At 43.1% G+C, this 288,358-nt stretch overlaps 1 protein-coding gene and 1 pseudogene across 1 annotated transcript; both read right to left on the minus strand.

The window, feature by feature from the left end:
• Window positions 1-9,685: 9,685 nt before the first annotated feature.
• LOC126263524 (sodium/hydrogen exchanger 9B2-like) lies at window positions 9,686-157,162 on the minus strand. Its single transcript, XM_049960618.1, has 11 exons — window positions 157,141-157,162; window positions 131,463-131,562; window positions 110,816-111,027; window positions 103,606-103,780; window positions 68,579-68,761; window positions 54,879-55,054; window positions 47,255-47,361; window positions 27,680-27,844; window positions 23,271-23,414; window positions 16,188-16,289; window positions 9,686-10,078 (listed from the first exon to the last, which is right to left on the minus strand). The coding sequence occupies exons 1-11, from the start codon at window positions 157,160-157,162 to the stop codon at window positions 9,686-9,688; spliced, it is 1,779 nt and encodes a 592-aa protein (XP_049816575.1).
• On the minus strand, window positions 131,195-131,312 carry LOC126264015 (5S ribosomal RNA; annotated as a pseudogene).
• Window positions 157,163-288,358: the final 131,196 nt, after the last annotated feature.

Consider the following 288,358-nt stretch of genomic DNA (forward strand, 5'->3'; position numbering starts at 1 on the left):
TCCTGCTCCAAGTCGGCCCATTTGACGTCCTACCCCCCTTAAACTGCGTATTGGCCTCAATATCCGGTAACCGACTGTCCCCACACCCTCTTCTACAGTTTCCCCTTCCTCCGTCCTGTCACCCCCCTCCCTCCCCCAAAATTGATGTTCTCACATCACCTTCAGCATCCGATGCTCCCCGCCACCTCCGACAAGCGTACATCACATGCCTCGCCTGTGTACCTCCCGTATTCCTAGCAGACAAACCGGCTGCCTCCCTCCCCGCCATTGGCCATCGACCCCAATTCCCCTTCCGCGAGAACGGAAACGACACAGGATTGTGTACTACCCCCACCACTTAGTACCAGCTCTAACCAAGCGACCAATGAAAAGTCAGAACAGGCAGGCCAATGGGAATGCGCTATTTTTCAACAGCGCGCATGCAAACTGAGTTAATTTCCAGACTGAAACAGCTGATTTTTGTTGATCATCTAAGGCACTGCTGTTTCTTTGAAAATTTGCGTACTTACGTGTAAAAAATGAAGGAAGCAGCAAAAACACTTTTGGGTAAAGATGTTGAAGAAGAGCTGGCTCAACATTGTCTTGCTATGGAAGGTTCTTTCTTCATTCTTACCAGTGACTTTCGAACGATAGCTATACAACTGGCAGAGAGAAATAACTCTGAACGCCCTTTCAAAGACGAAACTGCTGGGAAAATATGGGTAGTTCTTAAACTACACAAATCAGAAGTTAATCTTACAGCAATATTTCTTAAAAGACGCCATAGTCGCCGTTGACTGTATGAAATATTTATTACTACGATTGCTATTTCGGCCTTAGGGCCATTTTCAAGTAAAACTGCGAAAGTTACCTAAACACAAAAAAATACAAAAATAAAAATGAAGCACCGGGTGTATATACATAATTCAACAAACATTTCATTAAGATAGTAGCGTAATTATAAAAATTGGTGAGAAATGTACATAACTTACATTCTATCAGAATATAAGACTATCTGACATGAGAAGTTAGTCTTACAGGAATATTGCACAGCAAGGATCTTTGGTTCAGCAAAGAAAATGCACAGAAATTCTATAAGTTTCTGGAAAATATTATACCTTCTTTGCAGCTACATTATGTCATCTTGAAACGTCCCCTTTGGAAAATTATAAAAGACTGTGCTGATAAACCTCTTACCTTATTTGATTTTCAAACAGCTGAGCAAAACTGAACGTACTCAGACATTTCTCTCTTTACTTATTCCGATCATCACTAAACTGACACACAATATTTTTAGCGCAACGCAATATGACTTTCAATAATTCCTACAAAGAATGCCCCTGACTAACAATAACCTGTACCCTTCATGAATTACTTACCTCACAAAAATCTTTGTTACTCGAACTACTGCAATACAGCAAGCGCCAATACTGCCAGCTATACAGGGTGAGCCACCTAACGTTACCGCTGGATATATTTCGTAAACCACATCAAATACTGACGTACCGATTCCACAGACCGAACGTGAGGAGAGGGGCTAGTGTAATTGTTTAATATACAATATCTCCGGATGTAATTAACATTTTACAATGCAACTAACGGCACTGATTACGTATTTGTTTATATGTTCAGATGTGCTAACAAAACTAACGGGTTTCCATTTTAAAAAAACGTAGGTTTGTGTTAAAAAAACATACGTCCGTACATTTTCTTATGCTTTGTATTAACCAATTACACTAGCCCCTCTCCTCACGTTCGGTCTGTGGAATCGATTCGTCAGTATTTGATGTGGTTTACGAAATATATCCAGCGGTAATGTTAGGTGACTCACCCTGTATAAAAGATTCTAACTACTGAAGGCACTAACTACTGATAGGCATAGTTGGCAAATGAAAGATTTTGATAGAGAACTAACAATGTATTTACCTTAATAGTGTTCAAAAGTCATTATGAACACTATATATATATATATATATATATATATATATATATATATATATATATATATATATATGACATCCATCTTTACACATTTCCTTTTTCTGGCAGACACAGGTCCAGATCGTCTCAAAACTCTGGCCTCTCTCTCTCCACATTCACCACTGCTGGCCGCTCACCTCCAACTGCGCAACTCTACGCGCTGTTCACATCCAACTGCCCAACACTACAATATCAAATATTCCAACAATGCCAACCAGCCACAGATTGCACACAGCACAGTCAGTGATTTTCATACAGAGCGCTACGTGGCGTTACCAACATAAAAACCTAAATAGCCTACTTACAATCTCTAATTTCATACGTCTTCTGATTTTTCTTAGTGCTATAATTATTTGTGCTTGGAATCCGGTTTTTGGATGCTATTTTTGGAACTAGCTAATTGTAAAGTTTTAAAATATTTTTCGTAATAACTTTTAGTTCATTTGCTATTACTAACATATAAATGGTGCGTAATATTATAGAACAAATATTGCATGCTTTCAAAACTTTTTTACTCTTTTCTGTTTGTTAAATAGAAGTGAAATTGGGATCGGCTATTAGGCACTTCATCTCTTAAATGTCATTGCTCTCGTTCTCTCACAACAATTTAAGCTGTAGTCTTAGGCTGCTGCCAAACAACACCTCTGGAAATCGTGACATAGTCGAAAAAGACCGTCAAATATTTGCGTCAAGTAAGAATACAAATATCACTGCTAGTCTCGGAATCCGTTACAAAAGCAGAGATAAAAAAAACTCAATACAACGAGCAGCCTACCTGTGACCACCAACGCAGCACTATGAAGCCCTTAACCACACAAGCACACTGCATTGTCTCCAGAGGTATGAAAGTTACTGCCTATATTGGAATTTCCAGACGGCTTTTTCCGTCGCTACGTCGTTAACTGATATTTAATTATAGGAGATCCTACCAATGGTGATACTTTTGTGATAAATCTTCAATGCCCCAAAAATATCTTTAGTAAGAAAACTAATATAAATCTGCTCGCGACCGGCTGGTAAAACTAGCGCTTTCCAATTATCTTTCCAGTTCTAACTTTTCATTGGTCGCTTGGCTAGAGCTGGGACGACTTGATGGGGACAGTGCAAATCTCTGTGTTGTTTCCGTTCTCGCTTCCTCTTCCTGCCACCTGCTCCTCTCTCTCCCTCCACCGAACCCTCCCAAAACAACCCCAACCACAGTCTAGTCCACCTGCCGAAATGCAGCGCTGGCACTATGCAACGAGACAGCACCATATATGGGCATAGGCGTGTCTGTGTATGCATGTGTGTTCTCTGGGTGTTTTTTACTCTAGTTCGAAAAAGGATTGCTCTGAAAGCTAGCAGGTTTTCTTTGTGCGTGCCTATTGATGATTCAATGGTTCAAATGGCTCTGAGAACTATGGGACTTAACTTTTGAGGTCATCAGTCCCCTAGGACTTAGAACTACTTAAACCTAACTAACCTAAGGACATCACACACAGCCATGCCCGAGGCAGGATTCGAACCTGCGACCGTAGCGGTAGCGCGGTTCCAGACTGTAGTGCCTAGAACCGCTCAGACACCCCGTCCGTCTGTTGATTTGGTGCTTCTGCTTTCTGGCGAGAGGTCTCCTTTAATCCAAAAGCATTTACATTCTACCAGAACTTCCCTACAACACTTAGACCTCTTAAATTACGTTACGCTCACTCTGTTCAACTAGCATTAAATATTTTTGTTATTTATAGGTGGCAAATAAAAAGCTGTGGAATCGCCTGCTTGAAACTTTGTTGACATGTTCTCAACTCAGTTACGAGCTCTTTCTGTAGATGAGTATCGCCATCCATTAGAAATAGGCTATATTTTTTAATAATTCTCTGTTATGTTCCCACTAGCACCTTGACAGCTTCTGGACGGTCTTGAGGCAGTTGGCTGAAGCACTGCATAGTGTCAGACACAACACCAGCATGTAATCCAATGTCACGGCTGCTCACCAATATGGAACGGGTCCTCAAGACAGGTCACACAGCAGGAACAAGAATGGAAGGTTCCTTGCCAGCTAAGATAGAAACTTATTGTAGACGAACAGGCAATATATTGTCTTACATCAATATTGCCCAGAGCACATAGAAGTGTCACATTATATGATGGCTGAGAGAAAAAATATAATGTGATGTAATGTGGGTACTTGAACTGTCTTCTGCTACTTAAATTTAACCCATTACTTGCCAAAATTTTATTGTTTTATTTCTTCAGCTTTTTCACTTTAATGTGATCTTCTGAGTGATAAATGAAAGAAAAAGCAGATCTGAAAAAAACTCGGTATACTAGTGCAAAACCTGAAGACTGTCCCATTTTTGGGAACCTGATGCAATCAGCTGTCAAAACGTACAGTGTTATTGTCAATGCAGAAAACTATAAGAAACATTGTGAACAAAACGTAAACTAATTGCAGTATTACTGAATTTTTATTCAGTATGAGAAGAAACAAAACATTGCCATGTACATAACATTGCGTCCGCCGCATAATTTTGCTGTTTTGTCTTGCAGTACAGGTATGCACGTCTCTTTTGTGTTTTACTTGGCACAATAAAAACGTCTCCAGGGCGTAGTGACACATCTGTGCCCATCCATCCTCCCATTAGATTGCTACCGTGTGGTCCTCTGCATTTCGGTGTTGATACTGTTTTGTTTGAAAGATACATCACTATTCTGCTTAGAACATCCAAAAGTGAGAGCTTCTCATTGAGGTTAGCAATTTGGTGTTATCCTCACCCTACAAAGTGCAGTCTGCTTGTCCAGTAGATCAATGCCAACCATATGGGCAGTGTATTCTTCAGTGAGATGCGGCGTTGTCTTGCTGTGGGTTGTTTCCTGCTGATAGCTTGGCAGACATCTTTATAACTGGTTAGAAGAAAATTAACGATTTCTGTTGGTAACCATAGATTCTGCTTTGTCTATAACAGTATTCACTAATTCCTCAGAAAAATTTGTTTCAAGCATCTTATTTGCTAGGCATTCTGCAAGATAGTTGCTCTTACCTGGTTCATTAGTGGTTACGTACATTGGTCCACATTTATACTACTTGAGTTTTGTTTTTTTGTTTTGACAGTGCTACACGTTCCACTCTGTTGCATACGACTTGGTGCACAGTGGTAAGAAGAGGTGGGCTATTGAGTGGTGCATCATACGAAAACTGGACTGAAGCAGAAATGATTAGCGAACAAGAAACACAGTAAACAGAAGAGGAGCGAAGACTCGTAACACCGAAATTGCAAGATGCATAGCACCTGCTACCGATATATATATATATATATTTTTTTCTGAATTGTATGTAAATATTTGTAATTTAAATGCTTTCTTTTAATAAGTAAGCACATGGCTACACTGTATGTGTAAATTTAGGTAGAAATCTGTCGACGTTTCTTTGTATTTATCTGTGTCTTACTGTGAAACTTTTAAGCTTTGGGAAAAAGCCAAAGGAATTGTTATTTGCATCGACTAGCAACGATAATAGCAGTGCTTGTGCGTTGTAAAATCTTTGGGTAGGGAGTTATTGCGCGGGGCGCGCAGAGAGAGAGAGAGAGAGAGAGAGAGTCGAGTTTCAGCGCTTGTAGTGTGCGGAAGTGTGGTGTTAACGCTCTTGCAGAAGAGAGTACCGTTTTCGGCGGCATCATGTACGCGCCGGCCAGATGTCTAGTAGCTAGAGTACGCACAGTGGACGGGCGGAAGAGGCTGTATTAATTACGATTGCCCGTTCCTGTAATTAGCCGTGGCTCCACAAGATGCTACCGTCTTCAACAACAGCAGCAGTTCCAGCAACACACTTTCGTCGTCGGCTCCGAGTTTCGTCGTATGCACAGCATTGAAGTAAGACTGTTCATTTGTAGAAAGTATTAACGGCTAACCCAGCAGCACAACTGAATGTGATCTGATTGATAAAACTTATTTAAATAATAATCAGTTAAACTCAGGGCGATTGTGTCCTCATTGCCCCCAGACATTGTTACCCCAAGCAGGATCCTTGTTCCTTTTTTTTTTTTTTCCTTATATGCTGAGTGTCATAAGAAACAAATTGAATAGTTACAGCCAGTTTATTAATGAATAATTTCACTTTTAAGAATTTTATCCTCAGTCTACTTTCAATTAACTGTTCTAAACAGAGGTTTCAGTATATGACCAAAGTAAAGCAATTTCATTTTTCGAGTTTGAGAATCAATCACTGGAAAAAATCCAAATCTAAAGGAATGCACAAATTAAGAGTGTGGAAGTTTTATTTATTTTACATATAGCTTGGAGCACATGGCTATTTGGTTTGGTACGTATTCTAGTGTTTAATTCTGTTCATATCAGCAAAAAAGGCTCATTTGTTCAGACAATAACATGAAATCCAATTTGCAAAATAAATAACGGCAAAGTAAAAAGTGTTTTTTTTCCCTAAATTTCTTTGATGACGTTATGTTGAGGTCACTAAAAGTCATTGTTCACGTAACGAAATTCAATACTAACATCCAGTTTAATTACATATTTTCAAATCATTACTCGATTGCCTTTTTCAAAATTTAATGCCAAACATAACGTAAGAGTGACTTCTCAGTTTTCTTTATCATTACATACTCACTTAAAATTAGTCTCAAAACAAGTAACAACCTTCATTTGCCATGTCAGTGTTTAATAATACATGTTTTTATTTCCCATCATCTTGTGCAGGATTTTGGATGTAAATTGCCCTTGTGGGCTGGCGACCGTTAATTATTTCCTTTTCGTTCATTAGCGTAACTTTTGGATACATGATCAGTGGTACCCCTTTTCTTTCCAGTGTTGTCCGTGAGTGAATGCACAAAATAACTTTCATTTTCCAAATTATAGCCCTGTTCTGTTTAATTACTTTTTATTTTTAGTATACTTCCCATCAGAAGGGTCGGTTGTACACTTTCGTCCTACTTATCGGTATAACTTCTTCGGGAAAGATAGCCTTATCCAATTAGAAAAAAAATCCATTAGAGGCATACACGTGATCCACGACCATATTTTATATCGCAAGCACGATAGGCCGATCAGTAAGAGGGACGTTACAGACTCATTACAAATAATGAAGCAAGAAAAAAGAGTCCATCTCTCAATGTGAACTAGGGAGGGGCTGTCAGAACAAAAGCACAAGTGATGGCGTCAGAGCCACGACTGTGCGGCGACTGCATAGCTTCAGGTAGTGAAGTGGCGCTAGCACAAGTGGGGTGAGTGGCTGTCTCTGGCGACAGACGGCGCTCAAGTCCACAGCCGCTGGGGACATAGCCCAGTGGGCATGTACCAATGGGTCCACCAGATCCCACACAGCCGCTATGGGCGTCTGATGGAAACTTGCAATTCCATTACCAACTTTGATGCCCCTGGGGTGGGATCGATAAGTGATACAACAAGTTCTATGTCTTAATGCTTTTCTTTGCTTTGCTTCTAAACATAAATAACATGAACTTCATCCTTGCTCAGTTATAAAGCACCTGCTACATTTTGAACAACATAGTCATTGTTCAGTGCATTTTCTTGAATGACTTCTTCATCTGTTATTTCGTCTGCATTGGGTGGAATAATCAGCAATTCTAAGTCGTCAGCGCCACCTTCACTCACTTCATAGGTCTCCTGTCCTCATATAACTTTTTAAATTGTAAGTCTGTGTAGTATTTCTCTGCCCTACTTCAATCGTAAAATGTGGAAGGGAACATTTCACTCTAAAAATAAAATCTCATGAAATGTAAAGAAAGCAGAGCTCAACAATGAAAATAGTAAATTTTGTATGCAAGACGTGAATACAGTAGCATGTCACAACAGCAAAGGAATGACACTCTAACACACCATTGTCTCATTATTAGTATATATGAAATAAATTCCTTATTCTTCCTTCAGGAAATCTAAATTATCATGAATGTTACATGGACACCCGTATGTTCATAACAAACATACCCAGGCAAGTAATCCAATGTCTTACAGAAACCACCAGCAGACATACAATCCAACCATAGAAAACAGAGCAATTAATTCCTTTCCTCAAATAAGCTAATTAGAGAAAAAATATTTATTTTCAATTTGCAGGCATCATAGGTGTCATTTCAGCATTTAGGTACAACAATCAACGCTAAAAGTTGAATTTCTTATGAAAGGGACATAGGTAAACCAAAGGGCTAAGAGAGACTGTCACAAATATAGCGCCTGAGACTGCAGTCATGTGTGAGTTTCATTTACATGAGTCTGTATGTGTGTGTTTTTAGTCTAATTTTGGTGAATGCCTTACTGGCTGAAAGCTATATTTGTGACAGCTTTTTTGTTGTCCCTCTCCGCTCTATGGTGAGTAGCAACTTCCCTTTTCACAATATTGTTACATTCCATCCTGGATTTTCCATTGCTGGATTGAGAGTGACATTTAATGAAGATTTTGAACTTTTTTTGTCTTTGGTTACCTACCATATCATTATTTTATTTCATCAAATGTAACGATAATTCCTTGGTGAAGCAATATTTGTGAGACAGCACCCGGTAAAATATAAAATCAAGATGAAATATTAATTCGCATAGTATCAAAAAAATAAGATTAATGCTCTGAAGGTTATTTGTAAATTTAATTCAGTCTCAGATTAAAGCAACAGTTAAAAACTTATTTATTTCATAAAAATAATATTTTCTATAACATAAATTAAAACACAGAAAACAACAACAAAATAAATAAATATACATTTCCAAGCTAGTCAGTGTCAGTCCACTGACTGGATGCTTAAGATGGTGAAAATGAATGTACCTAATTTTGTCACTGCATGTGCATTTCTATCTTGACATACTTTTCGTGTTCATTTCAGGTTGCACTTATGCAAACCATGAGGTCACAGTGTGAGTCTATAATAGAGCTTAAAGGGTTAAATGCATTATCTGGATTTGTAAAGGTAGTATCTAAAACTGAAATAGATGGCTTAGCGCACTGTTCAACCCAGGTGCAGTCTGTATTTCAAAAAAATGGCTCTGAGCACTATGGGACTCAACTGCTGAGGTCATTAGTCCCCTAGAACTTAGAACTAGTTAAACCTAACTAACCTAAGGACATCACGAACATCCATGCCCGAGGCAGGATTCGAACCTGCAACCGTAGCGGTCTTGCGGTTCCAGACTGCAGCGCCTTTAACCGCACGGCCACTTCGGCCGGCTCTGTATTTCAGACTCTGTCTTTACACACCAGTATTTTACTTCCAATGACATTTTTGGTATCTGAGGCTTCACATTTTATAAGTCACCAAAGAATATTTCATGTATGCACAGTTCCCTTGTAAAGTTCAAAATAAGTAAGAGATGTGTTTACAAGATCACACTACATGAGATGTACAGCTGGGCTGCAGACGAGTCCTTGTTCCATCACAGTTCTTTGTTCACGATAATGCTGATAACTGTTTCTTCCTGTGAATCTGTTAGATTGTGTAATTGTACAGGATTCATCTCGCTTCTTAACAAATACATACAGCTTCATTACAAAACCTAAAGAAATTACTAGTTAACACTGATAACTAAAATTGCTGTACATATCACATTTTAGATTTACTTTACGAATTTTAATATCCACAGAAGTAAAAAGGTTTTCCAGTGATATTTGAATGTGCGATAGAAACAGAACTTTTTCCACCAGAACGGTTGTTACTTCTAAGAGGCATATCATCCCTCTCTCTCTCTCTCTCTCTCTCTCTCTCTCTCTCTAGTTTGTGTATATGATCCACCTCTAGGTCACAGATGTGGCATTGCTGTCTATTGACACCCTCTTCCTAACTTTCCCGTCCTCTTGTTGCTCTTCCTGATTTTCAGCTATAGGCACAATCATTATTGACGGCCTAGCACTTTTACTCCAAGTTTCTGGACGTGGTGCCTCTTCATTTTCAGCTATTGACATAATCATTACTGAAGGCCGTGCACTCTTACTCCAGGTTTCTGGAGGTGGTGTGTCCATCTTCTTCAGAAGGTGTGGGCCAGAGACGATGATGCTGATGGCACACAGTGGTGCCGCAATTACGATGGACAGCACGCACAAGAGCTCAGTTAACTTCCCGTAGCGAACTTCCTCCTCTGAGCCTCCGGGACCCTTTGCCTTGAGAAGTGCTTGTGAACACAGTGCGGCCTGTGGGAGGAAATAAAAAGCATATTCAACTTTAATCTTTTTAAAACAAGCAGAAAAAATAATGCCGTGATCTACACTGAACAAAATGAGTGGTTTTATCAATTAACAAAAATGAGGATTGACAATACCTTAACTGCAGCGAAATGATAGATACTTCACAGGCACATTCACAGGCAACAAACTGATAAAAACTTTCAAGTCTCCATTCGTTCACTATAAATATGGAATTGTGATCAAGTAAGGCAGAACTCCGTTGCAATTTCTGAAATCGAAGGTGAAGTGGCAACCAAGGGACTGTTCAAGTTAATGTGTAGACTCTGCGGTCTGGAGGCGTACAGGGGTTGGACAAAAATACAGAAGCACAAAAAACACAAAATATTAGTCGTCATCAAAATGCAGCCTTTTGACTGTGAGAGTCCCACAAGATCCGATGAGTACGACACTTAATACCTCGTAATATGTTGTTAAATATGTACTGAAATGTCAATGTTACCATCGTTCTAATAATCTATCACACATACAAGCTCAGGTGAACTGACAACATGTGGAGCTAAGTCCGTTGGAGCGAAAATATATTTACTAAAGATACTGCCTGTGCACGCAGCAAAGATAGTGCACACCAAGGATCATTGTAGGCAAAACCACCTCTTCCTTCCGCCTCCTCGATTTCTATATCACCAGATATCGCTGTCCTATCGCCCTCACCCCCACCCTTAAGTACCTTGGCGTCACCCTCGACCGTCGCCTTTCCTGGACCCCCCACCTCCAGACAATCCAAGCCAAGGCAGGCTCCCGACTCTGTCTCCTCAAGCTCCTTTCCGGCCGTACATGGGGCCAGGACCCCTCCACCATCCTCCATACCTATAAATCCCTCATTCTCCCTATCCTTTGCTACGCCCACCCTGCCTGGATCTCCGCTCCCCCTACTTTTTACAGATCCTTTCAGATCCTTTCAGATCCTAGAACGCCATGCTCTTCACCTCGCTTATCGCATCCGTCTCCCCTCCCCCACACAGATCCTGTATGACCTTATTCCGTTCCCCTGCCTCCTCCTTTTCCTCGAACGGATACGGATCCTCTAACCTCCCATAATCTCGATCCTCCTCACCCGCTGGTCTCTCCCATTCTCTCCCGCCCCCGTCTGCTGCCGCGCCTATATTTCCACGTCCCACCTGCTCTCCATCTCTCCACTCACCATACCCTCTCCCAAGGTGGCTTCCGCCAGCTCCCCCTTCCTGATGATGCCCTCCTCCCCTCCATCTACCCCTCCTACCAACTTTGATCCTCCCTCCCTCTTCCTGTGTTTGTTCCTATGGGCACCCTCTCTCCCTTCTCTGCCCCTTCCCTCCCTCCTCCCTTTCTCCCCACTCCTCCCCCGGGCTCTCCCTGCCCCATACCTCCATTCCTCCTACCATCCTCTGACATTGGCATCTTTGTTCTCCGCTCTCCCCCCCCCCACCCCCCCCCCCCACCCCCTTCTTCCCCTCTCGTCAGGTCCCCGGACTCACGCACGTTGACATTTGCGCGCCAGAGATCATCGCCATCAGTTTCTCGTGTGTGTGCCATCGTGTTTGTGGTTCAGTGCTCTTCGCCGTCACGCTCCTTCATTCACCTGTATCGTCTACGACGTCAGTGTTTGTGCACTGTGCCGACAGTTTTTTTAGTGTGTTTTTCGTCGAGTGTGAACTGCTTCACGTTTTTTGTTTCTGTGTCTACTGTTTTTTGCCCGCCACTTTGTTCAGTATCTTATGTGTCTTCGTTGTATTTTCATTGTCAAACCTGTGGCTGAAGAGCAGCGTAGTATGCTGCTGCTAGCCCACCTTATGTAAAGGTGTTTAAATGACAATAAAGGAAAAAAATTATGTTATGTTATAAATAAATATTCCCATCCTATCCTACTGCGCTTACAATCATAGCACTATTTAGAAAGCTGTATGATGTCGACAGGTGAAAAGACTTTAAGATAAAAACTTATAAGTTGTATCCTTGGTGTGCACTATCTTGCTACATGCACAGGTAGTACCTTTAGTAAATGTATTTTCGCTCCATCGGACTTAGCCCCACATGTTGTCAGTGCACCTGAGCTTGTATGTGTGATAGATTATTAGAACGATGGTAACATTGACATTTCAGTACATATTTAACAACATATTAGTATGTAATAAGTGTCGTACTCATCGGATCTTGTGGGACTCTCACAGTCAAAAGGCTGCATTCTGACGACGACGTGTACTCATGTCAGTTAGTCTTATATTCTGACATAATGTAAGTAATGTACATTTCTCACCAACTTTTATAAGTGCGCTACTATCTTAATGAAATGTTTGCTTAATTGTGTATATACACCCTGTGCTTCACTTTCATATTTTTTGTGTTTAGGTAACTTTTGCACTGTTACTTGAAAATGGCCATATGGCCGAAATTGCAATCGTAATAATAAATATTTTATACAGTCAACGACTACTATGATGTCTTTTAAGAAATATTGTATGACTGTGAATCCCAACCATGAGAAGTTAATCACAAAGTATTAGCACGTTTAATACAGTGTAGGCATTCAAAACAGATTTTTGTCATCCGAGAATGGATAAATACCTGTCCTGTGCGGTTTTCAAGGGTATCTTATACCATTCTTCCTGCAAAAGAGTGACTAGTTCACGTAACGATGCTGGAGGTAGAAAGTGATCACGCGCCGTTCGCTCCGAGGTAGACCCCAAAGGTTCAATAACAGTGAGATCTGGCGAGTGTGGTGGCCGGGAGAGATGCAAAAATTCATTCTCGTGGTCATGAAACCAGTCCTCGATGATGAGTTGGGTGAACTGTGGTGTTGTCGTCTTGGAAGAGAACATCAACACTGTGGAACAAACACTGTACCATGGGATGAATCTGATCAGCCAAAATGGTCACATAATCTACGGCAGTAGAGCGACCTTGAAGAGTAAACAAGGGATTCATGGAATATCATGATTGCCCAAATCATCACCGAACGCTCGCCATGTTTCACTCTTAAGATGTAAGCTCAGCCAGATGTTGGAAACAACGTGAAACAAGGCTCATCCGACCAAATGTCATTCTTCCATTGCTCCATACTCCACATTTTATTACTTCAGCACTACTTTTTCCTGTTACTGGCATCACTGATTAGTAGTTTTGGAATTCCAGCTCGCCCTCCAGTTCCCAACCTATGGAGCTCCCTTCACGTTGTTTTGGTGCTGACAGTGTTCAGGAGAGTGACATTCAGTTCTACACTGACATTTGCAGCTGTCGTCCTATTATTTTTTTTTTGTCGGAATCCTCTTCAGTGACCTCCTCCACGATCACCCAACTCACAATTTAGTCCGCGTTGTGACTTAGGCTGTGTCCCACGTGAGCGACCTCTGGATACGCGACACTCCAGCCACAAGCAGCAGCATCGGGCGAAAAACACGGGTGTCCTGCGTGCGAGCGACCATGACGCGCTACAAGATGGCTGCTTAGAGCCAACCAGCTGTTTCTATAAAACGCCGTCCTTAACCTGTAGAATACTGTCGCTGTAGAGTAAGTTACAGAATTAGGTTTACTTAAGAAAACAAACCGAAAACGAATGCTGTGCATGAAATTTACATAGAGAGGAATCTCCATGGAGAATTTCATAAGTATCATGAACTACGAAGATCACCAGACAAATTCTTCGAATACACGTGAATGAGCAGAGGAGCATTCGACTATACGTTTTGTGTAATGATTTGTCTAAAAGTATGAAAAAAAATATTAGGGAAATGTTTGGTGCACCTCATTTTCTATTCATGATTTCGAGCATCATTCAAAGGCGCGTAGAACGTTTCTCTGATCTACTTATTTCTTTTACACAAATCATTTCATAAAATATTTGACTGAGTTCTTCCATTTTTGAATTTCAAGTTTTATTCAGAAAGCATGATCTTACTGACTCCTTGATTGCCTTTCTAACGTACTTGATTCGAAGGAAGCCTTTTTGACATTTAAATACTGCAGCAATTTATATTTTTATGTGCAAAATAACAGAAGAAATTTTTGACACTTCATTTACAGCAGTTTTTCGTGAAATATTTCAATTTTTCCTCAGCTTATTAATTAAGTATTCGTTCATTACCCTGATTACTTTCAAGCAGTTAAATATTTTCATGCCAAAGTAGACCTCATGCTGGTCACTTTGATACCCCGTTTATCGGTTTCTCTCCCTTTGTTTGGCTACGAAAATTTGGACAAAACCTCATAGTGTAAATTATAGGGAGCCTTGTTTTCGCTCTGCTCACGCGTTTACAAAAACGTATCGAGTGTTAATCATATGATAAAATAGTCCTTTCTGCGTGCTGTCATTTCCAAAATTCGTCGTTTGGTTACCTTGAACCTTTTATGCAATACGACGATTTTTATGACCACTTGATTCCTGAAGGAAAGGTTCGGGAGCGCCGCGAGCAACCCGTCTGTGGATGTAACAACCAATATCTCAAGAATGAAAAGAGATAGCATTCCGGTCTCAACTTTAAATACAGTTTAGATATATTGGTTACATTTCATATGCAATAATGTATGGCCGTATATGAACTATACGGAAACTCTACACAATGCGATTTTACCTCTGAAAATTCTAAAAAATTCCGTGTGCCCATGTACTTAATTTCGTGCAGCGCAGTAACTATGACGAATAACGAAAATAAATTGTGACCTTTATCATTTAAGGATATCAAGCTATCGGTTGCGGAAGAATCAAATTTTTTCACCGAATACTTTTCTAATAATCGGATGTCAAGTAATTCACAGCTGCTGTCGCGTCCCCTCCATTGCTTTGCCAAGAAGGCACGTGGCTGTCGCTCTGTGTCGCGCATGCTGCAGCGACAAGATTCAAACACGTTTGAATTCAAACGTCGCCAGTTGCAGCGGGAGACAGATGTCGCTCACGTAGGACACTTCCGTAACTACACCTGCAGTTGTGTTTTGTCGCCTGAAGCTGTCGCTCGCTTCTGTCGCTCATGTAGGACACGGCCTTAGTGGTTGATGTCTATCCGCCTTCCCTGCATGCGATATAAATCTTTGATACTGTGCCTCTTGAAACATCAATCCCTTCGGCTACTGTCGTTATGGAAGCACCCGACATAAGAGTACCAACAATTTCCCCACGTTCGAATTCACTTAGCGCACTCACAGATTCACAAAACAATATTCCGACAACGACTGACTCTTGCAATGTATTGAGGATAACGTACAGGTGTTCATTCGCGGTCAAAATACCGCCTGCAGGCTTCGCTAGCATCTGCATTTATTGCAGTCATTCGTTCTCGCGCTGTTTCCATATTTTTGTGCAACTCCTGTACCATCAGACATTCGCAAAAGTATCATCCCCACAATCCCGAAGATAGCAAAGGGCATGTGAGTGTGAGAATTGTTGCACAATGAGCTTCATTGCTCATGCATCTGACCTGCTCAAAAGATTAATATATAGAAAAATGTAAAAGAAAATTGAGGATCTGTTAGATGACGATCAGTTTAGTTTTGGGGAAGGTAAGGGCACCAGAGAGGCAGGTTCGACGTCGCGGTTAAGAATGGAAACAAGACTTGTGCAAAAATCAAGACTTCTTCGTAGGATTTGCTGACCTGTGAAAAGCATTAGATAATGTAAGATTGTGCAAGATTTTTGAAATGCTGAGAGAAACAGGAATAACCTACTGGGAAAGACGGATAATATTTAATGTCTACAAGAACCAAGTGGGAACAGTAAGAAAGAAAGACCAAGACCGAAGTTCTCGGATTCAGGAGGGCCTAAGACAGGGATGGAATTTTTCATCCGTAATGTTCAGGCTGTACACCGAAAAAGTAACGGCAGAAATAAAAGAAGATTCAAGAGTGAGGTGAAGATTCAGGGCCAGAAGATATCAATGATAAGATTTACAGATGATATTGCTGTCCTCAGTGAGCGTGAAGAAGACTCACAGGGTGTGCTGAATCGACGGAACAGTCTACTGAGAATAGAAGTTCTACTGGAGGGTTTTGTGGATTTAAACACTCTACCTCTAACATAGTTAACATACTGTGTTTTATGTAACTTTTGCTGCCAGTTCTCACACAAAATTAGTTTTGGTAATATACATACCTGACCAGCAGCCTTCGCCATCCAGGATAAAGACACAAAAATTTTTTCCTTGAGGTTTAATCTACTGCCAATTCCCAACAGCATTGTTGCCAGTATTCGTACCTAACAAGCAGAAATAAATACTTTTAAAACAGGATGTCATTTGTTTCTGGTCGGCTTTCACGAACTCATTCCGAAACAAAATTAAATTTATTAATGCAGTCATATTTCATAACACTTTACATAAGAAGCTTAGACTCATTCAATTCGAATTTTTATAATGAACCTGTTGCATCATCGTACTGCTACAGACACTCCAGAACACTTGAATTACTAGTTCGTACCTCCATCTAAGAACTTACACTTTCCAAAACATGAAGTATTTTCACACATAGCTTAAAAACGTAAAGAAAAAATTTCATAGATGCTGACATCAATCAAATATTAATTTTGTTACGGTTTCCATGGACATACAGAAAAATGGGCACAGTGGCTGTTAAGCTAGAAAATTTTAGCCACACACTGGATCAAATAGAATGAACGTACGAGGGTGAGTCAAATGAAAACCATAAATTTGTAATAACAAATCGAAATTTCGCTCCGTTATCCTGTAAGTTGGTAAGCGTGCTACAAACAGCGTGCAGAATGTCCTGTAGGTGGCAGCATAGTGCAGATGCACACATACCGTCACAGTATCAGTATAAAGATGGCCGCCCCACTTGCTACCTCCACCAGGGAAGAACAGCGTTCTGTTATTCGATTTTTGCGTATTGAAGGTGTGAAACCTATTGAAATTCATCGACGAATGAAGGTTCAGTACGGTGATGCATGTTTGTCACAGCAGCAAATCTACGAATGGAGTAGGAATTTCGCAAATGTTGTAACTTCAGTGGACGATGCTCCTCGTCCAGGTCACACACAACGAGTTGTGACTCCACAGAACATTGCGACAGTTGAAGCCATAGTGAAGGAAAACCGCCGAGTGACACTGAATGACATTGCAGCATGTTTACAGATTAGTCATGGGTCAGCACACCACATTGTGCACGATGTGCCCCAGTTGACGTGTTGATGCTTGTGAAAAACTTCTTCGGCGCTTTGAACGAAGTGATGGCTTCCTTGCAAAAATCTTTACTGGAGACGAAAACTGGGTTCACTTCCACCAACCGGAAACGAAGAGAGCGAGCAAGGAATGGCGCCATTCCTCCTCACCAAAACCAAAGAAGTTTCAAACAGAACCATCAGTAAGGAAGGTTATGCTGACTCTCTTTTTCGATGAAAAAGGCGTCATCTTGGAGCATTATATGCCTAGAGGGGCCACTGTCACCAGTGCATCATACACAGATCTCCTAAAAAATCATCTACGGCCTCCAATTAAATCAAAGAGACGTGGATTGCTGTCACAGGTGTCCTTTTGCAACAGGACAATGCAAGGCCCCACACTGCCTGTACAATAGTTGCAACAATCACAGACCTGCATTTTGAGTGTCTTCCTCATCTACCATACTCACCAAATCTTGCCCCAAATGATTTCCATATGTCTGGACCACTCAAAGACGCAATGGGAGGAAAGAAGTTCCGTTCTGATAAAGAGGTACGCAACACGGTGCATGAGTGCTTGTGCGGACTACCAAAAGAATTTTTTTCTAAAGGAATTTATGCACTTTGTAAGCGCTGGAGGACTTGCATTGAGCGTGGGGGAGATTATGTTGAAAAGCGATACAGCTTTGTACCACTTCTGCACAATAAATAATATTTAAAACAATATTGAAGGTTTTCATTTAACTCACCCTCGTACAAGAAGAAAATATGTATTACCAATAGATTCCTTACCGAGACTTCTTTGTTGCATGTGTGTCTCTATTTCTAAGTTAGTGCTTGTATTTTTTCCTAGTAGTTACTGTGACTTTCACCTAAATGCAGATGCTACAAGAATATGAATAAATATTATCTTTAGGACATTCAGTGAATTTTCACAAGACATGTACTGGGTGATTACAATGAAAGTGTAGCTACTCATGGAGGTCCATTGTCGGCTGTCATTCTCATACAGCAGCTTTTTTTTTTGTTTACTGGATTTCAATTCCCCCCCCCCCCCCCCCACCCCACCCCAAAGAGGGTAGCAGCGTAATATGCTGCTCCACAGCCTACAGAAAAGTTAAAAAGGATAATGAGAATAGAAACAAACAAGAAAAACAGGTGATAAAACGCTGACATTGTAAAAAAAACTGTAAAATGGTGGTAAGTTGTGGGATTTAAACTATAACAACACTGCGGTGACGATGCGGATGAAGAAGTAAATAGGCACAATTAAAAAACACGGCGACAGTCTGGTTTCCGTTCGCACAAGATAAAAAACACAATTAGTGACAGTATGGCGGCTGTTCACAACACTGACAGGGTATGCCCAACACTGAACACACACTTATAACAGCACTATACAGGTGACAAATGGTTCAAATGGCTCTGAGCACTATGGGACTCAACTGCTGTGGTCATAAGTCCCCTAGAACTTAGAACTACTTAAACCTAACTAACCTAAGGACAGCACACAACACCCAGCCATCACGAGGCAGAGAAAATCCCTGACCCCGCCGGGAATCGAACCCGGGAACCCGGGCGTGGGAAGCGAGAACGCTACCGCACGACCACGAGATGCGGGCTATACAGGTGACACAGCGGCAGATGGGGGGGGGGGAGTCAGGGGGAGGACCCGGACTTATGATGGGGGAGGAGAGGAAAAGAAAAGGGGGAGCCGATGGTGGAAGGGGACATAGAAAAGGGGGGGCTGGGCAGACACGAGAAGGAGTGGGAAAGGCAGTGGAGGGGAGAGCAGAAAGGACTCAGGAGAGAGAAGGGAGACAGAGAGAGGGTACACGGGGAAAAATCAGGATGGAAGGGGGGGGGGGAAGAGGGAGTCCAGGGGAAGCACAGAGGAAAGGAGGGGGAGGTGAGCATCAGATGTGATAGGAGGGATGAATGGAGGGACAGAGGGCATCATTCAGGAGAGGGAGTTGACGGAAGCCACCTTGGGAAAGCAGATGAAGGGTGTAGAGATGAAGGGTATGGGGGACACAACAGTGAAGGCGTGGCAGAGGGCGGGGGTTGGAGAGGAGCAACCAGGGGATGAGGGGGATCAAGGTGGTGGGAAGTGTAGAGTATATGGATATGTTCGAGGAACAGGAACAGGTGGGGGAAAGGAATCTGGTCGTAGAGGATCCATGTGGGGGAGGGGAGGCCTATACGGAAGGCGAGGCGGAGTGCATGGTGCTTGAGAATCTGGAGGGACTTATAGAATTTCGGGGGGGGGGGGGGGGGGGGGGGGGAAGGAGATATCCAGGTGGGACTGGCATAACAGAGGAATACAGCAGCGAAACGTGGTACATATTGTGATGCAGAACCGATTTATGCTGGAAAAGATTATTTCCAGTTTTGGCCATCAGGTGCAAACCTGGCGCTGCGAATGCAAGAAAGCCATATAGAAATATTTCGATACGTAATGGATTACAAATGGAACATGGGCAAAAAAGTTCGAACAAGTGAGAAACGCATAATGATGACTTTTTAACCGCCACTTACATAATTTGTTCAGTAAGAGCGCTGGAGACGTCGACGAGATGCCCTACAGCACCAGATTCGTACCTGGTGCCCAAAGGTGGAACTAATTTGTTTTCAGCATAGATTGGTTTCGCATTAACGCATAAGCGTGTCTGCCATATGATAATTACAGCCGACACTGGACCCTTATGAGCAGCTGCACTTTAATTACAACCACGGGGCCCAGTACTTATCACGATATGACATAGCCCATAGCTGTCCTCGATTCAGTTAATGGAATTACTGGAACACAGTAATTAGATTACAGTAAAGAGACCACAACTTCAAGTGGAAAAAATACACACTAGACTTAATGAAGCTTCCGAGTTAAATTACATTTACACTGCACAGTACTGCAGATCACAGACGCTAGCAAGAGGGTATGGGACGGAGGAGGAAGGGTAAGTGGACGAGGGACACTCGCCGCATTCTGGAACATGGGGGTACCAATAACTCCTCCTCATCAGATTCTTTAAGAAGTCGAAGTCCCCTGCACAGAATAAATTCAGACACTATATGAGTGCGGTCTTGATAATTTCCACCTCATTTTAAGGAAAGTTAGTTTTTCAAATATCTGAATGTTTATGACGTCATGTATCCTGACATATGTGGCGTACAATTATATAACTTACAGGTACATTTAGTAGTACACTACTGGCCATTAAAATTGCTAAACCACAAAGATGACGTGCTGCCGACGCGAAATTTAACCGACAGGAAGGAGATGCTGTGATATGCAAATGATTATTTTTCAGAGCATTCACACAAGGTTGGCGCCGGTGGTGACACTTACGACGTGCTGACATGAGGAAAGTTTCCAACCGATTTCTCATATACAAACAGCAGTTGACGGGCGTTGCCTGGTGAAACGTTGTTGTGATGCCTCGTGTCAGGAGGAAAAATGCGTACCGTCACGTTTCCGACTTTGATAAAGGTGGGATTGTAGCCTATCGCGATTGCGGTTTATCGTATCGCGACATTGCTGCTCGCGTTGGTCGAGATCCAATGACTGTTAGCAGAATGTGGAATCGGTGGGTTCAGGAGGGTAATACGGAACGCCGTGCTGGATCCCAACGGCCTCGTATCACTAGCAGTCGAGATGACAGGCATCTTATCCGCATGGCTGTAGCGGATCGTGCAGCCACGTCTCGATCCCTGAGTCAACAGATGGGGACGTTTGCAAGACAACAACCATCTGCATGAACAGTTCGACGACGTTTGCAGCAGCATGGACTATCAGCTCGGAGACCAAGGCTGCGGCTAACCTTGACGCTGCATCACAGACAGGAGCGCCTGCAATGGTGTACTCAACGACGAACCTGTGTGCACGAACGGCAAAACGTCATTTTTTCGGGTGAATCCAGGTTCTGTTTACAGCAACAAGATGGTCGCATCCGTATCTGGCGACATCGTGGAGAAAGCACATTGGAAGCGTATATTCGTCATCGCCATACTGGCGTATCACCCGGCGTGATGGTATGGGGTGCCATTGGTTACACGTCTCGGTCACCTCTTGTTCGCATTGACGGCACTTTGAACAGTGGACGTTACATTTCAGATGTGTTTCGACCCGTGGCTCTACCCTTCATTCGATCCCTGTGAAACCCTACATTTCAGCAGGATAATCCACGACCGTATGTTGCAGGTCCTGTATGGGTCTTTCTGGATACAGAAAATGTTCGACTGTTGCCCTGGCCAGCACATTCTCCAGATCTCTCACCAACTGAAAACGTCTGGTCAATGGTGACCGAACAACTGGCTCGTCACAATACGCCAGTCACTACTCTTGATGAACTGTGATTTCGTGCTGTAGCTGCATGGGCAGCTGTACCTGTACACGCCATCCAAGCTCTGTTTGACTCAATGCCCAGGCATATCAAGGCTGTTATTACGGTCAGAGGTGGTTGTTCTGGGTACTGATTTCTCAGGATCTTTACACCCAAATTTCGTGAAAATGTAATCACATGTCAGTTCTAGTATAATATATTTGTCCAATGAATACCCATTTATCATCCGCATTTCTTCCTGGTGTAGCAATTTTAATGGCCAGTAGTGTATTTGTGGATTCTCTCTTCAACAAGGGTTGCGAATGGAATTAACAGAAAAGAAGTAATAAAGTAAAGTGTCATTCCTGACGTTGAGGTTTTAGTGCTTGAACAGCAAAAATGTAATAAACGACAGTTTTTTTCCTTTCATTGTTTTGTGGAGGATGCCAGCGAGGAATAGCTTCGAAAAGGTTTTTGTTGACGAAAGTCGTTAAACTGTTCTCAAAGACTTCGGAGAATTTTCGCGCTGTGACTTACACTGCCCCAAGTCGTATACGTACACACTTCCTGACTTAAGTACTTGACTCATTGTGTTGCCCCTTTAACGTAAGATTATATCTCTTAACGAGTCGGTTATGACAGTATATTCAGTCAATTACTGTTTTAAATAATGAAAACCAAATTTTTGTTGCGCGTGGAGTCTGTTACATAGACAACCTGCAACTGGGATAGGGTGATTGATCGTTTTAGCGGTTTAGTAATATAGACTGACTTCTCATCCATGCACATTATAAAAATGTATGTATGTTCCTCATCTCCCCCTAAACCACTGGACCGATTTCAACCAAACTTAAGTACACATATCACTTGATGGAAGGAGCCACATCAGGCTAAACTCGTAGAGGAACAGGAAGACTGGGATATGCGCAACATATAGTTCAGGACACTGGATGAAAAGACTGACGTAAGAGGGGGAATGGTGGGCGCCACATCAGCCGTAAATTCACCAACGCATCGCTTTCTCTCGCAGTACTGTCATAGGCGTAATTATGATAGATATGTGAGATTTTATTATAACTTTTTTCTCTTAAAATAAGCATTGTCATAGTTAAATCATACTCTATTTTGGTTTGCAACTTTTTTTTGTTGTCTCAACATACAGATACAACCTCCAGTTCCTTTTTACCTGTCTCATCATAATACGGTTTTTGACATTTTTTGAGTGGTTTTACGCAACCTATACTTTTTTCTGTTTTCTTATTCAGCCTGTCATTCTCTATTGTTTCCTAACAACGATTCTGAACAGTTTTAAAACTGGTTAGGTGGATCAGCTATAGCGACTGGAGATATGTGTTTCACCATTAGTTACTTTTATGGTTTGTTTTCAGTCTTACTTTTTCTTGTTTCTGACTTTTTGACTGTGCACTCTGTACCTGTCAGATGTGAGCGTAATGTTTGTTGCTGGCTTCCAATGCTGACTTTCCTCTCATATTTTCCTATAGTATCCCTCTTGACTCGATGTCCTGGCAAACTTGCTTAAGTAATTCCTGCAAAGTTTCTATTGCTCCAACCTATTCTTTCGTTAGCCCAGACGATTGCTGAAGACATTCGTACTTCCGAAATCAAGTAGTCGAGTCTCCAGTGTGATTTCTCCTGTTTATACTGGCCATATAATAGTATTTTGTCACTATTTTGCTACATAGACATTTAAATACTAAATGTGACTGAATTATGTACTCACCACCATAGCTGTGATGATACAGGCAACGCACAGTGAAACGAGGTTTCCCGTTAATTCCTCAAATTTTATCTGGGTACCTGTTATTCCAAACAGCACCGGTTCGAATATTATCCAAAATATTTCAAAGGCTGTAGCAACTGGGTTCTGAAACGCACAAAAAGCTGATGAGCTAACAACAAAGCGCCCACAAGGTACTATGATAAATTAGGTTATACACAGATTCCATTATTCGGATATTTTTATGAAGTCCGTTCCCCATTTTAGAAATGATAATGTAATGCGAAGGCCAAAGCAGCTTCTAATTAATTGTTGTATTGTACACTCAAGAGCCAAAGAAAATGGTACACCTGCCTAATATCGTGTAGGGTCACCACGAACACGCAGAAGTGCGGAAACACGACGTGTCATGGACTCGACTAACGTCTGAAGTAGTGCTGGAGGGAACTGACACTGAATTATACAAAAAAATGGTTCAAATGGCTCTGAGCACTATGGGACTCAACTGCTGTGGTCATAAGTCCCCTAGAACTTAGAACTGCTTAAACCTAACTAACCTAAGGACAGCACACAACACCCAGCCATCACGAGGCAGAGAAAATCCCCGACCCCGCCGGGAATCGAACCCGGGAACCCGGGCGTGGGAAGCGAGAACGCTACCGCACGACCACGAGATGCGGGCTGAATTATACAGAGCTGTAAATAAATCCAAGAGGGCATGAGGAGCTGGAGATGTCTTCTGTACACCACGTTGCAAGGCATCCCATATGTGCTCAATAATTTTCATATCTAGGGGGATTGGTGGCCAGCGAAAGTGTTTAAACTTTGAAGAGTGTTCCTGGAGCCACTCTGTGGGAACTCTGGAGGTATGGGGTATCGTATTGTCCCGCTGGAATTGCCCAAGTCCGTCGAAACGTACAATGGACATGAACGGATGCAAAGGATGCTTACGTATGTGTCACGTGTCAGAGTCCCCCTGCTGACATACAGAGTCCATGTATTCATGACGTTGTCTCTATACCCGTACACGTCCATGTCGCTCGATACAATTCGAAACGAGATTGGCCCGACCAGGCAACATGCTTCCAGTCGTCAACAGTCCAGTGTCGGTGTTGACGGGCCCATGCTTTGTGTTGTGCCTGGGCCTTCGGCTCCGAAAGCCCACATCAATGATGTTTCGTTGAATGGTGCGCACGCTGACACTTGTTGATGGTCCAGCATTGAAATTTGTAGAAGGTTTGTACTTATGTCACGTTGAACGATTCTCTTTTGTCGTCGTTGGTCCAGTTTTCGCTAGATCTTTTTCCGGCCGCAGCGATGTCGGAGATATGATGTTTTTAGCGCATTCCTGATGTCCACGGTACAATCATAAAATATTCGTACGGGAAAATGCCCATTTCATCGCTACCTCGGAGATGCTGTGTCCCACTGCTCGTGCGCCGACTATAACACCACGTTCAGAGTCACTGAAATCTTGATAACCTGCCGTTGTCGCAGCAGTAACCGATTTAACAACTGCACCAGACACTTGTCTTATATAGGCCTTGCCGACCACAGCGCCTTGTGCTGCCCGTTTACGTATCTCTGTATTTGAATACGGGTGCCTATATCAGTTTCTTAGGCCCTTCAGTGTAAGTATAATAAATGATGTTAAGGTTTAAAATAATGTATAACTCAGAAGCAGTGCTGTTGATCTAATAGTTACATTGCTTTAGTCAGATAACCCAGCAATAAAATTGTTACAGAAGCGACCACTGCAGAACAATAAGGCTGTGACAGGCAGTTGACTGGAATCTTTACAGTGATGTTTGCTTGTATTGAATTAATTACTAACAGTTATTAGACTCACGTAACGACTCGCCAGGTTTGCCGAGAGCGCTAATGCGCTGCTTGCTGGACTCATTTAGGCGCGCCGGGCCTGAATCGAACCCGCCCGGCGGATTAACAACGTGGGCCGGGTGCCGGTCAGTATGGATGTGATTTTAGGCGGTTTTCAACATGCGCCTAAGTAGACACCGGGCTGGTCCCCAAATCCCGCCTCAGTTACACGCCTTGGAGACATTTGAAAGACGTTCGCACTATTTCATGGTTTACACTAGACGCAGGCAGCTGGGGTACACTGCTTCCGTCCGGGGGCGTATGGAGTGGCGGCAGGAAGGGCATCCGGCCACCCCTTCGAATTAACCATGCCAAATCTGACTTACCCATGCAGACCCTGCGCATCATGCAGGACTCAGGCATTAGCAAAAGAAGATACACTCCTGGAAATGGAAAAAAGAACACATTGACACCGGTGTGTCAGACCCACCATACTTGCTCCGGACACTGCGAGAGGGCTGTACAAGCAATGATCACACGCACGGCACAGCGGACACACCAGGAACCGCGGTGTTGGCCGTCGAATGGCGCTAGCTGCGCAGCATTTGTGCACCGCCGCCGTCAGTGTCAGCCAGTTTGCCGTGGCATACGGAGCTCCATCGCAGTCTTTAACACTGGTAGCATGCCACGACAGCGTGGACGTGAACCGTATGTGCAGTTGACGGACTTTGAGCGAGGGCGTATAGTCGGCATGCGGGAGGCCGTTGGACGTACCGCCGAATTGCTCAACACGTGGGGCGTGAGGTCTCCACAGTACATCGATGTTGTCGCCAGTGGTCGGCGGAAGGTGCACGTGCCCGTCGACCTGGGACCGGACCGCAGCGACGCACGGATGCACGCCAAGACCTTAGGATCCTACGCAGTGCCGTAGGGGACCGCACCGCCACTTCCCAGCAAATTAGGGACACTGTTGCTCCTGGGGTATCGGCGAGGACCATTCGCAACCGTCTCCATGAAGCTGGGCTACGGTCCCGCACACCGTTAGGCCGTCTTCCGCTCACGCCCCAACATCGTGCAGCCCGCCTCCAGTGGTGTCGCGACAGGCGTGAATGGAGGGACGAATGGAGACGTGTCGTCTTCAGCGATGAGAGTCGCTTCTGCCTTGGTGCCAATGATGGTCGTATGCGTGTTTGGCGCCGTGCAGGTGAGCGCCACAATCAGGACTGCATACGACCGAGGCACACAGGGCCAACACCCGGCATCATGGTGTGGGGAGCGATCTCCTACACTGGCCGTACACCACTGGTGATCGTCGAGGGGACACTGAATAGTGCACGGTACATCCAAACCGTCATCGAACCCATCGTTCTACCATTCCTAGACCGGCAAGGGAACTTGCTGTTCCAACAGGACAATGCACGTCCGCATGTATCCCGTGCCACCCAACGTGCTCTAGAAGGTGTAAGTCAACTACCCTGGCCAGCAAGATCTCCGGATCTGTCCCCCATTGAGCATGTTTGGGACTGGATGAAGCGTCGTCTCACGCGGTCTGCACGTCCAGCACGAACGCTGGTCCAACTGAGGCGCCAGGTGGAAATGGCATGGCAAGCCGTTCCACAGGACTACATCCAGCATCTCTACGATCGTCTCCATGGGAGAATAGCAGCCTGCATTGCTGCGAAAGGTGGATATACACTGTACTAGTGCCGACATTGTGCATGCTCTGTTGCCTGTGTCTATGTGCCTGTGGTTCTGTCAGTGTGATCATGTGATGTATCTGACCCCAGGAATGTGTCAATAAAGTTTCCCCTTCCTGGGACAATGAATTCACGGTGTTCTTATTTCAATTTCCAGGAGTGTATTAGTCTCACGTAAACCATAGTAAATACGAAAGTAAGTGCAAAATCGCAAGGACCCACTTGTCAATAATGCGAATATTTAGGTAACCTAAAAGTGTCCCCTAGGAGTAATTAAATGCAAAAGTATACAATTATTTGTTTCATTCATCAGAATAATAGTGAAGTTTCCTAGCACAATTAGGTGGAACACGTTTGGTTTAAAAGAATAACAAAAATTCTGTTCCAAAGACGAATAATAGTTATCGTTATTGGCTCCATGAACAACATCAAAATTCAAATTCAAATTTGTGTGAAATCTTATGGGGCTGAACTGCTAAGGTCATCAGTCCCTAAGCTTACACACTACTACTCACTGAATCATACGAGATCAATGAACTGAAAATTTTGTATTTTAATAATTTATTCTCACGACATGTTTAACAACAGGGAACGTTACACACTTTATGTGTTACGAAGGCCAGTTCAATATTGTGTGGAAGCAAGTGCTTTATCCACACAGTAACTCCCTGACTGACGTGTCCAACAAGGTAATTCTCCGGCGGTGTCAGTACAGGTAAAACGATGGAACACAACTGTGACCAATCTGGAGCCAGCCAGGGCTGTGTCACGCTCTGGAGTGCGAAAGGCGTGGGAAAAATGCCTGAAACTCCTTTGCTCGGTAGTGTTCTCACTGACGGAAAGTAGTTCTCAGAGAGGATGGCAGAATTTGCGGCAGCGCCGGCAGCAGCCACTCACATCCTCCGGTCGAGTGCCGAGCGCCTCCCAGGAGATGCCCGACACGAAGGCGGCGGTGAGGCAGCCCAGCGACCCGGCGCCGGGCACCCCCAGCGCTTCGCTGCCGAACACTGCGGCCACGCCCCCACACAGCAGCAGCAGCACCCGCAGAGGCACCACCAGCGGCTGCGGCAACACACCACCAACACTCGCACCCACCTCCACCGCCGACTGCGTTCATAACCTAACATACACCACTGACCAAAAAATTGCTATACCAAGAAGAACTGCAGATAATAAACGGGTATTCATTGGACAAATATGTTATACTAGAAGTGACATGTGATTACATTTTCACGAAATTTGGGTGTAAAGATCCTGAGAAATCAGTACCCAGAACAACCACTTCTGGCCGTAATAACGGCGTTGATACGCCTGGGCATTGAGTCAAACAGAGCTTGGATGGCGTGTACAGATACAGCTGCCCATGCAGCTTCAACACGATACCACAGTTCATCACCAGTAGTGACTATCGTATTGTGACGAGCCAGTTGCTCGAGCACCATTGACCAGACGTTTTCAATTGGTGAGACATCTGGAGAATGTGCTGGCCAGGGCAACAGTCGAACATTTTCTGTATCCAGAAAGGCCTGTACAGGACCTGCAACATGCGGTCGAGCATTATCCTGCTGAAATGTAGGGTTTCACAGGGATCGAATGAAGGGTAGATCCACGGGTCGTAACACATCTGAAATGTAACGTCCACTGTTCAAAGTCCCGTCAATGCGACAAGAGGTGACCGACACGTGTAACCAATGACACCCCATACCACCACGCCGGGTGATACGCCAGTATGACGATGACGAATACACGCTTCCAATGTGCGTTCACCGCAATGTCGCCAAACACGGATGCGACCATCATAATGCTGTAAACAGAACCTGGATTAATCCGAAAAAATGACGTTTTGCCATTCGTGCACCCAGGTTCGTCGTTGAGTACACCATCGCAGGCACTCCTGTCTATTATGCAGCGTCAAGGGTAACCGCAGCTATGGTCTCCGAGCTGATAGTCCATGCTGCTGGAAACGTCGTCGAAGTGTTCGTGCAGATGCTTGTTGTCTTGCAAACGTCCGCAATCTGTTGACTCGGGGATCGAGACGTGGTTGCACGATCCGTTACAGCCATGCGGATAAGATGCCTGTCATCCCGACTGCTAACGATACGAGGCCGTTGGGATCCAGCACGGCGTTCCATATTACGCTCCTGAACCCACCGATTTCATATTCTGCTAACAGTCATTGGATCTCCACCAACGCGAGCAACAGTGTCGTGATACGATAAACAGCAATCGCGATAAGCTACAATCCGAACTTTGTCAAAGTCGGGGACGTGATTGTAAGCATCTCTCCTCCTTACACGACGCATCGCGACAACGTTTCACCGGGCTAACGCCGGTCAACTGTTGTTTGTGTATGAGAAATCGGTTGGAAACTTTCCTCATGTCAGCACGTTGTAGGTGTCGCCACCGGCGCCAACCTTGTGTGAATGCACTGAAAAGCTAATCATTTGCATATCACAGCATTTTCTTCCTGTCGGTCAAATTTCGCGTCTGTAGCACGTCATCTTCGTGGTGTAGCAATTTTAATGGCCAGTAGTGTATATTGTATACTGAAGAGCCATAGAAACTGGTAAACCTGCCGAATGTCGTGTAGGGCCCCGCGAGCACGCAGTAATGACACAACACGACGTACCGTGGACTCGACTAATGTCTGAAGTAGTGCTGGAGGGAACTGACACCATGAATCCTTCAGGGCTGTCCATAAATCTGTACGAGAGGGTGGAGATCCCTTCTGAACAGCTAGTTTCAAGGCATCCCAGATATGCTCAATAATGTTCATGTCTGGGGAATTTGGTGGCCAGCGGAAATATTTAATCTCAGAAGAGTGTTCTGGAGCCACTCTGTAGCAATTCTGAATGTGTGGGGCGTCGCACTGTCCTGCTGGAGTTGCCCAAGTTCGTCAGAATGCACAATGGACATGAATGGACGCAGGTGATCAGACAGGATGCTTACGTACGTGTCACCTGTCAGACTCGTATCTAAACATATCAGGGGTCTCATATCACTCCAACTGTTCACGCTTAACACCATTACAGGGCTTCCACCAGCTTGAACAGTCTCGTGCCGATATGCAGGGTCCATGGATTCACGTCCATCCGCTCGATACAATTTGAAGCGAGACTAGTCCGACCATGCAACATGTTTCCAGTCATCAACAGTCCAATGCCGGTGTTGACGGGCACAGACGAGGCGTAAAACTTAGTATCGTGCAGTAATCAATGATACACGAGTGGGGCCTTTCCTCTGAAAGCCCATGTCGATCATGTTTCGTTGAATGGTTCGCACGCTGACTCTTGTTGATGGCCCAGCATTGAAATCTGCAGCAATTTGCTGAAGTATTGCAGATCTGTGACGTTGAATGATTCTCTTCAGTCGTAGTTGGTCCCGTTCTTGCAGGATCTTTTTACAGCCGCATTGGTGTCGGACATTTGATGTTCTACCAGATTCCTGATATTCACGGTACACTCATGAAATGGTAATACGGGAAAACTCCCATTTGATCGCTACCTCAGAGACTACAACACCTATCTCAAACTCACTTAAATCTTCATAACCTGCCATTGTAGCAGCAGTAACCGATCTAACAATTGCACCAGACACTTCTTGTCTTATATAAGCGTTGCCGATCGCAGCGCCGTATTCTGTCAGTTTCATCGAGCGAGGTGGCGCAGTGATTAGGACACTGGACTCGCATTCGGGAGGACGACGGTTCAATCCCGCGTCCGGCCATCCTGATCGCTCCAGGCAAATGCCGGGATGGTTCCTTTGAAAGGGCACGGCTGATTTCCTTCCCCTTCCTTCCCTAATCCGATAAGACCGATGACCTCGCTGTTTGGTCTCTTCCCCCAAACAATCCAATTTACCAGTTTCTTTGGCGCTTCAGTGTATCGGGCCATTCGTGTATACAGGGTGTTAAAAGGTCTCAAATACTGCTATAGGATGGGTTACTGGTCAAAACTAGAAGTTAATAGGATGAAATTCGGTAGATGTGATGTAAATGTAGAGACAAACAAATGGTTACAATTGCAGAACAATAGGATGAGATATACAAGAGAAAGTGCTTCACAGGTTGAGAAAGTCAACAATGCGTTGCTCCACATCTGGCCCCAAGGCAAGCAGGTATTCCGCTTGGTAATGATAGGGTTCCTGGATGTCCTCCTGAGGGACATCGTGCCAAATGCTGTCCAATTGGCGCTTTAGATTGTTAAACAGGGCTCCAAACGTTCTCAAATGGGAAGAGATCCAGCGATCTTGCTGGCCGAGGTAGGAATTGGCAGGCACATAGACAAGCAGGAGAATCTCTGCTGAATGTAGGCCCAGGATGGTCTGCCATGAAGAGGAACAAAACAGGGCCTTTAATCGTAACATGTAGGCCATCATGGCCGGCATCTTTATTAATTAAACTTCCGGACTAAGAGGTCGTGGTAGAAGAGTAGAAATTCTTCCTCCTGACGTTTCGTTGCCAACTGCAGGCAACATCTTCCAAGATGAGCCACCAACTCGGAAGATGTAGCCCAAAGTTGGTATCGAAACGTTAGGAGGAAGATTTTCGATCACGGCCTCCTAGCCCGGAACTTTTATCTTTGAGAATAGAGCGTATAATATTTCCGTCGTACCACTGTGTCAGTGTACCACCCATGACAACCAACGGGGGCGTGCTACAAAAGAAGTGGCATCCAGACCACCACTCCTGGTTGTCGGGGAATATGGTGGGCGACAGTGAAGATGGTAATGCGCTGCCGTCCTGGGCATCTGCAGAGAAGTCTTCGGCCTGGAATCTCATAGACGTGGGGTAGAATTGCCTTCAGTGATGAGTCCCGCTTCGGCTTGGGCGTCGATGCCCACCAAAGTGGTGTCTGGAGGTGTCGTGAACTGTAGCGGGATACCAACCTGACTGATCTGGTCGTATGTAAACTACACCAGTGCAAAAAACAGTCAATACCGTCACCGCGCGATAGCGATGGAAATGTTACCGATGATGGTGCCACTAAAGCGGAGTTACTAAATACAGTTTTCCATAATTCCTCCATGAAAGAAGGCGAAGTAAATATTCCAGAATTCGAAACCAGAACAGCTCTTAACATGAGTGACATAAAAGTAGACATCTTAGGTGATACGAAACGACTTAAGAAAGGCAAGTCTTCCGGTCAAGGTGGTAATCCAATCAGGTTCCTTTCAGAGTATGCAGACACAATAGTGCCTTTCTTAGCAATCATATACAACCGCTCACTTGACGAAAGGTCTGTTCCTAAAGAGTGGAAAGTAGGACCGGTCACACCAATATTCAAGAAAGGAAATAGGAGTAACAAATTGAATTATAGACCCATATCACTTACCTCAATTTATAGTAGGATTTTGGAGTTATACTGTATCCGAACATATGAACCACCTTGAAGAAAATGACATATTAATACATAACCAACACGGATTCAGAAAATATCGTTAATGTGCAACACAGCTAGCTCTTTATTCCCATGAAGTAATGAGTGCTGTCGACAAGGGATCTCAGATCGATTCCATATTCCTAGAATTCCAGAAGACTTTTGGTACCGTTTCTCATAAGCGACTATTAATCAAATTGCGTGGATATGGAGTATCGTCTCAGTTGTGTGACTGGATTCGTGATTTCCTCTCAGAGAGGCCAAAGTTCGTAGGGATAGACGGTAAATCATCGAGTAGAACAGAAGTGATATCTGGCGTTCCGCAAGGTAGTGTCATAGGCCCTCTGCTGTTTCTGACTTATATAAATGATCTAGGTGATAATGCGAACAGCCCCCTTAGATTGTTTGCAGATGACGCTGTAATTTACCGTCTAGTAAAGTCATTAGACGATCAATTCCAATTACAAAATGATCTTGAGAGAATTTCTGTATGGTGCGAAAAGTGGGAATTAGCACTAAACAAAGAAAAGTGCGAGGTCATCCACATAGGTACCAAAAGAAATCCGATAAATTTTGGGTATACGATAAATCGCACAAATCTAAGGACTGTCAATTCGACCAAATACGTAGGAATTAGAATGACGAGCAACTTAATTTGGAAAGACCACATAGCTAATATTGTGGGGAAGGCGAAACAAAGACTGCACTTTGTTGGTAGGACACTTAGAAGATGCAACAAACCCACTAAAGAGACGGCCTGCATTACACTTGTCCGTCTTCTGCTGGAATATTGCTGCGCGGTGTGGGATCCTTACAACGTAGGATTGACGGAGGACATCGAAAAAGTGCAAAGGAGGATAACTCGTTTCGTGCTATCGCGCAATAGGGCTCAGAGTGTCACTCATATGATACGCGAGTTGGAGTAGCAGTCACTGAAACAAAGGCGGTTTTCTTTGCGGCGAGATCTATTTGCGAAATTTCAATCACCAACTTTCTCTTCCGAATGTGAAAATACCGGGTGATCAAAAAGTCAGTATAAATTTTAAACTTAATAAACCACGGAATAATGTAGATAGAGAGGTAAAAATTGACACACATGCTTGGAATGACATGAGATTTTATTAGAACCCCCCCAAAAAAAAGTTCACAAAATATCCGACAGATCTCTTGCGCGCGTCGTTTGGTGATGATCGTGTGCTCAGCCGCCACTTTCGTCATGCTTGGCCTCCCACGTCCCCAGACCTCAGTCCGTGCAATTATTGGTTTTGGTGTTACCTGAAGTCGCAAGTGTATCATGATCGACTGACATCTCTAGGGATGCTGAAAGCCAACATCCGACGCCAATGCCTCACCATAACTCCGGACATGCTTTACAGTGCTGTTCACAACATTATTCCTCGACTACAGCTATTGTTGAGGAATGATGGTGGACATATTGAGCATTTGCTGTAAAGAACATCATCTTTGCCTTGTTTGACTTTGTTATGCTAATTATTGCTATTCTGATCAGGTGAAGCGCCATCTGTCGGACATTTTTTGAACTTTTGTATTTTTTTGGTTCTAATAAAACCCAAGGTCATTCCAAGCATGTGTGTCAATTTGTACCTCTCTATCTACATTATTCCGTGATTTATTCAGTTTTCAAATTTATACTGACTTTTTGATCACACGGTATTTTGTTGACACCCACCTACGTAGGGAGAAATGATCATCATAATAAAATAAGAGAAATCAGAGCTCGAACGGAAATATTTAGATGTTCCTTTTTCCCATGCGCCATTCGAAAGTGGAATGGTAGCGAAGTTGTATGAAAATGGCTCTATGAACCCTCTGCCAGGCACTTAAGTGTGAATTGCAGAGTAACCATGTAGATGTAGATGTAGTTGCCCACTACACGGCGCGACAACCAGGACTGATGAAAATGGTTCAAATGGCTCTGAGCACTATGGGACTCAACTGCTGAGGTCATTAGTCCCCTAGAACTTAGAACTAGTTAAACCTAACTAACCTAAGGACATCACAAACATCCATGCCCGAGGCAGGATTCGAACCTGCGACCGTAGCGGTCTTGCGGTTCCAGACTGCAGCGCCTTTAACCGCACGGCCACTTCGGCCGGCAGGACTGATGACGTAAGTACCATTTCTTTTCGTAGTAGGGCCCTTTTGGGTGTCATCTGCGGCCCCTTACAGCACAGCAGTACGCCGACGATATTCTACACTCTCCTTTGCTCTCCTTCGTGGTGGCAAGGCACCCTGGGTTTAAACCGCAGTAAAGCAATGCTCGCCCGCAAACAGCGACAGTTTCTATCGGTTGTCTTCGTGCTTTCTGAAACCTGCCGTGGTCAGCAAGGCTGCTGGATCTCTCGCCAAATGAGGACATTTGGAGCATTATGAGTAGAGCCCTCCCATCATTGCGGGGTTCTGACGACATAATTGGACAGGATTTGGCACTATTTGCTCAGGAGGACATCCAACAACTCTATGAATCAGTTACAGACCCAATAACTGCTTGCATAAGGACCCTCTGAAGAAATTATCCAACTTTTCTGAAATTGTTGTGATTTGTTTGTCTCTAGATTTGGTCCAAAAAAATGGTTCAAATGGCTCTGAGCACTATGGGACTTAACTTCTAAGGTCATCAGTCCCCTAGAACTTAGAACTACTTAAACCTAACTAACCTAAGGACATCACACACATCCATGCCCGAGGCAGGATTCGAACCTGCGACCGTAGCGGTCTCGCGGTTCCAGACTGTAGCGCCTAGAACCGCTCGGCCACTCCGGCTGGCTCTCTAGATTTGTATCACATCTACCGATTTCCGTTCCATTCGGATAATTCATTACTGGTGTGTCGTTTCATTTTCTTAGAGTTTAATATGCTCAGAAGCCAGTATCTGTGCAGTTCATTGTGCATGTGCAAATGATTGTGATTTGCAGGAGACTGACGGTGGCGCTTTGAGGTTGTGCTGCGCAAGCACTACGTCAAGAGAACAAGATCAGTCGTTCCGTACAGTGTAAAGGAACTGTGCTTGTAAAATAGCGCAGTGGAGGCCTTCTATTCCCTAAATGCAGGGCCAGTCACGGCGTGCCGAACTTTACGCGTGCAGCGTGTGTGGACCGCTGGCCTGCCGAAGCCTTGCCTGTTGCTCGGCTTTCCTCGGTGCTTCTCGGAACTAGTCGGAACAGCGCGACGTTCCATTCAGCGCTGCCGTGCGGCATTTTTCGGTCAGCACAGCGCTCTTTAGTTCAACAGAATCGTGGTGACAGCGCTTTTTACCTTTCACTATGTGTCTGTGGTGTGGAGAACATTCACAGGTGCCTTATCTGTTTGCACAGAAAGAGGCAGTCGAGAGATGAAAATTCTCAGTACGTGTTATGAAGTCACGCAGGCGGCGGGTATTATAAATTTACTATGAAACGACATTACAATACGACGCAGAAGGAATTTAGAGGTTCGGTTGGGAATGAAAGAGCCAAAAATTGCAACGATCGACAGACGGAATTCATTGTTCCTGCGTCAAGAAACACTTTATGCTAAATTTGCAGGCATGGAAGACATGAAGAAAGTGGAGACACGGACAGCAAAATTTCTTATGTCGCACACATTATTCCACTGTCAGTGGCAACAGTTTTTGATGGAACTGAACTAAGAGTACGGAGACTTTATATATTACTGCAGAGTATGTTGGGGCGTGCCTGGAACGATTTTCGATTTAAAACTCGCTATTGTTGAATTTTGTATGGAGCACATTGTTCATGTGGGAGCGATCTGGATGGTTGTAAAACAATAAACTGGTAGCCAAGATCGCAAGAATTCTTTTTATTCCATGATTACCAGTTTCGGCGAAACTAAAGCCTTCATCATAGGATCTTATGACACATACAGGTTACAACATGAAGGCAAACAATGCTGATATTAATAGCTGCCTATAATACGCAGGCCTTACAAAACTGGCGTCCAAGAGAGATGACATTATAAATGTTAAGTGTCTCCATCACATACAGGCGCAAACTAGGTACTACCGCAACTCCGGCTCTGTTCTTACAGTACGCCCGCATCTCGTGGTCGTGCGGTAGCGTTCTCGCTTCCCACGCCCGGGTTCCCGGGTTCGATTCCCGGCGGGGTCAGGGATTTTCTCTGCCTCGTGATGGCTGGGTGTTGTGTGCTGTCCTTAGGTTAGTTAGGTTTAAGTAGTTCTAAGTTCTAGGGGACTGATGACCATAGATGTTAAGTCCCATAGTGCTCAGAGCCATTTGAACCATTTTTTTCTTACAGTACAGGCCGCGTCGCGAGATGGCGCTAGCAGAAGAGGCGCGAAATGACCCGAGCATTGGGGTAAAAACGCATCAAACGATATTTTGACCTCATTTGCTTTTACTAGGTTTTGAAACGATTCTTCTTATTTACGCCCGCGCACAACCACGGAATGGCTGTACACATCGAGCTCTCCACCGACGAGTTCTCTGGGCAATTACGCCAACCGCTCCGGGTTCCACTGGTCACAGTCCGTCCTGGAACCTGTAATGGCCTACTGTCCGATGCCAGACAGTCTACTGACCTCCGATTTTCGCCTTCAACGTTACATGGAGCTGCGAGCTTGCTAACAACAAGGCGTGGGCTCTGCATTGTGGCGCTCCAGAACTATGGTGTTATAGTCTTCCGCTGCTGAGAGTCCACTGGGCTTGTTTTCCTTATTCACTTCAAAGAGAATTCGCATTTAAGTCTCTATTTCGCTACTCACAAGGGAAACTCCCCATAGCACTCCCCTCACATTTAGTGGTAAGAGGTTCCAGTGGATAGCCCTTCAAAAATTGAGCTCAGATCAATCATGAAAACAGAAAGAAGGTGTACTGGACCGAGAAAAAAAGCAAAATAGAAACAGTGAACGGTCCAAGAACAAGAAGTGTAGTAAAATGGCGTCGTTCAAATAGTTCAAATGGCTCTGAGCACTATGGGACTTAACATCTGAGGTCATTAGTCCCCTTGACTTAGAACTACTTAAACCTAACTAAGCTAAGGACATCACACACATCCATTCCCGAGGCAGGATTCGAACCTGCGACCGTAGCAGCAGCACGGTTTCAGACTGAAGCACCTAGAACCGCTCGGCCACAACGGCCGGCAAAATGGCGCCGTGTTTAAGCGGCTACCGTGTTAGACTACCAAGCGGGCAAGAAGTATACAAACCTGCCTAGCACCAAAAATGGTTCAAATGGCTCTGAGCACTATGGGACTTAACATCTGAGGTCATCAGTCCCCTAGAACTCAGAACTACTTAAACCTAACTAACCCAAGAACATCACACACATCCATGCCTGAGGCAGGATTCGAACCTGCGAGCGTAGCGGCCGCGCTGTTCCAGACTGAAGCGCCTAGAACCGCTCGGCCACAGCGGCCGGCTGCCTCGCACCATCCTCTTTTTTTTTCGTTGTTCTCTTTATTCAAATTTTTGTCTGCGTCGTGGTGTCACGTCCGTGTGCAACAGCGAGGTGTAAGGCAGGGACCTATAATGACAGTTCATTCTGCACAACTACTCTATAGGAAGTGGCTTTTGAATGGGAACCGCAAACGTTTGATAACAAGGCGACAAGTCAACCGAATCCTCCACCGGAAAACACGTCTGGTGTCATTCACGGCACTAGTGGCAGTACGTGTGTTAAGTTGTTGAAGATCTCTTACCGACGCACCTAACTTGTACGCCTAGTGAGTGAGACAAATATGCCTCCTCGCCCGAATTAGGTGTTCGTGTGATTGTGAATGTGACAACTCCCATGAAAATGATGAAAGCATAGTAGTTTGTCACATAAGCTGCGATAAGTGAACGCAACGGTTACACAATCACACAGTTTCTCTGTGGTCTGTCAGAACATATGTTTGAACGTCTCAGAAGTTGTGTTCCGTTTTGGAAGTCTCGACTCTTGAATTCCTTTGTTGTAACACAGTTCACACCCGTTCATTTATTATTTTCATTTCCGTCAGATGCCTATGTGCTATATCGCCTGCTCTCACTACTAATCACATTTACTTGAGACGGTAACGTATTCTTGCACATGACTCATATTCTATAACCAATGTATCGTATGACAACTCCCAAGACAACAGAAGGAAAACAAACATTTCAATGACCAGACGGACAAGAAAAAAAACCGGCGATACGAGGGAGTCTTGAGCAAGGCTCGTTTCCTTGGCAGAGTAACACCATACCACTTACCCACGACACCGGTGCTGTTACACGGTGTTGTTTATTTCATGCCTTGTTCTTGGACCGTTCATTAGTTCTACTTTGCTTTTTTTTCACAGTTCAGTATACCTTCTTTGCGTTCATGCTTGTTCTCTGTTCAGTTTTTGACGGGCTATGAACTCGGCAATCTTACCACTAAATCTGAGGGGGTTGCGAAGGGGCGTTTTGCTTTTCAGAAGGAGAATTTAAGTTTCTTTCATTCCAAAGAAGCTGTTATTCACATTCTACCTGGATATCAATTTTTGTCACTTCGAGCCGACGTGGACCACATCAACTAGCGGTCAGTTCTGCATGGACAGTGTTTTTTTATTCCTACCATATGCAATTCATCCAAGCTCTTCACCCAAGGGACCACACCGCCTGATTAGAGTTATGCAAATGGCTTATACAAAAGATTGCTGGAGATCCTTAGCTCACAGCCTGCATTTTATTTGCAGGTGAAGCAGGTTCCACAAGAAACAAGCATGTGGGCAGACGAAAATTCTCGAGTATCATGGAGGTGAGACATCACGCCATGCACTTCACCAAACGCATAACAGCTGCTGTTCCGCACGATGAATTACCAGCGCTACCGGACAACGTTACTCTAGCAGAAAGACAATGCCTGGTTTATACATGGCGAGGTATGAACCCATTTTCTATAGATCGTGAGATAGGATCTTACCTCCACGTTTCATGGCCGATGGACCGATCAGTGAGGATTGGTAGCATGACCTCGTTATTGGCTATGAATTCTGGCTATGGGTACATTTAGGCTCATTTCACACTGGGACACTGGTGAAGGTCACCAGCGACGGTCACCGACAGAGAAACATTCGTCTGAACCGGAGCGTTCACACCGGGACACTACACCGCCTCACCCAGCCAGTGTGACCCAGCAGTGACTCACACTCGCCACGTGTGACGGACAAGGTAACTGTGTTCACAGCAGTCACCGCCAGACACGCATTAGTTTCAATTGGTGTGTTCACACTGGAACACACATCACAGACACAGAGCTGCAGATTTGGCAACCGACAGGCAGTCATTTCTGAGACAGTGACGCGAAACTTTCATTGTACCTCATATTGTAGCCATGAGTTTAGATTTGATTAACACGAAAGATTTTGTAAGTGAAGTAGACAGTCGTCCTGCTATTTCGGATGTGAACAGCAATGACTATAGCAACAAAGTGATGAAAATTAATGCGTGACAAGAAATTATAACGAATTTCGTGCCTGATTTCAATGAGACGAGCTTGTATGAGAAAATCAAAATTGATAATTTGCATGTTCTTTTTTCAAACTGAATACCTTATTTTTCGGACCATAAAGGGCTAGCAAAATTTAGTTGCTACCGCTGAACGAGCCCATTTCACTAACTAATCAGTTGCAACACCTGCGGTGTCGGACACCAGTGATCCAGGAGAGTTTCCCACAGTCACCGGTGACCATCACTGGCGACCACCACCAGTGTCCCAGTGTGAAACGAGCATTAAAGCCGTTGGTGTACGCTCAAACCATTTACAATGTGCGTCGTTAGGAGCCTGTGACCAGCTCATGTGATGCAGTTCGAGCGAGGTTGGGTGTATTTCAAAGAGTGCATGGTTCACTGCGTAGATGGGCTGAAGTACGTGGTAGAATGAGTGCTGAACATATGCAGCAAAAAATGGTTCAAATGGCTCTGAGCACTATGGGACTTAACATCTATGGTCATCAGTCCCCTAGAACTTAGAACTACTTAAACCTAACTAACCTAAGAACATCACACAACACCCAGCCATCACGAGGCAGAGAAAATCCCTGACCCCGCCGGGAATCGAACCCGGGAACCCGGGCGTGGGAAGCGAGAACGCTACAGCACGACCACGAGATGCGGGCAACATATGCAGCAATGCCTATAGTGTCTGCTTCTACATAACAGATTTGCTCAGATGTCAACAGTTACTGGTTTCTGAATGTATCGCTATGGAAACCTTTCTCCTAATTTCACCAATGTTACCTCCTACTAGAACGTAAGACATTAAAAAAAAACCTGATCAATGTGACATATTTTAACATCTGATTTTACTCGCCTCAGAGAGCATAGCAAAAATACACCAACAAGCGACGAGAGTCTACAGAAGGCATCTTCAGGGATAAACTGAGAGTGGAAACCCATTTCTGGAAATGTCGCCCAACAACGCTACAGTGGAAAATGCCTGCTGCTAGACGTTGAGTTGTGACGCTGATTAACCTCAAGTAGTACTTCCACCGAACAGACTTGACGGCATTCGCGGCGTCTAATGCGTCAACACGTGGCTCAACATCACTGCAGAGACCGAAAAGCGCAGTCACGGAGAAGTGACAGCGTTTCAACCCATGTCTGCTGCCGAAGTGCTGGTGCAGTGACAGGTGTTAATTGGAGCACTGCATCCGTGCGGGGAAATGTAGTGACAGGCATTCGTACCCCGTCACACATTTTCCACGCGGTTGTGCCTCAATCCCTTTCAGCGCCGATGTGTAATTAGGCGGTGTGTGATTAGGCGACATAGCATCGGTCATCTTCGTCAACTTCCGCTAAGCTTATGCGATCTCTCTCTCTCTCTCTCTCTCTCTCTCTCTCTATCTCCCTCCTCAACTCTACATCTACATCTACATCTATACTCCGCGAGCCACCTTACGGTGTGTGGCGGAGGATACTTATTGTACCACTATCTGATCCCCCCTTCCCTGTTCCATTCACGAATTGTGCGTGGGAAGAACGACTGCTTGTAAGTCTCCGTATTTGCTCTAATTTCTCGGATCTTTTCGTTGTGATCATTACGCGAGATATATGTGGGCGGTAGTAATATGTTGCCCATCTCTTCCCGGAATGTGCTCTCTCGTAATTTCGATAATAAACTTCTCCGTATTGCGTAACGCCTTTCTTGAAGTGTCCGCCACTGGAGCTTGTTCAGCATCTCCGTAACGCTCTCGCGCTGACTAAATGTCCCCATGACGAATCGCGCTGCTTTTCGCTGGATCATGTCTATCTCTTCTATTAATCCAACCTGGTAAGGGTCCCATACTGATGAGCAATACTCAAGAATCGGACGAACAAGCGTTTTGTAAGCTACTTCTTTCGTCGATGAGTCACATTTTCTTAGAATTCTTCCTATGAATCTCAACCTGGCGCCTGCTTTTCCCACTATTTGTTTTATGTGATCATTCCACTTCAGATCGCTCCGGATAGTAACTCCTAAGTATTTTACGGTCGTTACCGCTTCCAATGATTTACCACCTATGGCATAATCGTACTGGAATGGATTTCTGCCCCTATGTATGCGCATTATATTACATTTATCTACGTTTAGGGAAAGCTGCCAGCTGTCGCACCATTCATTAATCCTCTGCAGGTCTTCCTGGAGTACGTACGAGTCTTCTGATGTTGCTACTTTCTTGTAGACAACCGTGTCATCTGCAAATAGCCTCACGGAGCTACCGATGTTGTCATCTAAGTCATTTATGTATATTGTAAACAATAAAGGTCCTATCACGCTTCCTTGCGGTACTCCCGAAATTACCTCTACATCTGTAGATTTTGAACCGTTAAGAATGACATGTTGTGTTCTTTCTTCTAGGAAATCCTGAATCCAATCACAAACCTGGTCCGATATTCCGTAAGCTCGTATTTTTTTCACTAAACGTAAGTGCGGAACCGTATCAAATACCTTCCTGAAGTCCAGGAATACGGCATCAATCTGCTCGCCAGTGTCTACGGCACTGTGAATTTCTTGGACAAATAGGGCGAGCTGAGTTTCACATGATCTCTGTTTGCGGAATCCATGTTGGTTATGATGAAGGAGATTTGTATTATCTAAGAACGTCATAATACGAGAACATAAAACATGTTCCATTATTCTACAACAGATTGACGTAAGCGAAATAGGCCTATAATTATTCGCATCTGATTTATGACCCTTCTTGAAAATGGGAACGACCTGCGCTTTCTTCCAGTCGCTAGGTACTTTACGTTCTTCCAGAGATCTACGATAAATTGCTGATAGAAAGGGGGCAAGTTCTTTAGCATAATCACTGTAGAATCTTACGGGTATCTCGTCTGGTCCGGATGCTTTTCCGCTACTAAGTGATAGCAGTTGTTTTTCAATTCCGATATCGTTTATTTCAATATTTTCCATTTTGGCGTCCGTGCGACGGCTGAAGTCAGGGACCGTGTTACGATTTTCCGCAGTGAAACAGTTTCGGAACACTGAATTCAGTATTTCTGCCTTTCTTCGGTCGTCCTCTGTTTCGGTGCCATCGTGGTCAACGAGTGACTGAATAGGGGATTTAGATCCGCTTACCGATTTTACATATGACCAAAACTTTTAGGGTTCTTGTTTAGATTGTTTGCCAATGTTTTATGTTCGAATTCGTTGAATGCTTCTCTCATTGCTCTCTTTACGCTCTTTTTCGCTTCGTTCAGCTTTTCCTTATCAGCTATGATTCGACTACTCTTAAACCTATGATGAAGCTTTCTTTGTTTCCGTAGTACCTTTCGTACATGATTGTTATACCACGGTGGATCTTTCCCCTCGCTTTGGACCTTAGTCGGTACGAACTTATCTAAGGCGTACTGGACGATGTTTCTGAATTTTTTCCATTTTTGTTCCACATCCTCTTCCTCAGAAATGAACGTTTGATGGTGGTCACTCAGATATTCTGCGATTCGTGCCCTATCACTCTTGTTAAGCAAATATATTTTCCTTCCTTTCTTGGCATTTCTTATTACACTTGTAGTCATTGATGCAACCACTGACTTATGATCACTGATACCCTCTTCTACATTCACGGAGTCGAAAAGTTCCGGTCTATTTGTTGCTATGAGGTCTAAAACGTTAGCTTCACGAGTTGGTTCTCTAACTATCTGCTCGAAGTAATTCTCGGACAAGGCAGTCAGGATAATGTCACAAGAGTCTCTGTCCCTGGCTCCAGTTCTGATTGTGTGACTATCCCATTCTATACCTGGTAGATTGAAGTCTCCCCCTATTACAATAGTATGATCACGAAACTTCTTCACGACGTTCTGCAGGTTCTCTCTGAGGCGCTCAACTACTACGGTTGCTGATGCAGGTGGTCTATAGAAGCATCCGACTATCATATCTGACCCACCTTTAATACTTAACTCCCTCTCTCCCTCTCTGCTCTCTTGCACACTGCAGCTGACAACAAACACCCTCCATCGCACCCCTCTCAGATTTAGTGGTAAGAGGCCCCAGTGCACAACTCGTTAAAAACTGAATACCGATCGAGCTTGAAAACGGGAAGAAGGTGTACTAGACTGAAAAAAAGCAAAAGTAGGAGCAGTGAACGGTCCAAGCACAAGAAGAACAATAGAGAGCAATCAGGAAGCAAACTAGGGTCGTGGTTAACTGATTACGGTGTTGGAGTACCAACCGGGGGAGAAGCATTCAAGCCTGACTAGTAGCTTTTTCTTTTTTTCGCTGTTCGCTTTATTCAAATTCGTGCCTGTGTCGTGGTGTAACAGCATTTCTAACAGCGAGGTGTAAGGAATAATGAGGGTTCAATCTGCACAACTACTTTGTTTGCAGCCAAAAGGAACTGGCTTTCGAATGGGAAACGCAAATGTTTGATGACAAGGCGACAAGTCAACCAAATCCACCGGAAAACACGTCTGGTGTGTCATACACGGCATTAGGACGTGTGTCGTATGACAGTAAGCTCTTATCGATGCACCTAATTTGTACGACTAGTTAAGTGAGTGAGATATGTCTCTTTGCCCGATTAAGGTGTACGTATGAATATGAATGCGATCACTCCCAACGAAATGATGAACACACAATAGTTTGTCACATAACCTACGACAAATGAACGCAACAGTTTCACAATCACACGATTTTTCTGTGCTCTGTCAAAACGTTTTTAATGATTTTGAAGTGGCGTTCCGCTTGGAAGTCTTGTCTCTTGAAAACCTTTGTTGTAACGCAGTTCATACCCGTTTATTTGTTGTTTTCATTTCTGCAAGACCCCCATGTGCCGCCTGCGCTCCCTGTTCATTATATTTACTTGCAACGGTAATGTATTCTTACCGTATGACTCATATTCTACAACCAATGTGTAGTATGACAACTGGCAAGACTACAGAACGAGAACAAACATTTCAATGAGCGGATGGCCAGTTCATAATGTTGTGAAAAAAATAAATAAATAGCACAAAGAAATTTCGAACACGGCTCGCCCGGTTAGCTGTTCTACACCATGACCACTTTACCACGACGCCGCTGCTGTTTCGGGCTGCTGTTTATTACACTTCGTTTTCTTGGATTGTTCACTGTTTCTACTTATATTTTGCTTTTTTTACAGTTTAGTACACCTTCTTCCTGGTTTCATGCTTGATCTGTGTTCAGTTTTTGATGGGCTATCCACTGGGCTGTCTTACAACAAAATCTGAGAGGGGCACAAGGGGGAGGGGGAGCGATGGAGAGTTTACCCTTGTGAGTGAACAATACGCGGATGGGTGATGACTGGGTGTTGTGTGCTGTCCATAGGTTAGTTATGTTTAAGTAGTTCTAAGTTCTAGGGGACTGATGACCATAGATGTTAAGTCCCATAGTGCTCAGAGCCATTTGAATACGCGGATGGGGTCTGCACCTGCAGTCTGCTGACGTTAACCCGTAAAGTTACGCGCTCATCAGTGTGTCGGATGACGTTTCAGGGCGTGACTTCCTTAAGACACCCTCCACAATTCCTCGGTCTATCGTTCTCTCTCTCTTTTTTTTCGCGTCGTTCTTTTAGCATATGCTACAGACATTCACGTAATTCCTAAGCTATGTATCTGCAGCTACTCACAGAGGAGCACTGTGTGTTGTAATTTTCGTATGGCAGCGAATTTGACAGATATTCTAACAAACCGTGAAACCGATTTACGCTGGAAAAAAATTATTTTCGATCTTGGCCATCAGATGCAGATACCGTGTCGTGAATGCAAGAAGAAGACGTATAGAAATGTTTCCATGTGGAATTTATTAGGAACGGGATGTGGGGAAAAAACGTCAAGCGAGTGACACAGGCATTATGTTGATTTTATTATGAACCACACCTTACACAGTTTGCTCAGTATGAGCACCGGAGGCGTCGACGAGATGCTGTACAGCGCCAGATTTGCGCCTGGTGGCCTAAATTGGAACTAACTTTTTTTCTAGCGTACATTGGTTATGCATTACCATATCTCCCAAGTTTCGCTGCCATACGATAATGTAGACTGGTAATGTCAAGGAAAGCGTTTCTGAAGAAGTTTGTTAACATCGAGTATAGATTGTGTCAGGAAGTCGTTTCTGTATTTGCATGGAGTGTAGCCATGTATGGAAGTGAAACGTGGATGATAAATACTTTAGACAAGAAGAGAATAGAAGCTTTCGAAATGTGCTGCTACAGAAAAATGCTGAAGATTAGGTGGGTAGATCACATAGCTAATGAGGAGGTACTGAATAGAATAGGGGAGAAGAGAAAATTGTGGAACAAGTTGACTAGAAGAAGGGATCGGTTGGTCGGACATATTCTGAGGTATCAATGGATCACCAATTTAGTATTGGAGGGCAGCGTGGAGGGTAAAAAACGTAGAGGAAGACCAAGAGATGAATATACCAAACAGATTCAGAAGGATGTAGGTTGTAGTAGGTATTGGGAGATGAAGAAGCTGAAAGTGTTGTTAATAAAAATTCTCTATTTAAACTAGACTGAACTGCATGTCACTGCTTTAGTCTTTAATAAAACTTGCATCTGACTGCGTATTTAACTGAACTGAACTTTATCTGACTGCATGAAAATATTGTTGGAAAATTAATACTCAAAATACACATCTGACTGCATGAAAGTTTAGTGGTAAAAATAAATGAAAGTCACCAACCTGCATCTGACTGCGTCTGTGGACTTAGCTCGTGCACTCCTTCCCGTTTAGCCGATAATGAAACATATATTCAACTCAGCCGTAGTGCAATGGCATAAAATTGTCATTCTAGATAACTTTACTCATTTTGGCCCTGTTTGTTACTTAATAAACTGTCCTGATCTGAATAATTTGCCAGCTGTGCAACGGCATATAGATTATTTTACTCTGATAAATGAAATTATTAGCTTCACTCATGGGAACTTTACTTTAATGTACCTTTTGTTTCAATGCAAGCACAGGATGCGGAGAACGACATAAGGTGTGAGATGAAAGTCTAATTTTTATCTAAAAAATATTTATTGTTCAAACTTTTAAGGCACATGTAAAAAACTAAAAAAAACTTCTATAGCATGGATTTACGAGAAAGTTTCACAAAACGGTTATTGCATCAACAATGGGATTTCTATCTAGCTTTTAGACATTATTTAACCAAAGAAAACCTATTTTATTAATTATTCTTTCTAGTTTCCCCAGGTATGTGCCGAGTTTCGCTCAATATATAGCTTATTATGTGCGTAGCGCCAATTCTTACTTTGATGCTGTCACGGCCCGGCTGCCTCCTGCAGGCATCTAGCTCCGACTCGAAACACGTCTGCTGTCTCTGCGCATCTCCTCACCACTACTCAAACTTTTACCGCGTGCACCTAGCTCTGTTAGCTGTCAAAGATCTTACTACTCGAAGATGTACTACTCGTCCAACCTTGCGGTTGGGAACTATCGACACTTTTCACTGGCTCTATCCTGATCGAATCTCAGCACATACCTTTCAAAGCTTGCACAGAATAGAGTAGTATGGAGAGCTGCATCAAACCAGTCTCTGGACTGAAGACCACAACAACAACAACGAAAATTACAGTCCGCACTGGGCGTCTGTGGGTAGGTGCACCTTCATTACAGCCTCCCAGTATGAGTGTGACAGCAGTTACAGGTACATGTGGTACTCACGTCGTCCTTCTCTGGGACCCACCGGGCCAGCAGCCCCCACAGCACGCCGAAGCCGACGCCACCGAGAATGGAGGCGGGGCCCTGTGTGATGCGGAACGCCAGACCACCTGCAACATGGCGTCAGTACACCTGTACTTGGCAGAATACAGTCCGACGAATGTCGTGTAAGAAAGGAAAAGTTGTGATTCTTCAAGTTCTGCCGGCGTACCGAATACTCTACGAGGTTTCGGGGTTGCAGCCGGATCATGTTGACTGCTTGCCACAATATTTCGGCTGGCAACCGTCCAGGCATCTTCAGGTGAGTGTCTGCCAAGGATACTCACCTGAAGATGGCTGGACGGTTGCCAGCCGAAATATTGTGGCAAGCAGTCAACATGATCCGGCTGCAATCCCTAAACCTCATAAAATAAAATAAAAGTTGTTTTCACGTCTGGGAGCGACAAACAAGAACACTAAAACCTACACTCCTGGAAATTGAAATAAGAACACCGTGAATTCATTGTACCAGGAAGGGGAAACTTTATTGACACATTCCTGGGGTCAGATACATCACATGATCACACTGACAGAACCACAGGCACATAGACACAGGCAACAGAGCATGCACAATGTCGGCACTAGTACAGTGTATATCCACCTTTCGCAGCAATGCAGGCTGCTATTCTCCCATGGAGACGATCGTAGAGATGCTGGATGTAGTCCTGTGGAACGGCTTGCCATGCCATTTCCACCTGGCGCCTCAGTTGCACCAGCGTTCGTGCTGGACGTGCAGACCGCGTGAGACGACGCTTCATCCAGTCCCAAACATGCTCAATGGGGGACAGATCCGGAGATCTTGCTGGCCAGGGTAGTTGACTTACACCTTCTAGAGCACGTTGGGTGGCACGGGATACATGCGGACGTGCATTGTCCTGTTGGAACAGCAAGTTCCCTTGCCGGTCTAGGAATGGTAGAACGATGGGTTCGATGACGGTTTGGATGTACCGTGCACTATTCAGTGTCCCCTCGACGATCACCAGTGGTGTACGGCCAGTGTAGGAGATCGCTCCCCACACCATGATGCCGGGTGTTGGCCCTGTGTGCCTCGGTCGTATGCAGTCCTGATTGTGGCGCTCACCTGCACGGCGCCAAACACGCATACGACCATCATTGGCACCAAGGCAGAAGCGACTCTCATCGCTGAAGACGACACGTCTCCATTCGCCCCTCCATTCACGCCTGTCGCGACACCACTGGAGGCGGGCTGCACGATGTTGGGGCGTGAGCGGAAGACGGCCTAACGGTGTGCGGGACCGTAGCCCAGCTTCATGGAGACGGTTGCGAATGGTCCTCGCCGATACCCCAGGAGCAACAGTGTCCCTAATTTGCTGGGAAGTGGCGGTGCGGTCCCCTACGGCACTGCGTAGGATCCTACGGTCTTGGCGTTCATCCGTGCGTCGCTGCGGTCCGGTCCCAGGTCGACGGGCACGTGCACCTTCCGCCGACCACTGGCGACAACATCGATGTACTGTGGAGACCTCACGCCCCACGTGTTGAGCAATTCGGCGGTACGTCCACCCGGCCTCCCCCATGCCCACTATACGCCCTCGCTCAAAGTCCGTCAACTGCACATACGGTTCACGTCCACGCTGTCGCGGCATGCTACCAGTGTTAAAGACTGCGATGGAGCTCCGTATGCCACGGCAAACTGGCTGACACTGACGGCGGCGGTGCACAAATGCTGCGCAGCTAGCGCCATTCGACGGCCAACACCGCGGTTCCTGGTGTGTCCGCTGTGCCGTGCGTGTGATCATTGCTTGTTCAGCCCTCTCGCAGTGTCCGGAGCAAGTACGGTGGGTCTGACACACCGGTGTCAATGTGTTCTTTTTTCCATTTCCAGGAGTGTATTTCATCTGTAATCGAAATTAGAATCCACTAATTGGCTATCCATCCGCCTGATTGTCAATTTCAAACCAATTCATCGCAGCAGTATAGCATATGAAAATTAGTTGTTGTAGTTATACACTGAAGCGCCAAAGATACTGGTATAGGCATGCATATTCAACTACAGAGATATGTAAACAGGCAGAATACGGCGCTGCGGTAGGAAACGCCTATATGAGACAAGTGTCTGGGCAGTTGTTAGATCGGTTACTGCTCAAACAAGTGCAGGTTATCAAGACTTAAGTCAGTTTGAACGTCGTGTTATAGTTGGCGCACGAGCAATGGGACACAGCATCTCCGGGGTAGCGATGAAAAGGGGATTTTCCCGTACGACTGTCTCACGGGTGTACCGTGAATGTCAGGAATCCGGTAAAACATCAAATCTCCGACATGGCTGCGGCCGGAAAAACATCCTGCAGCGATGACTGAAGAGAATCACTCAGTGTGGCAGAAGTGCAACCCTTCCGCAAATTGCCGCAGATTTCAGTGCTGCGTCATCAAGTGTCAGCGCGCGAACCATTCAAAGAAACATCATCGATATGGGCTTTCGGAACCTAAGACCCACTCGTGTACACTTGATTACTGCACGACACAAAGCTTTACGCCTCGCCTGGGCCCGTCAACACCGACATTGGAGTACTGATGGCTGCAAACATGTTGCCTGGTCGAACAAGTCTCGTTTCATGTTGTATCGAGTGGATGGACATGTACGGGTATTGAGACAACCTCATGGATCCGTGGACCCTGCGTGTCAGCAGGGGACTGTTCAAGCTGGTGGAGGCTCTGTAATGCTGTAGGGCGTGTGCAGTTTGAGTGATATGGAAAGGCTGATAGTCTAGATACGACTCCGACAGGTGACACATACATAAGCATCCTGTCTGGTCACTGTATCCATTCATGTCCACTGTGCATTCCGACAGACTTCGGCAATTCCAGCAGGACAATGCGACGCCCCACACATCCAGAATTGCTACAGAGTGGCTCCAGGAATACTCTTCTGAGCGTAAACACTTCCGCTGGCCGCCAAAGTCCACAGACGTGAACATCATTGAGCATATCTGGGATGCCTTGCAACGTGCTCTTCAGAAGAGATCTCCACCCCCTCGTACTCTTGGAGACTTATGGACAGCCCTTGCAGGATTCATGGTGTCAGTTCCCTCCAGCACTAATTCAGACATTAGACGAGTGCATGCCAGGTCGTGTTGCGGCACATCTGCGTGCTCTCGGGGGCCCTACACGATATTAAACAGGTGTACCAGTTTCTTTCGCTCTTCAGTGTATATTTGCATACCATCACTATGGTTAGTTTTTTTTTGTTATTCCATTGGGATGAAAGCACTTTTCCTTTTCTACATGCAGTCATTTCTCCTTACCAGACTCTTGTTCCTCAAACTAATTAGCATAGCCTTTCCTAACTTCGTTGACAACTGCACTGTACGGTTTGAATCTACAGATTTTCGTTAGGAGGCCTATCATTTAAAAAGCGGTGTAATTATTGATTATTGGTATACAATATTCTTCATTGTGGATAATGATAATTGTCACATGAGTGCATGGACGTCGACGTTTGAAAATCTGATGGTGTGGTTAAAATGGTTAACCATTTACAAACCTTCACTAATACGGAAAAAACATGGGAGATATACAGGGTTATTACAAATGATTGAAGCGATTTCACAGCTCTACAATAACTTTATTATTTGAGATATTTTCACAATGCTTTGCACACACATACAAAAACTCAAAAAGTTGTTTTAGGCATTCACAAATGTTCGATATGTGCTCCTTTAGTGATTCGGCAGACATCAAGCCGATAATCAAGTTCCTCCCACAATCGGCGCAGCATGTCCCCATCAATGAGTTCGAAAGCATCTTTGATGCGAGCTCGCAGTTCTGGCACGTTTCTTGGTAGAGGAGGTTTAAACACTGAATCTTTCAAATAACCCCACAGAAAGAAATCGCATGGGGTTAAGTCGGGAGAGCGTGGAGGCCATAACATGAATTGCTGATCATGATCTCCACCATTACCGATCCATCGGTTTTCCAATCTCCTGTTTAAGAAATGCCGAACATCATGATGGAAGTGCGGTGGAGCACCATCCTGTTGAAAGATGAAGTCGGCGCTGTCGGTCTCCAGTTGTGGCATGAGCCAATTTTCCAGCATGTCCGCGGGCTACGCGTGAAACTTGCACGCACGCGTTCAACCGTTTCTTCGGTCACTGCAGACCGACCCGTTGATTTCCCCTTACAGAGGCATCCAGAAGCTTTAAACTGCGCATACCATCGCCGAATGGAGTTAGCAGTTGGTGGATCTTTGTTGAACTTCGTCCTGAAGTGTCGTTGCACTGTTATGACTGACTGATGTGAGTGCATTTCAAGCACGACATACGCTTTCTCGGCTCCTGTCGCCATTTTGTCTCAATGCGCTCTCGAGCGGTCTGGCGGTAGAAACCTGAAGTGCGGCTTCAGCCGAACAAAACTTTATGAGTTTTTCTACGTATCTGTAGTGTGTCGTGACCATATGTCAATGAATGGAGCTACAGTGAATTTATGAAATCGCTTCAATCATTTGTAATAGCCCTGTACATACGGCAACAAGCACACGCCGCCGGCAGCTGTGGCCGAGCGGTACAGCCAGCACGGTAGCTCAGCGTGGTCGGTCAGAGAGCCGGTTGGCCTCTGTAATAAAAAAACTGAGTGGAGCGATCAGCCACCGAACATTAACAGGATGTACTGCGACGTCCGCAACGACCAAACACAACGATCAATAACGAACAAACTGCAAAAATAAAAAAAAATTAAAAAAAAAGCGATTCTAGGCGCTTCAGTCCGCAACCGCGCTGCTGCTACGGTCGCAGTTTCGAATCCTGCGATCCTGCCATTTTTTAAGTTGTGCTCTTAGATTCCTGTCAGACCACACACTCGGAAATCGCTACATTTCAGAAAAAAATGGTGAATTATTTGTAACAAGAAAAAGTACGAAAGTCACTGTCAGTTGGTTCATGCACAGCAATTTCATCTTTCATTTGTTAAACATATGGAAGTCACGAAATCGAAGATACTCATTACTGAGCAAAGCACGCTCTTACGTGTAAATAACAACGAATATTTCAGAAAAATGCTTAACTTCGACGATCAACGGAGTCTCGGAATGTGCTACAAACAGAAAGTGGAAAAAATATTTTCGTACCCAGCGGTATGCGAACCTACGACCTTTCACACAGCGGTCTGTTGCCTTACCCACTTTTTTTTTTTCGTCGATCTCAATTTTTTTGTTGCATTTGTTTGGGGGCGGACGTCCCATGCCATCCATTGAAGTTCGTCTTTGAAACATTCAGTCAGTTTTCTTTTTACAACACACGGCACCTAACCCTGTGACCGAGCACGCTGGGCTACCGTACCGGCTTTCACTGGGCTACTAGAACTCGCCTGCCTTCAGCACTTTATTCCACATAATTCCAGTCAACAGAGACGCAGGCTGACTTCATTGCCAAATGATGCAGCAGTAAGCCGTAAATGCCTGAAATTTTGAAAGGTTTCCTCTTTCATGTTACACAAAATTGCTTTGCATTGTTACTTAAAAGTTTTAAATGCGTTTCGATAATTAATACATAAACCATTTGCGGAAAAAAGTATGCGAAGTCACTTGTAATTTCAGCTCACACTCATGCTATATATGTACGCAGAGCCGACCTTTTGAAATTTAATGATTTTTTAAACTCCTAACTACATAACAATACATATTTACATAATAATAACAAGTATTTTGTAAGAATATTGACCGAAACTGTTTTTTTATGTTACAATCATTCACAGTAACAACAATACAAAACCATATTTCTAACAAAGGAAAATTGTAGGTTATGAACTCCCAGGCGCATCCTGGTGATTCTTCAGTAACACAATCACTAAATCTGAAGCTAAAACCGCTCAATATGTCTAAGATAAGGAATTCTAGATGTAAATAAATCACACCGAAGCGAACGAGAGAGCCATACCGAAATCTAAAACATCTCGGTACCGAATGAGATTTTCACTCTGCAGCGGATTATGCGCTGATATGAAACTTCCTGGCTGATTTAAACTGTGTGCCGGACCGAGACTTGAACTCGGGACCTTTGCCTTTCGCGGGCAAGTGCTCTACAATCTGAGCTACCCAAGCACGACTCACGACCCGTACTCACATCTTCACAGAAGTTTCTGTGAAGTTTGGATGGTAGGAGATAAGGTACTGGCAGAAGTGAAGCTGTGAGGACGGGTCGTGAGTCGTGCTTCGGTAGCTCAGATGGTAGAGCACTTGCCCGCGAAAGGCGAAGGTCCCGAGTTCGAGTCTCAGTCCGGCACACAGTTTTAATCTGCCACGAAGTTCCTCTCGGTACAGTTGTCGAAAAATCTGCGCGAGTACGATCGGTAACAGGTCTGAGAATCTTACAGAATAGCAACTTCGGATAAAGAACCGAAAATGACGTCACTACCAAGGCTAACCTACTGCACCGATCGGTATGAACGATACAGATTAGCGCCACAGCGAGTGCTTTCCAGGTTAAATGTGCCGGTAAAGCTGTTGCCCCCTATCATCGCTGAGTCGATATTCGCTCAATGCACAGCATAAAACGTACCCTCGTTATCGTACCTGACTATACTCGAGACAGCTTTTCTTCTGACCCACGTGAAACAAAATCCAATGTTCCCAGAATGAGAATTTCCTTCTGCAGCGGAGTGTGCGCTGATATGAAACTTCCTGGCACATTAAAACTGCGCGCCGGACCGAGACTCGCACTCGGGACCTTTGCCTTTCGCGGGCAAGTGCTCTACCAACTGAGCTACCCAAGCACGACTCACGCCCCGTCCTCACAGCTTTACTTCTGCCAGTACCTCGTCTCCTACCTTCCAAACTTTACAGAAGCTCTCCTGCGAACCTTGCAGAACTAGCACTCCTGAAATAAAGGATATTGCGGAGACATGGCTTAGCCACAGCCTGGGGGATGTTTCCAGAATGCTGGTAGAGCACTTGCCCGCGAAAGGCAAACGTCCCGAGTTCGAGTCTCGGTCCGGCACACAGTTTTAATCTGCCAGGAAGTTTCATATCAGCGCACACTCCGCTGCAGAGTGAAAATCTCATTCTGGAAACATCCCCCGGGCTGTGGCTAAGCCATGTCTCCGCAATATCCTTTCGTTCAGGAGTGCTAGTTCTGCAAGGTTCGCAGGAGAGCTTCTGTAAAGTTTGGAAGGTAGGAGACGAGGTACTGGCAGAAGTAAAGCTGTGCCGGCCGCGGTGGTCTCGCGGTTAAGGCGCTCAGTACGGAACCGCGCGACCGCTACGGTCGCAGTTTCGAATCCTGCCTCGGGCATGGATGTGTGTGATGTCCTTAGGTTAGTTAGGTTTAACTAGTTCTAAGTTCTAGGGGACTGATGACCACGGAAGTTAAGTCCCATAGTGCTCAGAGCCATAAGTAAAGCTGTGAGGACGGGGTGTGAGTCGTGCTTGGGTAGCTCAGAAGGTAGAGCACTTGCCCGCGAAAGGCAAAGGTCCCGAGTTCGAGTCTCGGTCCGGCACACAGTTTTAATCTGCCAGGAAGTTTCAAAATCCAATGTTGTTCCAGCAAACATGGAAGAATACGTAATGTTTACATGAGAGTTGTGCTTATGATGGATGGAGTATACGAGCGACCTGGATAAAGATACAGAATCACCGGCGTACCTTCCGAAAAGATGACGCTGAGGATGACGCCGAAGATGGCGACAGAGGCGCCGTCGTCGATGGCGGAGACGGCGATGATGAGCGTGGGGATGGCCTTGGCGGCTCCATAGCCGCGAGCACGGAGTCGCAGCAGGCTGGGCACTACCACGGCAGGCGCCACCGCCGACACGGCGCTCCTGTCAACAGGGGCGCCACACGTCACCACCGCAGAACACGCAGGTGTCCGCTACTGTACACTCCACACACTGTGCTAGCCAGCTCGCAGTATGGCGCTTACACCACCGCTGCCATTGATGCTAAACTGAGATTGCGAAAAGCATGCTGAGGTACTAAAAAGAAAGAAGGTGCAGTAAATATTGTCTTGCCTCAAGAGTGCTCCACTGTCATCTCCTAATACATGCTGACATAAGTTTTTCATATCCTTGAAAATGTTAGTACACTTTGAAAGGTGGCTGCACTGAGCCACAGCGCCAGAGATCGCGCCAGAGAGTATTATTTCGCCGCCTCCACTGGCAGTTCTTGTCGAGAAGTCGTGGTGGAGAGTGCTTGTCGAGAAGTCTTGGGGAGAGTGCTTATCGAGACGTGGCAGTAGTGAGTCGGTGTTGAGATGTTGTAGTAGGGAGTGCTTGTTCCATGTTTTATGCAGTTTTGATGGGCTAGACAGCAGATGTTGCTAGAATGGAGATATTGTAATGATCAGAGTGTTTTTCGTCAATATATATGAAGGTAAAAAAATTCCCTTTTCTTTTTATTATTTCAATGTCTTAAATAATGCGTCGTTACAGGTTCAGTCAACAAAGCATCTGGCTTGTGTTCTTGTATTAGAGTGTAATTCTGGTTTTCTTGCGCAATTATAGTATTTCTATTTTTTTTAATTACTTCAGTATAAATGGTATTTAAAATTTCTTGTCTTGTTGAAGAAGAACCGTGCCAGATGTGTACGTTGAATCACACTCCCACACACAGAACAGTTACACTTGTGCTTTGGTTTCGTACGTTTTATAGTTGCTGGGGACTTAATTAATTAATCGTGTTAACGGAAATTTCCTTTCATTCTTTGTTTGTTGTTCTATGCAGTCAGATTGCGTAATAATACTAGTCAGGGCCAACCGTTTACGACACTTCGTAGCCGGACATCAGCTACTAAAAATTTAAAAATATTTGCATAGTAAATAATTAAGCCCCCATGCAACTTTTCAATTTCTTTATTTGCTCTTCGACTGTATCTTCCTTCTTCACTACAATTTGGACCAAAAACATTTTTTGACCACTTTTTCTTGTCCAGTACGAATTCCTTCTATGTCTCTATTTCTGTTTAAAGTAAGTCCTCGAATCCCATAAAGAAACTCTATTTTGGTGACTGTCTTGTAGTGTCTCAGTTCTGTGTAATCTGACAAGCACTTTTTGTTATAGGTATCTTTTGTAAGATGATAAAGAGGTAGATGTACAATTACAGCTTGATGCTTGGAAGGAAATAATGAAAAGATATGGATTAAAATTAAATAAAGATGAAAGTGAAGTAAAGGTATTTGGAAGAGAGAAATGGATCAACGCAAATATTATCATGGATGGAGAACCCCTCAATGTGGTAGAAAGTTTCACTTATTTAGGGAGTGAAATATCTAGGGATGGAAGAATAAACAACAAAATTAATAGGAGGTTACAGAAGGGAGGCAATTTCTACCAAGCAATAAAACACTTGATTTGGACTAAGGAAGTTTCAGAAAAAGCAAATCTCCTTATGTATAATAATTATTACTTCCCTATTGTCACCTATGGTGGAGAAACATGGACAACGACAGAAAGGGACTGGAGCAGACTGTAAGCAGGGGAAATGAAATTTCTCAGAGCAATTACGGGAAAAACAAGAATGGACAGAGTAAGGAATGTAGAGATTAGAAAGAGCCTTAAACAAGAAAGTATGAGAGAAGAAATTGAAAACATAGATTAAGATGGTATGGGCATGTTAAGAGGATGCATGGGCATAGACTCCCCAAAATTATGGAAGAACTAAAGATGAATGGGAAAAGACCTACAGGGCGCCCAAGAACATGGTGGAAAATGGGAGTGAAAGGAGAGGTGTGACCTGGCAGCAAGTGGAGGAAGAAAAGTGGTGGGAGGACCGAGCCAAATGGAAACGACTCGTCAGCAGCCAGACCCGGAAGTAGCTGGAGCGGGATTCGGATATAGATAGATAGATAGATAGACTAAAGGCTGCTTCCATTTTGTATCTAACATTTACCAGACCATTTTCCTGAATGGCTTCTCCTAAATATTTTAGATGAGAAACTTTCTCTATTTTCCCATCAATGGAATTTAAAAAAGAAACCTAGTAGACGGTGAAATATGGCTTCGGTATGTTGGTACTTGGTTCATTAGCTCCTTCTCCTGTGTTCTTCCTTGTTAGGCACTGCAGCCTTCATCTGGTTTGCTTTAGTCTATGGCCCAAGGAGACCATGTCAGTTTAAAGTGGATTCATGTCTGAATTTCTAATTACAATGACAAGTATTGTTTGCGCCAAACAACGGAGAAATGTGCAGCACAGTGTGAGATAAAGTTAGAATCATCAGGCTAGTGATGCTGTCGTAACAGAAACTATCTGACAGTGACATGTACACAGCCCTCCATAAGTTAGGAAACACCATGCTGCGTATTACAACGGAGCATGATGGTAGTGATCTGTTCGAGTTATTGGTTAGAGTGCGGAATAGCAATGACACGTACAGTATTGCACACTTAATTATTGTACATATACATACATATTGGAAGATACTAGTATTGCTACGTTTGACGTAAACCGAACTTACCTGCCCAAGCAGTTCTATTAAACACGCCAGGTTGCGCGAGTACACCGCATGACTATGTAGAGGTACGTTGTTTACATTTCTGTTCACTCGTAGCTGCGTTTGCATAAAGGTATAACACGCCGCGAAAGTAACTGAAAATGGCCCCAAAGTGCCGGATTCCTTATGAATCACGGGTAATGATAATCACTTTGCACCAAGAAGGCAGTAGTGTCCGACAAATAGCAAAGAAACTGATGATTTCCGTCAGCGGAGTTGTCTAAACCATACACCGGCATCGAGAAACAGGCTCCTATGGAGATGGTCCTCGCTCTGGAGCACCCAGGAAAATAACAAATGGTTCAAATGGCTCTGAGCACTACGGGACTTAACATCTGAGGTCATCAGTCCCCTAGAACTTAGGACTACTTAAACCCAACTAACCTAAGGACACCACACGCATCCATGTCCGAGGCAGGATTCGAACCTGCGACCGTAGCAGTCGCGCGGTTCCGGACTGAAGCGCCTAGAACCGCTAGCCACCGCGGGCGGCACGAAAATATCAGAACGCCAGGAAAAGTATTTGGTAGTGACCAGTAAACGTAACAGATTAAAAACTGTCCGTGAATTGACTGTTGAACTAAACGCAACAAGGGACACGCCGGTGAGCGAGTCAACAGCAGGACGACGCCTGGTAGACAACAACCTCCGATGTTACGCAGCAACAAGGAAATCACTGTTGCGCCCTGTTAACAAGAAGAAAAGGCTTCAGTGGGCTAAGACACACCAACATTGGACAGCGGAGGGTTGGGAAAGTCTTATTCACTGATTAATCCACGTTCGAAATATTTGGAAGTAAACGCCGTCAATTTGTACGCCGTTTACCCCATGAACACTTGAATCCTCAGTCCGTAATTCCAACTGCAAAGTATTGAGGTTCTGCGATGGTATGGGGATCCTTTGCAGGGAATAAAGTCTGAGATTTGGTGAAAATAGATGGAAAAATGAACCAAAAGGATTTTCATCCCATTCTCCAGCGACATGCTAAGACATCTGGTTTGCGTCTGATTGGGAAATGGTTTGTCTTGCAGGAAGACAACGATCCGAAACATACGTCTCGCTTGTGTCAGAACTATGAGAAGTCTCTAGAGGTTCGTAAAATATTGAAAGACATTCCCCTGATTGCAACCCAATCGAGCGGCTGTGGGATGAATTGGACAGGAGGATCCGAAAACGGGAAATTGTGAGTGGGTCACAATTGTGGGAGGTCCTGCAGCAAGAATGGAGATTAACTCCAACTGAAACCTTGGCAAAACTGACGCAGCGCATGCCGAGAGTGGGCAAGGCAGTGAAAGCAAAGGGGACTATTTTGAGGAATCGAAAATTTAATTGTTGCAGCTTTCTGTGTATTATTTGAGCTTAATAAACATTTGGAAAGCAACAAAATGCATTTTTGTACTTTATTTCCTTTCCATTGTCTATAACTACTAGATGTTTCCAAACTTATGGAGGGTAGTATACGAGATCAGTGGATCAGGTAAATAGCTATGTTATACATTTTCTTAAATTATTTTGATTCAAGTTGGTGAAATTCAGATTTAAAGTCACAAACTCTTGAGACTTTTTCCAGCACTTTTTACACGATCTTTTCCTTTCACTGAACAGTTATACATATTTGCAGATAAGAAGAAAATGATTAATTCAGCGAAAAAGTATTGTAATCAGTTCAACATCTACAGCAAACACCGTAAGTCAGCTAACGGTGTGCAGCGGAGTGTACCTCTAGAATCACTAACTGATACCACCTACCCGCTACCCCATTCCACTCGCGAATGGCGCCCGGGAAGAATGACTGTCGGTAAGGCTCTGTATTGACTCTAATTTCTCGAATTTTCTCCTCGTCGTCATTACGCAAGATGTATGTGGCGGGAAGTAGTATACTTCCAGACTCTTCCTGGGTAGTGCTCTCTCGAAATTTCAATAGTAAACATCTCCGATATCCGCAACGCCTCTCTTGTGTAACTTCTGCCAGTGGAAATCGTTGAGCACCTCCGTAACGCTGTCGTGCCGACTAAACGGCCCGTGACTAAACGCGCCGCTCTGCGTTGGATATTCTCCATCTCTTCTATCAGTCCACCTCGTAAGCATCGTATGCTGATGAACAATACTCAAGAATCGCTCGAACAAGCGCCTTATAGACCACTGCCTTCGTGGATGAGTTACGTTTCCTTACGATTCTTCCTGTGAATCTCAATCTGGCATCTTCTTTTCCTACTACTTATTTTGTGTAGTCATTCCACTTAAGGTCGCTCTGGATAGTTACTCCTAGATATTTTACGAATGATACTGCTTCGAGTTGTTTCTCATCAACAGTGTAGTTGTCCAGTGGTTGGATTCTTTACCTATGTACGTACAGTATGTGACATTTATTAACGTTCTGGGTCAAGTGTCAGAGCCTGCACCATCCAATCTTTTGCAGGTCATTCTGCAAATCGATACCGTCTTCTAGCATTGCTACTTTGTTATCGAAAGCCATACCATATGCGAACAGTCTTACGGAACTTCTGACGCTTTCTATTAGATCATTTAAACATATTATAGACAATGAAGGTCCTATCACACTTCTTGTGGGTGCTCCGGAAATTGCCTTCACATCTGTAGATGTTGTTTCATTAAGAGCGACGTACTGATTTCTGCTTGCAAAGAAGTCCCGAATATAGTGACAGATCTGGTACGATACTCGATAAGTTCGTACATTTTTTTTTTCACTAAGCGGCAGTGCGGGGTGGTGTGAAATGCCTTCTTGAAGTCAAGGAACACCGCATAAACCAGATCGTCATTGTCTACAGCGCTACGGATCTCACACAGTAACAAAGCGTGCTGAGCTTCGAAAGATATCTGTCTGCGGAATGGTTCAATGGTTCAAATGGCTCTGAGCACTATGGGACTCAACTGCTGTGGTCATAAGTCCCCTAGAACTTAGAACTACTTAAACCTAACTAACCTAAGGACAACACACAACACCCAGCCATCACGAGGCAGAGAAAATCCCTGACCCCGCCGGGAATCGAACCCGGGAACCCGGGCGTGGGAAGCGAGAACGCTACCGCACGACCACGAGATGCGGGCGTCTGCGGAATACATGTTGATTTTTATAGAGGAGATTTTCGTCCTCAAAAAACGTCACAATTCTTGACCATGAAACATGTTCCATAGTTCTACAACAGACAGACATATGTAATTGTGTGTATCTGTCCTGCGGTCCTTCTTGAAAACAGGAATAACCCTTGCTTTTCTCCACTCGCTAGGTACCCTTCGTTGCTCCAGCGATCTACAATAAACTGCTGCTGGAAGGGGAGCAGGTTCTTTAGCATAATCTCTGTAGAATCTTACAGGTATCTCATCTGGTCCTGGTACCTTTCCACTGCTAAGCGACTGTAGCTGCTTTTCTGTTCCGTGGTCGGTTATCTCAGTATCTGCCATTTCGACGTTCGTACGATTATTAAAAGGACTGTGAAACAGTTTCGGAACACCGAATTCATTATTTCGGCCTTCGCTCTGTTATCTTCCGTTCCGGTGCCAGTATGGTCTCCGACCGAATGAATAGAATGATTCTGACCCACTTACTGATTTTTACATACGATCCAAACCTCCTAGGGTTTTTACTCAGATTGGTTGACAAAATTTTGCTTTCAAAGTCATTGAACTTTTCTCTCATTGCTCTCCTTACGCCCATTTTCACTTCGTTCTGCTTTTGTTTCTCAGCTAGATTTCGACTTGTGATGCAGGACTCTTCCTTTACGGCGCAGTTTTCCAACACGACAATGAAACCACGGTGGGTTTTTCCCATTCCTTAAGGCCTTGCTAGGAACATACTTGTCTAAGGCATATTGGACCATGATTTTAATTCTTTTCATTTGTGCTCCACATCTTCTTCCTCTTCACTGAATATCTGCTGCTGATTACTCGGCTACTCTGCAATTGTTGTCCTGTCAATCTTGCTAACCAAAAATGTCTTCCTACCTTTCTTAATATTCCTTGTAAAGCTCGAAGTCGCAGTTGCTATCACACTTTTATGATCACAGATGCCTTCCAAAACGTAAACTAACTTGATAAGTTCAGGTATGTTTGTTGCTAGGAGGTGTAAGACGTTAACATTCACGTATTGGTTAGTTAGTTACGTGTTCGACTGATCAATCTCACGGTAACCGTTATGAGGTGGAACATGTCAAGTGCACACGAAATGCACACCTCAGTCAAGGGACTTTTTAAAAAGCTTAAAATTTTTATTGCCTGCCTCATTCCCTCAAATGGCACAAAATGTATAATTTATACCTAAATATTTACTTATTCCTATTCAAGAATTCATCTATGGTATAGAAGGAGTGGTCAAGGAGATATTATTTCAATTTATTTTTAGAGCTATTACTGCTGTCTGTCAGACATTTTATTTCATCTGGTAATTTATTGAGAAGTTTTGCAGCAGCATATTTTACCCCTTTATTGCCAAAGATAGGTAAGTAAACGACAATGTAAGTCTTTCTTTCTTCTGATATTATTATCATGAATGTCACTGTTGTTTTTAAACTGGTTAACGTTGTAGAGAACCAGTTTCATTACTGAGTGAATGTACTGTGAGGCTGTTACAAGAATTCCTAACCTTTTAAATAGATGCCTGCAAGATGTGCGACTATGAGCCCCACACAGTATTCTAACCACTTTCTTTTGAGCAGTGAATACTTTTTGCCTAAGTGTTGAGTTACCCCAAAAATATAATTCCTTATGACATCAGAGAGTGAAAGTATGCAAAGTATGTTAGCTTGCTAATTTCAATATTCTCAAAATTATCAATTATTCTGATTGCAAAAGTCACTGAACCTAGTCGCTTTAGGAGATCCAAAATATGAATTTTCCAATTAAGATTCTTATCTACATGTACGTCCAAAAACTTACCATAGTATGCTCTACCCTGGATGCTGACTTCTGTTGACGTGTTATACTTATTGAAGGAACTGTACTCCCTGCAGTATAAAATTGGATGTACTGTGTTTTTTCAAAGTTCAGAACAGGCCCACTCGCAGAAAACCAATCAATAACTTTTCCAAAGACATTATCTTTATCATTTCTTATTGCACTTTCTATGATTGGATTAGAAATTACTCTTGTATCATCAGCAAACAGTGTTAGTTTAGCTTCTTGTTTCAGATAAGAAGGGAGGTCATTCATATATATGAAGCTCAGAAGGGTACCCATGATCGAACCCTGTAGAGCACCTAATGTAATTTCACCCATGTTAGATGAACTGGGAAACTTCCTTAAATCACTTAAACCATATAAAGAACCTTTTTGCTTACCGTTCTGAAGATATGACTTAAACCACTCATATGCTGTTCCATTTATACCATATTGTAATTTCTGTAACATAATGTCGTTGTTCACACTTTAAAACGCTTTGGATAAGTTACATAAAATTCCTATTCGTGAAATATTACTATTTAAAGACTCTATTATGTTGGCAGTGAAACTGTATATTGCTGTCTCGGTGTAACACCGTTTTTGAAATCCAAACTGTGATTTACTAAGTATCCCATTACTGTTGAAATGGCTAACTACTCCTGAGTACATTACTTTCTTGAGGATTTTTGAAAATGCTGTAATCAAGGATACTGGCCGGTAATTATTGACATCTGTGGTGTACTCTTTTTTGTATAGAGGCTTGACAGTGGAATATTTTAACCTGTCTGGGAAATACCTTGAGTTAGTGATGCATTACAGATATGACTCAGAACAACAGCTGTAACTGCTCCACATTGTTTTAATATTTTGCTAGAGATGTCATCTATTAGAACAGAACATTTATTTTTCAAAGATTTAATCATTTTCCTTATTTAACAAGAGTTTGTTAGATGAAAATTAATCTGACTAGGATTTCTCAAAATTGACTCTTCCATGTACTGCTTGGCTTTTTCTTTTGAACTATTCTCACCAGTTTTTTCGCCTACACTTAAGAAATGGTTGTTACATATATTTGCTACCTGTGTTCTGTTGGTTAAGATACTCTCATTCTCTAACTATCTGCTCAAAGTAATTTATCGGACAAGACATTCAGAACAATGTCACGCAAATGCCTGTCCCTGGCACTACTTTTGATAGCATTACTCTTCCAATCTATATGTGGCAATTTGAAGTGAGTGTCTACACCCCACCCCGCGCCTCACCGCACGAAAATTGCAAACGATACTCTGTATAAATGAGTCACTACCGTTTGTGACAACCTATCCTTACTGTAACTATTCCAATCAGAGATCAGGATTTCGTTGCTGTTCACTTGCGTCTTCAATCTGATAGAATCTGGGCATTACAACTCCTCCATTGCATGCTCCTGTTATTTCCTAATGTCATATTAACCTTTTCGATATTTGATCTGCGAGGACGAGCATTCCCTGAGAACATTGCGGCTGATGTAACTTCGACTGTCTTGACTTGATTACTTACAAGAGAAACATCCCATTGCAACCCTTTCAGATTTAGTGGTAAAGTGGCCCAGTGGATACCCTGTCAAAAACTGAACACAATCAAGCATGAAAATAGGAAGAACTGAACTGTGAAAAAAGAAGCAAATTAAGAAAAGCTTAAGATGTGCAACATCGAATCACAAACGCGACGACGTAGTGGTTATGTGGTTACGGTGATGGACTGTGTTCGAATCTCCTTCGCGTTCTATTTCTTTTTTTTGTTTTTTTTTTTTTTTTTTTGTTTTTCACAAATGTATGCACTATCCGTCCGATTATTCACGTGTCTTTTATCCTACTCTAGTCTTGGCAGTTGTCATACTATACATTGGTTACAGAATGTGATGATGATGATGTTTGGTTGGTGGGGCGCTCAACTGCGCGGTTATCAGCACCCGTACAAATTCCCAACCTTTGCTCAGTCCAATCTCGCCAATTTCCTGAAGATGAAATGATGAGGACAACACAAACACCCAGTCATCTCGAGGCAGGTGAAAATCCCTGACCCCGCCGGGAATCGAATCCGGGACCCTGTGCTCGGGAAGCGAGAACGCGACCGCGAGACCACGAGCTGCAGACTTATAGAATATGAGTCATGTGGTAGGAATATATTACCTTCGCAGATAAATGTGACGAATAGTGAAAGCATAGGCCAATCAGAGAAATGAAAATAACGAATAATGTGAATTACGTTACAACAAAGGAATTCAAGCGTCAAAACTTCCAAAATAAAACGCAAGAGTCATTAAACGTGTTACGTGGGCAGAAGAAATAGGAGGTCGCACGTCTGAATGTCCCTTTGTTACACTTCGCTGTTACAAACGGAGGTGACACCACGACACAGACATAAATTTGAATACAGCGAACAGACACTTCAATGACCGGACAGCCAGTTCATAATTTCGTGAAAAAAAAAGAAGGTGCCATGAGGGAGATTTGAGCACTGGTCTCTTATTCTGTACTCCAACAGCGTAACCACAGAACCACGACGGTAGGATTCGTGGAAGTTGCTCTTTGTCGCACATCTGGAGCTTGCACTGTTCGCTGTTTCTATTTTGCTTCTTTTTTCACAGTTCGGTACACCTTCTTCCTGTGTTCATGCGTGACCTGTGTTCAGTTTTCGACGAGTTATCGACTGGGCCATCTTACCGCTAAATCTGAGGGGGATTCGTTGAGGAGTTTTCTTTGTTAAAAGTTTTCGGAGAAATGTTTTGTGGACATATACTTCGCTAGCGGTGACCGTTGACCTCAGGATAAAGAGTTCATTTCTTCATCTGTTCTGCGTTTGCGTAGTATTTCAGACCCAAATAACGTAATGTCAGATGTTAAAGAAAAACGGTGCCAGCGAGGCACTTGAGATAGTTCGAAGATTTACTACTTTAAAGGAATATTGGAGTTCTACACTCGTTCATTATTTACGCGTAGAAACTGAGTAAGCCTGTATGAATAGCAGTGCAGTAATGCGTGGTTGAATGTGAAGCCGTTGTTACCAGTTGTGTGTTATTAATGTCTTTTACACTGCATCTAATCTCTTTCGACTATGTCCTACACTGAACTGAATGCAAGGTAGTGAAGTACTAATAGAGTCGAAATTATATACATTCTCCTTTTTTGCTGTGTAGGAAATATGCACAGTTCAGTGCAGTGAAACCATATAGTCTCTTTTTTATATGATTACCATTATTTTAATTTAAGCCTACCAAATTTGGAACAAGCTGAAACTAGGGCTGATGATATTTTCAAAAATATTGGGAATCCGGGATATCGATATTTAAAATAATACCATTATCGGTCTTCGGTAAAGCGAGGAGAAGTATCGATACGTCGAAAGAAGTATCGCCTTACCGATATGTCGAAGGAAAAAATAAGGACGTATCGGCCTATAAAAGTTTCGGCAGCACATTGTAAAAATACTGCTAGCTTTACAGCTGTGTACTTAAGTATTGTTTTATTACTAGATATTCTGTACATCAACGAGCTAGTAGTCTGCTTATCCCCCTTAGAGCAAGAATTGAAAGGAGAATGATGCACGTTCATGCTTGGCGGTAAACACTAGTTATAATGGTAACTGCATGTAAGTGGCACAATAAAAGGTGTCCGATGGGTATGTCGTTCGGTTCCGTCACATATCGGATTTGTCTAGAACACTTCGACTTCCAGTTTTATCATTTCTGCAAACGCCAGCGACCTAGCAGCTGTAATATCAAAATTGCGTCATGAACGTTGCAGTTTCTGATAGTAGCGCCGGGCGCCGATTACGTCAGCATTTCCCATCACACGTGACAACCGGCCACAAAGACCAGTCTTGTCATTTAGAATTTTGTTCATCATTTTCAGCAACCGTTTTGAAGAATGCCAATGTAAAGAAATAACACAGAGCTATCTCTTCATATTTTAATCTTATTCTATTCGCATCGCCAGCCCCCGCTGTAATCGGACTTCTTTGTGCTATCTATAATTGTTTCCCACAGTCAAGGAGAAAGACTGGAAGTGATGAAATCTCAAAATGTAGTAAGATTATTTCACAAAGTGAAAGTAAAATTACGTTCTACTGCAATTTCAAAAGAACAATTTTAAATATTTACCTAATATTGCGAAAAAGTATAATGTAAAATAAAAATATCGGCACTCGATATTGGCATTTCGGAATCGATATACCTATATATCTGTGAAAACTTACACAGAAGTACAAATCGAATTTTTTGGGAAAATTATCGATAAATCGATAATTTATCAACAGCCCTAGGTGAAACTATTTCTTTTCGACAGCGGCTTGAGCAACTGCGCTGAGCACATGTACAGTGGCCGCTGCGCAGATTCCAAACGGATACGCAAACTCGCGACGTCGAGTAAACCGGCCTTTAGACACTGTGGACATACACACACAAACCTTTAAGACAAAAGTACCGAAACACTCCCTGAAATAGTAGTCTCATTGGTACAACACGTTGTCTTAAAAGAGTGCATAATCCAGTGTTCTGTGACGGTAAAGACTGCGGCAGTTAATGTAATTGAATTCTCTGCTGAATGAAGTTATACGAGAGTGAGTCAAATGAAACCTTAAATATTTTTTTAAAACTTATTCATTAGCAGAAGCGGTACAAAGCTGTATCACTTTTCAACATAATCTCCCCCACGCTCAATGCAAGTCCTCCAGCACTTACTAAGTGCATAAATTCCTTCAGAAAAAAATTCTTTTGGTAGTCCGCGCAACCACTCACGCACCGCGTGGCGTACCTCTTCATCAGAACGGAACTTCTTTCCTCCCGTTGCGTCTTTGGTACAAGCATATTGAAATCACTTAGGGCAATGTCTGGTAAGTATGGTGAATACGGAAGACACTCAAAATGCAGGTCTGTGATTGTTGCAACTGTTGTACGGGCATTGTGGGGCCTTGCTTTGTCATGTTGCAAAAGGACACCTGCTGACAGCAATCCACGTTGCTTTGATACGATTACAGGCTGCAGATGATTTTTTAGTAGATCTGTGTATGATGCACTGGTGACAGTGGTCCCTCTAGGCATGTAATGCTCCAAAATGACGACTTTTTCGTCCCAAAACAGAGTCAGCATAACCTTCCCTGCTGATGGTTCGAAACTTCTTTGGTTTTGGTGAGGAGGAATGGCGCCATTCCTTGCTCGCTCTCTTCGTTTCCGGTTGGTGGAAGTGAACCCAGTTTTCGTCTCCAGTAAAGATTTTTGCAAGGAAGCCATCACTTCGTTCAAAGCGCCGAAGAAGTTTTTCACAAGCATCAACACGTCGTTCTCTCATTTCAGGAGTCAGCTGCCGTAGCACCCATCTTGCAGACAGTTTGTGAAACTGGAGCACGTCATGCACATTGTCCTGTGCTGACCCATGACTAATCTGTAAACATGCTGCAATGTCATTCAGTGTCACCCGGCGGTTTTCCTTCACTATGGCTTCAACTGTCGCAATGTTCTGTGGAGTCACAACTCGTTGAGCCTGACCTGGACGAGGAGCATCTTCCACTGAAGCCACACCATTTGCTAACTTCCTACTCCATTTGTATACTTCCTGCTGTGACAAATATGCATCACTGTACTGAACCTTCATTCGTCGATGAATTTCAATTGGTTTCAGACCTTCAGTACGCAAAAACCGAATAACAGCACGCTGTTCTTCCCTGGTGCAAAACGCAAGTGGGGCGGCCATCTTTGTACTGATACTGCGACGGTATGTGTGCATCTGCACTATGCTGCCACCTACAGGCCATCCTGCACGCTGTTGTTAGCACGCTTACCAAGATACAGGATAACGGCGCGAAATTTCGATTTGTTATTACAAATTTACGGTTTTCAGACTGACCCTCGTAACTGAATTCTCTGCCGAATTAAGTATATATGTATGTATATCTGCTAGGTCTGTACGAATATGGCAAACTCACCCCACGAGGAAGCCCCACATCCAGGGCAGGCCCAGCAGGAAGTGCGTCGTGGCAGCGACAGCCGTACACTCCACAGCCCAGGGCAGGGCTGCCAACTTGACCACGTGTGGCGCCAGCCGGCGCAGCGCTGGCGCCTCCAAATCCAGACCAGCGCGGACCAGTATCATCACCAGCGCCAAGTGCCTGTGGGCAGCAGTCAAACAAAATCAGTATCATCACCAGCGCCAAGTGACTGCTGGCACCACTCACATGTCGGCGCAGTCAGGCAAACTCAGTACCCATCATTGGCACCAATTGACTGTGCGTGGGAAGTAGTCACAGGTCGTCAGAGTCAGGTAAACCCAGTACCCATCACTGTCTGCTCCCGGTAGCTGAGTGGTCAACGTGACAGACTGTCAACCCTATGGGCCCAGGTTCGATTCCCAGCTGGGTCAGAGATTTACTCCGCTCAGGGACTGGGTGTTGTGTTGTCCTAATAATCAAGTCGCCGAAGTGGTGTCAAAACGAAAGACTTGCACCAGGCGAACGGTCTACCCGATGGGAGGCCCTAGTCACATGACATTATTATTATTAGTACCCATCACTAGCGCCAAGTCTAGGTCAAGTCTAAATCTGTGGTCAACACGGCAGCAGTCATAGGTCGGCTCAGTCAAGCAGACTCAAGTCTTTCAAAACATGTATTGGGGCTTCAGTTGTATACTGTACGTAACTGTCACATTGTACAGAAATCTACTGTTAGTTTGGGCACCAGAATGATTAAAACTAAAATTTAAAACAGTCTTGATCGCAAACTTGCTAAAATATATTTTCATTGGAGCGAGTGACCGGTTTCGACTCTATGAAAGACTCCAGAGCGGTGCTCGTGTAACTTATCCAGCAGTGTCCATCAACCGCTCTGGAGTCTGAAGATGACTCTTTCATAGAGTCGAAACCGGTCACTCACTCCAATAAAAAAAAATATTTTAACAAGATTGCGATAACGACTGTTTTAAATTTTAATTTTAACTACACTACTGGCCATTAAAATTGCTACACCACGAAGATGACGTGCTACAGACGCGAAATTTAACCGACAGGAAGAAGATGCTGTGATATATAAATGATTAGCTTTTAGAGCATTCACACAAGGCTGGCGCCGGTGGCAACACCTATAACGTTCTGACATGAGGAAAGTTTCCCACCGATTTCTCATACACAAACAGCAGTTGACCGGTGTTGCCTTGTGAAATGTTGCTGTGACGCCTCGTGTAAGGAGGAGAAATGCTTACCATCACGTTTCCGACTTTGATAAAAGGCTGGTCCCGGTGGAGGTTCGAGTCCTCCCTCGGGCATGGGTGTGTGTGTTCGTCCTTAGGGTAATTTAGGTTAAGTAGTGTGTAAGCTTAGGGACTGATGTCCTTAGCAGTTAAGTCCCATAAGATTTCACACACATTTTTTGAACCGACTTTGATAAAGGTCGGATTGTTGCCTATCGCGGTTGCTGTTTATCGTATCGCGACATTGCTGCTCGCGTTGGTCGAGATCCAATGACTGTTAGCAGAATATGGAATCGATGGGTTCATGAGGATAATACCGCACGCCGTGCTGGATCCCAACGGCCTCGTATCACTAGCAGTCGAGATGGCAGGCATCTTAAGCGCATGGTTGTAAAGGATCATGCAGCCACGTCTCGATACCTCAGTCAACAGATGGGGACGTTTGCAAGACAATCATCTGCACGAACAGTTGACGACGTTTGCAGCAGCACGGACTATCAGCTCGGAGGCCATGGCTGCGGTTACCCTTGACGCTGCATCACAGACAGGAGCGCCTGCGATGGTGTACTCAACGACGAACCTGGGTGCACGAATGGCAAAACGTCATTTTTTCGAATGAATCCAGGTTCTGTCTACAGCATCATGATGGTCGCATCCGTGTTTGGCGACATTGCTGTGAACGCACATTGGAAGCGTGTATTCGTCATCGCTATACTGGCGTATCACCCGGCGTGATGGTATGGGGTGCCATTGGTTACGCTTCTCGCTCACCTCTTGTTCGCACTGGCGGCACAGTGGACGTTACATTTCAGATGAGTTACGACCCGTGGCTCTACTCTTCATTCGAGCCCTGCGAAACCCTACATTTCAGCAGGATAATGCACGACCGCATGTTGCAGGTCCTGTACGGGCCTTTCTGGGTACGGAAAATGTTCGATTGCTGCCGTGGCCAGCACATTCTCCAGATCTCTCACCAATAGTAAACGTCTGGTCAATGGTGGCCGAGCAACTGGCTCGTCACAATACGCCAGTCACTACTCTTGACGAACTGTGGTATCGTGTTGAAGCTGCCATTAAAGCTCTGTTTGACTCAATGCCCAGGCGTATCAACGCCGTTATTACGGCCAGAGGTGGTTGTTCTGGGTGCTGATTTCTCAGGATCGATGCATGCACCCAAATTGCGTGAAAATGTAATAACATGTCAGTTTTAGAATAATATGTTTGTCCAATGAATACCCGTTTATCATCTGCATTTCTTCTTGGTGTAGCAATTTTAATGGCCAGTAGTGTACATAACCGGACAACAACATTAGCGATTTACAACGCCTGCCCCTAGGCTATAACCAGTTGTAATATCTGAGACAACTTCAGCAGTAAAACATAAGATAGGAAGACATGTGTTAACTAGGATCTTAAAACACTACACATAGGTCTACTTCTACCACTTTCACCAGATAGCTACTACAACAAGCTATACCCAACATTCTACAAAATTACCTATGCATATATCTAAATAACTCTTATACAATAATACAGTCAATTGACTGTTCACACTGGACACGTAACAAGATGAATTCTCAGCAGTCTCATGGCACAGTTTAAAGCGTGTAGTTTAGAATTAATACAGGTGATCACACTCACAGCACAAGCAGCAATGCTCTCACTCGCAGTTACACGCGTCTGTAATCCTGGGTGCCATCAATAAACAACCACAACTTGTTATTCAGCAACCAAAGACTTCCATGAAGACTCTTGCCGCTAACAAATACGCCAAATGCACTGCACATATACCACATATGGCATTGTATCAACTATAAACCCACCAACGTGCAACCGCCAGCTGCTAGAGAACTCAGCCAGTGCTTTCGTGACATGCAGAAGCCCTTTCTCCGCCTACACGGGGACTGCTGTCTGTCCGGCCAGGAGACACCAACTGCTTCATCGGGCTGTTGTGGCCACACACCAGCCGTGCCCCACACAGACTGCAGTGACGTTCAGCTTACAGAGCCGCAGCGCACCAGTTCCACGAAGCCCTCACTCCCACCTCTGCCCAGAACTGACTTGTTCGTCTCTGTGCAGACTCCACCGAACAGCCTCGTGATCACTTCACCTACGGCGACGCTCACAGCAATGAGGTGTCATCCACCCTTTCGCGACCACTGTGTGACAAGCCACAGAAAATGACTCTCTAACGGCAGGGAAATTAACCGTGCCGCTGTACACGGTACACGTTGGTTATACAGGATCGTGTTTAGATGCCTCTACTATCAGAATGAGAAAAAGGCTTTGAACAGCTGTCAAATGAATTAATCCATATCGGTGCTTGGTAAGAACTCAACTGGCCACTGAATGTGTGCTGGATGTTGTCCCCAACAGCTGTGTAAGATCTCTGATATGCTTTCTATTTAATCTAATTTTTTTTCAGCCTAAGTCAAAATTCATAACACTTAAAATCGCACTATTCTCATCCTATAACAACTTTCGAATGCAATAAGATGGATCACAACAAATACAGATTCAGGTTTTTTATTAGTCATTCAGCATTTGTACATCCAATAGGACAAGACAGAGATTTGGGAACCAGGTTTTAAATTGTAAGACGTTTCCGGGGGCCGATGTGGACTCTGACCACAATCTGTTGGCTACAAACTATAGATTAAAACTGAAGAAACTGCAGAAAGTTGGGGATTTAAGAAGATGGGACTTGGATAAGCTGACAGAACCAGAGGTTGTAGAGAGTTTCAGGGAGAGCATTAGGGAACGATTGACAAGGATTGGGGAAATATATACAGTAGAAGAAGAATAGGTAGCTTTGGGAGATGAAATAGTGAAGGCAGCAGAGGAGCAAGTAGGCAAAAAGACGAGAGCTAGTAGAAATCCTTGCGTAACAGGAATTTAATTGACGAAAAATATAAAAATGCAATAAATGAAGCCGGCGAAAAGGAATACAAACGTCTCACAAATGAGATCGACAGGAAGTGCAAAATGGCTAAGCAGGGATGGCTAGAGGACAAATTGAAGGATGTAGAGGATTACTTGAGGACAATAAAATGGAAATGATGAATATGAAATGGGAGATATGATACTGCGTGAAGAGTTTGACAGAGCACTGAAATCCCTAAGCTGAAACAAGGCCCCAGGAGTAGACAACATTCCATTAGAGCTACTGACAGCCTTGGGAGAGCCACTCCTGACAAAACTCTAACATCTGGTGAGCAAGATGTATGAGACAGGCGAAATACTCTCAGACTTGAATATAATAATTCCAACCCCAAAGAAAGCACGTGTTGACAGATGTGAAAATTACAGAACTATCAGTTTAATAAGTCACGGCTGCAAAACACTAACGCGAATTATTTACAGACGAATGGAAAAACTGGTAGAAACCGACCTCTGGGAAGATCAGTTTGGATTCTGTACAAATATTGGAACACGTGAGTCAATACTGACCCTACTACATAGATTAAGGAAAGGCAAATCTACGTTTCTAGCATTTGTAGACTTAGAGAAAGCTTTTGACAACGTTAACTGGAATACTCTCTTTCAAATTCTGATGGCGGCAGGGGTAAAATACAGTGAGCGAAAGGCTATTTACAATTTGTACAGAAACCAGATGGCAGTTATAAGAGTCGAGGGGCATGAAAGGGAAGCAGTGGTTGGGAAGGGAGTAAGACAGGGTTGTAGCCCATCCCCGATGTTATTCAATCTGTGTATTGAGCAAGCAGTAAAGGAAACAAAAGAAAAATCCATGGAGAAGAAATAAAAACCTTGAGGTTTGGTGATGACATTGTAATTCTGTCAGAGACAGCAAAGGACCTGGAAGAGCAGTTGAACAAAATGGACTGTGTCTTGAAAGGAGGATATAAGATGAACATCAACAAAAGCAAAACGAGGATAATGGAATGTAGTCGAAGTAAATCGGGTGATGCTGAGAGAATTAGATTAGGAAATGAGACACTTAAAGTAGTAAATGAGTTTTGCTATTTGGGCAGCTAAATAACTGATGATGGTAGAAGTAGAGAGGATTAAAAATGTAGACTGGCATGGCAAGGAAAGCGTTTCTGAAGAAGAGAAATCTGGTAACATCGAGTGCAGATTTAAATGTCAGGAAGTCGTTTCTGACAGTATTTGTATGGAGTGTAGCCACGTATGGAAGTGAAATGTGAAGATAAATAGTTTAGACAAGAAGGTAATAGAGCTTTCGAAATGTGGTGCTACAGAAGAATGCTGAAGATTAGATGGGTAGATCACATAACCAATGAGGAGGTATTGAATAGAATTGGGGAGGCGTGTGTGGCACAACTTGACAAGAAGAAAGGACCGGTTGGTAGGACATGTTCTGAGGCATCAAGGGATCCCATATGTAGCATTGGAGGGCAGCGTGGAGGGTAAAAATCGTAGAGGGAGACCAAGAGATGAATACACTTAACAGATTCAGAAGGATGTAGGTTGCAGTAGGTACTGGGACATGAAGAAGCTTGCACAGGATAGAGTAGCATGGAGAGCTGCATCAAACCAGTCTCTGGATTGAAGACCGCAGCAGCAACAACAACAACATTCAATATACTTCCTCCGTACATTTACTTATTAATATTACAAAGTATATATTTCCATTATTTACATTGTTGTATTTGGCATTTCTGAAATTCTTCTGGAGAATAAAATGGGTTAGCTAGCAAGAAGCTGTGCAGTTTTTCCTTAAATGATTTGACTGGCATGCCTGTGACAGATTTACACAATTTGTTATATCTTTGGATTGCCATGTAGGTATGAGCATTGTTTGTTTCTGCTACTCTTTTTTTTTTTGTAAGAGCACAGTAGTACTGATTCCTGTATTATAACCAAGTCTTTGATTTGTTACACTTAAATGTGGCAGTTCAGTGAGTATGTAATTAACAATTTCTAGCTTATCGGAATTAATTACAATTAAAACCTTTTACGTGGTGAACAAAGGCTTGCAATGAGTTCTGCCTTCTGCTCTTGGAATTTCTCTAATTGCTTTCTTCTGAATTACAAGAATGTCATTTATATTTTTGCTATTTCCCCAGAGTATTCATCTGTATTTAAAAACAGATTGAAAAAAGACAAAATACACTGACCTTATACACTCAAAGGTGACACATGACATCAGTCTCTTCAACCAGTATATCACTCTTGACAACCTAAATGTTACTTGTTCTACATGGTGTTACATATTAGTTTGTTGTCAAGTGTAATAAGTAAATATTTTATACTTTGTTTTTCTATTCTTGCAGCCTTTGATAGGCTGAATCACATACTATGCGTCTTATTTATGTTTAATAGTATACTAGACTCATTCTCATAAATTAAGGATAATGGCGATACATGGTGAAACAACTCTCTGGTGGGCGGTTTGCGGGTTTAAATCACCTTGGGGTACGACTATGTGGTGCACTTGACCTGCGGTCGTCGCACGGTGGCGCTGGCAGCAGTCCACACACGCAGTAGTGTGTAGGTACACTCTTTGACATAAAACTTGACCGGCGGCTGGCCGCTTCAGAGGCTAAGTCCGCGCCGATCGCGACATGGGACAAAAAAACTGGCCAACTCGCTAATTCTCTAAGTCCGGTTATCTGCACAATCTGGCAACACTGTAGACTGCGGCACTTCCTGGAGGAAAACTTGTCCCATGATAGAGAAACTCTAGGCTGATTACGCCTGTGGTCTAGCGGTAGCGTGCGTTGTTTCTGTTCATAATGTCAGTGGATCGAGAGCAGCTGGCACAAAATATTTTTATAGCCTTTTCTGTCTGAATGCTGAAGACGTGAATGTAATGGTAGCGCAGATTCAATCTATTTCGCTTTGTGACACACCGATATCATAATTTTATCCAGTAACGATTTTGCGGCAGATTTCCTGCAGACTGTCCTCCTCTGGACGCCGTATGCGGCAAAGCTCCGGGATCCATTTGCTGGCTACTGGCAGCGGCCGTGGCGACAGCAGCGGCGCTGCTCTCCCCCATTCTTTATCGAAAGCGCCTGCTATCGCTCATCGCTTTTGATGATTTAAAACGCTTTATTATTAAATGTTGCTCCACAGAAAATTTCTACAATTTCCATTCACGCTCAAAAGCAACGGAGACAGACGCCCTGATTAGTAGGCGGGTATTATATTACATTAATCGGCAAGAGCTGAGAATGGCCCGAAATTAATTTTATAGACTGGGACGAAATTAAACCACCTCACTACATTCGATGAATTTATAAATGCTTCATACCTCGTTTCTTTTCCTTTCAAACTCAATTATTTGTGCAACTTTTGGTCAATGTTTGGATGTTTTCGTCAAGCCAGAGTGAGCGTCTGTGGTGTAAAGTGTATGACAGTTCTTGTTTCATTCCTTATGGTAAGTCTATGCGATAAACTGTGTGAATACCTTGCAATGCATGTCTGTAGCAGTGCAGGAACACTGCACATTTGGAGTTCCATGTATGGGTTCATAAAGTATTTATTGTTGATCGGAAGTGATAGTTAAGGTCATCAGATTTAAACCAGAAAAATTTGTCGTTTTGAAGGTTTCAGAGAACGGAAAGGAATTGCTAACGCCGGTGTTAGAAAACGTCTACAGTTAAATGCTATTGCAAAAATTTAGAAGAAGGGAACTATATTAATGAACATGTGCACTTCATAAACAACCTTCTGACATGTTAGACCTATATGACGAACAAAGCTCAAATTTATATCGTTGACAGTCGGTTTGAATCTTTTCAGGGTCTATTTTACAGTGAAGCACCTTGGAATTTGCAAAGCAGAAATCCATGATATTAACTTAATTTACTAAGTCGAAATCGGACGAAGATTGATGTTTAAAGGCATTCTTCAGATTTCGCATAAGAAATTTTTACTAGCAGTTTGCAACTCCATTAATTAAAATGGAAAATAAAAGGTTGTAGTCAGCGGCTTCTACCGTGATTCGAACTGCTATGTCTTATAGTACAAGCACTGCAACGCACAAGGGAACCTCTGAGCTAACGACACACTGGCGGCCAGAGGCGGAATATAGTCACTGCAATGTTGCCTGAGCCTCAAAACGCAACCTTAAACACACGAACAGAGGAGGTGGAGATTACTGTTTTAACGTCCCGTCGACAACGATGTCATTAGAGACGGAGCACAAGCTCGGATTAGGGAAGGATGGGGAAGGAAATCAGCCGTGGCCTTCCTAAGGAACCATCCCGGCATTTGCCTGAAGCGATTTAGGGAAATCATTGAAAACCTAAATCAGGATGGCCGGGCGCGGGATTGCACCGTCGTCCTCCCGAATGCACACACAAACAGGTGTTACTTATGTGAAGAACGCCGTTCTTGGAGTCCAGAAATTAAATATACTTTCTAATTGTGTCATCTTGCAGTGGATTATATCGTACGAGTCTTCGATGTGGAAAACGAATGTCAAGTGAATTTAGCGAGGTAACGCCGACCTACACCCGGAAGTAAATGCACTATCAGAGTGTTGACAAATACTTGCTACGACGCTGCCATTTCTAGGCTCTCTGACGAGGCAGCTCTTCAGCGAAATGCTTGCCGTGATTCTCCGATACGGTTCTTCAGAGTGGAGACGCGCGCGCACGTTTGGTTTTTATGCGGCGTTCTCCCCTGATGGTTTCTGACGTCGCCTTGTGGGCTATGTATACATATGAGAATTCAATTATCATTAATCCAGAATCACACAAGTTTCAGCTTCCGGCGTGGAAGAAGGCTGTTGACGCCGACATTATATCATTTCAACGTAGGGAAAGCAAAACGGATCATTCAATGTTTCTCATTCAACATAAAGCATGTGAGATAATTTTCCGTAACGTTCATAATCATCTAAAAATACAAACGAAGTAAAAATACACCGGAAGCTTATTCGAATTGAATATAACGCTTTGCACCTCGATGTAGAATTTGTCCACTTGCAATCTTTTGCAGCATACACATAGAATGTCATGATTACCACGAGAATGAAGAAATATGTTGGTAAGGATGGAAGCAAGAAGAGACGCAGTCAACAAATATTCTATTCCTCATGGCATTCATTTCATTTGACACGTAAGAAGAGGTAAAGCGGGAATTTACTTTCGTTAACACGAAAGATATGCCGCACATATTGATAACGAGGAAGTCTGCGTCTTCATACGTTTCCTCCTTGAAATCTGTATGCTCTATTATATACTAAGTAGCCCGATCATTGTTTCAGTAATGTTACCCTCTTGTTTGACCCCGTAACGATGAACAGATTCCAAATGCATGTCTCCCTTCCTGGGTTGTTTTTTGTGTTTTATTGCTTGGAATTCCTGAAGCAGACCACTGTGCCTTCCCCCCTCGTGGGTTAGGTCTCAAAACTAAACCGCTTTGTATCCAATGGCATAATTTATTCAGACAGCATCAGCATAAGACTATCAAACAAAGCCTTCCATTTACAGTTGCAGCACTCTAACCAGCACTGACCAAAGTGTAATCCACGGTCATGGTCCTAAATTACCAGCTGTCTGCTACTGTGGCAAAGTCCGTACTACACTTTCGATTCCGCAGCACCATTTTATCTGGTAACACTGTGTAGTTGCACAGTTGTGCTACCAGGTCTGTCCTCACACTGTCAACTTTATGTATCTCACTTCTCCTGTAGCGTAGATCACGAGGAGCCGAAGTAAATGAGTGTATTCTGCATGACGTAACATTCAGTATTCCCTTCTTTCATAGCCACTCTTCTTGTGCATCGATACCAAATAGGAATGCGAAAACTCTTGCGAGTGAGAGAATGACAATAACAATCGTAACAAGAACAAGCAAATAATGAATGATGTTTATTCCAACGCAGAACGAGAATGGCTTTAAATATAAAAATCTGTATCTATTTCTATATCCATATCTATTGATCTTTGAGTTGGCACAATGCAAATATATTCTTAGCATTTAGTTACCGAATTTAGTTCTGGATGCTTGCAGAGAAAAGGAAAAGTCGGTACTTCTCGCTAGTGTAATATAATGTGAACCAGCAACTACCCTTTCCTTAGAACACGACTCAAGCAGGTCCTCAAGTAGGTAGCAAGGCACTGCTGCATTCTGTTCCCTGACATTGCTCTGATGACGGTTAATGCAGATAGTTCCGATTATGAAATACAAAACGTATTGCAGGTTAGTTCCTAGGATAGTAACATTAAATTTGCGTTGTAGACGGCACATGAACGTGACGACTATCCATATTACTCATCAATATAAAAAGACAATATTTTGGGAATTTAGCAGGATTACTCAAAATGAATTCTGAAATTGGGTGACTGACTGCACAGGTGCTAAACGTCGTCAAGAGTATACGGTGTCCTAATCGCATTAGGAATATGAAGATCGTCTTCGACAGCTCGCAACTTTCACATTGCTATCTCCACCCTACTCCAGACAGCCCTCGGTGGAGTTGCACTACGTTGCCGATGTTATGGAAGGCCTTCAAACCGACAACAGACCACATATTGAAAAATACAAGCGAATTCCCTTGCAGCGTAAGCTTATTGTAACTAATCTAAAAATTATTGGAGAGGAACATTGTCCTATTCAAAAAAAGTAAAATGTTACACACTGTTGACGTCAAACGGACATTATCTATGTCCTGTCTTGTGTCCTACTCATCTATAATATCAAGTGTACTATGAAAATGATTATATATAATGGATGATAGAGTAATGCATTGATACCAGATGGTGGGGGACGGCCGGTGTGGCCGTGCGGTTCTAGGCGCTTCAGTCTGGAACCGCGTGACCGCTACGGTCGCAGGTTCGAATCCTGCCTCGGGCATGGATGTGAGTGATGTCCTTAGGTTAGTTAGGTTTAAGTAGTTCTAAGTTCTAGGGGACTGATGACCTTAGAAATTAAGTCCCATAGTGCTCAGAGCCATTTGAACCATTTGAACTATTTAACACAAAATGACATTAAAAATTAAAGTTATTCACGAGCAGCTAGTTGAGAATATGTATGAACATTAAATGACACGACGAACTGAAATAATATGACGAAGAGTTCAGCGCTCACTGGGAATAGAGCCCCACACATATCGTTGTTGACTACACACAAAGAGACGTCAGCTACCGAATTTTTATCCACCAGCTGCTCAGAATTGCATCTTGAACTTACAGTCATCTCGCAAATAGTTCTGTGTCTCACTGGGAGTTAAAAACGTCAGATATCGTTAGTGTTGACAACGAATGAAAATACATTAAAAATCAAAATTATTATCCACCAGCAGATAGGTGTTCTCATGATAGAGCTTGATAATACATAATTAAATCTTTAGTGCCGGGCCAGGATTCGATCCCATTCACGCGTAATATGTGAAGGTGTTGAGGAATCTGCAGTTTTGAACAAACAACAAATTGTAGCCGAGCTGTATTGCCACGAAGGGATCAAATTCCGCGTTAAGGGCGGTCTCAGTTGCATTCCCAGTTTAGAACCAATTTTATCGACATACAGAAGCTCAAATAAAAGATGGAATAAGTGTCCTGTGACCATACATAGCGTTTGTGTCGTCACTTGAAATAAATAACTAGCATAAGAAAGGTTACTGGTGATAGAGTTTCTACATGTCGCCACTCCAGACTTTATTGTGGTTCAACCTACCGTCTACTTGGTAAAGAAGGAATATCATCTTGAATGTGAATTTTCAGACCACGCAGCCATTATATCTCCTTCACTTGGTGTAGCCAGGAGAGAATGGAATCTGTCTCTCCCTATCTAAAATCATTGACGGAAGTGGGAATCGAACCCAGACCATAGGTATAACAACCTACCATTCGTACAACAGACCACGAAATCCTCTTCTCTGCGAGTCATTTTTCTATCGTAACGCAGTTGCGCCACACTGGATGAGAATTCTGACACACAGGCTCCCTGTAGTAATTTGCAGCATGTTCAGTAAATTCATTTACTTGGTTGACCGAATCACCATGAACTAGCTGCCTGGGCTACCCAGTGCATACATTCGACTATTTTGTAATCACAGAAATAAATCACGTAACTGCCACCTACACACAACTGCCAACAGTGTAGGATGCAGAAGTTTAAATAGTAAGTGTTCCTTTCCACTTGAGCTAGTCTATTGCGCTATCTGGTACTAGAAAACGTCGTTCAGTCCAAAAGAAAAGCTGTAACTGTTTGTCTCTCAGAAGTCAAGACCTGGCCATATGCATAATCTCACAGTGCTGTGGAATCCAAAAGTTCTGGAGGAATAGTTGCCGAGCTCTGGAGCTGCTGTAGCTACGTGTCAGCTTGTAGCATACATAAGATGTCGCGATTCGAATACATTCAGTGCTACATTTTTTAAAACGCAATTCTGCTCTCTGCTGAAGGTATCAATCTAATGGAACTTTGAACATAATTCCCTTCACTTCTCAACCCAAAGTAGTCGCATGTGGAAAAAGGGCTAACTGCTGTGACAGTTTGTTCTATTCAGGTTTAATAGACAGCAGGCAGCAGATGCATCTCGAAGATGTGCAGGGAGAGCGCATCGTGCCATAATATGTCAGAAAAGTATTTTCTACATTAGCCGTCGTGTGGTAGTGATAATTTATTCTTCTTCAGACTTTGTTTGACAGCTTTAACTCAGAACAAGTTTTCTACATGCATGTAATCAATAAACCGCATGTGCATTGTCAGACTGTCATAGGTAACATCAGAGAATTCGCATATATCGTTGATGATTAATTTCTCTCTCATGTTTACTATTGTTTTAACACTAAAGGAAACCTTACGAAAATTGTGCACTGTAGTATAAGAAATGAAATAAAACTAACCATGATAACCTTACGACGAAAGTATCTGTACACAAGCATGCCTCTATCGACACGAATTAGTAAAATACTACTCACTTAGATTTTGATTGGGTCTGTGTTTAATTGGTATGCTGTGTCATACTCAAGAGGTATGCAAATGTGGCATTTCATAAATATAGTTACGTATTCCTAGAAACCCAAAATTCGCTTGGCAGCAGCGGAAAGAGGCCTTACCTGTTGTGCAGCATTGTAAGTTTTTCAACATTGCACTATGAGCTGAAAGCATTTTCTTGCGATTTCCTTATTGATGTTTGATCTGACTGCTTGTAGCTCTTTCACAGAAGGGATAAAAACGTTACAGTCAGTGAGACTGGAACTGCGAACCGTAACAGACGCTTTTTCACAGGTCAGCACGTTACCATAGAGCTGGCGAGGAGGTATGGGTCTTAGCTTCCTATTACGACGGCAATAGTAACTAGAACTCGTAAACCGCTATTTGAAGGTCGAGATTAGTTGCGGTTTACACCTGCAACGACTTTCCTGGGCTGAAAACCGTAAATTTTCAATCTTTTGTTACCCTTCAAGCGATAATAACTCAAATTATTCAATGGAAATGACAGGTAAAATCAAGTGAACTTTGAGGCTTAATTCCGTGCACACCAGGAAGTAACTCGTCGATCACAGAGTTGCCAAACATACGTTGCCTTGTTGCCAAATCTCAGTTACAGTACCAGCAGGAAGAAGACGAACCGATGTGATCCTACAGCGGTCTGGGAACTGACCATAGCTGGTGTCTCCAAGTCGCGGCTGCTACGGCCTGGAATACGTAATGCGTCTGATTCGCTTTCTGTAACTAGGTTTAGGGACTGGAGCGTGGTTACTAATAATACTCAGAACTGACTGCAAACTGAGCATCATAAATCAGTAACTCTCATTGTTGTTTTTATATTTCTTTCGTAAGTGTACTCAAAACTAAGAAAGTCATTCACAGGCGTTTTCGTGCCTCGCCGATAGTCGAGCACAACATACAAATAAAAATAAAAAAGAATGTGTGTGTGTGTGTTTGTGTGTGTGTGTGTGTGTGAGAGAGAGAGAGAGAGAGAGAGAGAGAGAGATAAATAAAAAGCAATGAGAGAGAGTGTAAAAAATTGTTGTAAAGAAATTGAATCATGGTATTTAAAGAAATCTTTCATTAAAATGACACGTTCCACATCATTACGAAATGTCGTATTCATGATCTATGGAACAAGAGTTAATCTAATGTAATCTAATCTAATCTAATCACATCATATTGATGATTAGCCATGAAGAGTCATGAATTACCGAAATTTTGGCCAATACCAGTAACCAAATCTAAACTTGAAAATAAAAGACGACAATTTTTGTAATAAACCGTGACTCCTATCAAGACCCTTTCGTCCCTGTTATCTAACCACGAAAGATGTCTGATATACCTCCATTCTGAAGTAACAAAGTGTGCATGCATTTAAAGATGAAGTGCATGATGTGAAGTTCTGTGACGGAGATACGAACCCAAGACGTAATCCGATTGTTAACTAAGAAAAATCAAATGTTACGTATCGGTTTTTCTTACGAGCCGCTAGGTGTCTGAATCTAAAATAAGGATACACACTTTTGTGCCTAAGCGACAATCGAACTGCCCACCTACCGTGCATCCAGGAATATAGCTTAAGTATCAGTTGCTTACTCATGAACAGTAAGATGTGTGCGTGTTTGACCAGAAATAACGACACCTGTTGCGATTGTTGGAAACACATGAACAGACATTGAAATTGCGCGTTAATTTTCACTAGCAGGTGGGTGTGCACTTGATAAAGCTAGAAATGAAATTATGAATATTTTTGTACTGGATCAGGTTTCAGACCCACATACTTACCTTTGGAGGAGACCTAGAGAAGATTGCAGTTTTGGGAAAAGGAACGAAATGACTGAACTATACTGTTCCGAGAGATTCAGATCCTCGAAAGAGGAGATACGAATTCGAATCACAGTCCAGCACCAAATTTTTAAACGTCTCTAGTTCAATCAAGTACAAGTAAAATAAGAGCCCTGTCCCTTTAAATGGCTATCGGTTCATCAAATAAAATAAAATTTCCTAATGTAAGTAAGCTTACTGGCGACTGTATTTCTGTTTACCATGACTTCCGCTGTGTCATTTCCCAACGTAAACCGGCTCTGGCCAGTTGGTAATGAAGGAACGTGATGTTTAATGCGGATTCTGGATTATAACGTCTTTCTCTTGAGGTTACCAGAGGTAAAATAAATCTGTTTGTGCCTCTTAAAAGTAAATGCCTGAACCCACGCATTGCACCTGTGATAGCTCGTTCCACCATACCATTGTGGCCACATTACCCAGCCCCAAGAGTGTGCTGTAACGGATGATGTGCTTAGCTTACAAAATTAGTCACGATGGAAAAAATGCGAGTCTATTAAATGGTCAAGTAGAAGCAAGCTTCTAAGGCAGAGATTATGCTATTCTCATGTCAGCAGGATGTAAAGACTCTTCTAGGCATCATAGGCTGGATGTGAAGCCATTTTGATTTTTCACAAATTCAGCAAATTTCTTTGTTCGGGAAAATCCACTGTGAAGTGTGAAGTTGCCGGATAATTCGATTATTACTGTTATTATTAATATCATTCTATTCATACCGCTGCTGTAACACAAGTGCTTGAACATCATTTAATGCCTTTTGGTCACTATAGATGTAGTTTCCCAAGAACAGGTTCTTTCCCTGTCTACGGAATCCTTTTCATGTTAATATCAAACACCAGCAATTACTCGTAGATTACTTTAAAACTAAAGTAATTGACGAAGACGTTACTTGGTAACAAAAACGCACTGCCTTTCTTCATTTACTTTCGCCTAGAAATGGCTATCGAGTACTGACAAACCAAAAGGCAAGAGATCTTACTGCCTTCCGATATACGTTGCTGTTAGTTCTTCCACATGATTTGGTCGACATGACCTGTTTCAAGTTGTGTATGACAGACAGTGTTTTAGAAAATCTATTGTTTCCCTTTGAAATAAACAGAAGTATTTTCATTCTAAGCTGTCCAAGTACAAAATTTTCGCAATATTAGTTCAAATTTAATATTCGCTTCTATAATGTAGGAAAGTATTTCACAGTCGCAAAACTCGCATCCGAAACGTTGACCTTACACTTAGTCGCTGACCATACATTCTAGCTCAGAGTGACACCAGTTTAAATAACCTAAGTAGCGAAGACTGTTTGCCAGTGCTCTTTCTCAGCGGAAAATACGCAATTCACTCATTTGGCTCCCTAAGTACACTGTAACAGTAATTTCTGTGTGGAATTTGTCAGTAAGCTTTTGCCTTCCAACCGGCAAAATACGGCAGAGTACGGCCGGTAAACAATTCACAAACCACGATTTAGTGCCAATAAGACGATTTCTTTAAACATTGTCGAAGCTGAGGGAATTTAGTTTCTGCTTAAACGGTCTTAAGCAGCAACGTTCACAGATATCTCAAATAGGAAAAAGCTGAATATCCAGGTACGAAGGTTGTAAAACAAACTTCCCACAGTTTGTGTCAGGTTGATCTTTTAGTCTGATAACACTGCTTAAGTATTTTGTCTAAGAGGTATCACAAGTAGTATCCCTGTAGCTGTGGGAATCATTGGTTGAAAACGAGTTTAACACCAAGGGGTACAGTGCTGCTAAATTTTCACAATTATTATCAACCTAAGTCTGAGTTCATCCACAAACTGAGGCGTATTTATAATATTGGAGCTAGACTGTGTATCCTTGTCTTTCTTGAGTGGTCATTGGAAGGCGTTTACACACACGTATACAATACTATGAATACTTCGAACGCTATGGTTAACGTTGCTCTCATAAACTACATTTTTTTTTAAATTCTTCTGGGTCTTCAGCGTGCAATATGTGTTGTAGATACAGTCTCAGACCAAAAAATTGACCGCCGAGTCGTTCACGTAAGGTGGACAATACAGTCGTGCTCCTCTCAGAATTCTATGTCTTGCAATATGCTCGATCTAGCAACATGTAGACTGCGGCACTTCCCAAAGGAAGTCTTGACTCCAGTCTTAGTACATTACTCTTGACTACGACCGTAGTCTTGAGGTAAAACGCGACACCAGCTAATATGATATTGTAGATTCGCTTGAATTACACTCATAGCTTCAGCACCGAGAGGAAAGGGGCGATAAAAATTTTGTCGATATGTGCTTTCGGTCGCCAGACGTCATATTAACTGGTCTCGCGTTTTACCTGAAGACAACGGTCGTGTTCCAGCAGCGGTATGAATAAAATGATAGTAATAATAACAGTAATAATCGAATTATACGGCAACTTCACACTTCACAGTGGATTTTCTCGAACAAAGAAATTTGCTGAATTTGTGAAAAATCAAAATGGCTTCACATCCAGCCTATGATGCCTAGAAGAGTCTTTACATCCTGCTGACATGAGAATAGCATAATCTCTGCGTCAGAAGCTTGCTTCTACTTGACTATTTAATAGACTCGCATTTTTTCCATCGTGACTAATTTTGTAAGCTAAGCACATCATCCGTTACAGCACACTCTTGGGGCTGGGTAATGTGGCCACAATGGTATGGTGGAACGAGCTATCACAGGTGCAATGCGTGGGTTCAGGCATTTACTTTTAAGAGGCACAAACAGATTTATTTTACCTCTGGTAACCTCAAGAGAAAGACGTTATAATCCAGAATCCGCATTAAACATCACGTTCCTTCATTACCAACTGGCCAGAGCCGGTTTACGTTGGGAAATGACACAGCGGAAGTCATGGTAAACAGAAATACAGTCGCCAGTAAGCTTACTTACACTAGGAAATTTTATTTTATTTGATGAACCGATAGCCATTTAAAGGGACAGGGCTCTTATTTTACTTGTACTTGATTGAACTAGAGACGTTTAAAAATTTGGTGCTGGACTGTGATTCGAATTCGTATCTCCTCTTTCGAGGATCTGAATCTCTCGGAACAGTATAGTTCAGTCATTTCGTTCCTTTTCCCAAAACTGCAATCTTCTCTAGGTCTCCTCCAAAGGTAAGTATGTGGGTCTGAAACCTGATCCAGTACAAAAATATTCATAATTTCATTTCTAGCTTTATCAAGTGCACACCCACCTGCTAGTGAAAATTAACGCGCAATTTCAATGTCTGTTCATGTGTTTCCAACAATCGCAACAGGTGTCGTTATTTCTGGTCAAACACGCACACATCTTACTGTTCATGAGTAAGCAACTGATACTTAAGCTATATTCCTGGATGCACGGTAGGTGTGCAGTTCGATTGTCGCTTAGGCACAAAAGTGTGTATCCTTATTTTAGATTCAGACACCTAGCGGCTCGTAAGAAAAACCGATACGTAACATTTGATTTTTCTTAGTTAACAATCGGATTACGTCTTGGGTTCGTATCTCCGTCACAGAACTTCACATCATGCACTTCATCTTTAAATGCATGCACACTTTGTTACTTCAGAATGGAGGTATATCAGACATCTTTCGTGGTTAGATAACAGGGACGAAAGGGTCTTGATAGGAGTCACGGTTTATTACAAAAATTGTCGTCTTTTATTTTCAAGTTTAGATTTGGTTACTGGTATTGGCCAAAATTTCGGTAATTCATGACTCTTCATGGCTAATCATCAATATGATGTGATTAGATTAGATTACATTACATTAGATTAACTCTTGTTCCATAGATCATGAATACGACATTTCGTAATGATGTGGAACGTGTCATTTTAATGAAAGATTTCTTTAAATACCATGATTCAATTTCTTTACAACAATTTTTTACACTCTCTCTCATTGCTTTTTATTTATCTCTCTCTCTCTCTCTCTCTCTCTCTCACACACACACACACACACACAAACACACACACACACATTCTTTTTTATTTTTATTTGTATGTTGTGCTCGACTATCGGCGAGGCACGAAAACGCCTGTGAATGACTTTCTTAGTTTTGAGTACACTTACGAAAGAAATATAAAAACAACAATGAGAGTTACTGATTTATGATGCTCAGTTTGCAGTCAGTTCTGAGTATTATTAGTAACCACGCTCCAGTCCCTAAACCTAGTTACAGAAAGCGAATCAGACGCATTACGTATTCCAGGCCGTAGCAGCCGCGACTTGGAGACACCAGCTATGGTCAGTTCCCAGACCGCTGTAGGATCACATCGGTTCGTCTTCTTCCTGCTGGTACTGTAACTGAGATTTGGCAACAAGGCAACGTATGTTTGGCAACTCTGTGATCGACGAGTTACTTCCTGGTGTGCACGGAATTAAGCCTCAAAGTTCACTTGATTTTACCTGTCATTTCCATTGAATAATTTGAGTTATTATCGCTTGAAGGGTAACAAAAGATTGAAAATTTACGGTTTTCAGCCCAGGAAAGTCGTTGCAGGTGTAAACCGCAACTAATCTCGACCTTCAAATAGCGGTTTACGAGTTCTAGTTACTATTGCCGTCGTAATAGGAAGCTAAGACCCATACCTCCTCGCCAGCTCTATGGTAACGTGCTGACCTGTGAAAAAGCGTCTGTTACGGTTCGCAGTTCCAGTCTCACTGACTGTAACGTTTTTATCCCTTCTGTGAAAGAGCTACAAGCAGTCAGATCAAACATCAATAAGGAAATCGCAAGAAAATGCTTTCAGCTCATAGTGCAATGTTGAAAAACTTACAATGCTGCACAACAGGTAAGGCCTCTTTCCGCTGCTGCCAAGCGAATTTTGGGTTTCTAGGAATACGTAACTATATTTATGAAATGCCACATTTGCATACCTCTTGAGTATGACACAGCATACCAATTAAACACAGACCCAATCAAAATCTAAGTGAGTAGTATTTTACTAATTCGTGTCGATAGAGGCATGCTTGTGTACAGATACTTTCGTCGTAAGGTTATCATGGTTAGTTTTATTTCATTTCTTATACTACAGTGCACAATTTTCGTAAGGTTTCCTTTAGTGTTGTTAAAACAATAGTAAACATGAGAGAGAAATTAATCATCAACGATATATGCGAATTCTCTGATGTTACCTATGACAGTCTGACAATGCACATGCGGTTTATTGATTACATGCATGTAGAAAACTTGTTCTGAGTTAAAGCTGTCAAACAAAGTCTGAAGAAGAATAAATTATCACTACCACACGACGGCTAATGTAGAAAATACTTTTCTGACATATTATGGCACGATGCGCTCTCCCTGCACATCTTCGAGATGCATCTGCTGCCTGCTGTCTATTAAACCTGAATAGAACAAACTGTCACAGCAGTTAGCCCTTTTTCCACATGCGACTACTTTGGGTTGAGAAGTGAAGGGAATTATGTTCAAAGTTCCATTAGATTGATACCTTCAGCAGAGAGCAGAATTGCGTTTTAAAAAATGTAGCACTGAATGTATTCGAATCGCGACATCTTATGTATGCTACAAGCTGACACGTAGCTACAGCAGCTCCAGAGCTCGGCAACTATTCCTCCAGAACTTTTGGATTCCACAGCACTGTGAGATTATGCATATGGCCAGGTCTTGACTTCTGAGAGACAAACAGTTACAGCTTTTCTTTTGGACTGAACGACGTTTTCTAGTACCAGATAGCGCAATAGACTAGCTCAAGTGGAAAGGAACACTTACTATTTAAACTTCTGCATCCTACACTGTTGGCAGTTGTGTGTAGGTGGCAGTTACGTGATTTATTTCTGTGATTACAAAATAGTCGAATGTATGCACTGGGTAGCCCAGGCAGCTAGTTCATGGTGATTCGGTCAACCAAGTAAATGAATTTACTGAACATGCTGCAAATTACTACAGGGAGCCTGTGTGTCAGAATTCTCATCCAGTGTGGCGCAACTGCGTTACGATAGAAAAATGACTCGCAGAGAAGAGGATTTCGTGGTCTGTTGTACGAATGGTAGGTTGTTATACCTATGGTCTGGGTTCGATTCCCACTTCCGTCAATGATTTTAGATAGGGAGAGACAGATTCCATTCTCTCCTGGCTACACCAAGTGAAGGAGATATAATGGCTGCGTGGTCTGAAAATTCACATTCAAGATGATATTCCTTCTTTACCAAGTAGACGGTAGGTTGAACCACAATAAAGTCTGGAGTGGCGACATGTAGAAACTCTATCACCAGTAACCTTTCTTATGCTAGTTATTTATTTCAAGTGACGACACAAACGCTATGTATGGTCACAGGACACTTATTCCATCTTTTATTTGAGCTTCTGTATGTCGATAAAATTGGTTCTAAACTGGGAATGCAACTGAGACCGCCCTTAACGCGGAATTTGATCCCTTCGTGGCAATACAGCTCGGCTACAATTTGTTGTTTGTTCAAAACTGCAGATTCCTCAACACCTTCACATATTACGCGTGAATGGGATCGAATCCTGGCCCGGCACTAAAGATTTAATTATGTATTATCAAGCTCTATCATGAGAACACCTATCTGCTGGTGGATAATAATTTTGATTTTTAATGTATTTTCATTCGTTGTCAACACTAACGATATCTGACGTTTTTAACTCCCAGTGAGACACAGAACTATTTGCGAGATGACTGTAAGTTCAAGATGCAATTCTGAGCAGCTGGTGGATAAAAATTCGGTAGCTGACGTCTCTTTGTGTGTAGTCAACAACGATATGTGTGGGGCTCTATTCCCAGTGAGCGCTGAACTCTTCGTCATATTATTTCAGTTCGTCGTGTCATTTAATGTTCATACATATTCTCAACTAGCTGCTCGTGAATAACTTTAATTTTTAATGTCATTTTGTGTTAAATAGTTCAAATGGTTCAAATGGCTCTGAGCACTATGGGACTTAATTTCTAAGGTCATCAGTCCCCTAGAACTTAGAACTACTTAAACCTAACTAACCTAAGGACATCACTCACATCCATGCCCGAGGCAGGATTCGAACCTGCGACCGTAGCGGTCACGCGGTTCCAGACTGAAGCGCCTAGAACCGCACGGCCACACCGGCCGTCCCCCACCATCTGGTATCAATGCATTACTCTATCATCCATTATATATAATCATTTTCATAGCACACTTGATATTATAGATGAGTAGGACACAAGACAGGACATAGATAATGTCCGTTTGACGTCAACAGTGTGTAACATTTTACTTTTTTTGAATAGGACAATGTTCCTCTCCAATAATTTTTAGATTAGTTACAATAAGCTTACGCTGCAAGGGAATTCGCTTGTATTTTTCAATATGTGGTCTGTTGTCGGTTTGAAGGCCTTCCATAACATCGGCAACGTAGTGCAACTCCACCGAGGGCTGTCTGGAGTAGGGTGGAGATAGCAATGTGAAAGTTGCGAGCTGTCGAAGACGATCTTCATATTCCTAATGCGATTAGGACACCGTATACTCTTGACGACGTTTAGCACCTGTGCAGTCAGTCACCCAATTTCAGAATTCATTTTGAGTAATCCTGCTAAATTCCCAAAATATTGTCTTTTTATATTGATGAGTAATATGGATAGTCGTCACGTTCATGTGCCGTCTACAACGCAAATTTAATGTTACTATCCTAGGAACTAACCTGCAATACGTTTTGTATTTCATAATCGGAACTATCTGCATTAACCGTCATCAGAGCAATGTCAGGGAACAGAATGCAGCAGTGCCTTGCTACCTACTTGAGGACCTGCTTGAGTCGTGTTCTAAGGAAAGGGTAGTTGCTGGTTCACATTATATTACACTAGCGAGAAGTACCGACTTTTCCTTTTCTCTGCAAGCATCCAGAACTAAATTCGGTAACTAAATGCTAAGAATATATTTGCATTGTGCCAACTCAAAGATCAATAGATATGGATATAGAAATAGATACAGATTTTTATATTTAAAGCCATTCTCGTTCTGCGTTGGAATAAACATCATTCATTATTTGCTTGTTCTTGTTACGATTGTTATTGTCATTCTCTCACTCGCAAGAGTTTTCGCATTCCTATTTGGTATCGATGCACAAGAAGAGTGGCTATGAAAGAAGGGAATACTGAATGTTACGTCATGCAGAATACACTCATTTACTTCGGCTCCTCGTGATCTACGCTACAGGAGAAGTGAGATACATAAAGTTGACAGTGTGAGGACAGACCTGGTAGCACAACTGTGCAACTACACAGTGTTACCAGATAAAATGGTGCTGCGGAATCGAAAGTGTAGTACGGACTTTGCCACAGTAGCAGACAGCTGGTAATTTAGGACCATGACCGTGGATTACACTTTGGTCAGTGCTGGTTAGAGTGCTGCAACTGTAAATGGAAGGCTTTGTTTGATAGTCTTATGCTGATGCTGTCTGAATAAATTATGCCATTGGATACAAAGCGGTTTAGTTTTGAGACCTAACCCACGAGGGGGGAAGGCACAGTGGTCTGCTTCAGGAATTCCAAGCAATAAAACACAAAAAACAACCCAGGAAGGGAGACATGCATTTGGAATCTGTTCATCGTTACGGGGTCAAACAAGAGGGTAACATTACTGAAACAATGATCGGGCTACTTAGTATATAATAGAGCATACAGATTTCAAGGAGGAAACGTATGAAGACGCAGACTTCCTCGTTATCAATATGTGCGGCATATCTTTCGTGTTAACGAAAGTAAATTCCCGCTTTACCTCTTCTTACGTGTCAAATGAAATGAATGCCATGAGGAATAGAATATTTGTTGACTGCGTCTCTTCTTGCTTCCATCCTTACCAACATATTTCTTCATTCTCGTGGTAATCATGACATTCTATGTGTATGCTGCAAAAGATTGCAAGTGGACAAATTCTACATCGAGGTGCAAAGCGTTATATTCAATTCGAATAAGCTTCCGGTGTATTTTTACTTCGTTTGTATTTTTAGATGATTATGAACGTTACGGAAAATTATCTCACATGCTTTATGTTGAATGAGAAACATTGAATGATCCGTTTTGCTTTCCCTACGTTGAAATGATATAATGTCGGCGTCAACAGCCTTCTTCCACGCCGGAAGCTGAAACTTGTGTGATTCTGGATTAATGATAATTGAATTCTCATATGTATACATAGCCCACAAGGCGACGTCAGAAACCATCAGGGGAGAACGCCGCATAAAAACCAAACGTGCGCGCGCGTCTCCACTCTGAAGAACCGTATCGGAGAATCACGGCAAGCATTTCGCTGAAGAGCTGCCTCGTCAGAGAGCCTAGAAATGGCAGCGTCGTAGCAAGTATTTGTCAACACTCTGATAGTGCATTTACTTCCGGGTGTAGGTCGGCGTTACCTCGCTAAATTCACTTGACATTCGTTTTCCACATCGAAGACTCGTACGATATAATCCACTGCAAGATGACACAATTAGAAAGTATATTTAATTTCTGGACTCCAAGAACGGCGTTCTTCACATAAGTAACACCTGTTTGTGTGTGCATTCGGGAGGACGACGGTGCAATCCCGCGCCCGGCCATCCTGATTTAGGTTTTCAATGATTTCCCTAAATCGCTTCAGGCAAATGCCGGGATGGTTCCTTAGGAAGGCCACGGCTGATTTCCTTCCCCATCCTTCCCTAATCCGAGCTTGTGCTCCGTCTCTAATGACATCGTTGTCGACGGGACGTTAAAACAGTAATCTCCACCTCCTCTGTTCGTGTGTTTAAGGTTGCGTTTTGAGGCTCAGGCAACATTGCAGTGACTATATTCCGCCTCTGGCCGCCAGTGTGTCGTTAGCTCAGAGGTTCCCTTGTGCGTTGCAGTGCTTGTACTATAAGACATAGCAGTTCGAATCACGGTAGAAGCCGCTGACTACAACCTTTTATTTTCCATTTTAATTAATGGAGTTGCAAACTGCTAGTAAAAATTTCTTATGCGAAATCTGAAGAATGCCTTTAAACATCAATCTTCGTCCGATTTCGACTTAGTAAATTAAGTTAATATCATGGATTTCTGCTTTGCAAATTCCAAGGTGCTTCACTGTAAAATAGACCCTGAAAAGATTCAAACCGACTGTCAACGATATAAATTTGAGCTTTGTTCGTCATATAGGTCTAACATGTCAGAAGGTTGTTTATGAAGTGCACATGTTCATTAATATAGTTCCCTTCTTCTAAATTTTTGCAATAGCATTTAACTGTAGACGTTTTCTAACACCGGCGTTAGCAATTCCTTTCCGTTCTCTGAAACCTTCAAAACGACAAATTTTTCTGGTTTAAATCTGATGACCTTAACTATCACTTCCGATCAACAATAAATACTTTATGAACCCATACATGGAACTCCAAATGTGCAGTGTTCCTGCACTGCTACAGACATGCATTGCAAGGTATTCACACAGTTTATCGCATAGACTTACCATAAGGAATGAAACAAGAACTGTCATACACTTTACACCACAGACGCTCACTCTGGCTTGACGAAAACATCCAAACATTGACCAAAAGTTGCACAAATAATTGAGTTTGAAAGGAAAAGAAACGAGGTATGAAGCATTTATAAATTCATCGAATGTAGTGAGGTGGTTTAATTTCGTCCCAGTCTATAAAATTAATTTCGGGCCATTCTCAGCTCTTGCCGATTAATGTAATATAATACCCGCCTACTAATCAGGGCGTCTGTCTCCGTTGCTTTTGAGCGTGAATGGAAATTGTAGAAATTTTCTGTGGAGCAACATTTAATAATAAAGCGTTTTAAATCATCAAAAGCGATGAGCGATAGCAGGCGCTTTCGATAAAGAATGGGGGAGAGCAGCGCCGCTGCTGTCGCCACGGCCGCTGCCAGTAGCCAGCAAATGGATCCCGGAGCTTTGCCGCATACGGCGTCCAGAGGAGGACAGTCTGCAGGAAATCTGCCGCAAAATCGTTACTGGATAAAATTACGATATCGGTGTGTCACAAAGCGAAATAGATTGAATCTGCGCTACCATTACATTCACGTCTTCAGCATTCAGACAGAAAAGGCTATAAAAATATTTTATGCCAGCTGCTCTCGATCCACTGACATTATGAACAGAAACAACGCACGCTACCGCTAGACCACAGGCATAATCAGCCTAGAGTTTCTCTATCATGGGACAAGTTTTCCTCCAGGAAGTGCCGCAGTCTACAGTGTTGCCAGATTGTGCAGATAACCGGACTTAGAGAATTAGCGAGTTGGCCAGTTTTTTTGTCCCATGTCGCGATCGGCGCGGACTTAGCCTCTGAAGCGGCCGGCCGCCGGTCAAGTTTTATGTCAAAGAGTGTACATATCAGCGTACGGTGCAGCGAGTAAGTGTGCAGACGTTTTCAGACGTGTTAATGGTGACTGTGTGTTGAAAATGGCTCAAAGAACACACATTGATGACGTTATGAGGGGTAGAATACTAGGGCGACTGGAGGCTGGTCAAACACAGCAGGTCGTAGCACGGGCCCTCCGTGTGCCACAAAGTGTGATCTCAAGATTATGACAACGATTCCAGCAGACAGGAAACATGTCCTGTCGCTACAGTACAGGACGACTACAGTGTACAACACCATAAGAAGACCGATATCTCACCATCAGTGCCTGCAGATGGCCACGGAGTACGGCAGGTAGCCTTGCTCGGGACCTTACTGCAGCCACTGGAACAGTTGTCTCCAAACACACAGTCTACAGACAAGTGAACAGACATGGTTTATTCGCCTGGAGACCTGTAAGGTACATTCCACTGACCCCCGGTGACAGGAGAGCCTGTAAAGCTTGGTGTCAAGAACACAGTACATGGCCATTGGAACAGTGGTCCTAGGTTATGTTCACGGACGAGTCAAGGTATAGTCTGAACAGTGATTCTCACCGGGGTTTCATCTGGCGTGAACCAGGAACCAGATATCAACCCCTTAATGTCTTTGAAAGGGACCTGTATGGAGATCGTGGTTTGATGGTGTGGGGTGTGATTGTGATTGGTGGACGTATACCCCTGCATGTCTTTGACAGAGGAACTGTAACAGGCCAGGTGTATCGGGACGTCATTTTGCACCAGTATGTCCGCCTTTTTAGGGGTGCAGTGGGTCCCATCTTCCTCCTGATGGATGATAACGCACGGCCCCACCGAGCTACCATCGTGGAGGAGTACCTTGATACAGAAGATATCAGGTGAATGGAGTGGCCTGCCTGTTCTCCAGACCTAAACCCCATCGAGCACGTCTGGGATGCTCTCGGTCGACGTATCGCTGCACGTCTTCAAACCCCTAGGACACTTCAGGAGCTCCGACCGACACTGGTGGAAGAATGGGAGGCTATGCCCCAGCAGCTGCTCAACCACCTGATTGAGAGTATGCCAACCCGTTGTGCGGCCTGTGTCGGGGTACATGTCCACAGAACAGTGGCGTTTTGTAGCACATGCGTTTCGGGACGGTTTTCTCAACATCACCAATACCGTGGACTTATAGATCTGTGTCATGTGTGTTCCCTACGTTCCCACGCTATTAGAGCCAGTTTTGTGTCGTGCCGCTTGTGTGGAACCACATTCCGCAATTATCCTTAATTTATGAGCGTGAGTGTATTTGCATTGAACCTGGATGCTGCACTTTCTTCCACCAAATTCACTTTTTTGACAAGGTCTTCAAATACATAGTTTGAAGATAGAAAAGTAGTATCATCTACAAACATATGAGTCTTTACATCTGTATTATCAGGTAAGTCATTTATTTGTATGAGGAATAGAAGAGGTTCTAATTGTGATCCCTGTGGTACTCCATGTTGAACCTCAAGTGTGTTCAATAACTGACCTCCTGAACTCACCACCTGCTTTCCTTTATTGAGGTACGATTTCATTAGTTCTAGACTTTTGCCACAAATTCTATAGTATTCTAGTCTGGAAATGAAAACATGGAGATCAACACAGTTGAAGGCTCCACTCTTACTTGTGTATGAGCATCATCTTCGAATGCTGATAAAACGTCTCTTACTAAGAGCCTGTGTACATGATCATTCTTTCCTGTAACAAAACTGTGGCGTAGTTAACTCCTGCTAAGAAACAGCTGCTCAATCTCTTTCAAACATCTCAGGAGAGAGTGAACTTCCATTAAATTTAGCTCCAAACACCTCTGGTTTTCAACATTTTTAAGTTTTTCTTAACAACGACATTTCTGTATGATGCTTTTCCACAAACGGAAACAAAAAACCATCAAAGGATAAAAATGTTCTTTTCATGCAGATAAAAATTAAAAATGTTAGTCACAGTCATAGCTGAAACAGGAAACTGTAACTAAACAATTCATTAGTGGCCATCTCCTGTAGAGCTTTGCTACCTGATGACCAAGCATATGCAATAGTTTCATCTTGGGTTGTTTGTGTTAAATAACTGCGACAAAATCATTCCAGTCTGCAATTTCAAGGTAGGAAGTTTGCCACACATTTCGCTGTATGCACAAACATGACTCAAACTGCTAGCTTTTACACCGATAAAAACAAAATCACAACGCCAAGGAGATGGCGACATAAAAGTAAGGTTTCTTGATGCAATAATTTACCAACAGCCGTATGTATTGTAGAAATTTATTTTATGAACTTGTTATGTGCTACCAGTTTCGGCATTACATTGATGCCATCTTCAAGCACACAGGCTGTGTCGCCTGGCCACCAAGAGCTGTTGCATAACGATTTGATTCACGGATCCAGTTATATGACTCCTTCCGCGTATAGCGTTTTTACGACTATGACGTGTGGGGCCTGAAGATGGCATCAACGTAATGCCGAAACTGGTAGCACATAAGAAGTTCATAAAATAAATTTCTACAATACATACGGCTGTTGGTGAATTATTGCATCAGGAAATACATGTCAGCCGTTGTCCCACGGTCCATAACGGATCAACGAAGATTAAATGAAAGGTGGTAGGCATGTTCCCACCTCCCAAAAATGATGTCTATTCAGATTTCGCGCTGGTCGCGTAAGAGTGGCGCTAGTAATGCCACTATGAGGATGCAAATCACTTTTATTTTAAATATATGCTGTAATGATCGCGAGCGTTACATACCTTTGCGGCTGGAGGTGTTTGGTTGATGTCAGTCAAGAATGCCTTCCAGGCGACAAAGGCGCGATTATCAAGACCTCCCTGTGTTTGAAGCAGGTCGTGTAATAGAGTTATGAGAAGCTGTGGTACTGCAGAAAGACTTGCCAAGAATGTAGCCACTCTAAATGATTGTTGAAGTAGTGGTCACAAGAATGTAAGGTCGGAATAAGACCTGGCTATGGACGACCCCATGGCTCTACCATCGTGTTTTGCCTAGGGCTGTGGCGCATCGTACTGTATCTGAGCAGCAGTTTCAGCAGCAGTTGGCATCACAGTGACGCAAACAACTGTAGCAGATCATATACAGGGTGGTCCATTGATAGTGACCGGGCCAAATATCTCACGAAATAAGCATCAAACGAAAAAACTACAAAGAACGAAACTCGTCTAGCTTGAAGGGGGAAACCAGATGGCGCTGTGGTCGGCCCGCTAGATGGTGCTGCCATAGGTCAAACGGATATCAACTACGTTTCTTTTTTTTAAAATAGGAACCTCCATTTGTATTACATATTCGTGTAGTACGTAAAGAAATATGAATGTTTTAGTGGGACCACTTTTTTCGCTTTGTGATAGATGGCGCTGTAGTAGTTACAAATGTATAGGTACGTGGTATCACGTAACATTCCGCCAGTGCGAACGGTATTTCCTTCGTGATACATTACCCCTGCTAAAATGGATCATTTACCAATTGCGGAAAAGGTCGATTTCGTTTTGATGTATTGCTATTGTGATCAAAATGCCCAGCGGGCGTGTGCTATGTATGCTACTCGGTATCCTGGACGACGTCATCCAAGTGTCCGGACCGTTCGCCGGATAGTTCGTTATTTAAGGAAACAGGAAGTGTTCAGCCACATGTGAAACGTCAACCACGACTGCAACAAATTATGATGCCCAAGTAGGTGTTTTAGCTGCTGTCGCGGCTTATCCGCGCATCAGTAGCAGACAAATTGCGCGAGAATCGGGAATCTCAAAAACGTCGGTGTTGAGAATGCTACATCGACATCGATTGCACCCGTACCATATTTCTATGCACCGGGAATTGCATGGCGACGACTTTGAAGGTCATGTACTGCTCTGCCACTGGGCACAAGAGAAATTACGGGACGATGACAGATTTTTTGCACGCTTTCTATTAAGCGACGAAGCGGCATTCACCAACAGCGGTAACGTAAACCGGCGTAACATGCACTATTGGGCAACGGAAAATCCACGATGGCAGCAACAAGCTGAACATCAGCGACCTTGGCGGGTTAATTTATGGTGCGACATTATGGGAGAAAGCATAATTGACCCCATTTTATCGATGGCAGTCTAAATGGTGCAATGTATGCTGATTTCCTACGTAATGTTCTACCGATGTTGCTACAAGATGTTTCACTGCATGACAGAATGGGGATGTACTTCCAACATGATGGATGTCCGGAACATAGCTCGCGTGCTGTTGAAAGCGGTATTGAATAGTTCACGGTAAATGATGACAGCCAAAACAGTTGCAGGATAAAGATTTATTAAAATTCTTGACCACGATTTCGGTATATAAAAACATACCTTCATCAGAAGTAAAATATCTAAAATTACATCCTGCGATGGAGATTAATAGAACAATTGCGCCAAAGGTGTCGTCAGTACTGTCTTTGCCACAATTGTTTTATTAATTTCCATTACAGGATGAAATTTTAGATATTTCACTTCTGATGAAGGTATATTTATATATACCGAAACCGTGGTCAAGGATTTTAATAAATCTTTATCCTGCAACTGTTTTGGCTGTCATCATTTACCGTGAAGAATTTCAACAGTAGCTGTTTCAGCCATGTTTAAAATCTTGAGGTACTGAATAGCAAATTTCATGAGAGGTGGATTGGTCGTCCAAGCACCATACCATGGCCCTCACGTTCACCGGATCTGACGTCCCCGGATTTCTTTCTGTGGGGAAAGTTGAAGGATATTTGCTATCGTGATCCACCGACAACGCCTGACAACATGCGTCAGCGCTTTGTCAATGCATGTGCGAACATTACGGAAGGCGAACTACTCGCTCTTGAGAGGAATGTCGTTACACGTATTGCCAAATGCATTGAGGTTGACGGGCATCATTTTGAGCATTTATTGCATTAATGTGGTATTTACAGGTAATCTCGCTGTAACAGCATGCGTTCTCAGAAATGATGAGTTCACAAAGGTACATGTATCGCATTGGAAGAACCGAAATAAAATGTTCAAACGTACTACGTTGTGCATTTTAATTTAAAAAACCTACCTGTTACCAACTGTTCGTCTAAAATTGCGAGCCATATGTCTGTGACTATTACAGCGCCATCTATCACAAAGCTAAAAAAGTGGTCCAACTAAAACATTCATATTTCTTTACGTTCTACACGAATATGTAATAAAAAATGGGGGTTCCTATTTAAAAAAAAAACGCAGTTGATATCCGTTTGACCTATGGCAGCGCCATCTAGTGGGCCAACCATAGCGCCATCTGGCTTCCCCTTCAAGGTAGACAAGTTTCGTACTTTGTAGTTTTTTCGTTTGACGCTTATTTTGTGAGATATTTGGCCCGGTCCCGATCAATGGTCCACCCTGTACATCAAGGACTGCTCCAAGACAGACTCCCTGTAGTGTGCGTTCCACTGACGACAAACGACCGTCCTTTGCGGCTTCCATGGTCTAAAGCGGGAGCTCACTAGATGACATGGTAGCGGTCTAATGTGTTTTTTGATGAAAGCTGGATAGGAACACGGAGCCAGTGATGGTCTTATGTTGATTAGGAGGCCAGTGGAAGGCCTGCAACCTACTTGTCTGCGTGCTATACTCACTGGACCTACACCTGGAGTTATGTTCTGGGATGAGATGTCTTATGACAGCAGGAGCACTCTCGTGGTTATTCCACGCACCCTAACTGCATATCTGTATGTCAATCTGGGGATTCGACCTATGGATGGTGTACGTGCAATCACAACAAATCATCCTAGGGCACAATACAGAGATGCAGCTCATTCACGTTGCACCAAGTGTTCAAAGTGGCCTCCACAGGATGCAATACACGCGTTTATACGTCGCATCATGGACTGCCGCACTCTTTCCCACATTCCACCCTCTCTCCATATAGTGTCACAGGCGTTGTGATCACGATGTTGAAGGGTCTGTACATTAGGAACTGGTTCGGCATAAACAACGTTTCTTAGATGCCCTCAGAGGTAACAAAATGTCCAGTGATATAGCAGGCCATGGTAGAGGGCCTCCGAATCCTATCCAGCGTCAAGGGAAGCTGTTGTAGATGCGTCAGCGAATTGTATTGCCGAAGTGGGGTGGTGCTCTGTCATGCAGAAACCGCATAATCTGTCGTATTACCAAAATCACATTCTCAGACAGCTCAGGCAGAGTATTCTGCAGTAAGTCCAGGTACATTCCTCCACTGACATGTTTGGAATAATAACTGCAGCAAGATGTGGTCGCTAGGAACCCCTGCTCACACACTGATGCTGGACTAATGCTGATGAGACACTTCAATCATTACCTGATGGTTGTCCGTAACCCACAGACGACGATTATGCAGACTAACGATGCCTCGTAAAGACTGCTTTGTAACTAAAGAGGACTAATAACAGAAAATCCCATTATTATGATGGTCTGATGCAAAAACTAATGACAAAATCCTTCTCACAGATGGAAATCCACAGCTGATAATCCTTGCAATCATTGAGGCGATAGGGATAGTAGCGGTTGTCAATGCAGGGTATGTATAATAGTGCTTTGGCTCGCACCATGTTGGCGGGCAATTTTCTGGGGCTTGTGTTAGGGTTCATCTGAATATCCTGGAAAACATGGTCCTCCAAAACTGGTGTATGCGCAGTCCGCCGCTTCCCTGCACGTTCGTCTGTCTGAAAGGACCCATGATCACGCAGGGATTGAAATGTTGCGTGATGCGGTTGCTGTCTGTGAGGGTCTCGTTTTGGCTGTACACATCTCAGCTTGTTTCCGACACGAATAGCAGACCATTCTGTTGCTAACAATACGCTGCATCATACAGTATGCAACACACAAGGCACACACAGCAGGAACTTTCATTCGTCAGCGCCATTTACCATGTCAACAACTCATTTCAGGACATCATAGGATTTTTTCCTCCATTTTCCAGTCAGAAATCCGTCCCTTCTGTTGTCGGTTTTATCAATGTTCATCCCGTCTATATAAGGTGTTATGGGTATAGTTACAAATAGTATAGTTACAAATAGTATACATAGTACAAATAGTATAGTTACAAATATTGTGGTAATCGATACCTTAACAATTACGTACCCACATAAGGGTCTTGTTTTTTTCCTGTGCGTGTAGCAGTCTTCCTCCAAACACGTCACATAATTTACTACCTGACTTTTCTGCACGACCCTAACTGCTGTGCAAACGGACTACACCTATCAGTTTACATTATTTGTTTAGCGTCTACACTTCAATACCTGACCTACTGCCCAGGAAAAATAGTCATTAATGGCTTGTTTGTGCGACTCATACTTGGAGGTATTTACCAGCCTAAAAGCATATTACTCTCAACAGCAATAGCTATTTGGCTGCAAATGAAGTAAACACTGACGTAATGTTGTTCGGAATACTGTTCTCAGTCATCAACAGAAACATCTGCACTTACACCCCTAACAAACTGTTACATGTACTCTAAGCCACAATACATCTCATAGCTGGGAGTACGTCATATAACAGAGATTTATAGTAACCATCGAGTTGTCTAGTGCCTTATAGAACATAACGTGTGTGTGTGTGTGTGTGTGTGTGTGTGTGGTCTTCAGTCCTGAGACTGGTTTGATGCAGCTCTCCACGCTACTCTATCCTGTGCAAGCTTCTTCATCTCCCAGTACTTACTGCAACCTACGTCCTTTTGAATCTGCTTAGTGTATTCATCTCTTGGTTTCCCTCTATGATTTTTACCCTCCACACTGCCCTCCAATGCTAAATTTGGGATCCCTTGATGCCTCAAAACATGTCCTACCAACCGGTCCCTTCTTCTTGTCAAGTTGTGCCACAAACTCCTCTTCTCCCCAATTCTATTCAATACCTCCTCATTAGTTATGTGATCTACCCATCTAATCTTCAGCATTCTTCTGTAGCACCACATTTCGAAAGCTTCTATTCTCTTCTTGTCCAAACTATTGATCGTCCATGTTTCACTTCCATATATGGCTACACTCCATACAAATACTTTCAGAAACGACTTCCTGACACTTAAATCTATACATAATGTGGTGTCACCGCCAGACACGACACTTGCTAGGTGGTAGCCTTTAAATCGGCCGCGGTCCGTTAGTATACGTCGGACCCGCGTGTCGCCACTATCAGGGATTACAGACCGAGCGCCGCCACACGGCAGGTCTAGAGAGACTTCCTAGCACTCGCCCCAGTTGTACAGCCGACTTTGCTAGCGATGGTTCACTGACAAATTACGCTCTCATTTGCCGAGACAATAGTTAGCATAGCCTTCAGCTACGTCATTTGCTACGACCTAGCAAGGCGCCATTATCAATTGCTATTTATCTTGTGATGCATGTACCGTCAGACCGATGTTCACCAATTATGGATTAAAGTATTCCAGCAGCCACGTACTTTTCTTGCTAGTATAATTACTTTACCTGTTCCAGACCTCACGCCATCCTGCGTGAGCTTAACGCGTGCCCTTTGGCCTTCCGTCCTTGTGGATTGGCTGTCTTGCCAGTCCACAAAACATAACATGCCAAATGCACATACAGTATGGTACTCAATAGAGAATCAATAGCAAGTTTCATAGTTGCTAACTATCAAGCGCCATCTGAAATGGTGGCTTCATTTTCCCAAACTATTGTTCACCATAGAGCATAATCTTAGGTCAACTAACAAGTTATTAATCAATGTGTACTATCCTGCTTATTATAGTACACTGATAACTGTGGGTTACCATTACTAGGAGAAGATGCTCACCTCAGCACGGCGCAGACGTATGTGTAAGATCCACCCAGGTCGATCAGGTGAAGGTTCTGCAGAGCCATGCCCACGAGCATCATCCCGAGCAGACTGGGCAACCTCAGCAGGGCTGCCAACTGTCCGCCAAGGTGAGCGCCCAGGACCAGCACCGCCAGCCCGAACAGTTGTCCGCCTAAATAGAGACACGGCTCACTCAGTGGCGAGGCGAGCTACAAGACAGCAGGCAGGGTCAGTGGCACTCAGCTGGTATCCGAGCAGGTATGTAACCACCAGACATCCACGCCTCTCCTCTCCAAACGACTGAACCGTGTGAACCAAAGAAACACATTATAACCCTTTTCGTTAGGTTCACAACTGAATTTTTTCGTGCACATTTCAACTAACGAGTTTAATTTACACTAACCATCTCCTTTAAATCTTTGGACTGTGATCATTATACATATCAGTTAGCTGCTATTAAGGTTTTCTAATTTATCGTTTGTGATGTACAGAAAAGCAGCGATACCTCTGCAGATTTTGGTTCACATGAAAACTTATGCATCATTTTTTAATCTTTTCAGGATTATTTGTATGTCGTTTGATTTTTCATAGACATCAAAAGTCAACCTGTATGAGAGTTCTGACTGATTCCAGTAACTTTTTTCACCAATTATTCAAAAACACAATATCAGAACAAAGGAATGATGAAAAAATAAGGTATAACGTCCTGTTGATGGCGAGGACGTGGAAGTGTCTGTGCATATGAATTTCCACCTCTCTTGTCCTATGTGGTTCTATTACATTTACAAACTATCGTATACACTGAGGTGACAAAAATCGTGGGATACCGCCTAATATCGTGTTGGGTCTCCTTTTGCCCTGCGTAGTGCAGCAACTCGATGTAGCATGGACTCAGCAAGTCGTTGGAAATTCCCTGAAGAAATACTGAGCGATGCTGCCTTTACAGCTGTCCATAATTGCGGAAGTGTTGCTGGTACAGAATTTTGTGCATGAATTTACCTCTCGATTATGTCCCAAAAATGTTCCGTGGGGTTCATGTCGGGCGTTATGAGTGGTCAGATCATTCTCTTGAATTGTCCAGAACATTCTTCTACATCTACATTTATACTCCGCAAGCCACGCAACGGTGTGTGGCGGAGGGCACTTTACGTGCCACTGTCATTACCTACCTTTCCTGTTCCAGTGGCGTATGGTTTGCGGGAAGAACGACTGCCGGAAAGCCTCCGTGAGCGCTCGAATCTCTCTAATTTTACATTCGTGATCTCCTCGGGAGGTATAAGTAGGGGGAAGCAATATATTCGATACATCATCCAGAAATCCACCCCCTCGAAACCTGGACAGCAAGCTACACCGCGATACAGAGCGCCTCTCTTGCAGAGTCTGCCACTTGAGTTTGCTAAATATTTCCGTAACGCCAACACGCGTAACAAATAACCCTGTGACGAAACGCGCCGCTCTTCTTTGGATCTTCTCTATCTCCTCGGTCAACCCAACCTGGTACGGATCCCACACTGATGAGCAGTACTCAAGTATAGGTCGAACGAGTGTTTTGTAAGCCACCTCCTTTGTTGATGGACTACATTTTCTAAGGACTCTCCCAATGAATCTCAACCTGGCACCAGCCTTACCAACAATTAATTTTATATGATCATTCCACTTCAAATTGTTCCGTACGCATACTCCCAGATATTTTACAGAAGTAACTGCTACCAGTGTTTGTTCCGCTATCATATAATCATACAATAAAGGATCCTTCTTTCTATGTATTCGCAATACAACCGCGAACAATTGTGGCCCACTGACATGGCGCATTGTTATGCATACAAAATTCCATTGTTTGCTGGGAACATAAAGTCCATAAATGGCTGTAAATGGTCTCCAAGTAGCCGAACATAACAATTTACAGTCAACGATCGGTTCAGTTGCATCAGAGGATCCAGCCATCTAAACACAGCCCACCACCAATGCACTGCCCTTTTATACCTTGTGTTCGCGATACTACCGCCCTCTGTACATGTGCATATCGCTCTCCCACGACTTTTGTCGCCTTAGTGTATATAATGCTTCGTCTTTCAATTGAAAAGATTTTTCAAGTAAAATGCGACTTAATAGGGTTCGTGCCTTTTGTGACCAACTGGAAACAAAAAAATGAAGAAAGTTAAGCAGCTTCGTGTACAATACTTGCAACTCCATTGCGTCACTTAACATGTCAGGTACTGCGAACTCAATTAGGTCGGAGTAAACGAAACACGAATTCAGACACGACTGGAAAGCCGCTGCCCTAAATTACTATGGTTCAAAGAATTTAGCATGTTCGAGTGTACAATGATATGCACCGGATGACAGAAACCATTGTGACCATCTGCTGAATAGCTGTCGTTACCCCAATGGAATACAGTACAGCAGTGACATAGATTCTACAACTCAAGGTTTCCAGATGTTTACGGATATGGCACGCAGTTCCAGTAAAGTACCAGCCATTGATTTGTGCGTACAGGGCGGCCTCCGGATGTGTCTTAGGTGTGTTCCATCTGTTACAGCGAATTTGGTGGTGAAGGCATCAACATGGCTTCACTGTCATGTACCTGACCTTGTGACACAGACATTTATCCTGTTGGAAGATGCCATTCCTGTTGGAGTCGACATAAAGCATGAAGGGATGCAGGTGGTGCGTAATAATGTTTACATAGTGACGAAAAGCTCTCAGTTTTCCAGCCGGCTGGTAGTGTTAAAATATCACGACGTTTTGAAAAGTGTGATAATCATCATTTCGCCTGAAGACTGTGAGTATGACAGCTTTCGAAATTTTGCGCTATTTTAACACCGCCACGCCAGTTGGGAAACCGAGAGCTTTTAATCGATATCATATACTGGGAAATTCTGCACCCAGACAATGTTCACATGCCCCGTAGCTGTCATGGTGCCTTCGTTTACTAGTACGAGTCCCATGGAAGCTCAGCTGAATGTCCCTCCAGGCATAATATTGCCTCCATCAGCATGATTTCATATATTTATTTATTTATTTATTTTCAAGTAGCTTTTCACCCAGATGGCGCTGCATACGGACACGATCACTGATCTGGTGTACCAAGAAACCTGACTGATCTGTTGAGGCGACATATTTCCTCTGATTCAGGGTCCAATTTTGATAACTTCGTGTTCACTCCGATCGTATTAGATGATGTCGTTGGTTCAACTCGTGAACATGTCTGCGGCGCCCCATGCTCAACAATGTGCACTGAATACTGTGCTCTGAAAGTGTTCTGCCTGCACTTGCATTGCACTCTGTCGTCAGATCTACCACAGATCGCAGACTACATTGTTTTACAGACTGGGCAAGACTGTGTTCTCCACGTTCTGTAAGGAGGCGCGAGCGTCCATCAACCTGTTGCCTACTTGTTATTTCATCTTCCTTCACCCTTTTTCCATAGTTGCTCATAATAGTACGATTTGAACTGCTGATCGGTTCCATTGTTGTTGGTAAGCTCATTCCCAGGCACAGAGCTATAACAATCTATCCTTTGTGGAAATCGGTGAATCTCCCCAACTGTAGCATTTATCTTCGCTGGAATGACTTCAAATGGTTCAAATGACTCTAAGCACTATGGGACGTAACATCTGAGGTCATCAGTCCCCTAGAAATTAGAACTACTTAAACCCAACTAACCTAAGGACATCACACACATCCATGCCCGAGGCAGGATTCGAAACTGCGACCGTAGCAGCAGCGCAGTTCCGGACTGAGCAGCCTAGAACCGCTGAGCCACCCCGGCCGGCCCTGGAATGACCGTCTGTGGCTCTCTGCCTCACGTATACGCTTACCCTACCGCATCACATGCCTGCAACGTCACTAGCTGGCAGTCACAACATGTTATGGGCGTAGTGTTTAGAGGCATCAGTGTATTTGCCACACCGTTTAGTGAGCAGGAAACTCCCAAGCATTAATATACGAGGCGTATTCAAAAAGTAACAGGAAATTTTGTTTTTCTTAACGAATCTTTATTTATTCATAAACGTTAACTTCGTCGCCTTCAAAGCTAATCCTCTCAGATGTAACACTCTTGTGCCGGAGATTTTTGCAATCTTGGAAGCACTTCTGGAACTCTCTTTTCGTTATGGTGTTCAGCTCCTTCAGCGATTCTGTTTTTATTTCGTCAATGGTGGAAATACGACGTCCTTTCTTATCTCTCTTGAGCCTCGAGAGTGGAAGGAAGTAGCAAGGGGCCATATCCGGGGAATATGGTGGCCAGGGTAACATAACGGTTTTGTTTTTTTGTGAAAAAATCACGAACAAGGATTGAGGTGTGAGCAGGAGCATTATCGGGATGCCGTTTCCTCAATTCTGGTCGTTCTTTTCGGATTGCTTCACGCAAACCGCCTATAACTTCCAGGTAGCATTCCTTATTGATCGTACGATCATAAGGCAAGAACCCATGATGCTTTATCCCACTGCAATCAAAGAAAACAGTGATAAGAATCTTCACATGTGATCGTACTTCTCGAAATTTTTTTTTCTGTCTTGGCTCTTCAGGTAGTTTCCTTTGGGACGATTGCGCCTTAGTTTAGACGTCATAACAGTATACCCGTGTTCCATCACCCATTAATACTGTTGTGGCGTAACAAGCTAGTCACGCCACACTGAGGAGGAAGCCGAAAGGCACGCGTACACACACGCCGACTGGCGTCAATTCTGGAACAGGATACGTTATGACTGCTATAAAGAAAATACGTAGCTTTGGAATATACTTAACTTTTAATGCTTCCTTTGGTACATCTCTCTTGACTATACAAATGAGACTCGTAAGATACATGCACTGATACAATTGGCGCCTTGCTAAGTCGTAGCCATTAACTTAGCTGAAGGCTATTCTAACTGTCTCTCGGCAAATGAGAGCAAAGGCTTCGTCAGTATAGCCGCTAGCAACGTCGTCGTACAACTGGGGCGAGTTCTCGTACGTCTCTCGAGACCTGCCGTGTGGTGGCGCTCGGTCTGCGATCACACAGTGGCGACACGCGGGTCCGACATGTACTAATGGACCGCGGCCGATTTAAGCTACCACCTAGCAAGTGTGGTGTCTGGCAGTGACACCACAATAACCTTCTTTACTAGTTCTGGATCGTTGTCGACTTTACTCAGCAATACCTTCGCGACGTCTACGCAACGTCGGTTTTGTTCGAAACTCAACAATTTCGGAACAAGGTTTGTCGCTACACATTTCATGCCCAAAACATCCGAGAAAGATTGCTTGGTGATTCAGCGGTTTTCCAGAACATTTTCTTTACTTCTTCCACACTGTCGTCAGTAATTGATGTGCTAGTGCGTTCCGGACGGTCGTCGTCTTCAATGTCTTCTCGACCCTCTTTCAAACGTTCATACCGCTCGTAAACTCTTGTGTTAGTCGTAGTAGATTCTTGAAAAGCCACATTCGACATTTTGAATGCGGTGCTGCACTTTATTCCAGTTTTAAGTCAAAATTTGACGGAGATTCTTTGATCCATCTTTTTCGAACGTAAACATTCGTCGACCACTCGAAAACAAGTATAACCTTTTCGACTGTCAACAATAAACTAAATAAAACGGCTGAAGATACAAACATGTATCAGGAACATGCGTACCAAAAAGATAAAAATAATTGAAAATAAGATGCGTAAGGCTCGCAAAATTAAAATATACACATTAATTTTTATCACAACTCGTACGCATGCTGTAATGGCAGGTGATACAATGAAAGGAATGAAAAGTACACACTGCCCATCAAAATTGCTACACCAAGAAGAAATGCAGATGATAAACGGGTATTCATTGGAGAAAGATATTATACTAGAACTGACTTGTGATTACATATTCACGCAATTTGGGCGCATAGATCCTGAGAAATCAGTACCCAGAACAACCACATCTGGCCGTAATAACGCCCTTGATATGCCTGGGTAGTGAGTCAAACAGAGCTCGGATGGCGTGACAGGTACAGTTGCCCATGCATCTTCAACACGATACCACAGTTCATCAAGAGTAGTGACTGGCGTATAGTGACGAGCCAGTTGCTCGGCCACCATTGACCAGACGTTTTCAGTTGGTGAGAGATCTGGAGAATGTGCTGGCCAGGGCAGCAGGCGAACATTTTCTGTATCCAGAAAGGCCCGTACAGGACCTGCAACATTCGGTCGTGCATTATCCTCCTGAAATGTAGGGTTTCGCAGGGATCGAATGAAGGGTAGAGCCACCTGAAATGTAACGTCCACTGTTCAAAGTGGTGACGAGAGGTGTAACCAATGGCACCCCATACCATCACGCTGGGTGATACGCCAGTATGGCGATGACGAATACAGGCTTCCAATATGCGTTCACCGCGATGTCGCCAACCACGGATGCGACCATCATGAGGCTGTAAACAGAACCTGGATTCATCCGAAAAAATGACGTTTTGCCATTCGGGCACCCAGGTTCGTCGTTGACTACACCATCGCAGGCGCTCCTGTCTGTGATGCAGCGTCAAGGGTAACCGCAGTCATGGTCTCCGAGCTAATGGTCCATGCTGCTGCAAACGTCGTCGAACTGTTCGCGCGGAGGGTTGTTGTCTTGCAAACGTCCCCACCTGTTAACTCATGGATCGAGATTTGGCTGCACGATCCGTTACAGCCATGCAGATAAGATGCCTGTCATCTCAAATGCTAGTGACACGAGGCCATTGGGATCCAGCACGGTGTTACGTATTACCCTCCTGAACCCACCTATTCCATATTCTGCTAACAGTTATTGGATCTCTACCAACTCGATCAGCAATGTCGCGATACGATGAACCGCAGTGGCGATAGGCTACAATCCGACCTTTATCAAAGTCGGAAACGTCATGGTACGCATTTCTCCTCCTTACGCGAGGCATCACAACAACGTTTCACCAGGCAACGGCGGTCAACTGCTGTTTGTGTATGAGAAATCGGTTGGAAACTTTCCTCATGCCAGCACGTTGTAGGTGTCGCCACCGGCGCCAACCTTGTGTGAATGCTCTGAAAAGCTAATCATTTGCATATCACAGCATCTTCTTCCTGTCAATTTAAATTTCGCGTCTGTAGCACGTCATATTCGTGGTGAAGCAATTTTAATGGCCAGTAGTGTAGATTATACTCCCTTCACCATGTAAAATATCACCTCTAGATATCAACAAATAACTTGAGGCAATGGGCATTGTGGGTGGTTGCTAGTCACCTGGAGCCGCCTGTGGTCCGGCGATGCTGTAGGCGATGGCCCATGCAAGCACCGTCAGCACGAAGAGCGCGAAGAAGCGTGCCACCTGGCGGTACGAGGGACGCCGGGCCCAGGCTTGTTGGCAGCACTGCGGCGGGGTCCACGCTGGCGTGTTGTGGCAGAACTGCGACTGGGCAGGTAGAGTGGCTGCATGTAGGGGGAACCACCGCCACCTGTGGAAGCGTCCAGACAGCCGCCATGCTAGCTCTGCTCACTACCAGTCAACTCATCGCATGTGCAATTCTAGATTACTCAGTCACACTGACATTAACACAAGTTTGGAGCCAGTTCAGTGGAGTGAATTAGCTAAAATTGCAATCTCGAATTATACAATAACAGCTAAACAAAACTATTGATTTTGATCCGCCACCTACCGGGGACCGAGCGAGGTGGCGCAGTGGTTAGACACTGGACTCGCATTCGGGAGGACGACGGTTCAATCCCGCGTCCGGCCATCCTGATTTAGGTTTTCCGTGATTCCCCTAAATCGCTCCAGGCAAATGCCAGGATGGTTCCTTTCAAAGGGCACGGCCGACTTCCTTCCCCGTTCTTCCCTAAACCAATGAGACCGATGACCTCGCTGTCTGGTCTCCTTCCCCAAAAACAACCCAACCCCAACCTACCGGGAAATCTCCTGCGTTCTCATGTGTAACTGCCTATCCTCACCTAACAATAAAATTTAAGTTTCTCAGTGCACTTTGTTCAAATAATAAAATATATATTTTTGTTCTTTGCTAAAAATAATTTCAGAAAAGATGATACAATAAATTATAACTTATCATTTATATGAATGTGTGGTGTTCGTTCTTAACGTGGACTCCGAAGCTGTGATACATATTATGTTAATTGAAGGGAGAGTGAAGGAAAGTGAAGGAACTAATGATACCAGCTGCATCGAGACTTAATGCAGAATCAGTGGCGGTGGGTGAAAATGTGTGTCTGACCAGAATTCGAAACCAGGAGAGCCTTCTTACTAGGAAGCTGGATTGACCACTGAGCCATCTGGACAAAGTGTTTCTCGTAAATACATGGATGTATGGGCCCACTCCCTGAAATCTAAAATTAGTGAAGATGGAGGAATTGATGTGACCAGATATGTGGTGTTATGTGCGAATGTGAGTCAGACCTTCCCCTCTAATTTACATAATATAACCTATCAGTTTTCTCACTGCAGTCTAGTAGTCATTGTTGCAGCTGTTCATTATACTGTAACTTGAGTGCAAGGATCTTACCTAGGGCCAGGTACTTGAATTTGCCTGCATTGTTGTAGACAAATACAAGATTGTATCAGCTGTATTCAGTTCTTTTGTTTTACTGGCATTTTCATCAGTACAGGTTCCAACAGTAACTGGACTATACCAACTGTCCTACATTTTCAACGTTCAGATTGAAAGATTGTCTTTTTTTACTATCAAAAACAGTCTTGATCACAATTTATTTATTCCGGTGACCGGTGTCGACCACTACTGTAGTCATCTTCAGACCAATGAGTAAGAACCTCCTTCTGGTGGTATTAATTTACCACCAGAAGGAGGTTCTTACTCATTGGTCTGAAGATGACCACAGTAGTGGTCGACAACGGTCACCAGAATAAACAAATTGTGATCAAGACTGTTTTTGATAGTACATATTTGTAACAACATTGATCACTGTTCTCTCCCACAATGTATTCAAAAGTAATGAAAGATTGTCGATCAATTTCTATCAGATACACGACATTCACATTATCACACTTTGCTGAGGACTCATATTTGGATGCAGGGCAAAAGGTAGATTCCATATTCCTAGTTTTCGGGAAGTATTTGGCACGATGCCCAATGCAGAATGTTAACAAACGTCCGAGTATACGAATTACGTCCTCAGATATATGAGTGGCTCGAAGACTTTTTAAGTAACAGAAACCAGTACGTTGTCCTTAGTGACAAGTGTTACTCAGAAACAAGTGTACAGTTTGCAGTGCCGCAGGAAAGCACGATAAAACCAAACTTGTTCTTTATGCATATAAATGCTCTGATGGACAGGGTGATGAGCAGTCTGCGACTGTTTGTTGACGACGCTGTAGAATACGGGAATGTATCGTCGTTGAGTGGCTGTAGAACTTAGCACATCTATTTGGCGTGGTGAATGTCACCTTGCTCTAAATGTAGAAAAATGTAAGTTAATGCAGATGATAGGAAAAACAATCCTATAACGTTCGAATACAGTATTATTGATGTTCTGCTTGCAAAGCAGCGTGAAATCAAACGAGGACTTAAGGACGACAGAAGGGAAAGCGAATGCTCGACTTCGGTTTATTGGAGTACTTTAGGAAAGCGTCGCTCACCTATAATGAAGACCTCTTATGGAACATTTGTGCGACCCATTCTTGAGTTCTGCCAAAGTGTTTAAGATCCCCACCAGACCAGATTAGAGGAAGACATCAAAACAGTTCAGAAGCGTACTACTACATTTGTTACCGGCATGTTCGATCAACATGCGAGTATTATGGAGATGTTTCGGAACTCAAATCGGAAGACGACGTTCTTTTCGCGAACCACTGTTCAGAAAATTTAGAGAACAGGCATTTACAGCTGACTGCAGAATGGTTCTACTGCCGCGAACGTACATTTCGCGTAAGTATACCGCGAAGACAAGATAAGAGAGAAATTACAGCTCGAACGGAGGGATACTGACAGTCAATTTTCCCTCTGTCCCTTCGCGAGTGGAATAGGAAAGGTAGTGACTAGTAGTGATAGAGGGTACACCCCGCTACACACACCATACGGTGGCATACGGAATATGTATGTAGATGCAGAAATCCACTTTATTAAAGCGTGCGGACCCTTGACAGTGATGGAGCCAAAGCTAATATTCGTGAAATTTACAGCTTCTTAATACACACATCAAAAAAAGTTTTGCATCAGCCCGGTTCCCAGAACTTCTGAAGATAGACATCGACTGTGGATATTGTATCACAGACCCAGTACCTTTCACAGTTCACAGATGTCACTAAAACAACCATGCATGAGCAGCGGCTATAGACAGCCGATCAGTTCCAGTCATTTCACTAGGAAGGAGGTACACGGCTCGTGTTGTCTGCCCTTCAACCATGCCCATACGGCCAATACCGCGGTTCGATTGCGTCCGCATTGTTACTTTGTGCCAGGAAGGGCTCTCAACAAGGGAAGTGTCCAGGCGTCTCGGAGTCAACCAAAGCGAAGTTGTTCGGACATGGACGAGATACAGAGAGACAGGAACTGTCGATGACATGCCTCGCTCAGGCCGCCCTGTGCAGTGGATGACCGGTACCTACGGATTATGGCTCGGAGCAACCCTGACAACAACGCCACTATGTTGAATAATGCTTTCCGTGCAGCCACAGGACTTTGTGTTACGACTCAAACTGTGCGCAGTTGGCTGTATGATGCGCAGCTGCACTCCCGGCGTCCATGGCGAGGTCCATCTTTGCAACCACGACACCTTGCAACGTGGTACAAATGGGGCCAACAACATGCCAAATGGACCGCTCGGGATTTGCATCATTTTCTCTTCACCGATGAGTGTGGCATATGCCTTCAACCTGACAATCGTCGGAGACGTGTCTGGAGGCACCTCGTTCAGACTGATCTCCTTGGACACACTGTCCAGCAAGTGCAGCGAGCTTCCCTACAGTTTTGGGGTGGCATTATGTGGGGCCGACGAACGACGCTGGTGGTCGTGGAAGGTGACGTAAGGATTGTACGGTACGTGAATCTCATCCTCCGACCGATAGTGCAACAATATCGGCTGCACATTGGCGAGGCATTCGTCTTCATGGACGACAATTCGCGCTCGATAGTGCGCATCTTGTGAATGGCTTCCTTCAGAATAGAGACATCGCTCGAGTAGAGTGGCCGTTCTCCAGACATGAACCCTATCGAACATGCCTGGGATGGACTGGAAAGGGCTGGCTGTATATGGAAGACATTCATCTTATGAATGGCTTCCTTCAGAATAGAGACATCGCTCGAGTAGAGTGGCATCTTTGGTGTGACGTCATAAGCGAGTGACTGCGTGTGAGATCGCTCTCCAAGTTTTTATATATTTTTAGGTTTCAGATACATATTTTAACGGTTTTTGTGATAATATTTACTATATAAGTGACTTATTAGTGGTTTCTTCATTCACCTCTGCCTTTCTTGTGTTGTGACCTGATATTTGTGAGTGTTTCGTATCGAGCAACGTAACCTCTTACCTGTGTTTACATTCCGCGCTGACCAGTTGCAGCTGTAGCGGCGCATCGAAAGCTAAGTACTAATTAATTGTTTGTGTATAGTGGTTTATTTAGGAACTTTAGTAGTCTTCAACCGGAGTTTTTTGTGTTTTCTGGTGAAGTAATTTCAGAATAACCTTTTGGGAACTGTTTTCAGCTTCGTTACTGTGTCATTAGACGTTTGATTCTCTTTCTGTATTAGTCTTTTGTTATATTCACATTTGTTGTTTATTAATACTGTCAATAATAGTAGTTACTTCCCTTGTAGAGTAAGTTTGTGATTATTGTAGTCAGGTTTTTAACATCTTCTTATTGTAGTAGCGGAACTTAGAAAAAGTAAAATTTTACCATGAGTGAGAAGTGTGGGCTTTGCCGTAGGTTCGTGAGTAGTGGATTGCGGTGTGAGACTTGTTCGAAGTATTTTCAGTGGGGGGAATGCAGTGGGGAAGCCAGTGGGCATTCTGGTGAGATCCTCTCCTGGAACTGCAGGTTTGTAGCAAGAGTAAGTTGATAGAGGAGCAGGAGCGTAAGATCTGTGCCCTTCAGGTGCAGTTGAAAAACGCACAGGAGGATCTAGATAGGATGAGGAGGAAGAAGGGGGTTGGGGAATGGGAGCTGGCTGTTGGCAAGAGATCTGCTAGGAGAAGAAGATTTTCAGATAGTTTTACTATTGGTGTTTACAATAGATATGACCAACTGTCAGAGTCTAGTGGAGAGGAATCTCTAGTAACTGTGAGAGGTGGCATTAGCCCCCTCTCATATTTCTATCTTACGATTCTCCTCTCTAGTTGCATGCGGTGGAGGGTTGCTATTCCTTCACACGCGGACTTCCCATGCAGCGTCTCTCGTCACCCGGGTGGTCCAGTGACAGGCGGGCTCTTCTGACTTTGAAAGGGTAGGCCGACAGGCGTGGGGGGTCGAGTGAATGCTTTCCGGACGCCGGCATTGTCAGGAGACGCGCCCGTTTGGGGCCGGAAGTGGCGGCTGGGCTGGAGGTTCCGTTGCTTCGCAGAAGCTTAGCGAAAACACTTTCTGGCGGGCTACCAGCGAGGCGTGGGAATGACTTATGTACCCAGGCAGCTGTGGCGGGAAAATTCCGGCGCTTTCTGCAAAATAGTAACTGGGATTGGCTTGCTCAGGGCATAGCTCCGTGACGTAGCAAAATCAGCACAGAAATTGGCGCCAAGAATCTCCATTGGTGGAATGGTAGTGCTCCGGCAATGGAGTGGAATTTCCGCCGGTTTTCGGGTTGCTGATTGGAACGTAACCACGGCCACTGTCGTGGGGGCGGGAATGTTGTGTGTTCGGCCTGTACGGGTGCTCTAAGAGTCGGCAGTCGCCTTTCGGTCGAGGACGTCGAAGCAACCAGCCAACGGCTCCGGTACGCCAGATCGTGTCCTGGCAGTCAAGGAGACAGTTTGGTAATGTATGTCCGCAGCACCGGCAGACAGGGATTTTCCTAGGTGATAATCAGAGCTCAGCAGAGCGCGCCTGTTCGTCTTTTTCTAACTTTGTTCTGTCTTGAGTAGCAGCAATTACTGTTGGGTTAGCTGTGTGTCTCTCTTGAGATCTGAGTGGCAAGGAATTGGCTCCACATACCACTTCGTCTTAAACCTCACGATCTAGTTTAGGGACAACTTCACCTTTACAGTGTTTGTATGAATCTCCAATGTGAGCCAATTTGATGTATTATAAATATTTACTGTGTTTCTTTTACTATTCTGTGTTTAGTCTTAATAAATCATATTGTTATTTTGGACAGAACTTTCATTCTGTTAATCGATAGAGCAACCCTATCATTCCTCACTATGCTAATGAAACCTTTGTTTATTTAACTTATTTATCAAATTAAATTATTGCAGGTGCCAAACTCTCTTCTACTCCACTGGCAGGGTTGATTAGAGTCAGTTCGCGTATTTTTTATCCTTGTGCAACAGCAAAAGTCGGAGTTAGAATAGGGGGGGGGGGCTTAGAGCATGATTTACATATGTGGATTCTAGTAGAATTTAGTGATAAATACGCTGCTAGCCCCGGCACCTCGCAACTGTAGATGTAGGAAGTATGCAGCAGACCTCAGTAGTTACGGTGGCTAGAACAGTAGCAAAGTCGAAGAGGAAGAAGAAGGTTCTGCTGTTAGGTAGTTCTCATGGCAGAGGTGTGGGCCAGCAGTTGCAGGAAGTGCTGGGGAGTGAGTACCAGGTCACCAGCATTGTGAAGCCTAATGCAGGATTGGCTCAGGTGACTGTTAACATAGGGGGGTTATGTAGGGATTTTACTAAAGAGGATCAGGTAGTGATTGTGGGTGGGGCTGGTAATAGTATTGATAGGGATGGCGAGTATAACATAGACGGTGACCTGGAAAAGATAGCCACTCAGACTGGCAACACGAATGTTCATTTCGTGGAACTGTTTCAGCGTCACGACCGGCCTCATCTTAATACAGCCGTCAGGCGTAATAACATGAGACTTGGGGGTGCGCTGATGACAGAAAGTATGGGTCACATTTCAGTGGTGTCGGTGGAGTCTATCAGCAGGACGGGTTTCACTAGACATGGCCTGCATCTCAACAGGTATGGGAAGGGGAGGTTGGCAAAGCTTGTAGGTGACAGCATAGGTGGGGTTGGTGGGTCACTCATGGGAAAACTCCTGAAGTAGTGGGTGTTAGAGCTGCACCTTTTTTAGATAGAAGTCAGCTGATAGGTATTCCTGCTTAAGGGAAGTCTCTCTAGCAAAGGAACCACTTTTGACAAAGCTTAGGTATCCGAGTAATGAGGGAATTAGTATATTTCATCAAAATATACAAGGTATTAGAGATAAAGTTAGTGAACTGCTTATAGATGTTGACTCTGAAATTATTGGTATATCTGAACACTTCTTAAATAAGGAGATAATTCAGAGGCTTCCTTTACCAGGATACAGGTTGGCTGGCAGCTTTTCGAGGAGCTCTTTGCGGTGTGGGGGAGTAGCCATGTATGTGAAAAACGGCATCCCATTTGAGTCAATTGATGTTTCAAAGTACTGCACTGAAAAGGTGTTTGAATGTTGTGCAGGTGTGGTTAAATTAAACGGAGCTAAACTTCTAACTGTTGTTATTTATAGATCCCCAGACTCCGATTTCACAACATTTCTTGGTTCACTTTATAGGAAATACAAAAAGTTAGTTATATGTGGTGACTTCAATATTAATTGTATAAGTGACTGTGCAAGGAAGAGGATGCTGGTAGACCTCCTTAATTCATATAATCTTATGCAAACCGTATTCTTTCCAACGAGAGTGCAAGGGAACAGTAGAACAACCATAGACAACATTTTTGTTCATTCCTCATTACTAGAAGGGCATTCTGTTAGCAAAAAGGTGCATGGCCTTTCAGATCATGATGCACAAATTTTAACTCTAAAAGATTTTTGTGCTGCATCACGTGTTAAATATAGTCATCAGCTGTTTAGGAAAGCTGATCCAGTTGCTGTAGAGACATTTGTAAAACTCATCAAGGAACAAGAGTGGCAAGATGTTTATAGCGCTGATACAGTACACGATAAATATAATGCTTTTCTCAAGACTTTTCTCATGCTCTTTGAAAGTTGCTTTCCATTAGAACGTTTAAAACAGGGTACTAGCACAAACAGGCAGCCTGGGTGGCTGACTAGAGGGATAAGAATATCTTGTAGAACAAAGTGACAATTATATCAAAACGTTAGAAAAAGTCAAAATCTAAATGCAGCAGCCCATTACAAACAGTATTGTAAGGTGCTTAAAAATGTTATTAGGAAGGCAAAAAGTGTGTGGTATGCAGATAGAATAGCTAAGTCTCAGGATAAAATTAAAACCATATGTTGTTGTTGTTGCTGTGGTCTTCAGTCCTGAGACTGGTTTGATGCAGCTCTCCATGCTACTCTATCCTGTGCAAGCTTCTTCATCTCCCAGTACCTACTGCAACCTACATCCTTCTGAATCTGCTCAGTGTATTCATCTCTTGGTCTCCCTCTACGATTTTTACCCTCCACGCTGCCCTCCAATACTAAATTGGTGATCCCTTGATGCCTCAGAACATGTCCTACCAACCGATCCCTTCTTCTAGTCAAGTTGTGCCACAAACTTCTCTTCTCCCCAATCCTATTCAATACCTCTTCATTAGTTACGTGATCTACCCACCTTACCTTCAGCATTCTTCTGTAGCTCCACATTTCGAAAGCTTCTATTCTCTTCTTGTCCAAACTAGTTATCGTCCATGTTTCACTTCCATACATGGCTACATTCCATACAAATACTTTCAGAAACGACTTCCTGACACTTAAATCTATACTCGATGTTAACAAATTTCTCTTCTTGAGAAACGCTTTCCTTGCCATTGCCAGTCTACATTTTATATCCTCTCTACTTCGACCATCATAAGTTATTTTACTCCATAAATGGCAAAACTCCTTTACTACTTTAAGTGTCTCATTTCCTAATCTAATTCCCTCAGCATCACCCGACTTAATTTGACTACATTCCATTATCCTCGTTTTGCTTTTGTTGATGTTCATCTTATATCCTCCTTTCAAGACACTGTCCATTCCGTTCAACTGCTCTTCCAAGTCCTTTGCTGTCTCTGCCAGAATTACAATGTCATCGGCGAACCTCAAAGTTTTTACTTCTTGTCCATGAATTTTAATATCTACTCCGAATTTTTCTTTTGTTTTCTTTACTGCTTGCTCAATATACAGATTGAATAACATCGGGGAGAGGCTACAACCCTGTCTCACTCCTTTCCCAACCACTGCTTCCCTTTCATGCCCCTCGGCTCTTATAACTGCCATCTGGTTTCTGTACAAATTGTAAATAGCCTTTCGCTCCCTGTATTTTACCCCTGCCACCTTCAGAATTTGAAAGAGAGTATTCCGGTTAACATTGTCAAAAGCTTTCTCTAAGTCTACAAATGCTAGAAACGTAGGTTTGCCTTTTCTTACTCTTTCTTCTAAGATAAGTCGTAAGATCAGTATTGCCTCACGTGTTCCAACATTTCTACGGAATCCAAACTGATCTTCCCCGAGGTCGGCTTCTACCAGTTTTTCCATTCGTCTGTAAAGAATTCGCGTTAGTATTTTGCAGCTGTGACTTATTAAACTGATAGTTCGGTAATTTTCACATCTGTCAACAACTGCTTTCTTTGGGATTGGAATTATTATATTCTTATTGAAGTCTGAGGGTGTTTCACCTGTCTCATACATCGTGCTCACCAGATGGTAGAGTTTTGTCATGACTGGCTCTCCCGAGGCCATCAGTAGTTCTAATGGAATGTTGTCTACTCCCGGGGTCTTGTATCGACTCAGGTCTTTCAGTGCTCTGTCTAACTCTTCACGCATATGGTCAGTCGTAAAGGAAGTGGCTAGTCTGCAGAGACAGGTAGAGAATATACACTCCTGGAAATTGAAATAAGAACACCGTGAAGTCATTGTCCCAGGAAGGGGAAACTTTATTGACACATTCCTGGGGTCAGATACATCACATGATCACACTGACAGAACCACAGGCACATAGACACAGGCAACAGAGCATGCACAATGTCGGCACTGGTACAGTGTATATCCACCTTTCGCAGCAATGCAGGCTGCTATTCTCCCATGGAGACGATCGTAGAGATGCTGGATGTAGTCCTGTGGAACGGCTTGCCATGCCATTTCCACCTGGCGCCTCAGTTGGACCAGCGTTCGTGCTGGACGTGCAGACCGCGTGAGACGACGCTTCATCCAGTCCCAAACATGCTCAATGGGGGACAGATCCGGAGATCTTGCTGGCCAGGGTAGTTGACTTACACCTTCTAGAGCACGTTGGGTGGCACGGGATACATGCGGACGTGCATTGTCCTGTTGGAACAGCAAGTTCCCTTGCCGGTCTAGGAATGGTAGAACGATGGGTTCGATGACGGTTTGGATGTACCGTGCACTATTCAGTGTCCCCTCGACGATCACCAGTGGTGTACGGCCAGTGTAGGAGATCGCATCCCACACCATGATGCCGGGTGTTGGCCCTGTGTGCCTCGGTCGTATGCCGTCCTGATTGTGGCGCTCACCTGCACGGCGCCAAACACGCATACGACCATCATTGGCACCAAGGCAGAAGCGACTCTCATCGCTGAAGACGACACGTCTCCATTCGTCCCTCCATTCACGCCTGTCGCGACACCACTGGAGGCGGGCTGCACGATGTTGGGGCGTGAGCGGAAGACGGCCTAACGGTGTGCGGGACCGTAGCCCAGCTTCATGGAGACGGTTGCGAATGGTCCTCGCCGATACCCCAGGAGCAACAGTGTCCCTAATTTGCTGGGAAGTGGCGGTGCGGTCCCCTACGGCACTGCGTAGGATCCTACGGTCTTGGCGTGCATCCGTGCGTCGCTGCGGTCCGGTCCCAGGTCGACGGGCACGTGCACCTTCCGCCGACCACTGGCGACAACATCGATGTACTGTGGAGACCTCACGCCCCACGTGTTGAGCAATTCGGCGGTACGTCCACCCGGCCTCCCGCATGCCCACTATACGCCCTCGCTCAAAGTCCGTCAACTGCACATACGGTTCACGTCCACGCTGTCGCGGCATGCTACCAGTGTTAAAGACTGCGAATGGAGCTCCGTATGCCACGGCAAACTGGCTGACACTGACGGCGGCGGTGCACAAATGCTGCGCAGCTAGCGCCATTCGACGGCCAACACCGCGGTTCCTGGTGTGTCCGCTGTGCCGTGCGTGTGATCATTGCTTGTACAGCCCTCTCGCAGTGTCCGGAGCAAGTATGGTGGGTCTGACACACCGGTGTCAATGTGTTCTTTTTTCCATTTCCAGGAGTGTAGAATCAGTGCGTAGTGGGAATGTCCGTCTTACTGATAAGTCGCATATATGTACAGTACTTAATAATCACTTTCTGAATATAGCAGGTGAACTAAATAGAAACCTAGTCCCAACAGGGAATCATATAGCGCTCTTAGAAAAAAGTGTTCCGAGACTGTTACCTGAAATGCTCCTCCACGATACTGACAAGAGGGAGATTGAGTTAATAATTAAATCGCTAAAGACCAAGAACTCTCATGGATATGACGGGGTATCTAACAGAATACTGAAGTATTGTTCTGTGTATGTTAGCCCAGTACTTAGCCATGTCTGTAACTTTTCCTTTAGGAGTGGTCGGTTTCCTGACCGATTAAAGTACTCGGTAGTGAAGCCACTTCATAAAAAGGGAGACATTGATAATGTTGACAATTTTAGACCTATTTCTATGCCATCGGTGTTTGCTAAAGTTATCGAGAAGGTTGTATATACAAGGTTACTGGAGCATTTAAGTTCACATAATTTGCTGTCAAATGTTCAGTTTGGTTTTAGAAATGGTTTAACAACTGAAAATGCTATATTCTCTTTTCTCTGTGAGGTTTTGGACGGATTAAATAAAAGATTGCGAACGCTATGTGTTTTCTTTGATTTAACGAAGGCTTTTGACTGTGTTGACCACAAAATATTACTGCAGAAGTTGGACCATTATGGAGTAAGGGGAGTAGCTTACAATTGGTTCGCCTCTAAGGACAGAAAGCAGAAGGTAATTCTCCGCAGTATTGAGAGTGGTAGTGATGTTCAGTCCCAATGGGGCACTGTTAAGTGGGGCGTTCCCCAAGGGTCGGTGCTAGGGCCACTGCTGTTTCTTATTTATATAAATGATATGCCTTCTAGTATTACAGGTGATTCAAAAATATTTCTGTTTGCTGATGACACCAGCTTGATAGTGAAAGATCTTGTGTGTAATATTGAAACAGTATCAAATAATGCAGTTCATGAAATAATTTCCTGGCTTGTGGAAAATAATTTGATGCTAAATCACAGTAAGACTCAGTTTTTACAGTTTCTAACTCACAATTCAACAAGAACCGATACTTTGATCAGACAGAATGGGCATATTATAAGCGAGACGGAACAGCTCAAGTTCCTAGGCGTTCGGATAGATAGTAAGCTGTTGTGGAAAGCCAATATTCAAGATCTTGTTCAGAAACTAAATGCTGCTTTATTTACCATTAGAACAGTATCTGAAATAAGTGACAGTTCAACACGAAAAGTAGTATACTTCGCATATTTTCATACGCTTATGTCATTTGGTATTATTTTTTGGGGTAATTCTTCTGATACAAAAAGGGTATTTTTGGCTCAAAAACGGGCTGTTCGAGCTATATGTGGTGTAAGTTCGAGAACCTCTTGTCGACCCCTATTCAATAGTCTGGGAATTCTGACATTGCCCTCACAGTATATATTTTCTTTAATGTCGTTTGTTGTTAGCAATATTAGCCTATTCCCAAGAGTTAGCAGCTTTCGCTCAGTTAATACTAGGCAGAAATCCAATCTGCATGTGGAATGCACTTCCTTGACTCTTGTGCACAAAGGAGTGCAGTATTCTGCTGCATTCATTTTCAGTAAGCTACCACAAGAACTCAAAACTCTTGGCAGTAGCCCAAACACTTTTAAGTCTAAACTGAAGAGTTTCCTCATGGCTCACTCCTTCTATTCTGTCAAGAAGCTCCTGAAAGAGCTAAAAAATTAAGCTAATTCCAGTGTTACATTGTTGATTTTCTTTATTTAAACTTACGACTTGTCACCTGAATATGTTTTTTTTATATTTCATTTTATCTGTTTCTAATATCGTGTTATAATTTCATGTATTGACTCGTTCCATGACCATGGAGACTTCTCCTTAATTTGGTCCCACGGAACAATAAATAAATAAATAAAATAAAAAAAAACACCAAACGCTCTGAGGGATCTCCGCCGAATTGCCGTTGAGGAGTGGGACAATCTGGACCAACAGTGCCTTGATGACCTTATGGATAGTATGGCACGATGAATACAGGCATTGTTCAATGCAAAAGGACGTGCTACTGTGTATTAGAGGTACCGGCGTGTACAGCAATCTGGACCACCATCTCTGAATGTCTCGCTGTGTGGTGGTACAACAAAAAATGGCTCTGACCACTATGGGACTTAACTTCTGAGGTCATCAGTCCCCTAGAACTTAGAACTACTTAAACCTAACTAACCTAAGGACATCACACACATCCATGACCGAGGCAGGATTCGAACCTGCGACCGTAGCGGTCGCGCGGTTCCAGACTGTAGCACCTAGAACCGTTCGGTCACCCCGGCCGGCGGTACAACATGCAATGTGTGCTTTTCATGAGCAATGAAAAGGGCCGAAATGATGTTTATGTTTATCTCTATTCCAATTTCCTGTACAGGTTCCGGAACTCTCGGATCCGAGGTGATGCAAAGCTTTTTTTGATGTGTGTACAATCAATTTTTATTTCACAACAAATGATGAGTCAGAGTAATAAATGTGTCTTCATTCATCTCAAACTTCATAATTGTTAACTTAGACAAACTGAATTTGACCAAACACATGCTTATGGCGGCTCCTTCTATAACTGCACTTGGATTTCAACTTAACAACGGGTTTGTTTGTGGAATAACCGCTTTTGCCACCAGCCTCGGTTTTTTTTTTTTTTTTTTTTTGCGCAATTGGCTTCGTGAAATTTTCAAGAGCGTTATTCCGTGTATTGTGGCATTTATGCGTGATGTTTTCGATGTGTGTGGTGCTGTATTATTTTACTGCTTTAGGTTTTCTTGTAGTCCACTTACGAAGAAACCCACACATATTAAACATCATTCACGCTACCTATTGTCTTGGCTTCTGTCTCGTGTTCTTCGAGCGACGTTGGTTTGACGCTTTTCCAGACGTTACTGCCGCACAAGTAGTTGGCATCATTAAAACACCCTCCATTCCCGGTGGTGGACTACGTTGAGTATGGCAGCAGAAGATTATTATTTACTTGTCGCGCTCCTGGCTCGCCGACGTATAAACTGCCGAAACACTTGCCCTCTCTGCTTCAGCCACACGATGCAAAGACCGACACACACATAGAAGTCTTCGTACATTTCACTGAGAAGCTGAAGAAATTAAAACTTGGATCAAACGACATTTTGGTCACTTTAATGTTGTTTCTTTATTTACCAAAGTGGAAGTCAATGATTCTCTGGAGTACATCAGTTCTGTTTTCCCGCTTGACATCACCGAGCTCTTTCACACAGGTGTTACCACGAGGTGTTACATTTGGAATGGTAACTTCTATGTACGAAAAACTGGAAGGGGTAGAGACGGGTAGCCCACTTAGTCCAGTAGTGGGCACTTCCCCATGGAGGATTTCGAAAAACACTCGCTGGACTTGCCACCTTGTAATTCTAATGTTGTAGTACAGGTAGGTCGATGACACTTTGTTGTGGAGCCACGGTGAAGAAGAGCTTGGTGACTTTCTAAGTAATCTGAACGGTCTCCATAAGAACATGAAATTTACTATGGCAGTACAAAAGGAACAACAGCTACCCAATCCAGATGCACTGGTTATGAGGAATGGTGTAAACAAGGGACACAGCTTGTATCAAATACCGGCACACACGGACCGATACCTACAGGGACTGTTAAATCATCACCCTTGCCGCAAAAAGTGAGATGATTAATACGCTCGTAACGCGCGCAAGACGAATGTGTGAATCGCTGCACCTGGATAGCGATCTGAGGACGAATGGGTACCCCGCCAGGTACATAACCAGTGTCACCGAATGGAACACTCGGCGAAGTGACACGTCGGAAGAAGAGAGTTCGGTACAGCCTTGCTCCCGTACATCCCCAGGGCGACGGGCAGAATCAGCTGTAGATGGTGCAAACCTGGCGTAAAGGCTATTTGCAAACCGACAAAGAAGATAAAGGACTACCTCAGAGCGTCAAAGGACGAAATGGACCCACCTGCAATGTCGGGAATATACCTTGTACATGTGGAAAAGTCTGTGTCAACAGAGACGTCGAACATAAACGGTACTACACACTCACGTGGAGAAATCGGCAGTGGCGGAGCATGTGCTTTGTGAGACCGAGCACTTAAAGAAAAATTCGCCGAGACGGGAGTTCTTGCTGTGGACGGAAGCCACAGAAAGACACAAACATGACAATAGCTTTGACAAGAAAGAGGAAAACCTCAAACATCCTGGATTCCCGTGATGTAGCGAGCGACCATTGCAGGTGGCAAGGGGAGGGTAATCAGGGAAAAGGGACTGGTATGTTACACATAACCTACTGCCCTGTGATCGACTTAGTCCGTTACCAACAATGGAGGACGAAGCTTTGACAATGCCGCCCACTCGTGGCATCGAAATGTCAGAAAAACCATCAAACAAACGTCGGTCGAAGAGCCCGAGACAGAAGCCAACAGACAGTTTGTCAACAAGAGGGCACAAAACCCTCAACCATTTTGTATCATTCACACGACCTACAGTTCAAAACAGCTCATTTTCAACACACAAGCTCCACTAAATACCAGAGAGATTTACGTCACCGAGAAAGACAACGAGATTGTGGTTCTCATACGTTCCATTAAAGTGTACACCTTCTCCGTTTTCCTCGCGTACGCTGTTTGTCAGCCCAGTGTGCGGCTGGCGCGCTGCCAAGATGGCGTGACCGCCTTATCGGCGGGGTCAAAGGTCAAGCGCTCGGAGAGCTGACGTAACATGCTGTTGCAAACTCTATGCCGACAGATTCTAGATGTACCCTTGTCCGTTTTTAAGCTACGCTACAGATCAATTTATTTATGAAAATATACAGTACAATCTCCAACAAACTTAACATATTCGCAAGTACCTTTACCTTTACACCACACAAATACAGTTTCATTTACAGATATCTTACGTCTACTACGTGTAGATAGGAAGAAGGGTGAGGGTGACATATAATTAGATTTTCCGAAGTCTTTATTTGCATTTTCAGTAACGTGGTAGGTCTTGTATGCGATGATGTCTCTGTCGACGAAACTTTCCAGCCCAGACACGTTTGGGACTCCTGTTCCTCCTCGTACGATGGCCACTGTCAACCAACCATTTCCATGGGTGAATGTATCATTAATGTCTATGCTGAAATTGAGTCTGCATCCACAGAATACTGCTGGTCCATCTAGAAGGGCGTGTGCAGCGACAGATTTAATTGTGTTCTTCTTCTAGAATCTCTCTGGAATCTCTCTCTACCACCGCAGAGAAAAGTTTTGACGATATGGAATCTTCTTGTCTGACCCCTCTTTCTATTCTGATTTTCTCACTATCCCCATGAACTCCACTGGAAGCTGTATCATAGACGTATGCGTTCTTTACTACGTTAACAGTGTCACATGCCTTCACTTCAGATCACACTGCGGAAAGAACTGGAATTTAATCCAGGTCACTTGGCGCAATTACTGGTGATCAGGCACCTTACGCCACCATCTCTCCTGTCCCCTCTGCCGTAAACACGAAGAGAAGATTGGCAACAGCATGCGCCGTATCCCGACGGTCATCCATCCAAGTACTGACCACGCCCGACGTTATTTAACTGTGGTGATCGGACGGGAACCGGTGTAATCACGTCCGCAGGGCCGTTGACAGTGGAGTGGTATAATCAGCGCACATAATGGGTTGAGAGGAAGCTGAAGACAGACGAAAGAGGAGCAGCAGAAATAAGTGATGAACTTAAATAGAGAAATTGTTGGCCGCGAAGTGAAGGAATCGTGTTACCTTGATACGGAATAACATATGACGGATGAAGCAAGGGCATGAAAAGCAGACTAGTACGGGCAAAGAGGGAACTCCTGGCCAAATTTGAGAAAGAAGTGTCCAAGATCGAACCTTCTAAGGGCAGCACTGCATGAAAGTGAATCGTGGGCTGCGGGGAAACCGGGAAAGAAGAGGATCGAAGAGTTCGAGCTTTGGTGCCAAATCGTAACGCGGACAGTTGCGTCTACTGGTAAGTTAAGAAATGGACATGTGGGGGACAATAGCAAGAAGAAAGGACAGGATGTGGTTCTTGAAGATTTTTCCAGCGTAGTGTTCCATGAGGTTTCGGACTTGCAGCCGAATGACGTCGATAACTGGCTACGATATTTCGGCTGAGAAACATTTAGCCGTCTTGAAGTGAGTTTTGCACTGGAGGCTGCCGGTGCATGTCGCTGACCCTTTACTGAAAATTGTTGGGTGCCGAGTGCGAATAGGTTTTCGCTGAATGATAGCCCTCTGTCGAGTTCAGCACCCTCTGTCCAGTATTGTGCCGTCTGAGGCGCGGGCGCATTCGCAACTGTGATGGGGCACGCGTGCCTTCTACCGAACTCTGGGCTTGTGGAGTTAAAATTCAATTGTCAAAATAATGAAATTAATTATTGCTGGATGTGTCATTAGGCGTAGGTTGCTGTCGTTCTCAACATATCAGAGACATAACTGGGTCACAAGCCTTATCAAGTTGACAGCCTCCATTGATAAGATCTTCTGCCGAAAGTATTTCCACACTTTCGTTAATAACGCAGTCCCAGAAGGAGCTTGTTTTGGTCAACATTAATACGTAGAACGTCCCATGGAGATAAAATGTCCTATGACTTACTGTCTGGAATGTGTGGCGATCACCTACCAAGCACATTTCACGAACTGTAGGTGTAGTTTCACCAGTGCAGCATTTGCCGCCTGGTTAACAGTGACCCCAACCTTTTGCAAACCCAGATCGTCCTTTGCCGAACCGAGAAAAATATATATATATATATATATATATATATATATATATATATATATATATATATATATATATATATGGCTATTACAAATGATTGAAGCGATTTCATAAATTCACTGTAGCTCCATTCATTGACATATGGTCACGACACACTACAGATACGTAGAAAAACTCATGAAGTTTTGTTCGGCTGAAGCCGCACTTCAGGTTTCTGCCGCCAGAGCGCTCGAGAGCGCAGTGAGACAAAATGGCGACAGGAGCCGAGAAAGCGTATGTCGTGCTTGAAATGTACTCACATCAGTCAGTCATAACAGTGCAACGACACTTCAGGACGAAGTTCAACAAAGATCCACCAACTGCTAACTCCATTCGGCGACTGTGTGCGCAGTTTAAAGCTTCTGGATGCCTCTGCAAGGGGAAATCAACGGATCGGCCTGCAGTGACCGAAGAAACGGTTGAACGCGTGCGGGCAAGTTCCACGCGTAGCCCGCGGAAATTGGCTCATGCCACAACTGGAGACCGAAAGCGCCGACTTCATCTTTCAACAGGATGGTGCTCCACCGCACTTCCATCATGATGTTCGGCATTTATTAAACAGGAGATTGGAAAACCGATCGATCGGTCGTGGTGGAGATCATGATCAGCAATTCATGTCATGGCCTCCACGCTCTCCGACTTAACCACATGCGATTTCTTTCTGTGGGGTTAAGTGAAAGATTCAGTGTTTAAACCTCCTCTACCAAGAAACGTGCCAGAACTGCGAGCTCGCATCAACGATGCTTTCGAACTCAGTGATGGGGACATGCTGCGCCGAGTGTGGGAGGAACTTTCTTATCGGCTTGATGTCTGCCGAATCACTAAAGGGGCACATATCGAACATTTGTGAATGCCTAAAAATACTTTTTGAGTTTTTGTATGTGTGTGCAAAGCATTGTGAAAATATCTCAAATAATAAAGTTATTGTAGAGCTGTGAAATCGCTTCAATCATTTGTAATAACCCTGTATATATATATATATATATATATATATATATATATATATATATATATATGTGTGTGTGTGTGTGTGTGTGGGTGGGTGGGTGGGTGGGTGGGTGTGTGTTATTTATGAAGGTTTAGCCTGGTACTACTTGAATTCAGTTCTGTCAATATGTGTGTGCTTATGGCTGTCACTATTTCAAACTCATTTTAGAATCTAAGGGTATAGAATGCAGATGTAATTTTTCTAATTTACAAATAGTACTTTATAGTCAGTGAAAATTGTTTAATCTAGTACCTTATTTCTGAAGTATGGCTATAGTTACTTGTTGGCTAGTATCACGAGCTCGAGCTGTTAACTAAATTGTTTGCATCTACAGAAAAGAAAGGGGGGGGGGGAATTTTTAATGCCTCAGTAGTCAACTCAGAGTTTCCTGCATAACGTTCGTACTTTTCTGCATTTGTAGTATGTTTAATTTTTACTAAATAATTAACGAGTTGTCTCTGTGTTACAGGATAGGTGATTGAAATTTTTAGTGAAATGGTAGCGGCAACCGCCGTCCTAAGTTAGTAGAGAAGGAGGAACTATTGCTACTGGCGTTGTCTCTGCCATCGCCTCTACCATCACAAATTTGGAACACATTTGCCAGTCATTCTGGCTACTTCGAAGGAAGTGGCGTTTTGATCATTACTGGCAATAGCCGATCGTTGATATTTGTGGCATATTCATCTGATGATATGTTTTGCTACATTTAATATTCTTTACTAAAAGGTAGTGATTTTATACTGTTGCCGTTTTGAGGTGTTTGTTATCAGTTGTGTTACTGAAATTTAGTCTTCTCAGTTCTTGAGGCGATTTGTTAACATTATTCTTGGATTTTTGCTTTTTAAAAATAAATTGATTATTGTTTTTAGAAACGTTAGCAAATTCATTATCGCACATCGTCTTTCCACTCAACACCAGCTGCCTCACACATTTCACTAAATTGATGAGAAAAATATCCATCGTTTTTAAACACAGATGTTGCAGCCTCTTCGCAAGGTCGCCTCTGTCACACACAATACGTGTCAGCTACCCACAGTCTGTGAAGGGTGGCGCCAGCTAGACGCCTGCAAATATAAGTCCGTATGTGTAGGCTTGCGCTAAACATAATGCCCTAGTGACCCATCCCCTTTCCGACTGACTAAGGCGTCTAGAAATCTTTCTCCACTTCAGTCGTAAACTGGATATTCTCGTCGATAGAATGTAGATGTTGCACAAATCGTGACCTCTTTAGCAGACCAACGAAAAATTTGAAATTTTCGCTTGCAACTTTTAACTCATTTGTTATAAGACCAAAAGTAAAACTCGGCCCGAAGAGGCCACGGAGGCCCAGTTGAGCCAACCGACCGCCGTGTCATCCTCAGTCCACAGGCGTCACTGGATGTGGATATGGAGTGGCATGTGGTCAACACACCGCTCTCCCGGCCTGATGTCAGTTCACGAGACCGGAGCCGCTACTTCTCAATCAAGTAGCTCCTCAGTTTGCCTCACAAGGGCTGAGTGCACCCCGCTTGCCAGTAGCGCTCAGCAGACCCGATGGTCACCCATCCAAGTGCTAGCCCAGCCCGACAGCGCTTAACTTCGGAGATCTGACGGGAACCGGTGTTATCACTGCGGCAAGGCCGCTGGCTTGTTATCGGACCAGTATTCCATAAAGCAAACTGATACGGAAACCCTTCTCCATCGTTCCTGGTACTGTCGTCAGCACGGAAACAACGCGAGTCCCGTGTGTTCAGTTAACACATCCTAGGTCGTCATGTGACCTGCCTACTCGGCTCACCTGCGTGGAGGATCCTCCGTCGGAGGCGGTGGCAGCGGCGGCTCCTGGATCGAGCCTCGTGGCTGTCGCCTGCAGTCGCTAGGCGGCTCGTGCGCCTCCGCTGAAATACAAAAAACAAGTCTTTCTCTCATGTACGCCTTCGAACCGTGAATTTACTTTCAAAACCTTTTCTTAAGAATTTACTTCATTTACTAACGATTCATCAAGAACATTAACACATTTAATCACACTATGTGAACGTGGAAGTAGTTGCCAGTGGGTAACTGATGAAATTTCAACAAATGGAAATTTTATTCCTAAAAATTATAATCAGAAACCACCCTCTACATATCAAGTTACAATTTATTCAGAGACAGAAATAACTTCTTTTTTTTTTTTTTTCAGTATGAGCTTTCGGGCTGAGAACCTTGCCGCTCCCTTTTGACACGGCCTAGTCGCGACCGCTCACAACAACCTCTGAAAGACTACACTGGTGCAAATCTGCAACACACCAGATTGCTTTAAACTAAAAATTTTAACAACTCACACAAACACATAGACTATGCACCCCGTAGGAGGGACTGAAATGGTGCAAAACACTCACATTAAAAAAAATTACTTGCCACCGAAATTGCAACTTGCTTTTAAAAGAAAAGGGTGGCAACTTTATATACTAAATGACCATTTAAATAAAAACCCATCAAATGCAGTCTTACATAAAATGTACGAACATCCTCCACATTACACATATACCGCCTCTCAAGATGATAGGCAAGATAAAAACATATTTCAGGACTTCGGCCTTTACACCTTAAGCAATAAATTCGTTAACACCGAATCCGACAAACATGACAGAGGCAGCTATTAACGTAAGGCAGACTGACAGACAGACACTAACTGCCTAACAAATGCGGACGGGAGACAGACGAGCAAGATGGGACGAGAGACTGACCAAGAAAACAAGTAGAATTTAACAAGTAAATGAAACAACATATCACGAATCACTTCTAAAAACTGCGATGTCTGGCGAAGACCTGGCGCAGCACCCCCAAAACGCTCTCCCGAACCGTCCGCTGCCAGCCGCTTCAACGGACACAGGATGGCGCGCCGATCTCCCGTCTCACGGCGTCGCAGCTCGCACCGGCCAGACCGATGTCGTGGGTTGACTCCTGTTGCTCTCGTGTCGGCCGCGAAGCCACTACCCCTCGCTATAGGGCGCGGCTCACTGGACTGACGTGGCGACCTCACATGCGCCGACGCTCAAGACGGACAAGTCATCTTGTGACCCAGTGCGCGACTACCAACCGATCGATCCAAACGCCAGTGACCATTGCCTGAACAAACTCCAGCAGACTGGCGGCCTAACGCGTACCAGCACTCCGGACGACAGACAGACACTGACTGCCCCACACTGACCCGGCTGACCAACTGATCAGACTCGCTCAGACTGACAAACTGACCCCCTGCCGAGCTCATAGCGCCCCTGAAATGTACGTGAACAGGCAACCTTTCCCCTTTCCCACCAGAGGGAGGCACCAAACTGCGACTGCCACAGCGGCGCCACCGCCAGAAACGGAGGGCGACTGCTTCACACTATGCGCTGCGGCGCGCTCTTCAAAACAGCAAATTTTACCACGGCTCAGCCTTCTCTCATTCACATTCAACCATAGCTTTTACGCAAAGGGCATCGGTCCGTTTTGTGATGTCTTTTTGTGATACCTCTACACCTCTTCTCCATACACTGAGAGGACAAAAGTCATGGGATACCTCCCAATGTCGTGTCGGACCTCCTTTTCCATACACATGGCTCTAAGCGCTATGGGAGGTCATCAGTCCCCTAGACTTACAAGGGAACCTCCCCATCGCACCCCCCCTCAGATTTAGTTATAAATTGACACAGTGGATAGGCCTTGAAAAACTGAACACAGATCAATCGAGAAAACAGGAAGAAGTTGTGTGGAACTCCGAAAAAAATAAGCAAAATATACAAACTGAGTAGTCCATGTGTAACATAGGCAACATAAAGGAGGACGATAGCAGATGAGCGCCGTCGTCTCGTGGTTAGAGTGAGCAACTGCGGAACGAAAGGTCCTTGGTTCGAGTCCTCCCTTGAATGAAAATTTTACTTTCTTTATTTTCGCAAAGTTACGATCTGTCCGTTCATTCATTGACGTCTCTGTTCACTGTAATAAGTTTAGTGTCTGTGTTTTGCGACCGCACCGCAAAACCGTGCGATTAGTAGACGTAAGGACGTGCCTCTCCAATAGGAACCGAAAACATTTGATCGCAAGGTCATAGGTCAACCGATTCCTCCACAGGAAAACACGTCTGATATATTCTATACGACACTAGTGTCGGCATGTGCGTCACATGACAGGAATATGTTGTCGACCCACCTAACTTGTACACTTGGCGAATGGGTAAAAAGATTCTTCTACCTTGCCCGATTTAGGTTTTCTTGTGGATGTGATAATCACTCCAAAAAAAGTGAGGAAAACATAAGAGTTTGTCACATAAACTGCATCAAATGAATGCAACAGTTTCAGAGTCGCACAGTTTTCCCTGTGCTCTGTCACAACATATGTTTTTCACGTTTTCAAATGTTTCCGTGCGTAGACCATCAAATTCTGTATATGTCCAAGCAAATCTGAACATGTCCTGGAATTTTGGAGAGCAAAGTTGATTATGTGTGAGTGGCTGAACTTTCATAATTATCTGAAAATAAAAAATTAAAATTTTCACGCGAGAGAAGAATTGAACCAAGGACCTCTCGGTCCGCAGCTGCTCACTCTAACCACGGGACCACGGCGCTCCTCAACTCACATCCTGCTCGATGTTGCCTACCTTGCGCATGGACTACTCAGTTTGTATATTTTGCTTATTTTTTTCATAGTTCCACACAACTTCTTCCTCTTTTCTCGATTGATCTGTGTTCAGTTTTTCAAGGCCTATCCCTGTGCCAACTTATAACTAAATCTGAGGGGGGTGCGATGGGGAGGTTCCCTTCTTAGAACTACTAAAACCTACCTAAACTAAGGACATCACACACATCCATGCGCGAGGCAGGATTCCAACCTGCGACCGTAGCAGCAGCGCGGTTCCGGACTGAAGCGTGTATAACCGCTCGGCCACAGCGGCCGGCCCTCCTTTTGTCAGGCGTAATACAGCATCTCGACGTCGCATGGAGTGAACAAGACGTTGGAAGTGCCCTGCAGAAACATTGAGCCCTGCTGTTCCTGTAGCTGTCCACAGTTACGAAAGTGTTACAGGTGCAAGTGTTTGTGCGCGAACTGACCTTTCGACTACGTCTCATAAATGTTCGATGCGTCTCACATCGGGCTATCTGGGTGACCAAGTCATTCGCTCCAATTGCCCCGGACGTGTTACGTCGATGCCATTTGTTACGTTATATATTCCAGGATGTGTTACGTCGGTGCCATTTGTTACGTTATATATTATTTTTATTCTTTATTTTTATCAGATGAATTTTTCTTTTGTTAGAGCATGATTCTTTCTCTCAGGGATATTATCTTTTCTTATCACTTTTACTTACGTCCATAAGTAAATATGAAATGGATTCTTGAAGGGCCGCTGTTATTCATGTACCAACTTTAGTTTTTGAACGTTATGGCTAAAATATAGTTGCCGTTAACTGAATTGAATGTAATTTTGTTAATTTCTATTTATTGATTGAAAAGCAAGGCTCAAGAGAATTTCGCTTGTTGCCATGGAGCGGACAAGATAAAACTTACTACACTCATGGAATCTGTATAATTTAAAAAATGAACTTTAACCTAAATTAATTATCTGTTGCAATTTAGAAAGGTTCTTACAACGAAATCTCTCGCATTTACATTTACTGTTAACACTTTGAAAAATAAATTAATACTTCGGCGCGTAATGGCCGAGCAGAGGCTTCCCGCAGCGCAAATTACTGAAAAAATGCTTATTAAAAATAATTAGCCACTGCGAGCATTTGAGGTGACAACTATTACAAAGAAATTCATTTTGTGATAACAATAATTAGTTTATTTTATCAGAATTCAGAATAACTTACATAAAATATGTGTAGCCGCTCAATGGCTGCTTTCCGTATCGCGAAACAAAACAGTGTGTGCACCATAAAGTACGTCCTTCCTCCTCGGCCGTACAATCGCGTCTCTTTTCGATCCCTTTTTATTTTCATAGACATCTTTTAAATGAAGATGCTAATTTTAAATTATCGCTGCATATCAGTTGTTTCAAGAACATTAATTGTATCTTTTACACTAATTATGTTCATAAAATACGTTATCTACGGTTTACAAACGATAAAAATGTCAATATTTATGTGACGCACCGTCACAGATGTTCCTCAAACCAATCACGAACAATTGTTGCCCGGTGATATGGCGCACTGTCATCGTGAACATAGAGTCGATGAATGGCTGCAAATGGTCTCCATCGTTTCCAGTCAATGATCGGTTCAGTTGGACCAGAGGATTCACTCCATTCCACGTAAACACATCCCAAACCATTATGGAGCCACCAACAGCTTACACAGTGCCTTGTTGGCACTGTTGACAACTTCGATCCATGGGTTTGTGGGGCCTGCACCATACTCGAACCGTACTATCAGCTCTTACCAACTGAAAGCGGCGCTCGTCCGACCAGGTCACGGTTTGAACCAATATGATGACGAGCCCAGGAGTGCCGCTACAGGCGATATCTTGCTGTTAGCAAAGGCAATCGCGTCGGTCGTCTGCTACCACAATACATTAACGCCTTATTTCGCAGCATTGTCCTAATGAACACGTTCGTCGTACATCCCACACTGTTTTCTGCGGTTATTTCATGCAGAGTTGCTTGTCTGTTAGCACTGACAACTCTACGCAGACGCCGCTGCTCTCGGTCGTTAAAGCCGTCGGCACACGGATCGTGCATCCGAGCGTTGAGCGTGCCGAGTTTCTGCGTCATAGCGTGGAATAGCACGTTCGGGAATCTTTCCGAACGTGCAAAGCAATAACTGCCATGTCAGATACTCTGAGCGTGCGTCTGAGCGTTGACCAATGAGATGGCACAACGCCACCTACGTCACACGGACGCCGTCTCCCTTCAGTACAGAATTGTGAGGCGCCATATTGGCATTCATTTCAAGCCTATGTGTATATATGCCGTTTCTGGGCAACAGCAAATTGAGAATCACTGGAAAACCCGTTGTTAACCGCGTGATTCGTTCCAATAAAATAAGGAGAAACATCATATTCGTGGCAAAAGAATTACTGTAACTTGCGTATTATGAGAGTATGCTATTTGAAGGCAGCGACACACTGAAATCCACCCAAAACGCATTGTTGTTGGTACACGTTGTTATAATTAAATTTCAATTATTAACATATCTACGATTAAGGTTTTTAGGAATGGTAATACACTATGGATAGATGCTGAAAGAACGTTGTTGGGTTAGTGGAATGAGTAGCATCACCAATTCGCATGACTTAGGGGATTTGAGGAGTGGTTCGTGGCCCGGCACTTGCAAACTTTTTTCCTTACATTTGCATTTTTATTAGGTTCTGATACTTTATTATTAGTTTAATATAAGTATATACTATAATATTTGATGTTATGTAAATATAAGTTGACCTTTTTTTGATGTGTGACTTCGTTCGATTGGCTTAATCTACAGGACAGCTTGCGCTACTTGTATAAAGATATTTTGCTCCTTTTTCTTTTACGCTTCACATGTTGCAAAGATTCTGCTACTGGGTAGGAACAGTGATCAAGTAAGGCTAACCTTGGGGTTTTTGTAAAATGTGGGAATGATGAAATAATGTTTATCTTATGCGGAGAAGTATTCCAAATTTGTACCGCACTGTTTGTAATGGAACTTTTATAAGCCTGTGTCCTTATTGATTGGGCATGGTACTTTCCTTTTCGTGGACGATGGAGGAAATGTGCGTTTTAATAGAGCTAACGTGGGAATTTTACAAGCGCCCGTTGAGTAAACAGTGTGATTTACGAACTAGAAACATCCCTCAACTGCCGCTGGAGTGCGTTGCGATCGCGTATACCACGTTGGAGCCCACGTACCGTATGCACAAGTCGCATCGTTCCTGAGCGTTCAGCAGCACGTTGAACTTGGCACTCTCGACGTCGTTCGACAGCACGATCCGTGTACCGACGGCATAACCGTCGCCCACTGCGTTGGCCGTGTCCGTGCTGAGAGGTAAAGCCTGAAATTTGGAGTTCTCGGCACGCTCTTGACACTGCGGATCTCGGAATATTCAATTCCCTAACGACTTCCGAAATGGAATGTCCCATGCGTCTAGTTCGAACTACCATTTCGCATTAAAAGTCTGTTAATTCCCGTCGCGCTGCCATAATCGAGCCGGGAACCTTTCCACGTCAATCACCTGAACACGAATGACAGCTCCGCCAATGCACTACCGTTTTATACCTCGTGTACGCGTTATTACCTCCATCTCTAAATGTGCATATCGTTATCCAACGACATTCGTCACATCAGTGGATGTGTATATACACCACTGGCCATTAAAATTGCTACACCAAGAAGAAATGCAGATGAAAAGCGGGTATTCATTGGGCCAATATATTATACTAGAACTGACATGTGGTTACATTTTCACGCAATTTGGGTGCATAGATCCTGAGAAATCAGTACCCAGAACAACCACCTCTGGCCGTAATAATGCCCTTGATACGCCTGGGCATTGAGTCCAACAGAGACTGGATGGCGTGTACAAGTACAGCTGCCCATGCAGCTTCAACACAATACCACAGTTCATCAAGGGTAGTGACTAAAGTATTGTGACGAGCCAGTTGCTCGGCCACCATTGACCAGACGCTTTCAGTTGGTGAGAGATCTGGAGAATGTGCTGGCCAGGGCAGCAGTCGAACATTTTCTGTATCCAGAAAGGCCCGTACAGGACCTGCAACATGCGGTCGTGCATTATCCTGCTGAAATGTATGGTTCCGCAGGGATCGAATGAAGGGTAAAGCCACGGATCGTAACACATCTGAAATGTAACGCCCACTGTTCAAAGTACCGTCAATGCGAACAAGAGGTGACCGAGACGTGTAACCAATGACACCCCATACTATCACGCTGGGTGATACACCAGTATGGTGATGACGTATACACGCTTCCAATGTGCGTTCACCGCGATGTCGTCAAACACGGATGCGACCATCATGATGCTGTAAACAGAACTTGAATTCATCAGAAAAAATGCCGTCTTGCCATTCGTGCACCTAAGTTCGTCGTTGAGTACACCATCGCAGGCGCTCCTGTTTGCCATGCAGCGTCAAGGGTAACCGCAGCCATGGTCTCCGATCTAATGGTCCATCCTGCTGCAAACGTCGTCGAACTGTTCGTGCAGATGGTTGTTGTCTTGCAAACGTCCCCATCTGTTGACTCAGGGATCGAGACGTGGCTGCACGATCCGTTACAGCCATGCGAATAAGATGCCTGTCATCTCGACTGCTAGTGATACGAGGCCGTTGGGATGCAGCACGGCGTTCCGTATTACCCTCCTGAACCCACCGATTCCATATTCTGCTAACAGTCATTGGATCTCGAGCAGCCTGCCGCGGTGGCCGTGCGGTTCTAGACGCTTCAGTCCGGAACCGCGAGTCTGCTACGGTCGTAGGTTCGAATCCTGCCTCGGGCATAGATGTGTGTGATATCCTTAGGTTAGTTAGATTTAAGTAGTTCTAAGTTCTAGGGGACTGATGACCTCAGATGTTAAGTCCCATAGTGCTCAGAGCCATTTGAACCATTTGATCTCGAGCAACGCGAGCAGCAATGTCATGATACAATAAACCGCAATCGCGATAGGCTACAATCCGACCTTTATCAAAGTCGGAAACGTGATGGTACGCATTTCTCCTCCTTACACGAGGCATCACAACAACGTTTCACCAGGCAACGCTGGTCAACTGCTGTTTGTGTATGAGAAATCGGTTGGAAACTTTCCTCACGTCAGCACGTTGTAGGTGTCGCCACCGGCGCCAACCTTGTGTGAATCCTCTGAAAAGCTAATCATTTGCATATCACAGATCTTCTTCGTGTCGGTTAAATTTCGCGTCTGTAGCACGTCATCTTCGTGGTGCAGCAATTTTAATGGGCAGTAGTATATGTATGTATGTTCAACACCCACACCTAAACTACAGGACCCATTTCAACCAAACTTTGTACACTTGCTACCTCGAAAGAAAAACCTTAGGGGTTAGAACGAGCTACCTCTCACAGTGGCAGTGGTGACGGTGCAAAAAGAGCGTAACGCACAGCTCACAAGTACCCAGATTGAACTCATCCAGTATTTGAGAATGACAGCACTTAACGACTTGTACCAAAGGGTACACACAATTGCTAGCCTTCGACAAACATTTTCCCGCTGACACCGACCCACAAAATGATGAAAGGAAGAAAGTTTACCGCTTGCTACATTTTCGATGTTACCTGTAACATCAGGTACGGCCTGCCATGGTGGCCGAGCGGTTCTAGGCGCCTCAGTCAGGAACCGCGCGACTGCTACGATCGCAGGTTCGAATCCTGCCTCGGGCATGGATGAGTTTGATGTCCTTAGGTTCGTTAGGTTTGGGTAGTTCTAAGTTCTAGGGTACTGATGACCTAAGATATTAAGTCCCATAGTGCTCAGAGCCATTTTGAACAATCAGGTATGACGTTTTCATTTATTATTTCATTACTACTAAATCTATTCGAAACACATTTTCGAGCTGTATCCACATATACAACTGCGTGTACCTGCAAAATTATATCTTGTCTGACACATAGTTCAAGATATATTACGCCATAAATACTGAGATGCGTGATAAAATAGGTTTACTTAAGAAGGAGAGCAAATTACCCAGAGTACACTCGTCCAGTATGTTATTATTACAGCACTTAGCGGCTTTCAATAAACTTTAAACGCAACTTCAAACCTTTTCTGAACTTTTTCTCGCTTAAACGCTTAACGACAAATATGTGCATACGAACTGCGACGCAGTCGCAAAACTGAGATGATACTCCAAAGGTATGCAATTTGACAAAGGTACTTGTGAGGAACGGTATCGAATGTCTTCTCGAAATCTAGAGATATTGAATCAACTTGAGGTCCCCAATAGGTAACACTCATTACTTCGTGTGAATAAACAGCCAGTTGCATTTCACAAGAACGATATCTTCTGATTCCATTTTGGTTAAGTGCCATTAGATCGGTTTTTTTTTTTTTCAGGTACTTCATAACGTGGGAATACAGTGTATGTTTCAAAATCCCTGTAAAAAGACATGGACGATGTGGTCACATACCCTGTGTGACAGATGAAATTAATGGCAGACGAGTACGATACTGATAAACTGTAGTTTGTTAACAAAACAGATTTCTTACACAACAATTATACGGTACCATCTGTAGTTTAAGTGCGTCGACTCCACTTCTGCTAGTGGCAATGGTGGCCATGGTCGAGGTGATAGCATGCGTTAGACAGCGTGGTCGTCAGCGCCCTTACTAAGCTAACTGGAAAATAGTGTGGCTAAAACGTGTAATATTACGTACCACCTCTGGTCAGACCACAGAGAGCGAGGACTGGCTACAAGACAAGTCAACGGATTCCGCCGTAGTTTAGTTGCTCCACAAGAGAGATACCCGAAAATACCAAACAATTATATTGGCAAGCACTCGAATTAAAAGGTTTGCGAAAGCCAACAGAGAATAATCTTTCCGCAGTGTATTCGTGTATGGGACGGGACGAAGCCACAGTATACAGAGTAAGGGAAAACAAGTTGATAGTGGGATCAGCTCAGAGTAGGGGACGAAGAAACAAGAACAATTTTCGAAGCAACCACGGGTTGACATGGCACCGTTGTGGGGACACCGTCATAAAACTACAGCCAATCAGCAGCGAGAGCGCGACAGGAAGTGAAGGTGTTTGGGTGTGTGCAGGAGTGCGGTATTCCACTCTGAGAGTAAGGCCTCATTCGAATAGTGTTGGGGCGCAGGTGTACCACGAGAGTAGTCTTCCAGGTCTACCAATTCAACGCCACCGAACTTTTTGGTTTTGTGAAAGGCCGCACCTACCAGCCACCAGTCGACACCCGCAAACAGCTGGAAGCTAGGATTTTTGAGGCCGCGACCTTCGTTCGCAACTTGGCAGAAATTTTTCGGGAGGATGTGCCAGTAATTTCTTCGAGGATGTCACTGTGCTGCCTAAACGACGCTACAAACAGTAATTTTCAGTTTTTGCCGTAAAAATGTGATCTACAAAAAAAGGAGTGTTTAAAATTTAAGTTGCTTCCATCATTTTCTTAGTTGGCACTCACAGATTTACTGTACTTGCTAGCATAAAAATTTACTCACGCTCTCTGTATATTAGCAAAATTAAATACATGTAGCAATTAATTTTCATTATTAACAAAATTGCAGCTAACCGCTATCCTCTATCTTAGTGCACTGCTGTTCTGCAGTATAGTTTATTATGTTAGCAATTTAATGGCATTGCGGTGCATTCAGCGTACTTAACTTGATCGTCAAGCTTTACGCAGAAACATCAGAGAAAATGCACGTGTAACATGGATATGATGTGAATTTATAGTTTGCTTAACTTAGACTGTTCAGCTGAAACCGTTATTATTATTTTTCTGGAGAAGCGGTCTGTCTATGCAGCTAAGTAAAAGGTTGTTTGTTTTTATGCAATACAGGCATCGCTTCTTTTTTATTTGCGAAGCATTTTTAGAGCCTTGTAATATATGTTTGTTGTATGCATATAATTAATGTTTTTGCAGATATACTCCTATAGTATAGTCTTTTCATTGTCTCTTATTTTTAGCTAAGAAACAACTTTTTGGAGCTCACGTTTCCTGAGACAATAGTAATAATAATAATAATAATAATAATCCATTGCAGCAGAATTATTGAAATGATCAGAAACAAAGACTATAAATCATCTACAGCTGCTTTAGACAACATTTTGAAAGCTAAAAGAATCCAGAAGAGTGGAAAACATCCATCCGCTATTCAAAAAGGAAGACAAACAAAATGTCAACAATTACAGAGGAGTGGAACTTCTACCAGTGCCATACAAAATACTATCAAAAATTCTCCAGGACAGAGTGGTAGAAACTTTAGACAACCAATTGGGAGAATATCAGGGAGGTTATCGAAAGGGAACATCCTGCACAGAACATATTTTTAATCTAAAATCAATCATTCGCCGCAGAATGTTAGCCATCAAACTTATAACAGTATCATTTATTGATTTCAAAAAACCATTTCATTCGCTGGACAATAGAGACAATAGATAACATCAATAGAAAATTTGGTGTTAAAGCAAAATTAGCAAACATAATTCATGAAACTCTAACAAAGATATCTGAAGTTAAATTTATGGAAGAACTATCTCAGCCATTTGAAATAAAAACTGTTGTTAGACAAGGGGATAGTTCTAGAAAAAAATTATAAGAATCTGGAATGTTGAGCTAAAGAATTACAAAATTGAACCAATAATTCTAGGAAAGAGAAAAAATGGAATGAAGGTTAGCTGCCTGGCTTTTGCACACGATTCTGCAGTCAGGAAATCTGACAGACGCAGCTATTCAGGTAAATCTTCTAACAGAAATAACAAATGCAACTGTTCTCAAAATTCAGCTGAAAAAACAAAATTCATGACAAACATAAAAAATGCACCAAAATTCACAGAAACACCGATTCGTAAAATTGTGCGAGTAAGTAAATTCAAATATGTTGAAGATATTACACAACAGAATGCACTTGAAAAATTTTAGCAGATGTAAGAATTAACAAAATGGAGAGAGCTTATGTTTTGAAAAAGAATATTTACAACAAGAAATACATGCCTAGAAAAACCAAATTAAAACACTATACTACAGTGGTACGACCAGATTGTTTCTATGGATGTGAATGCCTAACAATGAATTATAAGCTGGACGGAACAGAGGTACCTGAAAAACGGATAGTTAGAAAAATAATGGGTGTAATACAAGCTACAGATGGCTGGAAAATGAGAAGCAATGAGGAGATCTACAAAAGTCAGAAGTAATGGCTAAAAGAAATTTAATCTCTTTTGGATACCTCTACCGAATGAGCTAGAACAGGTTCACAAAATAAATACTGCTGTATTTCTGGAAGAAGAAACCGACAATAGCATGGATTACAGAAATAAGGAAACATCTAGAAAGGAACAACACCAAAAAACCGGAAATAACAGACAGAAATCTTTTCAAGAATAAAATATCAAATTTAGAAGGCTTTTAGTGCAGAAGAAATAAGAAATCTAGAGTAACGTATACAAAAGAAAGGAGAAGACATCATGGGAAGATGATAATGGAGTAATGGAAAAATAGAAAACAACAAGCAAATTAGAGGAGCTGAAGTTGTTACGCGATCCTAGTTGGTCGAAACGAAATATATTAAAAATATAAAATTATAATAGATGCTGCACGAAGAAAAGATACTGATATTGTCAGTTCAAGGGTCTCGCATAACAGACGACAACACTCTAGGCTTCGGCAGCTACAGTCTATTCAAGAGCAAAAGAAACGGGAAAATAGACAAAGGAGTTCTACTTCTGGGAATGGCCTTTGCGGTCAACAAAAGGATCTTCCCATCAGTAATACAAGTGAAATCAACAAACAGAAGAGTGATGACGACGAGGCTGAAATGCGCTTATAAGTCTTACACTATAATCAACACACATGCAGCAATTATTCAAGATAGTAAGGAGTCAATAATTACTGGGATGAATTAGAGAAAACCATGAGAAAAATCCCTAAGGGAGATGTTAAAATTTTATTGGGTGATTTAAACTCACAATTAGGCCGAGTAAAGAGCTTCGGAGAAAAGATAGGACAATACTCAGGAGCCAGATTCATTAACAAGAATTGGCAGACTGGACGAGCAATGTTACCAACACAATATGAGAATAATGTCAACTCACTTCAAGAAAACCAAGACGTGAAAGTCACTGTTCAAATCCTTGAGAAGATACCAAATCGACCATGTAGCAATTACGCATAAGAACCACAGAAAAATCATGAATGTAGAAGTCAGAACATAAGCAAACATAGAGTCCGATCATTATATCACCAGAATCGAAAAGAGACTGACACCAAGTGGAATGAAGAAGAAAACCACGCTGATATCAGAGTTCGATATGACGAAATAAAGTCAAGGATCAAAGACGAATGGTGCGACAGGACAGTCACGACAATGGAAAAATTCTATGAAGAAGATAAATAGTAAGGCGAAAGAGAAAATTCCTCTACTGAAAAAAGTACATCCATGGTGGAATTACACATGGGATGGAGCAATTCAGAACAGGAAATTAAAATGTTAGATGGGACAAGTTTGTTGAAATACACACACTTCCGCGCGCTCTTCACTGATTGCATCTCGTTTTATGACCGTAGCTCCAACAAGGGTGTACTTCAAACCTGTGATGTTTGGAAAATTGTGCTCGATTCGACATCCCCTACCCTGCTCTGATTTTACTAGCGGGCTGTTTTTCTCCACCCTACATGGTGCAATACTAGATTCTCTCTGCTATGTACCTTGTAGGGTTGTTAACAGAGTATGCCGATGTGGATAACGCTTATATCTCTCCATTTCCCTGCCTAGCGCTGATGACGGTTTCCCATTCGCAGCTGGGATCAATGTGACATGTACTCGCTGTGTGTGCAGGCTCTCACAGTCCTATTTAAAGTAGGTAGCATTTCAGAATGATTTGACGAACAAGTTGAGGGTGCAATCATTTCAACAAAAGCGTTTTCCGTTTCGGCAAGACCTTTTCATAAAATTTCAACTACCATATTTTTCCTACAAATGCAAAAATATCTTGTTTACTTCCACCTATGTAAACAGAAACTATTATTATTATTATCATCCAGTGCATTTTGCATTGCGTGGTGAAGGTCATCTTCTGTGCAGGTGGCTGGACACAGTCGATACTGAAGCATATGTTGAACAGTCTGTTCTTCCCCGCAGGTACATTGGGTTTTATTTTTATCGATGTATCCCCATTTTGGCAGGTTAACCCGTGAGCTTCCCACTCCTGGCCTCAGCCTATTCAAGGACATCCAGCTTGGCCAATTCTCATCATGACCATGGCGTTAAGATTCCGAAAATCCATTCCAACCAGGAGGGTGTGATGTCTCAGCCCTCCAAAGTTTCAGCGGTTTTTAGCTTCTCCTATGTTCTGAGGAAACTTTTCCTTGACCTTAGTCGTTGTGAGTATAGATGTTGCCCATGCATGGGATGCGTTTTTACCTGCACTAGTTTCGTTCTTTCGTTGTTTGCTGCTATTTCTCTTCGAACAGGAGTTGGTGCAATTCCTGAAAGGTGGTAGAACCATTCGACTGGAGTAGAGTTCAAACAGCCGGTTATAATTCTGCATGTTTCGTTTAGGGCAGTATCCACCTGTTCGACATTGGTTGACTTATACCAAACAGCTTGACTGCCGCGCTATGATTCAGTCAGTTTCCTCAGAAGGTTGTTCTTGGCGGAGAGGTTTGATTTGTAATGTCAGAAATGACCACCGTAATAAAGTAAGCGAAATCACAGCTCAAAACGAAAGATTTAAGTGTTCGTTTTCCCCAGGTGTTATTCGACAATGGAACGGTCGGGAAAATGTTTCTGCGTACCCTCTATGATACACTTAGATCTGAATTGCAGAGTAGTGATGCAGATGTACACGTAGATTTAGAGAGCTGAACCAACCAGCAGTACATCTACGGACAGAGCCAGATGGAGAACACTTTTTCACGCAAACGACAGACACACCTTCCTCGCACCCCTCCTCACACATTCACGCATCATCTTTCTTTGCTTCGATTTTCACTCGTGTCTCAAATGCAGTAATCGCCCACCATAGCTAAGTGGTAGCATTCGTGCTTTACACGCGGTGGAACTCGGTTCGATAACTGGTGAAAGAATCAAATCAAACTGAAAAGCCTTCAGACGAAAAAATTTGCACCGAGCTTTAAGCCACATGAGATTTACTATTTATCAATAAACACCATAATATAAATTTTGTTATCAAATATCCAGGATGTATCAAAAGTAATAGCGAAAACAGACCATGTTGCTGTGATCTTCTGTCCAATGTCAGAGTTCATGCAGCTCCCCACGCTACTCTATCCTGTGCAAGCCTCTTCATCTGCGAATAACTACTGCAACCTACATCCATTTCAACCTAGTTAATGCATTCCTCCTCCAGTCTTCTTGTACAAGTTTTTACTCCCAATATTTTCCTCCAATATCGAACTGACAATTCCTTCATGCCTCAGACTGTGTCCAAACAACCGATCCCTTCTCTTAGCCAAGTTGATCCACAAATTTCTTTTCTCCCCAGTTCGATACAATACTTCCTCATTAGTGACGCAAACTACTTATGTACTCACCAACTCATCAGGTTTCTTTTTGCGGTGCCTCATTTGAGAAGAATCTATTCTCTTCTTGTCTGAACTTATCGTCCACGTCTCATTTCCATTCACTCCAGGCAAATACCTTCTGAAAAGACTTACCGACACTTAAATTAGATATTAGCAAATGTCTCTTTTTTCAGAAATTCTTTTCGTGCTATTTCCAGTTTGCATTTTATGTCCTCTCTACTTGGGCCTTCATCAGTTATTTTGCGGCCCAAACAGCAAAACCTATTACTTTTAATGTCTCGTCTCCTAACCTAATTCCCTCAGCATCGCCTGAAATAATTCCACTATATTCCATTACACATGCTTCACTTTCGTTGACGCACGTCTTACGACCACTTTTCACAGCAATATCAACTCTGTTCAACTGTTCTTCCACGTCCTTTGCCGTCTCTGGCCGGATTACAATATCATTGGAAAACATCAAAGTTTTTATTTCTTCTCCGTGAACTTTTAATTTTCCAAATTTTGCTTTCGTTTCCTTTACTGCTTGATCAATGTACAGATTGAAAACATCCGGCGTAGGCTAGATCGCTGTCACTTCCTTCTCTACTTCTGCTCTCGTTCATGTCCTTCGACCTTTTGTGATTTTCCATTCTTCTGGGAATAATTCGTGTGAGTATTTTGCAACCATGACTTACTAAACTGATGTTTCGCTAATTTTCACACCTGTCAGGACCTGCCTTTCTTTGGGATTCGAATCATTACTTTCTTTTTGAAGACTGAAAGTATTTCGCAAGTCCCGTACATGCAGCACACCAGGTGGAATAGTTTTGTCAAGGCTGGCTCTCCCAAGCATCTCAATAATTATGAAGAAATTTTGTCTACTCCAGGTGCCTTGTTTCCATTTGATCCTTTACTGTTGTGTCAAATTCTTCTCAAAGTACCATATTTAAAACATTTTTATCTACTTCTTCTTACCTTTCTGTAATGTTGTGTTCAAGGTCATTTCTCTTGTAGAGCCCCTCTATACAGGGTGGACCCCTAAGAGCGTGCAAAAATTTAACGGGATACAGATTCTGCTCCACTGAACAATTTGAGGTAGGCAACCTGGTGTCGTAGAAGCGAGCCTAAGGAGATAAGGAAATAAACTTGTTGACCGCTTTGTCTAGCATTACTGTCTTCCAGCTTATTTACAACTAACAAGCGTACAAGTTTAAAAGTACTGTGCTGTTTATTGACACGTACATTCTTTACTTTCTGGAAGGAAACAAGGACGAGCCTGATTACAAGGAAGTCATGACTCAGATTTTGTTTACTGGATTGGAATGGGAGGTCCTATTCCATGGCCTGCGAGGTAACCTGACCTGAATGCCCTTGATTATTTCCTATGGAGATATCTGAAGTCACTTGTGTATGAGATCCCAATGGCTACAGAGATGGAATTAGTTGCCAGAATTGTCGCTGCTTCTGATGTAATTCGAAACGCACCAGGGATACTTGTCAGGGTGCGCCAGAATCTTGTTCGCCGACATCATGCTTGCATTGAGATTGATGGCCGTCGGTTTCAGCACATTTTATAAGATACAGTACAAACGGTATGTTCATTGCGTCAGTGGTGGTATTTGCAGTGACTGATGTAAATAAAAAAGTACACAGTAACGTGATTTTATTCCTATTATGTCCTTGAGTTGGCTTTTCCGACCCCAGGCTCCCTTCCTCAAATTGTTCAGTGGAGCAGAATCAATGTCCCGTTAAATTTTTGCACGCTCTTACTGGTCCTCCCTGTATATTCCTTCTACCGTCCTACATTTTCTTCTTTCCTTGGTTATGGATTGCCATTTTAGTTATTGATATTTATACAGCTATAAGTGCTTCTGCAGCTTTGCATTTGTCCTCTAATCATTCTTACTTAGTCATTTCTCTTTCTGCCTGTTTCAATATTTAGACACCAGTATTCGCTGTGACCTACTTCATTTGTTGCATTTTTATTATTTCTCCTTTCGTCAGTTAAATTCAATATTATTGCTTCATCCAACGACTTCTACTAAGCTTTGTCATTTAACCCACTGCAACCTTTGCTGCTTTCACTATTCAGTCCCTCAAAGCTATCAATTTGCCTTCTACTGCATTCCTTTCCCCTGTTTCAGTCAAACGCTGCCGAATGCTCGCTCTGAAACGGTCGATAATCTCCAATTCTTTCAACTTGTCCGGGTCCCATCTCCTTAACTATCTTTTTGTAGTTTCTTCAGTGTTAAACTGCAGTTTATAGCCGATAAATTATGCCGAGAATACACACCTGCCCCTGGAAATTTATCACAGTTTAAAATAGGATTTCTAAATCTCTGACTTATCATTATACAGGGTGGTCCATTGATAGTGACCGGGCCAAATATCTCACGAAATAAGCATCAAATGAAAAAACTACAAAGAACGAAACTCGTCTAGCTTGAAAGGGGAAACCAGATGGCGCTATGGTTGGCCCGTTAGATGGCGCTGCCATAGGTAAAACGGATATCAACAGCGTTTTTTTTTAAATAGGAACCCCCATTTTTTATTACATATTCGAGTAGTACGTAAAGAAATATGAATGTTTTAGTTGGACCATTTTTTGCGCTTTGTGATAGATGGCGCTATAATAGTCACAAACGTATAAGTACGTGGTATCACGTAACATTCCGCCAGTGCCAACGGTATTTGCTTCGTGATACATTACCCGTGTTAAAATGGACCGTTTACCAATTGCGGAATAGGTCGATATCGTTTTGATGTATGGCTATTGTGATCAAAATGCCCAACGGGCATGTGCTATGTATGCTGCTCGGTATCCTGGACGACATCATCCAAGTGTCCGGACCGTTCGCCGGATAGTTACGTTATTTAAGGAGACAGGAAATGTTCAGCCACATGTGAAACGTCAACCAAGACCTGCAACAAATGATGATGCCTAAGTACGTGTTTTAGCTGCTGTCGCGGCTAATCCGCACATCAGTAGCAGGCAAATTGCGCGAGAATCGGGAATCTCAAAAACGTCGGTGTTGAGAATGCTACATCAACATCGATTGCACCCGTACCATATTTTTATGCACCAGCAATTGCATGGCGACGACTCTGAACGTCGTTTACAGTTCTTCCACTGGGCACAAGAGAAATTACGGGACGATGACAGATTTTTTGCTCGCGTTCTATTTAGCGACGAAGCATCATTCACCAACAGTGGTAACGTAAACCGGCATAATATGCACTACTGGGCAACGGAAAATCCACGATGGCTGCGACAAGTGGAACATCAGCGACCTTAGCGGGTTAATGTATGGTGCGGCATTACGGGAGGAAGAATAATTGGCCCCCATTTTATCGATGACGGTCTAAATGCTGCAATGTATGCTAATTTCCTACGTAATGTTCTACCGATGTTACTTCACTGCATGACAGAATGGCAATGTACTTCGAACATGATGGATGTCCGGCACGTAGCTCGCATGCGGTTGAAGCGGTATTGAATAGCATATTTCATGACAGATGGATTGGTCGTCGAAGCACCATACCATGGCCCACACGTTCACCGGATCTGACGTCCCCGGATTTCTTTCTGTGGGGAGAGTTGAAGGATATTTGCTATCGTGATCCACCGACAACGTCTGACAACATGCGTCAGCGCATTGTCAATGCATGTGCGAACATTACGGAAGGCGAACTACTCGCTCTTGAGAGGAATGTCGTTACACGTATTGCCAAATGCACTGAGGTTGACGGTCATCATTTTGGGCATTTATTGCATTAATGTGGTATTTACAGGTAATCACGCTGTAACAGCATGCGTTCTCAGAAATGATAAGTTCACAAAAGTACATGTATCACATTGGAACAACCGAAATAAAATGTTCAAACGTACCTACGTTCTGTATTTTAATTTAAAAAACCTACCTGTTACCAACTGTTCGTCTAAAATTGTGAGCCATATGTTTGACTATTACAGCGCCATCTATCACAAAGAGAAAAAAGTGGTCCAACTAAAACATTCATATTTCTTTACGTACTACACGAATATGTAATAAAGAATGGGGGTTCCTATTTTAAAAAACGCAGCTGATATCCGTTTGACGTATTGCCGCGCCATCTAGCGGGCCAACCATAGCGCCATCTGGTTTTCCCCTTCAAGCTAGACAAGTTTCGTTATTTGTAGTTTTTTCGTTTGACGCTTATTTAGTGAGATATTTGGCCCGGTCACGATCAAAAGACCACGCCGTATAATTAATATGAAAACTTCCAGTGGCTCCAGCTCTCTTCCACGAATACATTCTTACAAGATTCTTAAACCGAGTGTTAGCCGTGATTAAATTATGATGTTCTGCGAAAAATACTATGTGGCGGGTCCCTCTTTCATTTCTTCCCCCAGCTCATATTCTCCTTTTTTTATCGTTCTTTCCCTGCTATTGAATTCCAGTCCCCCACAATTAAATTTTCCTCTCCCTTAAGTATATGAATAACTTCTTTCATCTCATCATACATTCTGTCAATCTCTTCATTATCTCCGGAGCTAATTGTCATACAAACTTGTTCAAATGTAATTGGTACACGTTTCGTGCCTGTCTTGACCATTATAGTGTGTTCACTATGATATTCGGTTGTTAAAGTACCAGCATTTCACGTTTTCAATGGCTTATCTCGCGGTTTCATTAAGGGGCTCCGGAAAGGCTCAAAATCATGAAAAGTTCAATATTTACTTTTTTGCGTTTTCTGAATCTGCAGACTATTACCTTTTAATAGATATATAATTTATTCAATTCCGAAGACTACAACTATTTTTAAATTTTTTTTGAAGTGTGTTCTACATGGGCGTGACCCACTGTGGCGCTGTTAAACTGCTGTCAAATGGTGTTATTATTAACGTCCGTGTTCATCAGGTACATTTTAGTGATGTGAGATAAAGTATGTGTTGTGGCTAACCTGTGATGGTTCAATATATATCGCTGGTGTGATTGTCGATGGTTTCATGTTTATTTACTCTGTCGTTATCTCGAAAATATTCGTAATTAATTCTGTTTCTTGAGTCTCTGTTTTGTTGAAGTATAATAATGAGTAAAAGTAAAGTTATTAGAAATCCTCTGAAGGCTTTTAAGAGAAGGAGAAATGTTGGAAAGCCAAAGGTATTTAGAAATATGGGAATGAAGATAGGTTCTAACATGGTACGAGCGATGCTTGCTTTAGACAAGGAACGCCTTCGGGCTGCAGACAGGGCTGTAAAGAGTCTAGAAATACAAGCAAGAGTAAACAGGAGGAGGAACAAGAAGAAGCTGGAGGAGGAGTTTGCAGAGGATGAAGATAATCCATCCTATGGACCTGGAATGCACTAAAAAGTTAATCCAATCTTTGTCGCTCGATTCCCAAAACTTTTATTTTCTCATACTAATTACATGTTTTCTAAGGATCTTCCAAACATATTTGTTTCAAACTTTCAGTAAATGTTACACAGTACCTTCTGCATAATTTAACACAGCCTTTTTCCAAAAAACTGTATATTTTTGAATATATAAATAAAAAATTGCAAAAAAATGTTGTGAATTTTCATTACAATTGAAAAAAAAATCATCTTTAATAACTGAACTAAAATTTTGTAAAATCCCTGTGTTAAGTTGTAGCCCATATTCCAATAAATAATCTGTAAAAAGTTCAACTTCCTACCTCAAATACTTTGTGAGAAAAGATGTAATTTATAAGCGTTATTTTAACATTGCAAGTATAGGGCGTTCCGGAGCCCCTTAACGTGTCCTCTTACAATATTAATCACTTAAATATGTTAATTACACAAAATATGTATTTCCGAAATTTCATTACTCTACGTTAATTATTTTTTGGTGTTGCGATTTTTTTTCGTCAGTGTATTTCGTAACTCAGTGCAAAGAGGAGTGTAGTATTGCATCCAAATGCGAGGACTACACGTAGAACGCCTATAATGGATACAAATGTACAGTTAATTGTACCGTTAATACGTTAACTGTTGAAGCAATATAGTATTTCTTGCTATGGTGGGCTATGGATTTAATGTCAGTCCAGTTAAATGTGGAGTTAATAGGAAAGTTTACATTTGAATTTTGTTTATACAAACTGGAACAATGCTTCGGAAGTCTGTGGCGGTTCGTATGCAGATACGTGTTCGCTTGCAAGTATCTGCTTCTATTATCGTGTGTTTTAACCGGTGTCGGTTTTCGCTTCTAATTATATAATATATAGTCCGCCCCGAAAGCTGAATGGTCAGCGTGACGGACTGCCGTCCTAAGGGGCCCGGGTTCGATTCCTGGCTGGGTCGGGGATTTTCTCCGCTCAGGGACTGGATGTTGTGTTGTCTTCATCATCATTTCATCACCATCCGGCGCGCAGGTCGCCTAATGTGGCGTCGAATGTAATAAGACCTGCACCAAGGCGGCCGGACCTGCCCAGTGAGGGGCCTCCCGACCAATGACGCCAAAAGCTCATTTCCATATAAATTATATCTAATATATAATATATAGATATAATATACCGTATATAAATTTCGCATTTGCGCGCCTCTGGCGCCCCAAGTGGCCGCTTGTGTCCTTTGCGCCTTAAACAGGTCTTATCAATGGCGGCTGTATTGTAGCTCAGCCAACCAAGACCAAAATATGACGACTGGAAGAAAAAATTTGCATAGCCGGAAATATTTTTACAATGGTAGGCGGGAGTCTAATAGACAACATACCAAAAATCCTGATCAGTAGGATGAGGGGGGGGGGGGTGGATGGCGTTTGAAGGTTACTTTTTATGTTCTTCTTGAATAACTGGAAAGGCGTGGTTTGTAGCGAAAATGTTTCCATGTAAACAATAAATCTACGGCGGGCGTCCAATACGTAACGCAACACATTTTTTTCTCGCCTAATTCCAGCTGAAAAAATGCATAATTTGTTGTGGAATATCGTGAAATATTTCCGTTGCACCCCCCATAGTTCCATGAAATTCCTATAGGTGGGTTGGGCGAGATCCAATGACTGTTAGCCGAATATGAAATCGGTGGGTTCAGGAGGGTAATACGGAACGCCGTGCTGGATCCCAACGGCCTCGTATCACAAGCAGTCGAGATGACAGACATCTCATCCGCATGGCTGTACGGATCATGCAGCCACGTCTCGATCCCTGAGTCAACAGATGGGGACGTTTGCAAGACAACAACCATCTGCACGAACAGTTCGACGACGTTTGCAGCAGCATGGACTATCAACTCGGAGACCATGGCTGCGGTTACCCTTGGCGCCTGCAACACAGACAGGAGCGCCTGCGATGGTGTACTCAACGACGAACCTGGGAGCACGAATGGCAAAACGTCATTTTTTCTGATGAATCCAGGTTCTGTTTACAGCATCATGGTGGTCGCATCCGTGTTTGGCGACATCGCGGTGAACGCACATTGGAAGCGTGTATTCGTCATCGCCATACTGGCGTATCACACGGCGTGATGGTATGAGGTGCCATTGGTTACACGTCTCTGTCTCCTCTTGTTCGCATTGACGGCACTTCGAATAGTGGACGTTCCATTTCAGATGTGTTGCGATTCGTGGCTCTACCCTTCATTCGATCCCTGCGAAACCCTACATTTCAGCAGGATAATGCACGACCGCATGTTGCAGGTCCTGTACGGGCCTTTCTGGATACAGAAAATGTTCGATTGCTGCCATGGCCAGCACATTCTTCAGATCTCTCACCAACTGAAAACGTTTGATCAATGGTGGCCGAGCAACTGCGCGTCACAATACGCCAGTCACTACTCTTGACGAACTGTGGTATCTTGTTGAAGCTGCATGGGCAGCTGTACCTGTACATGCCATCCAATTTCTGTTTGACTCAATGCCCAGGCGTATCAAGGCCGTTATTACGGCCAGAGGTGGTTGTTCTGGGTATTGATTTCTCAGGATCTATGCACCCAAATTGCGTGAAAATGTAATCACATGCCGGCCGCAGGTGGCTGAGCGGTTCTAGGCGCTTCAGTCTGGAACCGCGCGACCGCTACGTCACAGGTTCGAATCCTGCCTCGCGCATGGATGTGTGTGATGTCCTTACGTTAGTTAAGTTTAAGTAGTTCTAAGTTCTAGGGGACTGATGACCTGAGATGTTAAGTCCCATAGTGATCAGAGCCATTTGACCCATTTTTTTGTAATCACATGTCAGTTCTAGTGTAATATATTTGTCCAATGGATACCCGTTTATCATCTGCATTTCTTCTTGGTGTAGCAATTTTAATGGCCAGTAGTGTATTAGTCCTAGAGAAAAAATGGATAAGAGATTTTTTTGAAGGAAATGTGATGTAGAATTTTTTGTGTCAAACATTTTGGCTAGAAGCGGCTGTTTCTGAAATCGTTAAGAAAAACATAAAAAGGTGACCTTTGATCCCCTGCATCCCTCGCACACATCCTACCGGTCAGCACTTTTAGTGTGTTGTTAATGGCGCTCACGCCTACCGCCGTACAAATGTTTGCGACTACTCTAATTTTTCCCCTTAATTTTCCTTCCTTGACCGGACTACACGAGTCACCGGTTTCTGCTGTGTTGCCACTTCCGCTCAGCAAAGCATAGTCCCTGCCAGTTCTCAAGTGGCAAACCATTCTGGACGTGAAATGTAGTCCTTAAAAAAATAAAAGTAATGTAATTCTGGGGCCCTAATTAAAACTAAGAATACTTTTTTACCTGCATAGAGACACTGTGGAGATACCACAGGTGAATTTCAAATTTGCTACGGGATTTTTTTCAGGGGACAGAGACATATAATTTCGTTATTTGTTACGACTTAAAGGAAACTAGATATTGTCTGTGGAACAGGCGATATAATATTTACAGTTTTTTACTGAAGTTGTATTAATCGCAACAGTCAGTAAGAAGACTGACCGGCTTTACTTGCTAAGTAGTCAAATGGTTCAAATGGCTCTATGGGACTTAACATCTGAGGTCATCTGTCCGGGAGAAAATAAATGTTTAAATGTTTGTCAAATCTTATGGGACTTAACTGCTAAGCTCATCAGTCCCTAAGCTTACACACTACTTAACCCAAATTATCCTATGACAAACACACACATCCATGCCAGAGGGAGGACTCGAACCTCATTCGGGAGGACGACGGTTCAATCCCGTCTCCAGCCATCCTGATTTAGGTTTTCCGTGATTTCCCTAAATCGTTTCAGGCAAATGCCGGGATGGTTCCTTTGAAAGGGCACGGCCGATTTCCTTCCCAATCCTTCCCTAACCCGAGCTTGCGCTCCGTCTGTAATGACCTCGTTGTCGACGGGACGTTAAACACTAACCACCACCACCACCACTCGAACCTCCGCCGGGATCAGCCGCACATGTCCCGTAGAACTCAGAACTACTTAAACCTAACCAACCTAAGGACATCACACACATCCATGCTGGAGGCAGGATTCGAACCTTCGACCGTAGCGGTCGCGCGGTTCCAGACTGTAGCGCCTAGAACCACTCGGCCACTCCAGCCGGCTAAGTAATCACTACAGTTATTCTGTTTAAAAAAGGTTCAAATGGCTCTGAGCACTATGGGACTTAGCTTCTGAGGTCATCAGTCCCCAAGAACTTAGAACTACTTAAACCTAACTAACCTAAGGACATCACACACATCCTTGCCCGAGGCAGGATTTGAACCTGCGACCGTGGCGGTCGCGCGGCTCCAGACTGTAGCGCCTAGAACCGCTCGGTCACTCCAGCCGGCTATTCTGTTTATTACAGAGTAATGGTCACAACATACAAATTGAGTTTTTGTATGCTGCTATCATTACTGCGACACGTTACTCTGTAACAAACTGAATGATTCTGATGATGACTGCCTAGCAGCTGAAACATGTCAACCTTTTAGTAATTGTTGCGATCAATACAATTTCAGTGAACACTTTGCGAGTTAGATGTTGGCAAAATTTCAAAAGAAAGGTCGTTTTCCGAAGCTTATAAATGACGAACGCAATGTGATACGGAACACTGGAACGATTCATTGCAGAGTGAGGTATTTCGGTAAGAAACTAAAAAAAAAAAAACGTAGATCAGTGATGTCAACAGTTTTCGAGATGCGATAAGATTGGAACTGTTACCCAGAATAAAAACCGAATCGTTTTAAAAAGCAATAAGCGTAACTCAGGCCGTAATTACAATGAAGAACGCGTTTTCACAAGAACAGGGATTCTAAACGGATGTTTGTTACTCGTGAATTCCAGAAGTTTTCTTACGTATTTTTGTATGACTTAGAGACTTCAAAGCGGTTTTCTGTACCTGCGGAGAGCGTAGCTTAGTGGCAGATGTACCTACCTGTTCCCGCCGGCGGCGCCATGACGACTGCAGTCAACTGTCAGGGCGGTCTGCGCGAACAGCCCCCACGGCGCATGCGCTGCTCCCGTGTCACATCTCGCCGCCTCCGGCTCGTGTTAATCAGGTGAGGTTAGTGGGCCGGTAATCTCGCTCGCTTCTTCCATTGTCCGCTTGTTTGCCGGATTGACATAACAGTTTCCAGTCTGGTACTGAGTAACACAGCAACCCAGCTTGCACAGAGTAACATCTCTCGCTTATCAGCTAATAGACTGACTCTGACGTCCAATAAACCGTATTATACCTATCTACTTGCTTCTGTACACACGGCATCAACAAAAAGAAATAGTGGAGGCAACACTGCGACGGCAGTGAAGCAAACTGAACATGCCTCCGCAATTTTTATACTGGCAAAACCAATAAACGTGATACAGCATAAAGGCAGATAGAATGTGTCAAATAACTAAGAAATAATATCGGAGTGTTAATCTTTACCAGTTACAGCCAGAAGCGAAATTACCACTGATTATGAAGCACGAAACTTGATATACCTAGTTACTTAGTATAGTGAAGAGCCAAAGAAACTGGTACATCTGCCTAATATCGCATAACCACCCCCTCCCCCCCCCCCCCTCTCCCGAGCACGCAGAAAAGTCCCAACACGAAGTGGAATGGAGTCGACTAATGTCTGAAGGAGCGCTGGAGGGAATAGACACCATGAATCCTGGGCTGTCCATACATCGGTAAGGGTACAAGGAGGTGGAGATCTCTTCTGAACGGCACGTTGCAATGCATGCCAGATGTGCTCAGTAATGTTCATGTCTGGGGAGTTTGGTGGCCAGCGGAAATGTTGAAACTCAGAAAAGCGTTCCTGGAGCCATTCTGTAGCAATTCTAGACGTGCACTGTGTCGTATCGTCCTGCTGGAATTGCCCGTCGGAATGCACAATGGACATGAATGGATGCCGGTAATCAGACAGGATGGTTACGTTCGTGTCACATGTCAGAGTCGTATCTAGACGTATCAGGGGTCCCATATGACCAACTGCACACACCCCATACCATTACAGAGCCTCCACCAACTTGAACAGTCTCCTGCTGACATGCAGGGTCCATGGATTCATGTGGTTCCCTCCATAATCGTACACGTCCATCCGCTCGATACAATTTGAAACGAGACTCGTCCGACCAGGCAACACGTTTCCAGTCCAATGTCGGTGATGACGGGCCCAGGTGAGGCGTAAAACTTTGCGTCGTACAGTCATCAAGGGTACACAAGTGGGCCTTCCGCTCCGAAAGCCCATATCGATTATGTTTCTTTGAATGGTTCACACGCTGACTTTTGTTGATGGGCCAGCAGTGAAATTTGTTGTAATTTTCGAAGCTGTTGGACATCTGTCACGTTGAACGATTCTCTTCAGGCGTCGTTGGTACCGTTCTTGCAGGACTTTTTCCGGCCGCAGCGATGTCGGAGATTTGATATTTTACCGGATTCCTGATATTCGCGGTACACACGTGAGATGGTCGTACGGGAAAATCCCCATTTCATCGCTTCCTCTTAGATGCTGTGTCCCATCGCTCGTGCGCCGACTCTAACACCACGTTCAAACTCACTTAAACCTTGATACCTTGCCATTGTAGCAGCAGTAACCATCTAACAACTGCGCTAGACACTAGTTGTCGTATATAGACGTTGCCCGCCGTAGCATCGTACTCTGCCTGTTTACGTATCTCTGTATTTGATTACGCATGCCTACACCAGTTCCTTTGGCGCTTCAGTCCATCTCAGCACTAAATAATACATATAAACACGCCAGTCCCAAACGATGAATATCGTGACATTCAAAATAAGGAGGCATGGTCTGGAAAATTCAGTTTAGGATCAGTCATCGTTTAGTATGCTCTTCACTATACATAAGACGCATCCAATAAAGAAAAATTCCAAAATCCGTTGGAGATATGTCTAACCCACAAGTTCTGAATGACAAAGTTCAGAAAAAAACTTTCTAGAAAAAGTTTACTATTATATAAATCGTATTTAGCATATGGTTAATTCTGTATATGAATTTGAAGTAAACTGTCTGTTGCTTGGATAAGAAACTCTGACTCATACGTCAGATACATTACAACCTAACCCACCCGGTCAGTAGAATAGACAAAGAAGCTGACGGATGATCGTAAGTTTATGAAAAAGAGCGGAAGTTTATGAAATTAATACTGAAGACACTGCCTACGTTTCTCCTGAATTAGTTTATCATCTGCTCGCTGTACACACTGCACAACAAAATTACAGAATCACGTTTTTGAAACTTCGTCATTGTCTTCCATTGCGACGCGTAACTTTGAAATTTGGCACAAAGGTGCGGACAACCTTCCTCTGAATGGTGTCCTGCGGCGTCATCCTCTGGCCTGGCGACGCTTCAGACAGCAATACGTCGTAACGTGCCGAGAGAAGGCCACAGCTCAGAAGTTCATGTGAGCTTTAAGGTGGGTTAATGCTGCCACGCTAACACCAAATTCCACCACAATTCTCCCCTGCGCCAGCGTGGGGCGTTGGTATCAGGAGGTTTTCTCACGGCTGGTCGAGAAGTACATTTCAGACACACCGCCGTTCAGAACCGACATACATGAAAAACGTACACATAATGTAAGAAAAAATTTGTAAATTTGTGGTAAGGTTCAGTGGGACCAAACTGCTGAGGTCATCGGTCCCTAGGCTTACTCACTACGTAATGTAGCTTAAACTAAGTTACGCTGAGGACGACACACACACCGATCCCCGAGGAAGGACTCGAACCTCCGACGGGGGCAGCCGCGCCAACTGTGACAAGGCGCCTGAAAACGCGCGGCTACCATGCGCGGCACATAATGTAAGAGCAAGAAGGTATATAGTCTAGAAAGAAAAGGTAACCAAACAAATACACTCCTGGAAATGGAAAAAAGAACACATTGACACCGGTGTGTCAGACCCACCATACTTGCTCCGGACACTGCGAGAGGGCTGTACAAGCAATGATCACACGCACGGCACAGCGGACACACCAGGAACCGCGGTGTTGGCCGTCGAATGGCGCTAGCTGCGCAGCATTTGTGCACCGCCGCCGTCAGTGTCAGCCAGTTTGCCGTGGCATACGGAGCTCCATCGCAGTCTTTAACACTGGTAGCATGCCGCGACAGCGTGGACGTGAACCGTATGTGCAGTTGACGGACTTTGAGCGAGGGCGTATAGTGGGCATGCGGGAGGCCGGGTGGACGTACCGCCGAATTGCTCAACACGTGGGGCGTGAGGTCTCCACAGTACATCGATGTTGTCGCCAGTGGTCGGCGGAAGGTGCACGTGCCCGTCGACCTGGGACCGGACCGCAGCGACGCACGGATGCACGCCAAGACCGTAGGATCCTACGCAGTGCCGTAGCGGACCGCACCGCCACTTCCCAGCAAATTAGGGACACTGTTGCTCCTGGGGTATCGGCGAGGACCATTCGCAACCGTCTCCATGAAGCTGGGCTACGGTCCCGCACACCGTTAGGCCGTCTTCCGCTCACGCCCCAACATCGTGCAGCCCGCCTCCAGTGGTGTCGCGACAGGCGTGAATGGAGGGACGAATGGAGACGTGTCGTCTTCAGCGATGAGAGTCGCTTCTGCCTTGGTGCCAATGATGGTCGTATGCGTGTTTGGCGCCGTGCAGGTGAGCGCCACAATCAGGACTGCATACGACCGAGGCACACAGGGCCAACACCCGGCATCATGGTGTGGGGAGCGATCTCCTACACTGGCCGTACACCACTGGTGATCGTCGAGGGGACACTGAATAGTGCACGGTACATCCAAACCGTCATCGAACCCATCGTTCTACCATTCCTAGACCGGCAAGGGAACTTGCTGTTCCAACAGGACAATGCACGTCCGCATGTATCCCGTGCCACCCAACGTGCTCTAGAAGCTGTAAGTCAACTACCCTGGCCAGCAAGATCTCCGGATCTGTCCCCCATTGAGCATGTTTGGGACTGGATGAAGCGTCGTCTCACGCGGTCTGCACGTCCAGCACGAACGCTGGTCCAACTGAGGCGCCAGGTGGAAATGGCATGGCAAGCCGTTCCACAGGACTACATCCAGCATCTCTACGATCGTCTCCATGGGAGAATAGCAGCCTGCATTGCTGCGAAAGGTGGATATACACTGTACTAGTGCCGACATTGTGCATGCTCTGTTGCCTGTGTCTATGTGCCTGTGGTTCTGTCAGTGTGATCATGTGATGTATCTGACCCCAGGAATGTGTCAATAAAGTTTCCCCTTCCTGGGACAATGAATTCACGGTGTTCTTATTTCAATCATGGTTCACGAAAGGAAAAAGGATAGGGAAATGAGTACACTTCAGAGTCTCAGTCAGGCTGTGCGATATTTTATCCTAGCATCATATACTGCTTTAACGTGCTGATCACCATTCTAACTTCATTAACTACTTCATTAACTTATACCATCACTGAAACCTCATACTTTCCTCACAACACCTTCCCTCTGAATTTACCTGATAAAAACATCATGACCATACTTTCTTCAAATATTTCATTACCACATCACCATAACCACATAATATAACCATTATTCAACCTGCTTTTACTCATTTATATTTCCACATTCCAATCACCATCTTTCTTCTACCATAGCATATATGCAACTTTATTCAACTTTCCTTCTAGGCGCTACAATCTGGAATGGCGCGACCACTACGGTCGCAGGTTCGAATCCTGCCTCGAGCGTGGGTGTGTGTGATGTCATTAGGTTGGTTAGGTTTAAGTAGTTCTAAGTTCTAGGGGACTGATGGTACTATATTTATAACTTCTAACAGTAAATGTTTATCCTAACTGAACTCTCATAAAATAATGGTCTCTGTAATGCACTTATATTCACAAAAACATTTCATTAGAAAATAAAACCAACCAAATTCATTATCATACACACATGAACATGAAAAATATTTCATCAGAAATGCAATGCAGCGAAGTTTCTTATCACAGACATATGTAGCAAAAATCATTATCGTAAAGTAGCAAATAAAATGAAATACACATTCTTAGGCTAAAGCATATCATACACAAAACGTGCAATGTAGCAACTAAAGCAAAATATGCCATCAGATAAATGCAAGATACCAGTGTCATCACAAAATCCCGATAACAAATCAGTGTCAAAAGGTATGTTGGCGCACCAGTAATTGTGTAACGCATAGGTTCACATAAAGCAATAGCTATGTCAAGCAATAATCACATTATGCAACAAAATTATAAGTGCTAATATGCAAAAAAGGGGAAAAACTTTATGGATTGGTAGCATATTATTCATTAAATGTTCATTTTTTACACAAAAGTACATCTGTATTTCAATACTCACAGTTGAAAAAGAAAACAAATGTGGTCAAAAATCTAGTTTAAACACTCATATGTTCGATCTCTAGGGAAACTCAAGGTGTGTAGTTAGAAAGGTGTGTAGTTAGTTACAGAAAGAATATGTACTTCAACAGTCTAATATTCTTACATGCCATATACAGCAAAGTAAAAAAAAAATATTACAAACATCGTAAGGAACACAATATGTCAGAAATATATGTCACCAGTAAGGCCTGAAGGCAGTTTTCAAGGTAATCAAATGATTCAAATGGCTGTGAGCAGTAAAGGACTTAACTTCTGAGGTCATCAGTCCCCTAGAACTTAGAACTAATTAAACCTAACTAACCTAAGGACATCACACACATCCATGCCCGAGGCAGGATTCGAACCAGCGACCGTAGTGGTCGCGCGGTTCCAGACTGTAGCACCTAGAACCGCTCGGCCACTTCGGCCGGCCAAGATGTTCATATCTGAGCAAAATACAAAATTCACTATTTTATAAATTACGTGATGCAGTTCTTTACTCTTTTTAGTGTGTATTGTTTCCACTTCTACTGCGTTGTCACGGACTACTCGACAAATTCTGTAAGGTATATTGTACACCAAAGAAAACTTATGATTCATACGCTTAATTTTTGTGTGACACTGGATGGGATTTCACAAGTACTTTCTGACCGTTGTGCAGCTTTTCAACATTTACCTTAGCGTGTTGCGACTTCTTCCTTCGCTCTGCAGTTATCTTGATGTTCCATATTGCTAACAGGGGGAGGCCGCCAATTGTGAAATTCAGATTCGATTCATACTGCGCATAATAAAAGCTCATGGCCAGAGGTGTAATGTGGCAAAGCACCAAGATGCACTTCTCAGACGTTGTCGAGAAAATCGACAGTTAAAAGAAACGGTTGCGGTGAAATACTCTCTACGATTAATAATTTCCCACAGCGTCGTGGCGCAGCGGTAAGCGCTCGGGTTTGTAATCCGAAGGTCGCCGGATCGAATCTCGCACCATGCAACTCTTTTTTTAGTATTTGTATATATATATATATATATATATATATATATATATATATATATATATATATATATATAATCGAATCTCGCACCATGCAACTTTTTTTAATATATATATATATATATATATATATATATATATATATATATATATATATATATATATACAATAATTAAAAAAACAAATACTAAAAAAAAAAATTGCATGGTGCGAGATTCGATCCGGCGACCTTCGGATTACAAACCCGAGCGCATATATAATTCCCGGCAATCAGTTGCAACAATTATGCATATAATAAGTTGTTGAAAGTCGTTTGTCGAGGAAAAACTGGCGACTTCGAACATCATTATGTTTTCCGCAAAGAAAGTTGTATTTCACAAATGTTATTAATTGTCTTCATAATGTTAACCACGTATAGTTAACGGAAGACGTAGAAACGATATTCCGAAACGAAAACGTATAGCGTAAGTCAAACATTCGAATTAGGATGGAGACCGCACGAACACAAATTCGCTGTGGCAGGTATGAAATATAAACTCCGTTACTCGCTCGTTACACTTGAAGGACAGATGTTGAATGGGCCGAAAAGAGCCGCCGCATAACAGCGTAGTTGCCTGCTAACTTCGAAAGAAGGTAGATGCGGTCCCTAGCGCAACTTATAACATCGTCGAAAATCAGTGCGGACGGGAGAGCTTCAGTACACCCTGTTAAAAAAACGGAAAAATGGAGGCGGTACAATTGGAGAGCGATCCGCCTTCACCAACATGCATAAGCAATTCATTAATAGTATATATATATATATATATATATATATATATATATATATATATATATATATATATACCGCTGCGCCACGACACTGTGGAAAATTATTAATAGTAGAGAGTATTTCACCACAACGGTTTCTTTTAACTGTCGATTTTCTCGACAACGGCTGAGAAGTGCATCTTGCTGCTTTGCCACATTACACCTCTGGCCATGAGCTTTTATTATGCGCAGTATGAATCGAATCTGAATTTCACAATTGGCGGCCTCCCCCTGTTAGCAATTCTCTTTGTGACGTAGCTTGCATGAGTTAGGAAATGGTACAAGCTCTCTGATTCGATTTGGTGTTTGTTCGTTCTTAAGTGCAAGTAAGGGAGGAAATGAAGTAGAATCACGCTTCAATTCGTTTAAAATGCTCTGAAACATGTACATGTGACTATCTCAGTTCTGCTGTTGTCAGTGACCGTATTATCTCCAAAGTTTGTTGATTTCTCGCTCCAGGCGTCCAGAAGGATTAGCTTGTGGCCACTAGAGAGATATGAGTATCGGTTTAATTTCTTGAAGTTCTTGACAAGATTCCAAGATTATCGTGTCAATGTTTCTTACATCACGTAGGGAATGCTTTAGGAATACATGTGATACAGTTTTTCTTGTAGCTCTTCGCCACAGCGTGAGTGAAACAAATTTAGAAGATAGCTCCACGACGAATGGCCTAAAAGTTCTTTAGCTAATAATTCTTATAACTTTGGAGGAATGATGGGAAATAGTGGTGCATGGCGTGTAACGACAGATGGATTTGCTCTTTCACACAATTGGCATACAGTTAAAAGTTTTCTGATTCTCATTTAAATAACATGATGTCCTGAGTTTGTCGAGGCACCTACGTGGTCCAAAATGAGTTTGTTTACGAAATCATCTAGAATACATAAGACCCAAAGTGAGTCGTTGGTAGTACATCGCTTGAAGAGAATGTCCTTGCGTACAAGGTAACACTGTCTTGTCTTTCTGATTTTTTTATTATGTCATTTATTTTTCAGGTCTCTCCAGAAAGGGATCCTTATCCTATTCCTGTGCAATATCTTTTAAAGAGGCTGTAATGAAGTTGGCAGAGGCAAATTTATGTTTGTATAGTATACTAAAGTTTTTGCCAAGAATCGTTCCTATATTACTTTTTTCCAAGCCAGAGGGTGCATTCAATAAAGTGTCTGCGACAACATTTTGTGAGCCAGGAATACGAACTATAGTAAAACGGAATTCCTGATGATACAATGCACAAAGTTTTAATCTATCATGATTAAGTATTGAAAACATTAAAAATAGTAGTGCACAATGGTCGGTGAGGACTTTATTGCGGGTGCCAAACAAGAGAAGACAAAATTTGGAAAGTGCCCAAATGATAGTGCTTCTGGTTCAGTCACTAAATAATTTCTTTTTGATTTGTTATAACATGGCTTGCAAATACATACTTCTTTACACAATGAAGTCATTTTCCAAAAAACTCCTGGAAATCATGATCATCTAATCCAGCTTTTAATAAATATGTGGCCAAACAAAAATCGCATGACAGGTCTGAATGTGCAAGAACTGGAGCATTCAGAAGTGCATCCTTTAAACGTAGGAACTCTACTTGTGCAAGTACATCCCAATGCCGTACTGCTTTTTTACCAGTAAGAGAACAAAGTTTTGGGGTGGCAAGAATTTTAATACTCAAGAAGCGACGGTAAAAATTTATTAATCCAAGAAAGTTACAAACTTGTCTTTTGGTGGCAGGAACTGGAACGGCTCTGATTGCCTCAAGCTTTTCAGGATCACGGTCTGTGCTTCCAGATGAGATAATGTGTCCAAGAAACTTTACTCTGGTCTCGCCAAAGTCTGATTTTTCCAGATTTGCAATAATTCCTGATTTTTCAGAAATATGTGTCAAACTATTGAGGAAACGTTTATGTTGTGACCAATGTTTCTCAGCTATGATAACGTCATCCACATACGAAGTAATGTATCGCTTCAAGTACTGGGGTAATATGGAGTTTAAACTGCGAATGAAGGCAGCAGAAGAAAAAGCAACAGTAATTTTCAGAACTGATAGCATACACCAAAACACATAAATGTAGTATATTTTCTACACTTTAGGTGTAGCACTACTCGTCCGAAACTTGCTCTCAAGTTGACTGAAGATAGAACTTGTACGCCATAAAAATTCTGGAGGAATTTACCTAAGGTCTCAGGTCTGTCTCTGTCTCTCTCGGGTAATACACTGGTGTTAATTTGTCCTGAATCTAATATGAGTCTGATGAACCCATCTTTCTTCTCTATTCTGTGCAGTGGGCTGTTGAATGAACCAACTGCTGGCTCCATGACACCTTGCTGTAGCATAGACTGAATTTCAGCTTTCACTTGGTCTCTGTAGTATTCAGGAATAACATATGGCTTAACACAAAATTTTTTGTGGTCTTTGACCTGACATCTGTATTGAAAACATTTTATAGTGCCTGTGCGGTGGATAACAATAACTGAGTGTGAATGAAAAATGTCAAAAAGATTTCTCCTACCTGTATCAGTGTAATGCTCTGCTTTGTCTATTTTCTCCTGAATCAAACTGTGTATATCAATTTTCTGATCAATCTTATCACAACAAGTAAGTAAACAACGACTCTCATCATAAAAGAATTCAGGCCTGTCTAACAAAAAAGATACGTTACTAACTTCCTCATCTTGTCTTGAAATCCATTCTTCAACTTTCAGAATACACTCCTGGAAATGGAAAAAAGAACACATTGACACCGGTGTGTCAGACCCACCATACTTGCTCCGGACACTGCGAGAGGGCTGTACAAGCAATGATCACACGCACGGCACAGCGGACACACCAGGAACCGCGGTGTTGGCCGTCGAATGGCGCTAGCTGCGCAGCATTTGTGCACCGCCGCCGTCAGTGTCAGCCAGTTTGCCGTGGCATACGGAGCTCCATCGCAGTCTTTAACACTGGTAGCATGCCGCGACAGCGTGGACGTGAACCGTATGTGCAGTTGACGGACTTTGAGCGAGGGCGTATAGTGGGCATGCGGGAGGCCGGGTGGACGTACCGCCGAATTGCTCAACACGTGGGGCGTGAGGTCTCCACAGTACATCGATGTTGTCGCCAGTGGTCGGCGGAAGGTGCACGTGCCCGTCGACCTGGGACCGGACCGCAGCGACGCACGGATGCACGCCAAGACCGTAGGATCCTACGCAGTGCCGTAGGGGACCGCACCGCCACTTCCCAGCAAATTAGGGACACTGTTGCTCCTGGGGTATCGGCGAGGACCATTCGCAACCGTCTCCATGAAGCTGGGCTACGGTCCCGCACACCGTTAGGCCGTCTTCCGCTCACGCCCCAACATCGTGCAGCCCGCCTTTAGTGGTGTCGCGACAGGCGTGAATGGAGGGACGAATGGAGACGTGTCGTCTTCAGCGATGAGAGTCGCTTCTGCCTTGGTGCCAATGATGGTCGTATGCGTGTTTGGCGCCGTGCAGGTGAGCGCCACAATCAGGACTGCATACGACCGAGGCACACAGGGCCAACACCCGGCATCATGGTGTGGGGAGCGATCTCCTACACTGGCCGTACACCACTGGTGATCGTCGAGGGGACACTGAATAGTGCACGGTACATCCAAACCGTCATCGAACCCATCGTTCTACCATTCCTAGACCGGCAAGGGAACTTGCTGTTCCAACAGGACAATGCACGTCCGCATGTATCCCGTGCCACCCAACGTGCTCTAGAAGGTGTAAGTCAACTACCCTGGCCAGCAAGATCTCCGGATCTGTCCCCCATTGAGCATGTTTGGGACTGGATGAAGCGTCGTCTCACGCGGTCTGCACGTCCAGCACGAACGCTGGTCCAACTGAGGCGCCAGGTGGAAATGGCTTGGCAAGCCGTTCCACAGGACTACATCCAGCATCTCTACGATGGTCTCCATGGGAGAATAGCAGCCTGCATTGCTGCGAAAGGTGGATATACACTGTACTAGTGCCGACATTGTGCATGCTCTGTTGCCTGTGTCTATGTGCCTGTGGTTCTGTCAGTGTGATCATGTGATGTATCTGACCCCAGGAATGTGTCAATAAAGTTTCCCCTTCCTGGGACAATGAATTCACGGTGTTCTTATTTCAATTTCCAGGAGTGTAATTTACTTGGCTTCAGCTTCTAAGACTATCTCAGCATCATTTAGGTTTAAAATTTATTTTTGTTCATTCAAAAAGTTTACTCCCAACATTATTCTTGTCGACAAAAGCGGTACAGTTAAGAAACTCATCGCTAATTTATGGCCTTGACATGCGAAATTAAAACGAGTTTGATGCCGTACATGAACACTTTTTCCTGAAATAGCACCCAGCGCGGATTACGTCGGCATTTCCCCTCAAACGTCTCCGCCCAGTGCAAAGACCAATCTTGTCATTTAGAATTTTGTTCATCATTTTCAGCAACTGTGTTTTCTAACGCAACCGGTGTGCTACTTCTTCAGATTGGACATCTTGTATCTTGTTACTCGATTTACACCCCCCTCGCCTAGTGCAATCTGACTTCTTCTTTTGTGCCACATATACTTGCTTCACACAGTCAAAGAGAAAGAGAGAAATATTGGACGTGATACAACAGTCGTTAGCACACTGGACTAGCATTGGGGAGGGGGGAGTGGGGGCAACGGTTCAAACCCCCGTGCCCTCGTCCTGCCATCCTATTCAGGTTTTCCGCGATTTCCCTAAATCGCTTCAGGCAAATGCCGGAAATGGTTCCTTTGGAAGGGCACGGCCGATTTCCTTCCCCATCCATCCCTAATCCAATGGGACCGATGACTTCGCTGTTTGATCCTTTCCCTGAAAACCACCAACCAACCAACCTGCTGAAAGCTCAAAAAGTAGTAAGACTGCTTCACACAGTGAAAGAAAAATTATGATCTACTACAATTTCAAAAGAAAAGCTTTAAATATTCACCGAAAATTGTGAAAAAAAAATGAAATAAAAATCACGGCATTATATATTGCCATTTTGATATTGATACATCGGGGGAAAAATATCAGCTATTTATTTTATCAACAGCCATAGTTCGTACGGCAGAACTGGTTGCCATGAACCACAATTTATGTTGTAGTGTTTTCTAATGTTATGCTTGTTGGTGTCCAGTTCTTGTAGATTCCAGGTCGTCTTTGCATCTCCTGCTAATATTACATGACGCAAATGTGAAGGAAGTTTTGTTAAACATATGCATATCAATTCAGACATAATATCGGTTTGTGAGATATTGGTTCCTTCGTAACATCTCATAAAAATTCTGACCGGGCCAGAAAACTCGGACTGACCAAAATTTGTTATCATTACGGTACTATGCTGTACTTGACTCTAAGCAGCTTGCGTCCAATACGCGAACAGGAAACCGTGGTAAAAATCAACTTCGCTTTGACAGTCTCTCACCACAGATTGCTTCCTCACGGCTCGCTCACTTTCGAGATAGCCACACACAATTTCCAGTTTGTGGCCTAAAGCCCAATCTGGTGGTAGTGCAAACAAAAATTGATCAAACCAAGCTTAAGGTGGATGTCGTTGCTAAAGTTTGGAAAAATATTAAATTTTCGAAGAGTGAGGAAGTGGTTGTAGTCGAAATTATCGTCTCGGCGTCTGACGGGCAGCTGACTATCGTGTCTTACTGTAAAGTATTACTCCCTGTGAAAGTCACAATGACGCCACAAACTGATATTTTCATCACAAGTTTCCGATCGTGGATGTTAGTGTGAACGCTTGAAGTTATTACTGCCATCGTACCTGTTTAATTTGCGTTCGACACTTGTCATCTGCTCCCGTATGTTGTCCATATTTGACTTTAGTGTGACTTTCTTTAAAATTCTTAAGTTCCTGCTATTCTGTTGTGTCTGCAAATGGTACAAGATATGTGACATCAGAATCATTGTTTTTGTCTGTGGACACATTTGCCGTCTTTGTCGTCAAATCTTCGGCTTCTTTGCTAGCGTACGAAATTGTTGTTTATGTTCGTCAATGCTCAGTTTTAATGCGTCTACCTGTTTACTAATTGCTTTAATGGTGATACTAAGGTGGTTGTGTCGCCCTGGAGTTGCGAGAAGCCCTTCTTTGTCGTTCTGTTGTATTGCTTTAAATTATTCTGTACAGTTTCAAGGTTGTGTAGCTTGGCCTCTATACTCATAATAACAGGTTGTAAGTCATCTCTAATCTCTTATCGGTTTTCTATAGAAAGGTTTTGTTGTTTTTCCTCAAGTGTCTGTCTGTGTAATGTGAGTTCATCTTTTGATACCTGTACTTATTTTTTGTGTTTTGTTCAAGTGTTTTACTTCTATGTTGCAAGGTTTTATTCATGTTCAGTAACAATTCTAATAAAGTTGCATTATTGACTTCCTCATTCATGTTAAATGCATCGCGGCGACATAGCGCTTAGTGTCGGTAATGGATGTTGGCTCGTGTACTGTTTGACTGAAAGTTACGGAAGCAAAACCCGAATCGACTGTCTCAATAAGCGGTTGTTGCGAAATTACGCATGGCTGAGGCGACTTAAGTGTAACGATTGTTGTCCTTGTTCTGTTTCACTAATTAGTTAATCACTATTTTGTGCCGTTGTGTGCGAACTGGTAGCACGAAGAAATGTATTGTTGCTAGAAATTGTATTGAAAGTAATACCTGAATTGTTGTTGTTGTGGTCTTCAGTCCTGAGACTGGTTTGTTGCAGCTTTCCATGCTACTCTATCCTGTGCAAGCTTCTTCATCTCCCAGTACCTACTGCAACCTACATCCTTCTAAATCTGCTTAGTGTATTCATCTCTTCGTCTTCCTCTACGATTTTTGCCCTCCACGCAGCCCCCCAAAACTAAACTGGTGATCCCTTGATGCCTCAGAACATGTCCTACCAACCGATCCCTTCTTCTAGTCAAGTTGTGCCACAAACTTCTCTTCTCCACAATACTACTCAATACTTCCTCATTAGTTATGTGATCTACCCATCTAATCTTCAGCATTCTTCTGTAGCACCACATTTCTAAAGCTTCTACTCTCTTCTTGTGCAAAATATCTATTGACCATGTTTCACTTCCATACATGGCTACACTCCATGCAAATACTTTCAGAAACGACTTCCTGACACTTAAACCTATACTCGATATTATCAAATTTCTCTTCTTCAGAAACGCTTTCCTTGGCATTGCCAGTCGACATTTTATGTCCTCTCTACTTCGACCATCATCAGTCATTTTGCTCCCCAAATAGCAAAACTCCTTTTCTACTTTAAGTGTCTCATTTCCTAATCTAATTCCCTCAGCATCACCCGACTTAATTCGACTACATTCCATTATCCTCGTTTGCTTTAGTTGATGTTCATCTTATACCCTCCTTTCAAGACACTGTCCATTCCGTTCAACCGCTCTTCCAAGTCCTTTGCTGTCTCTGACAGAATTACAATGTCATCGGCGAACCTCAAAGTTTTTATTTCTTCTCCATGGATTTTAATACCTACTCCGAACTTCTCTTTTGTTTCCTTTACTGCTTGCTCAATATACAAATTGAACAGCATCTGGGAGAGGCTACAATCCTGTCTCCCTCCCTTCCCAACTACTGCTTCCCTTTCATGTACCTCGACTCCTATAACTGCCATCTGGTTTCTGTCAAAAATTGTAAATAGCCTGTCGCTCCCTGTATTTTACCCTTGCCACCTTCAGAATATGAAAGAGAGTATTCCAGTCAACATTGTCAAAAGCTTTCTCTAAGTCTACAAATGCTAGAAACGTAGGTTTGCCTTTCCTTAATCTTTCTTCTAAGATAAGTCGTAAGGTCAGTATTGCCTCACGTGTTCCAATAGTTCTACGGAATCCAAACTGATCTTCCCCGAGGTCGGCTTCTACCAGTTTTTCCATTCGTCTGTAAAAAATCCGCGTTAGTATTTTGCAGCAGTGACTTATTAAACTGATAGTTCGGTAATTTTCACATCTGTCAACACCTGCTTTCTTTGGGATTGGAATTATTATATTCTTCTTGAGGTCTGAGGGAATTTCGCCTGTCTCATACATCTTGCTCACCAGATGGTAGAGCTTTGTCAGGACTGGCTCTCCCAAGGCTGTCAGTAGTTCTAACGGAATGTTGTCTACTCCCGGGGCCTTGTTTCGACTTAGGTCTTTCAGTGCTCTGTCAAACTCTTCACGCAGTATCATATCTCCCATTTCATCTTCATTTACATCCTCTTCCATTTCCATAATATTGTCCTCAAGAACATCGCCCCTGTATAGACCCTCTATATACTCCTTCCGCCTTTCTGCTTTCCCTTCTTTGCTTAGAACTGGGTTTCCATCTGAACTCTTGATATTCATGCAAGTGGTTCTCTTTTCTCCAAAGGTCTCTTTCATTTACCTGTAGGCAGTATCTATCTTACCGCTCGTGAGGTAAGCCTCTACATCCTTACATTTGTCCTCTAGCCATCCCTGCTTAGCCATTTTGCACTTCCTGTCGATCTCATTTTTGAGACGTTTGTATTCCTTTTCGCCTGCTTCACTTATTGCATTTTTGTATTTTCTCCTTTCATCAATTAAATTCAGTATCTCTTCTGTTACCCAAGGATTTCTACTAGCCCTTGTCTTTTTACCTACTTGATCCTCTGCTGCCTTCACTATTTCATTCCTCAACGCTACCCATTCTTCTTCTGCCGTATTTCTTTCCCCCATTCCTGTCAATTGTTCCCTTATGCTCTCCCTGAAACTCTGTACAACATCTGGTTCTTTCAGTTCATCCAGGTCCCATCTCCTTAAATTCCCACCTTTTCGCAGATTCTTCAGTTTCAGTCTACAGTTCATAACCAATAGATTGTGGTCAGAGTCCACATCTGCCCCTGGAAATGTCTTACAATTTATAACCTGGTTCCTAAATCTATGTCTTACCATTATACAGGGTGTTACAAAAAGGTACGGCCAAACTTTCAGGAAACATTCCTCACACACAAATAAAGAAAAGATGTTATGTGGACATGTGTCCGGAAACGCTTAATTTTCATGTTAGAGCTCATTTTAGTTTCGTCAGTATGTACTGTAATTCCTCGAATCACCGCCATGATTTCATACGGGATACTCTACCTGTTCTGCTAGAACATGTGCCTTTACAAGTACGACACAACATGTGGTTCATGCACGATGGAGCTCCTGCACATTTCAGTCGAAGTGTTCGTACGCTTCTCAACAACAGATTCGGTGACCGATGGATTGCTAGAGGCAGACCAATTCCATGGACTCCACGCTCTCCTGACCTCAACCCCCTTGACTTTCATTTATGGGGGCATTTGAAAGCTCTTGTTTACGCAACCCCGGTACCAAATGTAGAGACTCTTCGTACTCGTATTGTGGACGGCTGTGATACAATACGCCAATGTCCAGGGCTGCATCAGCGCGTCAGGGATTCCATGCGACGGAGGGTGGATGCATGTATCCTCGCTAACGGAGGACATTTTGAACATTTCCTGTAACAAAGTGTTTGAAGTCACGCTGGTACGTTCAGTTGCTGTGAGTTTCCATTCCATGATTAATGTGATTTGAAGAGAAGTAATAAAATGAGCTCTAACATGGAAATTAAGCGTTTCCGGACACATGTCCACATAACATATTTTCTTTCTTTGTGTGTGAGGAATGTTTCCTGAAATTTTGGCCGTACCTTTTTGTAACACCCTGTATAATCTATCTGAAACCTTCTAGTATCTCCAGGGTTCCTCCATGTATACAACCTTCTTTCAGGATTCTTGAACCAAGTGTTACCTATGATTAAGTTATGCTCTGTGCAAAATTCTACCAGGTGGCTTCCTCTTTCATTTCTTAGCCCCAATCCATATTCACTTACTACGTTTCCTTCTCTTCCTTTTCCTACTGTCGAATTCCAGTCACCCATGACTATTAAATTTTCGTCTCCCTTCACTACCTGAATAATTTCTTTTATCTCATCATCCATTTCATCAATTTCTTCATCATCTGCAGAGCTAGTTGGCATATAAACGTTTACTGCTGTAGTAGGCGTGGGCTTCGTGTCTATCTTGGCCACAATATTGCGTTCACTATGCTGTTTGTAGTAGCTTACCCGCGCTCCTATTTTTTTATTCATTATTAAACCTACTCCTGCATTACCCCTATTTGATTTTGTATTTATAACCCTGTATTCACCTGACCAAAAGTCTTGTTCCTTCTGCCACCGAACTTCACTAGTTCCCACTATATCTAACTTTAGCCTATCCATTTCCCTTTTTAATTTTTCTAACCTACCTGCCCGATTAAGGGATCTGACATTCCACGCTCCGACCCGTAGGACGCCAGTTTTCTTTCTCCTGATAACGACGTCCTCCTGAGTAGTCCCCGCCCGGAGATCCGAATGGGGGACTATTTTACCTCCGAAATATTTTACCCAAGAGGACGCCATCATCATTTAATCATACAGTAAAGCCGTTTTGGTTAGTTTTACAGGGCCAGATGAGTCAATCATCCAGACTGTTGCCCCTGCAACTGCTGAAAAGGCTGCTGCCCCTCTTCAGGAACCACACGTTTGTCTGGCCTCTCAACAGATACCCCTCCGTTGTGGTTGCACCTACGGTACGGCTTTCTGTGTCGTTGAGGCACACTAGCCTCCCCACCAACGGCAAGGTCCATGGTTCATGGGGGGATACCTGAATTTCTTTTTATACCTGAATTACCAAACAAAATTTCTATTGTAGCTACGCGAAGTGAATTTTTAGTTTAATAATCGAAAGAAATGAAATTTTTATGACTTAAATATCTGCGAAAAATCTAAGTAACACTGAAAAAAGTCACACGATTTGTATTAATGTCTGCCTACGTAACAAAAGATCTTCACAGGCAATATTTTGAAAGAAAAAGAATAAACCTAAATCACATACAAAAATGACAATAAAATTAGAACAGCTGAAAGAGAAAGGGCTAATGTTAGTACATACACGCTTAGCGCTGATTTGCTTTCGGGAACCTGTGTTGCAATCTGACTATGTCATTACAGAAAAACCAAGGGACTATTGTAGGCGAACAGCGTCGACATTTGTAAACTTTCTATTTAATTTATCTATGTATGAAATACAGCACAATAGTTTTATAATACTTCCTCCTCATATAACGTGTCCGTAAGATATCGTATTCAACTTAGAGCAATACTAAATTGTTGGTTGGCCCTGTATTCCGCATATGAACAATGTAGTGAAACAAAACTTTGAACTTAGTGAAATGCTGAATTTGAAATAACGAAAATGAATCTAATCAAATCACAAAGGAAACTAATTGTGTACTCAGTGAAAACTATTTAAATGAAACTTAATGTAATATGATATGCAACGTCTGACTTGAAATATCCAGAAAATAAAATACTGCTTAACTTGGAAGAAAATAACTGTTTAAGGTTATCTTCAGTGTTTACTGTAAATTAGTCTGATTACTTAGCACACCTCATAGAAATACTGGCTATGTATTGCTTGCTCACAAGAATGCAAAATGAGATCTGCCGTGAAAGAAAAGTAACTCACCTCTTGCTCAGAAAGCTATATTGTGTCTGGTGTATTGACGTTCCCGAAAGCAAAATTAAACTAGCAAATGCAGCAGCTAAAGAAAAATAACCTATTCGCTACTAAATTTTTCTTTGCTTGTCAGAAACAATCTGTGGCTGCATGTGGCGTAAGGTGCAACGCACACACGACAAAATATTTAAAGCTTTACTGAGAATGATGGAGGAGGGTGTTACTTTAAAGAAAAGGATTTGCGGGAAATCCTGGATGTAATGACCTGTTTTTTTTTTTTTTTGAAACTTTTAATTTAGACGTAACTGCATTCATTGCACGAGCTGTGTAAATTACGCAAAATACACGTTAAATTTTGTTTTTATATGGTCAAACAATTTTCAGTGGCAGGAAGAGACATACAGAAAATAATGTAAATAATGTAAATAATCTAAATAATGCTAAAACGTAAAATCTGGGGATGTAAAAGCAAGTTTTGCTGTATGTACATGGTGTATAGGGTGTAAGTGCAGATATTTATATATGTAATACCTTAATACGAGGGTTGTCCAGAAAGTAAATTCCGATCGGTCGCGAAATGCAAACCACTGGGAAAATCTGGTAAATCTTTGCACGGATGTGTTGGGCAGTGTCTGTAGTATGACCGTCGATGACATCAAGGCGCTCTTTTTATTTGAGAGTGCACTGTGAGCGAGTGAAGGTGCCTAGAACAACGATGTCTCCCGCCAAGTAGGAGGGCCTGCTGAGAGGCTTCGCCTTAATGAATGCAGCCCACCTAACACAACTGCCACGCACTTCCTTCTTCATGGCAATTCTCAGCCGCACTCTGCAGGGGCAGTGAACACGCTCCTGCAACCTTATCGATAGGAAGTGTTCGATCACCCACAAGACAGCCCTAATTGGCTCGTCCTGAGTATCATCTCCGTTCACATGAAACGCTGAATACGAAGATAACAAAAGGTTCAAATGGCTCTGAGCACTATGGGACTTAACTTCTAAGGTCATCAGTCCCCTAGAACTTAGAACTACTGAAACCTAACTAACATAAGGACATCACACACACCCATGCCCGAGGCAGGATTCGAACCTGCGACCGTAGCGGTCGCGCGGTTGCAGACTGTAACGCCTAGAACCGCCTAGAACCGCTACGAAGATAACACTTGAGGGTAGGCTACGTGCTTTAGACCAGCGTAGAGAAATACCGGAGAGCACAACGGCTGTCTTCTATGACGACGGTGTTGGAAATTTGGTATAATGCTCTGAGAAATGTGTAAGTCGGAGCGGCGACTATGTAGAGAACTATCTGGAAAGTGTAGCTAACTATTGCCAATTAAATGTTTCTGATTTTCACTTTCTGGACAACCGTCGTATATAAACACATCAGTGTGTTTGTAGTTTTTTCCCTGCATCGAACAGTCTTCCCTCTAACATGCCACAAACTTCAGAACTTGATGTTTCCGCATTGTTGTAACTGCACCACTAAGTGAACTACATGTGTCAGTGTAGATTAATCATTTTGCGTCCCCACGTCCACACTTTAACATCTGACTTTCTACCAGAGGCAAATAAGCATTAATGGCTCTCTCTTGCCACATGTACTTCGAGATAACACCCAATCTAAAAACAGACTAATTTAATAGCTACAATTACTGTCCTGCAAGTGACGTAAATACTGACTTAATGCGGTTCAGTACACCATCCTCTGTCACCAATAGAAATATCTGCACTTATATGCGTTACTATCTTTATAGTTAGGGTGATCAGTCCTTAACGCAACCGTCTGGCTTTACACAATCAACACGTCCCATAAGGAGTTTATTTCAATGCGCATTTGCTGATGATCAGGTTCTGAATGGGAGCACTGGTAAATTTAGTATAACGGGAAGTGCTTTTGACAGGAAACATACACAACTGCGTACTGTGCTCACAGAAGAAACACTCAATAACTGTGGGCATGCTCTGGAAAGGTCTCCTAGAAAATCAGTTCGACGTCTTTCACAGCAAATGGGTATTTCCTATGGCTCCTATGGCTCACGGTCTTATAAAATAACTGCAGTGCAAGACCTTAAACTGAGTGATGCTGCAAAAACGTTGCAACTTTGTTAATGGATTTTGAATAGAGAGCAAGACGGAGAAACTGACCGTCAGCTAGTATTCTTTTCGGACTAATCACGGTTCCACAAATGTGCATACGTTAATTCAGAAAATAACCGTTACTGAAGTCCCGAAGAGCCAACGTAAAACGAGGAACGCCTGCATGATCAAAAAGTAGGAGTGTGATGCGCTATTAGCAGTGAGAGAATAATAGGCGCTATTTTTTTTCCGAGAAACGACAGTGAGAAATGTGTGCAAAACTTTTGCGGCTTTCTTTTCGGGCAGTTAACTCAGAGAAAATGCGCATTCGAGACGTTTCATCTGGACTCTGCAACAGCATATGCAGCCACCTTCTCATTACAGGAAATTCATGAAGTGTGTCATGCTAGAGTTATCTCTAACAACATATGGCCTCCTCGTTCTCGCGATTTAACACTCTGCGACTTTTATCTTTGGGATGGGGCAAAAGACATAATCCTTTAGATGAACTTGAAACTTAAATTTGTATAGAAACTGCTGCCATTTCTCGGACGGAACTGCAGAGTCCAAGAAGCAATTTCCTAAGCAGGTGTCAGAAATGCTTGAAAAAAATGTTCAAATGTGTGTGAATTCCTAAGGGACCAAGCTGCTGAGGTCATCGGTCCCTAGTCTTACACACTTACGTGGATACCACGACATCGGGCCTCAGCGGCTGGCCACGTGCCGCGAAAGATGTTGCATTAATAGTATACATATATACAGGGAGGCCCATTGATCGTGACCGGGTCAAATATCTCACGAAATAAGCGTCAAACGAAAAGACTACAGAGAACGAAACTTGTCTACCTTGAAGGGGGAAACCAGATGGCGCTATGGTTGGCCCGCTAGATGGCGCTGCCATAGGTCAAACGGATATCAACTGCGTTTTTTTAAATAGGAATCCCCATTTTTATTACATATTCAAGTAGTACGTAAACAAATATGAATGTTTTAGTTGGACCACTTTTTTCGAAAATTAGTCTACTTTGCTTATTTTTATTCGTTATGTCGTATGGTATTATATTTTGGGGTAACTCTTCCCACTGTAAAAGGATATTTTTGGCTCATAAACGGGCGGTTCTGGCAATAAGTAGTGTAAGTTCACGAACCTCTTGTCTCCTCCTCCGTAAATCCCGCTGTCTCTACCGTGCCTTCCTCCGCACGCGTGACCCGGACACACTACGACGCCACCGGCAACTCCAGCGACACATTCGTAATTTGCTCGCGGCTAAGAAACGCCGGGACTGGCGACAAACATGCACCCGTTTAACTGCTACCCTACCTATCAACTCGTCCAAGTTCTGGTCAGCCTTCCGTCGCCTCACTGGAACTAAACCCTCCCCCTACTATCCTCTTCTCCATGATGATCACCCCTTCCCTGACAGCCTTAGTAAGGCCAATCACTTTGCCTCCTACCTCTCCAATGAGTTTTCCATTCCCGATGATCCCCAGTTCGATTACTCCCTCTTCCCAGATGTCCGCGATCGAACTGACACCTCTGTCCCTCCCCTCGCACCTGGTTTCCAGTACTTGGACAACATTGCTCACATGGAACTCAATGCCCCTATCACTACACAGGATCTCATTACTACACTCCGCACAAAACGCAACACCGTTCCTGGTCACGATTGTGTCACCTACCGTCACCTTCGTGAAGCTCCTGTCGCTTTCCTCTCCACTCTGGCCAGGCTCTACAATGTAGTCCTGTCCACTGGTTACTACCCCGACCTGTGGAAAAACTCCCGTATCCTGATGTTCCTTAAACCTGGCAAACCGTCGTCCGCTGTCTCCTCCTACCGTCCCATCAGCCTTACCTCGGTCTTCAGCAAGGTCCTGGAATCTATCCTCACCCGACGCATCCACCAGCATCTCCGCCAGCACCGCCTCCTTCCCGTTACCCAGTGTGACTTTCGGCCGTCCTTCTCTTCCGACGACCTTCTCCTTCACCTCACTCATCTCCTTTCCGCACAGCTTAATTCCCGTCGCTCCGCAATCTTCCTCTCCCTGGAACTCGAACGTGCTTATGTCCGCATATGGCATTCCGGTCTCCTCTTCAAGCTCCAAACCTTCGCCCTTCCCATTAACTACGTCTGTCTGATCGGTTCCTTTCTCTCCCACCGTCCTTCCTACGTCACCATCCATAACACGGATTCCTACACCTTTCTCCTCTCCGCCGGTGTGCCCCAAGGCTCCGTTCTCTCCCCCCTTCTGTACCTTTTGTACACGGCGGACATGCCGCCGCCGTCACCCCCCCTCCACCTCCTCCAGTTTGACGGTGACACCGCCTTCCTTGCCCTTGCCCCCACCCTGAAGTGCTCCCAACACCTTCTCCAATCCCATCTTGACTGGTTCACCACTTGGTGCAACCAGTGGTTGCTCAAGGTCAATCCCTCCAAAACCCAGGCGATCATTGTAGGCAAACCACCCCTTCCTTCCGCCTCCTTGATTTCTATCTCACCATCTATCGCCGTCCTATCGCCCTCACTCCCACCCTTAAGTACCTTGGCGTCACCCTCGACCGTCACCTCTCCTGGACTCCCCATCTCCGGACAATCCACGCCAAGGCACGCTCCCGACTCCGTCTCCTCAAGCTACTTTCCGGCCGTACGTGGGGTCTGGACCCCTCCACCATCCTCCACACCTATAAATCTCTCATCCGCCCTATCCTTTGTTATGCCCATCCGGCTTGGATCTCCGCCCCCCCCTTCCTTTTATAAATCCCTCCAAATCCTTGAACGCCATGCTCTCCACCTCGCCTATCGCATCCGTCTCCCCTCCCCTACGCGGATCCTGTACGATCTCATCCCCTTCCCCCACCTCCTCCTTTTCCTTGAAAGGCTACAGATCCTGTACACCTCCCGCAAACTCGATCCTCCTCACCCGCTCGTCTCCCCAATCCTCTCCCACCCCCACCCGCCGCCGCGCCTGTATGCCCACGTCCCACCTGGTCTCCATCTCTCCACCCTCCTTACCCTCTCCCAAGGTGGCTTCCACCAGCTCCCCCTCCCTGATGATGTCCTCCTCCCCTCCATCTACCCCTCCTATCAACTTTGACCCTGCCCCACCCCCCACTTCCGGTGTCCTTTCCTTTAGGCACCCTCCCTCCCTCCCTTCTCTTCCCTTCCCTTCCCTTCTCTTTCCTTTTCCCCTGTCCCCTCCCTCCACCCCTCTTCCCCCCGGGCTTCCACTCCCCCTTCCTCCCTCCCCCCTTTCTCCCCTGCCCGTGGCATCTCTGCTCTCCCCTCTCCATCTCCCACTCCCCTTCCTTCTCCTCCTCTCTTGGCAGGTCCCCGGACTCGCACACGCATAGTGAACATTCGCGCGCCGGATATCATCGCCATCAGTGTCTAGTGTGTGTGCTTCGTTTTGTGTTTCATGCAGTTACAACTCTACTGTTCACATGTGCCGTCGCCGTTCTCCGTGTTTTGTGCGCCGTGTCAACAAGTGTTAGTGTTTTTATCGTCCAACGTGAACGGCTTCTTGTTTTTTGTAACTACTTTCTTTGCCCGCCATTTTTTGTATTGTCTGTGTCACCTATATTATTGTACCCCATAAGGCTGAAGAGCAGCGTATTAAGCTGCTGCCAGCCCGCCTTGTATGAGGTGATTAAAATTACAATAAAGAAAAAAAAAAAAAAACCTCTTGTCTCCTCCTCCGTAAATCCCGCTGTCTCTACCGTGCCTTCCTCCGCACGCGTGACCCGGACACACTACGACGCCACCGGCAACTCCAGCGACACATTCGTAATTTGCTCGCGGCTAAGAAACGCCGGGACTGGCGACAGACATGCACCCGTTTAACTGCTACCCTACCTATCAACTCGTCCAAGTTCTGGTCAGCCTTCCGTCGCCTCACTGGAACTAAACCCTCCCCCTACTATCCTCTTCTCCATGATGATCACCCCTTCCCTGACAGCCTTAGTAAGGCCAATCACTTTGCCTCCTACCTCTCCAATGAGTTTTCCATTCCTGATGATCCCCAGTTCGATTACTCCCTCTTCCCAGATGTCCGCGATCGAACTGACACCTCTGTCCCTCCCCTCGCACCTGGTTTCCAGTACTTGGACAACATTGCTCACATGGAACTCAATGCCCCTATCACTACACAGGATCTCATTACTACACTCCGCACAAAACGCAACACCGTTCCTGGTCACGATTGTGTCACCTACCGTCACCTTCGTGAAGCTCCTGTCGCTTTCCTCTCCACTCTGGCCAGGCTCTACAATGTAGTCCTGTCCACCGGTTACTACCCCGACCTGTGGAAAACCTCCCGTATCCTGATGTTCCTTAAACCTGGCAAACCGTCGTCCGCTGTCTCCTCCTACCGTCCCATCAGCCTTACCTCGGTCTTCAGCAAGGTCCTGGTGTGGTGTCACCGCTAGACACCACACTTGCTAGGTGGTAACTTAAATCGGCCGCGGTCCTGTAGTACATGTCGGACCCGCGTGTCGCCACTGTGTATTCGCAAACGTAGCGCCACCACAGGGCAGGTCACAAGACACGGACTTGACCTCGCCCCAGTTGTACGGACGACATAGCTTGCGACTAGACCTACCAAGTATTCCTCTCATTTGCCGAGAGACAGATTAAATAGCCTTCAGCTAGTCCATCGCTACTACCTAGCAAGGCGCCATGTGTATCATTGCTAATTGCTTACTACTATGCAAGAGATGTATTTCAACAAGAACAAGACTACATTAAAGTTAAGTATATTAAAATCTCTCTTCTTTTCTTTATAGTTTTCATCCAGTCTCCTGTTTCAGAATTTACGCCCGTTTGCGTTAGTTTCGCGTGCACCTAGCCACTCATTGTGTCGAGACCTTAGGGAATCGACACAACACCTGGAATCTATCCTCACCCGACGCATCCACCAGCATCTCCGCCAGCACCGCCTCCTTCCCATTACCCAGTGTGACTTTCGGCCGTCCTTCTCTTCCGACGACCTTCTCCTTCACCTCACTCATCTCCTTTCCGCACAGCTTAATTCCCGTCGCTCCGCAATCTTCCTCTCCCTGGAACTCGAACGTGCTTATGTCCGCATATGGCATTCCGGTCTCCTCTTCAAGCTCCAAACCTTCGCCCTTCCCATTAACTACGTCTGTATGATCGATTCCTTTCTCTCCCACCGTCCTTCCTACGTCACCATCCATAACACGGATTGCTACACCTTTTTCCTCTCCGCCGGTGTGCCCCAAGGCTCCGTTCTCTCCCCCCTTCTGTACCTTTTGTACACGGCGGACATGCCGCCGCCGTCACCCCCCCTCCACCTCCTCCAGTTTGACGGTGACACCGCCTTCCTTGCCCTTGCCCCCACCCTGCAGTGCTCCCAACACCTTCTCCAATCCCATCTTGACTGGTTCACCACTTGGTGCAACCAGTGGTTGCTCAAGGTCAATCCCTCCAAAACCCAGGCGATCATTGTAGGCAAACCACCCCTTCCTTCCGCCTCCTTGATTTCTATCTCACCATCTATCGCCGTCCTATCGCCCTCACTCCCACCCTTAAGTACCTTGGCGTCACCCTCGACCGTCACCTCTCCTGGACTCCCCATCTCCGGACAATCCACGCCAAGGCACGCTCCCGACTCCGTCTCCTCAAGCTACTTTCCGGCCGTACGTGGGGTCTGGACCCCTCCACCATCCTCCACACCTATAAATCTCTCATCCGCCCTATCCTTTGTTAGGCCCATCCAGCCTGGATCTCTGCCCCCCCTACCTTTTATAAATCCCTACAAATCCTTGAACGCCATGCTCTCCGCCTCGCCTATCGCATCCGTCTCCCCTCCCCCACGCGGATCCTGTATGATCTCATCCCCTTCCCCCACCTCCTCCTATTCCTTGAAAGGATACGGATCCTGTACACCTCCCGCAAACTCGATCCTCCTCATCCGCTTGTCTCACCCGTCCTCTCTCACCCCCGCCCGCTGCCGCGCCTGTATTCCCACGTCCCACCCGGTCTCCATCTCTCCACCCTCCTTAACCTCTCCCAAGGTGGCTTCCGCCAGCTCCCCCTCCCTAATGATGTCCTCCTCCCCTCCATCAACCCCTCCTACCAACTTTGATCCTCCCTCCCTCTTCCTGTGTCTGTTCCTTTGGGCACCCTCCGTCCCTCCTCCCCTTCTCCACACTCCTCCCCCGGCCCTCCCCTCCCCTGTCCCTCTACTCCTCCCCCCAACTCCTCAGCCATTGGCATCTTTGTTCTCCCCTCTCCACCCTCTCCATCCCCCCCCCTCACCCTTCTTCCCCTCTTGGCAGGTCCCCGGACTCGCACACGCTACGTGGACTTTCGCGCGCTGGAGATCATCGCCATCAGTGTCTCGTGTGTGTGACGTCGTTTTGTGTTTTTAGTGTCCGCCGTCACGCTTCTACGTTCACTTGTGCCGTCGGATTCATCAGTGTTATGTGCGCCGTGTCAACGTGTTTTCAGTGTCGTTATCGTCGAGTGTGAACGGCTCCGTGTTTTTTGTGTATCTGTGACCACTATTTTTTGCCCGTCACTATGTTCATTGTAATTCTCCGTTCTGTGTACTGTTATTGTCAACACTATGGCTGAAGAGCGGCGTAGCATGCCGCTGCCAGCCTACCTGATTGTTCAGGTGTTAAAATAACAATAAAGAAAAAAAAAAAAGAACCTCTTGTCGACCCCCGTTCACCAGTCTGTGTATTTTGACATTGGCCTATATATAACTGTCATTTCTTGTTAACAATATTAGGTTATTCCCAAGAAAAAGCGGCTTTCACTCGGTTAATACTCGGCAGAAATCAAACCTGCATTTGTATCGGACTTCCTTAACTCTAATGCAAAAAGGTGTGCAGTATACTGCTGCATCCATTTTCAATAAGATACCACTCGAATTCAAAAACCTTAGCAGTAATCCACGCGCTTTCAAATCGAAACTGAAGTTTCCTCATGGTTCACTCCTTGTATTCTGTCGAAGAGTTCCTTGAAAATTAAGCTGATTCTTATTGTATGTTGATTGCGTTTACTTAAACTTATGGACTGACTTTTTCGGGGTCATAAACATTTATTTTTATCTGTTATTACTTTTATGTTGTAATTTTATGTACTGCCATGTTCCATGACCTTGGAGATTTACTCCTCAATTTGGTCCTACGGAACTTGACGTGTAAATATAAATAAAAAAAAAATTAAATGACTTAACCTGCTTCGCTACATCGAAAATAGCTGCTTCCAAATTGCTCAGGTTGGCAACTGCTCTTGATTCGAATTCTGGAGTTCCATCTTCTTTGGTGCCTGGTTTCTACGGTGTTCTAACCAGGACGCTTTCAGTTCTTGCGCCTATTAGCCTCAGTGTTTTAAATATTGCTAATGTATGAGGAACGTCTGTTTCGTTCCGACGCACGTGATCCCCAGACTTGCGTCACTACGGGCGCGGTGCACATCACACCAGCTGACAACAGGAGGGACGCGGTACCATTACGGCGTGTAGTAACCGGCGTACGACACAGTTCGTTCAACCAGTTAGCGACACGGCGACGCGTTCTCGCGCGCCTCTGCTAAAACAGCCGGCCAACAGCAGCTGTTTACAGCTACTTAGCACAGCTGACAGCTGTTGAGGTTGCCAGTCCACTGGTTGACAGTTTGCCGACAGATGGGTCACAGCCGATGGCTCACTCCATTAGCGTCTGCTTCGTCACCTTCCTACGTGTGACACGCTAGGAGGGGTGTACAAGTACCGACTGAAATTTGTACCGTACCCTTTACAAACGTTACTTTCGTTACTCGTTTCATTTGTTACTGAATGTCAATACGTATAAATGTTTTTTTTTCTTTAATTTGTTGCGGATTGTCCTCTGACTACGATTATCAACACAAATCACACTTTGCTTTGCAGGTTTATTCGTAAGTAGGCCTACTTCTGGGGTTTCAGAAGACAGGTGGACGAAAGCTATAAGACATACAAAAAATGACATGTAGAGCATCTCTTCAAGTTTCGAGTCCTAATACACCCCATGGCTTAGCTGCACTAGGGGACGCACAGAATTTGTTCGCGCAAGGGACAGATTTCAAAGTGGTCAACTGTCCTGAGCTTATGAGAAAAAAAACTCTCTCTGACCTGCTGTCAGACGGATGCTTTTAGCAGAAATACGGAATAGGGCCTAAAAAAGAAAGGAAAAGGATAGGTTTGACACCACGGCTTTGCGTTCGCACTGCATAGGTTGACGACCAGACCACGAATAGGTTATTCACAACAGCTCAGGTGGAAGTCAGAAGTCTCGTACCGCCTGCTGCGTATCCTATTATGGCAAAAACGATTACGCTAACAAATGTGAAATTTGGTAATTGGTTGGTCTGAGGATAGCTTGTAATAACTAAGGTGTGGGTTTGATTCCCAGTGGGGTACCAATTTTTAATAGCCACAAGCGTACCGTGTTCATATTCAGTAACGCCAAGCAAAGAATGAAGGACTGACCCGGGGACAAATCAACGCTGACCATGTCCATTCACTATTGACTGGCACAGATTTGGACTAGGTTTTGCTGTCAGAGGCGGAAGTACTGCTTGCGAAACTGTGTCTCTAGTAAACTTTCTTACGCTAATAATGTTATTTTAGTTTACGAACCAATCGTCATGTAAGGTCATAGGACCTTCATTTATTGTTTTAAGTGACCTTGGGATTTTGAAAATATTGGCACTAGGCCGATATTTGAGTTTCGATTGCAATTTTTCTCTGTATTTGAACCCATCGAGATGATACTGCATCATCATTTCATTGTTTCCTCACGGTGCCAGACTCCTCCAGGTCTCTACGAACGGCGCAATCCAACTACTAGTGAAAGAAAATTTGATGGTTGACATCTCTTTGTGTGGGATCAATGACGATATGTGTGGATTGGAGTCCCAGGCAGAACAGAACTAGTCATTTCATCACCTCTAGCCGAAAATGTGCACATCCCGCTACTGGTGAAGAAACAATAAATATTTCATGTCTATTCATAGCTATAAGACAATAGCGAAAAGTGCTGGGTTCGAAGTGCTGCCAGGCAAAAATGATTTTTATCGTTGTTTCAGGTTGCAAGATCACGCTATTGGTGTACATATTTAATCTCTGACATCCGACTGTGCTTTGTTAACAATTAATAGAGGTACTGGGTTCTACTCTCTGTCCATTACCACAACTTAACTTTATGGCGTTTTACATTTGTGCTTTGTACTTTTTTACATACCTTTTGTGTTTACTTCTCAGGGGTAATATAACCTTCATGGGGTTCCCAGTGCAGTGCTAAATGCATCGTCATTTATTTACAGGTTCAGACATTCGGTCTTGTAAACTGATACTGGTGAACACTTCGATATTTTACGTCTCTTTATGCCTAGTTGAACCTCAATCAGACGCACAAGCTTTATTTGGTTAACAGTGGGTTCAAATTCGGGTCACAACAACTTGTCCTTTCATTTAATGAGTATGATAACACTTCTGCAGTGTAATTTATTGTAATGAAATTTAATTTACAACCGTTAATGACTGTCTCATCTCTAATAACTTGTTCCCTAATATCTATTGAATGCTGGTGTTGGTTTACATCTGGACTGCCTGCCATAAAGAGGAGTATTCTCTACTAGTCTCTTGTGTTATCCATTGTGTATCGTCAAACATCTGTACTACAGAGGATTTAAAGGACCTGCAACACAGCTATGCTATGTAGCTTGCATACAGTCAGGTGCAGCCTACACATAAGAAAACATGGATGTCCCACTTTTTGTGCTGTCGACTGTACAGTCAGGTGCAGCCTACAAATTAGAATACATGGATGGCCCACTTTTTGTGCTGTTGCATGTACATATGCAACATGGGGTAGGTCGAGGCTGTAGCTGGACTTAGGCCACAAGCACTAGTGCAGTTAGGCTCTATGCAAGATATTAGTAGATTTGTACTATTATACAAGTGGTATCTGTTCTTTCGGGCAAAACAAGCATCACACGTACAGTAGTAATATCTAAGCTTTGATGGCATTTCATGATATCTTGGATGCACCCAAAGGCAGACCTCTTGCAGCATTCATGCTAGACGCTGTGGGCAATGAGGAAAGTAGACAGAGGGGCGCTACAGCAGTAGTATGCAACAAGTTGGGCTGGTTGGTTCAAATGGCTCTGAGCACTATGGGACTCAACTGCTGAGGTCATTAGTCCCCTAGAACTTAGAACTAGTTAAGCCGGCCGCTGGTGGCCGAGCGGTTCTGGCGCTACGGTCTGGAACCGCGCGACCGCTACGGTCGCAGGTTCGAATCCTGCCTCGGGCATGGATGTGTGTGTTGTCCTTAGGTTAGTTAGGTTTAAGTAGTTCTAAGTTCTAGGGGACTTATGACCTCAGCAGTTGAGTCCCATAGTGCTCAGAGCCATTTGAACCATTTGAACTAGTTAAACCTAACTAACCTAAGGACATCACGAACATCCATGCCCGAGGCAGGATTCGAACCTGCGACCGTAGCGGTCTTGCGGCTCCAGACTGCAGCGCCTTTAACCGCACGGCCACTTCGGCCGGCAACAAGTTGGGAATTTGGGCTGGGCGGAAAGCACATTCGGGTAGCTGAAGCAGTTGAGGTGGCCACTCACATAAAGCAAGAAATCCAGTTTCGAACACTGGTCTGGCACAAATTTTCACTTGTCGCCATTGAATTATTTCAGTGCAATTATGCGACCTACTTTGTTATTTCTCTTTCATCAGAATACTTTTTAATTGTGATCCATGCTGTGCTCCAAAATTAAAGTGTTTTTTTGAGAAGTAAACTGTGTGGCCAACAGTCACAGGAATATGTACATAAATGGCGCCCTAATTTTGCCACTGACATAAGATGCGAGTGTAGACACAATATTTGAGCAGTCTGCTACAGACACGGGAGTAGTCCATGGGTCAACCGACTATGAAAGTGAGATGACAGCTGGTGCGAGACGCAACGGTCACAGCATACTGAAGGTTACTCAATAATTCAGGTTGTGTTAGGTCTACAGTCTCTGGGGCATATCGCAGAGACGTTTCAACAAGCGTAAATCGCCTCACAGGATGACCACAAGTGTTTGGCGAACGGCGAACGTCGCCTTCGCGTAGCTATGCGGAGCGATCGACGGTCAACAGTCAGCTCGCCGCCGATTTGAAAGTCAGGTGTCAGGAAACCATTTCTACCACCACTTACGTAGACAAACGTACTACACAGGCTTCAACACCTAACGATCGACTCGTGTCCATTTGCTGACACCTCGACCGGTTCTAGGCGCTTCAGTCCGGAACCGCGCGACTGCTACGGTCGCAGGTTCGAATCCTGCCTCGGGCATGGATGTGTGTGATGTCCTTAGGTTAGTTAGGTTTAAGTAGTTCTAAGTTCTAGGGAACTGATGACCTTCGATGTTAAGTCCCTCAGTGCTCAGAGCCATTTGAACCATTCGACACAGAACTCAGCACCTGGCATGTGCCTGCGCACATCGTCAGTGTACCATGAAGCATGGTCCGATGAATCCCGGTTTCTATTGCATCGAACTTTTGAGCGCATGAGAATACCACATGTATCCCCCGAAACTATGGATCTCGTGTGCCAACAAGGTTGTGTCCAGGCAGAATGTTGCTCACCTATGGCCTCAGCTGTCTTCCAACGGTCACAATTAGGGCCCACTCTTCTGTTGCAGGAACCAATGACAGGAGCACGTTATATGGACTTTCTTTCATCCACAGGCATCCCATTCTGGGCTTAGAGTATCTGAATGGAGCTGGCACGTTTAAGCAGGTCAGTGCGACAGGTCACCGATCTTTGCTTGCAGGCACGTGGCCTGACGGACATTCCAATAAATTGTCGACCGTGATTTGGGACCCCTGATCACCTGATCTTAAAACAATCGAGCGCTTTTCGGATGCTGTCGATCCCCTGGATGCTTGCTAAATCCAGCACCAACTGACCAAACCAGTTGTGGGTAGCGCTGTAAGAGGATCATTCGGTAAACAAAAAGACAAATAGCTTGTAAGGGGTTCACCATCCTGCTGGAGCAAATGTAATTTCGACGTATTGCTCACGCGCTGCCTGCGGCACAAAATACCTTTGCTTCAATAGAGTCGCAGGTAAGAGCAGTCTCGGCAGTAGTTGCAGTCGCTCGCTGCTACACTGCAGTTGTAGCCTGTCGCTGGTGCAGCGCAGTTCATAGCCATGTATTGTAAAGTAAATTTTATTGTTTTTATTGGCAAGCGCGTAGTTAAGTCACTTATCTGAGATGTTAATATGAATTTGTTTCAATCTTTTTGTGATTCGTCAGCACCAGTTGACCAAGATTTGTAATATTCAATTCTTCATGTAATGGACTGCAGATCTTTATCAATAATGTAAAAGATTTTTAGAGCATAATTTTTACCAGTCAACAAAAGAAGGAAGGAATAATTTTGCCGTAAGTCATTAGCAGTCTCGATCGAGTCATTTATTTAAATTTAAATATTTCAGAAATTTTCTCAGATCATAGTCATGTGTTCTTTAGTAATCAGACGACCAGCTGTGCAAATTTGTCAATAAGCAAACTCAGTTTTTCTAATATTTCATATCTCAGACAAATGTTGTCCATTATTAGTAGATAGGCCAGCATTGCACTAGCTGTGCCGCTCACGAGCAGATATATAAACAGCGTTATCCGGCGACACCATCACGAGGTAAGAATTTTCAGTATATTCAAATTGATTTCACAGCTGCCTACGTCAAAATTTATCAGTTTTCATGAATTAATATATTTAAAAATATTATCGTTTTTATTATTTTATATGGGAAGGTTACAAGCTATACACCTAGATTGGTTTATTAAATCAATGCAATATTTTGTTCATTTCTCCGCGTATAGCTTAACTGGTTTATTAAATCCATAAAATGTTTTGTCTATTTTTCCATGTCATCCCTACCAGCTTCTATGGACTCATTCCATCTTCTTGGGTGTGTTCTCATCCGCTCAACAAAGAATTATTTACCATGATCTCAAAGATAGTTCTGTACTTTTTCTTTACCTTTTTGTTGCCGTTGAACCTGATGCCACGCAAAGCTTCTTTCATGCGAGAGAAAAGGTAAATCTGAAGGGACAAGGTCAATGTGCAACGAGGATGTGACGGAAGCTCCCAACTCACTTTGCCAATATTACCAGCGTCATTTGTGCCACATCAGGTCCACCGTTGCCTTGAAAAACAAGCACCCCTTTCCTCTGTCGTCATGTACATTTCCTCTTCATTACAGGCTTGGCGTTGTTCTCAGTTTTGCCTGAGCTGATAGGCTGTTGATAGTGGGTTACTCCCGAAAAATTACGGGAAATCGAACCATGTGCACTCCAGAAGATGGTTAACATCACCTACCAAGTCAATGGTTGTATTTTGAATTTCTTATGGACAGGCAATTTTGGATATTCGTAGATTCTAAATCTCTGTTCTTTGTGATGAGCTATAAGGTTTCTGGGTTTGCTTTGAATGATGGAATGATTTTTGCCAACGCTTTTTGCAGCAATTTTTCAACTGTAAGTTGTCGGTCTTCTTGGACAAGTGAATTAATACGAACTTGCCTCGGCCAGATCATTACTGCTACCAGACGCTCATGGACTTTTCATCACCTGCCCTGAACCTATGAAGATGGGAGAAGTAATTTAAATAAACTATGCCTTGCTCACGTATTTGCAATGCAGACCGAACATAACTATTCATGGAAAAAAACCTAATATTAATTTATGCAACGGAACACCATCAAGGATTCGGTCCGACAGCACATAGATGTGGCATACATATTGTAAACTCCGTAAACTCTCATACTGAATTGAAACACCTTCGTAATTGTGCTTTAGGAGGAAAGAATATCTAGCAGGTGGGAAAAGTGTGGTGAGCCGGAATTTTCATAAAACAGTTCTCACTGGCATTGACAATTTATTATAGCGGTTAATACCCCACATTAAAATACGTGATCTAATACTGAAACAGCAAAATGAAATTTCAGTCCCTAATGATCACGTTTGGATTACAAATGTCAAGAAGGAAAACCAGCGTAATGAACTTCGGGATGGAGCATAAGAAATTCGAAGCGGAGGATAATTATGCGTTAATCATATAACAAAACTGCACGTAACTCATTAACAGACTGGAAACTGTTAATCCCACCACCACTGGAACTACGTGGGTCATTCACAGAGGTCACAAAGTCAGAGGCTTTCCACGAAAAGATGTCAAATGCATAATCAGCAAAACGATCGATCAATGTTGTTTGATATGGAGGTCTCTTTCAACAGAATGTGTTCTACACAGTGTTTGGTCTGCAGTCACAACATCATTACGTCGTGTACACATGGTCCGTGACTCGAAAAATCTCAAATTAAGTAAAACGCCTGAATTGGTCTAAATCGAGTCACAGCTTCTGCGAATTTAAGGCAGTGACAGTCAACATAGTCCCTGCCGTCCACTTGTCGGCCTCCCAACATTCATGCAGCACAGTAGGTGGCTGAAGGTTTCAAAGATAATTTCATTAGGTTTTCATAAAATTTTGACATGAAGTATCTGGTAAGTAATTATTATTATGTGTATAAAATGCATATTTGAACCAAGAGCTGTTTTTATTTTAAACCCAAATTCTGCCAGTTTCTGTCTTTGACCATCTTCACGGATGAAGGGTTAAAATGGTTTAAGCCACCATACTGCATTATTCGTTACTTAAAATGTGTAGTGCGTACCATGAATGTAAATATACGCGTCGGTATGCACTACACATTTTAAGTAAGGACTAATGCAATATGGTGGCTAAACGATTTTAAGCCTTCATCCGTGAAGATAGCCCAAGACCGAAACCGGTAGAATTTGGGTTTAAAATAAAAACAGCTGATGGTTCAAATATGCATTTTATACATTACTTAACGGCTGTTGGCAGTCATCTACCAAAAATTAATATTATTATATACTTTAACTTGCTGCAACTCTGTTTCATAAATTTTATAACGTACGAGGGCAGTTCAATAAGTAATGCAACACATTTTTTTTCTGAAACAGGGGTTGTTTTATTCAGCATTGAAATACACCAGGTTATTCCCCAATCTTTTAGCTACACAACACTATTTTTCAACGTAGTCTCCATTCAATGCTGCGGCCTTACGCCACCTTGAAATGAGGGCCTGTATGCCTGCACGGTACCATTCCACTGGTCGATGTCTGAGCCAACGTCGTACTGCATCAATAACTTCTTCATCATCCGCGTAGTGCGTCCCACGGATTGCGTCCTTCATTGGGCCAAACATATGGAAATCCGACGGTGCGAGATCGGGGCTGTAGGCATGAGGAAGAACAGTCCACTGAAGTTTTGTGAGCTCCTTTCGGGTGCGAAGACTTGTGTGAGGTCTTGCGTTGTCATGAAGAAGGAGAAGTTCGTTCTGATTTTTGTGCCTACAAACACGCTGAAGGCGTTTCTTCAATTTCTGAAGAGTAGCACAATACACTTCAGAGTTGATCGTTTGACCATGGGGAAGGACATCGAACAGAATAACCCCTTCAGCGTCCCAGAAGACTGTAACCATGACTTTACCGGCTGAGGGTATGGCTTTAAACTTTTTCTTGGTAGGGGAGTGGGTGTGGCGCCACTCCATTGATTGCCGTTTTGTTTCAGGTTCGAAGTGATGAGCCCACGTTTCATCGCCTGTAACAATCTTTGACAAGAAATTGTCACCCTCAGCCACATGACGAGCAAGCAATTCCGCACAGATGGTTCTCCTTTGCTCTTTATGGTGTTCGGTTAGACACCGAGGGACCCAGCGGGAACAAACCTTTGAATATCCCAACTGGTGAACAATTGTGACAGCACTACCAACAGAGATGTCAAGTTGAGCACTGAGTTGTTTGATGGTGATCCGTCGATCATCTCGAACGAGTGTGTTCGCACGCTCCGCCATTGCAGGAGTCACAGCTGTGCAATGCCGGCCCGCACGCGGGAGATCAGACAGTCTTGCTTGACCTTGCGGCGATGATGACACACGCTTTGCCCAACGACTCACCGTGCTTTTGTCCACTGCCAGATCACCGTAGACATTCTGCAAGCGCCTATGAATATCTGAGATGCCCTGGTTTTCCGCCAAAAGAAACTCGATCACTGCCCGTTGTTTGCAACGCACATCCGTTACAGACGCCATTTTAACAGCTCCGTACAGCGCTGCCACCTGTCGGAAGTAAATGAAACTATACGAGACGAAGCGGGAATGTTTGAAAATATTCCACAAGAAATTTCCGGTTTTTTCAACCAAAATTGGCCGAGAAAAAAAATGTGTTGCATTACTTATTGAACTGTCCTCGTAAAATTTCTTCCCTGTTTTGTAAATCACCATTACTGAGGAACTGGTGGGTGGTTAGAAAGTCTAACTACTAACAAAGATACAAAGGTGGGCGTTAGGTAAAGAAGGTTGACTGCCATTGATTGAAGGGATGAACAGTTCTTAAGCAGGACAAGCAGAGCCCACTGCCGGTGTCATGAGGTCGCCCTCGGCAGAAAACAGAGCCAAGTACCACTTTGAGCATTACTCATAAGAATGATTTTAAAAATCAGACGACATGAACCCAAAAGCACTCCCAAATATTCTGCAGATTCAATGAAATGATTCTCTCATAAAGAACAGCAAACAGGAGGAGGAGGGGATTAGCGTTTAACGTCCCGTCGACAACGAGGTCATTAGAGACGGAGCGCAAGCTCGGGTGAGGGAAGGATGGGGAAGGAAATCGGCCGTGCCCTTTCAAAGGAACCATCCCGGAATTTGCCTGAAACGATTTAGGGAAATCACGGAAAACCTAAATCAGGATGGCTGAAGACGGGATTGAACCGTCGTCCTCCCGAATGCGAGTCCAGCGTGCTAACCACTGCGCCACCTCGCTCGGTAAAACAGCAAACAATCTGCACCTACCAGAACCAAATAATAGCAAGGAGTGTAAAAGGAACGTTACGACTTACCAAAGTGGCTGCAAGATATCCACTGTCGCTTCCAAAAAGGTGGGCGGAGGCAGTTGATTCGACAGATAGATTTCTCTTTGTCTCTCTCTCTCTCTCTCTCTCCTTTTTATTCTTTGGTGGGGTGGAGGGAGGTGGAAATTTAACGCTCGGTGGAAAAAAGCGAGAAGTGCCCTGCTTCTCACATAGTCAAAATTTCCAACCGCTCAAAAAGAACCAGCCAATGGCAGATCACCATGACACCCACTCTTTTTACTAAGGTGGCGGGTGTAGCTTTCATTGACACTGTTGCAGGCGGGAAAACCGTAATGCTTTGGCTGGAAAATAAGCACTTTGTCAGCCTTCGATACTAGTATTACCCTGGCCGACAAATTTAACCGCACATACTCACAGACTGATACTTCGCGGGCATTAACTGGGAAATTGGAGAGGTTACGGGGAGAATGCCTGTTGACACGTAAAATAGATATACAGGGTATCCATAAAGTCGCTTTACAACTTCAAAATTTTATTACAACGGCAGTTGTTGAAATATTTTAACAACATTTCTTTTATTGTAATCAGTGTTTATAAAAGTTTTTTGACAGTGTTCAATAGACCTCTATATGGGCGCCTTTAGTTGCACGAAGCACATTTAGACGGTACTCGATTTCTTGCCATATTCGCTGTAGCATAGCGTCATCAATGTTGGCAATGACATTATCGAACCCTTTTCTTCAAGCCAGCGACGTCCCGTGTCTGTGTTTGATACATGATACCTTTTACATACCCTCATAAAAAAAGTCCCAGGGTGTGATATCTGGCGAACGCCAAGGAATTGGCCCATCCCTCTGCCTGGAAATGTTTCACTGAGGAACCGACGAACATGCAGCTCCCAATATGGTGGTGCACCATCTTGCTGGAAAATGATAGTTGGTTGTAAGTCAATCAGTTGTGGTGATACATATTCGGTCAGATGGTCGAGGTAAACATCTACAGTAATTGTTGACTCGTTGAAGAAAAATGGACCAATTATTCAGTTGCACATGATTCCACACCACACATTCACTTTTGGACTATCCCAGTGAAGCTCAATAGCCACATGTGCGTGCTCAGATCCCCAGATTTTCACATTGTGTCTATTTAATGTCCCAGAAACATGAAAAGTTGCCCACTGAAACAAACTCGCTTGAGGAATGCTTCATCCTCCCAAAGGCGTTCCAGCACGTTGAGTGCAAATCCTGTCCGTTTTGGCTTGTCATTTGGCTCAAGTGTATGTAACAGTTGCACTTTGTAGTCGTACAACCGTAAGTTCTTGTGGAGGACCTTATGCACAGTTGAACGTGGTAGCTGCAACTGTCTGGCAGCACTGGAGATGGACTTCGTAGGTGAACGAGTGAAGACGTTTAAAACGCGATCGATGTTTTCCTCGGAAGTTCTTGGTCGCCCTCTCCTCCCTTTACCCAACACTGTCCCTGTCTCCATAAATTTTTTGTGCCATGCACGGAATGTAAGGCGCGATGGTGGATCTCTTCCACACTTCGTTCTGAAGTTTCGTTGAGTCTGAATATCCGATTTTGTCTCAATAAACCAGGACACACATTGTGCCTTATCTTGAGGAGTTGCCATTTTATACAGGTTCAGTTCCTTCCATCAACAGAGTATCTGAAACACCAAATTTTAGTATATATAAAAACTTTAGTAAACAGTGATTACAATAAAAGAAATCTTGCTAAAATATTTCGACAACTGCCGTTGTAATAAAATTTTGAAGTTTTAAAGGGACTTTACGCACACCCTGTATATCCGCACACCGTGTGTTATATTAACAAGGAATCAGACACAGAAAATCCATGTCTCTGACTTGTATACGATAATTAGACAGTAACACACAATCAGAAATGAAAGCTGGCTTATATACGAGGTGCGACAATAAAGTAATCAGACTGATTTTCTTTGCAAGATGTGGCAACCCTGCAGGCTTGCGTAGGCACAATACCTTTGACCTAGGTCTATAAGCTGCTTCTAGTCCATGTGGCACATCGATGCAACAGCTCAGTCGTGAATTGTGCTGTAATAAGTATCTCTCGTCATGGAAATGGAACCGCATAATATTGCGCAACGGTATGCCATTTCTCTTTGCATTACATTGGGTGAAAACGTGATGACAACTTACGGTAAGCTTTAGAAGGCTTTTGGAGAGAAGGTTATGTCAAGAGCTCAAGTTTCCCGTTGGAATTAGTGAAGGCAGAACGAATGTTGAAGATGAAGACCGCAATGGACTATCATCAACATCACGGAGAGATGTCAACTTGGCCAGGGTGCATGAACTCATACGATCTAATCGAAGATTATCTGTGAAAATGATTGCAGAAGAACTGAACATCAATCGGGAAACGGTTCGTCTAATAATAACTGAAGATATTGGTATGAGAAAGATTTATGCAAAAATGGTCCCCAAAAATCGCACACCACAACAGCGAGAGACACGGAAAAGTGTGACAGCCGATCTGTTAGAGCAAACGGAAATCACTCCAGTATTGTTGAGCCGTGTTATCACTGGTGATGAAAGTTGCTTTTTTTTTCAGTACGATCCAGAGACAAAACACCAAAGTTCGCAATGGTGCTCAAAGGGATCACCCAGACCAAAAAAACCTCGCATGTCAAAGTCAAAAGTGAAATGCATGCTTGTGTGCTACTTTGATTCCAAGGGAATTGTTCATAAAGAGTGGGTGCCTCCTGGACAAACAGTTAACCAATACTACAAAGAAATTTTAGAAAGACTTCGTAAACACATCCCATACTGCTCTGTCAATACTGAAATTTTTAACCTCAAAACAAATTTCGGTACTACCACAGCCACCTTATTCACCAGATATCGCTCCTTGTGACTTTTTTCTATTTCCAAGAGTCAAAACGGCGGTCAAGGGACACCATTTTCAAACAACACAAGATGTTCAAAAAGCTGCGACGAGGGTCTTGGAGGATATTACAGAAGATGAGTGGCAGAAATGTTACCATCAATGGCAGAAGCGCTGGAAAAATTGTGCGCAATCAGAAGGGAACTACTTTGAAGGAGGCAACACTAAACTTGACTAAAATGGTAAGCAACACATCAGTCTCATTACTTTATTGTCGCGCCTCGTAGACACATTTCAAATAACAAAAGTTTCAGTCCCCTGAGTTAGGCATTGGCTTCATTACAGGGTGCGTCTGACTACTGTACGAGGGCGTGCTCAAAAGTAATGCTTCCAAATTTTTTATGTAAAAACCCTTAAAGATTTTTAAATAAAACAAACGATATTAGCATTCTAGAGCTTTATTCTTCTGCATCTTTGTAGTCCTCTACCACTAGCGGCTCCGAATTGTAGCGCGTAACATGGCGGCGTGTATCGTAGCTATGTCTGTGCGCGAGAAACCCCGTGCTCTAATCGAGTTTCAGAAAGCACGAGTTCGTCCATGCATAGAGCAGCCTCTGCTTCACAGGACAATGGCAGACCACACAGGAGTGCTGCAAGATCCACAACAGTCCGACCCCCTGGGTTCACTTGTGATCGATCATCCTTCACACAATACCGACTTGGCCCCATTCGATTTTCATCTCTTTTCAAAACTTAAAGAACATCTTTCAGGATTTCACTCTGGTAGTGATGAAGCGGTGCAAGCAGAGGTGAGGTTGTGGCTTCGTCAGCAAAGTCACGTCTTCTAGAGTCACGGTATGAACAAAATAGTCTCTCGTTAGGAGAAATGCATTCGTCGCCAGAATGACTATGTTGGTAAATATATACCATATGTAGACATCAAGAATAAAGATGTAGAATGTTAATAACATTTGTTTTATTTAAAAAGCTTTAAGAGTTTTCACATAAAAAAATCTGAGGCATTATCTTTCAGCACTCCCTCGCAGAGGCCCGAGTAGAGGCAAATAATCCTACTAAACATACATCCTGAAACATTATACACTGCTGGCCATTAAAATTGATACACCAAGAAGAAATGCACATGATAAACAGGTATTCGTTGGACAAATACATTATACTAGAACTGACATGTGATTACATTTTCACGCAATTTGGGTGCATAGATCCTGAGAAATCAGTACCTAGAACAACCACCGCTGGCTGTAATAACGGCCTTGATACGCCTGGGCATTGTCAAACAGAGCTTGGATGGCGTGTACAAGTACAGCTGCCCATGCAGCTGCAACACGATACCACAGTTCATCAAGAGTAGTGACTGGCGTATTGTGACGAGCCAGTTGTTCGGCCACCATTGACCAGACGTTTTCAGTTGGTGAGAGATCTGGAGAATGTGCTGGCCAGGGCAGCTCTCGAACATTTTCTGTATCCAGAAAGGCCCGTACACGACCTGCAAATTGCGGTCGTGCGTTATCCTGCTGAAATGTAGGGTTTCGCAGGGATCGAATGAAGGGTAGAGCCACGGGTCGTAACACATCTGACATGTAACGTCCACTATTCAAAGTGCTGTCAATGCGAACAAGAGGTGACCGAGACGCGTAACCAATGGCACCCCATACCATCACGCCGGGTGATAAGACAGTATGGCGGCGACGAACATACGCTTCCAATGTGCGTTCACCGCGATGGCGCCAAACACGGATGCGACCATCATGGTACTGTAAACAGAACGTAGATTCATCCGAAAAAATGTCGTTTTGCCATTCGTGCACCCAGGTTCGTCGTTGAGTACACCATCGCAGGCGCTCCTGTCTGTGATGCAGCGTCAAGGGTAACTGCAGCCATGGTCTCCGAGCTGATTGTCCATGCTGCTGCAAACGTCGTCGAACTGTTCGTGCAGATGATTGTTGTCTTGCAAACGTCCCCGTCTAGACTCAGGGATCGAGACGTGGTTGCACGATCCGTTACAGCCTTGCGGATAAGATGCCTGTCATCTCGACTGCTAGTGATACGAGGATCCAGCACGGCGTTCCATATTACCCTCCTGAACCCACCGATTCCATATTCTGCTAACAGTCATTGGATCTCGACCAACGCGAGCAGCAATGTCGCGATACGATAAACCGCACTCGCGATAGGCTACAATCCGACCTTTATCAAAGTCGGAAACGTGATGGTACGCATTTCTCCTCCTTACAAGAGGCATCACAACAACGTTTCACCAGGCAACGCCGGTCAACTGCTGTTTGTGTATGAGAAATCGGTTGGAAACTTTCCTCGTGTCAGCACGTTGTAGGTGTCGCCAACGGCGCCAACCTTGTGTGAATGCTCTGAAAAGGTAATCATTTGCATATCATAGCATCTTCTTCTTGCCTGTTAAATTTCGAGTCTGTAGCACCTCATCTTCGTGGTGTAGCAATTTTAATGGCCAGTAGTGTAGGTACAGTGTGTAGACATAAGAGTAAATATGTAGATTTTTAATAAAGTTTCTTTTATTTAAAAAGCTTTAAGAGTTTTCACATAAAAAATTCGGAGGCATTACCTTTCAGCACGCCCTCGCAGAGGGCCGAGTAGAGGCAAGTAATCGTACTAAACATATGACTAGAAAGATTATACGTTGTATGGAGAAGTGCAGTCATGGCAGTACGACAATGCTGTTAATCGCAAGGGCGAAATTTTGGGTGATGTGCCTTAGGGTGAAAGGATGCGTATGTGCTACGTGTATGATGGTGCACCGGCACACTTTCAAGTGGCTCTTTGCAAATACCTCGCACGAATCTTCGACAACAGGTGTATTGGTCGTGGCTCGCCAGTACTATGGCCTACCAGGTCCGCCGTCTTGAACCCGTTGGATTTTTTGTATGTGATTATTTAAAAATAGTTGTATTCAAGCCCAGTCGATAGTGTCGATGAGCCGGTCGTTGTGGCCGAACGGTTCTAGGCGCTTCAGTCCGAACCCGCGCTGCTGCTACGGTCGCAGGTTAGAATCCTGCCTCAGCCATGGATGTGTGTGATGTCCTTAGGTTAGTTAGGTTTAAGTAGTTCTAAGTCTAGGGGACTGATGACCTCAGGTTTTAAGTCCTATTCTGTTTAGAACCATTTTCTTTTTTTCTCTTTTTTATAGCGTCGATGAACTGTGGGAACGCAATATTGATTGCTGTCAGTGCATTCGGAAGACGCCTAGGACAATGAACGTGTAGGGGCATCGATGAGGAGACATGCTGGTGCCTTCCTTCGGATGAACGGAAACGATGTGGAACGCTTTTTGTAATGTGCTTGTCCTCAAGCGCGTATCTGCAGTTTGTATACTCGGGGACTATTATAAGGTATCGATGTGCTCAGTCGTAAGAAACTTTATATACTAGGATTAGTTGTAATACGTTGTATTGGGTGAACTTTGTTTATAGTGATCATTTGCTTCTTCCATTGCCCTATAGTCGCTCCTTTCGTTTGTACCAATAACAGTCAGGCGACCTGTATATGGTTGTCCGTTAAATCAGTGATTGATGTGGTAAGATGCTTGGACCTGTCCAAGTCGATTCCATCACTTGCAAGAGTGCATGCCCGGACGTTTTGCATTCCCATGCATACTGCCCGCTGTGAGTGTAGTACAGAGCAGCCTGGCTTAGCACTATATGGGCGATCGCGTAACCAGTAGCAGGCGATGCCGAGAAATGGAACAAGGGCCAGCTGACACGTGCTTGTCCCGTCTCTCATGATCAGACTCCCGTGACAGGATCGCCACCAGCTGCTGTTGCGTAAAGCACCCTCCGCCAGTTACTAGTACAAGGCTCTCATTGGCGAGCACGAGCTAAGTGGGGCCCAGGCACCACAGCTTTACACGGGGCTAATTAAAACCAAACCCAAGGTCCACCAACGGCATCAGCAACGTCAAACGAGAACGTGATGCCCGAAGACGGGGAGTTAAGTGCCTAGCGACTGTTCACTAACAACGGGGCGGCGACTCCACGCCATCACCGATTTTGTCCAAATTCGTGGTATATCTGTGAGCAGAATTTAAAGTGGCAAAAGTGGAAGCTCCGGATGGCCAAGCGATCAGCTGATTTCGAGAAGCAGAGGAAGAGCTTGAGGCGGCGGAAAGAATACTGATTGGTAATTCGTGGGTGGAGGGAGGGAGGCGAAATCGATTTCCTATGCGGACAATCGTTTCATTTACAATTTTTACGTTACCTCCACTGCAAATAAACCGAAATGCTCAATGTATGGTATATTTTAATGTCTTCATGAAAAGGAAAAGTAGAGGAAAATTTGGGATAGGACGTAAATTTCTGAGAATGGATTGCAATTAAAGAGTACAGGACTTCGTATTGCTTTAGTTCCATTTTGACCTTCGAGCAGCGTTACGCGTGGTTTGCTGCAAACTGTACCATCAGAGAGAACTTTTGATGTGTGTAAACCAAGTCTGTTTCGCTATACAAACTTCAAAACAATCATGTAATCTCCCTATATACGTATACTCGTAGAAAAAACTGTCCCGATTGAGTGACTGACTGACTCATCATCAAAAAAAAAAAAGGTTCAAAGGGCTCTAAGCACTATGGGACTCAACATCTGAGGTCATCAGTCCCCCAGACTTAGAACTACTTAAACCTAAGGACATCACACACAACCATGCCCGAGGCAGGATTCGAATCTGCGCCCAGAACCGCTAGGCCACAGCGGCCGGCGACTCATCATCACCCAGCCTAAACCGCTAAGGATAGAAACTTGAAATTTTGGAGAGGGTGTTTTTCGTAAACGATAGGCATCGTTTAAAAAAGGATCTTTCGAAATTGCAACCCTAAGACGGTGAAACAGGGAATAAAAGGTTTTTTAAAAAATATGTTAATAGTAAGTCAAATTTGAAGCTACAACTACAAAAATTAGTGTTGGTTTCTCGGCCAGAAATAAAAAATACGTGTTTCAGTGTTTTTCGTAGTTCAACTCCTAAGGGCTTGAAATGGTGGATGAAAGATGTTATGGAAATATTTCATTACGAAAGCATTTTTGAAGCCAAATCTATGAAAATTTCTATTTGGTTTTTCTGCTAGAAATGAAAAGATGCGGGTTTCAATGTTTTTGGAATTCAACCTTTAAGGGAGTGAAATACGGGATGCAATTTTTTAAGAAAATATTTCGTTATATTAAAGCATTTTTAAAGTGAAATCTATGAAAATTAATATTTCACTTCTCAGTTAGAAATAAAGAAATCTGTGTTAGTGGATGAAAGTTTCTATGGAAATATCACAAGAACTCAGAAGTCAGGATTGACAAAAACCTCCAACTCCAGATTCCAGAATCGCATTTTGGTCAGCAGTACATTAGGAAAAGACCATACTTCTATGTGCTTAATTAGAGTGAAGCGTTTAGAAGGTGCTGAAATTTGTGAACAACATGAAAATTCAATGAAAGAAAGACAAAATAATTTGTGCACAACATACGAAGCAGCGGGCGCTAAACTACTGTAGTTGTGAAAACGCAGCGTTTATAACGTGTGCAAGATGCCAAGAAAATTACTGCTTCCCATGTTTTTGATGAGTATAAACCCAGGACGCTAAATTATCAGCTGCAGAATAATAAAGGTGTCTAATTTTACTTGCGAACTTGTCGTGTATGCCTTACAATCCTTTCTTGGAAATGTATTTGCTTTACCCAATATTCCTTTGCCATTCCTTTTCATGACTTTCATGAAAATGCTAATAAAGTCAATATATTGAGCATTACTTCGGTTTATTTGCTGTGTAAGTAACGTAAAAGTAAAAATAAAAAGGTTTCCGTGTAGAGACTCTACCCCACTGCCGTCAGATTACTGTTCCCTACTGTTTCCGCTACATCTCTAGAAAACACTCTAACATAAATGGCTAATGCCTCTCCACACCCGCGCCAAAAAAGCTATTCCTTGGTGTTTCGTACCTACATAGGAAAGAAGGAAGCCTTATAGGATCTGTCTTTCTATTGTCAGCCTGTCTGTCTGAAGGGCCGACTGTTAAAAACCCTTTTCTCAGGAACGGGTAGATGATCACATTGAAATTTATGCCACGTGCTAAGGCCTATGATCCCCTGGTGGCCTAAAAAAATTGAAATGTCTAAGTCAATGCAATCAAATGATACAGACACATAAGTCACATATTTTGATACTCGCGTACGCATTCATCAAAATCTATAGGGTACTTACCGTTGACTTAGAATCATGAGATGTGGCAAGAAGCAATGTTTCACATTCCATCTCAAGGAAAACTGTATGAAAATTGTTAATTTCTAATTATATCAGACGAAAAAAAAAACATTACTGTGTTCTCATTTCTTATCCGACTGTCTGTGTCCGTCAATCTGTTAAGATCCCGTTTTCTCAGACATATCAAGTTGAAATTTATGTCACATACTAAGGTCTACGGGCCCTTAGTAGTGAACTAAATGTAAGGGTGTAAGTCAATGCTATAAAAAGACACGGCCATTTATGTCACATATTTCGATACAAACTGGGTCATCAAAACCCGTTGACCTAGAATCACGAAATTTGGCAGGACGCAGTGTTTCGCTATACAAGGGAAGGAAATACTCTGAAAATAGTTAATCTGTAAATATATAACACGAAAAAGAATTTTTTTGTGATTTATTATCCAACTGTCCGCCTGTCTGTTAACAATCCTGACTGTCAGAAAGGGGCACACGTATCAAGTTGATATTTGTATCACACACTGTCTATAGTCCCTTGGTGGTCCAAAGAAATTAGGCTCCTAAGTCAGTGCAATCAACAGATACGACCATTTACGTCACATATTTTCATACTCTTAAACCCACCATTAAAATCTGCAGTGTACTTCCCATTGCCCTAGGATCATCAAATTTAGCAGCAAGCAGTTTTTCACTGCACAAGTAAAGAAAAAAAGTTAGAAAATTATAATTTGCAATCATATGACTCACAAAAAATATTTCTTTTGTCAATTGTTATCCGACGTCAAACTTAAACATTATCGAAAGACTTGGACTTTCGGGACTGAAATCTTGCCAGTATCAATGTCGATAACAGGCAAAAATCGTCGGGATCCTCGAGTCCCAGGATGGATGAACTGTCTATTTACATAACTGATTTTGTACGGAACCCTCAGAGTGGCTGTCCTAGTCACACCTGTAGCATTTTTTTCCAAACGCTTGGCCTTCTGAAGTTCCCACATCTGTCACTCTCCTTTCCGACCAGTCCTACACATGCCAGTAACGCCGCTAAAATAACAAAATACATATTGGTTTTTCTTGCGACTAGCGGATAGCTATGGAGTAGTTACTACATTGCCAGTGGTTATTTTTATGATTATGTTTCATATGTCATTTATTTTTCGTAGCATCTGTTTTCACTAAAATGCTACTGCTTTTGATCTACTTGCCTTAGTAACAAATAGTGTTACATAACAGCTAAATAGGCTTTTACAACTATTCTTTTGTGCCAGTTAACTTACAAGCAATACTCAGAGTTTTTCCATGTCTACTGGTTCAAATGTTCAAATGTGTGTGAATTCCTAAGAGACCAAATTACTGAGGTCATCGTCGTAGACTTACACACCACTTAAACTAACTATGCTAACAACAACCCATACACACACCCATGCCCGAGGGTGGACTCGAACCTCCGGCAGCAGGGGCTTCGCAATCTGTGACACGACGCCTCAAACCGCGCGGCCACTCCGCGCGGATGTCTGCTGGTAACCAGTTAGACATTCTCCATTACATTGCTTGACTGTTCCATCAGTTCTCGCTAGAATATTTTATACATTATGAATAAAAAACACACACACGTTGTTTTTGTTGTGGTCTTCACTCCAGAGACTGGTTTGATGCAGCTCTCCATGCTACTCTATCCTGTGCAAGCTTCTTCATCTACCAGTACCTACTGCAGCCTATATCCTTCTGAATCTGCTTAGTCTATTCATCTCTTAGTCTCCCTCTACGATTTTTACTCTCCACACTGCCCTCTAATACTAAACTGGTGACCCCTTGATGCCTCAGAATATGCCCTACCAAGCGATCCCTTCTTCTAGTCACGTTCTGCCACAAATTTCTCTTCTCTCCAATTCTATTCAATACCTCCTCATTAGTTATGTGACCTACCCATCTAATCTTCAGCATTCTTCTGTAGCACCACATTTCGAAAGCTTCTATTCTCTTCTTTTCTAAACTATTTATCGTCCACGTTTCAGTTCCATAATGGCTACACTCCGTACAAATACTTTCAGAAACGACTTCCTGACACTTAACTTTATACTCGATGTTAACAAATTTCTCTTCTTCAGAAACGCTTTCCTTGCCATTTCCAGTCTACACTTTATATCCTCTCTACTTCGACCTTCATCAGTTATTTTGCTCCCCAAATAGCGAAACTCATTCACTACTTTAAGCGTCTCATTTCCTAATCTAATTCCTGCAGCATCACCCGATTTAATTAGGCTACATTCCATTATCCTCGTTTTTCTTTTGTTGATTTTCATCTTATATCCTCCTTTCAAGACACTGTCCATTCCGTTCAGGTGGTCTTCCAGGTCCTTTGCTGTCTCTGACAGAATTACCATGTCATCGACCAACCTCATAGCTTTTATTTCTTCTCCATGGATTTTAATTCCTACTCCGAATTTTTATTTTGTTTCCTTCACTGCTTGCTCAGTATACAGATTGAATAACATCGGGGATAGGATACAACCCTGTCTCACTCCCTTCCCAACCACTGCTTCCCTTTCATGTTCCTCGACTCTTATAACTGCTATCTGGTTTCTGTACAAATTGTAAATAGCATTTCGCTCCCTGTATTTCACCCCTGCCACCTTCAGAATTTAAAAGAGAGTATTCCAGTCAACATTGTCAAAAGCTTTCTCTAAGTCTGCAAATGCTAGAAACGTAGGTTTGCCCTTCCTTAATCTATCTAGTAGGGTCAGTATTGTGTCACGTGTTCCAACATTTCTACGGAATCCAAACTGATCTTCCCAGAGGTCGGTATCTACCAGTTTTTCCATTCGCCTGTAAAGAATTCGCGTTAGTATTTTGTAGCCGTGACTTATTAAACTGATAGTTCGGTAATTTTCACATCTGTCAACATCTGCTTTCTTTGGGATTGGAATTATTATATTCTTCTTGAAGTCTGAGGTATTTCGCCGGTCTCATACATCTTGCTCACTAGATGGTAGTGTTTTGTTAGGCCTGGCTGTCCCAAGGCTGTCAGTAGTTCTAACGGAATGTTGTCTACTTCCGGGGCCCTGTTTCGACTTAGGTCTTTCAGTGCTCTGTCAAACTCTTCATACAATGTCATATCTCCTATTTCATCTTCATCTACATTCTGTTGCATTTCCATACTACACACGTAATATTCTAAAATATTCATTATTTATTTCACAAACCGATTTTTATCATCTTTCTGTACCGGATCGTGGCGTAGCAGGTGCAAACCAGTTTGTGGAATAAATATTAAATAGTGTAGAATATTACATCAGTGTTCTGTGTGTTTTCATTCACAATTATTCATTACATTGTAACATCTTCTGACAATTATCGATATGCTGCGTATCGTTAAGTGACCAGCTGTGTCTTACAAATGTAGCAACTCGGATCAGCCAGAATATCATGACCATCTACCTAATAGCCGATATGACCACCTTTGGCACGAACTATAGCGGCGATGCGTCGTGGCACGGAAGCAATGGGGCCTAGGTATGTCACTGGAGGAAATTGGCACCATATCTGTGCACACAAGTCACCTAATTCCTGCAGATTCCGAGGAGGGGCGGTGATGAGTCCTGACGCCACGTTCAATCACATCACGGATGTGTTCGATCGGGTTCAGATCCGGCGAGTTGGAGGGCAAGGACATCAACTGGAACTCGACACTGCGTTCCTCGAACCACTCCATCACATTCCTGTCCTTGAGACATGGCGCATTATCTTGCTGAAAATTGCCGCTTCCGTCGGGAAACATGATCGTCATGAAGGGGTGTGCGCGGTTTCCAACCAGTTACGATACTTCTTGGTCGTCACGGTGTCTTGCACGCGCTCCACTGGACTGATGGATGCACCAGAGCACAATGGAGCCGCCGCCAGTTTGTCTCCGTCCCGCAGTATAGAAGGAGATATCACATCTTCAGCTTTTATCACATAGTAGATAAAGACGAGACTCAAATGTCTCAAGGGAAATTTAATTTTATCAGATAACTTCATGTTTTTTAAGGTTACTGTTATATATTCCTTTTTAGTTAGTTCGTCATTACTTGAATCTTGGCCATGAGGTGTACCAGTTCTATGTGGGACATCCTACACTAATCAACTGCAGTTTTTATCTTATGCATCAAAGTAAAATCTTTATTTATTTTTTTAGTTATTCAGTTATTTAACCTGATTGATTAAGGGCCATCAGGCCCTCTCTTACATCAGGTCTGGATTTCACACGTATGGAACCTTTTTTACACCATAGTTACCTAGGACATAACAGTTTTAATATGGCAAATAGTACTAAAATGATTTTGGTGTCTGTAATGGCAATATGAGTAAATAATAGTGCAATGAACTTGTAAAAAGATATAAAAAGAATTTATAGGTGTACAAAATAGATGTTTTTCGATAAAGCGAGTTCTGGGGAAAGGAAATGTAAGAAGACTGCGCCAGCTAAGAATACTGGGAAAAAGAGAGCGATCTGGTTGGAAACAAGGATTTACAAGGGCAATGAGTGCATACAGGCACAGTGGTAATCATTATTGTTGCTTCAGTAGATATGTCGTTAACTGTCTTGTGAATCTCGAGATGTTATTCATCTCTGAAATATAATGTGGGAGATTATTCCAGAGTCACGTTCCTGCTACCTAGAAGGACTTCTAGAAAATGGCAGAAGATGGAGTGGGATGGAAACGATTTTGATCCGATGGGAATGGGTGTTGCTGCCATGTTGTTCAGACAAGAGCGTTATGGTCGAAGAGAGATATGTGGGACTGCTTATGCTAATGAGACAGTAGAGAAGACAGAGGATTTGGAAATATTTGTGCTTCTCTGCACGCAGCAAGGATAGCTGAGCATATGATGGTGAAATATGATCAAAGAGTCGAACATTACAGGTATAACGAACACAGGTGTTAATAAGCTGTTCCAGGAGCTTTCCTGAGTAAGGCCTTCCAGGATAACATTACTGCAATAAATAATTGGAAGTATAAGTGTTTGCACAAGTTTCTTTTCAGTTCAAGAGGAAAGATCATTTTATATTTTTGTAAGACAATGAGAGATGCTTATGCCTTCTTGCACATTACAATTACGTGCTCAGCTCAACTTAGATTTTCATCTGTTAATACTCCTAGACTCTTTACTGAAGAAATTGAAATTTGTCCCATTTCGGGTTAGATATTTTTGGCTAATGAGCGTAGAAGAACCAGCTAGTACTGCTTGGGTTTTGGATGGGTTGAGCTTTAACCCTGTATCATGTGCCTAGTTTGATAGTGCACTCAGGTCAGTACTGAGATATTCGACAGTTGTCTTCGGGTGTTTTGGTTTTGCATTTAGATTCAACTGGAGGAGATCAGCGCACATATGGTGTCTGCAATAGGACAAAACTGATGACACATCATTTACATACAATGAAAGGAGTATAGGACCGAATACCAAACCTTGGGGAACGCCTGATAATAGCTGCGTCCACTGTTACTTTATGGCGCCAGACATGACCCAATGCTGGCTAGGTATCAGGTACGAACTGAACCACTGCACTGCATTGGGCAACAAATTTAAGCTGCTAAGTTTAGCAAGTAAACTGTCGAAGTCAACAGTGTCAAAGTCTTTGCTGATGTCTAAGAAGCACATGACAGTCACTTCTTATGCTTCCATGGCAAGCTTCAGATCACTTGTTACCTTTATTAAGGCCGAAGCCTAATCTCAAATACCATTACGGAGTTATGTATTAGCTCGTAAGAGTGATAATACCTAGGGTCCTCAAGAAGCTCCTCAGAGACGTTCGGTTATCAATTTCACACAATGTTCATACTGCACGCTTCTGTAAAATAATACTTTATTGATCTTAGCTGCATTCCTCCGAATATTATTCCGATTATTCCGTATATGCAGTGAAAGTACGCTAAGTATTCCAGGAATGCTGTCTGCAGGCCAACACAATGAGAGAGATTTCTCAGTGCGAAGCTGGCAGAACTAAGCATTTTTATTGAGACATCCACATTCTGTTGTCATCTCAGTATATTATCAATCCGGATGTTCAAGAATTTCACACATGGAGAGTCTTCCAGTGTATTGATATATTGTTGACGTCCTGTCACATTGGACGCCACTGAGATATTACCTCAGGGCGATCACGTCGCAATCTGTTTACGGTAGTGCCATGAAATGGTTGCTTACGTAATATTCTGACCGAAATATCTCACGTAGCTCGTTTGCAAAACTCATTTCCGCTACGTTATTTCCAGAGATGACGCCTAACCTCAGATATGTACTGTATATCCGAAGATTAGTAATATTATTATTTAGACAGATTCATTCAACTCTAGCGGTCGAATTGTGGGTACTGAATGGTATTTATACCCAAAAATATTTATTCCAAGTGTAATTACGATAGTTGAAGTAAAGATTCTTTTCCTCAGTTTGTTTCTGTAAGGTGTGTCCACGCTATGCCTTTACTCTGTTTCGCACTGCACATGCACATATACTCGTATTTCCAAAAGCGTGAGTATGCATGTGCAATTGTGCATGCGTAATTTCCTGGAAATGGAGGCCGTGCGTTAGGGGCATTGCTTCCCGCCTTCGGTGGGAATCTCAGCGCTTTTTGGTAGATGACAAGCAGCTGTGGCCTATTTGTATGTCATTGTGTAGAGTGTTGAGCTTACGCTGTGAATCAGTTTATATGCTGTAATATCTGTTGGCTTCAAAGGAAACACTCTTCAATTTATGGATGATTACAGACAAAGAAAAACAGTATGGAGTGTCGCTTCTAAAGATTATTTGAATAAAAATTTGAGATGTGATGCCCTGAGCATCAAGTATTAGATAAAAAATCTCCGATCAAATCTGTAAAGAAGAATATATTACTTGTTTCGAAGTAGGAAAATAGAGAAGAATAAGCTAGGAATTTACGAAAAGTGTGTATGAAAACTGCGGACGAATATTCCTGCTATGGCGACTTATACCACAACCGTGGAACCTGCCATTTGAAGGGAAAAAATTACGGGGTATAGATAGCTCCTTAACAAACTACTAGAAATGTAAATGAATGGCACTGATGAAACAAAAAGAAATGAAAAAATACGAATTAGAAAATACAACTTCTCTTCTAGTGGATTTTGGCGTCTATGAAATTCTCAGATTTGTCGAGGTCAAGGGTGCTAATTTACATACAGACTTTCATGATTAAAATTGTGTAAACAACTTTTTTTATACAATAAAATACAAATGGCACATTGAAAGAACCTCTCTTCAATATTTCACTGTTTCAGGAATAACGACTGAAACGTTTTGTTTGAAGTGCGAAATAAACAGTTCAAACTGGTATGTAAATCGCTGGTTACTAGCTAAGGAAATGTAATTTCCCAAGAAGAAAATCTAAAATCTCCCTTCTGCGTCTGCGACTGCGCACGAGAAAAAAGTCATCGTGTGGACTTACCTTGAAGGCTGCGGTTATAGCATAAGGTTTTCTATTTTTTTATTTATACGCTACGGTTATAGTGAAGCAGCGTGGCACGACAAAGCTGCCAGCAGAGCAACGCTTACAAAAGAAACAAGTGCTGTTCAGTGCACGTGATTATAGTGACACTGCAAACACAGCGCCCCAGAGCAGAACGGGAGTGAGCGAATCAAGCATGTTTGTTTCACAGAGCGGCGACCATAGCATTCGAGTGGGTTAGGTGAACGCCGGCACCTTTCGACTGCTGCTACAGTAACTTGGCGGGAGTAACTATGACTCTCTTAAGGTAGCCAAGAAGTAGTGAAGGCAGCAGAGGACCAAGAAGGTAAAAAGACGAGGACTAATAGAAATCCTTGGGTAACAGAAGAAATATTGAATTTAATTGATGAAAGGAGAAAATATAAAAATGCAGTAAATGAAGCAGGCAAAAAGGAATACAAACGTCTCAAAAATGAGATCGACGGGAAGTGCAAAATGGCTAAGCAGGGATGGCTAGAGGACAAATGTAAGGATGTAGAGGCTTGTCTCACTAGGGGTAAGATAGATACTGCCTACAGGAAAATTAAAGAGACCTTTGGAGAGAAGAGAACCACTTGTATGAATATCAAGAGCTCAGATGGCAACCCAGTTCTAAGCAAAGAAGGGAAAGCAGAAAGGTGGAAGGAGTATATAGAGGGTCTATACAAGGGCGATGTACTTGAGGACAATATTATGGAAATGGAAGAGGATGTAGATGAAGATGAAATGGGAGATAAGATAATGCGTGAAGAGTTTGACAGAGCACTGAAAGACCTGAGTCGAAACAAGGCCCCGGGAGTAGACAACATTCCATTAGAACTACTGATGGCCTTGGGAGAGCCAGTCATGACAAAACTCTACCATCTGGTGAGCAAGATGTATGAGACAGGCGAAATACCCTCAGACTTCAAGAAGAATATAATAATTCCAATCCCAAAGAAAGCAGGTGTTGACAGATGTGAAAATTACCGAACTATCAGTTTAATAAGTCACAGCTGCAAAATACTAACGCGAATTCTTTACAGACGAGTGGAAAAACTGGTAGAAGCGGACCTCGGGGAAGATCAGTTTGGATTCCGTAGAAATGTTGGAACACGTGAGGCAATACTAACCTTACGACTTATCTTAGAAGCTAGATTAAGAAAAGGCAAACCTACGTTTCTAGCATTTGTAGACTTAGAGAAAGCTTTTGACAACGTTAACTGGAATACTCTCTTTCAAATTCTGAAGGTGGCAGGGGTAAAATACAGGGAGCGAAAGGCTATTTACAATTTGTACAGAAACCAGATGGCAGTTATAAGAGTCGAGGGGCATGAAAGGGAAGCAGTGGTTGGGAAAGGAGTGAGACAGGGTTGTAGCCTCTCCCCGATGTTATTCAGTCTGTATATTGAGCAAGCAGTAAAGGAAACAAAAGAAAAATTCGGAGTAGGTATTAAAATTCATGGAGAAGAAGTAATAACTCTGAGGTTCGCCGATGACATTGTAATTCTGCCAGAGACAGCAAAGGACTTGGAAGAGCAGTTGAACGGAATGGACAGTGTCTTGAAAGGAGGATATAAGATGAACATCAACAAAAGCAAAACGAGGATAATGGAATGTAGTCAAATTAAATCGGGTGATGCTGAGGGGATTAGATTAGGAAATGAGACACTTAAAGTAGTAAAGGAGTTTTGCTATTTAGGGAGTAAAATAACTGATGATGGTCGAAGTAGAGAGGATATAAAATGTAGACTGGCAATGGCAAGGAAATCGTTTCTGAAGAAGAGAAATTTGTTAACATCGAGTATAGATTTAAGTGTCAGGAAGTCATTTCTGAAAATATTTGTATGGAGTGTAGCCATGTATGGAAGTGAAACATGGACGATAACCAGTTTGGACAAGAAGAGAATAGAAGCTTTCGAAATGTGGTGCTACAGAAGAATGCTGAAGATAAGGTGGGTAGATCACGTAACTAATGAGGAGGTATTGAATAGGATTGGGGAGAAGAGAAGTTTGTGGCACAACTTGACTAGAAGAAGGGATCGGTTGGTAGGACATGTTTTGAGGCATCAAGGGATCACAAATTTAGCATTGGAGGGCAGCGTGGAGGGTAAAAATCGTAGAGGGAGACCAAGAGATCAATACACTAAGCAGATTCAGAAGGATGTAGGTTGCAGTAGGTACTGGGAGATGAAGAAGCTTGCACAGGATAGAGTAGCATGGAGAGCTGCATCAAACCAGTCTCAGGACTGAAGACCACAACAACAACAACAAGGTAGGCAAATAGCGGCAAATCGGTTGCAGCCGGACCCAGCTTCTCGAAGTGTGGTTCTGCTGTGATCGGGCCGCTGCTGTGAGGCTCCTTCCTTGGGTTATAGCTACTGGGCAAGTGAAGCACAATACATGGGCCTAGCCCTCTTAGCCTCTCCTTGCGTGCGGCTTCCCCCCTTCTCGTGGGCCCGCCGATACGCCAGACCTTCTTAGGGCTAGTAAGCAGAGTGGAAGTCCGCACTAGGGGCTTTGGAGGGTTACCAGCCCTCCATCGCATTATCCTTTATAGTTGGGACCACAAGAAATGAGGATACGGGTACCGGGCCTTCCGCTGAAGGTCCCGACCCAACTGTCCCGACTCCTAGCCCGCCAACCCTTCCTGCAGTAGAAGAAGCTGGAGAGCCGTAGTTCCACTGCATCATCTGCAGCTGCGTGTTCCGAACCAAGATCAGACTCGGACAGCACCACCGCAGTGCCCATCCGGAGGCGGCGAACGCGGACGTAGCCACTGAGAGGAAGCGAGCTCGGTGGATGGAGGAGGAGTCGCGGGAGCTCGCTCTGTCGGAGGCCAGCGATTCAAAGTTCCTCTTCGCCAACCAGGAACTGCTGCCCTTGTTCCCAAATCGGATCCTGGACGCCATCAAGTGTAGGAGGAGGACAGCAGCGCACAGAGCCATGGTGCAGGAGTATGCAGAGGCACTGGCGCGAGAACAGCAGGCGCAGCACGAGCAGCGCCACCCACACGCCATAGAGTCGCTGCCGGAGGAGCCTCCCACTCCGCCAGAGCTGGAGCGCCCGCCACCAACATCTGTGGTCAACGAGGCAATATTGAGGCACGTCGTGAGTTTGAGGCCGGGAACGCTGTCGTCTGTGGTCGAGGCCAGGTTGCCAGAGGCCCTCCTCACCGTCAGCTCTGAAGAGGCGGGAAGAAAGAAGACTAAGGCGCCGTGCACACCATCTGAGCGGCTGGTGGTGGCCCTCCGCTCTCCAAGCAGCAGCGCCGCTGGAGGGAGTTTGTGAGATGCCAGGATGCCTTTAGGAGGAACCGTGCACGTTGTGTGTGAGGCCTGCCGGATGGCACCCTGCTCCAGCTGCCGCCGAACATCCCTGGGCTGGTGGACTTCTGGCACGACCTCTTCACGTCAGAGCCACCCTCCACCGCAGGCTCCATCCCGGACCGGCTCCTCCCGCGCTCGGAGCCACTACACTTCGAGCGCCTGTGGGGGCTGATCACTGCCGAAGGAGTCGCGGCTGCCTTTCCGCCCACGGGCTCCGCTGCTGGCCCAGACGGCCTCTCACCGGTGCAGCTGCGCCGCCTTCCCACTGAACTCACCACCAAGTTCCTTAACCTTTTCCTTCTTGTCCGCAAGTTTCCCTCTTCTCTCCAACCCCGGACCTCCTTGCTGCCCAAGACAGCCACCCAGTATCCCCCGCTGACTTTCTGCCCCTCACCGACTGCTCGGTGTTAGTCAAAAACTTCCATAAGGTGCTGGCGACTCGCCTCATGCGGACGTGTGCTGTTGACGAACGTCAGCAGGCTTTCATCCCATGGGATGAGATGCTGGAGAACACCTTCTTTTCTCGATCGGGTGCTCGTCGGCGCCGTCCGCCACTGTCGCTCTGTGTTCGTGGCCTCCCTCGATGTGTCTAAGGCGTTTGATTTGTTGGACCGGGTCGCCCTCCGCCCTGTGCTTAAAGCCCATAGTATTCTGGATGAATTCGCCAACTACATTTAGGGTTGCTATGGGGACAGCACGACGGTAATTGCGGGGTGTGGGGGCAAGTCCCCGGCCGTGCAGCCAGCAAGAGGAGTTCGGCAAGGAGATCCTCTGTCCCCTGTCCTCTTCCACCTAGCCATTGATTTTGTTCTAGATCAGCTGCCCTCACACGTAGATGTCAAGGTGCTGGGCTGGCAGGTCAACATGGCAGCCTTTGCAGACGACATTCTGCTCTTTGCCTCGACGAGGGGGGCCTGCAGTCCCTCACCAATATAGCTGTAGCAGCTCTTGGCCAGCTGGGGCTGCGGGTGAACCCGTGGTGGCGTCCAGCCATGACAAGAAAGTGAAGGTTGACGCAGGCATCACCTTTACTGCTGGCAACACCACCATACTGGCACTGAGTGTGGGTGAGTCCTTCCGCTACCTTGGACTGCAGTTCTCTCCTCTGGCTGGTGCCTCTTCCACCCTACGCGCCACATAGAAGAGCAGCTGTCTGTCATCGCATGGGCGCCACCGAAGCTGCAGCAGCAGCTGTATGCAGCCGGCCGCGGTGGTCTCACGGTTCTAGGCGCGCAGTCCAGAACCGCGCGACTGCTACGGTCGCAGGTTCGAATCCTGCCTCGGGCATGGATGTGTGATGTCGTTAGGTTAGTTAGGTTTAACTAGTTCTCAGTTCTAGCGGACTGATGACCTAAGATGTTAAGCCCCATAGTGCTCAGAACCATTTCAGCTGTATGCAGTCCGTGGAGTCCTTCTCCTGGGCCAGAACCATGGCCTAGCCCTGAGTCGCACCCACATCGGTGCGCTCAAGGCGATAGACAACTGTGTTCGGGCTGCAGTAAGGAGATGGTTCCGCCTCCCAGCGGACACTCCCCTGGGCTACTTCCACGCTCCAAAAGCCCATGGGGGTCTTGGAATTCCATCTGAGGCGGGGCAGACACCTTACCTTGTTGCAGCTCGAGCCCTCTGCCACCGACGCAGACCTGGAGGAGGCGCGTCACGAAGTGGCGGCGCTGGAGTGGCAACTCACATGGGAGGGTCACCTGCTACAGTCGGCTGCACAAGTTAGGGAGATGTGGGCAGTGCACCTGCACATCACCTTCGACGAGGCAGCCCTTTCGTCGTCTGCCAGAACACCAGGACAGCATAGCTGGATAGAAGACACCAGTTGCTTCCTGTCAGGCTGCAACTATGTGGCATGCATCCGCACATGGATCAATGTGCTGCCGACCAAAGTCCGCAGGAGTCGCAGCCGTGACAGGGAGAAGAAGCGTCGAGCGAGGTGCAACGCCGTGGAGACCGTGAACCACGTCGTCCAGGGCTGCAGACTCACCAGTCGAGCCTGCATGCGGCGCCACGACGCAGTGGTGAAACACGTCATGCATGGGCTGGCTCAGCGTGGGTTCGATGTCTCCATTGGGCCCCACCTCTGAACATCAGAGAGAGTCCATAAGCCCAACATCATAGCATCGAAGGACAGTGTGGCGTACTTCATCGACGCGCAGATCGTCAGCGACTATCTCAACACCGACTGGTGTCACAGGCAGAAGGCAGCAAAATATGATGTCCCGTCAGTACAGCGCACTGTCAGCGCTCTCTGGCCGGCAGCCAGCAGCATGTTCAATACTGTGACGCTGAACTGAAGGAGGACATGGGCACCGACATCTGCCCACCAGATCCTCCAACTTGGGTTCCACAGGCGGGAGCTTAGCGTTATAAGCACACGGGTGCTCGGGGGAACAGCATGGATCTTCGGCCTATTTGAAAAGATGACAGCCCTGAGGCAAATGTTCAGGGAGGGCGTGGGCTAGAGAACCGGTTTGTTTTAGGTTAGTTTGCCCTGACTCCTGGGGCTTCAAGAACAATACCATCCTTTATCCTTGTTGTACTTTTGGTATCCGCATTATGTATAGCTATAAGGTATTTGTGGTTACACTGACAGCGGTAACCTGCCCCATGTAAGCTCCCCTCGGGGGGGGGGGGGGTACTGGAGCACTAGTTTTTAAGATTTATCTTGTGTTATTCACATTTACTAAATTGTGAATAAAGACGGCTTTCGTAGCAGAGTCAGTACTGTTGTTGACGTGTGATTGTTTTGTTGTAACATTGAGCAAATGGCATCAGCGAAAGCGTTGGTAGCAGCTGTTTTTATTCGATGTCCTTCACAGGACCAGCAAAACATCTATCATTACAACCGATTCAATTTGGACAAGTTATGGGGGCTTTGGGGAAGGGGGGGGGAGATTATCAGCACCCCCTCACATTATACCCTTTTAGTTGGGGTCAGTATTAAAGAAAATAGGGGAATTGGCCCTCTCGCTGGAGGTGCCAACCCAGCTACCCCAGCGGTTACCCAGTCAACCAACCCTGCTGAAGATCTTGAACAGCCCACAACACACATATGCCATGACTGTTCCCGTGCTTTCACCACCAAATCCGGCCTGGGGGTCCACCGCCACTGACAACACCAGGTGGCAGCCAATGCGACCATCATGATGGACTGGAAGTATGTGAGGTGGACTGAGGAAGAGGCCCTCTCACTCGCCTGGGCAGAGGCCGAGCTCTCCCATGGTAGGGACTGCTGGTCCTCCTTCGCCAATCAAGAGCTCCTCCGAGTCTTTCCCGAACGGTCGCTCGATGCCATCAAGTGCCACAGGTGGAAACCTGCACTCCGCCAGCACATGCACGAGGTTGTGGCCAACCTGCAGGAGAGGTACAGGGAGGGATCAGCGTCCAGCCCAGGGCTGGTGAGGTTGCCGCTGCCAGATGGGGGAGAGGACAACACGACACCGCCAGGGACGTTGCTGCCAGGTGCCGGTGTCAACACGGCCATCTGGGAGCACCTTGCGGGACTTCTCGCATCCACATAGCGTTTCCTTGCCCTAGACCGTATCATTGGTTTGGGGCCAGGGATGCTGCTCACCACCATCTTGGGCATGCTCCTGGATGCCCTCGCTGCCGTCGGCTCCAGGGGGGGGGGGGGGGGATTCACAGATCCACACTACACCTGCCACCTAAGCGGCAGCAGCCGCCTCAGAGCCAGCGAAACTGACGCTGGTGGGAGTTTGCGTGGTCACAGGAGGCCTTTCGGGGGTACCATGCACAGTGCATGCAGGGCCTCCTGGATGGCACCCTGCTACAGCCACCACCCGACATCCCCAGTCTGCATGACTTCTGGGCCGACCTCTTCCAACAGCAGCCACAGTCCACTGCTGTCGCCATTATTGACTGCCTCCTGCCCTCCTGCCACACTCGCAGCCTGTGGATTTCGAGTGTTTGTGGCGGCCAGTCCCAGTAGAAGAAATCGCTGCCTCCTTGCCACCCAGGGGTTCTGTGCCAGGCCTGGATAGCCTAACTCCTGCCGAGCTGCACCACCTGCCATTCGATGTGCTGCTGAAGATCATGAATCTTCTCCACCTTGCGCGAGCACTCCCCTTCCTCCAAGCCTGGACCACCTTACTCCCCAAAATGGCTGCACCAGCATCCCCTGCTGACTTTCGTCCCATCACTGTATGCTCGGTGCTGGCGAGGACCTTCCACAAGGTCCTGGCCTCGCGCCTGATGCGTCTCTGTGCTGTGTACAAACATCAGTGGGCCTTCATCCCTTGGGATAGGATGCTAGGAAATACGTTCATCCTAGACCAGGCTCTTGTCGACGCAGTCTGCTCCTGCCATTCTGTCTTTGTTGCATCTCTCGACGTGTCTAAGGCGCTCGACTCGCTCGACCATGTTGCTCTATGCTCTGTGCTGAAAGCGCATGTTCTTCCGACCGAAGAAGAGCTGCTACAGACGCAGCGCAAGGGTGATAGTGGGTGATGGCGTCGTGTGCATGGTCGTGCAGCCGTCAAGGGGTGTCCATCAAGGGGCTCACTCTCTTCTCTCCTCTTCATCATGGCCATGGATACAATGCTGAACACCTTGCCTTCCCACATAGGTGCCTGGATTTTAGGTCGCCGTGTCAACGCTGCGGCCTTCACTGATGATGTCCTGCTGTTCACATTGGCAGCCATGGCAGCCCTCACCCAACTGGGGCTCCACATCAATGTGCAGAAGTGTTTCACCCTTGCCTTAGTGGCCTCCGGCCTCGAGGAAAAGGTGAAGGTGGACGACATCATCACCTTCACAGGTGGCAACGCCACCATGCCAGCCCTACGTGTGGGTGAAACCTTCCAATACCTGGGGTTGCAGTTCTCCTCTTCTGGTCGGTGCCTGTTTCATCCTCGCCACCATCTGCAGGAGCAGTTGGACATCGTCACCTTCCCTGAAGCCACAACAGCACCTCTACACCCTCGTCCACGTGCTGCTGCCGAGCCTGTATCATGGGTCCCTCAGTCCCACATGGATCAGTGCACTGAACGCCACGGACACTGCTGTGTGAGCAGCTGTCAGAAGATGGTTCCGCCTCCCAGCGGACACCCCCTTGGGCTACTTCCACTCTCCTGTAGCCCAGGGGAGCCTCAGCATTCCATGGGTCACTGACACCAGTCATCTCCTCTCTGGGCGCGACTTCATAAATGCCATCTGCACCCACATTAATGCCTTGCCCTGCAAGGTGCGACGAATTCGGGGGCGCGCGGCTGACAATCGATGCCGCATGGGCTGCAGGGCCGTCGAGACCACCAACCACTTCATCCAGGCTTGCGGACAAACACACGGGCCCCACGCCAAACGTCACAACGGACTCCACAAGCCTGACATTGTTGCGGTCATAGATGGCCAGGCCCACATCGGCGACGCCCAGATAGTCAGAGACGACCTACGAAAGACAGAGAATGGTGGCACACTGCCCGATGCCCAGGGCTGGCGTTGAGTAGAGCGGTCTGGTTCTCTTCTCCCTGACTCCTGGGGCTTTTCACAGGAGCAATCCTGCTCTCTATTCCTCTTTCTTGTTTGTTTATTTTGTTAATTTTTTTGTTGTTTATCTTCTTTAATATATACACTGCTGGCCACCGTAAATGCAACACCAAGAAAGACAAGAGGTAGCACAACAAAATTTATTTTGTAGATAACATGTTGACCAAGTATCAACTGATTACGTTTACAGACGTCTGTGACATGTGGTTCCTGCCAGAATCAGTAGCCAGAGTAGCCGCCATTGTTGGAGTTCACCGCTGCCACACGTCTCGGCATTGAGTCAAAGAGACGTTGGATGTGTTCCTGGGGTACAGCAGCCCAAGCAGCTTCCACACGTTGCCAAAGATCATCTGGTGTGGCAGCTGGGGATGTAATCTGGGTCACTCGTTGAGCAACCATGGACCACATGTTTTCTATCGGCGAAAGATCCGGAGAGCGAGCCGGCCAGGGAAGCAATTCAATCTGGTTATTGACGAAGAACCTTTGGACAATGCGTGCCACGTGTGGTCGCGCATTATCCTGTTGAAATGTGGCTGTGGCCGAGCCCTGAAGGTAAGGAAGGACAACTGGCTCCAGCACCTCGGATATGTAGCGCCGGCTATTTAAAGTACCGGCAATGCGTACTAGAGGCGTGCGAGAGTAATATCCAATACCGCCCCATACCATAATACCCGGTGCAAGACCAGTGTGGCGGTGCATAATGCAGCTGTCCAGCATCCTCTCTCCACGGTGTCTCCACACTCGAATCCGACCATCGTGCAGAAGCGTGCCTCGTCAGTAAAGACAACGTCATTCCATTCTGCCGTCCACATCCGTCTGTCATCACACCATTGGCGACGGAGACGTCTGTGGTTCTGCGTCAATGGTAGACGAAGCAATGGACGTCTTGCGGACAGACCACTCTGCTGTAAACGGCGTCGAATGGTACGCGCAGACACTGGATGATGCGTTACAGACGCAATGTGCTGTGCTATGGTTCGGGATGTCACTGAGCGATCCGTCACTGCCATGCGCACAATTTGCCTATCAGCACGTGCAGTGGTGCACCGAGGTGAATGCGATCGACCACGTCGGTCAATCGTACCCTCCTGCATCCAACGGTCACATATCCGCATTACAGTTGTTTGGTTTCGTCCAACACGACTATCGATTTCTCTGTACGATAATCCACAATCTCGGTAAGCCACTATCCTTCCTCTGTCGAACTAGGATACTTGATCAAAAGATGTTCGCTGTTGTCTACGAGGCATAACTGATCGTCTTGTGAAACAACCACAAGGTAAACACACGTGCCGAACGTACACTCGTCGAAATCATCAAGCCTTAAATGGCGCTATGAGGTGCCGCCACAGGCGTGCGTGATGTGCGTCTGCGCTGAAATTCTAATCAGTTGCATATCTCATCGCTGCAAACTCATGGTGTAAATTTCACTTGATTCGGATGCTTCCTTTAGGGTGTTGCATTTACGGTGGCCAGCAGTGTATGTACATAAGGAGGTGTTTGGTCCATTGTAAGCCCCATTCCGGTGGAGGTACTGGTGAGGTACAAAAACACCTGTATACCTTTTCACTGATATATTTATGTATGTATTATTCTGAAGCACTAAAGACGGCTTTAAATAGCAGAGTCAGTACTATTGATGATGCGTGTTTGTTTTGTTGTAATATTGAGCAAATGGCATCAGCAGAAGCATTGATAGCAGCTGTTTTTACTCGACGTCCTTCATGGGACCTGCAAAACAGCTATCATTACAACCGATTCAATTTGGACAAGTTATATGATGAGATGGCAGCAGAACTGAAGACTGTAAGTGCAGCACACATTTCATTCATCTCTTACTTCTTTCAGTGTAACGAGAGGCGATAATAAACATGAAGCAGCATACCTGAGAAAAAAAAGAAAATCATGTTCTATTATGTGAGAAAAAGTTTACAAATCTGTCTCATTTAGACAGTTTCATTTGAAGGTCTGTTAAAATTTCGTCATGTCTAATAAATACCTTGCCTAGAATACTCGATGTCGATTTTATGTGCTCATCAATGCTGAAGGGTCCTTGTAGGTCAATGACAGCAGTGTGAGAACATGTACATTTCACAATATGATCAGCAATTTGTGGTGAAATTTGTATTGGTTTCCAAAATACGCTCCACATAGCGCTCATTTTTCGAAAAGCACATTCAATTAATTGTCATGGTCTGGAAAATGTTAAAAATATTGATACCATGGATCTAAAACCCATTGACTGTAAGATTTCATGAAATGCTTCAACGATAGATATGCCTCATTTCCAATGAATACCAAAAGCAACACAACTGATGTCTTTGGTAGAGGAGAGTCTGGCTCCTCTTCCTCCATCAAGCAAAATACATTAGAAGGATAATATCTACCACCATCAATTTCTGTTCTATATCTCACAACATCGGTTATAATGAATTTCACCGAATGATCTGCAACTGCTTGTAGTGTGATTGAAAGAAAATTTTTATAGCTTTAAAACATTGTACCAGAATTTTCAGAGTGTTTTAGACCAATGTCTTTTCTTTCAATATCACCAACTGCATTTGGGAAGTTCTGTATGATTTATAACAACATTTAGGAACAGGCACTTGTATGTTGTGTGGCAGGAGGCAGTGCCTCAACACTTTGGAAGCTGACCCCACAGTTCTCACAACGTTTGTGAATCGTGATATGGATGTCAGAGCTTTGTCTTGAAAATTACTTCTAGGAACCTAGAACAGTTCTCATTTCATCAGCTATCAATGGCATTTAAAATGACATTATTTCACTGGAAAAATCTGTAGTTGCTCGAATATTGATTAGATGTGGAAGTTTCCCCTATTAATCATATGGAAAAAAGTTCTCCTCTTTCCATACTATCGCTTGTTTTGATATCTCAAACTTTTTATGAGTTGCAAAGAATCTTCTGGCTTTTTTCACTGGTGTATGAGTTCTGGACAAAGTGCCTGGCGTGCAGCTCTACACTGCCCTGCCACACTGCAATGTGGGCCAAAAAGTAACTAAAATCTGGAACTGCAACAGTTTGCGTCAGGCTTTCGGCTGAACTCTGAAATGAGTCACAGGATGTCACTTGCCTAACTGTGTGCTAAACTTTACCTGTAGCGGTGTATCTGCTGAATTCACAAAACCGTCAATCACAAATGCAGGGGGACTGATGACCTCAGAAGATAAGTCCCATGGTGCTCAAAGCCATTTGAACCATTTGAACCACAAATGCATAGTGTACCTCTCCCAGCATGAATTTACGAGATTCTGAACAGGTTTGTTCTTTTAACGGGTAACTTTTCCAACAATAAATAACTTACACATACATGAAAAATCCATTATTTGTCTTTACAAATCAGATATTCTGGCCAAGATGATGATATTTATACAGTATTAAACCCTGTGCTGACATCATGGGAGGTAATCTATGCAGATGTATCTTGAAAGGCATAAATGTGCATTAGTTACACCTAGCAGTATAAATGACAAGAAGAAAGTTATCTTTTTGAGGAAGTTGTCTGCAGTAGGACACTAAAGCATTTCTTGCTGAATATAAAATGTAAGGAATTTCACAGTTTCACTTTTGTGGAAATTAAGTCCTGGTAGTGCTGAACAAGACAAATTGAACATGGCACTTTACACAGAGTTTATTAACATCCTTGCTAAAACAGTTTGAGGCAAACTACTTGAAATATGTAAAACTTAAAATAACATACAATACTGTGTTTGTTAAAATCACACACAGATTTTCATTCATCACCATCATCAACTTGGGTAATCAGCAAGGCACTATTCTGTATGGGACACAGTACATATTGGGCTCATTTTAAAAAACAAGGCAAATGGTGAAAAAATGCAGCACATAAAAACTAAACAGCAAACAGACAAGAAATTTGACTGTGGCCAATCTGTTTACTGATTACATTAGTGGCACAGCAGAAAATATCCTAACACACTGACAAGCCAAAGAAACTGGTATACCTCCCTAATATTGTGTAGGTCCTCCGTGAGCACGCAGAAGTGCCATAACACAACATGGCGTGGACTCCACTAATGTCTGAAATAGTGCAGGAGGGAAATGACAACATGAATCATGCAGGGCTACAGAGTACGAGGGGGTGGAGATTACTTCTGAACACCAAATTGCAAGGCATCCCAGATATGTTCAATACTGTTCATGTCTGGCGAGTCTGGTGACCAGCGGAAGTGTTTAAACTCAGAAGAGTTTCCTGTAGCCAGTCTATAGCAATTCTGAATGTGTGAGATGTCGCATTGTGCTGTTGGAATTGCCCAATCCATCAGAATGCACAATGGACATGAATGGATCCAGGTATTCAGACAGGACACTTACATATGTGTCATCTGTCTGAGTCGTATCTAGATGTACAGGGGTCCATAGCACTCCAACTGCACATGTCCCACACCATTACAGAGTGTCCAGCAGCTTCAAAAGGCCCCTACTGACATGCAGGGTCCATGTATTCATGAGGTTGTCTCCATACCTGTACACATCCACACGTCCAACTGTGCGATACAATTTGAAACAAGACTTGTCCGACCAGGGAGCATGTTTCCAGTCATCAACAGTCCAATATCAGTGTTGATAGTCCCAGGTGAGACATAAGGCTTTGTGTTGTGCAGTCATCAAGGTACATGAGTGGGCCTTCAACTCCGAAACCACTTTTCCATGATGTTTTGTTGAATGGTTCACACTCTGACGCTTGTTGATGGTCCAGCATTGAAATCTGTAGCAATTTGTGGACGTGATTGCACTTCTGTCATGTGGAATGATTCTCTTCAGTTGCTGTTGGTCCCGTTCTTGCAGATCTTTTTCTGGCCGAAGAGAAGTTGGAGATTTCATGTTTTACCGGATTCCTGACATTCACAGTACACTCATGAAGTGGTCATACAGGAAAATCCCCACTTCATAGCTACCTTGGAGATGCTGGGTCCCATTGCTTGTGCACCGACAATAATACCACATTCAAACTCACTTAAATTTTGATAACCTGCTATTGTAGTAGCAGTAACCAATCTAACAACCGTGCCAGACACTTGTTGTCTTATATAGGCATTGCCGACTGCAGTGCCACATTCTGCCTGTTTACATATCTCTGTATTTGAATGTGCATGTCTATACCAGTTTCTTTGGTGCATCTATAATGGAACCCATAAGAACAAAGTGTAAACTGTATCATGACCAAGACAAAGTTTATTAGTGGTGTCCTTATCTCCAAAGTTGCGAAAGCAATAAGATGACTAAACACTCATATTCCGCTACTATTGCTTTCATTCCTGTGGTTAGAACATAATAACTCATTTAACACACATAATTGTTACTAAGAAAATTGTGTGTAGTAACTGATGTTATTTAAGGGTAAGATTTATTAATCAATTTTATTGCACAATCCATAAATCAATCCACTACACACTCACATGATTTTTATGATATAAGCTCAGTCACTTTACAAGACACACATCTACACAACAGGTGTCAAACAAAGCATAGGTCTGCAGACAGATGAACTATAAATTAAACATCTGCCTGCCAAAAGGGCAAAATACGAAATTTTCAACCACCTCAGTAAAGGTTATCAGAAGGCCTTGTACAGAAATCAAAGAAATGTTTGTCAAATGTAAAGGTTGCCAGTAGCTCCAAAGTTAGTCTGTATGCACTCATGGAAGACACATAGTCAAATTAAGGGTACAATCCAAGGACAACAATGCTGAACTCTGTTTTGTAATGCTCCTTTACAAAGAAAACTCCAAGAGTACTAGCCCTGTTTTAATGTCCCCACCAGTGCAGTGCTGAGTGGTATAGTCTATCAAAAGGAAAATTCAATGCAGTCACTTAATGAGGAAGAGGCGGAATTACCAGCCAGCACTTACCTTCAAGAGGCAAAACGCATAGCACTGCCACTACACACATACAAAAGTACACAAACCTATTCTGTCTGAACTGGAATCCTTCCCATTATGACCTCTCCTCGAGCTCCATTCACGTACACCTCCATGGTGTACACCTAGGCCGCAGATTCTTCTGGGCCTTTCACGTGGCCCTAAGGACTCCGTTAACCCTGTGGCTCTCCACTATCACTTCCTCTCGATTCTTGATGTGTACTGGGGCCATGAAGTGGTTTACACTGACGGCTCGATGGCTGATGGTCACTAGACTTTGCGTATGTTTATGGAGGACATACTGAACAACACTCCCTGCCAGATGCAGTGTTTTCACTGCAGAGCTGGTGGCCATATCTCGCACTCTTGAGCACATCTGCTCATGCCCTGGTGAGTCGTTTCTCCTTTGTACTGACTCCTTGAGCAGCCTATAAGCTATTGATCGACCAGTGCTACCCTTGCCATCCTTTGGTAGCATCCATTCAAGAATCCATCTATGCCCTGGAATGGTCCCATCATTCAGTGGTGTTTTTGTGGACCCCAGGACATGTCAGAATCCCAGGCAACAAAATTGCTGACAGGCTGGCCAAAGAGGTTACATGGAAACCGCTTCTAGAGATGGGCATCTCCGAAACTGACCTGCATTCTGTCTTACGCCACAGGGTTGGGGAGACAGAATGGCATAACAGTATGCACAACAACCTGCATGTCATTAAGGAGCCTACGAATGTGTGGAAATCTTCCATGCGGTCCTCTTGCATGGTATCAGTTGTCCTCTGCCAGTTGTGCATTGGCCATACGTGGCTAATGCATGGTTACCTCCTACGTTGCGAGGACCCACCTCAGTGTTGCTGTGGCTCACAAATGACGGTCGTCCACCTCTTGCTGGACTACCCACTTTTAGCTGCCTTGTGGCACCCTACTTTCGGTGTTGGGCAACAGTGCCTCAACAGCAGCTTTAGTTTTATGTTTTATTTGTGAGGGTGGGTTTGATCTAAGATTTATTGCATGTCCTTTGTCCCTCTGTATCCTCCATCCTACTGCTTTTAGGGTGGAGGTTTTAATGTGTTGCAGAGTGACTGGCTTCTCCTTTTTATTCTCATGGTCAGCCAGCTATGGTAATCTGCTCTCTTGTTTTGATCTCTTCTACATGTTTCTTGCGACTCTGTGGTTTTCTTGTCTGATTTTGTCCATTTTACTGTTTGTTGCATTTCTGTCATTTTTGTGGTTTCTCCTTTCTTCTAGCTGTGTTTTGTATGTCTCAATTATTTTACTTCCACCCTTGTGGAATTATTTTAATCAGAATGAGGGACCGATGACCTAGCACCACCCTCTTTTAAACCAACCAACACAAAACTGTCATAACTTTTGGAACTATTAGCTCCTTCCTCAATTAGGGATTCACTCAAATTGAGAAACCTCCAAGGTCCGACGAAATCTGGGAACCCTATCAGATTCTATACAGAAATTTTGACTGGGGTATCGCCTCATTAAAATGTAATATTCTATAGAGCCATCAAACAAAAAGCTGTGCTAAGTAGTTGAAAGTAAGCACAAGTCACAATTGTCTACAAGGAGAATAGCACAAGACTTTCACAAAATTACTGCAAAAAATCTTTGTTGCTAAGCTGTTGTAGAATCTTTGAAATATTCCGAGTTCAAAATTAATGAAGTACAACAATCTCCTCCATGCTGACCAGTACAGTTTTCAAAAACACCTATTGTACAAAACCTTACTCATGTTTCAGTCAGGTGACATCCTGAATGCCATGAATTCGGGAAGTTTTACATGTTTTTCGTCCAGGATAGTCAAAATTGGAACATGCAGCTATGTTGTCACACCTGAACAAATTTATGTACAGTCTTGAATTAAAGTAACAGAAACTTATCTTAATGTATTCAGTGTAGAGTTAAATGGTTAGAGCAGATGAGACATATTCATGATGTGAAACTTTTTTTTTAACTGTTAGCCATCCACATTGTTCTGTTTACGTGTAGCCTTGTTCTGATTATTCTTTTCTAATGACCCTCCCCTGTCCACTAGAAAAATTATTAAGTATTCCTGATAAGAGCAAAGGAACAAACAGACAGACAGCCTCTTTCCACTGCAAAATTGATTGTATCTGCTGTTCCCTGCTCTTACCAGGTGCTCTTTCCTTCCTAGTATTAAAATATTTAAATAAATCTGTCCTTTGGTGTTACTTTTGAATATGAAACTGAAACTGACTTTTTCATCTAAAATAAAATATTTTGTGCTGTGCATCTTAATTACTGTCTTCTTGGCTGAAAAAGAGTAAATTATTAATTTTGGAGTAATGCACGGTGTGCAGTAGAGCACTCCTGAGGTTAAAGTTCTTCTTAGCAGCCAGCGTAACAAACAGCTTTTCAAGATCTGCATCATAATGTAGCTCTGAAAAATTCTTGACTCTGTTATTGAAGGGAAAGTCAGACGGATAGAGCTCTGAACAACTATGATAGTCTGTGTCGGTAGGGCAAGTTCCATCAAATTTCCGTCCAATTTCACTTTTGCCAGCATTCTCAAAAATTTTAGAAAAATTAATGTACAATAGGCTTTTTAACCACCTTATCTCAAATAACATACTATCAAAGTCACAGTTCGGATTTCTAAAGGGTTCTGATTATGAGAAGGCTATCTACACTTACAGTGAAAATGTGCTTAATTCATTAGACAAAAAATTTCAGGCAACTGGTATATTTTGTGATCTGTCAAATGCATTTGACCATGTAAATCACAATATCCTTTTAAGTAAATTAGAATATTATGGTGTAACAGGAAATGCTGCAAAATGGTTCAAATCTTATATCTCTGGCAGGAAACAAAGGGTGTCATTAAGATTAAATGGGAACTAACTACATGTGGGGTACCACCATTTTAGGGCCCTTACTTTTTCTTGTGTATATCAATGACCTTTCATCAGTAACATTATCAGATGCCACGTTCATTTTGGATACAAACATTGCAATACATAGCAAATCAAGTGTAGTCTTAGAAAGATCAGCTAATAAAATATTTTTGGACATTGAAATGAAATGTCGTGTGACGAGGGCCTCCCGTCGGGTAGACCGTTCGTCTGGTGCAAATCTTTCGATTTGACGCCACTTCGGCGACTTGCGCGTCGATGGGGATGAAATGATGATGATTAGGACAACACAACACCCAGTCCCTGAGCGGATAAAATCTCCGACCCAGCCGGGTTCCTAGCCAATTTTTTGCACTAAACTTTGTCCCATGAGTATATGCCTAAAATACAATGACAGGCAGATAGAAGAAGTGGACAGTGTTAAATTCTTGGGATTACAGCTTGATAATAAATTCAACTGGGAGGAGCACACCACAGAATTGCTGAAGCGTCTTAACAAATCTCTATTTGCAATGCGAATTGTGTCAGACATTGGGGATATAAAAATGAAAAAACTGGCATACTATGCTTACTTTCATACCATGTCATAGGACATAATTTTTTGGGGCAATTCATCAAGCCAAGCTAAAGTTTTCTGGGCACAAAAACTTGCAGTAAGAGTTATATGTGGTGTAAGAAGCCTGTTTATGGAACTAGGGATACTAACTACTGCTTCCCAATATATTTATTCCTTAATGAAATTTGTCATTAATAATATATCACTTTTACAAACCAACAGCTCAATTCATGGAATCAGTACTAGAAATAAGAATAATCTTCACAAGGATTTAAAGTCACTTACTCTTGTACAAAAAGGTGTGCATTGTTCAGGAACACGCATTTTCAATAAGTTGCCAGCAGCCATAAAAAGCTTAACAACCAATGAAATTTAGTTGAAGAGAAGCCTAAAGGATTTATTGGTGGCCAACTCCTTCTACTCCATTGGTGAATTTCTCAGTAAGACCAACTGATTTGTGTGTGTGTGTGTGTGTGTGTTTGTGTGTGTGTGTTTGCATAAGTACAGTGTCTGTGTGTGTGTTTGTATAAGTACAATATAACTTCTGCACCATTTGAGTACAGTAATGTGTTAATTGTAAATAAGTATTGTAGAAGTTCTATTACATGTTTATTACCTCATAAATAAATAAATAAACTTTTTTATTTTAAATTCAGTGCATTAGTGTTTGTAAAATGATTCTTTCATATAGTGTTCAATAAAAGAAAATGACGATCATTTCACTTGGGACCTGTGGAAGGTACATTAGCTTATTTGTTTCAGTTGTAAATATTTGTCATTTATTATTGTTTTTCTGACATGTTCCACATCCTGGAGGACCTCCTCACTATGGATCAGTTGGAATGAAAGTAAATCTAATCTAATGTAATCCACAAATTTTCACTTTCCACAAAAGAGAACCTGTAAAAGACCGTGTTATTAAACAGGGATTGCACACTTAGCATTCAAAAACCTAATTCTTCTGCTTGCTTCCACTTTGTATTGTAATTACTAGGAGAGGAAAGTTAAGCATAATATCACTTCAGAAATGAGAAAAATTTTACCTTTCAAGATATTAATTATTCTTTCATAAAAACATCCTTCTCAGTGCTCAACTATTACAGTATACATTCAGCTTCTTATAAGAGTGTATATTGACAAAAATTAATATTTCTGATATCTCGCAGCAATGGCAGGTGTCGTTTCTATTTTTAACACTAGCAGTACACCTCCGTTGAAAATCTGTCCTCCTGTAGTCAAGTCTACTATCAGGGAAAAAAAATCATTAGTTAAGTCACAGAATACACAAGTTTGTTAAAAGTCACAGAACGCTAACAAGTGAACAATGTTATTTACACTGCTGCAGTCTCACAGGCAAAAGCGATAATTCAGGTTATTTATAACTGAGAGCTTCTCCGTTGTTGCTGTTTCATGATGTTCCACAAAAAAATTAAAGTATAGCCTTGTCCTTTGAATTAGACCATTCTATGGTATTTTACTGTTATATAAATAGAATATTATTATTGGAAAAGGTCTTTTGAGCCACCGCAGCACTCAGTATTTAGATTTATGTCACAGTTTCCATTACACATTTTGAAGTGATACTATACTTTCCAGATTTTAAAATAGACCATGTCACAGGGCTTATCATTTGAGCTATAATGTATGTGAAAGTGGCAAAGGGAGAGAGAAGACATCAAATATAATCCACCCATTCAACCATTTTTTGAGTGTATACATCTCACATAATGACTGTGATTTCAAAATTAGAGCAACTCAGCCTCACACAGCGTTGTAACGATATCCTTCTCCTTGAATACCATGCTAATATTAGTTTTCTGACATATTCAGATAAAAGGAACGATTTTGAAATGTTATTTACTCCATACAAGATGAGTTTTGTTGCTGATTATCCCCATCAGACATCAGAAGAGCTGTGGATGTCAAAATTAATCAAAACATGTGAAAGGAAAAGGAAATGGTTTGAAATGTTAGGAAAATCAGAGAAGTAGGACTGATTTCATATTACAAAAAATGCTGTACTTTATTCAGAAAAGTGATTAACAAATCAAAAATCAAGTCTATGTGGGCAATAATTAAACCAGGAAATCAGTTGAGCAGTGAGGATTTTGTTATTAAGCACAGCAACCAAATACTAAATGGTAGCCAGGTAATAATGTATTTAATAATCACTTGCTTAAAGTAGCTCAGGGGAAAGTTCAAGGGATAAAGCAGTATAATATATGAGTCATACATATAGGCAAATTACAATTACTCCATGTTCTGCCAAACAAATTCAGACTGTAATTAATTCCATGAAAACCAAAAAGTTTCATGGAGTTAGTATCTTGGGTGAAGTATTAAAGCAGAACTGACGTAACACGGTCATAGGGATCGCTGATTCTTTTTATTGTGGTGAGAGATGCATTCGAATCTCTTTGTGCACCAGGATTAGTCTCTTCACTCATTTCAAAATAAGAAAAGAAAGCAAGCAGTCCACAACACAAAGCAAATTGGAGTACTCACAGCATTTGGTAGTGGCTAAAATGCAATTGCTTGCTGCGGTTGGCGGTGATAATTCAGGCCTGACCTCTACCAGTATCTTATGCAACCACTTCCCACCTAAAACTGCCACAATATAGTGGCCACATAATAGGTACATTGTATTAACAATCAATATCAATACTTCCATATATTGTATGTGTATTTGCAGGGTGCATTTAATACTGTTAAATTAGCATAAAGAGCAAACCCTCAATACACTTCATTTTTTCATCATACCTTTTGCTTGGATATTGTTTCAGTGCCTGGTATACCTCTCAAGTTCACTAAAACCTAAGCTTACATTATCTCAGTTAGCTGAAGATTACTGACACTATCCATCCTGAGGCTGGCCACAGGTGCTTACAGGACCAGCCCCATACCCAATCTCTGTGCTGAGGCTAGAGAACTGCCACTCGCCCTTGGGCAGCAACTCCTCATGATTTGTCTGTCAAGCATGTAAGTTCCTGACTGTTCTGGATTCACCTGCACACCATAACTGCTGCTTGACCATCTCTCCTATGTCTTTTCTAAAGTTGTCCACAAGCAACAAGGCCATTTGTGATATGCGTGCAGTGTTTGCTGGAGTCACTTGGCACAGACCAGAGTTTTGACTGCCTGCCACCCTGGTTATTGCAGAGGTCCACAGTGATTTTAGATTTATTGCACTACAGGAGAGATTGCACTCCTTCGTATGTTTTAATACAATAATCTATGACATTTCAACTGAGCACAAGAACTCTGTAGCAGTAGTGACAGATAGGTCTAAACAGGGGGACTCAGTTGGTCTGCTGTTTTCCCTGATCACATCCTCGAGTGGACTGCCTCAAGACTTTACTGTTTTAGACATGGAGTTATATGCGATCTTGCAGGCACTGGAGCAGAAGCTAATTTGCTTGTGTCTTCTGATTTCCTCAGTATCCTTCACTCTCTACACAACTATTCAGCAGATAAAGTAGTCCAGAATATGCAGGATGCCTTCTCTGACTACAAAGGGTGGCGAGGGAAGTGTCTTTCTGCTTGGTGCCAGGGCACAAGGATATTGCAGGGAATGAACGAGCAGGTATAGCAGCCAAGGAGTCATTTTGTGATCTCCAGTTAGTTCAGTGTGCCACACCCTATATACCCCTGCCTTGCTGTTTTGGTACAGAGTCATGCATCAATGGGAAAAAGGATGGCTGGAAGTGACAGAATACGTAAGCTGCATCTTGTTATTTCTAAATTGTGGCCATGGCATACCTCCTTCCAGCCACGCAGTTCAAATGAGGACCTCATTGCTGCCATGCAATCAGGATGAGGTCTTCATTACTCATCTTCACATAGGCCACAGCCCTAGGACACACAGCTTTTTGATCTGGCAAGATGACCCTCCAATGTGTGGTGCCTATGACATGCAGATCAAAGTGTACCACATTTTACTAGAATGTGTTTTGTTTTTGGACTAAAGCATGGCAGCTCATTTGCCATCACATTTGCATCTCCAATCAAATGAAATTGTTATGAGTTTTAAAATTTTACAAATTGTCCAACTCATTCCCAAAAATTTTAGGGTGCCATTGTTGATGTGTTGTCAGGGTGGCTGGCTCATCTGTGATTTTGGTAAGTGATCAGCCAGTCACATATTGTTGTGAATCTCATTTACTTTTCCTGTAGTCTTCATTGTGTTTCAGTTGATAGTTTTCTCCCATCTTCCTATTTGTGGCATTGTTTTACATGTTGTGAGCTAGTGTGATTAAGCAGGTTCTCACAGCTGAGATTTGGAGAGAGTAAGTGCGATTTTATCTCTGTTTAACTTTTAGTTCTTTTATTGTATGTTCTAAGTTGTAACAACATTTGTTTCAATTGATCTTTGTTTGGGCACTGATAACCTCGATGTTGAGTGCCCCTAATCCACCTCGGAGTTAACTTTGTAATCATTCATGATTAAACGAATATTTTCTGCTGTACTAAAAGATGCAGCAACAAAAATACCACTACTGCTTTCACTGAAGTTGTTAACTAGGTGTTAACTGCTCCCCAGGGGGCACACAGCTCTTTTGTGGGTATGTGTGTGGTCCGCATGAGTCCCCGAGCTATTGGGTCCTTTCTTCTTTTCCAGGCTGCTTTACCTTCCCCTTCCTTCTCCCTGTCCTTATTCCTTTGCCTTTGACCCTTCCTTTCCCACTCTTGGTGTTCTTATTTATTTCATCCCGGATACCCTCCTGACTTTGTGTCATCTTGTGGTTTTGGTTTGTTTACTTTTCCTCCTCTTTTTCAGCTTTCCTTTTTTGGTCCCCCTCAGGTGTTTGACCTCCATCTCTAAATTCAACATCTGTAGTGTGAGCCATAAGGGGAAGAACTCTATCTCTAGCGTCTTTGGCGTGGGTTCCTCCCCTCCTCCTCCTCCTCCTCCTCCTCCTTCTCCCTCTCCATTTTCCCCCTTCCCACCTTCCCCTCCCTTCCCACCATAGCCCTTTCGCCTCTTTGCTAGATCACCAGCTTGTACCCAGTCTGTGCCATGGGGCTGTTATGTACGCATCTGGCTGATCCTTGTGACACCACACGATCCTACTGCTGTTACCTGTGCGGTACCTTCATTGTGAATGCCTTGTGAAAGCCTAGGAGTGGTTACCTGTCTTTTCGGGACATCGGAACTCCTGGCAACAACCATCATGCCGGGTGGCCATTGCTGAGGGCTCGATGGCACCCATGAGGTGAGCCACTAATCGGAGTGGGTGGTACCAGGGTGGACATTTGGCACATGAAATATGTTAAACTCTCTCGCCACTCTTCCGCAGCCACATCTCTTTCTAGGAATAGGTCTGTCTCAGTTAGTGTTTCTGCATTCCGGGCCTATCCCTGCTTAGCTATGCCCTGTGAGAAGGGCCAAGCCCATTGGCTCGGGGTGGAACACTTTCTGTGGTTCATGGTCTGTACCAGAACCAATTGGGAGACTTTTGCTGCCAACAAACACCTTTGTTTTGTGGAACACATTGAGGACAAATAAGGTGATGCTGAGTTCTTAAGTTCTGGATCCCTCCTTATAAAGATAACTTCTGTCAGCCAGTTGGCCTCCCTCCATGCCTGTGACTGTTTAGGAGACATCCCAGTGAATATCACTCCTCACAAGTCTCTCAGTATGATACAGCATGTAATCTTCCATAGGGACCTTGTTCTCCAATAGGATGATGAACTTAGGATTAATCTGAAACATGGCAGTAATTTCATCTGGCATGTACAGAGAGGCCCTAGGGACATTCGTATGGACACTGGCACTTTGATCGTGGCCTTTAAGGGGGATACCCTTCCTGAGAAACTTAAGGTTAAGATATACAGATGGAACATCAAATGATTCATTCCACCTCCCATGTGTTGCTTCCGTTGCCTCGAGTTTGGCCACATGTCCTCGTGATGCAATGCCACTCCCATTTGTGGTGACGGTGACTACCCTCTTCATGTAGCGAGCCCTTACACCCCGCCATCTAACTGTGTAAATTGCTCCAGTCTACATTCTCCCTGCTCACCGGAATGTCCAGAGTATAGAAAGAAAAACAGAATCCAGGAAATAAAGATCCTTGATCGTCCCAGCTACTTTGAAGCCTGGAAGAAGTCTGACAGACTTCACCCTCTGAATCTCTTATCTACTTCTTCCACCTGTCCTGCCTACCTTCCCTTTCCTCCCCCCCCCCCCCCAGTGGCTTCAATCCTTTCCCCTCAAGGAACCATTCCTCCTCCTTACCTTATCTGGACATCGCTCATCGCTGCCACCTATTCCCTTACTGATAATACCTGTCCCCTGTCGCTCCCTTCCTCTGATGGAGAAGAAGAAGTAGCACAAGGACGAGGTGCCCTCAGCATTACAGGAGACTTCGCCCCCTCCTTCTTACTCTGAATCAGCCCCAGTTTTTATGGATGTCACCCAGTCCTCTTCGGTGATGACCACTAACCCAGTGACATGACCTGCCCTCAGCTTCTTTTGTCTAGCCTAGAATCTGGCCACAAAATAATCGAATGGAATTGCAACAGATATTACTGTCACCTACCAGAAATACAACACTTTGTTTCCTCTTATTCTGTGTTCTGTATTGCTCTTTGAGAAACGCACTTCTGTGATGATCACCGTCCAACATTCTGTGGTTATCGGGTGTTCTGTCAGAACCGTGCCAGCCCTGAGATAGCATTTGGAGGGATCTGCACACTGGTCTGCACTGATTTCATTAGTGACTGGGCCCACTTCTTACCAATCTGGAAGAAATACCGGTATGAGTGCCAACAACCCTCGCAATCACCACCTACCTCACTATAGCAATTCCCACTCCAATATCTCCTCCTTGGGAGCTTTAATGCACACCACTCCCTGTAGTGGGGTGCCACTTAAGTGGGCAGGGTTCCTCTAATTGACCAACTTATAACAGACTTTGATTTGTGCCTCCTCCATGACATTTCCCCTGCTGACTTCAGTGGTGTTCATGACATATTTTGTGCTATCGATCTCACAATCTCCTCCCCTGCTCTCATGGTTTCACTACATTGTTCACCCCATGATGATATCTGTGACACTGACTACTTTCCAATGATGCTATCATTCCCCTACCACTACCAGGCAGACAGGCCCCCACATTGAGCACTCCAAAGGACCAATTGGCCTTTATATATGTCTGCTGTGCACTTTGACATCTCTCTTGGATTGCACTGATGCATTTGTGCAAGACATCTCTGACACTGTTCTTCATGCTGCTGGCACTGCTATCCCCCTATCCACAGCCCCCCCTCCCCCCTCAGAAACTGGTACCATGATGGACCAAGGACATAGCAGTTGCTATCTGGGACTGCTGGCAAGTGCTGCGATGATTTAAATGGCATCCTTCACACACCAACCTTATCGCTTAAAAGCGGCTTCATGTTAAGGCTTGCTACCTTAGTAAGCTGAGTACAAAGGAATGCTGGAACCACTATGTTTCCACCATGGGGACATATGCCTCTTCATTGTGTACTGACAATTGGTCCTTGCAGAACACCTCATGACACACTTCGCAACAGTATCGGCATCCACTTCCTATCCTGCTACGTTTCTACTCAGGATCTTCAACCGCATTTGGCTCACAGATGCTTTCCCCATCCTTAAGCCTGGGAAGAGCCCAATATCTCTTGATAGCTACTGTCCGATTAGCCTGACGAACATAACTTTGTAAGTTGCTTGAGAGGATGATTAGCTTCATATTATGTTAGATGCTCGAATCCTGGGGGCTTTTGTCAACATATCAGCGTGGCTTCCAAGGAGGATGATCTCCAACTGACCATTTATTCGCACTGTAAACAGCTATCCAACAAGCTTTTACTACTTGCCGACACCTTGTCACGGTCTTCTTTGACCTACATAAGGCATACAACACGGCTTGGCACCATCATGTTTTAGTTACACTCCATGACTGGCCCCTTTGTGGCCCCTTTCTGATCCTTAACTGCAAGTTTTTATCCCAGTGGCTCTTCTGGGATAGAGTTGACACTTCACTCAGCACCCCTCAGATCAAGGAGAACAGTATCCCAAAGCGTTGTGTCTTGTGTCACATTCTTCCTCATCATTCTCAATTGGCTTGTAACCTCCGTTTGGCCTCTGGTTACCCCAGCATTGTATGTTGATGATTTTTGCATTCGGTGCAGCGTCCACTCGGTAGCATCTGCCAGCTAAATGCCAGCTCCAAGGTGCCATCTCACTGGCTTCTGTGTGGGCCCTTTCCCATGGCTTCCAGTTTTCTCCTTCCCAAATGGGGGTTGTACATTTTTGCCATTGGGCTACAGTACACGCTGATCCACCTCCCAGGGGGATCACCACTCTTTGGCAGGTTCGTGCTTGGCTACCATAGGGCCCCAGCCTTTGCAGCAGCTTTTCCCTTCCGTGCTGCATGTCTATCCCCTTTCTATTCTTTTTCCCCTCCATTGGGGAACATGTTTGGGATATTTTTGGAAATGTGTTCTGCATATTGTTGCCAATACCAGAACAGTCTCTCCACGTCTTTCATTCCATCTTTCTTTTTTTCGTTTTCCTTCTCCTATCCTTCCTCCAATTCGGCATTTGAAGTTCCTCTTTCTCTTCTTCCTCCCTGTGCACTCTTGAAGGCTAGTGCATGCATCTGACACGAAATGGGAGAATAGGTAACATGCAATTTCCAGCCTCGGGTTGAGAGGTAGGGTTCATGCATACCCCCTGGTACAGGCCAGGCCCAGGTAGGGGTGATTGCCTGAGCTGCTACCTTCCTAAATTGCTGATCGGTCCCTCTGTCACGTGTTCGGGAGGTGTGACCTGAGGTGTGAACAATCACCTAAGGCGGGTGTGCCCCCTCCCCCTATGATAGGGGCCCCCAGTTGGAAGGAGCGCGCCATCTGAGATGCTGGCAATCATGGGGGATTTTCTCGCAATGAGCCAGTCACCTTTTCACCGTCAGCTTCTACCAAACAAAAATGGAATGAGGTTAACAATTCAAAGACCCTCCCAGCTGCATCACGGTTCCTCGTGGTTCCACGGGGTTTCACCTTTGCTATAATAAATCTGTTTAATATTCAGAAAGGTGTTGATGCAATTGCTGGTCCTGTCAAATCCTGCTCTCATGTACTTTGCTTTTGGAGACTACTTCTGATTCTCAAGCACAACAACTGATTGCAGCTTCGCTTCTCCATGGCCTCATGTCAAGGCCCATTGAATGCTGAATTTTTCCTGTGGGGTTATTTACACTAGGCTGCTCGATAGTATGCCTGAGGCAGAAACCCAAACTTACCTCTCTGATCAGGGTGACACTGCAGTCCATCAGGCGATGAAAAGAGTATATGCATCCTTAGTGCCCACAACTACACTTTTTCTCACTTTTGATAGAGTGGTGCTTCCGTCAAAGATCAAAGCAGGCTATGAAGTTATCACAGTACAACTGTACATTCTGAACCCGATGCACTCCTACCAGTGTTATCATTACAACCACACTCAGGAGTCCTGTCGACATCTGGTCAAATGTATGACCTGCAGTATGGATGCTCACGAGGGCGATTGTTCGCCTCTTTCTCCCCTGCTGTATCAACTGCAATGGTGACCATACCGCCTCCTCCCAGGATTGTCCCATGCATCTTGATGAGGGAGCTGTCCAGGAGATCTGGATGAAGGAAAAAGTGCATTACCTGGTCACTCACAAGTTGTTACCAAGTCGGAAATGCTTCATTCTACCATCTGGCACCTATAGTACTGTTCTTGCTACAGCTCACTTCACATGGCCAGGCAGATGTGTAACCTCAAATTTAGCACCGTGGTTGTGGAATCACCCAGTGTCATGGTAGCATTCCTGTCTCCTCCTCCAGCTGTGGAACAAGCCACCAAACTTCCACATGAGGTGGAACAAGCCACCAAACTTCCACCTCATGTGGCAAATTCACCTGGTACACAACTGGCAAGCCGGAAAGGACAGAAGGACTACTCCTGCAGAGACTTCCTACAGCCCTTGAGCCAACAAATATCTGAGTCTTCCTCTGTCAACTTGAAATGCTCCAGGAAGTCAAACAAAGGAAAATAGTCTTCTCCTTCACCAACTCAGAGATCCTCTTCGACAGCGTTGCCACATGATATGCTTGCCTGGCCAACCTCCGTGCCACTGTTGCGCACCACCAACCCTTTCCCTGCCCTGCACTCTGCATACCAACAGAAGGGGAATGCCTATGCCTCTGTAGACCTCTTGGAGCAGAATCCTCCAGCCATTGTGCCCTGTAGCAGTGAGTCTTTGAAGGCTGGCACTAAGCAGCCACCGAGGTGACACCCCTTCATTTTTTTTCCTTGTCATGACTGTCCTGCACTGGAAGGCTCGTGGCCTTTGATCCAACAAAGATGACGTACAGCTGCTCTTAGAGTTGCAGCATCCCCTTGTTCTCTGCCTCCAGGAAACAAAACTGCGTCCTCATGACCTCTTTGAGCTCTCACATTTCTTCCCAGTCCATTTTGACCTTCCCCCCAAGGATGGTGTTCCATCTCATGGAGGAGACATGCTGCTCATCTGGGATGATGTTCATAGTCACACCATCTCCCTGACTACCTGCCTCCAAGCTGTTGCAGTCTCCATTTTCCTTCCTCACTTGACCTTTTCCCTTTGTATTGGTTACATTCCTCTGTCATTTGATGTCACCAGGGCAAACTTCCTCTAACTTATTGGGCAGCTGCCTCACTCCTTTCTGCTGCTCAATGACTTTAATGCACACCATCCCCTTTGGGGTTCTCCCAGAACCTGTCCGAGAGGTGCCCTCTTGGTTGACCTTCGTAATAAACTTAACCTCATCTCTTTAACATGGAACCACCCACATGCCTTTCAGACTCGACACACACTTATTCCCATTTGGACCTATCCTTTGGCACTGCCCAACTTGCCCATTGTCTCAAGTCATCCGTTCTCTCTGACACATACCCAAGCGACCATTTTCTTGTGCTATCCGTTTGCTGACTCCTACCCCACCACCAAGCACACCCAAACAGCAGCTTTCTAAGGCTGACTGGAGGCTTTACTCCTTCCTGGCGACCATCGACGAACAACATTTCCCCATTTGTGATGACCAGGTAGACTATTTTACAAATGTTCCATTCCTCGTACTTCTTCTTTGTCATGCCATGTCCCAGTTCCTTGGTGGACAGAGGCATGCTGCCATGCAATTTGGGCACAGAGACATGCTCTCCGCGTTTTTAACTGTCATCCTTTGATGGCAAACTGAATTCATTACAAACAGTTGCATGCACAGTGTTGACACGTCTTCAGGTTAGCAAAAAAGCTAGCTTGATATCATTCACTAGTTCTTTTAACAGTTCCACTCCCTCTTCCGTCATGTGGGCCAACCTCCAACAGCTCTCTGGAATCAAGGTCCAGTCCCCAGTTTCCAGCCTGACAGTAGCAGACAATGTCTTAGTGGACACTATAACTACCTCCATCACCTTGGGCCGCCATTTAGCAGAGATTTTGAACTCCTCCCACTACCACCCTACGAGCGGAGGAGGCTCGGGAGATACTCTTCTTTTCTCAGAATAGTGAGTGCTACAGCGCCACCTTTATTATGAGGGAACTAGATCATGCTCTCACTTCATCCTGATCCTCCACCCCATGGCCAGACGATGTTCACATTCAGATGCTGCAGCACCTTTCTCTTCCAGACAAGAACTTTGTCCCTCATACGTACAGCCATGTCTGGGCAGAGGACATGTTTCCCAGATGATGGTGTGAAGCCACTGTCATACCCATACCTAATCCTGTTAAGGAGAAATACCTTCCTTCTACCTACTGCCCCATTTCTCTCACCAGCTGTGTTTGCAAGGTGTTGGAACATATTATTCATGTCTGGCTGGTACGGTGGCTCAAGTCCTCCAATTTACTAACCACTGCACAGTGTGGATTTCGAGCGCGCCATTCTGTAGTTGACCATCTTGTCACTTTCTCCACCCATGTAATTAATTGTTTTATGCAGAGATCCCAGACTGTGTCCATGTTTTTCGATTTGGAGAAAGCCTATGACACCTGCTGGAGGTCTGGTATCCTTCGTACTCTCTACATGTGGGCCTTCCATCACCTCATGCCCTTTTTCCTTCAGGAATTTTTAAAAGACGAGTTCCGTCATGTTCTGCCTTGACTGACACCTTTATCCAGGAAAACGGTGTGCCTCAGAGTTTCAGCCTGAGTGTTATGCTCTTTGCTATCAACATTAACCCTATAATGGCCTCTCTTCCACTGGGCATCTCCAGCTCCCTTCTCATTGACGGTTTTGCCATATATTACAGTTCTGCACAGATTTGTCTCATTATGCGGTGTCTCCAGCGATGTCCCAGTTGTCTTTACTCATGGGGCATTGACAATGGCTTTCGTTTTTCCACTGATAAAACTGTTTGTATAAATTTCTGGCGATGCAATCGGCTTCATCCACTATCTTTATGTCTTGGCCTGTTTCTATTCTATTCGTTGAGACTACGAAATTCCTGGGGCTCATGCTCAATAGGAAACTTTTTTGATCTTCTGTGGCAGCCCGCTGTAAGCAGTCCCTCAATCTCCGACGTGTCCTCAGTGGTACTTCCTAGGGAGCAGGTCCCTTGTCCATTCGAAACTAGACTATGGGTGTTTTGTTTATGCATCTGCACAGCTGTCCCTCTTATGCCGTCTCAATACTGTCCACCATCGTGGCATCCATTTGGCCACTGGCGCCTTTTACACTATACCAGTTTTGCTGAACTACTGCTGTCCTACTGCCATTACTTTCTCCTCAGCAGTATCCATGCTGTTTGTCTGCCAAGCACGGCCATCCATCCTATGCCTTCTTCTTCGATGAAACCTTTGATCGCCTGTATGGGGCATGTCGCTTTCCCTGTCACCTCCTGGAGTTCATTTTCGGCTCTTGCTCAGGCAGCTTTACGTGCCACTTTACTGATGGTGTGAACCCTTCACCAACTTGGTTTCATGCAGTGGCCCATGTTAGCCTTGGTCTTCAATAGCTTCCTAAGGACACTACTCCTGCTGTATTGCCTTCAGTTGCATGATCATCAGATGGAACTTTGTGATAGTACCTTTGTGTACACTGATGGGTCTCAGACTGACCGTGGTGTTGGGTGTGCCTTCGTCATTGGCACCGACGTCTTTCTGTACCAGCTTCCAGAACACTGCCAGTATTTACAGCAGAGCTCTTTGCCCTGTATCAGGCCGCACATACATCCAGTGACACAGGCTTTTCAGTTGTGTCATGTGCTCTGACTCTCTCAGTGCCTTTCAAAGCCTCTGTGTGCTGTACACCATCCATCCCGCAGCGTTACAGATCCAGGGAAGCTGTCACTTGCTTACTCTTGATGGAGTCACTGTCAGTTTTACCCCTGATGAAGATGACGGAGGTAGTCATTGAAAGCTTGGGATTTTATCCAAATTTGACGCGGCAAGTAAACCAAGAACTTTTTATGCGAGTCACTGTGATGTTTATGTGGGTTCCTGGGACACATTGGTCTGACAGGAAATGAGGCTGCAGTCCTTGTACATCATCCTGCTAGTTTTTACATTCCATTTGATAATCTCTGTGTTACCATCTGTCAGCAGATGGTGTCACTTTGTCATCACCATTGGTCCTCCCTTCATGGGAACAAGGACCGGGTTATTAAACCTCTCCCACTGGCTTGGACAACCTCCTCTCGGCCTTGTTGCCATGATGAGATCATTTTAGCTAGGTTGTGTATTGGGCACTGTCTTTTTAGCCATCGCCGTGCAATGGCAAGGAAAGCATTTCTAAAGAAGAGAAATTTGTTAACATCGAGTATAGATTTAAGTGTCAGGAAGTCGTTTCTGAAAGTATTTGTATGGAGTGTAGCCATGTATGGAAGTGAAACATGGACAATAAATAGTTTGGACAAAAAGAGAATAGAAGCTTTCGAAATGTGATGCTACAGAAGAATGCTGAAGATTAGATGGGTAGATCACATAACTATTGAGGAGGTATTGAATAGAATTGGGGAGAAGAGGAGTTTGTGGCACAACTTGACAAGATAAAGGGACCGGTTGGTAGGACATCTTCTGAGACATCAAGGGATCACAAATTTAGCATTGGAAGGCAGCGTGGAAGGTAAAAATTGTAGAGGGAGACCAAGAGATGAATACACTAAGCAGATTCAGAAGGATGTAGGCTGCGGCAAGTACTGGGAGATGAAGGACCTTACACAGGACAGAGTAGCATGGAGAGCTGCATCAAACCAGTCTCAGGACTGAAGACCACAAAAACAACAATTTGTTATGTGATGTTCCCCCACCACTTTGTTCTCATTGCCCTCAACCTTTGACAGTCCACGATTTCCTAATGGAATGCCCTTTTTCCAACCACTTACTTTCTCATTTGTGGTTGCCATCTGAGTTATCAGCCTATTAGTGAATGACATGCGGGCTGTTGACCGCATTTTACTTTTTATTTGTTATAGCAATATGGTGGAGGACATTTAATCATTAGTCCAGGACATTTGTTTCTCTAGGGCTTATTTTGTGGACCATTGTCCACATCCCTGTTTTTAGCTGTCTTCTCTACCGTCGATTGGGATTAATGTCTAGTTGTTTTTTACTCCTTTGTTTTTCCTTTGTGTTCTACGGTTCTGACATGGCTACATATGACCCTAGTTATTTTTGCGCCCTAAACCAAAACAAACAAACACTCTGATCCAGAACTTTATTTAGGCGAACAGTGCCTAGATGTTGTAGCACAGTCCCATTTCTTGGGCCTTCTTTTTGATAAAAAGCTGACCTGGCTCATGCGTGTTCGCCACCTGAAGACTACATACATGTGGAAGCTTAATGCTCTTCACCTGCCCACAGATCTTTGGGTGCAAGCCCTGCTATTCTTCTCCATCTTTATCACACTCTGGTTTTATCCAGACTAGATTATGGTTGTCAATTTTATGGCTCAACGGCTCATTCTAGTTGACTTGACCCTGTTCATTGTCATGGGGTGTGTCTAGCAATCGGTGCCTTTTGTACTAGTCCTCACAGAAGCAGGGATTCCCCTTCTGCAAATAACATGGAGCCAACTCCTGGTTTCTTAATCAATCGCCATTCGATGATTCCCTGACCATCCTGTGTACCCTGTCCTCTTTGCAAACGAGGGATATCTCCCTCCTGATACCTGCCCTCGGGCGGGACTGCCAGTTGGAGTGTGTCTCATTTCCTTTTGTCGGGATCTCCATCTCCACTCACTGGAAAGTGCTCCATGTATTTCCTCCTGCACCCACCTTCCCCCTTGGATGGTGCTTCGACCACAGATTAGGGCCAACCTATTCCAGGGTCCTATGGCCTCTGTTGCTCTTGATATTCTGGCATCTTGTAGGTTTCATCCTTGAAGGGTTCCAGGTGCTACCATCTTCTACACTCTTGGTTCTAAAACAATAGATAAGGTCTCCTACTGGCATGTAACACCATTTTCTGCTGGGGTCATGTAGTGTGTTTACGGCAGAGCAGCTAGCCATTAACAGTGCCTTCCACTTTGTTACTAAGCCCTCCCTCTATGGCGATTTAACATTACTGACTCAACGACCAGCCTGCAGGCTCTAGACTGATGCTACTCCCACAACCCTCTGGTCTCGGCTGTCCATGACCTCCTCTCTGCCCTTGTCTGTGCCACTTGCTCAGTTGCCTTTCTCTGGCAAGTCATGTGGGTGTCCCAGATTCTCTGTACATAAGAAAATTTACTGTGATCCCTTCAAGCATCATAAATGATCTGTTTCATCTGGATTGCATTAAATTAGTTTAGAAAAGGCAAAGACCTTCAAAATTAGAAGCTTTAGCATTATTCCTAGGGAGAAAACGTGCCCAACCTGTATCAAACTTATTAATGAAAAACAAGCAAGTGACGACTCATCACCAGACTGTATAAATGACAGTAATGTGAAGGTGCAGACTCCTGAAAAATCTGTGCTCAATACTAGCTTAACTAGCTTAGGAGCATCTCCTGCATTCAGTATCTAGGCATAATTGGTATAACGAAAATCGATTTAGCATCTGGGGCTCTGAAAACTAAAATTTCACATACATATCAAGATGAGCTGGCTGCTGATGCAAGCACTATCCCTGACAGTGATTTAACAGAACTGGAAGAAAAGGCAAAACGTCATGATGAACTCATGGACAGAATGAAAGAGAAAATTGAATATGCAAATGATTGTGAAACATTCAGTTACTTACTCTTGTGCCGCCAGACAGAAAGTCAGCTCCAAATTTCAGGTTTCTGAATATTTGGTACAACAAGCAAGAGCTCTTTTAATGGAGAAGGGTATTTAATCAATCGCTGAGAAGAAAAGAGGAAAGATAATGCCACATGATGCAGTGCAAAAAGTAAAGAGTTTTTATCCGGATGACGAAAACACAAGAGTAATGCCTGGGAAAAAAGACAAAGTGAGCCCCAGCAAAAATACCTATGAACAAAAACGTCTTGTTTTAAGTAATTTATTTGAACTGTATTCTCTCTATAAAAAAAGGTGTCCTGAAGACAAAGTAGGATTCTCAAAATTTGCTTCTCTTCAACCAAAACAGTGTATACTTGCAGGATCATCAGGAACACATACTGTATGTGTGTGCATTTACCACCAAAATGTTAAATTGCTTCTAAATTCCATTTCTATTGAAATAATAACATGTGATATAAATAACCAAGCCTGCATACTTCGTCTGTGTGAAAAATGCCCCACCAGTTCATTACTTCAACCCCACTTAGAAAATGAAATAGAAGACTACGATCCTGATGAGATGGTTCAGTACAGTCGACGGGTATCAACTGATAGAGTGGCTTTACATGTTCAAAACACTTCTCTGTCAGAATTATGTGATGCACTAATTAAGAAAATTGAAAAACTTACTCCACAATCTTTTATTTCTCAATCACAATCTGACTATCTGAAAATGAAGAAAGAAACACTTGATGAAGGATCAGTGTCAATTTTAATGGATTTTGGTGAAAATCTCAATTTTGTTGTTCAAGATGAAGTACAGGGATACCACTGGAACAATGGCTGCTGCACTCTTCACTCTGTTGTCCATATACATTTTTAAAAAAAATTTTAAAAAATCCAGTTGCTTGCAAAAAGCATTTGTATTGTTTCTGATGATCTAGAACATGATGTTGCCTTGGTGTACCAGTCTCAGAAGACACTATTGAATTTTTTAAAGTGTGAATTTCCAGAAATTCATCTTGCATATGTTAAATATTTGACTGGTGGTTGTACTGCACAATATAAAAATTGTAAGAATTTCAGAAATATCTGCTACCGTGAACACAACTTCAACACAAAGTGCAGCTGGTCCTTTTTTGCTACCAGCCATGGCAAATCTGCCTGTGATGGTATTGGTGTCACTGTTGAACGACTTGTCATAAAAACAAGTTAGCAAAGAGTTTATAAAGCTCAAATACTTACAGCTTCACAGGTATTTGAATTCTGTCACGAGAACCTGCAAGGCATTTCAGTTCTCTTTGTTTCAAAAGATGAAGTGGTACAAGTCATACATTATCTTTCTCAGCGCTTAAGAAGTGCAGAAACAATTCCTGGAACATGATCTGTCCATCATTTTACCAATATCACCAACCCAGATTGGAGCAAAATGGCTGAACTGTGATACGGATTTTAGTATTGTGCATGATTTCTGACATGCACTTCCACTGTGAATGCCACAATGCACTGAGGAGCCCAGCTGCTATGTTGTACGTGCATATGACTCTTCTTGTTATTTAGGAATTGTTGAGAAGGTGAGAAGGTGAATTGTGAAGAAGGAGATGTTACAATAAGGTTCGAATGCATCCTCATGGTCCATCCCCATCCTTCTATTGGCCTGATAATGATGTTTTGTGATGTTTCCTTCTCTCATATTCTGTATGAAGTTGAAATCACCACAGCAACAGGCTGCACTTATTCTCTGAGTGAGGAGTCCTCAAAGTTGGCGGTAGAAAAGTGAGTCTCATACAAAAAAATACTATCTAAGCATCAAAGTGTCTCATCACATGCATAGTTCCGAAAAAACTTGAATACAGATTGCAGCACCAGCATTTTGTGCAGTGATGACAATATTGCCTTTTGACATCCAGTGCCATTCATTTCTCAAAACTGATTTTTTTGTGATGGAACTTTACTTTATTATTTGTAGATCACTTTCTAATTTTTTCAGTGTTTTCCAGAGGGGGGAATTGTCCAAAATATTTTTTTTCTAATTTAACAATAAAATTAAATAAAATTAATTTACAAAAATTTAATTGGACAATTCTAACATGTTTTCAGAAACTACAGATCCAAAAGCACATTCAGGGAAAAACTGTCAGCATACCATTTTTTTGTTTAACTGCAGTCAATTTTCAAATTTTTACAGTTTACTTTGAAGTAACGCATTGCATCAAACTTTCAGCAATTGCTACCAACAGAATGTATATAAAGCAATAAAAATTGTCAAAATTTCACGATATTAGATACAAAAGCAGTACACAAAATCATTGTTGAATAGAAAAGTATTCATTGCTCAAAAACGTATAATCAGAATAACTGCTGGAGCCCACCCACAGTCATCCTGCAGACATCTATTTAAGGATCTAGGGATCCTCACAGTAACCTCACAGTATATATATTCACTTATGAAATTTGTTGTTAATAATCCAACCCAGTTCAAAAGTAATAGCAGTGCGCATAGCTATAACACCAGGAGAAAGTATGATCTACACTATGCAGGGTTAAATCTGACTTAGGCACAGAAAGGGGAAAATTATGCTGCCACAAAAGTCTTTGGTCACCTACCAAACAGCATCAAAATCCTGACAGATAGCCAACTAACATTTAAAAATAAATTAAAAGAATTTCTAGATGACAACTCCTTCTACTCATTGGCTGAATTTTTAGATATAAATTAAGGGGGGGGGGGGGGGGGGGGAACATCTTAAACATTAGTGACATGCATTATTTTGTGTAATGAAATATCTTGTACAGACATCTTTTATTAACCTGACACATTCCACATCATTACGAAGTGCCGTATTCATGATTTTGGAACAAATATTAATCTAATCTAATCAGTTCAAAACTAGATAATGGGTGTCATGGTCTGGATGACTTGACATGGAATGACCCTGCACTACTTGAACTTCAGCTGCTTCTACACGATGACCATAATAGGGATCTGGTCTTCCAGAGACTCCTTTTACAGAAATCACATTTCTTGATTTGCCTACCATGTACTATGATACTGACAGAATGTGGTTCAAAATTGTTTTCTTTGAAAATGTCTCTGGAATAATAGTTAAAACTTGCACCTTTTCACTGTAGGATGCACAATATTCAACAGCTGAATTGATATTTGTGAAAAATTACTGGCAAGAGCTGCAAGACTGCCTTGGTTCATTTTCTTCTGAAAATGGAATTTCTTCTTTGAAGAGTGTGATCAGTTTTGATGTAGGCCTAGTATATTCATCCATAGCTTTAGTAATTTCTCTGTGCTTTCTTGATACATAGAGCTTATGACTCGACATCACTGACCACAGTTTCTTAACAGGACTAACACCTACCTCTGTAGTTGACTAATTCAGAGTATTTAATTCTTCCTCTACTGATGCAAAATGTGCATCATCTGCACCATGGGAGGCTTCACCTTGTTCAGATACTACCATTGTTGTTATTCTGTCAAAACATTTAGAACACACTGGAAACATCTTCACTTTGAAACAGAGTCTTCAAATGAGAACACTTATTCCCACCCTGAACAAAGTCTGTTTTTTTGTCTTATATATCACTATTTTATGGATATGCAAATAGTCGGCACACTTCACTCTTCTGTAGCCCCAGTCAGGAGACATTTCACACAGTCCTTTTAACAAAACACATTGCAACTGTGTCAATCGGCAAATTCCTCATGAAAACACACTGGATGGTCTCAGATTTCATAGAAACCTCTTCAGTAAACAAATTAGCACTGAACAACTACAATACAGAAACCTGCACTGAACATCCACAGCAAAAAAAACTGACAATAAACTACAACAAAGTGCAATAAATATCTGCTACAATGAAAGTGAAAAGAAATAACTGCAACAAATACAATAGAAATAAACATTGTTACAAAGAAATTAGTAAGAAACAACTTCAATGAAGACATAAATTACCCTTGAAAGTTAAAAAAATTACTTTTCAAAGTAAAACCTATCCAACTTAAAAGTGGAAGCTCTCCTTTACAGAGAATATAGTACTACATGGTAATAATCAATAGAAAAAAATCTAATTTCTCTGGATTGGCATTACTGAAAAAAAAAATTTCTGTAAATGATAAAAAAATTCAAAAGGCAACAGTAAAAGAACTTTGACAGATATGCCCAAATGGAGGATACCATTGTAATCATAAAGCAATTATCTTCCAAATAAAAAAAACCTCTAACAAAATATTTAGAACTGTTACAGAGATACAACATTTTTAAAAAAATTCTGAAATTCTCATCTTCTAAATGGTGTTTGCAGTGTCATCTTTGGAGGCCTGTATCTCATAGCAGGAATGTTTTTGGAGAAAACAAAAAAGTACATGTTTCTTACTTACTCCTGAATTTTAATTTATGCTAAATTTAATAACATCCAAGACTATGAAGGTAACCCTCCTGCCTGAAATGATATGGATTATGCCCGTTGCATTTTGTAACTATTTATTTTTCTCCTGCCATATGTTTCCCCCTTCTCCTGTAATATTCCATTGCAATTTGACGTCATTCTGACCAGTGGAGTTATTTCTACAGTGATTTGAAAGTTTAACTTTAATTATAATTACCCCGTATATTGAATGTATCAACCTATTCTGCTGTAAATGATCAATGCTGAATAAACTGAATACTGAACACCTATGTTCACAAATTTGTTCTCAAATTTTGGGAAGAAAGAAATCTATCTGAGATAGTAGCCTGTAGTAGAATACTGAGTTATTTCTGATAATATAAATTGCTACCTGCTTTTTAGTTTGGCTTTTATAGAGGTCTCTACAAGAAAAAGTTATAAATGATCTCTCAAATTAAGAGATCTATGAGGAAAAAAGTGTATGCATGTTTATATTTAGGATGTTCAACATGGATGGACAAAAATATGGAAGTACTATAACAAATGCTTGCTTAAACATAAATGCAGATGCTGGATAGTCAACCCCTTACTATGATGGCATTCCTTGTGTAGTATATTAAAATCCTGTGCTGTTGTGATGGGATTACCCATAACCTATCTTTGTAATGAATCCATGGCTAAGAACATATTTCCTGAACGACTTAAAAACTTTGTATGCTGAAGTAACACCCATCTACAAAAGTAATGATAAGCAACCTAGCTCTGATTACAGACCTACATCATTTCTTCCAGTTCTTTCAGAATAATTTGAGAAAGTGGCCTGTGACAGAGTACTGACTCAACTATTCAGAATTTATTGACCATCTCTGTTGGGATTTTGTAAAGGGTTCTGAAGATACACCTGTTGTCTAGGACTAGCATCTTTGATTACTAATCAAAACATCTTTGGTCCTGGGTTCAAACCCTGCCATGACTTAAATTTTGAATAAAATTCATCAGCAATGATGGCCGAAGACTTCCAGCATAAGAAGTCACCCTCATTCTGCCAACAGCCTTGTCAAAGAGGGCGGAGGAGCAGACAGAGGTTCATGGCACTCTCTTGTCCTTGGGGTGGGAAACTGCACCTAAAGGTGGAAGAATCAGCAATGATCAACAGCACGAGGATGCAGAAGGCAATGGAAACCACTACATTAAAGGCACATAATGTGTATCCACAGGAAATATGGCTTATGATTGAAAAAAATGTCATGATGATCTCCATTGGCAAAAGAGTCCACACTAGTCTCCCATTCAGATCTCCAGGAGGGGACTGCCAAGGGGGATTGAACAACCAGTAAAAGGGTAACATCCTACATGTCAAGGTGTGGAGTGTTAGAAGTTTGAATGTGAGAGGGATAGTAGGAAATTTGAAACGGGAAATGTTAAGGCTTAGTCTAGATACAGTGGGGGTCAGTGAAGTGAAATGGAAAGAAGACAAGGATTTCTGGTCAGATGAGTATAGAGTAATATCAACAGAAGTAGAAAATGGTACAATGGGAGTAGGATTCATTATAATAGGAAGGCGGGGCACAGAGTGTGTTACCGTGAACAGTTCAGTGGTAAGGTTGTTCTCATCAGAATCAACAGCAAATTAACTCCAACAACAATAGTTCAGGTATACATGTCTCCAGTGCATCTTTTCTAAAAAAAAAAGTTTGAGGGTACTCCAACATTGGATATAGTGCAGCGAAAATTACTTATAACTGAAGCCTGGGATACCACCCATCTGCTTTTAGCCATGATGTCATCAACATGTTGAACAAAAAAAGAAGAAAAAAAATGGTATCGAACTATGCTCAAATGAAGCGGGCAATACCAAGAAACATCCAAACACACAAGAGAATGTGATATCGAACACTTCAGTTTACATCACCTCAAATGAAGCATGCGATTCCCATCAACCCCTGAACAATAAAAGAAAATAGTATCATACACTTCAATTGACCTATAATACACCTCAAATGAAAAAGGGGAGTCCCATCGTTTGAAATGATCAACCAGTCATTTTTCTCACAACATGCGATTTCTTGTACCAAAGTACAACATTCTGGATGATCCCAGAATGAGATTTTCACTCTGCAGCGGAGTGTGCGCTGATATGAAACTTCCTGGCAGATTAAAACTGTGTGCCCGACCGAGACTCGAACTCGGGACCTTTGCCTTTCGCGGGCAAGTGCTCTACCATCTGAGCTACCGAAGCACGACTCACGCCCGGTACTCACAGCTTTACTTCTGCCAGTATCTCGTCTCCTATCTTCCAAACTTTACAGAAGCTCTCCTGCGAACCTTGCAGAACTAGCACTCCTGAAAGAAAGGATATAGCGGAGAAATGGCTTAGCCACAGCCTGGGGGATGTTTCCAGAATGAGATTTTCACTCTGCAGCGGAGTGTGCGCTGATATGAAACTTCCTGCTTCGGTAGCTCAGATGGTAGAGCACTTGCCCGCGAAAGGCAAAGGTCCCGAGTTCGAGTCTCGGTCGGGCACACAGTTTTAATCTGCCAGGAAGTTTCATATCAGCGCACACTCCGCTGCAGAGTGAAAATCTCATTCTGGAAACATCCCCCAGGCTGTGGCTAAGCCATGTCTCCGCTATATCCTTTCTTTCAGGAGTGCTAGTTCTGCAAGGTTCGCAGGAGAGCTTCTGTAAAGTTTGGAAGGTAGGAGACGAGATACTGGCAGAAGTAAAGCTGTGAGTACCGGGCGTGAGTCGTGCTTCGGTAGCTCAGATGGTGGAGCACTTGCCCGCGAAAGGCAAAGGTCCCGAGTTCGAGTCTCGGTCGGGCACACAGTTTTAATCTGCCAGGAAGTTTCATATCAGCGCACACTCCGCTGCAGAGTGAAAATCTCATTCTGGAAACATCCCCCAGGCTGTGGCTAAGCCATGTCTCCACTATATCCTTTCTTTCAGGAGTGCTAGTTCTGCAAGGTTCGCAGGAGAGCTTCTGTAAAGTTTGGAAGGTAGGAGACGAGATACTGGCAGAAGTAAAGCTGTGAGTACCGGGCGTGAGTCGTGCTTCGGTAGCTCAGATGGTAGAGCACTTGCCCGCGAAAGGCAAAGGTCCCGAGTTTGAGTCTCGGTCGGGCACACAGTTTTAATCTGCCAGGAAGTTTCATTCTGGATGATCATTTAATTTTCTATCGTGCACACGTTCGTTCACTGCATTTTCACATGTAAGTTCAGTGCTCAGGTTTACAGTTCCACTTTCGTCATCCACTGATGTTGAACTTCCTGGCTTTTCACTTGCACATGAATTATTGACAGTTTTTGGTTTTTTAGATGCAGGAGAACAAGTAAAATAGTTTGCTAGTTTTCTGCTCACCTCTCACATCCAACTTAACTAACAAGTTGCAACAAAAGTCAGAACACACTGTAAAACTTTGCACAACTGACAAGAATGGAACAGCAAACGCAAACGAATAAAGAACAACAAAACAAAGATGGCAATGAATTGCAAAGGACCATGGTAGCAGCACCATAGAGACATCTATCAGTAGCTCAGCATTTGAGAGTACTCATATCCATTTAGCACTACCATCGCCCACTATTAGCGGGCGAGGGCACTACATGCTTATCGAACTGGCTGCCAGTGATTCAGTTGTTGAGAACGGTTGCCACAGTTTCAAATTGCATGAAACAGTCAATAACATCACTTTTCCCACCAAAAACTGCATTGGTATCATTTGTATTGCAATTACCAATATGAAAAAATGAAATAGAAAGTTTGCTTCCATGAAATAAATCTTTGGCATTCTTCCAAGTTCTCAACATCATAAAAAAATTACTTTGTCAACGAAAAAGTTTAGGGGTACACATCCCCCGACATTACTCCAGAAAAACAGCACTGCATGCCTTTATCACAAGCCATAGACGAAGAGATAAGAGAAAGTATATCAGGATATTGAATGAGCAATTCAGTACAGAGAGGGAAATTAAAATCTAAGAGTTATGGAGTGCTGGGATGCAGTTCTAGGAGGAGTAGAAGATAGGGTTATGTGAGAATATGGGCTTGGTAACAGGAATGAGAGGAGAAATACTGAGCCCTGCAATAAATTTCAGCAAGTAATAGTGAATGCTCTGATCAAGGATCACAAGAGGAGGAGATATATTTGGAAAAGTCCAGGAGATACAGGAGGATTTCAGTTAGATTACATCATGAAAAGGCAGAGATTCTGAAATCAGATACTGGATTGTTAGGCATGCCTAGGAGCAGATATAGACTCAGATCACAATTAAATAATGATGATGAGCAGGCTAAAGTTTAAGAGACTAGTCAGGAAAAATCAGCTGGTTTGATGCGGCCTGCCACGAATTTCTTTCCTGTGCTAACCTCTTCATCCAAGAGTAGCACTTGCAACCTACATCCTCAATTATTTGCTTGACGTATTCCAATCTCTGTCTTCCTCTACAGTTTTTGCCCTCTACAGCTCCCTCTAGTACCATGGAAGTCATTCCCTCATGTCCTATCATCCTGTCCCTTCCCTTATCAGTGTTTTCCACATATTCCTTTCCTCTCCGATTCTGCGTAGAACCTCCTCATTCCTTACCTTATCAGTCCACCTAATTTTCATCATTCGTCTATAGCACCACATCTCAAATGCTTCGATTCTCTTCTGTTCCAGTTTTTCCACAGTCCATGTTTCACTACCATACAATGCTGTACTCCAGACGTACATCCTCAGAAATTTCTTCCTCAAATTAAGGCCGGTATTTGATATTAATAGACTTCTCTTGGCCAGAAATGCCTTTTTTGCCATAGCAAGTCTGCTTTTCATGTCCTCCTTGCTCCGTCCGTCATTGGTTATTTTACTGCCTAGGTAGCAGAATTCCTTAACTTCATTGACTTCGTGACCATCAATCCTGATGTTAAGTTTCTCGCTGCTCTCATTTCTACTACTTCTCATTACCTTCGTCTTTCTCCGATTTACTCTCAAACCATACTGTGTACTCATTAGACTGTTCATTCCGTTCACAAAGAAGATAACAACAGAGAAATCATGGGCAACACAAGAAATACTTCATTTGAATGATGAAAGAAGGAAGTAAAATAATGTTCAGAGAAATACAGAAATGCAAGTTATGTAAGCATGAAATAAACAGAAAGTGCAGGGAAGCTAAGGTAAAATGGCTGCACGAAAAATGAGCAGAAACAGAAAAGGAATTATTGTCAGAAGGACTGATTTGGCATGTAGTAAAGCCAATACAACCTCTGGTGAAATTAAAAGCTATGGTGATAAGAGTGCAATGAGAATTACAGTGTTAAATGCAGTGAAGAGAGTGGGTATGTGGAAAGAGTACATTGAAGGCCTGTATAAGTTGGAAAACTTGTCCGATGAGGTGATAGGAGAAGAAAAACGAGTCAATATAGAAGAGATAGGGGACCCAGTATTAGAATCAGAACTTAAGATTTGCAATTGACTGAGGCAGAATGGATTGATAATATTCCACCAGAATTTCCAAAAACATTGTGAGAAGTGGCAATAAAATTATTAGGTATTCACGGTGGTGTGTAGAATGTACAAGTCTGGTGATATACCATCTGACATTTGGAAAATATCTTCCACACAATTCCAGAGATTGCAAGAGCCAACAGGTCTGATGATGATCACACAATCAGCTTAACAGCTTATGCATCCAAGTTGCTGACAAGATTAACATACAGTAGAATGGGAAAAAAATCAGGGTGTGTTAGATGACAATCAGTTTGGCTTTAGGAATAAAGGCTCCAGAGAGGCCATTCTGATGCTGCAGTTGATAACGGAAGAAGACAAGAAAAATCGAGACACATTCATAGGGTTTGTCAATTTGGAAAAAGCATTCAGCAATGTCAAATGTAAGATGCAAGATGTGTGAAATTCTGACAGAAATAGAGATAAGTTATAGGGAAAGATGAGTTATATACAATATATACAAGAACCAAGAGGGAACAATAAGAGTGGGAGAGACAGAATGAAATGCTTGAATCAAAAAACGTTTAAGACAGGGATGTAGTCTTTTGCCTCTACTGTTCAATCTATGCATCAAAAAAGCAATGATTGAAATAAAAGGAAGGTTCAAGAGTCGAATTACAATTGATGGTGAAAGGATATCAATGATAAGATTCACTACTAATGACATTTTTATATTCAGTGAAAGTGAATAAGAATTACAGAATTAGCCAAATGGTTGAGCAGTCTAATGAGTACAGAATATGGATTGAGAGTAAATTGAAGAAAGATTAAACCAATGAGAAGTAGCAGAAATAAGAACAGCGGGAAACTCAGCATCAGGATTGGTGATTATGAAGTTGAGGAATTCTTCTACCTAGGCTGCAAAATAACCCATGAAAGTCAGAGCAAGAAGGGAAAAAGCAGACTAGCACTGGCAAGGAGGACAATCCTTGCCAAGATAAGTCTACTAGTGTCAAGTATGGACCTTCATTTGAGGAAGAAATTTCTGAGAATTTATGTTTGGAGCACAGCATTGCATGGTAGTGAAAACAGAACTGTGAGAAAACTAGAACAGAAGAGAATTGAAGCATTTGAGATGTGGTGTTACAGAAGACTACTGAAAATTAGGTGGGCTGATAAAGTAAGGAATTAGTAGGTTCTCCGGAGAATTGGTGAGGAAAGAAATATGTGGAAAACACTGACAAGAAGAAGGAGCAGATGAAAGGATATCTGTTACATCGTGCAAATAATTGAGGACATTGGTTGCAAGTGCTGCTCTGAGATGAAGATGTTGGCAAAAGGAAGGAACTTATGGCAGGCTGCATCAAACCAGCCAGACAGTTGATGGCTGAAAAAAGGAGGGAGTGGGGTTCTGGACACAGAAGACAATACAAGACCCCACAGATGAAGTACTGATGGAGCTAAACAAGAAAAAATATCCTGTTGACACATTCTGTTATCTTGCCAAAGCCTTTGAGTGTAGATCACAAAGGTCTACAAAGCTTCCTGCGCAGAGTAAAGTGTTATGGTGATAAATGGCATCCCTCTTGCATGGATGGAGTATTACCCCACAACATAAATCAGAGGATCTTACTAACAGACTCGGTATTGAGCACGCAAATAACTTCAGAATGGGGGAACATGCCACAGAGATTGGTTTTTATTCTACATAAATTATCTTCCAACGACTTAGAAGGGCAACTGAAAAACTGTAATGTTTGCTGACAACTCAAACATGCTAATCAAGGATCCAAACTCAGTCCTAGCCTCACACAGCTCAAATTATAGTTGAACAGGCTTATACATGATTCACAGCTAACAGTTTGTCTTAACCACACAAAGATACGAATTATTCAATTTTAGACAAACAATATTTACTTTTTAATACCAGAAGTAGATATTAATGGTCTTTGTTACACTTCTATTTGCTTTTGGGTGGCACTTAAATATTCCATTCATGTTCCAACATAATGTGCTCAGTGAAACAAAACAGTCTATGAGGGTGGTGTAACCTAATAATGAATAATACTTAGCTTGAGGTCAAGTTGTTGTCCTGGAAATACTGCCAAGAACTGGATTCTCTTTTTAGAATTATACAGCATGAAAAGTGAAACAAGCTGAAGGTATACTGATAAAGTATTTATAACATTTTATTTGCCAATGTGACACAGACCTTATGTCATGGAAGTTGGAGCAACAGGTCAGCTACCAAAATTCAGCATTAACACTTAGCTGTTGTCAGATGCACCTTGCTGGTGACAGGTAAGTCTTAGGTTGACTAAATGGTAAACAAACTCCATTGAAACTATATCGTATGTTTTTGAGTGGGGTCTGCCTTTAGCAAAACACCATTTTGTTTTTTGTCTCAGACATGTTTCACTGCAGTTGCAGTATCATCAGTGGGTTTTTTATTATTATGGCTTCTTACCAAATGCTGTGGTTTTCCTGCTGTATTACATTTTTACAGTGACTGCTTTTCTTTACAGTTTGTGTCCGCCCTGATAGCTGAGTGGTCAGCATGACAGATTGCCATCCTAGGGACCCGGGTTCGATTCCCGGCTGGGTTGGGGGATTTTCTCCGCTCAGGGACTGGGTGTTGTGTTGTCTTCATCATCATTTCATCCCCATCAAGCGCGCAGGTCATCCAATGTGGCGTCGAATGTAATAAGACCTGCACCAAGGTGGCCGGACCTCTCCCGCAAGGGGCCTCCCAGCCAATGACGCCAAAATCTCATTTCCATATTCTTCACAGTTTGTCACCTGCAAAGTCTTTGTATTAAACTAAACTTCATCTATACCTCTGGAATCTCTTCCTATCATGCTCAAGTTCCAATTGAGATACAAAACTCTCCATGTTGTTGTTGTTGTTGTTGTGGTCTTCAGTCCTGAGACTGGTTTGCAGCTCTCCATGCTACTCTATCCTGTGCAAGCTTCTTCATCTCCCAGTACCTACTGCAACCTACATCCTTCTGAATCTGTTTAGTGTATTCATCTCTTGGTCTCCCTCTGTGACTTTTACCCTATACACTTCCCTCCAATAATAAATTGGAGATCCCTTGATGCCTCAGAACATGTCCTACCAACCGTCCCTTCTTCTAGTCAAGTTGTGCCACAAACTTCTCTTCTCCCCAATCCTATTCAATACCTCCTCATTAGTTACATGATCTACCCATCTAATCTTCAGCATTATTCTGTAGCACCACATTTCAAAAGCTTCTATTCTCTTCTTGTCCAAACTAGTTATCTTCCATGTTTCACTTCCAAACATGGCTACGCTCCATACAAACACTTTCAGAAACGGCTTCCTGACGCGTACATCTATACCCAATGTTAACAAATTTCTCTTCTTCAGAAACACTTTCGATGCCATTGCCAGTCTACATTGTATATCCTCTCTACTTTGACCATCATCAGTTATTTTGCTCTCCAAATAGCAAAACTCATTTACTACTTTAAGTGTCTCATTTCCTAATCTAATTCCCTCAGCATCACCCAACTTAATTCAACTACATACCATTATCCTCGTTTTGCTTTTGTTGATGTGCATCTTATATCCTCCTTTCAAGACACTATCCATTCCGTTCAACTGCTCTTCCAAGTCCTTTGCTGTCTCTGACAGAATTACAATGTCATCGGCGAACCTCAAAGTTTTTATTTCTTCTCCATGCATTTTAATACCTATTCCAAATTTTTCTTTTGTCTCCTTCACTGCTTGCTCAATATACAGATTGAATAACATTGGGGAGAGGCTACAACCCTGTCTCACTCCCTTCCCAACCACTGCTTCCCTTTCATGTCCCTTGACTCTTATAACTGCCATCTGGTTTCTATACAAATTGTAAATAGTCTTTCACTCCCTGTATTTTACCCCTGCCACCTTCAGAATTTGAAAGAGAGTATTCCAGTCAACATTGTCAAAAGCTTTCTCTAAGTCTACAAATGCTGGAAACGTAGGTTTGAGTTTCCTTAATCTAGCTTCTAAGATAAGTCGTAGGGTCAGTATTGCCTGCATGCAGCTTTACTGTATGGTTAAATGATGATGGCGTCCTCTTGGGTAAAATATTCCGGAGGTAAAATAGTCCCCCATTCAGATCTCCGGGCCCGGACTACTCAGGAGGACATAGTTATCAGGAGAAAGAAAACTGGCGTTCTATGTATCGGAGCGTGAAATGTCAGATCCCTTAATCGGGCAGGTAGGTTGGAAAATTTAAAAAGGGAAATGGATAGGTTAAAGTTAGACATAGTGGGAATTAGTGAAGTTCGGTGGCAGGAGGAACAAAAATATTGGTCAGGTGAATACAGGGTAATGCAGGAGTAGGTTTAATAATGAATAACAAAATAGGAGTGTGGGTAAGCTACAACAAACAGCATAGTGAACGCATTATTGTGGCCAAGATAGATACGAAGCCCACACCTACTACAGTAGTACAAGTTTATATGCCAACTAGCTCTGCAGATGACGAAGAAATTGAAGAAATGTATGATGAAATAAAAGAAATTATTCAGATAGTGAAGGGAGACGAAAATTTAATAGTCATGGGTGACTGGAATTCGAGTGTAGGGAAAGGGAGAGAAGGAAACGTAGTAGGTGAATATGGATTGGGGCTAAGAAATGAAAGAGGAAGCCGCCTGGTAGAATTTTGCACAGAGCACAACTTAATCATAGCTAATACTTGGTTTAAGAATCATGAAAGAAGGTTGTATACATGGAAGAACCCTGGAGATACTAAAAGGTATCAGATAGATTATATAATGGTAAGACAGAGATTTAGGAACCAGGTTTTAAATTGTAAGACATTTCCAGGGGCAGATGTGGACTCTGACCACAATCTGTTGGTTATGACCTGTAGATTGAAACTGAAGAAACTGCAAAAAGGTGGGAATTTAAGGAGATGGGACCTGAATAAACTGAAAGAACCAGAGGTTGTACAGAGTTTCAGGGAGAGCATAAGGGAACAATTGACGGGAATGGGGGAAAGAAATACAGTAGAAGAAGAATGGGTAGCTCTGAGGGATGAAGTAGTGAAGGCAGCAGAGGATCAAGTAGGTAAAAAGACGAGGGCTATTAGAAATCCTTGGGTAACAGAAGAAATATTGAATTTAATTGATGAAAGGAGAAAATATAAAAATGCAGTAAATGAAGCAGGCAAAAAGGAATACAAACGTCTCAAAAATGAGATCGACAGGAAGTGCAAAATGGCTAAGCAGGGATGGCTAGAGGACAAATGTAAGGATGTAGAGGCTTATCTCACTAGGGGTAAGATAGATACTGCCTACAGGAAAATTAAAGAGACCTTTGGAGATAAGAGAACCACTTGTATGAACATCAAGAGCTCAGATGGAAACCCAGTTCTAAGCAAAGAAGGGAAAGCAGAAAGGTGGAAGGAGTATATAGAGGGTCTATACAAGGGCGATGTACTTGAGGAAAATATTATGGAAATGGAAGAGGATGTAGATGAAGATGAAATGGGAGATATGATACTGCGTGAAGAGTTTGACAGAGCACTGACAGACAGTTGAAACAAGGCCCTGGGAGTAGACAACATTCCAATAGAACTACTGACAGCCTTGGGAGAGCCAGTCCTGACAAAACTCTACCATCTGGAGAGCAAGATGTATGAGTTAGGCAAAATACCCTCAGATTTCAAGAAGAATATAATAATTCCAATCCCAAAGAGAGCAGGTGTTGACAGATGTGAAAATTACCGAACTATCAGTTTAATAAGTCACGGCTGCAAAATACTAATGTGAATTCTTTACAGATGAATGGAAAAATTGGTAGAAGCTGACCTCGGGGAAGATCAGTTTGGATTCCGTAGAAATATTAGAACACATGAGGCAACACTGATCCTATGACTTATCTTAGAAGCTAGATTAAGGAAAGGCAAACCTAAGTTTCTAGCACTTGTAGACTTAAAGCTTTTGACAATGTTGACTGGAATACTCTCTTTCAAATTCTGAAGGTGGCAGGGGTAAAATACAGGGAGCAACAGGCTATTTACAATTTGTACAGAAACCAGATGGCAGATATAAGAGTCGAGGGACATGAAAGGGAAGCAGTGGTTGGGAAGGGAGTGAGATAAGGTTGTAGACTTTCCCCGATGTTATTCAATCTGTATATTGAGCAAGCAGTGAAGGAAACAAAAGAAAAATTCGGAGTAGGTATTAAAATTCATGGAGGAGAAATAAAAACTTTGACGTTTGCCAATGACCTTGTAATTCTGTCAGAGACAGTACAGGACTTGGAAGAGCAGTTGAACGGAATGGATATTGTCATGAAAGGAGGATGTAAAATGAACATCATCAAAAGCAAAACGAGGATAATGGTATGTAGTTGAATTAAGTCGGGTGACGCTGAGGGAATTAGATTAGGAAATGAGACACTTAAAGTAGTAAATGAGTTTTGCTATTTGGGGAGCAAAATAACTGATGATGGTCAAAGTAGAGAGGATATAAAATGTAGACTGGCAATGGCAAGGAAAGTGTTTCTGAAGGAGAGAAATCTGTTAACATCCGGGATAGATGTACTTGTCAGGAAGTCGTTTCTGAAAGTATTTGTATGGAGCGTAGCCATGTTTGGAAGTGAAACACGGACGATAACTAGTTTGGACAAGAAGAGAATAGAAGCTTTTGAAATGTAGTGCTACAGAAGAATGCTGAAGATTAGATGGATAGATCATATAACTAATGAGGAGGTATTGAATAGGATTGGGGAGAAGAGAAGTTTGTGGCAAACTTGACTAGAAGAAGGTATTGGTTGGTAGGACATGTTCTGAGGCATCAAGGGATCACCAATTTAGTATTGGAGGGAAGCGTAGAGGGGTAAAAATCGCAGAGGGAGACCAAGAGATGAATACACTAAACAGATTCAGGAGGATGTAGGTTGCAGTAGGTACTGGGAGATGAAGAAGCTTGCACAGGATAGAGTAGCATGGAGAGCTGCAAACAACAACAACATGATGGGTGCTTCCATAACCAAGATAGTCGAAGTATTTGGTGTTTCATGAGGCACCATATCAAAAATTTATACTGTATACAGTGAAAGTGGAAAGACATAATCTGCTGTGTCGCAATGTAGAAGAAATTGCAAATTTTTTTATGATGACAGACAGTCATTGAAGAGAATTTCAATGAAACATAAGAGGAGAGCTGCAAAAGTCATTGCAGAGCTGAATGTCACACTTGCATTACAAAAACTTGCAGGGAATATTTTAGCCACCATAGGATCCAAACCAGCTTATCCCCAAGAGAAGTGCCACTACTTCTGGTGTTGGGCACATTGTCACCCTATATCTCACCTTCAGCTGGTACACAGCTGTTGGTATTTACCTGAGCACACCCATTTGCCATCAATTAAAGTGCTTTGGAACAACAGTCTGCTATTAAGTGATCACCTTCTCTGCACAGTATTGTGGGTTAAGAAAGCAGTGTGACAGAAGCAGTGACCTCAAGTGTTGCTGAGCACATGCCAAGAGCTGCGTGCAGTGTTCACTGACTCGCATACAACTGCTAAGATTGTGTTTGGATTGTAATACTTAATGCCAATACATCAATGTTTTACTAATGGACTCGTACCAGCACCTACAACACCATCTGGCCCTCACTACTGTACTCCTCACTCAGACAACCTGGTAACAGTGGAGGCCTCAACCTCAGCCTTTACAATATTGTGAACCAAGCAATAAATTCTTTTGATAACTTGCAGGAAGATTCCAGTTCTCAATATCTAGTCATTCAGATATTGACTAATTGGATTTGTGAATTAAAAACTAGAGAGTTTTTTGGAGGGGGGTGCATTTCATGATATTTTCATATATGATTTTAGCCTGTACCTTTGAGAAGGAGATATATAGTGAAACGGTCTCACTGCTTTTGTTGCAAAGGGGATTGAAAGTTGCATGTTTCAGTCTGTCTGGAAATGTCCTTTATGGTAATGATAGCCAAGTGTTTCAGGTGTGACTAAAAACACTGCATGTATGTGAAGAACAAGATTTTTGTACTTTACTCAATTTCTAACTCCATGAGAATTTTTGGTTTTGATGGAATTAATTACAGTCTGAATTTATTTGGCAGAGCATGGAGTAATTCTAATTTGCTTACATATATGATGCATGTATTATATTGCTTTCTCCCTTGAACTGTCCATACAAATCTTCTGAGCTACTTCAAGGAAGAGTTTATTAACTACATTGTTACCTGTCTATCATTTAGTATTTGGTTGCTTTCGTTAATAACAAAGTTCTGACAGTGCTCAACTGATTACCTGGTTTAATTAATGCCCATAAAGAATTAATTTTTGATTTGTTAATAACTTTTCTGAATAAAGTACAGCATTTCTTGCAGTATGAAATCAGTCCTACACCTATTTTTTCTAACATTTCAAACCATTTCCTTTTCCTTGCATGTGTTTTCATTCATTTTGTAGTCCCAGGGCTTCTTTGATGTCTGATGGGGAAAAATCAACAAAAAACTCAAATTGTACGCGGTAAATAACATTTCAGAATTGTTTCTTTTACCTGAATCTTTCAGAAATCTAATATTAGCGTGATACTCAAGGAGAAGGACTATTTCTATGCCTCTTATGAGGCTGACTTGATTTAATTTTGAAACCACAGTAATTATTTGAGATGGATATACCTAAGAAATGGTTGAATGAGTGGATTACATTTGATGTCTCATCATGCCCTCTGCCATTTTCACATACATTATCACTCAAATGATCATACTGGTCTCTATTTTAAAACCTGAAAAGAATAACCACCACAAGGCTACAAGTACACAGAAAAATATAGACGGCTGACAGTTAAACAAAATTTCGCAACATACATATGTCTCATCTGCTCTAACCATTTAACTCTACACTGAATACATTAACATAAGTTTATGTTACTGTAATTCAAGACTGTACATAAATTTGTTCAGATGTGAGAACACAGCTGCCCATTTCAACTTAGATTATCATGGGTAAAAAACATGTAAAACCACCTAAATCTGTGGCTTACAGGATGTCACGTGACTAAAGCGTGAGTCAGGTTTTGTACAGTAGATGTTTTCAAAAACTGTATTGGTCAGCATGGAAGAGATTGTTGTACATCATTAAATTTGGACTTGGAATATCGCCAAGATTCTACAACTGTGTAACATCAAATATTTTTTGCAGTAGTTTTGTGTAAGTCTTGTGCAATCCTTCTTGTAGACAGTTGTGATTTGTGCTTACTTTCAACTACTCAGCACAGCTTTTTGTTTGAGGGCTCTACAGAATATTACCTTTTAATGAGAGGATAACTCAGTTAAAATTTCTGTATAGAATCTGATAAGGTCCCCAGATCCCATCAGGCCTTGGAGGTTTCTCAATTTTAATGATTTCAGTGGTTCCATAATTGCATTGTCACAGTATTTAGCCCTGTCATCACCAAGTGGTTTCCTTTCGTCATGGACTCTGAATGGCATGCCCTTTTGTGACCTAATCTCTAACCACCTTGAGGAAGGAACCAATGGTTCCAAAAGCTATGATAGTTTCATGTACTTTTATATGTATGTACTGGCAGTACTACGCATTTCATCTCCTGAAGGTAAGTGACGGCCGGCAATTCTGCCTCATACTTTATTAACTGACTGGATTCAATTTTCCTTTTTGTAGACTGCATCATTCAGCATTGCTGTGGTGATAAAATTGAAACTGGGCCAGTACTCTTGGATTTTTCTTAGTAAAGGAACATTTCAAAACAGAGTTCAGCATTGTTGTTCTTGGATTGTAGCCTTCATTTCAAAACCTGTCTTCCATGAGTGCCTACAGACTAACTTTGGAGCTACTAGCAACCTTTACATTTGACAAACATTTATTTGATTCCTGTGCAGGGCCTTCTGATAACCTTTACTGTGGTGGTGGTTGAAAATTTCACATTGTGCTCTTCTGGCAGCCAAATATATTTCATTTAGTGTTCATCTGACTGCAGCTCCGTGCTTTGATTTACACCTGTTGTGTAACAGTGTATCTTGTAAAGTGACTGTGCTTATGTTATAACAGTCATGTGACTGTGTACCATATTGATTTATGGAATCTGCAATAAAATTGATTAATAAATCTTAGCTTTAAATAACATCAGTTACTTATATATAATTTCCTTTGGAGTAATTGCATATTAATTGAGTTACTTTGTTCTACACATGCTTTTTCAGAATTATGACAGGAATGGAATAATTACCAACTGAATATATTTAAGGATATATGCTGCAATGCCGCTAATGTAGTTAGTAAATAGTTTAGTCACTGTTGAATTACTTACCTGTTTGCTGTTTCATTTTTATGTGCTCATTTTTATCCACCATGCCCCACACAGAACATGGCCTTCCAAACTACACAAGTAAACGATAGTATATGAAAATGAGTTAGTGATTTTAAAAAAGGCAGTATTGTATACCATATTAAGTTTTACACATTTCAAGCAGTTCACCTCAAACTGTTTTAGCAAGAATGGTAATAAATTTGATGTTAATTGCCATACAAAATATTTTCTTGTTAAACTGTGCCAGGACTTAATTTCCACAAACATGAACCTATGGAGTATTTTACAATTTATATATAGCAAAAAATGATTTTTTTTATTATGGGCAGCCTACTCAGAGAGATAACTTTCTTATTTCCATTTATATTACTAGGTTTTACTACCGAATTTCGATGTGACATCATTTGTAAATCCTGGTGTGTCTATGTATGAGGTAATGAAAAACTGCAAAAAACTGAGCCATTAATGGAAAATGATGTCATTGTCTTAGTGGGTGGATTGAACAATGCAAAATAGATTATCAGAGCAACAGTGAAAAGCCTAAACAATCTACCAAATGTAAATGTTATGTTGTGACTCGCCGATCTTTCAAAGTGCCGCCGCGCAGTTACCCGCGTCCTCTACATGCGGCGCTGTCTGCCAGTCATGCAGCAGCAGTGCCACCTAAGCGGCCAGCCAGCCAGCGGCCGCTAGACTTGGACTCAGTTATGACTTGACTGTTAAAGTGTACACACGTCTGACTCTGTTTACTTGATCTGTGACTTTCATGTATTGCGTCTTCCTTGAAATATATTTGTTCAACTTGAAGTTATTATAATTGACGACAAGGTAGTGATTTTTCTTTTCCATCATTCACCCATATGTTTCCATGGCTGCTTTAGAGCAGCTATTGCAAGGTCTCATAGAACAGCAAACGCTTCTCACAAATGCGATTCATGATTTCGTCGCAGCATCAAATGTGGAGCATCTCTCGTCGTTGCCTCTACCTACTTTTCCTCCTTATGACAAGATGGCAGAAGACTGGTCTGATTACGAAAAACGTCTTTGACAGCACTTCATGACATTTCATGTCACGGACGAACAAACATGTAAGTCTCTGTTCCTTTCATGGATTTCACCTGAAATGTATCGGTTGTTGTCACAATTGGCTCCTTTGAAAGATCCTGTGTCTTTGTCCTTTGCTGAAATGTGCTCACTACTGTCCGTCTATTTTCAAAAGCAAACGCATGTGGTAGCCTCTTGTGTTGCCTTTTATCGTTGTCAAAAACAACCAAATCAATTCTATCGTGCTTGGGCTGCTGAACTTCATGGCCTCAGTAGAAAGTGTCAATTTGTTACTGAAGTTCACAAAGAATCCTATGCCGATTCCATGGTATGGGATGCCATTACCCAATCGGCGCCCGACAAAGAAGTTAGGCAACGTGCCCTTCAGTTGGCAAATCCGACTCTAGATGAAGTCCTATCCATTACTCAGTCTTTTGAAATTTCTCGCACTGCTGGAGCGCAAATAGAGGCATGGGACGACGTCGGGGAAATACAACCTCTGTGTGATGTTGATGAAGCGTGTGGCGTGTCCATGCCAGCCGACGTGGCCACAGTACACTCCCAAGTGCAGCCTCAGCCTAACCGTAAACAAACCTCTAAGAAACTGCAGCAAAACCCACGGCAACTTCCTTCATGTCTGCGGTGTTTTACGAAACATTCATGAGAAGATTGTCCACAACGTTCGGCCGTGTGTCACAAATGCAAAAAAAAGGGTCATGTGTCATCCGTTTGCAAATCCGACTGCATACATGATGTTCATGAACATGACGCTGATTCTGATTCTGTGTTGTCTGTCAATTGTACTTCTTCCCTTTTGGGGAAGTTATTCCTCACTGACCAAATACTTCGTCGAGATGTTCGCATGAAGGTGGATACTGGTTCTGCTGCCACTATCATCAATTCTCAGACGTATCTTCAGTTGGGTTCTCCAATCCTGTCACCTGTCATTAGGCAATTATGGACTTACAATAAACAGAAAATTTCTCTCTTGGGACAATTTGATGCTGAGGTATCTTACAAATCTGTTGTTCACACTGTTCCCATATTTGTGGTCGACCATAGTAATGTAGAGAATCTTTTTGGTTTCGATGCCTTTCACATTTTTGGGTTCTCCATAGATGACTCTGTCAATATCATCTCTGATGCTATTCCTTATGCTCAATTGGATTCCTTGTTGACAACATTTTCATCCCTTTTATCCTGGGTTAGGCCGTGCAAATGACTTTGAAGCTCATATCATGCTCAAACTCACTGCTCGGCCTAAGGTTTTTCAGGCTCGGCCCATTCCTGTGGCCCTTCATGATCAGGTCAAACTGGAGCTGGATTGTCTCACTGCTCCAGGGGTCTTGCTTCCTGTCACTTCCAGTGAGTGGTCTTCTCCTGTCGTTGGCGTTGCTAAGTCAAATGGTGATATTCGTCTGTGGTGATTTCAAAGCCACTGTAAATGCTCAATGCCTTATCGACACTTACCCTATGCCTCTACCTGAAGAATTGTTCACTAATCTTGCTGGAGGCCAGTATTTTTCTAAACTTGACCTGTCAGAAGCTTATCATCAACTTCCTCTTGATACTGCTTCCCGGCAGTTTCTGGTCCTTAACATGCCTTTTGGCCTCTATCAATACCAATGATTGCCATTCGGGGTTGCTAGCACCCCTGCTCTCTTTCAGCGATTCTTGGAACAATTATTGCTCACTGTCCTTGGGTGTATAAATTACCAGGATGACATTGTTGTCACTGGCTCCACCACTGATGAACATCTTCAAAATCTCCACACACTTTTTCATGTCTTACAGACTGCCAGTCTTAAGTGTAATCTTCAGAAATCAAAATTTTTTCAGGCATCTATCACGTACTTGGGGTTTCAACTCTCTCGGGATGGTATTCGTCCGCTTCAGCAAACTGTCGCTGCAATCAATGCCCTTCCTCACCCTATATCTGTTAAGGAACTGTGGGCCTTCTTGAGGAAAATAGCATACTATCACAAGTTTTTACCGTCTGCTGCTTTGGTGGCTCAGCAGTTGCATTGCCTGTTGCATAAAAATGTGCCTTTTCACTGGTCCATGTCATGCGATGCTGCTTTCCAGAAATTGAAGACTATGCTGAAACAGGCCCCGTGCCTGCCTACTTATCGACCTGGCTAACACCTTGTTCTTGCCATGGACACCTCTCAATATAGGGTAGGTGCAGTCCTTGTGCACCGTTTTTCTGCCGGTTCTGAACAACCCATTGCTTATGCCTCCAAAACGCTCACAGATGCCCAACAAAAGTATTCTCAAATTGAAAAAGAAGCTTTGGCCATTATTCATGCTCTTCATAAGTTTGGTGTTTTTCTCTATGGATCCAAATTTCATCTTGTTATGGATCACAAACCACTGTTTCCTTGTTTCATTCATCAATGTCACTTCCTAACAAGGCTGCACACTGCCTCCAGCATTGGGCTCTTTACTTGTCTTGTTTCAATTATGAGATTCATTTCCAGCCGATGGCTCAACATGCAAATGCTGATGCACTGTCTCGCCTTCCCATGGGTCCTGATATGGCATTCAATAGGGACAAACTTTTGTGTTTCCACCTGGATGTTGCCGAGCAGCGAGTTGTGGACGGGTTCCCCATCACCGGGGACCGGCTGGCGGCTGCTACAGGTTCTGACTCTACCCTCTCCTGGGTTTTACGCTGTATTCAGAAGGGTTGGCCAGATCGTCCGTCCGCTAAGACTTCTGATCCATTGCGGAACTACTAAGCTTTGCATTACCGCTTCACGGCTAGGGATGGTCTTATCCTCCTTTCCACCAAAAATGCTTCGCCGCGTGTTGTGGTACCTGTGTCTTTTCGTGCTTCGGTCTTGCGCCTCCTTCACCAAGGGCACTGGGGTGTCTCTCCCACAAAATCTCTGGCGTGCTGTCATGTGTACTGGCCCGGCATCAACTCTGAAATCGCACACATGGTCGCTGCCTGCGGCCCTTGTGCGTCACAGGCCGCCGCCCCGAAGTCATCTTTGTCACCGTGGCCTTCGCCTGAGAAGCCCTGGGAGTGTATTCATGCTGACTTCACAAGACCTTTTTTACATACTTATTGGCTTCTCGTTATTGACGCGTACTCTAACTTTCCTTTCATTGCCCGTTGCATGTCCCCTACCACCGTGGCAACCACCAATGCTCTAGCTCACATTTTCTCTTTGGAAAGCCTTCCCTCTACTCTTGTTACTCATAATGGTCCGCAATTTGCCTCTTCCGATTTTGTGGATTTTTGTGCCCGTCACGGCGTCATGCATGTCAGGGCCCCTCCATTCCATCCACAATCAAACGGTGAGGCTGAACGATTGGTCCGCACATTTAAGGCTCAGATGAGGAAACTCCTGACTTCTTCTGCTGATGATGCGCTTCTCCGATTTCTGGTTTCTTACCGTTTCACCCCCATGGGCGACCACAGCCCGGCTGAGATCTTACATGGTCAACAGCCCCGCACGCTACTTCATCTTCTGCGGCCTTCCACCTCACGGCCGCGGGTGCCTTCGCTTGGCCGGTTCACCGCCGACGACCTCGCATGGGTACGGGGATATGGCAGGCGGCCAAAATGGAGTCCTGGCCGCATCTTACGACACCGCGGCCAATGCCTGTATGAAATCCAGACAGACACGGGTGTTGCAGTGTGTCATTTGGACCAGCTTCGGCCTCGTGTGCCGGCAACGCCTGTTCCAGATGCCGCAACACCACCTTCAGCTCTACCTGACGCTTGGGATACTGTAATCTCTCGTTACTCACAACGCAGTCCTCTCACCATCATATCGGTGCCAGCACAAGAACTGACGCCACCAGGAGACGTGCCCATGCAGGAACCAGATGACCATCATCTGTTGTAGCAACCCTACTCGCCTCCTTCTCCTACGGACGCGGACACATCGCCCATGTCTACTGTTATAACAACCGGACTTGCCGCAACGGGCAGATTGGTGCACGGGGCCCCAGCAGATTCGACACCCACGTCTCCTATCATCTCGACCCGTTACCATCGGGGACACTTCCATCTGTACGGGAAGCCTCCTCCTTGAGACTTTGCGGCCAGTCAAACAACACCTATGGACGTTACCAATCTACAGGCCACCTCCTTCAAGACCAGTGGAAAAAGTTCAACGGGGGGAAAAGTGTTGTGACTCGCCGATCTTTCAAAGTGCCGCCGTGCAGTTACGCATGTCCTCTACATGCAGTTCTGTCTGTCAGCCATGCACCAGCAGTGCCACCTAAGCGGCCAGCCAGCCAGCGGCTGTTAGACTTGGACTCAGTTATGATTTGACTGTTAAAGTGTACACACGTCTGACTCTGTTTACTTGATCTGTGACTTTCATGTATTGCGTCTTCCTTGAAATATATTTGTTCAACTTGAAGTTATTACATGTTACCTTCTCTAATATACCCACAAACTATGATTTAATCCATATTTCGTGTGTAAACAAAGAAATCAGAAACATTTAAGGAAACTACATGAAATATCTTAAGATTTCCAAATGCAAATTTTCTTGAATTGTGTGCCTGTGAAAGAACACATTTCATCAAGCATGGCATTTACTTAAACAACTTCTGTCGGAAATAGCCAACACACTCATTCACCGAAACGCAACTCGCACACACACGATCTTAGTTGCTGGCTGCTGGCCTCGGGAACCAGAGATCTGTGTGTGTGTGTGTGTGTGTGTGTGTGTGTGTGTGTGTGTGTGTGTGTCATCTATCTTTTCATAACATTGTTACAACTCAGGTAAAAGATTTCTTTGTGATCAAATAAGAGAATACATCAGAAACTGAAAGGAGAAAAAAATTCTAAAATTATCCTGAATATGGAATTTCCAGAGCAGACCAAAACACCTTCTGCTGATATTGTGAAAGAGAAAAATGCTTCATCAACAGACCAACAAGTGGAAACACAAGATTCATCTAAAATTACCTCATCGGCTGAAGTTGTTATCTTTCCGTCAAAGAAAACATCACCTGCAAAACAAGAGGGGATATCATCTGCAAAAGAGGAGCTACCAACCACAGGGCCAGTAGTATTACAGATAGAGGCAAACTACTCACTATTCTACAAATTAACATATATTGCAATAGAAATAAGCTTTTAAAATTACAAGATTTGTGTAACAATCAGCATGTTGATATTATATCTGCATCTGAGTACTGGTTAACGCAAGATCAAGTAAATGTATTTGTTCCCCAATTCTATGATGATGTAGACAAAATGTGTAAAAAACAGAAAAAGAATGGTGGGACTGGAATTTTTGTCAAAGGAGGAGTAAAATTTACCATGACTGACTTATCTATATATTGCTCAGAGCTGGATCAAGAGTTTAGTTGTGTAAAACTAAAGAACAAAAATATAGTTGTAGTTAGCCTGAATAGGTCTCCAGATGGCAAGGTAAACATTTTTATTGGGAAACTTGCATTAATAGCTACAAAAAATTGAAGAATAAGTCAAGAACCGCCGTATGTAGTGATTTTAACATATAAATGGCAAAACAGAGGGGCAAGTCACAAGAACATTTCTGTATATGCTGAGATCATTGGACCTATATTGTACAAATAACTGTGCTACACTTAAGAATGCCTGCATAGACAATATTATGTTTAATTTCCATAGGGAAGACTTCACAGTTAGACTTGCAGGAGAAGGGCTTGCAGATCATTATCCTTTACTCCTCACACTGTATGAGGCAACCAATTAAAACTGAAGAACCTAAAATGGTACTATTAAGAGAGTAAAAAGAAGAAAGAAAGAGTGTTTATTGAGAGACTACGTAGTGGACACTGGGAATTTGTGTACGATTGCCAGTTGGGGAAAAGGGGAGCTGAACTGGTAACTTTTTTAAGAAATGTACAATTTTATGTTATTCTTGTTCTCCCATAAAATAAGAAATAGATCTCCAGTTGTACCTAAAAATAAAAGGCTGAACTGGTTTTCTGAAGAACTTCTGAAAGCAGAGAAAAAAATGTTCGTACTGCACCAGATGCATGAGCATGCCTTACCCAAAGGGCAGAACAGAGAGAAAACATTTATAGGTCCTATCTTAAATGCAAAAAATTGTACAAAGCTAAGCTCCTCATGGCGAAAAAAAAAACTGGCAGTGGAAAACTATACAGAAACAGCCCCCAATAAATACAAGGCGGCATGGCAAATAATAAAACAAAGGGACATACCAAAATGCACACTAGCAGCTCTGCCAGATTCTGAGGAATTAAGTCACTACTTCTTAAACTCAGTTGAAGAAATAGAAAACAATATTAACACAACAACTTCATCAGCAATGAACCTGATTGTAGCCCCACTGCCAGGTGAACAGGTATCTCACTGGAGTATTATCACATCTGCTGGTATTATAAAAGCTGTTTCCAAATTTTCAAATTCTCAAAGTATGGATTGCTATTGGTTGTTGAACTACATCATTAAAAAGGCAATATGCTCAGTCTCTACACCATTAGCTTTTATTTTTAACAAATGTTTCAGATTTGGACTACCTCCAGAATCACTCAAGGTATCAAAAGCCATCCCAGTTTTTAAAAAAGGGGACAAACAACTTCCCAAAGCTACAGAGCAGTCTCAATTGTGTCAATAGTTTCAAAGAACCACTGGTCCACACACAGATAAGCAGCTACTTTGAAAAATGCAATCTCTATGTAACAACCAGTTTGGTTTTTGCAAAAGGAGAAACCAAAAAAGCCATTTTGGGAATTGTGGATCAAACTTTAACAGCTCCTGAAGAGAAAAACATGGTATTATTGCTATTATGTGACCTGCATTTGATTGCATTTCTGATGTGTTAATAAGAAAACAGGATTTTTATGGGGTGTATGGGAGCACGTTAGTTGTGATGCATTCTTATTTAAGCAACAGAAAGTTTTTCACATGTCAGAAATGTAAATTCTCCTTAATGAAAATCAGCACATGCATTCCACAAGGATCTATTTTTCTACCTTCTTCCTCAGTGCAGCAATCAATGCTTTACTTAATAACATAGCTCATTCTGTCAAATGTTATGCATATGATATTTACGACACATTGAAGAATCTCAGATCTGAATAGGATGACAAAAGAAACTCTTGATATAGCCTGAGACTGGTTTGCAGCTAATAAACTCCTGTGTAATCCCAACAGAATCTGACAGCTGCAAATGGGAATGTCTAATGAAATAGGAAACCAGTCGAGAAAACTTGAGTTATATACATTGATGCCAGACTCTGCTGGGAGTAACGTATCCATCATGTATGTGAAAAAATATCTTGAGTTCATACCTCATTTGGAAGCTAAGGGATTTGGTGAGCACGAATTACCTTAGAGTTACATACTTTGGACTATTCCAGTCACATACGTCATATGCCCTGATTATACGGCGACATTCTCCTCACGTCAAGAATATTTTGAAAATAAAAAAAAGTCATCTGTATAATGTGTAAAACTCTTCTTTCCAGGCTCAGAATACTCACAGTTATAAATTTATACTTAAATGTTTTTGTGTTCTGTGTTACAAATAATATTTCAGAATTTGCTGCAAAGGGAGACACTACTCACGAACACATCACAGCTGAGGCTAATTTAGAGGTAGTAAGGAACAGGTTAGCAAGAACTGGAAATACAAAGTGAACTCACTAAAAATTTTAACAAATTACTATTCTATGTATGGTCCACGGATCTAAAAAATTTTTAAGTTAAATGGTACAGCTGGCTGTCAGATCACCTATTTCACCATATTAAAGGATTTTTTGAGATACCCAAGGAGGTATATCAGATGCAACAAATTTTCCTATAATCTACTGTGTCATTACGTGGTATGTTTATGCTTTGTATAATTATGCTTCTGTGTTTTGTATAAATATGTCGTGTATACTCTACCCAATTATTACTGAACAATGTTTATACAATACCACATCATAGCTATTAGAAATCTTACTGTGGTGTATATTATTATTGTGGTGCTAAATATGTATAACGTTAACGTTAACGTAAGGCCCTGATGAAGGCTAGCTGCAACGCTGGCCGAAACGTTGGCGCATTTTAAATTATGACGATGCGGTCTGATACCCTGAAGAATTTTATTGAAGATGTATAAGACAGTTAATTGACATTAGTTTATTTTATTATTATATACCCATATGTATTATTGCAACCTGTATTATACAACAATGACAAATCCTGTTTCATTGTAAAATTATTAATGGTGCATAAAAATTATTTATTCTTGCCTGCATATTTATGTCTGTCAGAAAACATCTCCTTAGGTTACCTCTCATGATGTCAGAAAAAGGATTTTAATACTCTCAACATCATCATCATAGCCAGAAGAACTGTGAATTTGTAAGAAAAAGTATTTATTATAAAAACTCTTAGGTGGTTCGGTATCAACACTACCTGAGAAAAATGTAATACTTCATCTACATTTTCATCTTTTATGCTCACAATATTAAACTGTGGGGCACTTAACAATAAGAAGTGTAAAGCCCTCTTTCATAGATTTAGTCAACTGTTCAGTGATATTTTCCAAAAAGAATAATTTCTTTAGTATATAAATGCTAATGATAACACACAGAAACTGTTAACATTGTAAGAGAAGCATATAAATGAAAAAGCATAGCTGAAACAGGAGAACCTTTTATTGATTTTTTAAAAGTAACATGAATAGACTACTATAGTAACTAAGCACATAAAAGACAAAACATATCAATGAAACAAACTACATTTACAGCACACATTTTAAATTTCCTGTGAAATTCATATGGCTTCAGAGGCGATTTCTTATCTGAAGCACGTTTAAGGCGCCATCCAGACCAAAGCTTGTAGGAATTGTTATCCTGACATTCACTTGGTCCCCCTTTGAGATGCTGAATAAGGTTGTGAGAGCATTAACTTCAGAAATTAATTTGAAAAAAATGTTGAAGGAAGTCTAGTGTGCAAAAACTGGAATATTGACCAGGGTCTAGTCATATTGTATTTAAAGCAGTTTATTCTTCCTGTTGGAACAACTAACTACTCTTCTGTACAATGATTTAGCAACTACTGTTGGATCTATTTATAAAAAGGGAGAAAAGACTGAGGCTACAAACTATCAACCAATTTCATTACTCTCAGTTTTCTCCAAGGTACTAGAGAAATTGATGCATAGCAGAATGGCGGAATGGTTGAGCATCTTAGTAAATATAACATCCTCAGCAGTAGCCAGTTTGGCTTTCGGAAAGGGGTCTCAACCGTGGATGCAATACATGCCTTTGTTGACAATGTTATGGAAGCCATAAATAATAATATGATGACAGTTGGAATATTTTGTGACCTGTCAAGAGCTTTTGACAGTGTAAGTCACCATATTCTCTTGAGTAAAGCCAAGACCCTAGGAATGGGTGGAACCATAGGCACGTGTCTTGAATTCTATCTGTATGGTAGAAAGCAGAAAGTAATCATGGAAGGACTGCATGGTGGCCAGGTATACTCAGAATGGGGCTCCATTACTGCAGGAGTACCTCAAGGCTCAGTATTGGGCCTACTGCTCTTTCTAATATTTATAAATGACTTAGCACTATGTACAGAATATGGGAAAATACTCATGTTTGCTGACAACACCACTTTATCAGTTAATAATCTCTCAGGGAATGTGTCAAATGAGGCTGCAAATAAAGCTTTTGCAGATTTGACAAACTGGTTTGAAACCAATGGCCTTACAGTCAACCTAAAAAAGACAAATTACATTCATTTCTCTTCTAACACAAATGTTACTAATGAAATGAACCTAAAAATGGGTGAGTACGAGATTTTGAAGGATGAGTCCTCCAAATTTTTGGGTCTGCATATAGATAGCAAAATGAAGTGGCACCACCATATTCAAGATCTGTGCAAAAGGCTAAGCTCAGAAACGTTTGCCTTAAGAATAATTTCAGACACTAGGGAAATGAGCACAATAAAAACTGCATATTTTGGCTATTTTCACCAACTTATGGCATATGGTATAATTTTTTGGGGAAATCAACCAATAGCAAGAAAAGTGTTCCATGCACAGAATCGAGCAATAAGAATTACGTGTGGAGTACATCCTAGGCACTCGTGGAGGGATCTGTTTAGAGCTCTACAAATCCTTACAACACCTGCCCAATATATTTTTTCCCTGATGTGCTTTGTTTCAAAAAAATAGCAACTTGTTCAAAATCAATAGCTCATGCCATAGTTATAACACCCGAAGGAAACTGGATATCCATTATGAGGTAAAAACGAAAAGCATGGTCCAGAAGGGGGTTTTATACAGTGGCACCAAGATTTTTAATGCCCTCCCACTGCACATTAAAGAACTGATTGGAAACATGCCAAAGTTTAGAGAAAATCTGAAGCAGTTCCTTTTACATGAATCTTGTTACAGTATTGATGAATTTCTTAGCAAAAAATTCATAGAATCTCTTGTTTGTGCTTAAACCTTACTGTGTGACCTCTACAATTGATTAATCATACTCTGTAAGTACAGTGTAACTTAATACAATACCCAAATTTATGTATGTCTGTATATGATGCCTGTATGACTTAAGAACAATATCCAAATTTATGTATGACTGTATACCCTTTCAGATGCCCTGTATCTTAACTAATATGTGAGGGAATATGCTAAACGTCACAGTTTCTTTAATCTAATGATAAGATCAATGTATCTGTGCACAAAACAATCATCTGTAAAAACCTTGACTCGTTCTATATCCAGGGATATGTTCCCATATGGATCTATGGAACACGAAATAAATAAATAAATAAAATAAAAATCTGATTACAGTCTTAGTTTGGTTTTAGTACTTTTTAATTCAATCTAGTAATACATTTTCATGGATATTAAAGTGCATTTTGAACACTTCCTTCAGTGCAAAAAATATTTCTTAAATTAACATGGATTCAAATACTTTCCAGTATTCAAGAAAAAAAGGCCAGGAAAGAAACCAAATGATTGTGAAAAAAGCCATACTTCTGAACCCCAGCTAAATCACTTGTTTTCCAGCTACATGCTAACAGAAAGAAGCTGATTTAGCAACACTGTGCTCTAAGAAAAAGATTACTACACAGCTGTGCAAGGGGCATCATATGACCGATTTTTGAGTTCAATTAAACAGAAAGATGTCACATGACTGAATTCAGATTTCAGCCAGATGCCAGATGCAAGCCATTGCACCTACAGATTTTAATCACTCAGATATGCCAAACAAGGATTACTGTTAACATGAGAGTGTCTAACACCAGTAAAACATCTGGCTATGTTGACATTTTGGACCAAGAATTGTAGTCACATGACCATACCCACCAGCTTCACAGAACACCTGCATGTGCATGTCCTACCATTCTAAACGAAGCTGCTAAGCTGTATGCTACGCTTGCATATTCTCATATTACTTGCTTGCTTATTTTGTTACTTTTTGTTTATGTTGTCTTATTTTTGCACTTTCAGACTTAAGAAATATTAATAGTTTTAACTTCTCTGCGATGAAAGTGTTGAAACTACCTATACTAATGATATAGACACCTAGAAAAATATGAGAGTTTGGTGTCACACACCAGCTACTAACAGAAAAGTAATTATGAATTTTAAATTTTTTAGACAAACAATTATACAACATTAATGTAATTTATATGCACAGAGAAATAATTACATTTAAAATACCTGTATTAATGTATTTAAAGTAATCTCTGATATGCTAGTAGTGTTGGCACGCTCTTATGGTATTAATTTTGCAGGAAAAGCTTATATACTGTAATACATTTTTCAGTATTTAATGCACAATGATAATTATCTTGAACACCTATATTACAACTAATATTTGATCTTGATACTCTTTCTTCAATGTGGTCACATGCCACATGTGCTACAAAAACAGAAATCAAATGCTTTCTTACTGCCAGGCAAAAGTTCTTCTGAGTAGCTGATATGTAATTAGCGCAATATTTTTCCCTTTAGTAGCATTCTGCCTGTTTAGTACCTCAGTAATTTGTTTAGTGCATACAGATAACTCAGGGATCAAAATGAGGAAAATTACGCACATTTTACACCTACAAATATACAATCATTTTCCATTCTAGTATAGTATTCCACATCAGCTCTTCATATTTGTTTGTCAGGCGTATACAGCAGCTAGTCACATGACGTTTTTTGGTCCAAAATGTCTAAGCAGCCAGGCATTTTACTAGCATGAGGTACTCCCCTGGTAACACCAAGGTCAGCAAGTGCAAATATCTCTGGCTTGCATGTTAAAATTCTCACTTATCTGAGATAATTAGTTGCATAATCCATGATTACTTTAGAAGAAAACTAATTCATTTTCATGGATAACATCTATCATATCCCTAATCTTTGGAAATATTTAAGAATTAATAGCTTATATCACTTTTGCATCATATCACCAAGTCAAAGATTAACTAGTACTTTCCATTTAACTTCAAAATATAATTTAAATTTTTGTTAAAAAAAAAGTCACTCCAATCCATGACATCCAAACACCTCTCCATAGAAACAAATTATATTCAGTATTTTATAAAATAACTCATTCCACAGACACTTTTGTCTATCTGCTTTTCTGAAGACACACTACACTATCTCATAACACTATACACAGACTGTTTGCACGTAAGAAATTTTACATACATGTGTTAGCCATTCTCTGATAGCCACACTTGCTGTTACAGAACTGAACATACACCATTTCATTTTCATTTTGAAACAAATATATGTTGTTAAAATCACACACACACACACACACACACACACACACACACACACACACACACACACACTTTTAGTTCTCACAATTAACATCATTCATATAAACATATTCTCTTGTTACATAATACTTAAAAGCTGTAAACTAAGATGGACACTTACCATATACCATTACCTGAAATAGTAAAAGGCTACAGTAAAAAGCCCTGTTTCACCACAGTATGCCTATTGATCTGTACTGTTAGAATCAGTAAGTCATTTTTATTTGTTTTTAATTGCATCATATAACATTTGTAAGATTAATGTTTAAGCTGTTAACTTACTATGAACTTACGTTCTCTTTATTTAGATAAGACTACATCCATCAAAGGGGAAATCCTTGAATCTCAAAACATTTCAGTTCCCCTAGCATCAGCACTGAGTTTGTGAGATTCCATAATGCTTTCTGAATAGAGCATCCTTTAAGTACGTGAAACTCGGCTGTAGTTTAAACAAATTTAGTTCAGTTTTCTGTTGTTAGCCACCTTCTCAAAAATCTTCAAGAATACAAGAAGGAATGATGTGAATCAACAGTCATACATTAAATTTTGAATGGAAGACTGATACCATCTGCAATGTGACATAAAACTAATTCAATGGTGAAAGTTGAAAATTTTTGCTGGACTGAGCTACAGACTCAGATATCCTGCTTAATGGAAGCAGTTGGCCATCTGTACATGCTTTCTGTCTAAGCCATATTCTCAGTCTGTAGCATCGACTGTCCACTCACCTACTTGCTTGCAGTGAATATATATCTGAAAAAGTCAGGAAGTTTACATTCCAACACATACTTGCAACATAATTGCAGAGCTGTTTAAGATATTTCCACCATAGATTGAATCTCTCAATTCTGCAGAATATAAGTCGCACTAGACCACCACACTTTAATACTTAGTTATTTGATAGAGGTACATATTCATCCCCCCCCTCCCCCCCTTCTCCAAACTGCTCCATATGCAGATGGAATAGAAAAAGGGATCAACTAGCAGCGACGTAATATATTCTCCACAATGTGTTGTATGCAGGTTTGCAGAGTATACATAGTGTCTTTCTAAGGTTTGATTCTTAGCAGAAGCAGTATCAAATTCTTTAACACCACACACACCAAAAACTGCATGTCACACCTCTCATTTCTGATACCATAAATTGTAGGGGTTCTTGTACAGGAAATATCTCATACCGATCTGTGGGTCACTTTGGCTCAGATGGTATAGTACTGTAGAAGGGGTTGTAGTAGTAGTAGCAGTATAGTAGTAGTAGTACTAGTAGTAGTAGATTCCATAAATTTAAACAGTAGGTCCCATGGTAAATTCAGATTGCAATAGATTCCAAACTAACTGTAGGATCCTTAACAAGCCGAACCACAGCGACTCAAAAACTAACTCCAATTTTCACTGTAGGCATGCCTCAGTACGATGGAAATCTGATGTCGGTTAAACAAAATGTTAAATTCCAACCATCATTCTTACCATAAAATGTGCTCTAATATATGGGCTGGCACTGTATTTTTAAATGGTTCCTCAGATTATAGCTGTTTTCCATTGTAGAGATGACATCTAACATTGCCAGCAAGTTTCTATCCACCAGCCACACTAACATCCAGAACTACATGCTATCAAGAATATATTGGAGCAGCACACAAAATTATTTCCAAAAAGCTTCATAATACACTGGAGCAGGAGACACGCAATTAATTCCATACTTTGAGTCTCCACCATTTCCAATGTCTACACCACTAGCATCACATAGTGCACCAATATATATGAAGTTACTTTCTCCAGTATTAAATGTGTTGTTGTACGACTGACATCAAACTGAGAGCTCCATGTACTATTAATTTGTTAAAATCATGACTTTCTGATGTGAAAGTAACATTGTCAGATAATGATGATATCAGTTATATCAGAATTCAGCACAAATAACTCCAACATTCAACTCTCAAGCTGTAACAGTGTTACTGGATTTTAGTACGTAAGATGCGGGTGTATAAACAATCATACTTTACTCAATTAGTTCATAAGCGTGGGATGTGAGGGTAATTGATAATACTGGTATGATGCACCCTCTGCCGTGCACCATATAGTGGCTTGTGAGGTATGTGTTTGGACATACGGTCTTTGTAGGCAATGAAGTTGTCTACAATAAGCTGGTAGTGAACTGTAAATGTAAATAAATCTGTTTCACATAAACAGGACTAGAAATCCTTTGCATCATCACTGGAATTATTGACTATAGTGATAATACCAAGCAGTATGCATCTGGAGTGAGCATATGCCAGGTTCAGATTCCTTTGGAGAATTCTTAAGAGAAGAAATGGGCAAGCTCCAGCTTGACCACCCTCATATAAGATGCTGTTGCAGAGGTGGAACTCACAGACTGCAAACTAGCATTTTTAAGTATGGAATGCTCGTGTGGTGATGAGAGTGCTGCGAGTGGTGCTGTTGGTGATGGAAGCTGCAGTTTGGGAAGCATTTTGCTACAGTTGGGGTGTATCTTGATGGACATTTCAGAGTCATTTGGGAGCATTTCGATACAACATTTTTTGCTTCAACATGTATGTGGCAAAGTGTTAGGAGTCGCCATTTTTGTACTTCAGGAGTCAATCACCCGTCATCTGACATTTAAAAAAAAATGCCATTAAAAAAAAAAAAAAAAGAATTGGACATGAAGGAATCGTCTCCTGGGGATATGGGCACAGTACAGAATAGTAGTTCCAATTTCTGTGGCACTGAGATTATCTACCTCCACCACTCATCTTCAGTGTCCACCAAACTGGAACCACCAGTTGTGTTTTGCAATCTGTAGTGAAAGGTTGATCACCATCATCGTCATCAAGTGTCATCAGAGATCTACCATCTCCAGACAGAAAAAACTGATTCATACACATCAAAAAAAGTTTTGCATACCCCAGTTCCCTGAACTCCTGAAGATAGATGTTGACTTTGGATATTGTATCACAGACACAGTCCCTTTGACTGTTCAGAGATGTCACTAAACCTGCCCAGAAATGTAAACAATCATGCATGACCAGCACCTATTAGACGGAGGGGGTCCAATAGCTGATCAGTTCCAGTCATTCCACCAGGAAGGAGGTACACGGCTCATGTTGTCTGCAGTTCAACCATGCCTACACAGTCAATACCATGGTTCGATCATGTCCGCATTGTTACTTTGTGCCAGGAAGAACTCTCAACAAAGGAAGTGTCCAAGTGTCTCGGAGTGAACCAAAGCGATGTTGTTTATGCATGGAGGAGATACAGAGAGACAGGAACTGTCAATGACGTGCCTCGCTCAGGCTGCCCAATGGCTCCTACTGCAGTGGATGATCACTACCTACAGATTATGGCTCAGAGGAACCCTGACAGCAATGCCACCATGTTGAATAATGCTTTTTGTGCAGCCAGAGGACATCGTCTTATGACTCAAACTGTGTGCAATAGGCTGCATGATGCACAGCTTCACTCCCGACTTACACGGCAAGGTCCATCTTTGCAACCATGACACCATCCAGCGTGGTACACATGGGTCCAACAACATACCAAATGGAATGCTCAGGATTAGCATCACATTCTCTTCAGCAATGAGTCATATATACCTTCAACCAAACAATTGTCGGAGACGTGTTTGGAGGCAACCCGGTCAGGGTGAACGCCTTAGACACACTGTCCAGCGAGTGCAGGAAGGTGGAAGTTCCCTGCCCCTTTGAAGTGGCATTACGTGGGGCCGACATACCCTGCTGGGGGTCATGGAAGGTGCCGTAATGGCTGTGTGATACATGAATGCCATCCTCTGACTGAAAATGCAACCATATCGGCAGCATATTGGCGAGGCATTCGTCTTCATGGACGACAATTCGCACTCCCATCAAGCACATCTTGTGAGTGACTTCATTCAGGATAATGACATTGCTTGACTAGAGTGTCCAGCATGTTCTCCAGACATGAAACCTATCAAACATGCCTGGGATAGATTGGAAAGGTCTGTTTATGGATGACAGGACCCACCAGCCACTGTAAGGGATCTATGCTGAATTGCCATTGAAGAGTGGGACAATCTGGACCAACAGTGTCTTGATGAACTTGTGGATACTATGGCATGATGAATACAGGCGTGCATCAATGCAAGAGGACATGCTACTGGGTCACAGAGGTACTGGTGTGTACAGCAGTCTGGACCACGACCTCTGAAGGTCTCGCTGTATGGTGGTACAATATGCAATGTGTTGTTTTCATGAGCAATAGAAATGCTGGAAATGATGTTTATGTTGATCTCTGTTCCACTTTTCTGCACAGGTGTTATAAACAAAACATTAAAACTAAACCTAAATGATGAAGTCACATCAGATCCCCACAAAACAGTAAATGGTTTTAATGACTATTTTAGCAAAATAGCAGAAAACCTGATAAAGAAAAACTGCCACAGACCAAATACTCAACACCAAATACTAATGGAAACCATACCAGTACAGGCATCAATGCTTCTTCACAAAGTCTCCAATACTGAAGTATTTACAGCTATAAAAGGACTAAAGAACTAATACTCCAGTGGCAGTGACAACATTCCTGATTTACTTGTAAAGAAATGTGGGGAATCCATTGTAAAGCCCCTAATCCACATAATAAATGCATCCTTTACAAATGGAGTTTTCCCTTATATACTAAAGACTTCTAAAATTATCCCACTTCACAAAAAGGGCCCTAAAAATGATGTAGCCAACTACAGGCCCATAGCACAACTCAGGTCATTCTCAAAAATATTTGAAAAATTATTTTACACCAGATTGGAAGACTTTACTAACAAACTATCCTTATTAACAAAACACCAGCATGGTTTTAGAAAACAAAAGACGACTACCACAGCTATTTATGAGTATCTCAACAAAACCTTAAAAACACTGGATAAGGAAATCTCTACTGGTATCTTTCTAGATTTATCCAAAGCCTTTGATGTAATTGACCATACCATACTCCTTAAGAAGCTAGCAAGTAAAGGTATAAGAGGAATTGCAAACAAATGGTTAGAATCTTACCTGTCAAACAGATTTCAAAAAGTTGAAATTAATTTTGAAAAAAGAATACAACCACCCATCAATGTACTGTCCACTCCTCTGACACAATGCCTATTAGATATGGTGCACCACAAGGCTCAATCCTGGGACCCATACTGTTTCTGCTATACATTGATTATATAAGCACAAAGCTTGCTACAGGACATACCACACTATTTGCCGATGACACAAGTATACTAATAACAAGTACTGATACAGAGGACCACAACTAAAAAATTAAACCGCTTATGTCTTCACTCAGCAAATGGTTCAACAAGAACAAAATGATTATAAATATACAGAAAACGTACATCAACTTCAGACTCTCATCCCAAAAACAAGAAATGCCCAATGTGATTCTAAATAACCAAGAGCTTATGTGTGTGGACTCTGTCAAATTTCTTGGCATATGGCTTGAAGAAAATCGTAATTGAGAGACTCACACAAATTATATCTCAAAAAAGCTATCAACTGTGTGTTACATTTTAAGGATACTCAAAAAATCAGTCACAAAATCTGTTCTCATACATGTATATTATGCTCACTTCCACTCTACATTACAGTATGGAATCATATTTTGTGAGAACTCACCTTTGGGTAGATATATTTTCAAAATGCAAAAAAAGGCAATACGCATAATATATAACCTAAGACATAACGAATCATGCAGACAACACTTCAAAACAAATTGCATTATGACACTACCCTATGCTTACATTTATAATATCGTCTCATTTGTCAAGTCATACCTGTTAAACAATGACTGCACATTAAAATTCAATGGAGATATTCATAACTATGCAACAAGGTAGCAATCTGACCTACAAATGATTCAGTCCAGAACTACCTGCTACCAAAAAAGTTTTTTAAATGTTGGGATACAAATGTATAATAATTTACCAAATGAAATCAAAGAACCCAAGAGCCTTCACACGTAAGTTAAAAAACATCTCTTAGACCAATGCTTTTATGCAGTTGATCATTTTTTGAAAGGGGTTAAAATTGTAAACAATTTTATCATAAATGTTCAATTAGGTCTGAAAATTATATTCTGTGCATGTCTATGAAATACACTTGATTATTATATACTGTGCATGTCTATGAAATATACTGGATTATTTTACTATTACATTTGTATTGGCTGTTTGTATTTTACCATACAACATTTGTATTTACTGTTTTGTTAAACATAGATAATTTCCTCATTACAAAATAATGTAAAATCAATTTATTAAAACTTACTTGCAAATATGTTCTCTTGACCTGTCCATTATCATATGTACAACCGTACAATTCTATGATTTGTATTGACTGTTTTGTTTAAGATAGATAATTTCCTCATTACAAAATAATGTAAAAATCAATTTGTAAAAATTACTTGTAAATATGCTCTCTTGACCTATCCAATATTATATGTACAACTCAGGCGCGGCTCGTAATTAAAGGCTCTGAGGAGGAGCCGCCCCAAAATATATGTTAAAGTAAATTTCGCAAGAACATATTACAAACTTTAAATTATCAGGACGAATTTCGCACATTTCCCATTCCGATTAAAATAACGACGGTCAACGTTTTTGGAACTGTTCGTATCGATAGATGTTTTCCGAACAGTTAGTAGTGTTTAGGCTGCGCCTTGGAACGTCCGTAAGCTGCATGTAGTAGCGGTATGGGGGCGTGGCTTCTACATAGTACTGCTCTTTATGGGCGACCCGAAGGCTCAGAGCTTGCAGGCAAGACTCAAGTTTCACAAGGAATTTGCAGTCTCCCCTCCACAACGGCCAAAGGACTCAAGTTTCACAAGGAATTTGCAGTCTCCCCTCCACAACGGCCAAAGGCCGGTCACGTGATTCCACCTCCATGAGGCGGGGCGTACTGCCAGCGCTCCTTGTTTTACTTGAGTGTACTATGTTGAGTAGGCCTACACCATCGCAGTTGTTCCTGTCTGTGATGCAGCGTCAAGGGTAACGTCGTCAAACTGTTCGTGCAGATGGTTGTACTAACTTGTATAGGCGTTTACTAAACTTCGAAAATGTATTGTTGAAGGGCAGTGGCAAGATTTCGTGCTTCAAAGTCCACATTCTTTTGGGCTAGTTGCTTTGTTAAATGTAATCCGTGCAGAAGAAATTAGTTATTAAAGCGCATTTCCGTATTTCGCTATTTGAATTTCACATAGTGTCCACCAATATTTTTCGTTTCTTTAGATAAATATAAGTGTGTACTAGAAACATACTTCTGTGCAATGTTATTCAAAAGAACAAGTTTCCGAAACTAATAACACACACACATTTTGGATATGCAATAGATACATAAGGTAATTCATAATAATGGCAACAGAGTTTGTCACGGCAGCAAATATATGTGGTTATTGTACAATGCTTTAAAACCTTTCAGCAGTTTGCTGAGGACGACTGTATGGAAAATATTGACAGTTTAATAATTATTGTATCCTATTTGAGCAGCAAATGGACAAAATGTTGGAAACTTATTCTTCAGCCGACTGTAAAACTCTGAAAAGTCATATCCCATGTATTGCCAAACTATGCAATAAATGTTATATCAGCCTAAGACATGGATATATTATGAACATAATGCTTGAAGTATGCGGAATAAAATCTCACAAGAACACCAGCAGACAGCAACTTTAATAAAGAAACGAAACGAACAATGAACTGTTTGCATCTGCTAAATGTTTATGTACAAAGAAATAGCCAACTCGTCACAGCACGTTAAAGTGAAAATATAACGAAGTTAAGCCTTTTTAATTGCCGTACATGAAATTAAAGCCGACTCCTTCGGCAATTTTGTCACAGACATTTTATTTTGAACAATAAAAACATCACAGTAGAAACTCATGTTCGCTACACATGAAAGTTAATAAGAAAAATATTTATTTTGAGAAACAAAACGGAAAAAGAGTGCAAACTTTTGTTATGTCACTTAATGTTCTACGCTCTTTTTGGGCTGTACGTTTTTAAACAAATCGTGGTAAAAACCTGAAAAGAATCTGTGCAATCTGGCTGTAGTGCACTTTGCTGGTTTTGCTTCAGACACAAAGCAGGCGATAGTGTTTGTTTTCTGGCGGGAAAGGCGACATAGTACACTCAAGTAAAACCAGGAGCGCTGGCAGTCACGCCCCGCCTGGTGGAGGTGGAATCACGTGAGCGGCGTGTGGCCGTTGTGGAGGGGAGACTGCAAATTCCGTGTGAAACTTGAGTCTTGCGAGCTTGCAGCCTAAGGGTGTCATACCAACCACCACACGTTTTTCACGTTCCACTATCTATGTAATAAAGGAATGCAGAGTGGCCGAAACTTCGCTATCCAATCTCTGTCTCTGCACATCTCTACTACGCTTCGATGCGTCATTAATCGACGTTTAGTATTATTGTTTTGATAATGTTTTACATAGTTGTTTTGTTTCTACCATTGGCTATTTTATCCACATTTACAATAAGTTTGCCAATATCCCGCCAGAGTGCACTAGACGACGGTAACTACAGGCTCTATAACCGTAACAACAGTATTGCCATCTAGCGAGAGTTTCGTAAGTGATTAGAGGACAAAGCGCGCGAAATTTGTCCCGT

The sequence above is a fragment of the Schistocerca nitens genome, chromosome 6 (assembly GCF_023898315.1).
Source record: "Schistocerca nitens isolate TAMUIC-IGC-003100 chromosome 6, iqSchNite1.1, whole genome shotgun sequence".
NCBI lineage: Eukaryota > Metazoa > Arthropoda > Insecta > Orthoptera > Acrididae > Schistocerca > Schistocerca nitens.

What these genes read in the sequence shown, in the direction of transcription:
- LOC126263524 (XM_049960618.1), bottom strand. Translation starts at nt 157,162, where the DNA reads ATGGCGCCGCCGGCGGGAACAG. An exon ending in CGGACCACAGGCGGCTCCAG is followed by an intron (nt 103,781 to 110,815) that starts GTGACTAGCAAC and finishes GTCTCTATTTAG; the next exon opens with GCGGACAACTGTTCGGGCTG. An exon ending in TCGGCACTCGACCGGAGGAT is followed by an intron (nt 23,415 to 27,679) that starts GTGAGTGGCTGC and finishes TGTGCGTTTCAG; the next exon opens with AACCCAGTTGCTACAGCCTT.